The 288,358-nt window shown below is 42.9% G+C and overlaps 6 protein-coding genes and 1 non-coding gene across 10 annotated transcripts in view; 3 read left to right on the forward strand and 4 right to left on the reverse strand.

The window, feature by feature from the left end:
- Nucleotides 1-56,770: 56,770 nt before the first annotated feature.
- LOC118393541 (serine/arginine repetitive matrix protein 4) lies at nt 56,771-136,857 on the forward strand. Its single transcript, XM_052461842.1, has 9 exons — nt 56,771-57,632; nt 123,307-123,453; nt 130,117-130,209; nt 130,471-130,554; nt 130,794-130,871; nt 131,339-131,425; nt 133,525-133,693; nt 136,043-136,058; nt 136,701-136,857. Exons 1-9 carry the CDS (start codon nt 57,445-57,447, stop codon nt 136,724-136,726), a joined length of 888 nt encoding a protein of 295 aa, XP_052317802.1. The 5' UTR covers nt 56,771-57,444; the 3' UTR covers nt 136,727-136,857.
- A 6,156-nt stretch (nt 136,858-143,013) lies between these two features.
- On the forward strand, nt 143,014-164,900 carry LOC118393542 (heat shock protein beta-8-like). Its single transcript, XM_035786295.2, has 3 exons — nt 143,014-143,776; nt 149,697-149,760; nt 163,731-164,900. The coding sequence occupies exons 1-3, from the start codon at nt 143,380-143,382 to the stop codon at nt 163,894-163,896; spliced, it is 627 nt and encodes a 208-aa protein (XP_035642188.1). The 5' UTR covers nt 143,014-143,379; the 3' UTR covers nt 163,897-164,900.
- A 1,054-nt stretch (nt 164,901-165,954) lies between these two features.
- On the reverse strand, nt 165,955-170,045 carry LOC127907076 (heat shock protein 67B1-like). Its single transcript, XM_052460762.1, has 4 exons — nt 169,467-170,045; nt 168,844-168,907; nt 168,442-168,562; nt 165,955-166,623 (listed from the first exon to the last, which is right to left on the reverse strand). Exons 1-4 carry the CDS (start codon nt 169,918-169,920, stop codon nt 165,955-165,957), a joined length of 1,308 nt encoding a protein of 435 aa, XP_052316722.1. The 5' UTR covers nt 169,921-170,045.
- Nucleotides 170,046-171,622: 1,577 nt separating this feature from the next.
- On the forward strand, nt 171,623-227,433 carry LOC118393543 (coiled-coil domain-containing protein 60-like). 3 transcript variants are annotated; one of them, XM_035786296.2, is made up of 13 exons: nt 171,623-172,100; nt 175,952-176,029; nt 176,542-176,618; nt 183,821-184,069; nt 201,021-201,125; nt 204,159-204,249; nt 204,952-205,213; nt 207,339-207,438; nt 207,861-207,938; nt 211,943-212,083; nt 214,546-214,683; nt 218,433-218,622; nt 225,839-227,433. In XM_035786296.2, the coding sequence occupies exons 1-13, from the start codon at nt 171,807-171,809 to the stop codon at nt 226,169-226,171; spliced, it is 2,136 nt and encodes a 711-aa protein (XP_035642189.1). In that variant the 5' UTR covers nt 171,623-171,806; the 3' UTR covers nt 226,172-227,433. The 3 variants fall into 3 exon arrangements, with proteins under 3 accessions (XP_035642189.1, XP_035642190.1, XP_035642191.1); XM_035786297.2 differs by having other exon boundaries at nt 225,835-226,072; XM_035786298.2 differs by lacking the exons at nt 171,623-172,100; nt 175,952-176,029; nt 176,542-176,618; nt 183,821-184,069 and adding an exon at nt 200,722-200,871 and having other exon boundaries at nt 201,021-201,130.
- On the reverse strand, nt 214,757-214,828 carry trnaw-cca (transfer RNA tryptophan (anticodon CCA)). Its single transcript has one exon. It is a non-coding gene; the product is annotated as a tRNA-Trp (tRNA).
- Nucleotides 227,434-239,311: 11,878 nt separating the features above from the next.
- Nucleotides 239,312-242,171, reverse strand: xbp1 (X-box binding protein 1). Its single transcript, XM_035786299.2, is given in 6 exon segments — nt 239,312-240,491; nt 240,754-240,837; nt 240,840-240,920; nt 241,038-241,154; nt 241,257-241,353; nt 241,842-242,171. Coding segments are annotated over 6 exon segments (1,179 nt in total). The 5' UTR covers nt 242,063-242,171; the 3' UTR covers nt 239,312-239,912.
- Nucleotides 242,172-261,394: 19,223 nt separating this feature from the next.
- The window catches only part of znrf3 (zinc and ring finger 3), a 116,845-nt gene continuing 89,881 nt past the window's right edge, over nt 261,395-288,358 (reverse strand). The window contains exons 3-8 of one of the 2 annotated variants that reach the window (XM_035786301.2): nt 271,163-271,237; nt 268,707-268,838; nt 268,350-268,457; nt 266,181-266,348; nt 265,110-265,212; nt 261,395-264,774 (exon numbers count right to left, since the gene is read on the reverse strand). In XM_035786301.2, the coding sequence (XP_035642194.1) occupies nt 262,868-264,774; nt 265,110-265,212; nt 266,181-266,348; nt 268,350-268,457; nt 268,707-268,838; nt 271,163-271,237 (2,493 nt within the window). In that variant the 3' untranslated portion in view covers nt 261,395-262,867. Of the gene's footprint in view, nt 264,775-265,109; nt 265,213-266,180; nt 266,349-268,349; nt 268,461-268,706; nt 268,839-271,162; nt 271,238-288,358 lie in introns of both variants that reach the window. The other variant, XM_035786300.2, reaches the window with a different exon arrangement.

Here is a 288,358-nt window from a genome sequence, read left to right on the forward strand (position 1 = left end):
AATGCTAATGGAGGCTCAGTCCAGAGTTGGGCAGAGGATATGAACAAAAGGGGAAACATTGTTTCTTGCTGTGTATTGATCCCTAGCTGAATAATGAAATTCTGAAATGTATTTGTGAGATGATGAAATGTATTTATGAAACTAGATAATTGTATTAGTTGTTTATTCATTGTTTTAATATGTGGGCTGGTTATTTAGTAATTATATAATAATAGAGAAGTCAGTTGAATGAGTGATAAGCCAAAAGTAGCTGTACTACTGACAGAGCAACTAGATATAAACACGTTGTTTTAAACTTTATTTCCAAGGTGTCAGGCTCAATCATTCTACTCACCACACCCAATTACAAAAGGGCAACATTGGGATGCAGCCAAAATGTCTCCTGATCCACAGAGCTCTAATCAATCAATCAATGCTTCCACACATTATAGCCTACCACACATCCACAAATCCTTGTCCTGGCAGTTTATCTACACTCACTGGCCAGTTCATTAGGTACATCCATCTAGTACCGAGTTAGACCCCCCTTTGCCTCCACAACAGCATGAATTCTCCCAGAAATGGATTCTACAAGTCGGAAACGTTCCACAGGGATGTTGGTCCATGCTGGCGCGATGGCATCACACAGTTGCTGCAGATTGGACCAGCCTGTCCCGTTGCCACCTGGCAGGATGAACTCATGTTGCCTACTCCAAATCCTGACTCTGCCATCAGCATGATGGGACAGGAACTGGGATTCTTCAGACTGTGCGATGTTTTCCCACTCCTCACTTCTACAGTGTTGGTGATCGTATGCCTACTGGGGCTGCTTTTACTTGTTTTTTTGGCAGATAGAAGTGGAACCCGGTGTGGTTGTCTGCTGCAGTAGCCCAAGGATCCACGAATTGTGCATTCCGAGATGCTGTTCTGCACACCATTGTTGTACTGCATCATTATTGGTCTGTTTGTGGCCCGCCTGTTAGCTTGCACGATTCTTGGCATTCTCCTTCGACCTCTCTCATCAACTAACTGTTTTCGCCCACAGGACTGCCGCTGAATAGATGTTTTTTGTTTGTTGCACAATTCTATATAAACCCTAGACACTGTTGTGCATGAAAAGCCCAGGATCGGGCGCGCTCGGCACCGATGATCATGCCACACTCAAAGTCGCTTAGGTCACTAATTTTGCCCCTTCTAACGTTCAATCGAGCCGTAACTGAATGCCTCGAAGCCTGTCTGCCTGCTTTATATAGCAAGCCAAGGCCACGTGACTCACTGTCTGTAGGAGCGATCCATTTTCATGAATGGAGTGGTGTACCTAATAAACTGTCCGTTGAGTGTTTAAGTTTAAGTTATTTTGTCTCGTGACAGAGAGATATGTCAATTCATGTCCTGTGATTGATTTTTTAAAGTTGACCCCATCAACTCTGCCCTTCACTGAGGCTGCTCTGGTGTGAAGGGTGAAACTCACTGTTTGCACTTCCTAGTGCTTATGAATGATTTAGGATCAGTTTTGCATTTTAAATGACAATAAATTATATTACATGGACAGGGAGGACCTGATCCTAGACGAGCACTCCTACTCTGAGACCATACAGCTCCTGAACATACTGTATTATACATTGTTACAACGCCTCTGTGGCCATTTGTTTACATACTTACTGAGTACATAGAGTATCACAGTACGAGTCATAATGCCCATAAAACCTAGCAGTCCAACAGGGAAATGGTTCCAATAGTTTTTTCACCATTCCTTTTTCCCATAGGGGATTTTTTTTTAGAAACACTTAAAATAAAGGCTGTTTTGTGTAGGCTTACCCTGACGTGACGTTTTAATAACCGTGTAAATCTCTCTAGAACAAGGTGGGTTTTATCAATATATTTACCTGTATTTACACCCACAAAATTAAATTCTAATTAGCTACAAATGCCATGATGATCTGGGTGAGACTGCGAATCAAGGCAAAGCTAGGAATCTCTTTATGAACTATCTAACCTTAACTAAATGGAATAAATTGTCAATATTTCTTTCAAATGGACAATTCTGTGTCGTGCAAGTTTTAAATTGAAACAATATATGTTAGCAAAGGTGTCAACTAGAGATGATGTGCAGGAGCTGGCAGGGATTTGTAGTATTGCTTGATGTCTACTTTAAGGCTAATGATAATTTTTGAATCTGAGAGTAAATAGAGCTGAATATATTGATAAAAGTCACCTTGTTCGAGAGAGATTTACATGGTTATGAAAACATCATGCCAGGGTAAGCCTACACAAAACACAGCCATTATTTCAAGTGTTTCTAAAATCTTCTATGGGAAAAATGAATGGCGGAAAAACGATTGGAACCATTTCCCTGTTTGACCGCTAGGTTTTATGGGTATTGTGACACCTCCTCTGTGGGGCTCTATACTGAGCAGCTGGCAAATTGGACTCACCATGAGTTTATACAAAGAATAGAATAAGACGGAAGGAGAGAGAGAGTAGGAGAGCGAGAGCGAGAGCGAGAGAGAGGAGGAGGAAGAGAAACTGCACTGGCAGAGTGTGAAAGAGGAAGAAAGAAAGAAAGAAAGAGGAGGAGAAAGAGGGAGGGAGGGAAGGAGAAAAAAATAGAGCAAGTATCCCAGGGTGAGGAGCATCATTAGATCCTCAAGCCAGGCCTGAGCGCCACTGAAAGCCCATCCCCACACAGTGATAAAGACAATTACTTATTGGTGTTGACTTTATCCCCACCCACAGGCTCAAATATGGTTGTGAAAACAAAAAAAGCTCTCTCTTACATTCCCAAGTGTGTCCCCTCTCACTACTAACACTGTTGAGTACTCTGCATCACGAGAACATCTATTCAGATCACAGTAGAGCAACAGGACAGAGCTAACGTTTTGTGCATATAATACAAAATACAATATGAGATTATTTTTTGTCCCCATATTGTTTTGAAGTGGGTGTTAAAACCACACACACATCTCAGATATGAACATGTTATATTTGATTATGCTTCATGCCTATAGTATGTACAATTTCGAGTCCGCCACAACCTTGTGTTTTGGTGTGATAGAATAAAGAGCTAGCACTGTTCCTTCATGACTCACACAAGTAAGTCCCCGTTGGCAAGATGGAAGCATTATGCAGTCAGACGTGCACACGCCATCTCTCAGTGTGTGCGCGTGTGTGTGTGTGTGTGTGTGTGTGAGATAGACATTCTTCAAGCATGAAGGAGATAGCTTATTCTCTTTAATAACTGTACCTGTCATATGAAAGGTGATGGTAAATAAGACGAGCGCGACTACTCAATACCTCTCAAATCAAATGAAATGTTATTGGTCACATACACATATTTAGCAGATGTTATTGTGGGTGTAGTGAAATTCTTTCCCCTCCTACCATTAGTCACTCAATCCTTTGTCTCTCATCATCCAATCTATTCATCTGGGTGAAAAATTGTTTTGTGACTGCCAAGGAATAATTGGACTGCACCCTGTTTTAATTTCATTTTTTGGATACTGGATTCAAATTTTGTCAGGAGTTTTGCCAGGAGCTTAAGTCTGTTCAAAAATGCCTACCGGGCCCTCTGTGGAAATGGAAAGGTACACTCTGCATGTTGTGGTGGGATAGTCCAGTTTGATGAGCATGTGACTAGGGCTTATAGGCTTTAAGATATTTATGGTAAGAAAGTTCATTTAAAGTTATGATTTTTGGACATTAGTGAACTTTAGAAAATGTGTAGATCTGTGTGTGTGTGTGTACAATATACTGTGAATGAATCCAGCTCTAAAATAAAAGTTGTATATGTTCCAAATGGTATGCTATTACTTTTGATGCACTACATATAATGCCCAATAATATTTGTACCATGTTTTTTGCTTCTACCATGTTTTGTTGCTACCATCCTGTGTTGTCATGTGTTGCTGCGTTGTTGTTGTCTTAGGTCTATATTTATATTGTATTAATTATTTATTTGTTTTAATCCCAGGCCCCGGTCCCCCAGGCAACCGGTCCCCCAGGCCCCGGTCCCCGCAGAACAATTTGTTCTTAACTGACTTGCCTAGTTGAATAAAGGTTGAATAAAAATAGAAAATAAATAAACATATGGAATAGGGTGCCAACTAGAGCACTACATATGGAATAGAGTGCTAAATGGAGCACTACATATGGAAAAATGTGTAGGGTGTGTGTGTGTGTGTGTGTGTGTGTGTGTGTGTGTGTGTGTGTGTGTGTGTGTGTGTGTGTGTGTGTGTGTGTGTGTGTGTGTGTGTGTGTGTGTGTGTGTGTGTGTGTGTGTGTGTGTGTGTGTGTGTGTGTGTGTGTGTGTGTGTGTGTGTGTGTGTGTGTGTGTGTGTGTGTGTGTGTGTGTGTGTGTGTGTGTGTGTGTGTGTGTGTGTGTGTGTGTGTGTGTGTGTGTGTGTGTGTGTGTGTGTGTGTGTGTGTGTGTGTGTGTGTGTGTGTGTGTGTGTGTGTGTGTGTGTGTGTGTGTGTGTGTGTGTGTGTGTGTGTGTGTGTGTGTGTGTGTGTGTGTGTGTGTGTGTGTGTGTGTGTGTGTGTGTGTGTGTGTGTGTGTGTGTGTGTGTGTGTGTGTGTGTGTGTGTGTGTGTGTAATATACTGTGAATGAATCCAGCTCTAAAATAAAAGTTTTCCTGAAAACTTATTAGATATGTTCCAAATGGTATGCTATTACCTTTATGGTGCACTACATTCTTCAAAACTAGAGCACTACGTAGGGAGTAGGGTGCCAACTAGAGCACTACATATGGAACTGGGTGCCATTTTGGACACATGCTAATTCTTTACAAAGTCAGAAATCCCACAGCTGACATTGCAGCTAATTTTTGTTCATTTGTTTCGTTCAAGTTAATTTGAATAAATATGTAATTGGACCCAATGTTTGGCACATTTTGACTTGAGTCCATCTCGCAGTATTAATGTTCACCAGACCAGAGAAAATCCCTGAGTCAAACCTGACAAGAATATTACATTGAATGCATAAACACTAACACAATACTTTTCATAAAAATGTAGTTGTATTATAGACATGCCTTGGAAGAGTTCCAGTTGGGAACAAGTTATTTGTGTCTGGTACACAAAAACAACAGACAAAATAGGTACCAAAACAAAGAAAAATGTGCCCCTTGAATGTTTACTCCTTCATAATTAATTATTACAGCTGAAATCCCTGTTTTAATATTTTACCTAGCACTCTATTCCCTATACCCCTTAGGGCCTTGGTCAGTAGTAGTGCACAACATACAGTTGAAGTCGGAAGTTTACATACACCTTAGCATAATATATTTAAACTCAGTTTTTAACAATTCCTGACATTTTATCCTAGTAAAGATTCCCTATCTTAGGTCAGTTAGGATCACCACTTTATTTTAAGAATGTGAAATGTCAGAATAATAGAGAGAATTATTTATTTCAGCTTTTATTTCTTTCATCACATTCATCACAGAAGCGTACATACACTCAATTAGTATTTGGTAGCATTGCCTTAAAATTGTTTAACTTAAGTCAAATGTTTTGGGTAGCCTTCCACAAGCTTCCCCCAATAAGTTGGGTGCATTTTATCCCATTCCTCCTGACAGAGCTGGTGTAACTGAGTCAGGTTTGTAGGCCTACTTGCTTGCACACGCTTTTTCAGTTCTGCCCACACATTTTCTATAGGATTGAGGTCAGGGCTTTGTGATGGCCACTCCAAACCTTGACTTTGTTGTCCTTAAGCCATTTTGCCACAACTTTGGAAGTATGCTTGGGGTCATTGTCCATTTGGAAGACCCATTGTGCCATTTTTTTATGGAGGTTTTGGAGCATTGGCTTCTTCCTTGCTGAGCGGCCTTTCAGGTTATGTCGATATAGGACTTGTTTTACCTGTTTCCTCTAGCATCTTCACAATGTCTTTTGCTGTTGTTCTGGGATTGATTTGCACTTTTCGCACCAACGTCCGTTCATCTCTAGGAGGCAGAACGCGTCTCCTTCCTGAGCGGTATGATGGCTGTGTGGTCCCATGGTGTTTATACTTGCATACTAGTGTTTGTACAGATGAACGTGGCACCATTAGGTGTTTGGAAATTTCTCCCAATGATAAATCAGACTTGTGGAGGTCTACAAATTTTTCTTAGCTGATTTCTTTTGATTTTCCCATGATTTCAAGCAAAGAGTCACTGAGTATGAAGGTAGACCTTGAAATACATCCAGATGTACATCTCCAATTGACTCAAATTATGTCAATTAGCCTATCAGAAGCTTCTAAAGCCATGACATACAGCTGCTAGAATCCTGACTAGAACCAAAAACCAAAACATTTGATCATATTACTCCAGTGCTAGCCTCCCTACATTGGCTTCATGTTAAGGCAAGGGCTGATTTCAAGGTTTTACTGCTAACCTACAAAGCATTACATGGGCTTGCTCCTACCTTTCTTTCCGATTTGGTCCTGCCGTACATACATACACGTACGCTACGGTCACAAGACGCAGGCCTCCAATTGTCCCTAGAATTTCTAAGTAAACAGCTGGAGGCAGGGCTTTCTCCTATAGAGCTACATTTTTATGGAATGGTCTGCCTACCCATGTGGTAGACGCAGACTCGGTCTCAACCTTTAAGTCTTCACTGAAGACTCATCTCTTCAGTAGGTCATATAATTGAGTGTAGTCTGGCCCAGGAGTGTGAAGGTGAATGGAAAGGCTCTGAAGCAACGAACCGCCCTTGCTGTCTCTGCCTGGCCGGTTCCCCTCTCTCCACTGGGATTCTCTGCCTCTAACCCTATTACAGGGGCTGAGTCACTAGCTTACTGGTGCTCTTCCATGCCGTCCCAAGGAGGGGTGCGTCACTTGATTGGGTTGAGTCACTGACGTGATCTTTCTGTCTGGGTTGTGCCGTGGTGGAGATCTTTGTGGGCTATACTCAGCCTTGTCTCAGGATGGTAAGTTGGTGGTTGAAGATACCCCTCTAGTGGTGTGGGGGCTGTGCTTTGGCAAAGTGGGTGGGGTTATATCCTGCCTGTTTTGCCCTGTCCGGGGGTATCATCGGATGGGGCCACAGTGTCTCCTGAGCCCTCCTGTCTCAGGCTCCAGTATTTATGCTGCAGTAGTTTGTGTCGGGGGGCTAGGGTCAGTCTGTTATATCTGGAGTACTTCTCCTGTCTTATCCGGTATCCTGTGTGAATTTAAGTATGCTCTCTCCAATTCTATCTTTCTCTTTTTCTCTCTCTCTCGGAGAACCTGAGCCCTAGGACCATGCCTCAGGACTACCTGGCATGTTGACTCCTTGCTGTCACCAGTCCACCTGGCCGTGCTGCTGCTCCAGTTTCAAATGTTCTGCCTGCGGCTATGGAACCCTGACCTGTTTACCGGACGTGCTACCTGTTCCAGACCTGCTGTTTTCAACTCTCTAGAGGCAGCAGGAGCGGTAGAGATACTCTTATTGATCGGCTATGAAAAGCCAGCTGACATTTTCTCCTGAGGTGCTGACTTGTTGCACCCTCAACAACTACTGTGATTATTATTATTTGACCATTCTGGTCATTTATGAGCATTTGAACATCTTGGCCATGTTCTGTTATAATCTCCACCTGGCACAGCCAGAAGAGGACTGGCCACCCCTCATACCCTGGTTCCTCTCTAGGTTTCTTCCTAGGTTATGGCCTTTCTAGGGAGTTTTTCCTAGCCACCATGCTTCTACACCTGCATTGTTTGCTGTTTGGGGTTTTAGGCTGGGTTTCTGTACAGCACTTTGAGATATCAGCTGATGTAATAAGGGCTATATAAATACATTTGATTTGATTTGGTACCACTTGCCGTGTGGTAGCATAGAGAAAAGTCTATGACTAGGGTGACTGGAGTCTTTCTCATTTTTTAGGGCCTTACTCTGACACCGCCTGTTATAGAAGTCCTAGATGGCAAGTAGCTTGGCCCCAGTGATGTACTGGGCCATACGCACTGCCCTCGGTAGTGCCTTGTGGTCGGAGGTTAAGATGAGCAGTTGCCATACCAGGCAGTGAATCAACCAGGCAGGATGCTCTCGATGGTGCAGCTGTAGAAACATTTGAGGATCTGAGGACTCATAACAAATCTTTTCAATCTCCTGAGGGGGAATAGGCTTTGTTGTGCCCTCTTCACGACTGCCTTGGTGTGTTTGGACCATGAAAGTTTATTGGGAATGTGGACACCAAGGAGCTTGAAGCACTCGACCTGCTCCACTGCAGCCCCGTCGATGAGAATGGGGCGTGTCTCATCCTCCTTTTCCTGTAGCACACAATCATCTCCTTTGTCTTGATCACGTTGAAAGAGAAGTTGTTGTCCCGGCACCACACGGCTAGGTAGTCTCATCGTTGTTGGTGATCAGGCCTATCACTGTTGTTTCATGTTAATGATGGTGTTGGAGTCATGCCTGGCCGTGCAGTCATGAGTGAACAGGGAGTACAGGAGAGGACTAAGCATGCACCCCTGAGGGGCCCCCATGTTGAGGATCAGCATGATGGATGTGTTGTTACCTACCCTTACCACCTGTGGGCGGCCCATCAGGAAGTCCAGGATCCAGTTGCAGAGGGAGGTGTTTAGTCCCAGGGTCCTTAGCTTATTGATGAGCTTTGAGGGCACTATGGTGTTGAACGCTGAGCTGTGGCGGTTCTCATGAGAGCCAGTTTCATCATAGCGACTGCACTCAAAGAAACTTTCAAAGTTCTTGAAATATTCCGCATTGACCTTGTCTTTAAGTGATGAGGAACTGTCGTTTCCATTTGCTTATTTGAGCTCTAACCAAATAGAGCTATCTTCTGTATACCACCCCTACCTTGTCACAACACAACTGATTGGCTGAAACGAAGGAAAGAAATTCCACAAATTCACTTTTAAGAAGGCACACCTGTTAATTGAAATGTATTCCAGGTGTGCTACTCTGAAGAATCTCAAATCTAAAACATATTTTGATTTGTATAACTTTTTTGTTGGTTACTACATGATTCCATGTGTGTTATTTCATAGTTTTGACGTCTCCACAATTATATAATGTAGAAAAGTCAAAATAACGAACAACCCTGGAATGATTAGGTGTGTATAAACAAATATATAATACTAATAATAATACAAGGGAATAGGTTGGCGTTTGGGAACCAACCAAGATACATCTCAGAGCACAAAGACCTGAGTCATACCTTGTGAAGAAGCAATGAGCGCAAGATGGAGCACTTTCTAACTGTCCTGCTACTCACTGCAGCGACCCTGATCATTAACACAGCAAGACAACACCAGTACAGAACACTGAGCCATGAGAATAAATACTGTACATTGACATGGCTATCATACATGCCAATGATCAATAAAAGAGGAGGGGAGAACACATTAATTACATAACGAGTCTTGGTGACCCGGTGGCAAGGGATCCTGTTTTGCTTTGAGAAGCTGTTCAATGGTAATTTGAGAGAAGCAGCATTTGCATACCCCCTATGCCTAGGCTATGTACCAAAATGTGTCAGGGACCCTGTTATGTTTTTTAATTTTTTTTTATGTGGATAGAGACAGTGATAGAAAGATGAGAGTTCCTGCCAGAAGGGCATGGGTCAGAATCAAACCCCCACGGTATACGTGTGAGTTGAAGGCAGCGGCCCGGACCGCTAGACCAGAATTAGATGTTTTTCAAATTCCCAATTGTAGCTTATGTGGAAGAACATTTTACATAAAAAAATATGTATTTGTAGTTTAGTTTACATGTAACACAAGTTTAACAAAATATATGTTATCTTTTCCCTCTATATCACATACTGTCTTTCAAAATGTCCTCTTTTCTTTCAGTTCAAACCCCTCTTCACCTTCAACATGCTCCCGAGGTCAACAACTTGCTCACTTGCTACATTGGCCAAGGTACAAAATCATTGTCCTGAATGCAGGTTTATTATAGAAAGGTGATTAACAAAAACAGATTCTTAATTCAATCCCTGTATACACTGGAGTCTGTCTGCACATTTCCACAATTGTACATGTTGAAAGTCTATGGTGAAGTTGATGTCTGAAGAATTGTAGGTTTAGATACATTTTCTTCTGTCCTGCAGCCCTTCATCAATTGTGTTGTTTACAGGAATCTTGGTTCACACATCTTCATTGACGATGAGCATCACTATCTACATTTACATTTACATTACATTTAAGTCATTTAGCAGACGCTCTTATCCAGAGCGACTTACAAATTGGTGCATTCACCTTATGACATCCAGTGGAACAGCCACTTTACAATAGTGCATCTAAATCTTTTAAGGGGGGTGAGAAGGATTACTTTATCCTATCCTAGGTATTCCTTAAAGAGGTGGGGTTTCAGGTGTCTCCGGAAGGTGGTGATTGACTCCGCTGTCCTGGCGTCGTGAGGGAGTGTGTTCCTCCATTGGGGAGCCAGAGCAGCGAACAGTTTTGACTGGGCTGAGCGGGAACTGTACTTCCTCAGTGGTAGGGAGGCAAGCAGGCCAGAGGTGGATGAACGCAGTGTCTATGCTCTATCACTAAGAGATAAATACTTACAATCACACCATTGACACTATGAAGCATTTTTGTTATATACCTTTTGTAAACGGTTTAGGGCAGGGTTGTCAAACACATTCCATGGAGCGCCTAGTGTCTGCGGGTTTTTGTTTTTTAATTTCAGTTAAGACCTAGACAACCAGGTGAGGGAGTTATTTACTAATTAGTGACCTTAATTCATTAATCAAGTGCAAGGGAGGAGCAAAAACCCGCAGACACTTGACCCTCCGTGGAATGAGTTTGACCCACGTGGTTTAGAGGATGTAAAGAATTACCTCCCTGGGTTGTCCATCTTAACGGCACACATGGCTCCTGAAAAGTGAAGAGCAGAAGAGAACTTCACTGGATTAAATTATATTAATGAGTGATTATCGGTTTTAGTTTCACAAAGCTATTGGAGAACAGGATTGTTTTTACGATATCATCTTTATTATTAACAGTAAAATAGAGTAATATCTACTGTAAACAGATTTCACAGTATGTTCAGTAGCCTATTGTGTAGAAACGTACAATAGTATCTTTAGAGAAAAGCTGAAGCGTGGAGAAGCTATAGTGATAAAGACAGTTGATTTACAAGCAAATCTATTCATTTCAATAAGTACTGCAATGTTATATAATTTATGTTTCCATATTAGCTTGCTTTGACAGTATGACTAGCGTAGATATCTTCTTTAAGGCAGCGTCTCCCTGTCCATCAGAATTCATGACCACGGGGTAGATTAGATCAACTGAGAACTGACAGTACAGAATGAGGCCCTCAATAAAAAAAAGCCTGTATAAATTCTCTAATACCTTTCTGGAGACGAAATTGGGAGATAACCTACCCATCTGGATGATTCTGTAGAAGTCCCAGAGAGAGGGCATGGGATACTCTGGAAGTCAAACTACAATATAAAGCAAATAAACTTTCTTGGGTAGCTAGCTCAGTTCGAAGCATGATAATACACTATTCTTTTGATCACTGTGAAAAGAATTATCAAGATTTTACAATGACAAAAGATTAACTCAATTGATGTAGTCTTTCTGCCTGAACATTCTTTCTCCATCTCCCTTGCTACTTACTGTAGAGACACAGACAAAAATACTCTTGGGCAAAGTTGCCTTGTCATGTTGCCCACATTCTAGTAGAGAGAAAATGAGTGCAATAAAGAAAATAAATGGACTCATTAATTTCATGTCTTGCTGTGCGAAGACTCTGTACGAGGTAGGCTAACAGCAATGCCGGGACTTTGTATCACAAACAAGGTGGTTAAGAAGACACACCACCCAGTAAGCTTTAACCCACCACGCTGAACAATTTGAGGGGTTCCCTGAGGTACCCTTGGCTTCACTTTGAGTTGAAACTGCGGGAATCCAATTTCAAGATCTATTTTCATGCTTACGGTCAAACAAAGGAAGAGAAGTTAAAAGGTAAAGGTAGATAGAGACATCTTAAGCAGGAAAAGGGGCTGAGCTGGACCCAAGGAAAGAAACAATAAGTATTCAAAAACAACCCTAAGCTAGACTAGCCTACTGTAACAACAGTTAACTAACCAACCAAAAATACAGTGGGTGGTCCACCCAGTTCTAACTAGTGTATTTAACAAAGTCTACCTATGGGTAGTGTATGCCCATGGGAGACTTGTCTTGGTTTCCCCTTTTCCCACCAGCAAACAAACACCATAACCAATATTCACAGGTGAGGACAAAGTGCTATGGAGTTGCTCAAACAAAAGAGAGGTTAATACACAACAAGCGAGTGAACCACCAAGACCTACAGACATGGCATTTACAGAGAGATTGCGCTCTAGAGCAAACAACTGACAGGGTTTTTAAACCAAGGGAAAGGAACTGTGATAGGGTAGGAAACAGGAGGAGGCGTGTCTTCTAATTGATGATTGGATTGGTGACTGATTGAGGAGTGATGATTTTCACCTGTGAGGGGAGAAGGAGAGAAAAGAACACAGGATACACACACACACACAGGATACACACACAGGATACTGGTATCAGTAACAGTAGACATCTTAGTTTAGACAAAACAGTGCAGTGTAGAATCATCCATAGAGCTTTGAACATGAAAGCATTTCACATTGATTCACATTGTCACACCCTGACCATAGTTTGCTTTGTATGTTTCTATGTTTTGTTTGGCCAGGGTGTGATCTGAGTGGGCATTCTATGTTGGATGTCTAGTTTGTCTGTTTCTGTGTTTGGCCTGATATGGTTCTCAATCAGAGGCAGGTGTCATTCGTTGTCTCTGATTGAGAATCATACTTAGGTAGCCTGTTTTCCCCCATTTTGGTTGTGGGTGTTTGTTTTCTGTCTTTGTGTGTCTGCACCAGACAGAACTGTTTCGTTTGCTTCCGCTTTGTGTTTTTGTTCTAGTGTTCAGTTTCTTTATTAAATTGACCATGAACACGTACCACGATGCACCTTGATCCTCTTCACCTTCTTCCACCTACGACAGTCGTTACAACACAATTGTACTCGGCAAACAATACAGTACATGTAACATCTGTATGTCATCACTGGAAAAAGTACCCAATTGTCATACTTGAGTAAAAGTGAAGATACCTTAATACAAAATGACCCAAGTAAAAGTGCTAAAAGTCATTTTCGCATGCTTCCACATGGAATTATTACGTTGTCCTTACCTGTATATCTTGTACCTAGATCAGCAGTAGCTAGTCATGAGACCGGCAGTCGATCCAGAATGAGCCTGACAGGTGGCAGGTAGTTTCTGTGCGTCTTACAACCCCACAGGGAGATACCTGGATGAGGGGATGTTCTTTCTGCATGCAGGGGTGACAGGAGAGGAGAGGTGTTGAGATGAGATATCCCTACACTGTTCTCAGGGACACTTCAAATTAGACCAGGGAGAATCTCCCCACTGACAGAGGCTGTGGCAGTGGATGTGTCCCAAATTGTACCCTATTCCCTTTATAGTGCACTACTTTTAACCTTGGCCCAAAGGGCTCTGGTTAAAAGTGGTGGACTTTATAGGGCATAGGATAGGATGCCATTTGAGACGCAACCAGCAACAGTTCCGCCCCAGTGTTGAGGCTGTGGGATTCAGTATGTGGATGTGTGGGTGGAGAATGTCATGTGCCCTGCCTTGACTGACGTTGTTTTGGCAACGTTGTTCTTGTTTTTTTTAGTCCAGGGAATAGTGCTTATCACAAGCTCTGTAATCCAATATCATCACAGTACTGTACTATATACAGACATTGATTGGGTACGTTCATGGGAGCCCTTCTCGCTAAAAGCCAATAAAGCCAGAAGGGAAAAGTATCCAACGATGAAACCCTCAAACAGCTCAAAACCTTTCGTCTGCGTACTTACCCTATGCAGGGAACAATGGGAATCGAGAGGCAATTATGGCGAACAGCATGTAACAATGATTATGTCTAGATATTGCAAGATAAAGTAGCTGATATATTATTAATCGCTAAGCAACCAGTGCAATTGTAGTAGGACACTGATCCAGCAGCCTTCCACCTACACATTGGGCTCAAAGCTAGACCACAATGGTTATTTGATTTGAACTATATAGATTTTTCCTCTCACTTTTTACATTGATATATGAGGCTGCGGGCTCTATTTTCAGCTGGCGTTAACGCAGAGCTAGTGTCAAACACACACATGTTGGCAATTTCAACTTATTAAAGCTGATGCTCTGCTATTTTCCAACACTTGCACCAAATCAGGTGTTAAATGAGGTGAAAATTAGTCTGGAGTGCCACTTTAAGACCGACCAAAATCGGGTCATAGCTCTAACACAGGTAATGGATTTGATTTTGAGTGCTAAAGCACATCCTATCTAGCCATGATGCACGGTGCCAATGGAAAGAGAGATGTGCCTTGTACCGGTAAACCTCGTAGCCTATTTAGAATTTTTTTTTTTTTTTTTTAAACTATAGCTCCCCCGCATGTTGTTGAATTTGATTAAAAGCCTCCATCAAGGTTAAGCAGCTTCGCCTAGGTGCGTATTTTTTTATCCTAACCAATGCATAAGCCAAGTTGCCTATCAATAAAGGGGTTTTAAATGGTCTACTGAGAGTGGCTTAAAATAGGCAATTTTTTGTTTTCACAATTCACATACCTGCATACTTAATTTTGCTTGTTCAAACTTGAACAAGCTTTAATATTATATGCCCACGGGGAGCAAATGTTTGGCATGCCCATAGCTCAGACATAATGCAAACTACAGTAGGCCTAAAGCCCTTATATCAGTGTGAACGCTATATATTTCTATATTACTGAACAATGTGGACTGCAAACATGTTCAACATATTTAGCAAAGATGGGATAGGCCTACATTTTGTTATTTTGTTTCCGCAGGCTAGTTTTTACAAACTAGGATTTAACAGACTAACAATGGAATTGGAGTTGATGACAAGGAAATACATAAAAGACCGTAAATGCACAACTTGAAGCAACCACATATTTAGCCCTGGAGATACGTTCTGAGGGGTGAAGCCTCAACACACTTACAACTTATTTATTCATCAAAAGCCAGCTCTTGCATGCCACAGCCAGCTCTTGTGCTCATAATTCCCGCTGTGAAAATAGCACAAATATTTCTGACACACCCCTGGACCTAAAGTGCCACTGCCAGCGCTAAGATTTACCATTGCTTTAGGTTTGTTGAAATAGAGCCCTTTATTGCCCCCAACCAGGACAGCCAGTTGCACCATGCCCAAACTAACATCACATTCACTGACTGTACAAAACCTTCCTAATATTGACTTGCACCCCCTTTTGCCCTCAATTCACCGGGGCATGGACACTGGTGTCAAAAGTATTCCATGTTTTTATTTGTATTATTGGCCCATCCACCACCCCACCTTTTCAGAGGACAAAATTCTACTTTGTTTTTACAGCTTTTTATTTTCTTGTTACATTCTATACACATTTTACATACACACCACTTTTTTTTCTCTCCACAGTAATTACATAGCAAGAATACAGTTATTTGATATACATTACATCTGGATAGATAGTACGTAAACATGTGGTATACATTTTACATCGTGTACATTTGTCATGGTTTTCATGTGGTGAAGGAGAGTCGGACCAAACTGCAGCGTGTGGATTGCGATCCATGTTTATTTAAACAAACGTAAACACAAATAAACACAAACACTACGAAAACAGCCTATACACGTGTCTACTAACATCTAACAAGGACAATCACCCACAATACAACCAAAGAATATGGCTGCCTAAATATGTTTCCCAATCAGAGACAACGATAAACACCTGCCTCTGATTGAGAACCACTTCAGACAGTCATAGACGTTCATAGAACACCCCACTAAGCTACAATCCCACTAAGCTACACACCACATACAAAAACCCATGTCACACCCTGGCCTGACCAAATACATGAAGAAAAACACAAAATACTACGACCAGGGCGTGACAACATTATATACTGTGTTTTCAGTCATAACTATTATAGAACATGAGCTTTTAAACCCACCCCTCAGCTACTCTCCACCTATCTCCTTAAACCACCCTCTTATGATTTCCATGTACCATATACTGTGCTGTGATGTTTCACATAAAATCTGAACCTTTCTAATCGCATACAGATTGTAAATGAAAGATTCATAATTTTACTAAATGTATTATATTGTTGATTGTGTGACTATGGCTTTCCAAATCTCCCAACAGAGCTATTTGTAGGGTTCATTTGAGGTAAATGTGATTTTTCAACCATTCCTAAACCTGAGATACATAGGGGCCCGTGTTGACTCCAATGCTTCCCACAGTTGTGTCAAGTTGGCTTGATGTCCTTTGGGTGGTGGACCATTCTTGATACACAGGGAAAACTGTTGAGTGTGAAAAACCCAGCAGCGTTGCAGTTCTTGTTACACTCAAACCGGTGCACCTGGCACCTACTACCATACCCATTCAAAGGCACTTAAATATTTTGTCTTGCTCATTCACCCTCTGAATAGCACGCATACAAAATCCATGTCTCAAATGTCAAAAGTCTTAAAAATGATTCTTTAACCTTTCTACTCCCCTTCATCTACATTGATTGAAGTGGATTTAACAAGTGACATCAATAAGGGATCACAGCTTTTAGCTGGATTCTCCTGGTCAGTCTATACCATTTTGTGTGAAAAATCTTGTTCTGATAGGCTGTGCCAGACTCCCCAGTGGGTGGTTCTGGCTGTTAAGGGGGTGGGCCTATGCCCTCCAAGGCCCACCCATGGCTACACTCCTGCCCAGTCATGTGACATCCTTAGATTAGGGTCTTATGAATTTATTGAAATGAACTGTTTCCTTATATGAACTTTAACTCAGTAAAAATCTTTGAAATTGTTGCATTGATATTTTTGTTCAGTATATATTTAATGAAGGCAAATTGCCTGGGTTATCAACTTCTCAAGTGCTGTCAGAATAGATTCATGCATATAGCCTAAAAGCAACTTCAGGATATTTTTGTAGAATTGAGAAGATGCCTAAAATTCTTATTTCTGTTGTGAAATATTGTATGACTATGACGACAAAATATATGTGCTCCATTCAAACAGGCTGACTATTTGTCATGTCCAGCAGCCAAGAAAGAGAGAGGAGGAAAACCTGCACTATTATTCCTGATGAATTTGAGTGAAAAGCCCCAGTGATCAGATAAAAGCAATTTGCTCTCTGCTGATATTTGTAAAGGGCTGTCCTCTGTGAGTATAATTCACTTCCAGCAATAATCTCCCCCCCCCCCTCCCCCCCTCCAATCTCTATATCTATAACAATGAGCCATGGCACACACAAGCCCCAGGCCTAGGGACTCATCAATTAGAGCTGAGGCGGAGTCAAGTCATCCTCCTCAATCTCCCCTCTCGGTTCCTTCTCTGCACATAATATAACACAGGAAACTGAAACAATGTGCCCTCATACTAGAGCACTTGTGTAAGAAGCTATTTGGTACAGCCAGATAATCGTGAATAATATAATTCTAATATTACATAATTATTTGAGAAGTGTATATATAGTTATTTTGGTAATTGTTGCTATAGGTTTGTCTGTGCGTGTATTTTTGAAATGGTTGCTATCTGTGTTTGTTCAGTTATGAGTTGATTCCAAGGTGAACCTGCTGACATTTCAGTAACCAAACACTTCATTTTCCAACTCAGGGGGTCATTGGAGTGGTTTTATCTTGATGTGACTTTAAGGTGTGAAAGTCAAAGGGTATTTTAGGGAGTGACAATGAACAAATATAGTAGTATATTTGTCATAGTACTTCAGGGAGAGATGTTATGTGCTGTCATATTTCATCATCACAGTGTAACCCACAAGGTTCCGTGGTTCCTAGTGCAGCAGGTAGCCTAGTGGTTAGAGTATTGGGCCAGTAATCGGAAGGTTTTTAGATTGAATCCCTGAGCTGACAAGGTAAAAATCTGTCGTTCTACCCCTGAACAAGGCACTTAAGCTAGGCTTTCATTGTAAATAAGATTTTGTTCTTTTAACTGACTTGCCTAGTTAAATAAAGGTTAAAAATAAATGTGTACACTGCAAACAAAAATGTAGTTAGGACGTCCACCGATCGACATGCAGTTAAGTGAATTGTTCAAACTTAAAAGTACCATCCTCTGATCAAACTGTTAAAATCAAATTAAATTGAACTTACTTATGCTGTAAGATGGCGCCAGAGAAGAAGGCAGACGGTTTACGTGACCCCAACCGATTGTGTTTTTTTGCGAGTTTATTTATGTTTAACTTTTTTTATTTGATTGTACATAATGTTGCCGCTACTGCATCTTATGACCGAAAAGAACTTCTGGACATCAGGACTGCCATTACTCACCATGGACTGGCAGAATCCCTTTTTTCTTTTAACGAGTCTGATGAGGCCTATGCGAACGATATACTGCTTTCTCGGGAACAGGTCCAGATCCCCATGATTTATGTGAAGAGGAGGCGGAGAAAAAGGGGCCGGAGGGCAGGTTGCCTTCTGAGAATTCGTAGGCAATTGAATGAAACCCCACTTCTTTCCATTCTGCTAGCAAATGTGCAATCTATGGACAATAAAATAGATGAACTACGAGGAAGATGAAACTACCAACGGGACATTCAAAACTAATATTTTATGCTTCACAGAGTCGTGGCTGAACGACGACACCATCAACATACAGCTGGCTGGTTATATGCTGCACAGGCAGGATAGAAAAGTCACGTCTGGTAAAACAAGGGGCGGTAGACTGTCTTTTTAAAAATAACTGCTGGTGCACGATATCTCAAGAGGTCTCGAGCTATTGCTCGCCTGAGGTAGAGTATCTCATGATAAACTGTATACCACACTACCTACCTAGAGAGTTTATCTGTATTTCTTATAGCTGTTTACATACCACCACAGTCAGAGGCTGGCACTAAGACAACATTGAAGGAGCTGTATTTCACCATAAGCAAACAAGAAAATGCTCACCCAGAGGCGGGGCTCCTAGTGGCCAGGGACTTTAATGCAGGGAAACTTAAATCCGTTTTACCAAATTTCTATCAGCATGTTAATTAAATGTGCAACCAGAGGGAAAAAAACTCTGGACCACCTTAACTGCACACACAGACACATACAAAGCTCTCCCTCGCCCTCCATTTGGCAAATCTGACGAGAATTCTATCTTCCTGATTCCTGTTTACAAGTAAAATTAAAGCAGGAAGCACCAGTGACGAGATCAATAAAAAAGTGGTCAGATGAAGCAGATGCTAAACTTGTTAGCACATACTGGAATATGTTCCGGGATTCCTCCGATGGCATTGAGTAGTACACCACATCAGTCACTGGCTTCATCAGTAAGTGTATGGAAGATGTTACCTTTACAGTGACCGTACGTACTGTACATACCCCAACCAGAAGCCATGGATTACAGGCAACATCACTGAGATAAAGGCTAGAGCTGCCGCTTTAAAGGAGCGGGATTCTAACCCGAAAGACTGTAAGAAATCCCGCTATGCCCTCTGACGAACCATCAAACAGGCAAAGCATCAATACAGGACTAAGATCGAATCGTACTACACCGGCTCTGTGTGGCAGGGCTTGCGGATGTGGCAGGGCTTGCAAACCATTACAGACTATAAAGGGAAGCACAGCCGAGAGCTGCACAGTGACACAAGCCTACCAGACCAGGTAAATGACATCTATGCTCGCTTCGAGGCAAATAACACTGAAACATGCATGAGAGCACCAGCTGTTCTGGAAGACTGTGTGATCACGCTCTCCCCAGCTGATGTGAATAAGACCTTTAATCAGGTCAACATTCAGAAGGCCGCAGGGCCAGAGGATTACCAGGACGTGTAGTGCGAGCATACGCTGACCAACTGGCAAGTGTCTTCACTGACATTTTCAACCTCTCCCTGTCTGAGTCTAAAATACCAACATGTTTTAAGCAGACTACCATAGTGCATGTGCCCAAGAACACTAAGGTAATCTGCCTAAATGCCTAACAACCATGTATGTTGCCATGAAGTGCTTTGAAAGCCTGGTCATGGCTCACATCAACACCATTATCCCTGAAACCCTAGACCAACACTAATTTGCATACCGCCCCAACAGATCCACCGATGATGCAATCTCTATTGCACTCCACACAGCCCTTTACCACCTGGTCAAAAGGTACACCTATGTGAGAATGCTATTCATTGACTACAGCTCAGCGTTCAACACCATAGTGCCCTCAAAGCTCATCAATAAGCTAAGGACCATGGGACTAAACACGTCCCTCTGCAACTGGATCCTGGACTTCCTGATGGGTCCCCCCAGCTGTTAAGGGTAGGTAACAACACATCTGCCATGCTGATCCTCAACACAGGGGCCCCTCAGGGGTGCGTGCTCAGTCCCCCCCTGTACTCCCTCTGCACTCATGACTGCACGGCCAGACACGACTCCAACACCATCATTAAGTTTGCCGATGACACAGCAGTGGTAGGCCTGATCACCGACAACGATGAGACAGCCTGTAGGGAGGAGGTCAGACACCTAGCCGTGTTGTGCCAGAACAACAACCTCTCCCTCAACGTGATCAAGACAAAGGAGATGATTGTGGACTACCGGCAAAAGAGGACAGAGAACACCCCCATTCTCATCGATGGGGCTGCAGTGGAGCAGGTTGAGAGCAAGTTCCTTGGTGTCCATATCACCAACAAACTAACATGGTCCAAGCACACCAAGACAGTCGTGAAGAGGAGACGACAAAATCTATTCACCCTCAGGAGACTGAAAATATTCTAGAGCTGCACCATCGAGAGCATGGTTGCGTCACTGCCTGGTATGGCAACTGCTCGGCCTCCGACAGCAAGGCACTACAGAGGGTAGTGCGAACTGCCCAGTACATCACTGGGGCGAAGCTTCCTGCAATCCAGGACCTCAATACCAGGCGGTGTCAGAGGAAGGCTCTAAAACTTGTCAGACTCCAGACACCCTAGTCACCATGTCTAGGGCCAAGAGGCTTCGAAAACAGCTTCTATTCCCAAGGCATAAGACTTCTTTACACCTAATCAAATGGCTACCCAGACTATTTGCATTGCCCCCCCTTTTACACTGCTGCTACTCTCTGTTATTATCATCTATGCATAGTCACTTTAATAACTCTACCTACATGTACATATTACCTCAACTAACCAGTTCCCCCGCACATTGACTCTGTACCGGTACCCCCCTGTATATTGTCTCGCTATTGTTATTTTACTGCCGCTCTTTAATTACATGTTACTTTTATTTCTTATTCTTCTCCATATTATCTTTTAAACCAGTAAGCATTTCACTGTAAGGTCTACACCTGTTGTATTCAGCACATGTGATTAATAAAATTTGATTTGATAGTGATCATCAAATCAAGTGTATTTATATAGCCCTTCGTACATCAGCTGATATCTCAAAGTGCTGTACAGAAACCCAGCCTAAAACCCCAAACAGCAAGCAATGCAGGTGTAGAAGCATGATAAATTATAATGATCTATAATGAACTCTTAGAAGTTTTCCCTACAAGATAGTAAGCCCACCATCTATGTCTCTGTATATATTGGCTAATATTTAGAACATTGTGATGGCCACCTCCGCTGTAAAGTGTCCTAGCTATAGTTCAAGGGTGAGTTTAATTTGAAGGACCAAGCAAATTATGATACTTTGTAAAGAGGTGGTTATATTTTAATAGACAAAGAATTGATATAACCAAGGTCGTTGTGAGCGTGGTACAACTGGGGATGTATTATCTAATGAATAATATCTGTCTTTCTGATCACATTCAGTATCAGCTTCTGGCTCTCAGAAATTTCACCTGAACCAAAAATGTTTTTGAGATACAAAATCTACCTGTCAAACTGTCTGTGCTGATCGTCATTGACACAAAAGCCTTTTACAGTATATTTGTTTTTTTAATTATTATTTCTTACATTGTTAGCCCAGAAATATTTTTGTGTTATTACATACAGCCAGGAAGAACTATTGGATATCAGAGTGGTGGTAACTCACCAGCACTACCAGCATTATGACCAGGAATATGACTTTCCCAAAGCAGATCCTTTGTTTCCACCCCTCATGGCAATTGAACTGATTCCAGAAGCGGACCCAAAACAGTGGTCTTCTAGTCCAATTTAGGAGGCGTGCACACCACCCACCGCTTCTGAATATATTACTTGCTAATGTTCAGTCTCTGGATAATAAATTTGACAAGCTCAGGGCGAGGGTCTCTTTCCAGAGAGACATCAGTGATTGTAACATACTCTGCTTCACGGAAGCATGGCTCTCTCGGGATATACTGTCTGAATCGGTCCAGCCAGTTGGCTTCTCATTTCTTTGCGCAGACAGGAATAAATATCTCTCTGGGAAGAAGAAGAAGGGGGAGTATGTTTCATGATTAACGACTCATGGTGTAATTGTGATATCATACAGGAACTCAAGTCCTTTGTTCATCCGATTTAGAATACCTCCCAATCAAATGCGGACCGTATTATCTCCCAAGATAATTTTTGTTGGTTATAGTCACGGCCGTGTAAATCCCCCCTCAATCTGATACCACAACGGCCCTCAAAGAACTCCACTGGACTTTATGCAAACTGGAAACCACATATCCTGAGGTTGCATTCATGGTTGCTGGGGATTTTAACGAAGCAAATTTTAGAAAAAGGCTGCCAAAGTTTTATCAATATTTCGACTGTAGTACTCGCGTTGCCAAAACACTTGACCACTGTTACTCCAACTTGCTAAGGAATATTCAATGCCGGTCTGACCAATCGCAATCCATGCTTCAAGATTGTTTTGATCACCCGGACTGGGATATGTCCCGGGTAGCTTCTGAGAATAATATATACGAATACACTCGTTGACTGAGTTTATCAGGAAGAGTATAGGAGACTGTGGATAGATGGCAGCATTCGCGCAAAACTGAAAGGGCCAACCACCACATTTAACCATGGCAAGATGACTGGGAATATGGCAGAATACAATCAGTAGTTATTCCCTCCACAAGGCAATCAAACAGGCAAAACGTCAGTATAGAGAGAAAGTGGAGTCGCAAATCAACAGCTCAGACATGAGACGTATGTGGCAGGGTCTACAGACAATCATGGAAAGGAAAACCTTGCGGACACCTTCTTTGCCCGCTTTTAGGGTAACACAGTGCCACCCGACTTGGCCTGGTACCAAGGATTGTGGGCTCTCCTTCTCTCTGGCCAATGTGAGTAAAACATTTAAGCGTGTTAACCCACGCAATTGCTGCCGGTTCAGACGGCATCCCTAGTCGGGTCCTCAGAGCACTCGCAAACCATCTGGCTGGTGTGTTTACGGACATATTCAATCAATCCCTATCCCAGTCTGCTGTCGCCACATGCTTCAAGATGGCCACCATTGTTCCTGTACCCAAGAAGGCAAAGGTAACTGAACTAAATGACTATCGCCCCGTAGCACTCACTTCTGTCATCATGAAGTGCTTTGAGAGACTACTCAAGGATCATATCACTTCTACCTCACCTGTCACCCTAGACCCACTTCAATTTGCTTACCGCCCCAATAGATCCACAGACGATGCAATCGCCATCACACTGCACACTGCCCTATCCCATCTAGTCAAGATGAATACACATGTAAGAATGCTGTTCATTGACTATAGCTTAGCTTTCAACACCATAGTACCCTCCAAGCTCACCATTAAGCTCGAGGCCCTGGGTCTGGACCTTGCCCTGTGCAACTGGGTCCTGGACGTCTTGACATCCCGCCCGCAGATGGTGAGGGTATGAAACAAAACCTCCAGTTCTCTGATCCGCAACACTGGGAGGGTGGTGCCAGGAAAATAACCTCTCAAACAACGTCAACAAAACAAAGGAGATGATTTGTGGACTTCAGGAAACAGCAGAGGGAGCACTCCCCTATCCACATCGATGGGACAGCAGTGGAGAATGTGGAAAGCTTTAAGTTCCTCGGCGTACATATCACAGACAAACTGAAATGGTCCACTCACACAGACAGTGTGGTGAAGAAGGCACAACAGCGTCTCTTCAACCTAAGGAGACTATCGGCTGCCTTCGATACTGTGAACCATCAGATCCTCCTCTCCACCCTCTCCGAGTTGGGCATCTCCGGCGCGGCCCACGCTTGGATTGCGTCGTACCTGACAGGTCGCTCCTACCAGGTGGCGTGGCGAGAATCTGTCTCCTCACCACGCGCTCTCACCACTGGTGTCCCCCAGGGCTCTGTTCTAGGCCCTCTCCTATTCTCGCTATACACCAAGTCACTTGGCTCTGTCATAACCTCACATGGTCTCTCCAGACGACACACAATTCATCTTCTCCTTTCCGCCTTCTGATGACCAGGTGGCGAATCGCATCTCTGCATGTCTGGCAGACATATCAGTGTGGATGATGGATCACCACCTCAAGTTGAACCTCGGCAAGACGGAGCTGCTCTTCCTCCCGGAGAAGGACTGCCCGTTCCATGATCTCGCCATCACGGTTGACAACTCCCAGAGCGCTAAGAACCTTGGCGTGATCCTGGACAACACCCTGTCGTTCTCAACTAACATCAAGGCGGTGGCCCGTTCCTGTAGGTTCATGCTCTACAACATCCGCAGAGTACGACCCTGCCTAACACAGGAAGCGGCGCAGGTCCTAATCCAGGCACTTGTCATCTCCCGTCTGGATTACTGCAACTCGCTGTTGGCTGGGCTCCCTGCCTGTGCCATTAAACCCCTACAACTCATCCAGAACGCCGCAGCCCGTCTGGTGTTCAACCTTCCCAAGTTCTCTCACGTCACCCCGCTCCTCCGCTCTCTCCACTGGCTTCCAGTTGAAGCTCGCATCCGCTACAAGACCATGGTGCTTGCCTACGGAGCTGTGAGGGGAACGGCACCTCAGTACCTCCAGGCTCTGATCAGGCCCTACACCCAAACAAGGGCACTGCGTTCATCCACCTCTGGCCTGCTCGCCTCCCTACCACTGAGGAAGTACAGTTCCCGCTCAGCCCAGTCAAAACTGTTCGCTGCTCTGGCTCCCCAATGGTGGAACACACTCCCTCACGACGCCAGGACAGCGGAGTCAATCACCACCTTCCGGAGACACCTGAAACCCCACCTCTTTAAGGAATACCTAGGATAGGATAAAGTAATCCTTCTCACCCCCCCCCTTAAAAGATTTAGATGCACTATTGTAAAGTGGCTGTTCCACTGGATGTCATAAGGTGAATGCACCAATTTGTAAGTCGCTCTGGATAAGAGCGTCTGCTAAATGACTTAAATGTAAATGTATGTAAATGAGACTGAAGACATGTGGCATGTCACCTAAAACCCTCACAAACTTTTACAGATGCACATTTGAGAGCATCCTGCCGGGCTGTGTCACTGCTTGGTATGGCAACTGCATGGCCCGCATCCGCAGAGCTCTCCAGAGGGTAGTGCGGGGGGAAACTACCTGCCCCCCAGGACACCTACATATTACGATGTCACAAGAAGGCCAAAAAGACTTACAACCACCCGAGCCAAGGATTGTTCACCCCGCTATCATCCAGAACGTCGAGGTCAGTACAGATGCATCAAAGCTGAGACCGAGAGACTGAAAAACAGCTTCTATCTCAAGGCCATCAGACTGTTAATTAGCCATCCCTAGCACATAGAGGCTACCGCCTACTATATACATTGACTTGAAATCACTAACCACTTTAATAAATGGAACGCTATCTTGCATTACGTGTCTCATATGTGTATACTGTATCCTATACTATCCTACAGTATCTTATTCTATGCTGCTCTGACATTGCTCATTCATATATTTTTAATTCCATTCCTTTACTTAGATTTGTGTGTATTGGTTATATTGTCTGTAATTGTTAGATATTACTGCACTGTCAGAGCTGGAAGCACAAGCATTTCGCTACACATGTTATAACATCTGCTAAACATGTATGTGACCAATAAAATTTTATTTGAAAATCAGAATCTCGGAATGTACAGTAAATAGTGGCATTGTTCCAGACAAACAATGGTTGTAGTCTGCCATTGTTCCAGACAAACAATGGTTGTAGTCTGCCATTGTTCCAGACAAACAATGGTTGTAGTCTGCCATTGTTCCAGACAAAGGATGGCTGTAGTCTGCCATTGTTCCAGACAAACAATGGTTGTAGTCTGCCATTGTTCCAGACAAAGGATGGCTGTAGTCTGCCATTGTTCCAGACAAAGGATGTCTGTAGTCTGCCATTGTTCCAGACAAAGGATGTCTGTAGTCTGCCATTGTTCCAGACAAAGGATGGCTGTAGTCTGCCATTGTTCCAGACAAAGGATGTCTGTAGTCTGCCATTGTTCCAGACAAAGGATGTCTGTAGTCTGCCATTGTTCCAGACAAAGGATGTCTGTAGTCTGCCATTGTTCCAGACAAAGGATGTCTGTAGTCTGCCATTGTTCCAGACAAAGGATGTCTGTAGTCTGCCATTGTTCCAGACAAAGGATGTCTGTAGTCTGCCATTGTTCCAGACAAAGGATGTCTGTAGTCTGCCATTGTTCCAGACAAAGGATGTTTGTAGTCTGCCATTGTTCCAGACAAAGGATGTCTGTAGTCTGCCATTGTTCCAGACAAAGGATGTCTGTAGTCTGCCATTGTTCCAGACAAAGGATGGCTGTAGTCTGCCATTGTTCCAGACAAAGGATGGTTGCAGTCTGCCATTGTTGCTCAGACAATCCACTAGCTGTCCATGAAGTAAGCAGACACAACCTCTCAGAGGAGAGGAACTGACAGAGAGGGAGCACTGACGGGCAGAATCAATTTGGACAAAATAAATAGAGTGGCCGGGGTCAATTACATTCAACCCACCTACACGCACTCACGCACGAACACACACCACCTGCAAATACTGTATGCTTACACACACACACCCACACAAGCACACCCCACCTGTGAACCTACACACACACACACACACACACACACACACACACACACACACACACACACACACACACACACACACACACACACACACACACACACACACACACACACACACACACACACACACACACACACCGTCCTGCCGGAGAGAGAGAGACAAAGTGAGATAATGAGAGAGAGAGAGCGAGGGTTTGTGTCTGGCTACCCACACTTGCTCCCTACATAGTAGGCTGTTTGAGTATGCGAAAAAATAAAGTTTAATAGTATGCGACATTTTGAAAATCAAGTATACTGTGCCAGGATGTCATATTCATTTCGATTTTGACAAAAGCTGATAAATTAGATATGGGGATGCAGTACTGAAATCAACAAATAGCAAAGATGCATTCTAATAAAATTCAAGGCACACTTTTCCCAAATTCATTGGCAGAGATGGGCTGTGAGTGGTAGACCCTAGATCTATTCAAGTAGAAAACAAAAAAACTAGGCTACGTAATTGGGAAGATGTCGAATAGCGTTTCTTGTTCTCTTGGCCTTCAAATTGGAAATGTGTTGTTATCAGGCTGGTTAATGCGATGGATTTCTGTTGAAATTGGAAAAGTCCACCTGCACTCAGCCTCACCCCACCTACTTAGCCAGTCAGGAGCCACTACTGTGTTGCGGCAGTGGCATACTACATACTATATGCATCGATATGTGCTAAATAGTATGCGACGATGAGTTGAAGTATGCAGTATGCTAGTATGGGTATTCAGACATGGCCAGGGACTCTGTCTCCACTACTCAATGAAGATCAGGTTGTGCAGACTGAGGCAGTCAGTCGATAAATGAACTGTCATGCAGGTGCCTCACCTACAACCTTCTCTTAATTGCCATCAGTATTTATAGATAAGGGCCACCATCCTAAGGTGCTGTAGGTTATGCTACAACTGTACCATGTGAAACTGTGCCATCTGTCAGTTATAATACAGGCATTTAACTACGATTTCAGAAAAGTTTTATACTTACAACATTTTACATCCTGTTTTTGTCCTCAGAAACACCCATATTGAATAGTATTTTGTTTTCCTACCTCACATACAGTACAGTAGCTACATCCTTCTTGCCAAAACCTGTTAAACTCCAGACAATGAGCCATAGCCTAAATGAGAACGCTATCCTTTCTGATGACAATGTTTGGAGGGACCATCATTGTATATTTAGGGGCGCTGGCTGGCTGCATGGTGTGGTGATCACTATAGATGACCATTATGTTATTTATATGCACTCTCTCTGTCTAGTCTTTCACTCTCTACTCTCTCTCTCTCTCTCTCTCTCTCCCTCCCTCTATCACCATAAATGAGCATTATCTTATTCTCACTCACTCACTCACTCACTCACTCACTCACTCACTCACTCACTCACTCACTCACTCACTCACTCACTCACTCACTCACTCACTCACTCACAGTCCTGCCGGAGAGAGAGAGAGAGACAGACAAAGTGAGATAATGAGAGACAGAACGAGTGTGTGTGTGAGAGAAAGAGAGAGAGAGAGTGAGGGTTTGTGTCTGACTACCCATACTTGCTCCCTAAATAGTAGGCTGTTTGAGTATGCGAAAAAATAAAGTTTAATAGTATGGGTTCAAGTACTATATAAAAAAAGGGAACTAACACTCACCCTTTTCTTTTTCTTACTAGCACTGACTTTGATGTTAACTACTTTATTATCTATGATTGTGATATGCGGTCGTCTTACCTAGCTAACTGTAAGTCGCTCTGGATAAGAGTGTCTGCTAAATGACTAAATGACTTTTATCTAATTGTACAGTCTGTCTGGAGAGCCAGAGGGGTGGGGTTTGCCTTTTGAATCTATTCTATTAGTTTGGTATTGCCGGGCCAGCTCAAGCCCAGCTAACCTTTTTGAAATAATTTTGAATAGAATGTGAATCCATATCTGTTGCTGAATCACATAACCTCCTGTTTCCCTGGTGATTACACCTCTACCTGCCTGTCTGTCTGTCATGTAAATAGATCCATAGACTGTCTTCTAGGTGGGGGGTGCTTAAAGGGGGCTGAACTTCCTGATTTGGCCGCGTTTTTCGGCTTGGTCATAATAAAATGCAGGGGTCATGACTTAAGCCATACAAGAGTTGTGTTAGGGGGGGTTTAATGTGTGTGTGTGTGTGTGTGTGTGTGTGTGGCAAGCATTTGCACATTCATTCTACCAAAACACTACACAGTTACAGTCACTCACCTTTCTAGACAACTTGAAACAATATTTTCATGTTGCACATGTTTCAGTTGTCTCATTAAATTATTTAAATATTTGTATATGAATTTCTAAAATGTATAGTTGGTTTGAGGTTTTAAAGTAATTGAAAATGTGATCTATTGACACTTACAAATATTGTCCCATGTACATTATGTAAGTTACTGATGGCCCTAATTAGCCCCATAGGGATATCGCATGTCGAACCAAATTGACAATGGGCATTAAGATCCAGTCACACGCAGCTGCGCTCCAAATTGATGTTTACTTGTGTGCTGCTAGCTGTGGGCATGATTGAAATAAACCCAACCCAGGGCAAACTGTTGTGGTACCCTTCATTCCGTGATGTACAATTTTTTTTCTCATCATCTCGCCTTTTTCAGTTTTGGACGAGACTGATTTCATGACCAAAATTATCCTATTTACACCTTGTAGTCAATTTAAGTATTTCTAACTCATATTGATGCCACGTAGGCCATTTTCAAAATGAGAAGTTGCTTTTTAGGGGCAGTCGCTCTTCAAATTAATCTCTGCACTGCATAAAGCGAAATCTAAGGAAGAACACATATCTTAAATTCACTGATAATTCACTTAAATGTTTAGTTTTTTCTTGTTTTTCTTACCAGGCTAAATTATCTAACGTCATTGGCAGATAAGTTACTTTACACTCATTGAAAAGTGCAGATTTGATCAAATGTTATAAATGATGACAGCGCTCAGGCTCTGTGCTTCACAGCGTTGCATGGGTTTTGACTAACAGACTTTCTGAACTTTAGCACTGCACGCGGCAAGTTGGTAATAGAACAAGCTTTGAAATGATGCCCGGCTGACCCAAATAGAGATGGGCAGTTTTTGGATTGCGTAAACAGCAACAGTAATTGTGTTGTAAAGGAAGAGTGGACCAAAGCGCAGCGTGGAAAGTGTTCATGTTCTTTATTGTCAAGAATCACTCAAAAAAAAAAAATAAGGAACACGAACAGTTCGGTCATGCAGAGATACTAAACGGAAAACAACACCCCACAAAACCCAAAAGGAAAATAACAACTTATATATGATCCCCAATCAGAGACAACGATAGACAGCTGCCTATGATTGGGAACAACACTAGGAAAAAACAACAAAGAAAAAGAACATAGATTCTCCCACCCGAGTCACACCCTGACCTAACCAAACAATAAATAAGGATCTCGAAGGTCAGGGCGTGACATGTGTGTGGGCAAAATGCAGCGTTGGGTTCCAAACAAAACAACTACAAGTGTGCTCTTGTCCCTCAATGGCACAGCTAGGAAAGTGAACAAACTAACCTTATTGTTGCAGTCTTATAGTTGAAGACTTACTTGTATTATACGACTGCAATTAAATTAATTAGGAACTGTGCACACTTTGGAGAGGTGTGGCCACTTGCAGACACCAGTTAGTCCTCTTACTCAAACCCTTGTCATTCCTTTGTCTACCCCACATTTTCCATTAATATTATTATCATGTTATATATAATGTATTTCGTTTTTTTGTGTGTTATTTCTTACATTATTAGCCCGTAATTCTTCTTCAAATCAAATCAAATGTTATTGGTCACATACACATGGTGAGCAGATGTTAATGCGAGTGTAGAGAAATGCTTGTACTTCTAGTTCTGAGCGTGCAGTAATATCTAACAAGTAATATAACAATTTCACAACAACTCCCTTATACAGACACAAGTGTAAAGGAATGATTAAGAATATGTACATATAAATATATGGATGAGCGATGGCCGAACAGCATAGGCAAGATGCAGTAGATGGTATAGAGTACAGTATATACACATATGAGATGAGTAATGTAGGGTATGTAAGCATTATATAAAGTGTCATTGTTTAAGTGACTAGTGATAAATAATTAATAATTGAATGTAATAAATGTATCACTAGTCACTTAAATAATTAATAATTGAATGTAATAAATGTAAGTGGCTAGAGATTGAGTCTGTATGTTGGCAGCAACCACTCAATGTTAGTGACGGCTGTTTTTCAGTGTCTCGGTCCCAGCTTTGATGCACCTGTACTGACCTCGCCTTCTGCATGATAGCGGGGTGAACAGGCAGTGGCTTGGGTGGTTGTTGTCCTTGATGATCTTTTTGACCTTCTTGTGACATCTGTTGTTGTAGGTGTCCTGGACGGCAGGTAGTTTGCCCCCGGTGATGCGTTGTGTAGACCTCACTACCCTCTGGAGAGCCTTACGGTTGTGGGCGGAGCAGTTGCTGTACCAGGCCGTGATACAGCTCGACAAGATGCTCTCGATTGTGCATTTCTAAAACTTTGTGAGTGTTTTTGGCGACAAGCCAAATTTCTTCCGCCTCCTGATGTTGAAGAGGCGCTGTTGAGCCTTTTCCACCATGCTGTCTGTGTGTGTCAGCGATTGGGTGCAGAGATGTAGCGGAGTCAGGCGCAGGACACAGGTTTGAGCAACACAACTGAGTTTACTCACAAAAATTCAAGCAATATTCCAAATAGGAAAATACATAAAAACTAACATCTACAACAACCACTAAGACACCAACAATCACGGACAGAACAGAAATGTATGCCAGAGGGTTAAATAGGGTACATGATATGGGAATTGAAACCAGGTGTGTGTAATACAGACAAAACAAAACGAAAATTGAACATGGATCGGTGGTGACTAGAAAGCCGGTGACGTCGACCGCCGAACACCACCCGAACAAGGAGAGGGGCCGACTTCGGCGAAAGTCGTGACAGTGTGGGTGGACCATTTCAGTTTGTCCATGATGTGTACGCTGAGGAACTTAAAACTTTCCACCAACAGCGCCTTGGGTTAAAATTAGCTAATTTATCTGCCAATGACATTAGATAATTTATCTTGGTAAGAAAAATAATTTTTTATAAAACACATTTTATGTGAATTATCACTCAACATAAGATATCTAGGCTTGCTTTTTGCAGTGTTCCTGCCTCCATCTGATCGGCCGGCTTTGATAGTAATCACTGGTCTTCAAGGGGATCAGGTTTATTGATTACTGATAGGATGTCCTTAACCGTCACTCAGTGTGTATGTGCATGTGGTCTGGATTTACACTAACAGGAGGAAATTGGAGAATATTTCAGGAGCTGTTACTCTTTACCTCAAAGTTGTTTTTTATCTTCTATGTTCTGGAACATCCCTTTTACAGTATGTAAATAAATTTATGACACTTTTTCTTGAATAATTTAGGAAATTTGTAGTGACAAATGATTTGTGTTCTGCATTCATGCTGTGTTTTTTTCCTGAATGTAAAGGCTAAAGGTGCTCTCTTGTTATGATTTGTACATACAGTATTCTAAATTATACTGGTAAAATACAGGATACTATGAACGTGGCCATATATTTTATGTTACAGTATTTAGCCTTCAGTAGTTCAGCACGTTAAATTAAGCTATTCTCATTCCCTTGGCCTCAAAGTTGTGTCCACTTACACAACAATGCTACCCTTGATGTCTTCGTTCAGTTGATGAAGATTTAAATTGAGCAATCGTTGGATAAATAGGACAAGTCCCACTTATTTGTTTCATCCCTTGACATTTGTAACCGCTGAATGGTTTCTATGGCGATGACTGCGAAAATGTAGTCAGGTTGTCTTGTGAGGAAGGGATCATCTGTTTTTTTTTGTATCTCTCTACAATAGCTTGAGGGAGGAGAGGATAGATGAGGGAGAGGCAAAAGGGAGAAGAGATGTATAAGCTACAGGGTAATTACATTGAGAGATTGAACGCTTGGCTGGTTTTACCCAATCATTACACAAGAGGAAAGATACTCCTCTTTCCTCTGTCTGTCCCTCTCAGCTTCACTCCATCTCTCCGCATCTCTGTGAAGGGTGGATGCTGTAGGAATGGAGAGGAGATTATTTCATAATTCATATAATATCTTTATTCATATAATATCTTTATGGAATTATAGAAATCTCTAGTCTAATCTTATCAATATTCAAACTCTACAGTGCACAACTCTTCTCTACTTTACTCAACTACAGTGCATTCGGACCTTTTCCACATTTTGTTACATTACAGCCTTATTCTAAAAATGGATTTAATTGTTTTCCCCCTAATCAATCTACATTCAATACCCCATAATGACAAAGCAAAAACAGGTTTCTAGAAATATCACATTTACATAACTATTCAGATCCTTTGCTCAGTACTTTGTTGAAGCAACTTTGGCAGTGACGACAGCCGCAATTCTTCTTCAGTATGACACAAGCTTGGAACACCTGTATATGGGGAGTTTCTCCGATTCTTCTCTGCAGATCCTCTCAAGCTCTGTCAGGTTGGATGGGGAGCGTCGCTGCACAGCTCTTTTCAGGTCTCTCCAGAGATGTTCGTTTGGTTTCAAGTCTGGGCTCTGGCTGGGCCACTCAAGGACATTCAGAGACTTGTCCCAAAGCCACTCCTGCATTGTGTTTTCATCAAAAATCTCTCTGTACTTTGTTCTGTTCATCTTTCCCTCAATCCTGAGTAGTCTACCAGTCCCTGCCGCTGAAAATCATCCCCACAGCATGATGCTGCCAGCACCATGCTTCACCGTAGGGCTGTTGCCAGGTTTCCTCCAGACGTGACGCTTGGCACTCAGGCCAAGGAGTTCAATCATGGTTTCATCAGACCAGAGAATTTATTTTCTTATGGTCTTGAGAGTCTTTAGGTGCATTCTGGCAAACTCCAAGCGGGATGTCATATGCCTTTTACTGAGGAGTTGCTTCCATCTAGCAACTCTACCATAAAGGCCAGATTGGTGGAGTGATGCAGACATGGTTGTCCTTCTGTAAAGTTCTCCCATCTCCACAGAGGAACTCTGGAGCTCTCTCAGAATAACCATTGGGATCTTGAACACCTCCCTGACCTAGGTGCTTCTCACCCGATTGCTCAGTTTAGTCAGTCGGCCAGCTCTAGGAAGAGTCTTGGTGGTTCCAAACTTTTTCCATTTAATAACCTCTTAGGGATCCCATCACCCCAATTCCCGTTCGGATCCCGTTAACGGGATTGATTTGACAACATCCAGTGAAATTGCAGTGTGCCAAATTCAAAATCAGAAATACTCATAATAAGAATGCATTAAACATACAAGTGTTGTACATCAAAATACAGCTGAACTTCTTGTTAATCGAGCCACAGTGTCAGATTTCAAAAATACAAACACAAGAAAATCCTATTTCAACCAGCCAGGTGCGACACAAAAATCTGAAATAAAGATATCATTTATGCCTTACCTTTGAAGATATTCTTATGTTGGCACACCAAAATGTCCCAGAAACATCACAAATGGTCCTTTTGTTCGATACAGTTCTTCTTTATATCCCCAAAATGTCCATTTATTTGGCGCGTTTGATTCAGAAATACTACAAGGTATCTAATAGGTTACCTGTAAACTTGGTCCAAACTTTTCAAAAACTTTCCTAATCCAAACTTAGGTATACTAAAACGTAAATAATCGATACAATTTAAGGCGGGATAAATTGTGTTCAATTCCGGATAAAAACAAAGCAAAGCACATTCCAGGTCGCTCGCACCAAAAGACTTGAGTCCCTTGAGTGACACATGGAAATAACAGGACTACTTCTTCATTTCGTATCAACCCATTTCTAAAGACTGTTGACAGCTAGTGGAAGCCATAGGAACTGCAAGCAAATTCCTATTAAAAAGAGCTTCCCATAGACACATAATAGAAAACACATTGACCCCAAAAATACATTTCCCTGGATGGATTGTGCTCGGGGTTTTGCCTGCCAAATCAGTTCTGTTATACTCAGACATTATTCAAACAGTTTTAGAAACTTCAGGGTGTTTTCTATCCAAATCCACTAATACAAAGGCAAATCCTAGCTTCTGGGCCTGAGTAGCAGGCAGTTTACTTTGGGCACGTTTTTCATCCGGACGTGAAAATACTGCCCCCTAGCCTTAAGAAGTTTTAAGAATGATGGAGGCCAGTGTTCTTTGGGGCCTTCAATGCTGCAGAACATTTTAAATATCTTTCCCCGGATCTGTGCCTTGACACAATCCTGTCTTGGAGCTCTTCCTTCGACCTCATGGCTTGGTTTTTGCTCTGACATGCACTGTCAACTGTGGGACATTATATAGAGGTGTGTGCCTTTCCAAATCATGTCCATTCAATTGAATTCAAGGCAGAGGGATTCCAATCACGTTGTAGAAACATTAAGGATAGTCAATGGAAACAAGATGTACCTGAGCTCAATTTCGAGTCTCATAGCAAAAGATCTGAATACTTATGTAAATAAGGTATTTATTTTTAATACATTTGCAAAAATGTAGAAACATGTTTTCGCTTTGTCATTATGGGGTATTGTTTGTTGATTGATGAGTAAAAAAAGTTATTTAAGCAATATTAGAACAAGGCTGTGGTCTGAATACATTCGGAATGCACTGTATACAGTGGGGCAAAAAAGTATTTAGTCAGCCACCAATTGTGCAAGTTCTCCCACTTAAAAAGATGAGAGAGGCCTGTAATTTTCATCATAGGTAGACTTCAACTATGACAGACAAAATGAGAGAAAAAAAAAATCCAGAAAATCACATTGTAGGATTTTTAATGAATTTATTTGCAAATTATGGTGGAAAATAAGTACCGTTTTTCAATGGGATCTATCCATAGGGGGTTTCTGGGCAACTGAAATGTCCAACCGTTTTCAAGAGTCTGACTGTGAACATCTGTACGAAAACCAAATTAAGGGAGACAAAGATATGATTAAAAAACAGCTGTTGATGCAATATGAAAGAAATGGGTGGAGGAGATTAATCACAAACCCAAATTGAGAACCTTTTGTTTGATTAATGGTGAATTTGTGTGCGAGAGATATATTATGTATAATCTACCTAAAAGCAAGAGATCTCTATGTGCACAGGCTGCAGCGTTTATATAGAGTATCTAAATTGGTCTTTTTTTCTCTTCTTTTTTTAAACATAATAATCCTCAATCAACCGTTTATTACAGTGGAGGAGAACTCATGGATATTGCCTCTGCGTGTTGAAACAGGTCAGTATTGCGGTGAAATAGAAGAGGAAAGACTATGTAACTATTGTGACCTCAAAGAAATAGAGAATGTAACTCATTTTATCCTCCATTGCCCTTTCTACCACGATATACGCTGGCTCTTATTCCAGAAAGCCCAACCTGGCATTATGTGGCTGAGTGATGAGGGGAAATGTAAATGTTTTTTTTTGTCCATTGTGTATTTCCGTTTGCGGAATATTTAAATAAAGCCTGGAATAAAAGAAAAAGGCTACCTATAATTAAATTGTATAAAAAAATATTTTGCTTCTATGCAGTTAATGGCATGTGTATATAGATTGTTTATAGGTTTGTCTCCCATATGAATCTCCTCTTTGTGCCGAACTGTTTTTTGTTGTTGTAAAAAAATAAATGATGTATTTAATTGAACCTTGGATTGTGCTCGGGGTTTTGCCTGCCAAATCAGTTCTGTTATACTCACAGACATTATTCAAACAGTTTTAGAAACTTCAGGGTGTTTTCTATCCAAATCCACTAATACAAAGGCAAATCCTAGCTTCTGGGCCTGAGTAGCAGGCAGTTTACTTTGGGCACGTTTTTCATCCGGACGTGAAAATACTGCCCCCTAGCCTTAAGAAGTTTTAAGAATGATGGAGAATAGATTAGATCTAATCTACTCATACTCTACACCTACTACAACTCTATACACAACTCTCCTATATACACACACAACACTACTCTACTCTGTACAGTACTATACGCCTACTCTAATCTATACACTACTATTTTCTATACACTCCTCTTATCCAGCCCTAATCTACACTACTCTACTCTACACACTACTTGACTATACACACTACACTACCCTACTCTTACTCAAACTGCTCTATACACTCCTCCACACCTGGTCTACTCTACTCTACCCATATTCTACTCTTACTCTACTCACAACACTACTCTACTCCTACTTTATACACTACTCTACTTGACCCTACTCGATTTTATTCACTACTCTACTCCTACTCTTTACACTATTGTACTCTAATCCTACTTTACTCCTACACTACTCTACATCTACTACAACTCTACCCTACTCTAATCACAATTCTACTCGACTATATACACAACACTACTCTACTCTGTACACTACTCGACTCTATACACTACTCGATTCTACTCACATTCTACACTACTCTATACACTACTCACCTCTATATACTACACTACTCTATACACTACACTATAGCTTTGCCCTCCCTTTGGCAGAGGGTAGCTTGGGGAGAGGAAGGAAGGGATATGTGAGACCAGGGATGGTGAGGGACAGGCAGAGGTTGATGGAGACTGGCCGGAGCTTGCCGAGGAGTCTTGTTCTGTGCACAGGTCGTGCATGCGGAGATGAACCGCAGAGATGAACCGCGGAGACCATGGTAGGCCACCAAAAGTGTTGTCGCACAAAGGTCAGGGTCCGCCGGGAGCCTGGGTGGCAGGCAAGCCTGGGGGATTGGAGCAGGAGCAGACTGCGTCAGGAACGAACATCCGCTTGTCTATCCCCCCCCCCCTCCCTCTCCTGGGGTTCGGCTGGGAATGCTGTGTCTCACGAACATGCTTCTTTATTCCCAAGCTGAATGCCATCGGGGGAAAGATGGTCTCGGGTTCCGGGGTTGAAGCTGTGGGGCTATAGCGGCGTGACAGCTAAATCGGCTTGACATTCTTGGATCCCGGCCGGTATGAGAGGGAGAAGTTGAACCAGGTGAACATCAGGACCCACCTAGCTTGCCTGAATTGAGGCGCTTGGTGGTCCGGAGATATTCCATGTTCTTGTGGTTGGTCCACACAATGAACGGATGTTCCGCCCCCTCCTATGCCATTTTCACTGCAAGAAGCTCACGATTCCCTACATCATACTTCCTCTCTGTGGTGTTGAGGCGGTGGGAGAAGAAGGCGCAGGGATGTAACTTGAGGTCCAGGACAGCCCCCACTCCAACATCTGAAGCATTGGCCTCTACCACGAACTGGCGGGACGGATCAGGATGAACCAAGATGGAAGCTGTGGTGAAGTGGTGTTTTAGATCCCGGAACGCCTGGTCAGCAGCACCACGTGGGGGGAAGCCAGGTTGCTGTAACTCCGGATAAATTGGCGATAAAAGTTGGCGAATCCCAGGAAACGTTGCAGCTGCACCCTGGACGTAGGCTGGGGCCAATCCACCACCACTCTCACGTTTCCGTGATCCATCTGTACACTCCCTGCAGAGATGATATAAGCCAGAAAGGGGATGGTGGAGCGACGGAATTCGCATTTGGAGGCGTTGGAGAACCTGTCGGAAGTTGAGCACGTGTTCTTGGGCGGAGCGGGAGAAGGATGTCATCGAGGTAGACAAAGATGAACCAGTTCAATGTGTCGCGGAGAACATCATTATCCAGAGCCTGGAACACAGCAAGGATGTTGGTAAGGCCAAATGGCATGACCAGATACTCATAATGATCGCTGGCCATGTTGAAGGCAGCCACTTGTGTCCTTCCCGTATCCGCACCAGGTGGTACGCGTTCCGTAGGTCCAGCTTGGAGAACACGGTGGCCCCCTGGAGCGGCTCGAAGGCAGAGGAGATAAGGGGTAGCGGGTAGCGGTTCTTCACAGTGACTTCCCCCGGAAGTCATCTAATCTACTCCATACAATACTCTACTCTACACAGTACTCAACCCTACTCTACCACACATTTACTCCTACACTACGCTACTCTACTCTATACACTACTTTACTATACTCTACCCTTACTCCAACTCTACCCTACTCTTCTCTACCCTACTATTTTCCTACACTAATTAACTTTACACTACCCTCTACACTACTCTACCTCACTCCTACCCTACTCTACTCTGTACATAACACTACCTAACCCTACTGTAGTGATACTCTACTGTTTACAATACACTACTTGTACACTACTCTGTTCCTACTCTACTCAATACTATTCTACATCTACTCTAATTTATAAACTACGCTACTCTATACACTACTCTATCCTAATTCTACTCTACTCTACACACTACTCTACTCCTCTATTCACTCTTACCCTACAACACCTTACTTCTACATTACTCTAGTCCTACTCCACCCCTACCCTACTATATACACTGACCTTCTATACTCCTACTCTAAACTACTATAATCCCAATATTCTCCTACTCTACGCACTACTTTACTCCTACTCTTTTCCTAATTTCCCCCATTCCTGCTCTACTCACTCTTACCTTACTGTACTCTACTCTACTCCCACCCTACTCTATACATTACTCTACTCTTACACCACTCTACTCTATACAATACTCCACGCGTTACACTACACAATACTCTACACACTACTCTACTGTACCATGCATTTACTCCTACTCTACTTTGTACACCACGCTACTCTATACACTACTTTACTATACCCTACTCCATCTCTACTTTACTATACTCCAATTCTACTCAATGCACTACTCTATTCTACCCTACCCTTCTCTACCCTAGTCATTTTCCTACTTTACTCTACTCCTATTACTACTCTTCTCCAACTCACTCTTACCCTACTCTACTTCTATTCTACACTACACTTCTCTATACGTTACACTACTTAACCCTACTCTACTTAACCCTACTCTACTGCTACACTACTCAACTCACTACAATACACTACTTGTACACTACTCTACATCTACTCCTACACTAATTTATACACTGCACTACTCTACTTCTACTTTACTCCTACTCCACCTTTCTCTACCCTACTTCTATTCCTACTCTACTCTACACACTACTCTACTCTATTCCTACTATATGTACTACTCTACTCTTACACCAATCTACCATACATCTACTACTACACTACTCTACTCTGTACACTACACTACTGTTGTACTCTACTCTTACTCTACCTTACCCTTCTCCCACTGCTACTCTACTTTACATACTACTCTATTCTACTCAAACTCGACTCGACTCTATTCCTATTCGACTTATACTCTACTCTACACATTACTTTACACACTACTCTACTCATATTCTACACAATAATCTACTCTACTCTAATCTACTCTTCTCTACCACACTACACTATGCTATTCTACTCCTACTGTACTCCTACTCTACCCTAAAAGTAGAGTTAAAAGTAAAGCACTTGGTAGAGTATGTATAGAGTAGAGTAGAGTATAGTAGGGTAGAGTAGTGTATAGAGTGGAGTAGAGAATATTAGGGTACAGTAGGGGAGTGTATAGAATGGGGTAGGAGTAGGGTAGAGTAGTGTATAGAGTGGAGTAGAGGATATTAGGGTACAGTAGGGGAGTGTATAGAATGGGGTAGGAGTAGGTTTGGAGCAGAGTGTATAGAGTAGAGTAGAGTAGAGCAGTGTATAGAGTAAAATAGATTAGTGTATAGAGTAGAATAGGGTAGAGTAGAGTAGGGTGGAATAGAGTGGTGTAGTGCATGAGTATACACTACTCTTCTTCTACTCTACCCTTTACAGTACTCTACTCATATTCTACTCCACTCTATTTACTATTCTTCCCTACACTATAATCTACCCTACTCTATACATTACTCTGTACACTACTCTATACACTACTCCACTCTACCCTACTGTACCCTAATATACTCTACTCAACTCTACTCTATACACTACCCTACTCTACTCCTACCGCACCCTACTCCTACTCTGCTCTACTCTATACTCTATCCTACATCTACCTCCACACTACTTTGCTATACTTTATACACTAGGCTACTCTACTATAGCCATACTCTAGAGTAAGAGTAGAAGTAGGGTAGTTTAGAGTAGAGTAGTTTACAGAGTAGAGCAACGAAGAGAGGGGAAAAAAGAGAAGAGTATTGTGTAGAGTAGAGTAGAGTATAGGCATGTCTAGAGTAGAGTAGATTAGGGTACAATAGGTTAGAGTAGAGTCGTGTATAGAGTGGAGTAGGGTGGAGTAGAGTATGGTAGAGTCGGTAGAGTACGGTAGTGTCGGTAGAGTAGGGTAGATTATAGAGTAAAATAGAGTAGTGATTTGAGTAGAATATAGTAGGGTAGACTAGAGTAGTGAAATATATGAACTCCATTTACCACCCTACTCTACCCTAATATACTCTACTCTATACACTACTCTACTCTGTACTCTACTCTAGTCTACCCTACTGTACCCTAATCTACTCTACTCTATACACTACTATACTGTACCCTACTATATTCTATACACTACTCCACTCTACCCTACTCACATTCCTATTCCTACACTACTTCACTCTATTCCTTTGCTACTCTATACACAAATCTACTCTATACTACTCCTACTCTACTTTACTCTGCTCCTACTCTATACACCATTCTACTCTATACACTACACTCCTATACTCTACTCTGTACTCTACTCTATAGACTACTCCACCCTACTCCTAATACTACTTCACTCTACTATTTTGCTACTCTATAACCTATTTCTACTCTATACCACTCTACTTTACTCTTACTCCTAATCTACTTCTACCATACATCTACTCCTACACTACTCTACACTACTCCACCCTATTCTAACCTACGCATTACACTACTTCACCCTACTCTTCTCACACCCTACTCTTCTCACACCCTACTCTTCTCACACCCTACTCTACTTCTACTCTACTGTACTCTGTACAATACACCAATCTAATCTACTCAACTCCTTTCTTCTCTTATCAAGTCTACTCTACACCGTACACAACTCTGCTCTACTCAACTCTACTCCTATTCCTAATATACTCTACTCCTACTCTAATCACTACTCTACTCACTCAACTGCTACGCAACTCCACTAACTACACAACATCACTCTACTCTAGACACTACTTCTGCCATAATCTATATAATCTATCACCACTCTACTTTAAACAATGCTCTACTCTACTCTTTAAACTACACACCACTCTGCCCTACTTTACCATACATTTACTCCAACACTACTCTACTTTGTACACTACTCTATAGACTACTACACGCGACTCTCCTCAACCCTACTCCTTTTCTACTCTAACCCTACGACAACTCCACACACTACTCTACACCTACTCACTCTCACCCTCCTCTAATCCTGCTATACACCTACTCTACCATTATCTACACATTACACTACTTTACCCTACTCACTACTTTACTATATACAGTACACTACTTAATACACTACTCTACCCTACTCTACCATATTTCTACTCCTACACTACTCTACTCTATTTCTACTCTACCATACTCCTACTCTGCATACTACTTTACTCTACCCTACTCTACTATATTCCGACTCTACTCCTACTCTACTACATACACTACTCTACTCTAACCCCACTCTACTCCTACACTATAGGCTACTCTACTCAACTCTCTACCATACATTTACTCCTACAATACTTTACTTTGTTCAATGCGCTACTCTACTCTATACACTACTCTACCCTACTCTTCTCTACTCTACTCCTTTCCTAGTCTACTCCTACTCTACTCTACTCACTCCTACATTATACTACTTCTCACACCCTACACCATTCTACTGTACCCTACTCTACTGCAACTATACTCTACACGCTACTCGTACACTACTCTATACACGACTCTAATCTACTCTACTCTTTACACTACTCTAATCTACCATATATTTACTCCTACACTACTCTAATTTATACACTACTCTAATCTACCATACTCTTCTCTACCGTACTCCTACTCTACTCTAGGTCTACATTAATCTACTCTGTACACTACACGACAGACTACTCTACTTTACTTCTAATACAGTGCCTTGCAAAAGTATTCAACCCCCTTGGCGTTTTTTCTATTTTGTTCCATTACAACCTGTAATTTAAATAGATTTTTATTTGGATTTCATGTAATGAACATATACAAAATAGTCCAAATTGGTGAAGTGAAATGAAAAAAATGACTTGTTTCAAAAAAATAAAATAAAATAATAAAATAATGGAAAAGTGGTGCGTGCATATGTATTCACCCCCTTTGCTATGAAGCCCCTAAATAAGATCTGGTGCAACCAATTACCTTTAAAAGTCACATAATTAGTTAAATAAAGTCCACCTGTGTGCAATCTGAGTGTCACATGATCTGTCACATGATCTCAGTATATATATACACCTGTCTGAAAGGCACGGAGTCTGCAACACAACTAAACAAGAGGCACCACCAAGCAAGTGGCACTGAAAACCAAGGAGGTCTCCATACAGGTCAGGGACAAAGTTGTGGTGAAGTACAGATCAGGGTTGGGTTCTAAAAAGATATCCGAAACTTTTAACATTTCACGGAGTACTATTAAAATAATGGAAAGAATATGGCACCACAACAAACCTGCCAAGAGAGGGCTGCCCACCAAAACTCACAGACCAGGCATAGAGGGTATTAATCAGAGAGGCAACAAAGAGACCGAAGATAACACTGAAGGAGCTGCAAAGCTCCACAGCAGAGAGTGGAGTATCGGTCCATAGGACCACTTTAAGTCATACACAGCTTTACGGAAGAGTGGCCAGAAAAAAATAAGCAAATGTGTTTGGTGTTCGCCAAAAGGCATGTGGGAGACTCCCCAAACATATGTAAGAAGGTACTCTGGTCAGATGAGACTAAAATTGAGCTTTTTGGAGATCAAGGAAAATGCTATGTCTGGCGCAAACCCAACACCTCTCATCACCCGAGTACACCATGATGCTGCCACCACCATGCTGTGGGGATGTTTTTCACCGGTAGGGACTGGGAAACTGGTCAGAATTTAAGGAATGATGGATGGTGCTAAATATAGGGAAATTATTTCAGTCTTCCAGAGATTTGAGACTGGGACGAAGGTTCACCTTCCATCAGGACAATGACCCTAAGCATCCTGCTAAAGCAACACGCGAGTGGTTTAAGCGGAAACATTTAAATGTCTTAGAATGGCCTAGTTAAAGCCCAGACCTCAATCCAATTGAGAATCTGTGGTATGACTTAAAGATTGCTGTACACAGCGGTCCAACTTGAAGGCGCTGGAGCAGTTTTGCCTTGAAGAATGGGCAAACATCCCAGTGGCTTGATGTGCCAAGCTTATAGAGACTTACCCCAAGAGACTTGCAGCTGTAATTTCTGCAAAAGTTGGCTCTACAAAGTATTGACTTTGGGGGGGGGGGGGTAAATAGTTATGCACGCTCAAGTTCTGTGTTTTTGTCTTATTTCTTGTTTGTTTCACAATAAAAATATTTTGCATCTTCATAGTGGTAGGCATGTTGGTAAGTCAAATGATACAAACCCCCCAAAAATCTATTTTAATTTCAGGTTCTAAGGCAACAAAATAGGAAAAATGCCAAGGGGGTGAATACTTTCGCAAGCCACTGTATACTCTATACACTACTCTACTCTGACACCACTCTACACACTACTCTACACACTACTCTACCCTACTCCTTTCCTACTCTACTCCGACTGCTACACTAAACTCTACTCTAATCTACTCGCTCCTAACCTACTCTGCTCTACACTTCTCAATACATTACACTACTCCTCTCACACCCTCCTCTACTCCTACACAATACACCATTCCACTCACAACACTACTTTACATTATACAATATGCTACCCGTACACTACTCTACTGCTAATCTACTCTACTCTACTCTACCCTACCTCTACTCCTACACTACTCAATTGTAATTTATACACTACGCTACTCTACCATTCTCCTACTCTACACACTCCTTCAACTCTACTTTAGTATGTACACTACTCCACTGTACTCCTACTGTAAAATATTCCGTACAAAACTCTACTTTTTACACTAATCTACTACAGTTGAAGTCGGAAGTTTACATACACTTAGGTTGGAGTCATTAAAACACGTTTTTCAAACACTCCACAATTTTTTGGAAAGTCAGTTAGGACATCTACTTTGTGCATGACAAATAATTTTTCCAACAATTGTTTACAGACAGGTTATTTCACTTATAATTCACTGTATCACAATTGCAGTGGGTCAAAAGTTTACACACACTAAGTTGACTGTGCCTTTAAACAGCTTGGAAAATTCCAGAAAATGATGTCATGGCTTAAGAAGCTTCTGATAGGCATCATTTCAGTCAATTGGAGGTGTACCTGTGGATGTATTTCAAGGCCTACCTTCAAACTCACCAATTTGTAAGTCGCTCTGGATAAGAGCGTCTGCTAAATGACTTAAATGTAAATGTAAACTCAGTGCCTCTTTGCATGACATCATGGGAAAATCAAAAGAAATGAGCCAAGGCCTCAGAAAACAATTGTAGACCTACACAAGTCTGGTTCATCCTTGGGAGAAATTTCCAAACGCCTGAAGGTACCACGTTCATCTGTACAAACAATAGTATGCAAGTATAAACACCATGGGACCACGCATCCGCCATACTGCTCAGGAAGGAGATGCGTTCTGTCTCCTAGAGATGAACATACTTTGGTGCGGAAAGTGCAAATCAATCCCAGAACAACAGCAAAGGACCGTGTGAAGATGCTGGAGGACTCAGGTACAAAAGTATCTATATCCACAGTAAAAACGAGTCCTATATCAATATACCCTGAAAGGCCGCTCAGCAAGGAAGAAGCCACTGCTCCAAAACCGCCATAAAAAAAGCCAGACTTCAGTTTGCAACTGCACATGAGGACAAAGATCGTACTTTTTGGAGAAATGTCCTCTGGTCTGATGAAACAAAAATAGAACTGTTTGGCCATAATGGCCATCGTTATGTTTGGAAGAAAAAGGGGGAGGCTTGCAAGCCGAAGAACACCATCCCAACCGTGAATCATAGGGGTGGCAGCATCAAACATGGGGTTGCTTTGCCCGCAGAAGGGACTGTTGCACTTCACAAAATAGATGGCATCATGAGGCAGGAAAATTATGTGGATATATTGAAGCAACATCTCAAGACATCAGTCAGGAAGTTAAAGCTTGGTCGCAAATAGGTCTTCCAAATGGACAATGACCCCAAGCATACTTCCAAAGATGTGGCAAAATAGCTTAAGGACAACAAAGTCAAGGTATTGGAATGGCCATCACAAAGCCCTGACCTCAATCCTATAGAAGATTTGTGGGCAGAACTAAAAAAGCCTGTGCGAGCTAGGAGGCCTACAAACCTGACTCAGTTACACTAGCTCTGTCATGAGGAATGGGCCAAAATTCAACCAATTTATTGGGGGATGGCTGTGGAAGGCTACCTGAAACGTTTGACCATAGGTTAAACAATTTAAAGGCGATGCTACCAAATACTAATTGAATGTATATGTAAACTTCTGACCCACTGGGAATGTGATGAAATTATTATTCTGACATTTCATATTCTTAAAATGAAGTGGTGATCCTAACTGACCTAAGACAGGGAATATTTATTAGGATTAAATGTCAGGAATTGTGAAAAACTGAGTTTAAATATATTTGGCTAAGGTATATGTAAACTTCCGACTTCAACTGTATATACACACACACACTACTCTACTCCTACTCTAATTCTACACTACAGACTACTCTACAGACTACTCTACTCTTGCACTACTCTACTCTTACACCACTCTACTCTATACACTCCTCTAATCTACCATACTCCTAATCTACTCCTACTTCTTCTCCGACTCTACTCTAACCCCACTCTACTCCTACTCCATACAGTACTCTATTCCTACTCTACTCTACACAGTACTCTACACACTACTGTTCTCTACCATGCTCTACCCTTCTCTACCCTACTTCTACTCTACTCTATACAAAACACTACCTTACCCTAATCTACTCACACCCTACTCTATACCCGAGTCTTATGGGTCCTGGTTGAAAGTAAGTTGAAAGTGTGTTTTCGGACACAGCCAATATGCGTCTCTGCTGCAGATAATTTATGCATCATAGATTGGAGCTGTATTCTGGTGGTGCTACTCTAAAATGTATTTTTTTTAAAACTCTAAACAATACACTACTGCTACACTGCTCTACTCCTACTCTACTCTACTCAGCCAATATGAAACTCAGGCTACTGACTCTGGTGTGTCTCTGCTGCAGGTCATTTATGCATCATGGATTGGAGCTGTATTCTGGTGGTGCTACTTGAAACGTCATTTTTAACTCACAATTATTCCAGGAGCTGCCACAAATGTCACATTTGTCAGGTGAACTGGCCCATAATGTGGTGCATAAGCAATAGGTGAGGAAGGAAATATTGTTTAAAAAATTATAATAATACAGATTCTTCATTACTCCCTGTCTGGATCTATTTCATATGTTTTGATATGGGTATTAAGTTGTACTTTTGTTTATATTGTTTTCTATTCATAATGAATACAAGACTTACAAAGTTATTACAAAGATATGAATAGCTGACTATCTAAAAATGCTCCAATTATAGATAAAATAAATATTGTTTATTCAGTGTAAAACTTTCTGACAGGCATCGTGATTGAACGAGCTGAGACGTGTAAAAACTATTGACCAATGCATACAGGTACAGTGGAACATCATTGTTCTAAAAAAAAAAGTGCAATCAATACCATTTTTGCTCTCCATTTCAAATAGGTCCGATACAAACAAATCAATTATTTGGAGCTAGATATTTCATTTTGTGTAATAACTGCAATTATGGACATGTTTGTCCTTTCTGGTGTTCCGGAGTGAGAAGCAATCTTGCTTAACAATTATATTCTAATATTTTACCAACTGTTTTCAGTTTATATTGTTATTTTCTTTGGATGAATGTAAAGAGAGTAATCAGCATGCATTCATAAAAGTTGTCTTCCCAGAAAATACATTGCCAAGGTAACAAACACATTTCAAATAATATTGAAATTTCAATCCATGATGTAAAACCTGATTTGAAACACTACCATCAGTGGCAGTTACATAGGCCTAGTCCCAGATTATTTTTTTTACATGCTGCACACCTGACCCTTCAGAAAGACTTACTTGATGATTTCATGATATATTCTAGTTCATAATTAAAACATATTCAGCAATCATTAAGCTGCCTATGTCTCTCTCTTTGACCTGGGTTCATATACTATTCAAAATCATGTCAAATACACTACATGAAGGTATGTGGACACCTGCTCGCCAAATATCTCATCCCAAAATCATGGGCATTCATATGGAGTTGGTCCCCCCTTTGCTTCTATAAAAGCCTCCATTCTTCTGGGAAGGCTTTCCACTAGATGTTGGAACATTGCTGCGGGAACTTGCTTCCATTCAGCCACAAGAGCATTAATGAGGTCAGGCACGGATGTTGGGCGATTAGGCCTGGCTCGCAGTTGGCTTTCGATGTGGTTGATGTCAGGGCTCTGTGCAGGCCAGTCAATTTCTTCCACACTGATCTCGACAAACCATTTCTGTATGGACCTCGTCTTGTGCAGGTGGGCATTGTCATGCTGAAACAGGAAAGGGACTAATTGCTAAAAAGCTGGAAGCACAGAATCATCTAGAATGTCATTGTATGGTGTAGCATTAAGATTTCCCCTTCACTGGAACTAAGGGGCCTAGCCCAAACCATGAAAAACAGCCCCAGACCATTATTCCTCCACCAAACTTTACAGTTGGCACTATGCATTCGGGCAAGTAGCGTTCTCCTGGCATCTGCCAAACCTAGATTAGTCCGTCAGACTGCCAGATGGGGAATTGCAATTCATCACTGCAGAGAACACGTTTCCGCTGCTCCAGAGTCCAATGTCGGCGATCTTTACACCACTCCAGCCGACGCTTGGCATTGTACATGGTGATCTTAGGCTTGTGTGTGGCTGCTCGGCCATGGAAACCCATTTCATAAAGCTCCCGACGAACACTTCTCGTGCTGACGTTGCTTCCAGAGGCAGTTTGGAAGTCAGTAGTGAGTGTTGCAACCGAGGACAGATGATATTTACGCACTACGCACTTCAGTGGTCCCGTTCTGTGAGCTTATCTGGCCTGCCACTTTGCCGCTGAGCCGGTGTTGCTCCTAGACGTTTCCACTTCACAAATACATCACTTACAGTTGACTGGGGCAGCTCTAGCAGGGCAGAGATTTGGCTTGCTGTAAAGGTGACATCCTATGATGTTGCCAGGTTGAAAGTCACTGAGCTCTTCTGTAAGGCCATTCTACTGACACATTTTGTCTATGGAGATTGCAAAGCTGTTTGCTCGATTTTATACACCTGTCAGCAACAGGTGTGGCTGAAATAGCCGAATCCACTAATTTGAAGGGCTGTCCACATACTTTTGTATATGGTATACTTTAGCTGAGCTTGTTTGAGCTTGCCTGGCGCAATGGAACCAAATCAATAGTCACGCAAATGTGAATACCATTTGAACCCAGGTCTGTTCTGTGTTGGCCTATGGTTTATTTAGTGAGTGCTTCAGAGCTTGTGTCCCAACTTGCCCATTATGCCCTATATAGTGCACTACTTTTGACCACAGCCCAATATGGGCCTTGGTCAGAAGTAAAGCAGTGCACTTTATAGGGAATAGGGTACCTTTTGGGACACAACCTGATTCTATCTTAATTCAAAGCACAGTAATGATGAGTCAGGCCAGGCTGCCAACATCATTAAGTGTCTGGTGTTGTTGAACATCAACTTTCATGTTATCAGGTAATTTATGCATTATTAATCTAACTGAGCTTGGCTTTAGTGTAGAGACCTCCATGCACAACTATTAGATTAGGCGTGGGTCTAAAGTGCGACCAATTTGGTCGCATATGGGACAAATTATTTTGCTATGCGACCTGAAGTTTTATTTTGGGAGCATCAGTGTGACAGCAACACTCTTCTCTATACTGCTCAAACAAGACAGGCTGAACAAAACACCCAGATAATAATTATTGTTAACAATTAGGCTTTGCTTTACCTCAGCCGTCATGTGCCATAGAGTCCTCTCTCCCTCTGGTGGCTGCTTGCACAGACCAAGCACTTCCCCCTGTCACTCAAGCAGGCAGCACACAGTTCCTCCACGCCACGTGTCAAACTCATTCCACGGAGGGCCAAATGTCTGCGAGTTTTCAATCCACGCTTGTACTTGATTGATGAATTTCAGGTCACTAATTAGTTAGAGACTCCCCTTACCTGGTTGTCTAGGTCTTAATTGAAAGGAAAAAACCAAAACCTCCGTGTAATGAGTTTGACACCCTTGCTCCACGTTGTTTATTCTCTCACCATGCTCTCAATTCATGCACTCAACAGATTCTTCCAAAACAAGAACGATGATGCTTTCCACACTACTTCTAAATATGAATCTCTATTATACTATTGATCTGTGTATCTTGCTCTCTGCAAAATGCAAGTTAGTTAGTCTACGGAAGCTGGCATCTACCTAAAATAAGCCAATCGCTAATGCTAATCTCTAACTAGTTAACTAATTGCACTATTTAGGGCAAAGCAAATGTTAGCTCTAATATAGGTTACTACAAGTGGTGGTGTACTGTATATAAGCATGTTTTTAAAATTCTGTATCAGAGCCTATTCTAAAATTGTCTTCTAAATGTAACATTTATTCAAATTTGATTAGGGTCTCCTGGGAAACACTGACCAACACTTTGGTTTCCTACCCTGTCATAACTCATACCTGGCTTTTTCATTGGATGACATGCCAAAAACTATCAACCATAGAATTAGAATAATCATTAGATTTCCATAATTCCAACTGTATTAATTTAGAGAACTGTCAAAAGAAAGAAAACACTTGAGTAAATTAGGCATACTGTCACGTTGGCATTAAGGATCGGGAGACAGGCGCAGGAATGCGTAATAGTTTTTTTATTAAGCCCAAATTACGGCGTGCCGTGTAAAGCATGGGGACGAAGACCAAACAAACACATAACAAAACACAGGATAGAAACCAAAAACAAAAGAGGAGTACCTCGAATAAATAACACACGCACAATGATTAACACAAGGGACGAGACCCATAATCATATGCGCAATCCACAAGGGCACGAAAGACCAAAACACAGGTACTCACACGCACCAACGGACATAGTAACAATAATCGACAGGACAATGGTAAACCAAGGACACACTTATACAATTACTAATCACTGGGAATAGGGGCCAGGTGTGCGTAATGAAAGTTCCGGAGGGATCCGTGACACATACAAAGTGTATTGAAAGCAGGTGCTTCCACACAGGTGCGGTTCATGATTTAATTAAGCAATTCATATCCCATCGTGCTTCGGGTCACTTATAAAAATGTTCAGTAGGCCATTATTTTGGCTACACTCATAGAGTAAAGGTGCTTTCTAGAACCAAAAAGGGTTCTTTGGCTGTCCACATAGGACCACCCTTTGAATAACCCTTTTTGGTTGCAGGTAGAACACTTTTGGCTCCAGGTAGAATCCCTTCCACAGAGAGTTCTACATGTAACCCGAAAGGGTTCTTCCACCTGGAACCAAAAATGATTTTCCTATTGGGAAATTCAAACAACCCTTTTGAAATCCTTTTTTTCTAAGAGTGTAGCATGGCTAGAATAAGAGATCTCAGTGACTTTGAAAGAGGGGTCTCAAATGAGCATAGGGGGTTTAAAGGCTGTGTGTGTCTCAGTCACCAGATCTCAACCCAATTCAACACTTATGGGAGATTCTGGAGTAGCACCTGATACATTTTTCCATCATTATCAACAAAACACCAAGTGATGGAATTCTTGGGGAAGTTCAGAGTTCCAGACACTTGTAGAATCTATGCCAGGGATACTCAACTAGATTCAGCAGCGGGGCAAACATTTTTGTTGAGTGGATGTTCGGGGTGCCGGAACATAATTACAAATAGTTTGTGATTCAAAAGTAAGTAGGATTCATAAAGGCTCAATCAATTTAAAAAATGTATGTGGTGTTCTTAACTTTTTGCACCAGTGCTACCAATTCCATTGTTTTTTATTTAGAGCCCTGAAACCAGGCCAGGGCAAAATATTGTCATCCCCATTTTTAACTGAGCAAAAGTCTGTAGAGCAAAAGGGGGTCTAGAAAGTGGGTAAAGTCATAGCTAACACCTGCCTGTTCTAAACAGTTATATGAACACAATGGAAGGACACTTTTTTGTGTTTTGTTTCTATCTATCTAACATACTGTATCTCTGACACTATAATGGCACTGGAAGAGATGGCTGCCATTTTACAGGCTCTTTACTAAGTTATTTTAAGTGGGGTTTTTTGCGTTGTTTGTAATTAATTTTGTACATAATGTTTCTTCCACCATCTCTTATGACCAAAAATAGCTTCTGGATATCAGAACAGCAACTACTCACCTTGAACTGGACAAATATTTTTTATTTAATGCGGATGCGAAGGATTTACTGCAGATACCGGACCAGGCCCAAATCCCCATCATTCACATGAAGAAAAGATGCAGATACAGGGGACACAGGTCCGGGTGCCTTATGAGAATTAGTTGGCGAGTGGGTAACCCCCCTCCACCGTCCTTCCTATTGGCCAACGTACAATCATTGGATAATAAACTTGATGAGCTCTGTTCAAGACTATCCTACCAACGGGACCTTAAAAACTGTAATATCTTGCTTTACCTAGTCGTAGCTGAACGTCGACATGGATAATATACAGTTGGCTGGGTTTTCCGTGCATCGGCAAGACAGAACAGCTGCCTCTGGTAAGACAAGTCTGTGTCTATTTGTCAATAACAGCTGGTGCGCGAAATCTAATATTAAGGAAGTCTCAAGGTTTTGTTCACCTGAGGTAGAGTATCTCATGAGAAGCTGTAGACCACACTATTTACCAAGGGAGTTATCTATATTTTTTGTAGCTGTCTATTTACCACCGCAAACCGATGCTGGCACTAAGACCGCACTCAACGAGCTGCAAAGGTCTTAAGCAAATAAGAAAATGCTCATCCAGAGGCGGTGCTCCTAGTGGCTGGGGACTTAAATCTATATGACCTAATATTTACCAGCATGTTACAATGTGCAACCAGAGTAAAAAAAAACTCTACACCACCTTTACTCCACACACAGAGACACTTTCAAAGCTCTCCCTTGCCCTCCATTTGGCAAATATGACCATAATTATATCCACCTGATTCCTGCTTACAAGCACAAACTAAAGCAGGAAGTACCAGTTACTCGGTCAATAAAGAAGTGGTCAGATAATGCAGATGCTAAGCTACAGGACTGTTTTGCTAGCACAGACTGAAATATGTTCTGGGATTCATCCGATGGCATTGAGGAGTATACCACATCAGTCACCGGCTCCATCAATAAGTGCAATGATGATGTCGTCCCCAGAGTGACAGTACGTACATACCACAACCAGAAGCCATAGATTACCGGCAACATCTGCACTGAGATGAACGGTATAGAGCTGCTGCTTTCATGAAGCGGAACCCGGACGCCTATAAGAAATCCCGCTATGCCCTCCAATGAACCATCAAACAGGCAAAGTGTCAATACAGGACTAAGATTGAATCCTACTACACCGGCTTCGACGCTTGTCGGATGTGGCAGGGAGTGTTAACTATTACGGGCTACAAAGGGAAGCCCAGCCAAGAGCTGCCCAGTGACACGAGCCTACCAGACGAGCTAAATGACTTTTATGCATGCTTCGAGGCAAGCAGCACTGAAGCATGCATGAGAGCGCCAGCTGTACCTGACAACTGTATGATCACACTCGCTGTAGTTGATGTGAGTAAGACCTTTAAACAGGTCAACATTCACAAGGCCGCGTTGACCAACTGGCAAGTGTGTTCACTGACATTTTCAACCTGTCCCTGGCCAAGTCTGTAATACCAACAGGTTTCAAGCAGACCACCATATTCCCTGTGCCCAAGAACACCAAGATGACACAATCTCTATTGCACTCCATACTGCCCTTTCCCACCTGGACAAGAGGAACACCTATGTGAGAATGCTGTCCATGGACTACAGCTCAGCGTTCAACATCATAGTCTCCTCGAAGTGTCAAGACCCGGTTACGAACTCAGGTCTCCGGTGTGAGAAACAGTCACTTAGCAAACTGAGCCACTAATAGTCGATAGAACCCAGATGATGAGGCAGACACAGCAGTACTTGAGACAGTGTTTTAATAAAGTAAAAAGGAAAGTTCTTCAGGCAAAAATATAAATCCACAACGTCAAAAGAAATTCCAAGAGAAAAAGGTAATCCTCCAAGTCAAAAGGTAAATCCACAAGGTGGTAGGTACAGCAGAAAAAAGCCTCAAAAGATAATCAAAAATAAATAAACTATAACAAAAACAGAGTACTACAAGAGAGTCCAATTGGAGCAACAAATATTCACAGCACCGCTGGATGCTAACATTCAAACACAGAGCAAAGAACTAAGGAAAACTAAGGGTTTAAATACATTCACGGGAAACAAGGCACATGTGCAAATAATAACTGGAAACAAGGGAAAACAAAAGGGTCAAAAAGCACAATGGGGGCATCTAGTGGCCAAAACCGGAACAATCCTGACCAAATCCTGACACGAAGCTCATCACTAAGCTAAGGACCCTGGAACGAAACACCTTCTGCAACTGGATCCCGGACTTCCTGACAGGCCGCCCCCAGGTGGTAAGGGTAGGCAACAACACATATGCCACACTGATCCTCAACACGGGGGCTCCTCAGGCATGCGTGCTTAGTCCCCTCCTGTACTCCCTGTACACCCATGACTGCCTGGCCAAGCACAACTCCAACACATTCATTAAGTTTGCCGACGACACAATAGTGGTAGGCTTGATCACCAATAACAATGAAACAGCCTATCGGGAAGTGGTCAGATACCTAACTGTGTGGTGCCAGGACAACAACTTCTCCCTCAACGTGATAAAGACAAAGGAAATGATCGTGGACTACAGGAAATAGAGGGCCCCGGTTCTCATCGATGGGGCTGTAGTGGAGCAGGTTGAGAGCTTCAAGTTCCTTGGTGATCACATTGCCAACTAACTATCATGGTCCAAACACACCAATGGAGTTGTGAAGAGGGCACGACAATGTATATTCCCCTCAAAAAGATTTGGCATGGGTCCTCAGCTCCTTAAAATGTTCTAAAGCTGCACCATCGAGAGCATGGTTGCACTGGTTGCATCACCGCCTGGTATGGCAACCGCAAGGCGCTACAGACGGTAGTGCGTACAGCCCAGTACATCACTGGGGCCAAGTTTCCTGCCATCCAGGACCTCTACACCAGGCGTTGTCAGAGGAAGGCCCTAAAAATTGCCAAAGAGCCCTAGTCATAGACTGTTCTCTCTGCTACTGCACGGCAAGTGGTACGGGAGTGCCAAGTCTAGGTCCAAAAGGCTTCTTTCCAGCTTCTATCCCCAAGCCATAAGACTGCTGAACAGCAAATCAAATGGCAACTGGGACTATTTGCATTGACTCCCCCCCCTTTTTTACACTGTTGCTGCTCGCTGTTTATTGTCTGTGCATAGTCACTTTACCTCTACCTACATGTACATATGATCTTAATTACCTCGACTAACCTTTCGAGGTACATTGACTCGGTTCCGATACCCCCTGTATGTAGCCTCATTGTTCTTTTCTTTTTCTTTTTTTACTTTAGTTTATTTGGTAAATATTTTCTTAACTCTTATTTTATTTTAAACTGCATTGTTGTTTAAGGGCTTGTATGTAAGTAAGCATTTCGGTAAGGCCTACCTACACCTGTTGTATTCGGTGCACGTTACAAATATTCTTTGACCTAGTAAAAGTATTTTAGAGTCATAACGTGTTGGGTGTCGAGTACAAAATGAATACATGGGTTAAGCCAAATAACACATGATTGTTTAAAGTTTTCTTCCATTGTGTGCCTAGAACTTAGAAAAGCCTCTGGTGATTGTCAAGCAATAAATGTGAGTTTTACTACCTGAAATGTATTGCTTTCAGTGCATTCCTTTATCATAAACATTCAAATGTATCATCACTGTCAAAGTACAATCTATATTTAATCCTTATGCCTATACAACAATACATGATTTATCAGATTGCAAATATATCCGTAGAAAGAGCAGAGACGAGAGAGGGAGGGCAGGGGGTGTTGTGGTGTGGTGTATTGCGTTGTGTAGCTGGAAGAGTTGGGCTGTCTATGATAGCTGGGGAAACACTGTTTTTCTGTAATGTGATGTGTAGGGTTATGTTATGTATGGCCGTGTAGGCTTTCTGGGGAAAAATCTGATCCCTTGGGGCATTGCGTCAGGCACATGCACCAGCTGCCCCCCGCAGACCCAGCCTTTTGTTATGCTGATGGCCGGAACCAGCTTGGCCTTTTGTCCAAGACACAGAGGGAGAGAAGCAGAGACGGAGGGAGGGAGAGAGGCAGGGAGAGACTGAAAGAGAGACACTGAGTAAGATAATGAAAGTAAGGTGACGGAACAATGAGGCAAAGAAGAATTGGTAAGATAATAGGAGGGGAGAGACAGACAGACAGACAGACAGACAGACAGACAGACAGACAGACAGACAGACAGACAGACAGACAGACAGACAGACAGACAGAGACAGAGAGAGAGAGAGAGAGAGAGAGAGAGAGAGAGAGGATACACATGGTGTATCACTGCATTGTCGGAACTAGAAGCACAAGCATTTCGCTACACTCGCATTTAACATCTGCTAACCATGTGTATGTGACAATAAAATTTGATTTGATTTGATTTGATTTACTCTCCTTGACCTATCCCAGCCTCCCAACACAACGTCACAGTCTGAGAGAGACAAAACAAGCAGCAGTCAGCTAGGCTCCTCAGTCGCTTTGAACACACACCGCTCGTACAGAACACACGCATACATACACACTCACACTCACTCATGACCCTGCGCGCCCACAAACTCAGACATACACAGTCAGCGAAACACTCGCCTCAGCTCTCAGAACTCATCCACGTGCTGGTGTGTTGAGAAACACTCTGTCACACATTCCGTTCGTCACTGGCTCCTTGGCTCTGACCGGAGAGAATGCTTCTGCTGTATCGCATATGACTCCATGCCTGCTCTAACTGAAGAGTGCTACAGAACACAGAGCAGAGCGGAAGCAGCAGCTGTGACTGAGGAACAGAGGAGGAGAAATGCTAACCCCCCTCTGAGAGAACAAAAAGCAGCCTGACGTTGTGGCAGCAGCAGAAACAGCCTTTGTCTTGTCCTGCTTGGTTCACATGCTCCCCCCGTAGAAGAAATCAGAAGAGAGGAGACCAGAGGAGAGGAGCCGCACTGAGCACTGACACACTGGCCTACTCTACCAGAGAGAGAAAGGGTTGGCTGTTTGATGTGTGTTATCCTGTTGCTCTTCCCTGTGTGGATTCAGTACTTGGACAGCTCCAGAGCACTAGGTCCGCTCAGCAACACAGTGTGTATTTTTGCTGGTCGTGTGTTACAGTCTATGTGAAGTCTCACTCGTCGAGACTCCATCTCCAGGGAAGCCCTGGACCCCCATTCCCAGCCCTCCATGGCTCTCTCCCTGGCTCCCTGCAGCCCTCTCTCCCTGGGGACAGCAGACAGCATGGCCAGCCTGGAGCACCAGGGGGAGAAGCAGCTCTTTGAGAAGTTCTGGAAGGGGACGTTTAAAGCTGTGGCCACACCGAGACCAGAGAGCATCATCGTGGCAAGCATCACCGCCAGTAGGAAGGTTATCAGGTCAGTTACTGTATCCCGCTACCTCTCCTACTGTAACTCGTTATTTTATCCTTTGTTTTGTATTGAACACATCTATAGCTCTCTGAATTCAAGTTATATTTGTGCCTTGGCTTATCTTAGAATAGTGCATATATATGATGATAGCTAGCAAGCAGGTGATTCGATTTTAAATGAAGCAGGTGGTCGGATTTCTTGTAGCTATGTGCACACAGCACTGTCCAACATCAAGAAACACATGAATAATAATCTAATAATCTAACTGTTTTGGGGGATTTCAAGGGCATTTTAATTTCATGCATTTAACATATCATATGTAAATAAAGGATTATATCACATAAAGGGAATCCCTCACAGCAGACACGCCATGTAAACATGACAGTGGCTACAGTATAATTGTCCCAGGCAGGCTTTTAAAGGTTACGTGCATGTCTTCTCTTCTCTCTCCGAGCCTCTAATGTCAGCCACGTCCCCTCCAGTGGCATGGTGGCCGTATGTTGCTGCCTCTCTGTGAAGTGCCACCGCCGTGTGTTATGTATTCATGCCCCTTGTCAGTGTGTGTGTGTGTGTGTGTGTGTGTGTGTGTGTGTGTGTGTGTGTGTGTTATCTATTCATGCCCATTTTCATCATTGCAAAGGTTATCCTCTACGATCAGCCCTCAGAGCAGACAGGCAGGCAGGGTGGAAACAGACAGGGAGAGAGAGATATGTGACATCAGTGTATCACATTTGATCTATTGTCTCTCTCTCCTCCTCTTGTCCCGCTCTTCCTGTTTTCCCCGCTCCCGTCCTCAACAATCAGCCACGATCCCCCAGCGCTAGCAACTTTATCCCTCACCCTGAGCACAGCGCTTGAAATGTCAGGATTGTGGATTCAATTCCTGCTGGGGCCACCTGTATGAAAACACGTGCTTGCACTACTGTAAATCACTTTGGATAAAAGTGTCTGCTAAATGGCATATATTACAATAATTATTGTATTGTTTTGACACCCACCATCATTGCTGAATCTTATTTTAATGGGGATTATGATGGTTCATTGCACCTCATATGCAACATGTGTGGGGAACAGGCACATTGAACCATGAAATAGGTCATTGGTGGATGTAACTTATCCTTTTAAGAGGCTATTCCTCATTCACAAAATGAGTGATACTGTATTGCTCTGAGTATTTAGTTTGTCGTTTGTCAACCTGTGGCTCGATTAAAGGTTATTTTGTGTGTTTGAATATGAAACAGACAATGCAACTGACAATGTAACGTCTTCATAGCCAGCCAATTCACTGTCTGTCCCAATCAAAATGGGAAAGACAGTTCTCTCACTATTTCTGGATATATATATATATACATATATATTTAAATCCCCCAAATATACCATCACTCATCTAACATGGGCTTATAAGACACAATATATTCAGAAAGGACCCAATTCTCTGAGTTGAACTGAGCAGTGTCATTATAATGCCCAGCTTTAGAGGAGACTAAAGAGGTTGTCTCTTCTGTTTGAGCCCTTCCATAAAGCACGTCCTCCAGCAGCGTCTCTGCCTCTCCTCTTCTCTCATCTCCTCTGGAGGGGCTGGCTCTGAATGACATTGACATTGACGCAAGCTTCGCGCGGAGAGGGGAGATGACAGACAGATTTACAACTAGCTAACTAATGTTGTTAATTCAGCTCCAACCAGCCAGCTAGAACCTAGGCTGACACTCTTAATTGTTTTCTCCCTCTTTCTCGCTCTCTCCCTCCCTCTCTCACTCTCCCTCTCCATCTTCCTCCCTATTTTTCCTTACTAGATTCTCCCCAGGTCTATAGCACAGGCAGAGCGGAGTGAAATGGTCTAATGTGCTCTGGCAGAATGTGTAGTGTAATGTAATGAGATAGAACAATGCACAAAGACAACACAAGGAGATTGTAGATGGGTGGAGAAGCATCCTACCTGTGTGCTGTATGTATGCTGATGATGTTCTGCCGTGTTCTGACGGTAACTGGGGAATGCTTAACCCGACAGAACACATAGCCCCAGGCCCAGGCCTATTTATACACAAATGATTATTCAACATGTCCTCCCCTGGGATTTGAACTCACAACATGGTGTAGCTGGAAGATAGGAATGCTTTGAATCAAGAGGTTGTGAGTTCAAATCCCAGGTGTTGAATAGTAATTACGGTATTAATGAACATGCGCAATGTCATCCTATATGTCAATGTGTGTCAAATATGTACAAAAAAATACAAATAAAAAAAAGAAGCACTTTGGGTGTCCCTAACCTAAGTTTTCTCCAGTTGCAGCCAACTAAAAATGTTAAGTTCAGGTAATACATTGACTGAACAGTTTAGTAAACTAGAAAAGGCTGTGTAACCAGTTACTGAATAATTATAAGTTGAATCATTAATCTCGCTCTATACTACCGCCCTCTTCCCCTTCCTCTCTCTCCCTGTCCCTCGCAGAGAAACATCATTATTCACGGTGTATAACCGAGGGGTGATGAACAATCCTAGTCAACTCCAGGGCAGTGACAGTGAGGGAAGAAGGGGGAAGAGCGGGAAGAGGGGAGGCAGATAGAGAGAGATGTTTAAGTTTAATCAGCGTCTTCCCTTCCTCCTCCTTCCCCCCCTTTTATTTTCCATTTATTTTTTCATTCTTCTCTCTGTCTTTTCCTTCTTCCAGGGTTACTGGCGCTTGAGAGTCACAGAGCAGTAATTAGAGCTGGTCATTCCATCTCTTCTCCCCCTCTCTTCTTTCCTCTCTCCTCTCTCTTTTCCCCTCTTCCATTGTCCTCCCTCGCTCCTCCCAGTCTTCCCCTCTTTTTCACACGGGTTGGCAGAGGGAGGGATGAGGTTACTAGCTCTGCAGCTGGAGGGTCACGCCCTTAGCTATTATAGCCCTGCAAGCTGTTTTGTTCAGGAGCTCTCTTCATAAAAAACACAGGCCGATGTGGTTCAGAGTTGGGGGATTGTGGTGGTTTGTGTGTCTGACCTGAATGCCTGTGTGGGGCTCGTTTGTGTGTGTTTGCAGGAGTTAACGGACACTTGTCCAGCACTGAGGCAGATGGCAAGCTAGGGGAGCTGTGGGAAGAGTAGCGGGGGGGCAAGACTCTTACCTCAGCCCTCAACAGATGCTGCCCTAACGAGGAAAGGAAATGAGAGCTAAGGGATTGGGAGAGATTGCATCCAAAGGCATTGGGGATACACTTGCTAACTCACAAAGAAACAGCTACAGCGTAGCCTGTACAGTATATGAAGTAGGGATGAACTGCTGTTGCATCCGAAGGCATAGGGGAAACACTCTGACACAGAGGCATATACACGTGAATGGACATTGATACAGAGGCGGGATAGGAACACTTCTCTCAGCTCTAGACCAGTGGAACTACTCCCTCTTGCATCGAAAAGCATAGAGAGGGGATACACGTTCTAACACGCATGGATGCAGACTCAGCGTAGCTGTAAATGAACAGGGAATACGCCCTGTCTCAGATGTAGCTAGACCAGAGGCAGTAGTACTTTCTGGGGAGAAGCTGCTCTAGTCTGAACAACATGACAAAGATGATTCAATGATGTACGAGGTGGTGCTGCCGGAGTCAAGCCCTGGCTCTGTATATGCGTCCCAAATGACACCCATATGGGCCTTGGTCGAAAGTTGTGCACTATGTAGAGAATAGGGGTGTCATTTGGGACAAAGTCTGTATCATGTACAGTTCTTTCAACAGACGGGATTCAATTCCATTATTGATTTTTTTACATGGCCTTTAACATTGAATCAAATCAAGCTGGAGTCTCTTCCCTGACACATTATTTAACATGGCTGTGAATTTGGAGGTTGTTCAGATTATCATTGAATATCATGCTACATTGAAGCATTTAATGGTAACTGTGGAACACAGCTTGCTCGTGTCTGTACGTATAGATGCTGCTGAATCTATACCTGTACATACATTGACTCGTTGACATTCTCCTTATGTTATGACTCTGAGGCCACTGTGGTGCTAAGCCACTCTGTGCAGTATTGCTGGGACAGGTTGGATTTCCATGGTGTTGGGCTGGAATGCTCCTGGCTGTGCTGCTATGGTACAGTACAGAGCTGTAGAGTGGCTGATACCCAGGCCCTGTATTTTCTCCTCTGTGGACTCTCTCAAAGTATAGAAATGCTCAGGGTTGAGCTGCTATGCTACAGAGCTGTAGAGCAGCTGATACGCTCGTCCCCAGGGGGGTTCTTCGCAGTAATTCCTCCATAATCTAACAGCAGTATTTCACAGGATGAGAGGAGAGGAGAGAGACACATTTAACCCTTTCAGTAGACCACAATGGCACAACGTTTTTAGACTATGTTCAATACATGTATATTGTGGAGTTGTCTCTTGAGTCTATGATTGGTTTTGTTTGAGTATATTTATTATTATTATTTTTTTTTTTAGATATATTACGGTTCCACTTAGCTACTGTAGTCCACCCACTTTTTAACCATGGTCTAACTTGGCCTTGATTTCCCAATAATTTTTTTCTGCTTTCAAGTGATGCTGTGGGCTCTTGAGTGAAATGTTTCATTCATACATACCAAGCTCCTTGTGAAAGGAAAAAATGACGAAAACGGGTGTGAAGTCTTTGTGAAGAGTGACTGACGTAGCCGATGGGGCTGAGTGTTTTAAATGGGCCCTCTGCAATAATTCTGACAAAGCTTTGACAACTATATTTAATTTGGAGATATGTAAAAAATAATAATAATTATGGGCTGGTGAGTTTGCCATTTGTCAGCTCACAGTGCACTTTTGTGTAAAAATCAAACATATTGATATTTAAAGAGTCTCGTGACATTTAAAGGCTGCGCTCTACTAGCATAGGTACCATGAAAGATTTGTTCCAGTCTGTCAGTATACCAGCTTCTATATAAACGTAGTTTATAGAAACTGAAGTGTATAAACCCTTATTTTACCAGGTAAGTTGATTGAGAACACATTCTCATTTACAACAACAACCTGGGGAATAGTTACAGGGGAGAGGAGGGGGATAAATGAGTCAACTGGAAGCTGGGGATGATTAGGTTGCCATGATGGTAAGATTGGAAATTAGCCAGGACACTGGGGTTAACACCCCTACTCTTACAATAAGTGCCATTTTTAGTGACCACAGAGAGTCAGGACACCTGTTTAATGTCCCATCCGAAAGACAGCACCATACACAGGGCAATGTCCCCAATCATTGCCCTGGGGAATTGGGCTATTTAGACCAGAGGAAACGGAGCCTCCTACAGAAGCAAGCCAGCAGTGGGATGCAAGGTGGTATGCTGCTGGCATAAAATAAGGGAAAAGAAGACATACCGTATGTCCTTAACTGACACGTTGATATAGACTACAATCTCTAACCCGCTGAGACATTCTCTAGCCTTCTCAGAACCATATGTTCTCGTTGGGGTTGGAAATGTATAAAACTCAGACAATTTTTTTTGACATTGAACCACCTACGTATTAATCCTCTATGACAAAGTGAAGAAGTTTGATGCTGCTTACTCAAAGGTGATTGTGTACCCAAGGACTCTACCAATTTCCTTCTCCAGAGAGAGAGAGAGAGAGAGAGAGAGAGAGAGAGAGAGAGAGAGAGAGAGAGAGAGAGAGAGAGAGAGAGAGAGAGAGAGAGAGAGAGAGAGAGAGAGAGAGTGAATGAGTGAGGCACTTTGTATATAAAAGAGAGCGATCAACTGTGGGCCATTGTGCTTGCTTGCACAACGACATTCACAGACAGAGAGGTAGGGAATAATGTGACTAAAAAGCCATATAAGTATAGGCAGAAAGGGAAAGAGAAATACATTTGAAATAAAGAGAGATACATAGAGAGACAGAAAGAGAGGGAGTGAGACAGACCAAAAGAGAAGTAAAGAGAGTAAAAGGAGAGAGAGAGTAAGAGAGGGACGGAGGGGCAAATCTAGCTGGACTTTTAATAAATTGGCATTGGCGCTCAATACTTTATGTAGTGGAGTAGGCCGCAGGGAGAAGTATAATGAGTGTCAAAGAGAGAGAGTGAGGCAGGGATGGATGAGGGAGGGACGAGGTAGGGGAGGGAGGGAGAGAGAGAGAGACGTGAGGCAGGGATGGACGAGGGAGGGACGAGGGAGGGAGGTAGGGGAGGGAGGGAGAGAGAGAGAGACGTGAGGCAGGGATGGACGAGGGAGGGACGAGGGAGGGAGGTAGGGGAGGGAGTGAGAGAGAGAGAGACGTGGACAGAGAGGGAGACAAGAGCGAGAGAGAGATAGAGGACAAGAGAGAGAGAGAGAGAGAGAGAGACAGAGACCGGTGAAGAGTCATACCTTACTGTCAGAAATGTGAGTGAAAGCATTCTAGTGTCATCGTGAGTTAAACCTATTTTGAGTCTGGCAATTTGCGGCAATGTTAACTCCACTCCAAGTCATTATACTATTATGTATAAATAAATGTTCCAGTTTCCGATGTGCACATCAATTCATTTTTCTCAGTTTAAAACAGGTTATGACCCCACAGTAAAATGTGTATAGTGGAATAAACTTAATAATGACGAAATTAAGAGGGTAAGAGAAGGGATGAATATCATTTGTCCTTTACTGATATTGCATTAAATTGAAGGTATGACTTCTTCCTTTGAGATATTCATTATGACTAATCTTGCAGTGGTTTAAGGGTAGAGGGAAATCTGGTCATTGTTTCCTATTAGATCTTCATAATCCAAAGAAGACTAGGTCTCTGCACATGTTCTTATCTGCCGCAGAACATACAACCAGCGGCGAATTGCTCTGCTGTATGCCAAAGACAATTTGCCAAGATGATAATTAAGCGTTAAAGACAATATTTGAAATCTTGAGCTCTAGCACAGCACAATTATGACATAAAGGGAGTAAATAGCCCACATTTGGTCTCACAATGCGCCCTAAACCAAGGAAAGCTTACATTCACACCTCAATTTGATTTCGGACATATTGCAAAGTGCTCAACTTGAGTATAGCAAAAATATGTGACAATCCTGAAGATCTAAGGGTCAAAACGTTTCTTCTTTTACTTTTCCTTGAAGTACTTAAATTGATCATGATCGGAGCATTTTATGGCCTGTTCTATAGTGGTCAGAAGACTCAGTGGGTGTCACTAAAGGTCACTTGCATGGTGTGACCAATGATGTGTATACGCAAGCCCTGGTATTATTCACCTGGGATTTATCCGATAGCTCTGATACTCGTCGGATGTGGCACGGCTTGCAAACTATAACAGATTACAAAGGGAAACTCAGCCACGAGCTGCACAGTGATGCGAACCTATCAGACAAGCTAAATGCCTTCTATGCTCTCTTCGAGGCAAGCAACACTGAACAATGCATGAGAGCACCAGCTGTTCTGACTGTGTGATCACGCTCTCCGTAGCCAATGTGAGTAAGACCTTTAAACAGGCAAGCTGGCATGTGTCTTCACTGACATTTTCAACCTCTCCCAGATCCAGTCTTTAATATCTACATGTTTCAAGCAGACCACCACAGTCCCTGTGCCCAAGAACGTCAAGGTAACCTGTCTAAATGACTACTCCCCGTAGCACTCACATCTGCAGCCATGGAATGCTTTAATAGGCTGGTCATGGACCCACTCCCTGGACCCACTCCAATCCACAGTTGATGCAATCTCTATTGCACTCCACACTGTCATTTCCCACCTGGACAAAAGGAACACCTACTTGAGAATGCTGTTCATTGACTACAGCTCAGCGTTCAACACCATGTTGCCCTCCAAGCTCGTCATTAACCTAAGGTTAGGATTAATTACCTCCCTCTGCAACTGGATCCCCCAGGTGATGAGGGTGGGCAACAACACATCAACAACGTTAACCCTCAACACAGGGGTCTCTCATGGGTCTGTGCTTAGTCCCCTCCTGTACTCCCTGTTCACCCATGACTGCGTGGCCGTGCATGACTCCATCATTAAGTTTGCTGACAACAAAACGGTGGTAGAACTGATCACTGACTCCAATGAGAGCCTACAAGGAGGAGGTCAGAGACCTGGCAATGTCGTGCCAGTACAACAACCTCTCCCTCAATGTCAGCAAGACTAAGGAGCTGATCGTGGACTACAGGAAATGGAGGGCTGAGTACACCTCCATTCACATCGACGGGGCTGTAGTGGAGTGGGTCAAGAGCATCAAGTTCCTCGGTTTCCACATCACTAAGGACCGATCATGGTCCAAACACACCCACACAGTCATGAAGAGGGCACAACAATGCCTCTTCCCCCTCAGAAGGCTGAAAATATTTGGCATTGGCCCTCAGATTCTCAAAAACATTTGACAACTTGAGAGTATCTTGACTGGCTACATCACCGCTTAGTATGGCAACTGCTTGGGTAGTGCGTACTGCCCAGTACATCCCTGGGGCAATCTTTTTGTATCCAAATCCGGCTTTAAACTTCTTCACAACAGTATCTCGGACCTGCCTGGTGTGTTCCTTGTTCTTCATGATGCTCTCTGCGCTTTTAACGGACCTCTGAGACTATCACAGTGCAGGTGCATTTATACGGAGACTTGATTACACACAGGTGGATTGTATTTATCATCATTAGTCATTTAGGTCAACATTGGATCATTCAGAGATCCTCACTGAACTTCTGAAGAGAGTTTGCTGCACTGAAAGTAAAGGGGCTGAATAATTTTGCACGCCCAATTTTTCCGTTTTTGATTTGTTAAAAAAGTTTGAAATATCCAATAAATGTCATTCCACTTCATGATTGTGTCTCACTTGTTGTTGATTCTTCACAAAAAAATACAGTTTTATATATTTATGTTTGAAGCCTGAAATGTGGCAAAAGGTCGCAAAGTTCAAGGGGGCCGAATACTTTCGCAAGGCACTGTATATATAAATCATTGGGTGTGACCCGTGCCATGGGGGAGTTAACGAGAGCGAGAGGAGAGGAGAGGATGAGAGAGAGGGAGAGATAGCAGCACTGCATTGGGAGAAAGCACGATACTCACTATCCTCTGATAAACCATTCCATTGAAACATTGCACAGGGCCCTTACACACATCACTTCCTCCCGAGCACTGCTCCCACGGTAACAGCATGGTAAACTAATGTAAAGTGGAAAGGGATTGGCTGAGATTTAATCTCTCCTGGACAGACTACCTAAACATAACTGATACAGTAGATCTGTCGGCATGCTATGGAATGCGTGAGATAATGAGCAGCATTACTTCCGAGTCTTGGGTTTTTGTCATTGGTTATTTAGACGTATCAGGATCAGGCGAAGGCGGTGCTAAAACATCGCTTCGATGGATGAGAAACACAGTTGAAAATATGCTTTGGCTGAGAGTCTCCAACTCAATTTCTAAGATGCTCCCCACCAGAACCTAATCGAGCATCTGACCAAGTTACACAAGATTTTAGTTCCAGGTTAACCGAGATTAGGTGGGATTAGGGAAATGTCTTGAACCGCAACAGATGAAACGTGTCAATAAACCAACCTACTTTCCACCACTTTGTCATAATTAAGATCTGGGAATGTGTTTTTTAATGGCTGTCAACTCATCGTTAAGAAACACATTTGCGTCAGACTCCCATTTGTAATGCAATGAAACTGTCGTGTTGGACAGATCTCCAGTAAACGTGAATGCTGAGAAAGTATTAATTGTAATAAGATCAGCAGTGCTTTGAGGAAAGACAGATGATGAGAGATGATGGTTTGTGTCCCAAATGTCACCTATTTCCCTTTATAGTGCACTACTTTTGACCAGGGCACATTATTACCATTCTGACTACACCCATGGGGCCCCGGTCAAAAGTAGTGCCCTATAAAGGGAATAGGTTGCCATTTGGGATGCACACATAGTTATTGCCAGTTCCAACTGGAACGTTCCACAAGGTACAGCAGCACCATCACTCATAATGACTGTGCAGTGGAATGACTCCTAGCCAAATAGATTGCACAGAGACCCAAGACTCATTAAAAATACATACACTCTGAGTCGACATATTGGAAAATCCAGAAAAATCCTGCATAATAGCTTGACAGCGCATCTCCCCAGTGGCCAATTCAGGTCTGAAGGACGAGGAGGGTAGAAAAAAATGTATCCGTCCCAAATTGAACTGTATTCCCTGTGTACACTCTTAGAATTTTTTTATTTATTTATTTAGAACCTAAAGGCTTCTTCGATTGTCCCCATATGAGGAACCTTTTGATGATCCCGTGCTGGTTCCTAGTAGAACCCTTTTGGATCCAAGTAAAACCCTTTCCACAGAGGGATCTACATGGAATCCAAATGGTTATACCTGGAACCAAAAAGGGTTATCCTATGGGGTGAGTGTAGTGCACCACTATTGACCAGGGCACTATGTATGGAATAGGGTGCCATTTAAGGCACACACAGTATTTACAACAGGTTTAAACACTGGAGACAGACAGACAAACCAATAGAACAGATCTGAGGACCCTCAAAGTTTTGTTTGAGGTTATTTTCTCTGTCTGTCAGCTTGCGAACTAAAGCCAGTCCCTACTTGCAGATTTCTTGCTTGGTCCGCACAATATTTTCTTTGTGGTTGTTGAACAGACACCAGAAGCGATTGAAGAGCCATTATAACAATGCAAACTTATCAAAGTCGAACCCTCGTCACTAACATTAAATCATTTCACTTTATCCTGGTGCCGGGTCTGCCCCACACATTTCCATGTCATATCCATTGTTTTGGTCAAGTTCCATTGAGCACTTTATCGGAACTATCTGATTGCATAGTTTTTTTTCTATAACCAAACATTCTAAATTAATGGGGGAATAGGTTGGGATTAACAATAACTTTACAAATGAATATACATTTCACGGGGCATTGATAAACATTGACAAACAAATGAACACAATGAAACAAGTAGTGCACAAGAACTGGCGGGAGTCCGTGCGAGAGTGATGGTGTCTTTAGCCTTTCTTCGCCACACACCCATCCCCTTATTCTGGTCTCAACATGTAAAATTATGCTCGAGACACATTCCTCACACATATGCAGCAACATCATTAACATTGTCAGGATGTAGCAGTGGTCATTTTCCCTTCAACTGAAATCGTTACTGTTCAGTATTCCTAACCACCCCCCTTAAACACACACACTACCCAAACTAATGGACATGTGACAGCAAGGCAGAATGGCACATTCCAAACAAGCATGTATGGCTCATTGGAAAAAAGCTTAGCTAATATGCTTAATAAGGTAGTGTGAGGATTAGAATAATTATGTAACTGCTATGGGCTAGGACTGCTTTCTTTATTTTTATTTTCTTCAACAGGGGAAGGTTATTTTCCTCCCCGTGCCCTAGAGAAATCAATGAGAGAGGGCAACGGGAGTTCACATTACACATATTACTGCATAGTTTGTTTACATCATTATTTTATACAATTATTCAAATAACCAGACCCTATCTCAGTCTCTGGGACCACAGTTTTCTTTGTTGGGTTTCATGGCTTAACATACACTACATGAACAAAAGTATATGGACACCTGCTCATCTAACTTCTCATTCCAAAATCATGGGCATTAATATGGAGTTGGTCCCCCCTTTGCTGCTATAACAACCTCCCCTCTTCTGGGAAGGCTTTCCACTAGATGTTGGAACATTGCTGCGGGGACTTGCTTCCATTCAGCCACAAATGAGTGAGGTCGGCACTGATGCTGGGCGATTAGGCCTGGCTCGCAGTCGGCGTTCCAATTCATCCCAAAGGTGTTCGATGTGGTTGAGGTCAGTTCAGTTCTTTCACACTGATCTCGACAACCAATTTCTGTGCGGACCTTGCTTTGTTTAAAAAGAAAATGATTTCACCTTTATTTAACCAGGTAGACCAGTTGAGAACAAGTTCTCATTTACAACTGCGACCTGGCCAAGATAAAGCAAAGCAGTGCGACAAAAAACAACAACACAGAGTTACACATGGGATGAACAAAAGTACAGTCAATAACACAATAAAAAAAATATATACAGTGTTTAAAAATGGAGTAAGGAGATAAGGCAATAAATTGGCCACAGTAGCGAAGTAATTACAATTTAGCAAATTAACACTGGAGTGATAGATGTGCTGATGATGATGTGCAAGAAGAAATACTGGTGTGCAAAAGAGCAAAAAAAAGTAAATAAAAACTATATGGGAATGAGGTAGGTAGTTGGATTGGCTATTTACAGATGGGCTGTGTACAGCTGCAGTGGTAAGCTGCTCAGATAGCTGATGCTTAAAGTTAGTGAGGGAGATATAAGTCTCCAACTACAGCAATTTTTGAAATTCGTTTCAGTCATTGGCAGCAGATAGCTGGAAGAAAAGGCGACCAAAGTAGTTGTTGGCTTTGGGGATGACCAGTGAGATATACCTGCTGGAGCGCATGCTACGGGTGGGTGTTGTTATGGTGACCAGTGAATTGAGATAAGTTGGAGCTTTACCTAGAAAAGACTTATAGATGACCTGGACCCAGTGGGTCTGGTGACGAATACGTAGCGAGGGCCAGCCGACGAGAGCATACAGGTCACAGTGGTGGGTGGTATGTGGGGCTTTGGTGACAAAACAGATGGCACTGTGAGAGAATGCATCCAGTTTGCCGAGTAGAGTGCTGGAGTCTATTTTGTAAATGACATCGCCGAAGTCAAGGATCGGTAGGACAGTCAGTTTTACGAGGGTATGTTCGGCAGCGTGAGTGAAGGAGGCTTTGCTGCGAAATTGGAAGCCTATTCTAGATTTAATCTTGGTTTGGAGATAATTAATATGAATCTGGAAGGAGAGTTTACAGTCTAGCCAGACACCTAGGTATTTGTAGTTGTTCACATATTCTAAGTCAGAACCGTCCAGAGTAGTGATGCTAGTCGGGTGGGCGGGTGCGGGCAGTTTTACTAGCATTTAAGAGCAGTTGGAGGCCACGGAAGGATTGTTGTATGGCATTGAAGCTTGTTTGGAGGTTTGTTAACAAAGTGTCCAAAGAAGGGCCAGATGTATGCAGAATGGTGTCATCTGTGTAGAGGTGGATCAAGGAATCACCCGCAGAAAGAGCAACATCATTAATATATACAGAGAAAAGATTCAGCATGAGAATTGAACCCTGTGGTTCCCCCATAGAGACTGCCAGAGGTCCGGACAACAGGCCCTCCAATTTGACACACTGAACTCTATCTGAGAAGTAGTTGGTAAACCAGGCGAGGCAGTCATTTGAGAAACCAAGGCTGTTGAGTCTGCCGATAAGAATACAGTGATTGACAGAGTCGAAAGCCTTGGCCTGGTCGATGAAGACGGCTGCACAGTACTGTCTTTTATCGATGGCGGTTATGATATCGTTTAGTACCTTGAGCGTGGCTGAGGTGCACACGTGACCAGCTCGGAAACCGGATTGCACAGCAGAGAATGTACGGTGGGATTCGAAATGGTCGGTGATCTGTTTGTTAACTTGGCTTTCGAAGACTTTAGAAAGGCAGGGCAGGATGGATATAGGTTTGTAACAGTTTGGGTCTAGAGTGTCACTCCCTTTGAAGAGGGGGATGACCGCGGCAGGTTTCCAAACTTTAGGAATCTCGGACGAGTTTGAACAGACTTAAGCATGGCCAGAACTGGTTGTCTAGTGGTTGTCTAGTGTGTTGAGGGCAGAGAATAAAAGATAGTAGAATAGATTCAGGGCATAATGTACAGACAGGGGCAGGGTAGGGTGCAGTGGAGGTAAACCTAGGCATTGATTGATGATAAGAGAGGTTGCATCTCTGGAGGCACTAGTTATGCTAGGTGAGGTCACCGCACGTGTGGTAGGTGGGACAAAAGAGGTATCTGAGGCATGTTGAGTGGGGCTAGGGGCTCCACTACCCTAAACAACAGTATACAAGCATATTGACATTAGAGAGAGACATAAAGTGAGGCATAAAGCAATCACAGGTATTGATTGGGAGAGCGAGCTAAGACAACAACGGATAAGACAACAACAGCTAATCAGCTAAGACAGCAACAACAGGTAAAGAGGGTCAGTTAACTACACCAGGGGCCTGAGTTCGAGGCTGGGGCCGACAGATAAACAAAATAAACAAACATGGTGTACCGTGATTAATGAACAGTCCAGCAGGCATCAGCTGTGTAGCCAGGTGATCATAGGGTCCAGTCAACAGCAATAGATGAAACAGGGAAGCCGTTAGGGAGTCATTACTACGCTAGCAAGCGGGAGACACAGCATTCATAAAGTTAGCAGACCGGGGCTAGCAGAAGCGTCTTCACCGACGTCCGTCATTGGCCGGTTAAGGGCACATTAACGGAATTACGTCGGCAGACCAGTCGTAGTAGTGTAGAGAAGTAGTCTGATATGCTCAGGGTTGATATCTCACTGTGCAGACTGGCGGATATTATCCAGGCTAAAAGCGGCTGGTGTCTGAGCAAAAAGGTAAAGGCCGCTAGCAGTTGCTAACAATGATTAAATAGCTAGTAGCTAATTATCTGGTTAGCATCTAATGGCTAGCTTCTAATGGAGGTTCTAGCTATAAGGTTTAAAAATAGCAGATCCGTATCACATTGGGTGAGGCGGGTTGCCGGAAGGTATATTTAATTTTCAAATGGAAAAAGAGATAAAAAATATGGGACAGTGTAATGCTGAAACAGGAAAGGGCCTTTGCCAAACTGTTTCCACAAAGTTGGAAGCACAGAACTGTCTAGAATGTCATTGTATGCTGTAGCATTAAGATGTCCCTTTACTGGAATTAAAGGGCCTTGCCCAAACAATGAAAAACAGCCCCAGGCCATTATTCTTCCTCCACCAAACTTTACAGTTGGCACTATGCATTAAGGGCAGGTAATGTTCTCCTGGCATCCTCCAAACCCAGATTTGTCCGTCGGACTACCAGATGGTGAAGCTTGATTCATCACTCCATAGAATGCGATTACACCACTCCAGCCGACGCTTGGCATAGCACATGGTGATCTTAGGCTTGTTGTGTGGCTGCTCAGCCATGGAAACCCAATTCACGAATCTCCCGATTAACAGTTATTGTGCTGATATTGCTTCCAGAGGCAGTTTGGAACTCGGTAGTGAGTGTTGCAACCGAGGAGAGAGAAAAAAACACTGGACTCGGCAGCATGGTTCTGCGAGAGCTTGTGTGAGCTACCACTTCGCGGCTGAGCCGTTGTTACTTCTAGACATTTCTACTTCACAATAACAGCACTTACAGTTGACGGGGCAGCTCTAGCAGGGCATACATTTGACAAACTGACTTGTTGGAAAGGTGGCAGGCCTCCTATGACGGTGCCACATTGAAAGTCACTGAGCTCTTCAGTAAGGCCATTCTACTGCCAATGTTTGTCTATGGAGATTGCCTGGCTGTGTGTTCGATTTTATACAACAGGTGTGGCTGAAATAGCATAATCCACACATTTGAAGGGATGGCTGCATACTTTTGTATATATACAGTGGGCCCCAAAATTACTGGCACCCCTGACTGACAATGCACAAACAATACTTAAACAAATATAAACAATATAATTATACAGATAAACTCAAAATACCAACATGTGAAAAATACTGTACTTTATTAATGTTTCAATGGAACCCAACAAAATAATTTATTGATTTAATTAAAAATCAATGTCTTTCAAATCAAGGTTTCACAATTAATGGCACCCTTAAATATTATTGTAAATAATACCAAAATTAAACCAGGAATTAAATTCCACTTATTTAAGTTTATCTAAGTGTTAAGGAACTATTTTGAGCCATTATATCACTTCCTTTTTCACTAGGGTATAAAAATGAGGTAACACGCATGACCTTTTGTCATCCAACACCATGAAGAAAACAAAAAAACTGGCAGTTTAAAAGAGACAGATGGTCGTAGACCTTCATAAATCTGGTAATGGCTACAAGAAGATCCACAAATGATTGAATATACCACTGAGCACTGTCAGGGCAATTATTAAAAAATTCAAAAGATATGGAACAGTTGAAAACCTCACGGGTAGAGGACTCAAATGCATTTTGCCCCCAGGATAGGGAGGAGGATTGTGAGAGAAGCAACAAAAACCCCAGAATCACTGTGAAAGAATTGCAGGCCTTGGTGGTGTCTTGGGGTCACCAGGTTTAAAAAAGTACCATCAGACTCCACCTCCACAACCACAGGCTCTTTGGAAGGGTTGTCAGAAGAAAGCCCTTAATAACCCAAAGACACAGATGCAAACACTTTTAAATTATGATTGGAAGAAGGTGCTCTGGTCAGATGAGACCAAATTTGAACGTTTTGGTCAGATACAGCATCGGCATGTTTGGCGTCGAAACAGAGATGCATACAAGGAGAGGCACCTCATACTCACGGTGAAATATGGTGCGTGGTCAGTGATGTTTTGGGGCTGTTTTAATTCCAGGGGCACTGGTTAAGATTGATGGCATAATGAATTCCACCAAGTACCAGGCAATTTTGGCTGACAATCTGGTTGCCTCTGCCAGAAGGCTGGGACTTGGCCGTAATGTGGACTTTCCAACAAGACAAAGACTCAAAACATACCTCAAGATCCACACAGAAATGGTTCTGTAACAACAAATCAATGTTCTGCCATGGCCTTCTCAGTCGCTGGACCTCAATCCAATCAAAAACCTGTGGGCTGAGTGGAAGAGGGCAGTTGATAAGTGCAAACCCAAGAATGTGAAGGATCTTGAAAGGATCTGCATAGGGGAATGGTCCAAAAAATCCCTCCAAATGTGTTCCCTAACCTTGTCAAACAATACAGGAAAAGACTACATTATTATTATTATTACATGCTGTTATCCTTGCCAGAGATGGTTGCACTAAGTACTAAATGAGGAGTGCCAATAATTATGAAACGTTGATTTTGTATTAAATAATTGTATGATTTTGGTGGGTTCCATTGGAACATTAATAAAGTACAGTATTTCTCACATTGGTATTTTGAGTTTATCTCTATAATTATATTGTTTATATTTTTTTAAGTATTGTTTGTGCATTGGCAATTGGTAATTTTGGAGCAACACTGTAGCGTATGTAGTTCATATACAGTGCCTTGCGAAAGTATTCGGCCCCCTTGAACTTTGCGACCTTTTGCCACATTTCAGGCTTCAAACATAAAGATATAAAACTGTATTTTTTTGTGAAGAATCAACAACAAGTGGGACACAATCATGAAGTCGAACAACGTTTATTGGATATTTCAAACTTTTTTAACAAATCAAAAACTGAAAAATTGGGTGTGCAAAATTATTCAGCCCCCTTAAGTTAATACTTTGTAGCGCCACCTTTTGCTGCGATTACAGCTGTAAGTCGCTTGGGGTATGTCTCTATCAGTTTTGCACATCGAGAGACTGAATTTTTTTCCCATTCCTCCTTGCAAAACAGCTCGAGCTCAGTGAGGTTGGATGGAGAGCATTTGTGAACAGCAGTTTTCAGTTCTTTCCACAGATTCTCGATTGGATTCAGGTCTGGACTTTGACTTGGCCATTCTAACACCTGAATATGTTTATTTTTGAACCACTCCATTGTAGATTTTGCTTTATGTTTTGGATCATTGTCTTGTTGGAAGACAAATCTCCGTCCCAGTCTCAGGTCTTTTGCAGACTCCATCAGGTTTTCTTCCAGAATGGTCCTGTATTTGGCTCCATCCATCTTCCCATCAATTTTAACCATCTTCCCTGTCCCTGCTGAAGAAAAGCAGGCCCAAACCATGATGCTACAACCACCATGTTTTGCATTGTTGCCAAAAAGTTCAATTTTGGTTTCATCTGACCAGAGCACCTTCTTCCACATGTTTGATGTGTCTCCCAGGTGGCTTGTGGCAAACTTTAAACAACACTTTTTATGGATATCTTTAAGAAATGGCTTTCTTCTTGCCACTCTTCCATAAAGGCCAGATTTGTGCAATATACGACTGATTGTTGTCCTATGGACAGAGTGTCCCAACTCAGCTGTAGATCTCTGCAGTTCATCCAGAGTGATCATGGGCCTCTTGGCTACATCTCTGATCAGTCTTCTCCTTGTATGAGCTGAAAGTTTAGAGGGACGGCCAGGTCTTGGTAGATTTGCAGTGGTCTGATACTCCTTCCATTTCAATATTATCGCTTGCACAGTGCTCCTTGGGATGTTTAAAGCTTGGGAAATCTTTTTGTATCCAAATCCGGCTTTAAACTTCTTCACAACAGTATCTCGGACCTGCCTGGTGTGTTCCTTGTTCTTCATGATGCTCTCTGCGCTTTTAACGGACCTCTGAGACTATCACAGTGCAGGTGCATTTATACGGAGACTTGATTACACACAGGTGGATTGTATTTATCATCATTAGTCATTTAGGTCAACATTGGATCATTCAGAGATCCTCACTGAACTTCTGGAGAGAGTTTGCTGCACTGAAAGTAAAGGGGCTGAATAATTTTGCACGCCCAATTTTTCAATTTTGGATTGTTAAAAAAGTTTGAAATATCCAATACATTTTAATTTTATTTAACTAGGCAAGATCAGTTAAGAACAAATTCTTATTTTCAATGACGGCCTAGGAACAGTGGGTTAACTGTCTGTTCAGGGGCAGAACGACAGATTTGTACCTTGTCAGCTCAGGGGTTTGAACCTGCTACCTTCCGGTTACTAGTCCAACACTCCAACCACTAGGCTACGCTGCCGCCCCATGTCGTTCCACTTCATGATTGTGTCCCACTTGTTGTTGATTCTTCACCAAAAAATACAGTTTTATATCTTTATGTTTGAAGCCTGAAATGTGGCAAAAGGTCGCAAAGTTCAAGGGGGCCGAATACTTTCGCAAGGCACTGTATATGCATGACAGACTGAAAATAATATATAATTTCAGCAAAATAATGTTCAATCAGAAGTCAAATAAATGGGAACACAAAAATAAGTAACTAGTGTAAGCCTTTGAGAATGTTGTCAGACAGGAACGGAAAAAGGGACACCGCTGAGGGTGTTTGTAAAGGGCGTGTGTTCTCCAAAGCTGCATGTTACATACAGTAGTGATGGGCCTGGCTGAGGCTCTACAGGCGCAGTGTGACTGTTATTCTCAGTGACGTTCCAGTAGATGACAGATCGTGCTGAGGATGCTTAGGAAGAATGTAGCTGACAGGTTAGCTATCTTCCAGGGCCTGCCTGGATACGTTGGGATACTCTAGGAAGAGCAGTCGTGAGTGGAGAAGGTATGATCAGTTCTTATTGTGTCTGGCCAAATCACATTTAGGCTGGCTTATTAGACACCCATGACACTCAAAAAAGGTTTGGATTGGATTTATAAGAGCATGGAACCTCTGTAATTGGTTGACCTCCTATTAAATGGATCTATATGGATCTGATGGTGATTTGGGGATAGTTTGTCAATTATAGAAAAAAGTTTAATTAATGCATCTCATTTCATTTCCATGGCTTAATCATAATCACAACTGAGTTAGAATGGGACGAGGGATGGACTCAATTTCCAAATGTCTTAATAGCCTATCTATTTCATTTTGTGTCAATGGGAAAAAAAAATGGTTATCACACTTTTCTCTCAGTTCATTTGGAAAACATGAAAGCCTTTGCAGATAATCCAGTAATTAAACAGTTATTTTAGGGGTTTCAATTAAAATGTTGAGCTCTGCAGTGTCCTTGTGGTGAAAGAGATGGAATTGCTTTGTCTCAGCAACTCGCTTTGACTCTGAACTGAAGACAGTGGCTTGCATCACAAATGACACCCTTTATAGTGCACTCCTTTTACCAGAGCCGTATAAAAGTAGTGCACTATAAAGGGAAAAGGCAGCCATTTGGGATACAAACTGTTTAAGGACATCAAATTGCGGTAAAACCCCTAGATCTGCCTAAGAGGATAGGCTCAGAATGAATGATGTGACTTTGATCAGAAGGCAGTATTTTCGGGTGTCCCATCTAAATGAGTTTCAAATTCTTCTCTCTGGATTTCTCTCACTCTTTCTCTCTCTCATGCTCTCTCTCTCTCTCCCTTTCTCACTCCCCCTCGGTAGATGTTGAATTATTTAAGCTGAGGAGATGGGAGTTGGGAGATGGGAGTTTTTTATTTTCCGCCTTTCTCTGTTGTTCTTTTCCGAGTAAACCTCTGTGAAATGATACACAACAAACCTAGAATAACGTGAAATATATATAAGGCATGGTATGTGCTTCAGCCGTACATATGGACGGGGTTTTCTATGCAGTCATGAATATATTGATCAGTCACAGTAGTGAGCACCCAGTCTTGCTTTTGTCAATGCTTCTTTCAAGACTTTATAACATATATTTTGTTAACTGCCAAGTAAAAAGTAAGCAGCATAAAAACTTTAGCTGTGGACTCTGAATGATATGCAGTCGAGTGTGATCCTGATCCCACCTCATTGAATTTAAAATATTCCGTTAGAGTTAGAGGGACGATGGCCTTTAAAGTGATAATGCAGCTAAACTAATGGCTCTTGACTGGTGGCATAATTCCACTCATGATGGCTAAAGGGTATCTATAATAGACTTAGATATCAAAGTCAAGAATGCAGGGCGCACACACATATTCTTGTGTATAATGCAATAATCGAACCCTCTGACTTTTCATGTTTGCATGCTTCTAAATTGCTTTCAACGCCTAATGCTCATACGCATTGCATAACCGTGGGTGCAATGTAGCCTATCAGAAGAGTCGGAGGCATTGCCTATTGGGGGCGTGACTTTCAATTTGTACCAGCACTGAATTTTAAATGATATCTGTGTAAGTACTGTCGTGGAAATTTCCTCTATTTACCAAATCATGGGAACAAACCACACACACACACACACACACGTCAGAGTTAGTTATAAAAGTCCATCTTTAATTATATGAGCTCTATCACAATCCTGTGACTCTCAGATAAATTCAGTGTCTCTCAGTGAATTCTCTGAGAGCCCCCTTACAATGCAACTGAGTTCCTTTTAATAGCAAAGACACACATAGTCAGATAGCATAGACATAATTCATCGTTCAGCTTTGTCTCCTTTCCCAAACCCCAGAACCATAAACCAAATCCTCCATATCAACAGGCATATATCAAATTGTCATTTAGATACAACCAACTCAAAATACAACTTCCTGGACAAACTCACGGAGAGGAGAGTGAGGCTATAGGTTAAGATAAAAGCAACATTAGAGGGAGCATAGAATGATTCCAGACACTGCAACCCTCCTTTCCCCACTGGGAAAGGTAGGGAGTAAAAGATATGTTTACACATGATGACACTTTGACCTCTCCCCTCTCTGTGGCCCATGCAACTTAGTTTTGACATAGAACAGATAACTGCAACCTCGCCACAGTATTATACAAAAATACCATTCTGATGAGAATTAACTTACACACATTTGATGAATATTAAACAACTTACATATGTTACCAACAAATTCTGAATCTTCCACGACAGTACTTTGATACTAAAGAGCCTTGAAAAGTTTCCAATGTTGAGATGGTCACCATTTGGTTACAATATTGTTGTCAATGGTGTGCGTACTGGGAGCGGAGTCAGGTGCAGGAGAGCAGAGAGTTGTTAACAGGCGCACACTTTATTTAGGCAGGAGAAACCAACAGACGGACGATACTCAGTCGAAACCTCCAGCCAATGCAAAAGTGCAAACGGGCAAACAGTCACAATAATATGCCTTGTGAAATAAAACACGGAAATAAACGCATACCAGTAAAGCGCGTCAACATAGACAACCCCAAAACAATCTCACACAAAGACATGAGGGGGAACAGAGGAATAAATACATGCAGAGTGATTGGGGAATGAAAACCAGCTGTGTAGGGAACAAGGCAAAACAAATGGATTAATGAAAAATGGAGCAGCGATGGCTAGAAAGCCGGTGACGTAAGCGGTGACGTCAACCACCAAATGCCGACCGAACAAGGAGAGGGGCCAACTTAGGCGGAGGTCGTGACAATTGTAACCAGTTAAGGTGAAAGTCTATTGTAAGAAAATAGTTTCTGGAGTCATTATTCATTATTTCATGTTATGGAACAAACATAATATCTTGATAAACAGGAAATGTATTTAATTGGTTGTAACCCCTGTGAGTAGGAAAAATTATGTTGAAATGACATGTAAAATACGCATTTCCAGACGTTGAACTTAGGTTCAATTTTGGTTCTGAATGAAAGATGAAAATATATATTTTCCGTACCTTTAAAATACATATTTTCCAGGATGTTGAAAAGGCATATTTTCCGGACATTGAAATCAGGTTCATTTTTGGTTCTGAATTAAAGTAATTTATAGACGTCAAAGTTTGGGTCAAATCAAGGCTGGTCCAGACCGGACAAAATCTGAACCAAACATAGATGTCTATGATTGGTTTAGATTTTGTTCGGATCAACAAAAAAACTATGTCCGTGTATGTGGAAGATGTCCAAAAGACAGCTCGTGCTTGCTGGGGTGTAGCCTACCATGTCGGCCACAATTTATTTGTATTTTTATTTATTTTTACAAATGGTGGTAGGCCAACCAATTGTAAAACAGGTCATTGCATTGGCTTCATTCGTCCTGATTCCTGTGATTAATCATTTTGGCTATTTACAGAGCATTCGGGAGGTACTCCTTGCTGTCCCCAGTCCACCTGGCCGTGCTGCTGCTCCAGTTTCAACTGTTATGCCTGCGGCTATGGAACCCTGACCTGTTCACCGGACGTGCTACTTGTTCCAGACCTGCTGTTTTCAACTCTCTAGAGACAGCAGGAGCGGTAGAGATACTCTCAACGATCGGCTATGAAAATCCAACTGACATTTACTCCTGAGGTGTCAAGGCACAGATCTGGTACCAAAAAAACGTGTGCAGCATTGAAGGTCCCCAAGAACACAGTGGCCTCCACCATTCTTAAATGCAAGAAGTTTGGGACCACCAAGACTAGAGCTGGCCGCCCGGCCAAACTGCCTAGAGCTGGCCGCCCGGCCAAACTGACCAATCGGGGGAGAAGGGCCTTGGTCAGGGAGATGACCAAGAATCCGTTGGTCCCTCTGACAGAGCTACAGAGTTCCTCTGTGGAGATGGGAGAATCTTCCAGAAGGACAACCATCTCTGCAGCACTCCACCAATCTGGCCTTTATGGTGGAGTGGCCAGACGGAAGCCACTCCTTAGTAAAAGGCACATGACGGCCTGCTTGGAGTTTGCCAAAAGGTGCCTAAAGGACTCTTGAGACCATGAGAAACAAGATTCTCTGGTCTGATGAAACCAAGACTGAACTCTTTGGCCTGAATGCCAAGCATCACGTCTGGAGGAAACAGGGAGATCCTTGATGACAACCTGCTCCAGGGTGCTCAGGACTTCAGACAGGGGCGAAAGTTCACCTTCCAACAGGACAACGACCCTAAGCACACAGCCAAGACAACACAGGAGTGGCTTCGGTACAAGCCCGGATTTTAATCTGATCTATCTCTGGAGAGTCCTGAAAATTTTCTGCGCACCCCATCCCAGAATGGGAGAAACTCCGCAAATACAGGTGTGCGAAGCCTGTAGCGTCATACCCAAGAAGACTTGAGGCTGTAATCGCTGCCAATGGTGCTTCAATAAACTATTGAGTAAGGGATCTGGAACTTATGTAAATGTGATATTTTCAGTTTTTCATTTTAAAACTTTTGCAAAAATGTCTAAAAAACTGTTTTTGATTTGTTGTTATGGGTTGTTGTGTGTAAATCGATGAGAAAAATAAAACAATTTAATCCATTTTATAATTAGGCTGGAATGTGACAAAAATGTGGAGAAAGTCAAGGGATCTAAATACTTTCTGAATGCATGGAAGCTCTGAATATCAGCTATCCAACTTTATCAGGAGTTATCGTAAGCTTATTTGCAATGTGTTTACACCGAGGGAAATGCAAAAGTATTTTCTTTTTCACTATGATCAGCTTGTTAAAAATGTCCGGACACAAACTCGAAACCACTGATCCTGACAATGGGGTGAAACTCCTGGACAGCAGTTGTGATTGTCCATTTCATATTGTCCATTTGACTTTGACCTGCCCTGTTTTTTTTACACCTTATGTCCCCAAGTTCGTGGTATCCAATTGGTAGTCACAGTCCTGTCCCATCACTGCAACTCCCGTACGGACTCGGGAAAGGCAAAGGTTGAGAGCTGTGCGTCCTCCGAAACACAACTCAGCCAAGCTTCACTGCTTCTTGACACAACGCCCGCTTAACCCGGAAGCCAGCCGCACCAATGTGTTGGAGGAAACACCGTACACCTGGCGACCGTGTCAGCGTGCATTGCGCCCGGCCCGCCACAGGAGTCACTAGTGCGCAATGGGACAGGAACATCACTGACGGAAAAACCCTCCCCTAACCCGGATGACGCTGGGCCAATTGTGCACAGTCCAATGGGTCTCCCGGTCAAGGCCGGCTGCGACAGAGCCTAGACTCGAACCAAGATCTCTAGTGGCATAGCTAGCACTGAGATGCAGTGCCTTAGACCACTGCACCACTCAGGAGGTCCGACCTGTCCTGTTTTTTTCCGTTTTGTTTAGTTTAGTTTATTAACGTGACAGTGCAGTTTTTATTTGATTTGGGCGCCATTTAGGTTAGAGAAACCTTGCATGATGTAAAAACTGTCCATCTCATTACATTGTTATACATTTTATCTCCAGCCTGTAGGCTACTGTCACATCTAATCAAGGTGGGTGGAATCAGGCGCAGAGAGCAAATAGCGATAATAAGTTTATTCTCCGGTGAACAAAACAAACACGGTCAACCCAAAATACAAACAGGGTGAAAATGATCCAAAACAGGATAACAGACTAACCGGAGAATAATAAACACAAAAACACCGACAGACGAAACGAATGACAAAATAAACAATCCCGCACAAAACAAGGGCGGGACAACCTACATTATATACAGACACTAATTAACTAAACAACACACAGGTGAAAACAATCAGACAAAACCAACAGATACACGAAAAGGGATCGGTAGTGGCTAGTAGGACGGTGACGACGACCGCCGAGCACCGCCTGAACAGGCAGGAGAGCCAACCTCGGCGGAAGTCGTGACAGCTACAGAAAAGGACGCATACTCTTTCTTCTCTCCAACATCACCCTGGAGAAGCACCCTGGAGAGGCGTGCTGGGAATGGACAAGCAAAATATTTTGCGCCCCGACCTTTGACAAAGAGGCCACTGTTTATCACAGGCCAGCATTAGCGCTCATCTAAAATTACCATATGCCACTGGTTGAGAGAAATGTACATTGTTTTGGGGCATAATTGTGCGAGGTTGTATGTATTGTTGTTGGAGGTGTGTCTTGGTCAGTTTAGCTCAGAAAATCCCGCACTTGTTAATGTTCCGCCATAGTCGGCCGACTAATCCTGCCTATTGAGCCGGCCGGCCGTGTTTGTTAATAATGAAATATAACAGTTGGTATTGAATCATATATTTAGTTTCAACAAATATATATTTGCTGTACAAATGAAGTATGGACCAAGAACATGGGGTATAGATCTGTAATAGTTAGACGATAATGTGTACATCTGATCCTGTTTAATAAGACCCTTGGACTTGGAGATATTGACTTCCCACTGGGCACAGATGTCAATTCAACATATCTTCATTTCATTGAAATGACGTGGAAACAATGTTGATTCAACCAGTGTTTGCCCAGTGCTCTTCATCCCTCAAGTACTTCACAGTGCCTCTCTCCTCCCATCACTGCCTCAGCAGCACCCCATCCTGTTGAGAATATAGCTTGGGAAGATTGAGAGGAGGAAAGATTAGGGTTGATACGGGAGAGAGGGAGAGGAGGAGAGGAGGTCTAATCTCAGAGTAGCACTATCTAGTATGCAGCGTTCCTCCAGCTCCCTCCCTGCACAAACTGACACGATACTTCAGAGCCATTGAACTGTGTGCGTGCGTACATGCATGCCCGTGTAAGTGTTGAGCCCAATGTTAGGCTCTCTACATCAGATTGAAAGACATCTCTGGCTCTGCTCAGCTCAGTGTCTGAGGCTAGGTAGAGAGGCTACATCGATATTACTCCTTCCTCCGACCGACACACTGCCGTCTCACCTATTACTACTCATTGAGACCACCTTGCCACTTCATCACCCCCCCCCACCGCACACACACAGTCCTGCTCTCTTAAACTCTCCTTCTTTCATCTGCCAATCCCATGCTGGGTAAGACTATTTTAAGGATCTGTAATAAACCATTTATAAGGCATTTATACATTGGGTGTTCACCATTTATTAATCCAAAGTTCCACATTAATGAACATTTACCGATCATTAGCAGTCTTTTTGCAGACCCTAATCTAAAGTGAGCCCTATTCATACTTTATAACTACTTTATAAATGTTTGGAGTGAGCAGTGTCATTTCTCACAAAAAGATGGGCATGCCATTGTTAGACATTCCTGCAGAACCTGGTAAAAGAATAAACAACACAGGATTTTCTAAAGATGAAATATGTCACTTTTTGAGTGACGCGACCAAATTCATATACAAATGTTAGTTATAGAGCTGTCATTCTCATTGAAAGCCTAAGAAGTGATAGATCTGTTCTATGTGCGCTATATCTATGCCTTCCGTTCTTTATTTATTTATTTTTTCGTCTTTTACTTTTACTTTTGTACACCAGCTTCAAACAGCTGAAAATACAATAGTTGTGGTTATTCAAAAGTCGTTTCACAGCAGTTTAGATGGTACAATGATTCTCTAAATTCTTTAAACTTGTTTTGTCACAAACTAAAATTAGGCTATTATAATTTTAGCAACCAGGAAATTGCGGAGCAATTTCTGCATAGTGCACTTTTAAGGAAGTAAAAACAGTATACATGCGTGAATAACTAGCTTACTAACATTTAGAAATGAAGTACTAAATATTAATAAATAGTGAGCAAATGGTTTGTTAATGCCTTATAAATGCCTTATAAATGATTTAATATGGACTCTTAAAATAAAGTGTTACCCCACTCTGTAACCCGTGTGAAACAGAGTGCATCATAGTATATCTTCGGCTCCGAGAGCTCTGCGAGCCTCACACTCTTTGCCTTTTCTTTAGGCTTTAATACCATGTCCTAGAGACAAGCTCTTTACGAAAGCAGAGATTTAGGTGTACATCCAGATACAGCATACAGAGAAAGCTGTCTTATGATCTCGTGGTTGTCTGTCGATTTTACTGTGAGACGATTTAAATTAACCCGTTAGGTAGGGAGATGGTGAAGGAAAAGTCCTGTCAGTTTTGACACCGGGTGTAAGGAGGCTGGGAGGATTTCTGCTGTTCTGTTTTCCCCACTTCTCTCTCTCTCTCTTGCTGTCTCCCCGTCTCTCGTCTTGAGGATTATTTTGGGATAATATCGCTCCTACATTCATCTGTCTGTGGGAAGAGCCAGTGGAGAAAAGGAAATTAAATATGTTATTCATGTCATTGTGCCTCACGCTCAGACACTCACATATGAGGTTGTGTCATTGTTCAAAGCGCACTCAGCCTGCATACAGAATTCACATAGAGTGTCAGGGTTATATGCTTCTTCTTATTGAACTGATAGCACAGTATACATGCTGCACTTTCTGCCTTGAATTGACATTAGCCTGGACATGTTCGATGGCTGGACAGTTGACCTCACAGTCATAACATGCAAAAATCGAATGAATAACTTTCATACTGATATACTAACTTGCAGAAAGGCAATATTCCTACTGCTCTTACCACATGTATCATGGCGCCGGAGAAGATGACTGACGTTTTACATGCTTCTTACATCTGTGTTTTTTAATTCGTTTTTTTTGCGTTGGTTGTAACTTTTTTTTCTTATTATTTTCTACATAATTTTGCTGCTACCGTCTCTTATGACCGAAAATAACTTCTGGAAATCAGAACAGCGATTACTCACCATGAACCAGCAGAAGCTTTTTTCACCCCTTTAACGAGTCTGACGAACCCGACGTGAACGCCATACTGCTTTCCTGGGAACAGACCAAAATCCCTGTCATTTGCGTGAAGAGAAGATGGAGAAAGAGGGCGGACGTCTAGCTGCCTTCGGAGAGTTCGTAGGCGATCGAATAATCCCCCACGGCCTTCCGTTCTACTAGCTAATGATCAATCATTGGAAAATAAAATCGACAACCTACTAGGAAGATTAAACTACCAACGGGACATTAAAAACTGTAATATCTATGCTTCACAGAGTCGTGGCTGAACGATGACATTATCAACATACAGCTGGCTGGTTATACACTGTATCAGCAGGATAGAACAGCGGCGTATGGTAAGACAAGGGGTGGCGGACGATGTATATTTGTAAACAACAGCTGGTGCATGATATCTAAGGAAGTCTCTAGGTTTTGTTCGCCTGAGGTAGAGTATCTCATGATGAGCTGTAGACCACACTATCTACCTAGAGATTTATCATGTGTATTTTTCATAGCTGTCCACATACCACCACAGACCCATGCTGGCACTAAGACCGCACTCAATGAGCTGTATTCCGCCATAAGCAAACAGGAAAACGCTCATCCAGAGGCAGCATCCTAGTGGCCAGGGAGTTGATGTAGTCTGTATGTAGCCTCGCTACTTTTATAGCCTCGCTACTTCATATAGCCTGTCTTTTTACTGTTGTTTTATTTCTTTACTTACCTATTGTTCACCTAATTCCTTTTTTGCACTATTGGTTAGAGCCTGTAAGTAAGCATTTCACTGTCTACACCTGTTGTATTCGGCGCACGTGACAAATAAACTTTTATTTTATTTTATTTATTGCAGGGAAACTTAAATTAGTTTTACCAAATTTCTATCAGCATGTTAAATGTGTTAAACCTTTACTCAACATACAGAGACGCGTACAAAGCTCTCCCTCGCCCTCCATTTGTCAAATCTGACCATAATTCTACATCGAAAATGAAAGCAGGAAGCACCAGTGAAACAGTCTGATAAAGCAGATGCTGAGCTACAGGACTGTTTTGCTAGCACAGAATGGAATATGTTCTGGGATTCCTCCGATGGCATTGAGTAGTACACCACATCAGTCATTGGCTTCCTCAATAGCTGCATCGATGACGTCGTCCCAACAGTGACTGTACGTACATAACCATCAAATATGCAAAGCGTCAATACAGGACTAAGATCGTATCGTACTATACCAGCTCCAATGCTCGTCGGAAGTGTCAGGGTATGCAAACCATTACAGACTACAATGGGAAGCACAGTTGAGAGCTGCCCAGTGACACAAGCCTACCAGACGAGCCTAACTACTTCTATGCTCACTTTGAGGCAAATAACACTGAAACATGCATGAGAGCACCAGCTGTTCCGGATGACCCTGTGATCAGGCTCTCTGCAGCCAATATGAGTAAGACCTTTAACCCATCTAGGGTATGTGGGACGCTAGCGTCCCACCTGGCCAACATCCAGTGAGATTGCAGAGGTCCAAATTCAAACACAGAAATACTCATTATAAAAATTCAGAAAACAAAACATATTTTACATAGGTTTAACCTCTTAAGACGACCCCCTACTTTTTCGAACATTCTGTTAAAAATCGCGCAACATTTCAGCGCCCTGCTTCTCATGCCAGGAATATAGTATATGCATATGATTAGTATGTGTGGATAGAAAACACTCAGACGTTTATAAAACTGGTTAAATCACGGCTGTGACTATAACAGAACGTGCGTTTCATCGAAAAGCGCAGGAAAATCTGATCACTGAAAAATATAAAATATATCCATGCGCCACATGAACCCATTGTTGAATGTGAACCACATTAAATGGGGCCAAGGTTGCAATACCTACAGCTTCCACACGATGTCAACAGTCTTGTCATTTGCCTATAATTTGTTTCTTGGTCAAACGGACACGAGGCAGCGCATTTTTTCCGGTCTCCGACCGGATATTTTGGTTGAGATTTACCCGGACATTATTTCCAGACGTACAGCTATAGAATATACATCGCCTCGTGATCAATTTGATCGATTATTAACGTTTACTGATACCTAAAGTTTCATTACAAAAGTATTTCGAAGTGTTTTGTGAAAGTTTATCATCAACTTTTTTAATTAAAAAAAATGACGTTATGTTATAAAACGCTATTTTTTTCCTTGATCACACAGTCTTCATAGATTGATATCTAGGCTATATATGGACCGATTTAATTTAAAAAAAGACCCAATAGTGAAGTTTATGGGACATCTAGGAGTGCCAACAAAGAAGATGGTCAAAGGTAATGAATGTTTTATATTTTATTTGTGCGTTTTGTGTAGCGCCGACTATGCTAATTATTTTGTTTAGGTCCCCTGCGGATCTTTTGGGGTGTTACATGCTATCAGATAATAGCTTCTCATGCTTTCACCGAAAAACATTTTAAAAATATGACTTGTTGGCTGGATTCACAACGAGTGTAGCTTTAATTCAGTACCCTGCATGTGTATTTTAATGAACGTTTGAGTTTTAACGAGTGCTATTAGCATTTAGCGTAGCGCATTTGCATTTCCAGATGTCTAGATGGGACGCCTGCGTGTCGGGTAGGAGTAAGAGGTTAAAGATGAACTTCTTGTGAATCCAACCAAGGTGTCAGATTTAAAAAATGCTTTACGGCGAAAGCATACCGTACGATTATTTGAGAACATAGCCCAGCAGACAAATCATTACAAACAGTAACCAGCCAAGTAGAAGAGTTACACAAATCAGAAATAGTGATAAAATTAATCCCTTACCTTTGATGATCTTGATATGGTAGCACTCAGAAGACTCATTTACTCAATAAATGTTCCTTTTGTTCGATAAAGTCTCTTTATATCCAAAAACCTCTGTTTTGTTTGCGCGTTTTCTTCAGTAATCCACAGGCTCAAACACAGTCAAAACAGGCAGACAAAGAATCCACAATGTATCCATAAAGTTCATAGAAACATGTCAAACGATGTTTACATTCAATCCTCAGGTTGTTTTTAGCCTAAATTATCTATAATATTTCAACCGGACAATAACGTCGTCAATATAAAAGGTAAACAAGAAAGGCACTCTCTTGGGATTGCACATGAAAAAGCTTTGTGACACGGTAGGGTCCACTCATTCAGACTGGTCTTACTCATTTATCAGAATACAAGCCTGAAACAAGCCTGAAACAATTTCTAAAGACTGTTGGCATCTAGTGGAAGGCATAGGAACTGCAATTTGAGTCCTAAGTCAATGGATACTGTAATGGCATTGAATAGAAAACTACAAAACCAAAAAGAAAACTACTTCCTGAATGGATTTTTCTCAGGTTTTTGCCTGCCAAATCAGTTCTGTTATACTCACAGACACTATTTTAACAGTTTTGGAAACTTTAGAGTGTTTCTTATCAATATATACCAGTTATATGCATATCATATCTTCTGGGCCCGAGTAGCAGGCCGTTTAATTTGGTGATATGCCATGCTAGTTAGTGAGTTATTTGCACCATTATATCAGATTTTTGGTCACCAAAATTCCGAATACTGCCCCCAACCCTAGAAAAGTTTAACAGGTCAACATTCACAAGGCCGCAGGGCCAGATGGATTACCAGGACGTGTACTGCGAGGATGCGCTGACCAACTGGCAAGTGTCTTCACTGACATTTTCAACCTCTACCTGGCAGAGTCTGTAATACCAAGAACACTAAGGTAACCTGCTTAAATGACTACCAACCCATAGCACTCACATCTATAGACATGAAGTGCTTTGAAAGGTTGGTCATGGCTCACATCAACACCATTATCCCAGAAACCCTAGACCCACTACAATTTGCATACCGCCCCAACAGATCCACAGATGATGCAATCTCTGTTGCACTCCACACTGCCCTTTCACACCTGGACAAAAGGAGCACCTACAGTATGTGAGAATGCTATTCATTGACGGCAGCTCAGTGTTCAACACCATAGTGCCCTCAAAGCTCATCAATAAGCTAAGGATCCTGGGACTAAACACCTCCCTCTGCAACTGGATGCTGGGCTTCCTGATGGACCGCCCCAAGATGGTAAGGGTAGGTAACTACACCACGCTGATCCTCAACACAGGGGCCCCTCAGGGGTGCGTGCTCAGTCCCTTCTTGTACTCCCCGTTCATTCATGACTGCATGGACATTCATGACTCCAACACCATCATTAAGTTTGCCAATGACACATCAGTGGTAGGCCTGATCACCGACAACAACGAGACAGCCTATAGGGAGGAGGACAGAGACCTGGCCGTGGGGTGCCAGAACATCAAGCTATCCCTCAATGTGATCAAAACAAAGGAGATGATTGTGGACTACAGGAATAGGAGGACCAAGCACACCCCAATTCTCATCAACGGGGCTGTAGTGAAGCAGGTTGAGAGCTTCAAGTTCCTTGGTGTCCACATTGCCAACAAACTAACATGGTCCAAGCACACGAAGACAGTCATGAAGAGGGCACGACAAAACCTATTCCCCCTCAGGAGACGGAAAAGATTTGGCATGGATCCTCAAAAGGTTTTACAGCTGCACCATCGAGAGCATTCTGACTGGTTGCATCACTGTCTGGTATGGCAACTCCTCGGCCTCCGGCTGCAAGGCACTACAGAGGGTAGTGCCTTGGCCCAGTACATCACTGTGGCCAAGCTTCCTGCCATCCAGGACCTCTATACCAGGCGGTGTCAGAGGAAGGCCCTAAAAATGGTCAAATACTCCAGCCACCCTAGTCATAGACTGTTCTCTATGCTACCGCACAGCAAACGGTACCGGAGAGCAAAGTCTAGGTCCAGGAGGCTTCTAAACAGCTTCTACCCCCAAGCCATAAGACTGCTGAACAGCTAATCAAATTGCTATCCAGACTAATCTGCATTGCACCCCCTCTTTTCCATGGCTACTATTCTCTGTTATTATCTATGCATAGTCACTATAATAACTCCACAATACATGTACATATTACCTCAATTACCTCGACTAACCGGTGCATTGTTGGTTAGGGGCTTGTAAGTAAGCATTTCACTGTAAGGTGTTGTATTCAACTAATACAATTTGATTTGATCTTCCCTCTTTTCCTTGTGACATTTATTCAAAACCAAGAGCACTGTACTTCACAACCGAAAGTAGACTAGAGGTTATCTCACACAGCTACATGTTAGCCCTGTTCTCTCGATGAAACGTTGGATTCCACCACAGAATTAGAACTCATTCTAATTCTATGGATTCCACAAACGCTGTGAACCCAACTTAAACATATGCCTTCGACAGGTTCCTTCTGTTCCGGATATTCTTCTGCTGAATATGCATGATTGAATACTACTGCAGCAGTGCATAGTGAATTAATAGTGGCTGAATCAGTGCCGATGAAGCCACCTTCAACTTCCACAAGGATTATCTCCTAAGAAGGTTTAAACCTCATTGACTTTATAGACAACTATTTAATTCAGCTAATTCAGCCAATCATTTTGAGTCGCAAGGCTTTGATTTCTTTTCAATTAGCTTTCATTACCGTTTCATGTCCACACAGTCTGTTTTTGGGGCATGATCTTAACACAACAGAATGTCAATAAGGTCGCCGGTCACCTGGCCCAATGTGTGGTTGGTTCTAAATTAATCTGTTTCGCTGGATATTATTAGGGATTCACAGCAAAGCCGTGAAATCTATTGTTATTTTTAGATTTAAAAAAAATAATTGACATGGTCAAATAACTGAAGCAGATATTGGCAACCTTTTTTTCTAATTTGGCAAACTAGAGGCCATGAGTAACTTGATCAAAGATAATGGTACCGATTGGCCTATAGTTGGCGCTGTTATAAGCAGTCTCACTTAATCCCTCGTATCTGTTGCCCCATTTGGCCTAGAGACTTTAAACTTTGTATGTAGGTGTCTTTCCTCATGCTGAACAAATTTGCCTGAAGGACCCACAACTAACTTTTTTGATGTATCTTAGATTATATATATTTTTCCTTTCCTCTGGCAAAGTCATTCATACCCATCAGGTGATTGGTTGAGGCTTCTTGGCTGAAAACGTCACTCTGAGCCCTTACCAAAACACCAAACATGGTGGAAAGTTTCTCTCGACATCTGAATCCAGTAGTAACCACCATCAGAAATAGCATTTTGCTAGCTAACTAATGTGTGAGCTAGACTGCTTCTAGACTTGGGAGTTCATGGGGGCTTCAGGAGACATTGAGTTAGAATCTAAATCTAGAGCCACGTGTAGACACGTGTGCACATTTGCTGATATGCCATGCTAGTTAGTGAGTTATTTGCACCATTTTATGAGATTTTTGGTCAGTAAACAGGGTTCCTATGGTCATGAAAGTCGAGGGGACAGTTGCTCGAGGAGAAAGGGAGACATTGCAACAGCAGGTAGGCTAGCCTACAGTGCATTAGGAAGGTATTCAGACCTTTTTAAAAACTTTTTCCACATTTTATTCTAAAATGGACTCAATAGTTGTTTAAATCCTCAATCTACACACAATATCCCATAATTACAAAGCAAACCCCTTTTTTCATGTTTGAAAAGTATAAAAAAATATGGCGATGTCACATTTACATAAGTATTCAGACCCTTCACTCAATACCTTATTAAAGCACTTTTGGCAGTGATTACAGCCTTGAGTCTTCTTGGGTGTCACGCTACAAGCTTGGCACACCTGTATTTGGGGAGTTCCTCCCATTCTTCTCTGCAGATCCTCTCAAGCTCTGTCAGGTTGGATGGGGAGTATCACTGCACAGCTATTTTCAGGTTTCTCCAGAGATCGGGTTCAACACTGGGCTCTGTCTGGGCCACTCAAGGACATTCAGAGACTTGTCCCGAAGCCACTCCTGTGTTGACTTGGCTGTGTGCTTAGGGTTGTTGTCCTGTTGAAAGGTGAACCTTCGCCCCAGTCTGAGGTCCTGAGTGCTCTGGAGCAGGTTTTCATCAAGGATCTCTGTACTTTGCTCCGTTCATCTTTCTCTCAATCCTGACTAGTCTCCCAGTCCCTGCCACTGAAAAACATACCCATAGCAGGATGCTGCCACCACCATTATTCACTGTACTGATGGGGCCAGGTTTTCAGGTGCTTGGCATTCAGGCCAAAGAGTTTTCATCAGACCAGAGAATCTTGCTTCTCATGGTCTGAGAGTCCTTTAGGTGCTTTTTGGAGAACTCCAAGCGGCTATCATGTTACCGTCTGGTAACTCTACCATAAAGGCCTGAATGGTGAGGTGCTGCAGATATGGTTGTCCTTCTGGAATGTTCTCCCATGTCCACAGAGGAACTCTGGAGCTCTGTCAGAGTGATCATCGGGTTCTTGGTCACCTCCCTGACTAAGGTCTTCCTCCCCGATTGCTCAGTTTGGTTGTGCAGCCATCTGACAGTCTTCGCTGTCTTCGCTGTTCCAAAATGGAAGAGGTCTGAATACTTTCCGAATGCACTGTATAAAATAAAAATGGATAGCCAAATCAAAACATATTGTATAGTCTAGTCTGGCTAGTTATCTCAGTAGTTAACTATTTAGTCATTAGCAGCATGTATTATTGTCTTTGTCATGTCGTATGTTCTGTGTCTGTCCTGTGACTGTCCCTGTTTTTACTGCCCTCTCTCACTAACACTCCCTCTCCCTACTTCACCGCACGGAGTGAAGTGAGAGATGAATTCTGAAAGCGCAAGCATATGATGGTTGATCAAGATTTCAAAACGTAATTACAGGTGAAGCATCAGCTTTCTGTGAGTATTCAAATAATTTCTCAACACTAAATATTGAGGAAATAGCACCACTTTACAAACTGAGAACGTAATTGAGATGATGCTCTGGCAGAACGGAGCAGAGTGCTCCATTTGCAGTGAATACATCAATTAGCCTATATAGGGCTACCAATTTACAGTGTTCGTTGGACATAAATATCATGAATTAGATGGCTATCTAGGAACAATATCATATTTAGGGTTAACTAATGTGTTTTGAGTTCTCACCTCCGCGGGTGAATTATGGAGTATATGCACAAAAAATATGCAGGCAAATTCATCTCTTAACAGCAAAAATGAATCTGATCATTCTGGATCGTATGTTGCGCATCAAAATATCCATAATGTATTCCCTGAACATGTTAGATGAAATAGCTAACTTCTTTCATGTCTTACTTGGCAGACCAGAAAAGTCAGTCTAGTGTCCTAACAGAAAGTAACTGTGCGTAAAACATATACATTACAGTACCAGTCAAAAGATTAGACACACCTACTCATTCCAGGGTTTGCTTTATTTTCACTATTTTCTACATTGTAAAACAAAGAAAGCATTACAACTATCAAATAACACATTTGGAATAATGTATTAAACCAAAAAAGTGTCAAACAAATCAGAATATATTTTATATTTGAAATTCTTCAAAGTAGCCACCCTTTGCCTTGATGACAGCTTTGCACACTCTTGGCATTCTCTAAACCAGCTCAATGAGGTAGTCACCTGGAATGCATTTCAATTAACAGGTGTGCCTTGTTAAAAGTTAATTCGCTGAATTTCATTCCTTCTTAATGCGTTTGAGCCAATCAGTTGTGTTGTGACACAGTAGGGGTGATATATAGAAAACTATTTGGTAAAATACAAAGTCCATATTATGGCAAGAACAGCTCAAATAATGGTGAGTTTTGATTGGTCACTCTTGTTGCGATATCACAGAGGATTTGAATAAAGTTCAGCTTTCCCCAACTTTAGTCCCAATTGATCAGCTCCCTTGCCCATGCTCGCATTGCTCAACGGTTCCCCGCCCGCTTTCCTTCCATTGAAAGTGAATGGCTTCCAATGCCGCTTCCTGGTGTAAATGTCCCGTTAGATGGCTGCACCAGACCAGTTGGTGATACTGTAGATGTCATTGGCACCAGTGGCACCATAGAATACTAGAGCAATAACTATTGATAAAGTGGACTTTGTCTCATGCAAAATAAATATCCACATAAAGGAAGATAGTTCCCCCATGATAGAGTGCTTGCTTTATTATCCAACTGATCTTGTCCTTTCTGTCATCCTGTGAACCCCATTCATTGCTGCTCGCAGCTATCTTTGGATATGATTGATAAAAATAAAATAACAAATCGATCAAACTCAGATAAACCTCTGCATTATGTTCACTCACTAATAAATCTATAAATGATAAGATGAATACAGACTCAATCAAGAGTTGCTTAATCAGAGTTGATTCTAATTCTCAAGCAGTTGAACATGAGATCCCCACATTTCTTTGTATAACACCTTTTCTAATAATAGGTTCAGTAAGCATAAACAAACTACGTACCACTCATCTATTAATCGTGTATACTGTGTTACTGACCTCTCTTATACCCAAAGGACAACAGAGGTCACATGATTAATACAACTGAACCCTCCATGGCTGCCCTGAAGGCCTTGACGTCTTTATCGTTAGCACATTAAAGATAATATAATAATAATATAATAACTAAGAGTCCTTGAGCTGGCAACCTGACGCGCACACACACACACACACACACACACACACACACACACACACACACACACACACACACACACACACACACACACACACACACACACACACACACACACACACACACACACACACACACATACTGAACTTCGTATTGGGCCTCCAGCAAATTGAATGAACCTCCCTCCCATAAAAACAGTAATAGACTTCCTATGATGGGCCACAAAATAACATGGATGGGAGAGGAGGAGGAGGAGATGAGCCAATTAATAAGTCTGCATCTTCAAGACGAGAGAGACGCCCTCCCTTACTTGGCAGGGATGTGCCTCACGGAGAAGGTCAATCTCTCGTTGATCAATGGTCCCCATAGGGGAAGGACAATTATGTGTACCAACATACAGTAAGAAGGACCTATAGGTCTCCTCCAACCTCATAGTGTACAGGAGAGAAAAAACACTCAGGGGCATTGTTTTACCCTAAGGAATATTGTGGAATTTCCATTGCTTTGGTATAAATAGGGACTGTTTATCTTTGCCCTTAGAAAAAAAAGCAATACAGTATCACCCTGAAATGCAGTACAGTAGATACATGGATCATTTCCATTACTTTATGGTGCATAACATTCCATTTTCCATTACATTATCTTGATTGATCTTAATTTTTTATTTAGAATGTGCATAACAAAGATTTCTATCATATCTCATGTAAAGGCACGGTATTGTACAGTAGCATACAATATGTAGTTGAGATTATGAGTTTTTAGCATTGCCGTATCATTAACAAAATGTGGGGACGGGGATGGGGGGGTAAGAGAGGTGTCTTGATTGCACTTTGTGGCTGTCTGTCTGACACACACACATAAACACACCGTGGTGTCTGTATACTCACCCCTGGTCATGTGGATACATAGAGCTGTCAGTGGCACTCATTACATTACGTCATCAGCCTGCTCCTCTATGGAAATAACTAGCCAAGGTATCTCTGTCTGTGTAGGAGCTGAGAGAGAGAGAGAGAGAGAGATAGAGAGAGAATCTTCTGTGGTTCTCACACAGAATCGACATGGGATTATAATCTGCCCCGTCCATCTGCCCCGTTACACTACACAGATGGCCAGGAGCTGGCAGCTTCCTGTCGGACAGATATAGTCCTGATACCCCAAGGGGTAGACTCAGTTTGTGTGTGTGTGTGAGAAGTGGGGAGACCCCTGGTGAGAGCTCACCTGTTCAGACAGACTGAGCCAGCCTAGCGTGAGACCAGGTACAAGGTGTTCGAAAATACACAGGTGAAGTGTCTGTTCCCGGCCCAGGTGTAGTGTATGTGTATAACAAGGAGGGTCCTATTCAACACCAGTAATTGGGTTTGTGGAATAAGTCAATATTTGTGGAATAACTCAGGCTTCCGAGTGGCACAGCGGTCTAAGGCTCTGCATCTCAGTGCTAGACCCTGGTTTGATTCCAGGCTGTCACAACCGGCCATGATTGGGATTCCCATATGATGGTGCACAATTGGCCTAGGGTTTGCCTGGGGTAGGCTGCCATTGTAAATACTAATTGTTCTTAACTGACTTGCCTAGTTAAATACAAAATATTGTGAATGCTCCTTTAGATTCCTGCACAGGTGCTCAACAAAATGTTTGCAGTGAGTACGTAGACACATCACCTATTTTCCTGTCCAAAGGGGGATGGTATGTTTTGGCTTTGTGACATACCTTTTTAGGATTTGGGGGCCCTAAGAATGACTTTGTTGAACCTCCCAGGAAATATAAACCAAGCTGTTACTGTATGTAGTGTGTTTAGGATGCATGCAGGACTTAATGAATGTCGCAGACCACAGTAGTAGTACAAAGCCACTCTCAACACTTTAATGCCATTATTTATGAACCCAGGAGTGAATACTGATCTATCCGCTCTGCACATTATCCTAATTTACACTTGGAACCTTTATAAGAAACTGACTGACAAAAAACCCACCTCAGCAGTCAACATCTCCAGATGATGCTTGTCACACCATACATGTCTCTCAACTGCACCGCCAGATTGATCAGCTCCTATTTAGTCGCTTTTAATATTCCTGATATACTATATATTCATATTCTATTTTCTTTCATTATTTAAAGACGGAGGGATCGAGTGAAGTGTGTTCGGTGGCTGTACAGTGGACTTTGTGAATAATTCACCGGGCGGTTTTACATAGCAAAGGCTTTCCGGGAGCGAGGGATGAGGAAAGGGTATGGGGGGGTGTAGAGAGAGAGGAGGATGAGGAGAGAGAGAGAGAGAGAGAGAGAGAGAGAGAGAGAGAGAGAGAGAGAGAGAGAGAGAAAGGGCGAGAGAGAGAGAGAGAGAGAGAGAGAGAGAGAGAGAGAGAGAGAGAGAGAGATAATGGCTGACATACAATGAAGTAGCTCACTCCTTGCTCTGCTCAGTATGTCTTGCAGTCGCAAAACCTCCAGCCAGTGGTAGTGCATTTGTCAAAGGAGGCATGCAGGCCTGGAAACATGCCCATCGGAGAGTACAGGAACATGAGAGAAGCAAAACCCATAGAGAAAGTGAGGAATCCTTTTTCCTCAGAGCCGGCAGAGCAGACATCTGTACCCTTCTGAGTGATATGCAAATGTCAGTTCAACGAGACCAGGTCAGAAAGAGGAGGTAGGTTATGGAATCGGTGATTGATGTAGTTAAAGTTATTGGTAAATGTGTGCTTAGCTACAGAGGACACAGACACGAAGCTGTACATAACTTAGAGAGAGAGAGAGAGAGAGAGAGGAGAGAGAATGTTCAGATTTATGGAGCACACCAATCTCTCCCCTCATCCCAACCCACTCTTCTCTCTAAATGAATTTCCTTGGTACTTCCAGCTCCTTGTCAGACTTTGTAAATATCTTTCCTACGCACAGCAATCTATTGCCCCATTGAGTTACACTCTCCTCTCTCCCTGCCATGCCTCACTGCAAGCCTGATATGTTTACTGACACAAATTAGCCCATTTACCCAAGAACCTCATTACTGCAGAGTTCTGTTGTGTCCAAAGCTGTTTTTCCCACACCGTAGTCGGTGTGTCTGGGCAAGCTTTGACAGTGTGGAGACTTAGAGTGTGGAGTTACCCACAGACTGGATACAAGGAAACGTGATGGGGCATAATTGGGGAAGATTAAAAGAAGTAGAAAGATAGAATATAGAATACAAAAAAATAAGGTCTCTCTCGCTCTCTCTCACACACTCCCAATGCTGCGGTTTGCGGTTGATGGTCTGTCAAATCGCATTTTAATTTGGATACTGGTTACTGTTTCTTAAGGTATGAAAAACAAATATTTATTTGTCTCTTATACAGCTGCTGGCAGAATGCTACTTGTCTAATTGAGGGGGGCAGTTTTACCTAGAAAGCGATTCATAATAATATTATCTTCTCCCTGTCTTCTGAATTTATATGAACAGTCTTTCTGGCAAGAGAAACATTAATTATATTTCAACTCTGGAATTAAGTATCCCTGCCCAAAGTTTCCCCAGTTACCTCCGACTATCACCATCTATCCCCAAAGCATCCACGTTTAAATGGTGTCCTATTTCAAAAGGAGACAGAAACTTTTCACAAAGAAGCAGCTGACAAGTAGAGCGGTCCATCTCAAGCTCAGCCATCTGCCTGTTGTTGAGTCCTAACTCCCAGCCAGGACAGGACCCCTATTGGCTCCCTAGTCCAACTCTCTAGCCACTCCCTTAGCACCTGTTTGGCACTGGCACTGGCTCCTCCTTAACATGCACAAAATCTCAGAACCAACCAACACTGCTTGCTTTGCTGACACTACACCACTGCTTTCTTTTTTCTCCCCATTAACCTCCAATCACACTAAAAGTCCAATCCTCTCCTCTGCCAGACAGCTGGCTCTGGTGTAGTGGCGTTCATCTCTGGTGCCACAGTGTTGTAATTAGAGGCAGGGTAGAGCATGCATCAGTTATTTCTGCTTGCTTCTTCATAGACATTAGCACACACACACACATACACACACACACACACACACACGCACGCACACACAGACACACATCAAGCCGGGGCAGGAAGACAGGAAGAGCTGCCATCATCACAAGTTGCAAGCCCTACTAATTAAACACTGTTTCCCCCTTTCCCTTCTTCCTTTTTCTCCTCCTCTCCTCTCCCTCTCCCCTCTCCTTCCTTCCCCTCCTCCCCAATGCCCTTCTCTTCTCCTCTCTTTCCCTCCGCCTTGGCACAATATAATGCCTAATTACTTATAACTAACTTGATTGGGGGACTAATTGACACACTGTTGTATAGAGTTTATAACCCGTGAAAGAGCAGAAACACTTTCATTTTCCCTTGTTAACGATCCAAGCAAAAAATACATACAATGCTCTCTGGTATTTATAGATGATGGAATTAACATAGTTGATTTTGACCTTGATGGCGGTGCCAATGTCAGAAGGGCGAGGATGTCAGAGGCCCATTATGCCTCGGTAATGGGCCTCTGTTAATCAGAACATTTTCATGGCAGGAAGCGGTTAGTCAGGATGCTGATTTGTACCCATTGTTTTTTAGCCAGGAGGAACTGGTTCTAATTCCGCAGCAATCAAATCCCTTAGTTCGTCCTGCTTGGAAGTGGAAACAGGAATCTGGAACTGGATCTGTTGGCCATGTCCTCCTGTTGGAATCATCAACTGTCCCTGCCACTAAATTGGCTTATAAGTCATGGAAGCTTATTTGTGACGCTAACAGAATGTTAGAAGTCTGAGGTGATAGAGGCAGCCATTTTGGGGAGTTTAGGGGAAGTGCCGTGTCATGAAGTGTCTAGGGCAAAGAGAGAGGTTGAAGTTCCTTGACACCTAGTTTATCTGATTTAATGCAATTATGAGTATTTGGTGAACTTCTACCTTTGCTGACACACAGTGATTTCAATGTTTATTTGGATTTGTGAAAAAGGAAGACTGTCAAGGTCAAATCAGTTCAGAAGTGATATGTGTTATGCAAGGTTTATAACAGCGTTTCTCAAATGTCCTTCCTCTCTGAAGCCCCTTCTCTCTTCTGCCTGCTCTCAGGCAGTAGTTTGTTTGTAATAAGAGATATCAGAGAAATAACAGCCCTTGTGAATTTTATTTAGGTACCATGGAGAGCTCTCTAAACGCCTCTCAGGGGAATCGACAGAGTTTTGCTGGTGTCTGCTGAAGCCTTTGAACTATGAGTCATATATCTGTGTAAATGCATTTTACCAGGCATAGCAATTCGAGTAAAATAGTTTAATCGTTAGTTGGTTTCACATCTTTTATTTTCACAGCTCTGATGTGTAATAGATCTGCGTCCTCGTTAAGAATATTTTGAAATTCATTCAGATAACTGTACCGTATGATGAATGACGCTGAATTTCAATGTGTAATCAGTTGCTGGGCAGAATATGATTGCATTATATTTTAGGACCAAATACAGCATTTTTAAAGTAATTTGAGTGTATTTATTTAGTCCAAACCACCACAAAATGTCCTAAAATAGCTATATTTAAATGAAACCCAAAAACAACAGAGATCTAATTAAATTCTAATAGGAGTTCTAATATTTAATTCTATGCCTAAAACCCTGTGTGTTTATTAGACTTTGTTGTGCTGTAGTGAGTAGACCTAATGGAGTGAGAGCTGGGATCAGGTTTGCTGTTCAGCTCTGCTCTACTGCTGTTTTGCTCATGTATCGATCCCATTACTTGTCAGACACATCAGATCACCCAGAGTCCTGATGAAAAGTAGTGCACTATATAGGTAATAGGATCCCATTTGGGACACACTGGAGGCTTACATAACACTGTTGGTTCTGTCTGTCAACTCAGCCGCATAAGAGCTAAGCCCGAGCCAATGACGCGTCCTATTCACAAGCTGCCCAGACAGCACAGTCAAGTGCTCTTACTTAGTTAGTTATCTTCCTCAGGAGGTTAGAAGTTTAGTATCCTCCTGTCTCCTGTACTACAGTATGTAGCTTTGTAGCTATTTCATCATATCACGTCATTTCATGTGGAACTATTATGGTTTTAAATGGATATGAGGTCACATTGAGTTGTGCATGCTGTGAGTTAGAATTGTATTGCAATTTCCAAGACTACGCTGCAGTAGGAAAGAGTTGCTTGAACTGCGGCACGCTACCAAGCCTTCTTTATGGTTAATTAAACACAACATTCTCCATTAAAGTCCCCCCCCCCCCTCCTCTCCAGTCATGGCAGCAATCAATTCGTCCTTCCTAACTGACCTTTATTTGTCTTGTAGCGAGGAAAGAATACCGTTCTTGAGTAAACAACACTTCCATGGCCGAAGGCCCTGAAGCTAGGCAGGGGTTTGACCTAATTTGTTTTGTTTGGACAGAGGAAGTGATTGCAGGGCGTCTTTCCAAATGGCATCCCATTCCCTTTTTTTTGATGAGAGTCCTGTGGTCCATCGTCAACAGTAGTGCACTACAATAAGGTGCCATTTGGGACGGAGCACAATAGATGGAGAGTGGAGGAGACTTGCCTTAATTTGATTGATGTGTGGTTCACAGAGCGGTGTACTTTGTTGTAATTACTCTTTGTGCTTGCTGTGATAACGGAAATTAATCAGGCTATTATGTTGCTCCACTTTATCATCAAGCTGCAATGATTGAATAAACCAACCTCAATTGTCTTCAAAGTCACTTCGCTATCTCGCTACATTGTGCTTTACTGGCCATCTCAATTGTTTAAAAGTCTAGAAAGGGCTAGCATTCAATGCGGCTGATAGTACAGGCAGGTGAGAAGGTTGGATTTGTTTCTTCTACCCAATAACTTCTGTGCCTATTTGCCTCTTATTTTGTTTATGCGTTCTACTTGAATTTTACCCCCTTATTCACCATCTGTTTTCCTTGTTCTTTGTGTAAATCTCCAATTATTTGTTTATCTCTCTTAAAAATCTGAAATAAGTCTTTGTATTTTTTTTATGGTTTTGTTTTATAATCATTGAAAGGGGAGGTTATTTTTGTTAATCTTTTAAACCTTCATCATATATATATATTTTTATTTTTTATTCTTGTGTGCAAAAAATAATCAAAAAATAAGACAGAATAGTATGACTGGAGAAGTAAGACAATGAGACGTTTGAAACCATGTATTTCACAAATCCTCTGAGTTGTCTGTTTATAGTGCATATAAAATAGTTAATATATTATATAGACATTCTTTCTAGCATAAAAGCAGGGCAAATGTCATCACCCTGTCCCTGTGCGGTGATCACTGAACCTCCTATCAAAAACCCTGTGTAGTTATATCTGAATATCTTGTCAAAATCCTTATAAGTAAAACTGGACACAAGGATTGGAGAAAACCCTTAGAGACGAAGAATAACCCACGTCTAGCGACCAGCGATACCTCCTAATTGTGTCTGAGCGACCATTAAATCCTTGATGTCCACTTCCATCATCCTACCTTCCAATCAGGCTGTGCAGGGGTGCGTCCCAAATGTTACCCCATTCCAGATATAGTGCACAACTTTGGACAAGAGCACTATGGGCCCTGGTCAAAAGTAGTGCACTATATAGGGAGTAGGTTGCCATTTCAGAAACATCCCAGAAGACGGCGGTGGCCAATTTGAGCTTGTCTCGGCTGCCCAGAAGGATTTGCATCCATCCCTGTGAATAGCAATTAATTCTGGCAGCTCGGAGTGTTACTAAAAATCAATTACCCAACTACGTTCATTTGGGATTTTCTCTGAGAAATTGTCTCTTGCAGGAGAGGCCAGGGAGTGTGTGATGAGATTTTTCTCTCCCTGAGACAATGACAATGAAATAGCACTTTTACTGAAACAGACGGAGTGTTCTAGATCAGTAGTTCCCAACTCCGGTCCTCGAGTACCCCCAACATTACACATTTTTATTGTATCCCCAGACGGCTTCGAGATGGTTGCTATGTGGTTGCTAACCATCCATGAACGTAACACAGCAGCCTGTGTGACACAGCACAGGCAATGACAAAGATCATTAGTACCAGCATTACAAGTTAGTACAATAATATACAGCTCTGGGAAAAATTAAGAGACCACTCCACATTTAGAGACCAATCATCATTTTTTTCCAGAGCTTTATTAATGTAGCCTACTGATACACTAATGATAGTGAGTATGGTAATGAGCGAGTATGAGTATTTTCTTTGCAAAGGTGGAGAAGGAAGCAGCACTAGAGCTTCAGGTGCTCCTGCAGAACTGGAGGTGGTGGTCAGTTCAGAGTCAGACTCAGAGCAGGAACCTTCAGGTACAACTTCAGAGCACAAACCTAAACATGTAGGCTATGACTTTAGATTAGTATGTGCTTTATTTATGAGATTATTAGTAGGACTGTAATCGGGGGGCACACAATCGATAACTGCACTAGTAGTGCAAGTTTAAATTGAGGTTATTTACAATGTAACAGTTTTTCTCAATTGCTAAAACACCATTTCTGAAACCATGCTCCATTTCCTGAAAACATTAAACACAAAACCTCATCTTCAAGCACTATTTACATATCATCTGACTCCTCTTGCAAAATGAAACATTCACCTCAAAACAGTTATACCTGTGTTCAAAATCAAACACTGCTCTCAAATCATAAACAAAGTGATCAAAATGCTATACACTCTCAAGCAGTCAGTAAACAATACCCCGAAAAATAGAAAACACATTGTTCAAAACATACAATTCTCAGGCAGAAGTACAATTTTTATCTATAAAATATTAATATTTTTCCATCATTGTCTTTTGATGAACGAAAACATGTTCTATCATAGTAGCTCAAAATTGATCAGAAATTACTACTCTACTCTTTGCAATTTTGTTTTTTGTTCTTCCTCCTTGTACCCCTATTTTTACAGTACTGTACCCTGCATCTCACAAACTTGTCCTTTGTCTCTGTGATACTGTAATTCTTGTTCGTTGTTGATATGAACCTGCAACCAGTCAAAATCTATTGAGCAGTCAGTACCGTTACTTTTTTCCCAATTGCTAAAACACAATTTTGCAAACTAGGCTGGTTTTATCAAAATACTTAACACAACTCACAAAACCACACCCCCAAACTGCAAAATACCTCATATATCCTACAAAAGGAAGCACTGCAACCAAAACTACATATAGCATTATCAAAATCAAACATTTGCACGAAATGGCACACACTTCATTCATATTACAAGATTTTTGTCTAACACACTGTTGGGTATAATGAAAAGCACTCTCATCTTTAGTATGTTTTGCCATAATACTAAAATAGTTAAAATTGTCAAATTCTTCAGATGCACAGAGATATTTGCAGATACACACACATGCTGTTGAAAAATGTATTTCTTTATTTTTCACCAAACAAGTCAGTGCAACATATGCACAGCAGATATATTTACATTGGACTGAACAAAAATATGCTCACAAAAAAAACAGTAACTGAAAAAGAAAATTGCAGAAAAAATGTACAGAAAAAATATATAGAAAAAAAAAAGTCAAGAAAAATAACAAGGCAGCATCTTGCCGCACAGCTGGGTCTGGCCACAACGCCTCGTCCACATCACAGGCAGCATCTTGCCGCAAAGCTGGGTCTGGCCACAACGCCTCGTCCACATCACAGGCAGCATCTTGCCGCACAGCTGGGTCTGGCCACAACGCCTCGTCCACATCACAGGCAGCATCTTGCCGCACAGCTGGGTCTGGCCACAACGCCTCGTCCACATCACAGGCAGCATCTTGCCGCACAGCTGGGTCTGGCCACAACGCCTCGTCCACATCACAGGCAGCATCTTGCCGCACAGCTGGGTCTGGCCACAACGCCTCGTCCACATCACAGGCAGCATCTTGCCGCACAGCTGGGTCTGGCCACAACGCCTCGTCCACATCACAGGCAGCATCTTGCCGCACAGCTGGGTCTGGCCACAACGCCTCGTCCACATCACAGGCAGCATCTTGCCGCACAGCTGGGTCTGGCCACAACGCCTCATCCACATCACAGGCAGCATCTTGCCGCACAGCTGGGTCTGGCCACAACGCCTCATCCACATCACAGGCAGCATCTTGCCGCACAGCTGGGTCTGGCCACAACGCCTCATCCACATCACAGGCAGCATCGTGCCACACAGCTGGGTCTGGCCACAACGCCTCGTCCACATCACAGGCAGCATCTTGCCGCACAGCTGGGTCTGGCCACAACGCCTCGTCCACATCACAGGCAGCATCTTGCCGCACAGCTGGGTCTGGCCACAACGCCTCGTCCACATCACAGGCAGCATCTTGCCGCACAGCTGGGTCTGGCCACAACGCCTCGTCCACATCACAGGCAGCATCTTGCCGCACAGCTGGGTCTGGCCACAACGCCTCGTCCACATCACAGGCAGCATCTTGCCGCACAGCTGGGTCTGGCCACAACGCCTCGTCCACATCACAGGCAGCATCTTGCCGCACAGCTGGGTCTGGCCACAACGCCTCATCCACATCACAGGCAGCATCTTGCCGCACAGCTGGGTCTGGCCACAACGCCTCATCCACATCACAGGCAGCATCTTGCCGCACAGCTGGGTCTGGCCACAACGCCTCATCCACATCACAGGCAGCATCTTGCCGCACAGCTGGGTCTGGCCACAACGCCTCATCCACATCACAGGCAGCATCTTGCCGCACAGCTGGGTCTGGCCACAACGCCTCGTCCACATCACAGGCAGCATCTTGCCGCACAGCTGGGTCTGGCCACAACGCCTCATCCACATCACAGGCAGCATCTTGCCGCACAGCTGGGTCTGGCCACAACGCCTCATCCACATCACAGGCAGCATCTTGCCGCACAGCTGGGTCTGGCCACAACGCCTCATCCACATCACAGGCAGCATCTTGCCGCACAGCTGGGTCTGGCCACAACGCCTCATCCACATCACAGGCAGCATCTTGCCGCACAGCTGGGTCTGGCCACAACGCCTCATCCACATCACAGGCAGCATCTTGCCGCACAGCTGGGTCTGGCCACAACGCCTCATCCACATCACAGGCAGCATCTTGCCGCACAGCTGGGTCTGGCCACAACGCCTCATCCACATCACAGGCAGCATCTTGCCACACAGCTGGGTCTGGCCACAACGCCTCATCCACATCACAGGCAGCATCTTGCCGCACAGCTGGGTCTGGCCACAACGCCTCATCCACATCACAGGCAATATCTTCCCTTGCCAGACATCGAGGGAAGAAGCGCCTTGAGTGCCTTATCCATCCCTGAATCGCGCCCACATCAATCTCATCACATGCCTCTTCCATAGCCTGCACAAGAGGCCTGCGCACAAAGGGCTGCCGGTCGTATACCTTCCACCGCCGTGCCGAAAATAACTCTTCTATGGGGTTCAGAAATGGTGAGTATGGTGGGAGGTATTGCACAAGAAATGGTGGGTGGTCAGCAAACCAGTTTTTGACTGGGGCTCACCTTGTCCCATACTACAACGTACCGGGTTCTTTGATGGTCTGCATCATTCATACGCTCTGGTGGTATGAGAATGTTGTGGAGTCTGTCCAGAAATATGAGAATATGGGCTGTGTTGTATGGTCCAAGGTTGGCATGACTGCGGAGGACACCATGCGTATTGGAGATGGCAGCGCACATTGTGATGTTCCCACCACTTTGGCCAGGAACGTCTATAATGGCTCTGTGGCCAATGACGTTTCTCCCCCTTCTTCTGGTCTCTGCTAGGTTGAACCCAGCCTCATCTATAAAGATGAACTCATGTGGGATTGCTTGAGCATCCATTTCCAGTACTCCCTGAAAACAAAGAACAAAAGCAGTCAATATGGTGTTATCCAGTACACTGGGAAACAATGTTGCGCGTAGTGTACTGCAGTCAATATTGTACTTTCATCCACATATGCTCGTCTGACCTCTTTGTTTCTTTGAGAGTTTCTCTCAAACGGCACCTTATAAAGTTGTTTCATTCTGATTTGGTTTCGCGTAAGAATGCGAGCCAATGTGGACAGACTGACTCGTTGAATGTTGTTGAATATGGTGTTGTCTTGGATGATGTGGCTTTGAATTTCTCAAAATCTGAATCCATTATTTTCCAAAACCAAGTTTACAATGGCAGCTTCCTGTACCCTGGTGAACATTTGGCCCCTTCCTCCACCATGGTTGCCACTCTCAGCCCTTTAGAAAAACAAAAAAAAACAAAATATAGGGCTTGGACAATGCAGCCTAAAGATATTTCCCCCACAGTAGAGTAAATTCTACAGGAAATTTGTGCAGTTAGTGTATGGCATCAACCATTCAGGAAGTAAACAGGTGTCGCCCAACTGATACACTATGACATGGGGTGTACTACATAGTGTGAAATAAATTTTGGTTACATACCTGTACTTCAGTCTAAATGTCCGGATGACACAGGCGACAGTAAAACGGCTCAATGCAGAGAACCGTGTGCGGTACATTTACAGTTTTTTCCAACTGCTTACACACGTTTTTCAAAACGGTCTCCTTTTTTCAAAACTCTACACACAATTCCCAAAACTGCACAGACAAAATGCAAAATGCCCCACATCACCTTCAAAATGTAACACTGCATTCAAAATGCTATAAACACATGTCAGAACGAAGCATTTGCATCAAATGGCAAACACTGCTTTCATAATAGTACATTTTTGTATATACCATGTAAACACGGTTGTTCTAAATCTAAAGCTCTTTGGTCTTTCATAGGCTTATATCTACATTTCAATACAATGTTCTACAGTGAAAGTAATCAGCTGAGAGGGGTAACAAGTACACTGTAAACACCAATGCAATGTAGAAACAGAAAATATTTATTAGGCCAAACATTACTGTTGTGTACAGTAGCATACAACAAAACCATAAACATATGTAACCCAAAAACATATTCTTTAGAACACAGTAAAGAACACAATTGTGTGTGTGGGGTCGCAAGGGGACAGTACAGGAATTGGTAGGGAGGGGGCAGTCACCAGTGCTAAGCTACGCTTCATCTCTTCTCCGGCCTGAGTCTGGCCACAATACTTCATCCACATCACAAGATACGTTTTCTCTTGCCAAACATTGAGGGAAGTATCTCCTAGCATGGTGTATCCAACCTTGTACAGAGGCAACCTCTATGTCCCCACATGCGTCCTCCATTGCCTGGAGAAGCGGCATGTGGGCATAGGGTTGGCGATCATACACTTTCCAGCGCGAGGCTGAGAAGAATTCCTCTATGGGATTTAGAAAAGGTGAATATGGGGGTAGGTACAAAACTACAAATTGTGGATGGGTGGCAAACCAGTTTTGGACCAGAACAGCCCGGTGAAAACTAACATTGTCCTATAAAACCACAAATCGAGCAGGCTCCTGATCTGAATCAGGGACAAGTATTGTGTAAATTGCATCCAGAAAAGTGAGCATATGGCCGGTGTTGTACGGACCCAGTGTGGCATTGTGATGGAGGACCCTGTTTTGAGTGATGGCAGCACACATAGTTATATTACCCCCACGCTGTCCAGCGACATTGGTAATTGCCCTCAGTCCTATTACATTTCTTCCGCGGCGCCTGGTTTTGGTGAGGTTGAAGCCAACCTCATCCACATAAATAAATTAATGGCGAATTACATAGGCATCCAGCTCCAATACTCTCTGTAACAGACAAAAGGATATACAGATGAGTAAATATGGTATGTCTGAAGTACTGGAAGTAGTGTTGCGACATGACTTTGTAGAGATATGTATGCATATTCTTGACTCTGTCAGAGTTTCTCTCAAATGGCACCTTGTAAAGTTGTTTCATCGTCACTCGGTGCCGTTGGAGGATGCGTTGTATGGTGGACAGGCTTACAGCATTGATGTTGTTAAATATGGTGTCATTATTCAAGATATGCTCTCTTATCTCTCGAATCCTAATTGCATTGTTGGCCAAAACCATATTTATAATTGCAGTCTCTTGTACATCTGTAAACAAGCGTCCTTGTCCTCCATGATGTCTTTGCCTTTCCACTCTGTACAGAATTCAAACACAGTATGTGTTCAGCATAGGAACTGTAAACAATGTACAAAAAAATGTAGTACAGTATGATAACCAACCTCATTCATTCAATGCAGTGCAGTAAATGGATGGCTTAGAGTTACAAATGATTATGCAATATACGTATTTTACAGTGCATTACAGTGAAGTCATACGTATTTTACAGTGCATTACTGCAATGCTAAAATAGTCATTAGATAGTTGCATACCTGTTCTCATTTTCTGAAGGTTCGAATTATGGACGCCACTGTAAATCGACTCAAGTTGGGCTGGACTCTCAGTCCAGCCTCTCTCATGGTCAAACCGTTGTTGATCACATGATCAACAAGTGTCACCCTAATCTCATCAGAGATGGCTCTCCTTCCTTCTCTTCTTTGCCCTCATCCTCTTCCTATCCCTCCTACTCCTCTTGCTCTCTGTCCATTGTTGGCATCCATTGTTCAAAACAGGTCATCTGACCTTTGACCTATTTATAGGCCTATACTACAGTAAAGCAGTGAGTGATTGGTTAGTGATCAGTAAGCTAGTGTTTGCACATGTGAGGAGTGCGTGTGTGACCTGGTGAATAAGTGTAGCATTTTGATTGGTTGTGTTTGGAAAAGGAAAGCAAGTCACTTCCTGTTAGATTTTTGTGTTTTAGACAGAGAATTGTGTGTAGTGTTTTGAAAAAAGTGTTTTATGCAATTGACAACTGAGTCAAAGGCTGAGAAATAGCTTATGGTTTTGGATATTTGGTGTGTAGTTTTGCACTTTGAGTGAGAGGTTTCAAAAATTGTGTGATATGAAAAGATTGTGTGGAAGCAGTTGGAAAAAACTGTAAAATGAATTGAATTGCAAAATGTGTGAAAAGCAGAAAATGTGTTTAGAAGAAGTTTTGCTCTCTGTGTGTCAGTTTAAATAATTGTCCTGTGCATGTAATTTTAGTGTGTTAGCAATTGGAAAAAACTGTAATAAATGGAAAGCACAATGTTCAGGGCCATGCAATTTGTCCATTGTACAGTATGCAGCCACTGTACTACAGTATCCATTCTCAGACTTTCTCCTTCCCACCTTCAACAACCTGTTTGCTCTCTGAACTGGCTTATATTGGTTGTGTCGCATCATTTGAAACAGGTTAAATCAATTTTGAGTGGTTGTGTTCAATCAATGACATATGTTCTCTATTTGTATTTGATTTTTGCTTGTGTTTACCAGTATGGATGACATGTGCATTAGAGTGCAGAATGTGTTTTGAGAATGAGAATGTGTTCAGAGTTTTACTGAAAAGTCTAAGTGAGATCTGCAAATTGTGTTTTACCATGTGAAATGGTTTAAGGTATTGACAACAGACTGCATAATTAGCTAAATGAGTCCAGGCAACTGAACTTTGTTCAGCCAATGGGTTTTAGTGTTTTAGCAATTGCGAAAAACTGTAATCTCATTCTGGAGAGAGAGAGAGAGAGAGAGAGAGAGATAATTATTTTGCCCGTCCTCAGTACATGGAATTTGACTTATTTTTTTTCAGTACCAACCAAAACAAACCCCCCCAAAGAGTCATTCCCAATGTATTCCACTCCAAAGATGGCACAAACATAAAATGGCTGACATACAATGAAGTAACTCACTCCTTGCTCTGCTCAGTATGTCTTGCATTCACAAAACCTCCAGCCAGTGGTAGTGCATTTGTCAAAGGAGGCATGCAGGCCTGGAAACATGCCCATCGGAGAGTACAGGAACATGAGAGAAGCAAGACCCATAGAGAAAGTGCGGAATCCTTTTCCCTCAGAGCCAGCAGAGCAGACATCTGTACCCTTCTGAGTGATATGCAAAAGTCAGTTCAACGAGACCAGGTCAGAAAGAGGAGGTAGGTTATGGAACGTGTGATTGATGTAGTTAAAGTTATTGGTAAATGTGTGCTTAGCTACAGAGGACACAGACACGAAGCTGTACATAACTTGGAAAATATGTTTCTTAAGCTTATATTGTTTGTTAATTAAGCAAATATGATGTCTGCCTACAAGAGCATGTCAGTGATTGCATTGAGAAGATGGGAAGTAAAGGAAGAGGGTCCATGGTTACTATGACGTCCAAAACAACAGCAAATAAAGTAATTGAAGTCATCAGAATGTGGATTCAGCAGAGAATTGCTGTTGAAGTGAGAAAGGCAAGGATGGTCTCAATTACAAATGGACACAACACAAGATTTAACATCCACAGACCCGTGTGCAGTAGTTCTGCGATATGTCACTGATGTTAGGTCCTTCTGTAGCTCAGTTGGTAGAGCATGGCGCTTGTAACGCCAGGGTAGTGGCTTCGATTCCCGGGACCACCCATACGTAGAATGTATGCACACATGACTGTAAGTCGCTTTGGATAAAAGCGTCTGCTAAATGGCATATATATATATATGTTGCCCACCAGAGACGCATTGTGGTCATTGACTGCGAGTCATTGACTGGACAGTACTTTGTGGACCTTGTGAAACAGACCCTTGTGAATATGGACATAGATATCAAACAGTGTGTTGGCAATGCAACAGACGGAGCAGCTAATATGCAGGGACAATACAGGGGCTTCTCTGCATTGCTCACAGGAGAGTCTCCTAACCAAGTACACATATGGTGTTACTCACATGTCCTCAACCTTGTGCTAACTGAAAAGAATTGATGAAAAGGATGTGACCATAAAACCTTGCTATCTGAAGCAAGGCCCAAGGGTACAAGGATGCTCGCCTAAAGTATGAATCCATAATTACAGCTGAGGTTTTTCTCAGGATTTTTGAGCAGACGTCCCCTCTCTCTAAATGCTTGCAAACAAGTGGCATGGATGTCGTAACAGCACAGCACTTGGTGACGGGAACGGAGGATAACCTGAGAAAGTGTGCCCGAGACTTTGAGGGTGTGAAGAGGGCAGCAGACGACTTTGTTGAGTCGGGCCAATGGCATTCTGGAGGAGCAGCAGGAACTGTGACGCCGACGCTCAGAATGCTCTCCCAGAGAAGAGAACAACAAAAAAAGAAGCGAAAACCAGGTGAGTTGGCAGAAGACGAGCCCGGTGCTAATGCAGACATGGATAACAAAAATCTTAGATCCACAATGTGGTACTGGACACTGTTGTTGAAAGTGTTCACCTCCGTCATGCGGCAGATGCAGTGCTGTGTGCAGATGTCTCCTGCATGGAATCCAAAGCAGTTTCCTGAGATCAGAGAAAAGGGCCTCCCAATGACAGCCATGAAGGAGCTCAGCAAATGCTTACTGGAATTTGATGAACATGCCACTGTTGAGGCATTGCAGGCTGAACTGATCAGCCTTGCACAACAGTGGGAAAGACTGAAGCAGTCAGCATTGGAGGAGTACAACACCAGGGCCGCCACCACCAGTGATGAATCAGGGGAAGGCTTTGAGAGGTACCTGATGAAAGTGTGGAGTTGGTGAGCAGAAGTTGTACCACATGTAAAAACTGCCTGATATGCTGCTATCTTCTCCTGTCTCAGCACAATCTGCTCGCGGATGCGTATCACATCATTGGTTTGGGCTACAAGTTCCTCCTCCTTGTGCAGGGCTAGGCAACAGAAGGCTACCACACTAACTTGTACTCAGGTGACTTGTGAGAGGACCTTCTCCAGGCTGAAATTCGTGAAGAATTAAGAACCTCCCTCACTCTAGAGAATCTTGAAGTTTTCTTTTTGATAGCAACAGAGAAGGAGATTCTTATGGGACTTGACAAAGATGACATTATTGACAAGATGGCATAGAGCAGTGAGTTACTGCGCCGCCTACTGGTTTACTAGTGGTAATTACTTACTGGTTACTCTAAAGTAGTTATGCTATGACTCTTCCTTAAAAGACTGACAAGGGTGAAAGAAAATTTGCTGTGAGTTAAAGCTTTTGTGCAAAGGCATGTTTTTTGAACTTTTGTATTATTACTTGCAGTTATGTAGCCAATGTTCAATTTCATTGACTCAGTGTATAGATGTGTTTGTCGTGAAGAGGGCACGACAAAACCTATTGAAAAGATTTGGCATGGGTCCTCAGATCCTCAAAAGGTTCTACAGCTGCACCATCGACCATCCACCAGCCTCCGACCTCAAGGCACTACAGAGGGTATTGAGTACGGCCCAATACTAATACAATTTGATTTGATTTGATGCTGCTCTATTTGTGAGTACACTGGCTTGGTCTCATCCATATGCAAAATCTAGTACCACCACAGTCCACTTAAATGGCTTGCTTGTTTGCGATGACAAGCAAGCGTATGTACCTGCATGTTTAATAATGAGTGTGGGTCATGGATAGGTGTGGGTGGGTTTGTGTATTGAGAGGGAGCCTCCACCTACTGTTGTGTGTTGACCGCGAGTGGAGTGACCTCTGTAATCATCGTTGCAGCTCTCCTCCTCTGCTTTCATTAGACACTGACCTAATAGCACCACAGTGGGTACTTACCTCTTCTTCACAAATATGAGCCACTGCATGCTGCAAAAAAAGGACAAATATGTGGGGGTTGACACAGAGAACACATGGAGACACAGTACAGGGTCGGGTTCAATTCCATTTCAATTCCAGTAAATTCAGAAAGTAAACCAAAATCCAATTCCCCAATTCCAAATGTTCCTAAATGAAAAGCACTGAAGAGAATTGGAATCGGAATTCCACTGAATTGACTGGAATTGAAACGGAATTGACCCCAACCCTGATACAGTAGTATTTCACGTAGACCTATTTCCCACTACGGAGCTGAACCTAGGCTGGGCTAGCCTGGTTCTACATCCACTATAGCTACTGGAAAAATACTGGAAAAGATGTTTCGTAGTATGACGCATTTCGCAGACCAATCCAACTCTACATGAAAAGTGTACAAGTTCGTTATTGGAGTAGTGTAGTACCCCCCTGGGGCAAGTGTATTCACATCATTAATCTAATTGCTATCTAGGAAAGTCTTTGGGTGATAATTAAGTTGTCCCTAGAATATGGAACTTGGACAAACAATAAGCCTTCATTTAAATAGGGTGTGCTAGTCTATCGGGTGTTTAATTGTGGTGCTAGATCATGTCTCTTACACTCCTAATTACCATGACTTTCATCGCCTATAATAATGATTATCCATTGTTCCTGCTAGCTTTGACATGGGTAATGAACAGCATATTAGCCTTGCTGAACTTCAGAGGAGTGTCCAGGGACCGAATGAATGCTCAAATCACCCACAGCAACTGGGGAAGGAAGATCCCTAAGACACACAAACACACACATTCTCTTTATTTCGACTCTGTTACCATGTCCATATTAGCATGCCAATTTGAATAAGGCAATGTATTGGGCACACAGTGCCTTCGGAAAGTATTCAGACCCCTTGACCTTTTGCAAATTTTGTTACGTTACAGCCTTATTCTAAAATTGATACATTTTTAAAAAACATAACGACAAAGCGAAAACATGTTTTTAGACATTTTTGCACATTTATTAAAAACAAATATCTTATTTACATAAGTATTCAGACCCTTTACTATGAGACTCGAAATTGAGCTCTGGTGCATCCTGTTTCCATTGATCATCCTTGAGATGTTTCTTCCACTTTTATTGTAGTCCTCCTGTGGTAAATTCAATTGATTTGACATGATTTGGAAAGGCACACACCTATGTATATATTATAATGTCCCACAGCTGACAGTGCATGTCGGAGCAGAGACCAAGCCATGTGGTCAAATGAAATGTCCGTAGAGCTCCAAGACAGGATTGCGTCGAGGCACATATCTGGGTAAAGGTACCAAAAAATGTCTGCAGCATTGAAGGTCCCCAAGAAGACAGTGGCCTCCATCATTCATAAATGGAAGAAGTTTGGAACCACCAAGACTCTTCCTTGAGATGGCTGTCCAGGCCAAACTGAGCAATCAGGGGAGAAGGGCCTTGGTCAGGGAGGTGACCAAGTACCCGATGGTCTCTCTGACAGAGCTCCAGAGTTCCTCTGTGGCGATGGGAGAACCTTCCAGAAGGACAACCATCTCTGCAGCACTCCACCAATCAGGCCTTTATGGTAGAGTGGTCAGACGGAAGCCACATGACAGCCCGCGTGGAGTTCTAAAGACTCTGACATCTAAAGACTCTGACACCATGAGAAACAAGATTCTCTGGTCTGATGAAACCAAGATAGAACTCTTTGGCCTAAATGCCAAGTGTCACGTCTGGAGAGACCTGGCACCATCCCTACGGTGAAGCATGGTGGGGGCAGCATGATGCTGTGGGGATGTTTTTCAGCATCAGAGACTGGGAGACTAGTCAGGATCGAGGCAGAGATGAACGGAGCAAAGTACAGAGAGATCCTTGATGAAAACCTGCTCCAGAGCACTCAGGACTTCAGACTGGCGCGAAGGTTCACCTTCCAAAAAGACAACGACCCCACACAGCCAAGACAATGCAGGAGTGGCTTCGGGACAAGTCTCTGAATGTCCTTGAGTGGCCTAGCCAGAACCCGGACCCAATCGAACATCTCTGAAGAGACCTGAAAATAGCTGCGCTGCGACTCTCCCATGCAACCTGACAGAGCTTGAGAGGATCTGCAGAGAAGAATGGGAGAAACTCCCCAAATGCAGGTGAGCCAAACTGGTAGTGTGTCGTGGAAATTCAGTACTGAGAGAGATTTGGTAATTTCTTCAAACAATCACCTTTTGACCCCCCTTGAACCTTTACACAAATGCAGAGTACTATATACAGCTGAACCCTACACTCCTCCTGGCTCTCTCGGTTACACCCACCACATCTTGTCATTGTAATGCAGTCTTTAACTCATTTGTCAGCTCAAGCCATTCCTGGTGACCATAAACCCAGATTAACTGCAGGGAACTAGAGTGGAGACCCTAAAAACACAGACACTAACAGGACAGAAATATCCTCCTATTTGATAAGTATTAATTGCTAACTATTAATATCTAACAAATCAGGTAAATATGTAATTACCCAAAAAGATTTGAGGCTGTAATCGCTGCCAAAGGTGCTTCAACAAAGTACTGAGTAAAGGGTCTGAATACTTATGTAAATGAGATATTTCAGTTTTTTTTAAATAAATGTGCAAACATTTATAAAAGCCTGTTTTTGCATTGTCAGTATGGGTTATTGTGTGTAGATTGATGAGGGGGGAAAAAGCAATTTCATCCATTTTAGAATAAGGCTGTAAAGTAACATAATGTGGAAAAAGTCAAAGGGTCTGAATCATTTCCGAAAGCACTGTAAGTAATTCTACTGTAAGTGGTATGCTAGGTGGTATGTACTCTATATTTGAACATATCCCTCCAAGTCCCTTTTTCCCCCATCTACACTGTGGTTTCAGGGTAATCGTACATGGACAGTGGGCTTCTTTATCTGAGTTTCCATTACTGACTCAGACAGAGTGATTTGTTTACGAGACCACTGTACCAAGGCTCCCCCAAAGTCAATGATCATTCATTGATAAAGTGAATGTCACTAATCATTCTCAGACCATCATTTTGTATGCAGGATGGGTTCCTGTCACACCATGTTTGTTTTCTGTGCCTAAATCGACTGTTTAACCTACATGTACTATGTCAATGTCAATGAGGAGAACCATAATCCAAATGTTCACATCTCCTTTGACTTGCCCTCTCCCTGAACGGCTGTGGTTGTGCTGTTAAATTTATTGATCCACCATCTTGTTTTTCCTGTTTTCCCTTCCTGTTTGAGGCTAGATGTATCGATCCTTCCTGGCATCTCCTCTATTAAAGCTCTATTAGACACACACGGGTCTTCTTGGCAATGGCAGTATGTCCCTGTAGATGTGCACTGAAACTAAAACAAAAACTTTAATAAACTTTAATTTATATGGTAATTTGGGTATAGTCAACAGTAAAATAATCTGAAACATTTTACTGGAGCATACTGTAAATGATGGCGCCCTGTGGGAAATATTGTGCATCGGGAAAGAATTGCCTTATTTGGAATGGTACTGTAATTCAATTCTGCAGAATACAGTACCGTACCACATCTTTGGTGCACCAAAAACCTTGTGACCACTAGTGGGTGCATGGTATTGTTGTTTCTGGTGCATCAAAATATTTTGAGGTGTGCCTTGCTATTGCTATATTTGTTGCACCTGTGAGTAGGAATGCTGTACCAATTTAACTTCTATGTGGTTTTAGTGCCCCATCAAAATCAAATGTATGGGGGAAAGACTGGAATTGCAGCAAGTCTTAAACCTTGGTTGAGCATTTTGCCATGTCCGTTTAATCTGTTTTGCCCTGTAGAAGCTGCTAGTTTGGAAACCATTGTTAAGGCCTAATTAATATGCTGTAATCTGCAAACACTTTACCTGGCAGCCAACCTGCCTGCTTGCATCAATCCCTTGTAAATTACAGTAAAATATTGTGAAATACAAACCCCTCCCCCTCAAATAATTGAATTAATTAATTAATTCATACCAACTATGGTAGCGTTTACTTTTCTACTGTATAATACAGTACATTTTACGGTATTGTACTGTGTGCCATTACTGAAATATGAAATACAGAATTTTACTTGCCACTCAGCTGCCTGTAATTTACTGTCAAATTCACAGTAACTCCTTTACAGTGTGTGCGTGCGTGCGCGCGTGTGTGTGTGCGTGTGTGTGTGTGTGCATCCCCATGTGCACATGGCTCGCATGGCAGCCAAAATTACCCACATCTTGCGAAACAGAACGCACATCCCTTCACAGTGACCATGAGAAGTGGATGAGTAGGACTGAATGGAATCTTACATCCACGATTCATCTCGGCACACCATACCGGCCTACAAAAGAAACATACACAGTACTCACAAAGCATGGGGGGCATAAAATGCTGTAAGTCATACTGTACTTGGAAGAATGTATCCAGTCACAGCAGGGCATCAGTAGTGGAAGGGAGGGAAGTTGGAACATAATGATGGTCTAGATTCAGAATCCCTCTTTGTTACATCCTTGTGGAGGCTCCATTCAAAACTCCGCTCCACGCTGCTCCCATCTACCATCTCTCCCGAGACATTCTGCCATCAAATCACAAGCAAATCGTCTGCCCTTTTTCCCTTCACGTTTTGTGTTAACACTCCATTTGGAAGTGTCTGTGCAGAGGGAAGGAAAGAGAGAAATAGACACACGCTGATGCAGGAGGCAATTATGTCAGCTTTTCTTGCAGAGTGGCGTACAAATCTGATTTACTATTTCCTTAACAATTTTTTTTCACACCGTCATTAGAGGTACTGTGTGTGTGTGTGTGTGTGTGTGTGTGTGTGTGTGTGTGTGTGTGTGTGTGTGTGTGTGTGTGTGTGTGTGTGTGTGTGTGTGTGTGTGTGTGTGTGTGTGTGTCAGCCTGGCCTCAGAGCCATACGAAACATAATTTACGTATTTCTGAGCAACTCCATGATGGATGATATGTACTAATGGTCTAGTTACTTTAGACAGAAACGAAAGTAGGGAGGTTGGTCGGGAAGGATGGGTGTGCGTAATCCGCGACCGTCTAGCAAAGGTTGCGTGTTTGAGTCGGGGACATTTTAGCAAACCCTTTCCCTAACCCTTATTCTAAACTTAACCCAGTTCACCTAACCTGCCACATAAATTCACCTAACCTTTGTCGTTTTAGTTCTTCTAAGCTTCAACATAAATTATCCTAACCTTTGTCATTAGTTCCCCTAACCACAGATGTAAATTCTCCCCGTAATTCTCCTTTGTTATTATGGCGCAAAAGCAACCTTGTCTCAGACAAAGACATATAATACTATACATCCCCAGGATGTATGATAAAATACTTCTTCCAATTCATATTGCACGACCGGGTAAGTCGTATGACACTATATGCCCTATAAAGCATATGATATTACACTATCGCGATTCCATTCATAATATAACATAACGAAATATATCATACTAAATGGAGTGTCATAGATTTACTTACAGAAAAATACACTGTAATAGATGGTTCATTTCTGTACTCAGACACAATAATGCATTAACGGGCATGTAAGAATGCACGCACATACGCCATCCCCCGAAGCATCCCCCTTCATACACACTCTTTAGCTCTCTCTCTCTCTGACCCTGGGGAGTTTGCTGAGGTGAAAGTAATTCCCCCTTTAAGCTCCTCCCTCCTGTTTGTAATGTAGATTCTGCTCCATCTGTTGTTGCTTCCCCCCTCTTCCACATGATACACCACAATAGCAGCAGTACTACATAACAACGCAACAGAGCACCGGGGCCTGTGCCACTGTTCCAGGAAGCATGAGTCACTCTGATAAAGACAACAACAAAGCTGAGCCAGTCACAGCCTGGTTATACCCCTTCTATAAGTGTTCCACAACAGCAGAGATTGCATATGATTATGTAGAATATCATTAGAGTATGTCATTAGTATGATAGGATGACTGTGTTCATCTTTATTTGGGAATGTATATGTAGGATATTAAATTTGACACCATTTTTGTTGCTGGGAATTTTCCGGCACAGCAGTAGTGTACTCAAGGTTTAAATTGGCCTCTAAAGTTTGTCATTTCCATTGAACATGTCAGACTTGATTTGCACAAACGAAAAATTGATAAACTCCTACCAAAGATGTCCTTTTGACCTTTGCCTGTCCGGACCCTTTACCCGCCCGCCTGACCAATGCCTGTCTCTGCCCCTGAGACTGCCTGCTGTCCGTTATCTTTGCTCCACCTCTGGATTACCGACCTCTGCCTGACTTGAGCCCGCCTGTACCTTGGGCTCTGCTCTGGATTATCGACCCCTGCCTGCCTTGACCTGTCGTTTGCCTGCCCCTGTGGTTACAATGAACATTGTTACTTCACACAATCTGCACTTGGGTCTTACCTTCATTCCTGATATTTCCTTTTGCTGCAGGATTCTTTTCCTGCTGTAGCAAACTGGCTCAAATTAAGAATACAGAATATCATTAGAGTATATCATTAGTGTGATAGGATGTCAAGCAGAAAAGGATGATTGTGTTCATCTTTATTTGGGAAAACGAATGTCTCGAGGGAATGTATGACCCAAAACTGCCATACCTTTGTAATACCATCTCTGCCAGGGTATTCTGTCTAATTATGAAGGTGGGTCATGTTGGATATCTACATAATGAAGAAAATGTATAGCTCTTCGTGGCATAGGAACCTTTTTATTGTTCCTTACTTCCCTATTTAACCCCTAAACAGTTTTCACCTTTTTACAGGTTTTGACCGACTCCTGTCCAACGTATAACTCCTCTTACAGATATTGGATCTTAATTTGACCCCTTTTTGCCGCAGAAGAAAAAGAATCCTGCAGCAGGGAGGATTTGACGATATTTAAAAAAAAAACGGATCATTCCTACTGGGAAAAGTGTTTTGATAGTGTACAAAACCTTAGGAACACTTTCTTAATATTGAGTTGCACCCCGTTTAACCCTCAGAACAGCCTCAATTCGTCGGGGCATGGACTCTACAAGGTGTCATAAGTGTTCCACAGGGATGCTGACCCATGTTGAAGTCAATGCTTCCCCCAGTTGTCTGGATGTCCTTTAGGTGATGGACCATTCTTGATATACACAGGCTTTGCAGCAACGTTGCCGTTCTTGACACACTCAAACCCGTGTGCCTGGCACCTACTACCATACCCTGTTCAAAGGCACTTAAATCTTTTGTTTTGCCCATTCACCCTCTGAATGGCACACATACACAATCCTTGTCTCAATTCTCTCAAGGCATTAAAATGATTCTTTAACCTGTCTCCATGACATCAATAAGGGTTTATAGCTTTCACCTGGATTCACCTGATCAGTCTACAGTATATCATGAACAGAACAAGTGTTCCTAATGTTTTATAGACTCTGTTTAGAGCCCGGCCAGCTCTAGGAAGTGTCTTGGTGGTGCCAAACATCTTCCATTTAAGAATGATGGGGGCCACTGTGTTCAACACTGCATAAATGTTTGGTACTGTACCCTTCCCCAGATCTGTGCCTCCACATCGTCCTGTCTCAGAGCTCTACAGACAATTCCTTCAACCTCATGGCTTGGTTTTTGCTCTGACATGCACTGTCAACTGTGGGACCTTACATAGACAGGTGTGTGTCTTTCCAAATCATGTCCAATCAATATAATTTACCACAGGTGGACTCCAATCAAGTTGTAGAAAAATCTCAAGGATGATCAATGGAAACAGGCCGCGCCTGAGCTCAATTTCGAGTCTCATAGTAAAAGGGTCTGAATACTTATCAATAAGGTCAATAAGGTATTTTTGCTTGTTTTTTAAAACTGTTTTTGTTTTATTATTATGGGGTATTGTGTGTAAATTGTTGATGATTTAAAAAAAAGTAATCAATTTAAGAATAAGGCTCTAACGTAACAAAATGTGGAAAAAGTCATGGGGTCTGAATAATTTCCGAAGGCACTGTATGTCGTACTGGAAACCAATATCAATCTTGTGTTGGTAAACTATATAAAATGACGATTGTTGATGTGTATGGCGACATTTGAGATATTTTTTGTACCTTTGAATGCCGCAGTAGTAGGACGTAGAGTAGTAGGACATTTTTCCTTTTTGTTTTGAGAGATCGAGAGAGAAAGAGGAATTTGTGTTTTCAGTGAATTTAGGTAAATCATGAGGCTCATTTAAGATACCACACCAACAAATTAAGATTCCACACCTGTACCCATCTTCTACCTGCCTCAGCGTAAACAAATTCAAGGTTCTGTCAGAATTCTCGAAGATTACAAGGCCACATAATTCCTCTTCAAATACAAGACAATTCTGGAAAGATATTCCATCACAGCGCCTTCGTAATAAAAACTGGTCCATGACGTCAATGCCAATAGCAATCTAGAGAATAAATAGGGCATACTTTTTCTACTAACATAATTTAAAAAAAATGAATCATCATCTAGTTTGTATTGAAATATTCATTCAGCCTCAGTCTCCTTCCCTTGATTCCTTGATCATATTAATCACCCAACCCAGCAAGCGTCAGCTGTCTTCATTTCACCCATCACCTTTAAAACTCACCACCGTGATGGAGACAGCCTGCACTTTTACATTAGTTAGTTTGACACTACAGGCCGTGCAGACGGTGTGCGTGCCAACGTGTGTGTACGTGTACACTCGCTCACTGTAATTGCTTGTGAGTGTGTGTGTGTTTTTTTCCTCTGTGTGTGTGTGTGTGTGTGGCCCTCAGACTATAACACCGAGGTGGGAGAGAGAGAAAGCAGAAAGCTCTGAGCGGAGGGAGAGGCAATCAAGTCTTAATCTCAGCTCCTGATTATCTTCTCATTACAATCAGACAGAGACGCTCAAAAGGAGGAAGATGTATAATTACGCTTCAATCTCCCATGACTAAAACACAGTATGGTAATAAGGAAAGGGCACAGAGAAGTCTGTGTCTCAAATGTCACCCTATTCCCTATATAGTGTGGTACTTCTGACCAGAGCCCTATGGGAAAGTAGTGTACTATTATCTGTACAGTCATATTACATAGGTTTGATATTGTGATGAAGCCAAGACTGTAGGAGTCAATGCAACAACAAAAAAGGCTGAATCATTTTCATGTGATTTTAATACAAAATTGCATAGGAAACGGTACAGTAGCTTTGTGTCCAAATCATGATCGTCCATAGTTAAGTGCATAGTTAAATGGAAATGCATGTAGTGGAATGCTGTTATATTCATTCATTACTGGTGTCATTTCCATAACACTGTTTCCATTCTACATGTTGGGAGAATGAAGTGGTAAATCTGTGAGTAATAGAGCATAGTAATATAGCACGGGGATAGAATGTGATTGAATTGTTTGATCTTTTGGGTCTGATAGTTGCTACTATGCAATGAGTATAAGCGGTAGTTTCTTCATCCCTTATGGAAGGACAAACTCAAGGTGCTCTGCCTCTGCCTGTGCTTAGCTGTTCAACTGTTCCACTTGCCAAAGCCTCCCCATTGCTACGCCTGCCAGCCTCGAGACCTCGAGATGCAGAAAATAATTTCAGAGGATGTCAGGTCAACTGAAGCATGTAAATAACTGCATTTCAACTGACAGCTCATTTGAGTGGAGAATAGCTGGCCTCTAGCTGGCCTCCAGGAGCTGTAAGAGCATTACTTTTGACCAAGGCCCATGGGGTTCTGGTCAAAAGTAGTGCACTATATAGGGAATAGGGTGCCATTTAGTACGCAGCCAGGGTCTGGATGGGAAAAATAGAGGAAAAAAAAACATCCTGTGGAGTGACAAAGGAGGAGAAATAAAATAGGCCCTAGTGATGCATCAAACGGTATAATGAAAACAGCTAACAGCTCGTATTCTGAGAATATTCCAAATGGAATGTGTTCCAGAGAGTCACGTGAGAGAGAGAGAGAGAGAGAGAGAGAGAGAGAGAGAGAGAGAGAGAGAGAGAGAGAGAGAGAGAGAGAGAGAAAACACTAAATCCATTCTTCATTTTTACCTATCAATCCACAGTACGGAGACAACAGCCTGCCAGCCACTCAAAGCCGATGAGAGAAAAGGGGAGGTCGCGGACACCAAGGTGGACACAACCACAGACAGAAATGGATGCATTAGAGACATAGGACGACACAAACATAGCAGCTATCATCGTACACGGTGGTGAGTGCCTCTCTGTCTTGCAGTCGCAGCTCCACCAAATAAATGACTGGATTGTACAAGCATTGCTTCAGCATAGCTTGCATGGGGGCTCAATTTGGGATTGGGGGGGGGTGATCAATTTAAATTTCAAGCACTTGCCACTTCTATTTCAGCATTTCAAATGGTGAAGAAGGGAAGTCTTTGAAGGTGAACGGTCTTTGTAGATGATAAGGAGGTTTGAGAATTAAACATTTGCCTTCCACTTTTTACACTATTATCCAGCTTTCTTTTGAACAGCCTTGTTTGTGATCAAGTGTTGCATGGGGGATAAAGCTACGAATATCCAGAATACACCTTGGGGGATTCTCTCCCTGTCTACGTCCCAAAGGGCATGCTATTCCTTAAATTTTGCACTACTTTTGACCAAAAGAAGTGTATTATATAGGGAATGAGGTTTGATTTGGGACACAGACCCAGTCTCGCTCTGAAGACAGAGGTAATCTCAGCTTCCTGGTGCGTCGTGCTGAGAGGGACGTAAACATTGTTATCAGCCCCAGCACAGTGCAAAACACAAAGGTGTTGTGAAATATTTTGAGTACAGTGACAGTCGGTTCTCCCCTCTCATGGACACCCCCTACACTCCCTACCCTCTCTACCCGCCACCATCCAACCCACTAGTTTCCTTTACTTCACGCCTCAAGAATAGTCTGTACCTCCCAAATGGCACCCCTATTCACAATAGTGCCTTACTTTTGACCCAGAGCCCAATGGGCCCTATTCAAAAGTGGTGAACTAAATGGGGCAGGGATAATTAACTAGATTCAGCCACGGGACAATTATTTTGTTATGCGGATGCTCATGGGGCCGGAACATAATAACAAATCATTTGTCGACTGCAAATTGACCGCAAGAAGCCCTAACAGATATAATATTTGACTAAAACATAATAATTTCAAACCTTGATAACGTTTGTATACGATCACACATATGTATTTTTATTATGTGTTGCTTACATTTGGCCCGTGGGACGCCAGTTGTAGAAACCTGATATAGGGAATAGGGTCCCATTTGGGAAGCAGACAGAATCCTTTGCTATGTCATTTTAAGGTGAGAAAATCTATTTTGTCAGATATTTGAAAGCTGGAATAAGTCTTCAGACACCTTCAAAGCCGGCGTGGTAATACAGCCGGAGGCGGTAGTTGATATGTAAAACACGGGAGAAGACATCTTAAGTGTTACCGGGATCATAAGCAGTGGAAATCATAGACTGGCTCGTTGAACTTTAGAGAACAGCTGCAGCTGCACTTTGGTTTAAAGCTTAGCATAAAGAGAAAGAGCAGTCTCTGATGTGCTTCTGACGATTGTGATCACGCCTTTTACACAAGAGAAGAGTATGAATAAAAGCACTTTGTAGGGCTGTGCTTAAGAACTTGACGTTAAAAAGAGCAAACTGTGTTTTGCATAATAACTATGGCCAGGAGTTTGTCCTGGTCAGGAGGACAAACTCCTGGCCCTAGTAACAGCTAATAAAAAGCCTTGGCATTTAGCTATCCCTGCTTCTCTATTGAGTGTTTTTCATTGGGCAACCAATATCATGGCTGTGCATCAATAGCTGACAGCTAGAAGTAACACACGGGCAGTCCCAATTCACTTCCTACCCCTTCCCTTTGGCCCTAACCGTACAATGTTTGCCCATCTGAAGGGTCTGGATAGGTATAAGCAGTGTAGTGATGTTGCATTCACCATATTGCTTCCACATTACAGATTTGCATTTAAGGAAAGGGCCCAGGGGAAAGGCTAGGGAGGGAATCTGGACCAGTTGTAAACCACACCAGTAGTCTGGATAGGTATAAACAGTGTAGTTGTCGACCTCTCACCACATTGCTTCCCGGGAATAGGGAGCGACTATAAACCTTGCCCTGGCTGTGTGCATCAGTATCTGACAGCTAGAAGTAATGGCCTCCATCAAAGGCCTGTTTATCCCGACTATGCCCTGAAGGTCAAAGCGCTGAGGAGAAAGGACAGAAGCTAAAACCAAACCTGACACCACAATCATTAGAGTCCCACCCCACCAGCAAACATCACACAGCGGGGAGCAGGGGTAGCCAGGGAACATGCAGGAAGTACACAGAGCTACGACGGCAAAACTGCTGACTGACATCGACCAACTTACCTCCGAAGAATCTGTTGTAACAGTGGCAGTCTGTGGAAATGAGCTCTGACTGCTGTTATTTCTGTAGATGACTAGCTAGCTGCTAATGATATACATATAGCTAGCTACAGTTGAAGTTGGAAGTTTAAAACTTGTTTTAAAACTTGTCATTAAAACTTGTTTTTTAACCACTCCACAAATTTCTTGTTAACAAACTATAGTTTTGGGTAGTCAGTTAGGATATCTACTTTGTGCATGACACAAGTAATTTTTCCAACAATTGATTACAGACAGATTATTTCACTTAGAATTCACAATTCCAGTGGGTCGGAAGTTTACATACACCAAGTTGACTATGCCTTTAAGCAGCTTGAAAAATTCCAGAAAAGGATGTCATGGCTTTAGAAGCTTCTGATAGGCTGATTGACATCATTTGAGTCAATTGGAGGTGTACCTGTGGATCTATTTCAAGGCCTACCTTCAAACTCAGTGGCTCTTTGCTTGACATCATGGGAAAATCAAAAGAAATCACCCAAGACATCAGAAAAAAAGTTGTAGACCTCCACAAGTCTGGTTCATCCTTGGGAGCAATTCCCAAATGCCTGAAGGTACCAGGTTCATCTGTACAAACAATAGTACGCAAGTATAAACACCATGGGACCACGCAGACATCATACCGCTCAGGAAGGAGACGCGTTCTGTCTCCTAGAGATCATCGTACTTTGGTGCGAAAAGTGCAAATAAATCCCAGAACAACAGCAAAGGACCTTGTGAAGATGCTGGAGGAAACAAAAAGTATCTATATCCACAGTAAAACGAGTACTATATCGACATAACTTGAACGGCCGCTCAGCAAGGAAGAAGTCACTACTCCAAAACGCCATAAAAACGCCATAAAAAAGCCAGACTACGGTTTGCAACTACACATGGGGACAAAGATCGTAATTTTGGAGAAATGTCCTCTGGTCTGATGAAACAAAAATAGAGCTGTTTGGCCATAATGACCATTGTTATGTTTGGAGGAAAAAGGGGGAACACCATCCCAACTGTGAAGCATGGGGGTGGCAGCATCATGTTGCAGGGGTGCTTGCTGCAGGAGGGACTGGTGCACTTCACAAAATAGGTGGTAGCAAAATTATGTGGATATATTGAAGCAACATCTCAAGACATCAGCCAGGAAGTTAAAAGCTTGGTCGCAAAGGGGTCAAATGGACAATGACCCCAAGCATACTTCCAAAGTTGTGCAAAATGGCTTAAGGACAACAAAGTCAAGTTATTGGAGTGGCCATCACAAAGCCCTGACCTCAATCCTATAGAACATTTGTGGAAAGAGCTGAAAAAGCATGTGCGAGCAAGGAGGCCTACAAACCTGACTCAGTTACACCAGCTCTGTCAGGAGGAATGGGCCAAAATACCCCCAACTTATTATGGGAAGCTTGTGGAAGGCTACCCAAAACGTGTGACTCAAGTTAAACAATTTAAAGGAAATGCTACCAAATCCTAATTGAGTGTATGTTAACTTCTGACCCACTGGGAATGTGATGAAAGAAATTAAATCTGAAATAAATCACTCTCTCTCTATTATTATTCTGACATTTCAAATAAAGTGGTGATCCTCACTGACCTAAGACAGGGAATTTTTACTAGGATTACATGTCAGGAATTGTGAAAAACTGAGTTGAAATGTATTTGGCTAAGGTGTATGTCAACTTCCGACTTCAACTGCACATTTTGATTAGCTGTTGATCCTCAAGGACGAAGTAACTATTGTTGCTTCAGTGGAAGGGAATATGAATTTTTCATCCATCTTTATTTTATTCAATCACCATATCCTCCCTCGGTGTCAAACCAGAATTTACACTTAACTACAGGTCTAGGATGAGATTATCAGCCCCAATCCTAACCTTAACCATATGGTGGATGATAATTAATTTTACTGTGGATCAGGGGTTAAGGTAAACTTTCCTCCTAATTTTTACTACTGAGCGAGATGCAAATGGTTTCTTTCTTCTGTAGGGATGGAGTTAGTGGGAGAGAAGTGTTAATGAGTAACAAAGCTTTCTCATTACCGAGACGGTACTTGGGTTCCTTCCCTATAATCAGCCCTTAATGTATTTCAGCTGCTAATGTTTAATGCTATCCAATGCAGCCTCCAACCGACATCGTTTATTATGCTGAGACAGACGGCCGCGTTCCATCTACATGTAATGGTGTGTGTGTGCATTTGTCCGCGTATGTGTGTGTACGCGTGCACGAGTGTACTAAACGGACAGACACAGCAAGGCTAGGCATTCCCGGAGGGAAGGACGGGGAGATATTGTCTGCCCACGTACGTTTTCATCTGAGAGAAGGAACGATATAGACTGCAGTCGGTCACACACAAACACACACACACAGACTGTGTTGTCATATGATCTAATGGGTTTTCTGCTGGAGTGGCATTTATGCCTCTATCATATCCCTCAGTTGCTCGCAGCATGTTTGGAGCCACTCAGATGCTGTTAGACTACGCATGTTTACACTATCCAGTAGGTTATGTGAAAGGGAGCTCATTTGTAAATCAACGGTGCTTTGACAAATCTGATCACACACACTTCACATATTTCACATCTATACTGAACAAAAATATAAACGCAACATGTAACAGATTCAAAGATTATATACATTTGTTGGTCACAGTAAAGGAAGGGGCGAGGATCAGAAAAACAGTAAGTATCTGGTGTGACCAGCATTTGCCTCATGCAGCACGACACATCTCCTTCACATAGAGTTGATTAGGCTGTTGATTGTGGCCTGTGGAATGTTGTCCCATTCCTATTCAATGGCTGTGCGAAGTTGCTGGATATTGGCGGGAACTGGCACAGATCCTTGTTGATAGGGTCATGCATTATCATGCTGAAACATGAGGTGATGGTGGGGGATGAATGGCATGACAATGGGCCTTAGGATCTCGTCACGGTATCTCTGTGCATTCAAATTGCCATTGATAAAATGCAATTGTGTTTGTTGTCTGTAGCGTATTCCTGCCCATACCATAACCCCACCGCCACCATGGGGCACTCTGTTTACATGGTTGACATCAGTAAACTGCTTGCCCACACAATGCCATACATGTGGTCTGTAGTTGTGAGGCTGATTGGACGTACTGACAAATTCTCTAAAATGACATTGGAGGCGCCTTATGGTTGAGGAATTAACATTACATGATCTGGTTACAGCTCTGGTGGACATTCCTGCCGTCAGCATGCCAAATGCACATTCCCTCAAAACTTGACATCTGTGGCATTGTGTTGTGTGACAAAAGTTCAAATTTTAGAGTGGCCTTTAATTGTCCCCAGCACAAGGTGCACCTGTGTAATGATCATGCTGTTTAATTAGCTCCTTGATATGCCACACCTGTCAGGAGGATGGACTATCTTGGAAAAGGAGAAATTCCTTTTGTGCGTATGGAATTGTGTTGGCAAATGGGCATGTATGCGTACGTGCCTGCGTCTGTGTGTGTTTGTGTGTGTGTGTCCGTGCCTGTGCGTGATTAACAGTGGCTCACCTGTGACTGCAGTCTCTCTCAGCTCCACCATGTTTTCCAGACATATTTACGACTCAGCGAGTCCTACATAATTTAACCAGATAATTTCCTCTCCTCCGGACACCCAGATAATGCTCATTTTCTACCTCATTATTGAAGCCAAGGCAAGGCTGCCCGAATAAATTTCAGTTAAAGGCCCTTTCCTAGGCATCTCTCTCGCTGTCTCACGCTTCTCTCTATCGCTCTCTCACAATTCCTCCCTTCTTTACCGTCTCTCCCTCTCTATGTATCTCTCACTCCCTCCCTTCCCCTCTCCCTCCCTTCTACCATCTACCTCTATCTCTACCTGAAAGGCCAATTTAAGGAGTCTGTAGTGCTTAAAAGGGCCTCGTCGCCCTGACGCATTAGCCATTTGCAGAGAGCAAATGAAGTGAACCTTTCAGGAGCATTCATCCTGAGAGGCAGATGGTCTCCGACAACAGTTCCATCTTTATTGACTAATTAAAAGGCTCTGGGTGGAAAGACAATGACTAGGAGAGAGAGCGAGAGAGAGTGCGAGAGAGAGCGAGAGAGAGAGAGAGAGAAATAGAGAGAGAAAAGGAGGGAAAGGGAAAGCGAGATAAATGTATTTGAGAGAGAGCGAGAGGGGGGGTTATGCCATGCCTGTAAGGTGCTGGCAGAAATGTAAAGCTCAGAATCCATCAGGGCTAAAAAGGTACTACTCCCTAATTTAATTGATTGCTTTGGGCTCTGGAAGTTGTCAAGTTGTAATACCCCGTTCGGCCACATGTTTTGATGTGCTACTAGTCTTGACTGCTGAGGAATGCTGTGGCTATGACTGAACTTTGTGTTTACTTAGAAATCACCTTTGACATCATAATGTGCTACCAAATTAAATATTCTTGACATTCCTGTGCATGGCCATTAAAATAGTGCATTGGCAATGCTGTCATCACTAAATATTTACTATGTCAACAATCTCTCTGTCTCTTGTCTCCTGTTCCAGTGTGTCATTTGATGACGATCTCTCCCCTTGGCCCCACGCTCCCAAAGGGAAGAAAAAGAAAAGGAAATCGGAGAGAAAGAGGAAGAGGAAAAGGTCCGTACATAAAAGGAACCAGCACTCTGGTGGCCCGGGGGAAGGGTCTATTGTTGTGTGTGTGTGTGTGTGTGTGTGTGTGTGTGTGTGTGTGTGTGTGTGTGTGTGTGTGTGTGTGTGTGTGTGTGTGTGTGTGTGTGTGTGTGTGTGTGTGTGTGTGTGTGTGTGTGTGTGTGTGTGTGTGTGTGTGTGTGTGTGTGTGTGTGTGTGTGTGTGTTTGTACGTGTGTGGTCATAACTGTTTATGTGGTTTTTGTCATAGGTCTCCATCCTACAGCCTGTCACCAGTGAGGAAGAAGAAGAAGAAGAAGAAGAAGAAGAGCTCTAAGAAAAGCAAACGCCACAGGTAGCTACTTTCTATGTAATGTTGTTGTTGATCTGTATTGAAATTAGTATCTTTGGTATTTTTCACCAGAAGACAGCATGAGCCTGGCATGCAAGATTACTTTGGCAAACACTATAAAATGTATAATATGAGGTTTGAGTGAAGCAGAAGTTTCAATGGTATGCTGTTCTGTCAAAGAAATGGATGAACACACATGAAAGTGTCAACAACAACATTTTGTTTTTGTTTCTCTTTTCCAGGTACACCTCTAAAAAGACAAAGCACAGCTCTTCAAGCTTGAAACATAAGAGGAAGGGTGATCGAAAGCACAAAAAAAGGTTGGTTGATGTAATTTTCCATCAATTCAGAGCTTTAGGTTAATGTTGAGAATCAACTGCACTGAAACTGCACTGATTTTGTGTTCTGAAAGTGAAAAACACGATTGAAAGCAAGAAACACAATGAAAGAGAAAAATGTACCAAAAGAGAGTAAGAGAAACCAATTTCATGCTATGAACCGACAACATTTATAATTCTGCTGCAGTGAGCAAAGCAGAGCCGAGCGTCGTTGCTGAACATAGAGCGAGGTTCAGACGTTCTCTTTCTTTTTCTTTTGCCCTTTTTCCACCACAATATTTTGTCTTCTTTATATGAAATATATTGATTTGGTGCCAGTAATCAGGGAAGCAGAATATGGAGGAGTAAGCAAGTGCAAAATCCATCACAGCAACGTTTGGCCATTTCTTCCTTACTAAGAAAATACTCATTCCCTGGTCTCTCTTCTCTCCTCTCATTTACTCTTCCAGCTCACGGAGTCACACAAAGCGGAGACGACGCTACCGGAGGTCAGAGTCAGAGAGTTCCACCTGGCGCTCCTCCAGCGCCGAGAGCAGGTAAGGCCTAGCCTCAACACACACACACACACACACACACACACACACACACACACACACACACACACACACACACACACACACACACACACACACACACACACACACACACACACACACACACACACACACACACACACACACACACACACACACACACAGACACTGCGACGGAAGCCGCCATTAATCTTTTCAGCCCTGGGCATCCTGCCTGGTCTGGTCTGGTCTTGTCATGCCACAGTGATGACTGATAGGCCAGAGGTGACTGTCTGATCATAGGAACGAGTAACGGGTGTAGCAGTAGCCTCCTTATCACATCTTCACAGGAAATGGCTGGGAAACGGCATCCACAGATCAATGCCCACTCAATTAGAGTGACATATGGCCAAATCACTGAGATCGGGCTGTGTTTGCGGTGGCGCTGATAGAGTTTGATGGATTTGGTGGATTAATATTGCAGTTGGTGTGGACCAGAGTTACGATTTTGAGGTGATTGGTTAGGTGATAGGATAGGTTCTAAAGGATTTGGGACAGCAGTTTAGTTTTTGCATTTGACTCTTCCATTCGGTTGTAGCCTTCGTTAAGTTTCAAGATGACTGTAGTCTGACAATAAACCATTTCATTTTCATCATCTGAATCCTCAAAGAGAGACAGAACAATTATATTAGACCTCCCTTAGTGTCACCTCTACACTACAATAATTAACTCATCATCTGACATAATCCACTCTTTCATACATACACCCCTCATTCATTAATGGATTCATTCATTCATCCATTCATTCTCTCATTCATTTACACTGGTAACATGGGGAGACAGAATTGAGAGCCAAAGGTTTCAAATTGAAATAATCTTAAACCAGAGATGATTGCTTTTAAATCCCTTCTGGATCTCTCCATTATTGGGAGTTTCCCTGGGATATTCAGCACAGGAAATCATTACTGAAATTGAATAGCGGCAAGCTTTACGCCGGCCGACCGTGCTCCACTGAAAGGTGCCGAGAGTCTGTTTGCGTCGCAAATGGCATCCTATACCCTTTATAGTGCACAGCTTTTGACAGCATATTGTGCACTACTATATAGGGAATAGGGTGCCATTTGGGATACATCATCTGTCGTAGGGGAGACAAGGGGGGAACAATCAGAATCATTTTCAATACCCAGGGATTCCATACCAACTGTCCCCTGGAAAACGATTATACACCAACTGCATTCCAGAACTGTATAATTATTTTGGAATTGTATAACTGTCAAGTCCACCAATAAAACACCACTGAGTTCTCCAGGATTGTGTTCACAGCCCTAGCTCTAGCTAGTTTTGAAATGTGAAATGCCATGGTTTGGCAAGGCTGGCCGTGTAAGTTCTCCCTCCCCTTAGCTGGGCTTGTGGCAGTATCTGTGCTAGCAGTGTTTGCCCGTGTCGGAGGGTAAGGCTATATATCAAGCCGGTTTGTCTGAGCTCTGCCAAGCCGACACACACACACACACACACACACACACACACACACACACACACACACACACACACACACACACACACACACACACACACACACACACACACACACACACACACACACACACACACACACACACACACACACACACACACACACACAAGCTGCTGCAGGCATTAGTCTGTAATCTGATAAGGGTTGATCTCTGTTCAGCCTTAGATCACATTCACTATGAGGCTGCTTCCTGCTTCTCCTATACAGTCTGGGGTATATCCTGATCTGGCCCTCTGTCCCCCTGTCCCTAAGTAGGCCATAACCAGTTAGAACATAATTTTGGTTGTTTGGTGAAACAACTTTCATCACAAGATGAGGGGAAGTTGCATTTGAAGACAATTTGAATACAGTTGTTCAAACAGTAAACATTGACCTAGTGAATACATGAGGCCAAATGTGTATTCTCAACGCTGCACAATAAGTGCTATTTTGAGTAAACGGTTTTGTCCCAACCTATCCCTAACGCGCACAGATGCTAATTTAGTCCAGTCAATTGTGAAAATACTGTCAGCTGGCAAGCAAATTTCGCTCGATTTGTAGACTATGATGAAGTAGTGAGGTTTTAACTCCTTAAAATCTGTGTCCGCAGCCATCATCTGCACAAATCAGTGAATCGCCCTGTGTTGGGAGGCCTAGCAGCCCAGAGGGAGGACCCTAGTACAGCGCACCTGGACCACAGAGCGTTTGAGTGGGGGTCCGCCGCCAAGTCAGTCTGTAAAACGACTCCAATCTTTCGCTCCGTCCTTTCTACTGGCACCGTAAGTGTTTATCGGGATTCTGAGCCTTAACAGATGTACCAGTGGTGTAGTTTTATTACTCTATTAAAGGCCATGTAAATCTGCCTCAGTGTCTCAAAAACATTCGGCGAAGTGGATTTGTTTAACTTATGACAAATATAAGAATGTATTCAAAGCAACTGGACCGTGTCCTTTCCCAAGATCAAACATGGCTATCAGAAATTACTGTGCTGTATAAAAACACACATATAGCACAGATATAGATTGTATTTTTGGAAGATGTGAACTTTTTGAATTCAATTTGGTCCTTTGTGGGTGAATTCCAATCACTTCAGAATCAAATAGATTTTACATGGCCTGTCTGAGTCATGTCGTTTCCTTACCTCTTTTCTATGAACGCCACATTTAGCGGTAATGTCATCTGTTCTTGTTTTTCCATTTTATCGAACCAACACCATCAAATAAATACAAACGTAGCAGAAACAGCACCCGAGGAACTTGCTGGAGGTAGGCAGATATTGGTCATGTGCCGAGGATGCATTCAAGCTGTTTTGGCGAAAAGCTAATGGGGCAAGAGTGAGATGAAATTATCAGCACATTGACTGCAGGCAAGATTACAACACATACTGTAGCAGTTAATTGTTTCTTGAATTCAGCTGTTTTTCCTGAGCTCAAGCCCATCACTTATTGCTGTCATCAAAACAATACTCTTATTGACTGTTTATGAATTGCTATTGGCCCTGCACTGTAGCAGTATTAGAAACTATGTCTTGGGTGATAGTAATTGATCAGGTATTTCAGATCCGAAATAGGAGGTTGGCAACATCTAACTTTGCCAAGTGGCGTTTATCTCTTTATTGCTTGAAACTGCTTGGATTTGAAACCCAGCTCAGCTCCGTCCGTTCGTTGACTCATTGTCTCATGCTTGCTGAGGCATGAAATACATTCCATTTCTCTCCAGTGATCATTAAATTATGCTAATTACACCCCAGATTTTTTAAATCACAAACCACAGGTTTTGTCATTTAAATGTAATAAACTAGGCCTACGTTGACGCATGCTTTGTATTCTAAACTCAAACCTTTTTTTCTGAGAGGGGTTTCTACAATTGGTTATCTAATATCATTTTACTATGTTTATCACTTTTTGTATTCATTTTATACAGGATTTAATTGAATTAAAGTAATATTGTTGCAGGAACCTATATAAACTAACTCTTTCATAGAATTTATTTTCACAGGTTTTAAGTGAATTAATCATCAGCGAAAGTATAGTCCTTTCTGTAGTTATATCAAAAGGAACAGAAATGAACTATTTCATAATTGGTCTTAAGAATTCATTATTTGCTGGGGGCAAACTTCGGAACAATCTTTTGAAAGTTATTAGAGCAATGCATGATGGGCAATGGTGTTCTACACTGCATTTTTTTGTGTCCCACATTTGTTTATATAAAAAACTAAGCCGTTAACAACCCAATATTGTTAATCAACCAGGTTGACACTGAAATACTCATGGTATAATAGTAGCCTTACGTTACATTTTTTTTTTTATTAATGCAAATACTGTTTTATATGCTTATTTTCGCTTATGTTGAATGATTAAACCACTGCACAGAAGGGCAGAAATTTTACGTTTTTATTCAAAAGTCCAGGAAAGCATTTTGTCTTCATAACAGATCCTAATGAAGCTAAACTATGTGGGTATTAGGAAGATTGAAGAACAAGATTGGATAGATTGAAGCATATTTGTCAGTAGCCTGTGACGGATGGTTTGGTTTTGATGTTTCCCCTGGGGTTTTCAGTTTTAATCTGGTCTGATGTTGCAGACCGGGGACTCGATTATCTGAAAAAGCCTTAGGGCAGTCAGAGTTTAAGTAATCTACTACAAATGATTTGCAATTGATAGGTAAAGAGGGATTATAATCTGTTTGGAGGGAATTTAGTTTCGCTAAACATTCAGTCATTTAGTATCTTATTTCCCATGAGTTTCGTTCTGCAGGAAAACATTCCTGTATAGTCCTCAGTGACAGCAACCACTCTTGCTATTTTAGAGTAAAACGAACTCACTTATTACTTTAGGGGGAAAAGCTACAGTGTAGTTTACAAAGGTGGTTTGAATACCTATTCTAAAGTAGTTTGTAATAAAAGGCCTTACAGATTGAGTGCATAATAGAACCTTGTTATGGGCTTCTAGCCCCAAGAAAACTCCTAAACAATCACACTTAAGGGAAGAAAAAGGAACATGCCAATAACAGTCTAACTGGCTCTGGGTTTGAAGAGAGGGTTGTTGTCTTTTTCTTGCAATTTACAACTCTAATGATGCACTTATGTTGCCCGCTCTTCCCTTTTTCTTACACCTTACCTACTTAAGGAGGAAATCTTGATTGGTAAGTCGATGCTATCCGCAGACGTAGGGATTTACTGTACCTAGGGTTCGCTGCAGGGTAATTATTTTCTTCTTGCAGGGAAAAAGCACAATCATCTGTCCTATTCTGAGGGCTTTCTTAGTTAGACTGATGGGATATCTCTTTGTCTGCAATCCTTTTCATTTCTACATAATACCCATTTTGTGATGTTTGTTCAATGTTCTATAAAACAGGCTTTGTAATGGGGCTATTGTTTTTTTGTTATTTTCTTCTTCTTTCTTCTATCTTTTTCTCTCAGTCGACTTGGCTAAAGCCGTTGGTAGTTTTATTCACACATTAGTTTCTCTCTTTCTTTTCCGTTCTTTTGTTCTTCCTTTCATATGTTTGTTTTAGTTCCAAATTTATTTACTTTAAACCTTTTTTGTTCATTTATTTCTATTTGGTTCAGTTTTGTTTTTCTTTCCAACTTATTTGCATGCCACAAATTTGCATGACGTCTTTAATCTTTCCAAGTTCTCTGTCCCAAAATAATAATTTATTCTCTGTTTTGAAGGGAAATACGTGCCTTTGTAGAGTATCACAGTGCATCATACAGGTAATTGCTTGAACCTATCCAAAACACCTCTAGAAGTAAAGCAATATCCTCTTTCTGTCTGTTTACAGGTCTTGCAGTCAAAACCTGGCAGTGAGGTTTTAAACACGACAGTAGTTCACCATCACACTCTGACCAATCAGAGCAAAGGACCTCAGGATTACGATTCCGGGAATGACACGTCTTCACCACCGTCGACCAAAACCAGCATTTCACGGACAAACGTCATCGGTGACAAAAAGGTCTTGTGTCAAGCGCCGGCTTCCCCAGAGAAGCTGAAGTTTACAGATGGCGATAACGCATCCGACTCTGGGAACTCTGTGACCAGCTATGCTTCCCTGTGTAAACCTCTGCATGTGGAAGGTGGTTTGTCTACTCCCATTTTCAATGGGAACGGCAAGAGGTGGGCTTCCTATCTTTCAGGAATATCATACTGTAGATGACGTAAACTGCTGCTTGAAGTCAAAGATCAGAAATGTTCCTTAATTTAAGCCTGCCATGAACATACTGTAAGGAGGACATCAACATATGTTTTACAATTGCTGCAGAAATTGATACATTGGTGTAATTCCACTGTTATCGTTGCAGTGAGCCGGTAACAACCTCAGTATGTGGGGCCAAGGTGGGGAGACCTCAGAAGACAGTCTCTTCTCTCTCTCCTTTGAGGATGGTGGCCTCTTCACGTAAGCGGACTAGAACCAACTCGTCGAGCAGCAGAAGTACATCCTCAGGGAGCTCAAGACACTCCGGACGCTACTCTCGAAGCCGATCACTGTCATCTGCCAGGTAGGTTTCATTCAGGTTTTAATGTTCTAATGTACTTCACTGACACTTTAAGCAGCCACCTGAAATATGTGGGCTTCGCTGAGCACCGTTGAAGTAAATCTTTTCTGCTTGTCTTAAGGTCGTACTCCCGTTCACCAAGCTACTTGGCTGGTTTGAGAAGGAAAGGTAGTGAGGGCAGTGGAAGGTCCAGAGGAAGCTACTCCAGATACAGTAAAGAGAGGTAAAAGCATGTGTCACCTATCTACTTGCTCAACTAACTACTTCTGGCATAATGATAGCAGGATGTGCAAGTGTTGTGAGTTTAAAATGTGAATTACAGAATTGCTTACGAGTGATGCCTTACTGTACTTCTTTTGCCATCTAACATAGGATTCGAGAGAAGAAGAGGGACCCCAGCTCCTGTGAGAAGGATGTGAAGCACAGCAGTCAGAAGCGAAGCGGGAAGAGGCATAGACGCAGGTCCTACTCTCCAATGAGGAAAAGGAGGAGAGATTCACCCAGTCACCTGGAAGCCAGGAGGATAACTAGGTATCCTTTTCCCTTTCTGTCTGATACACTTTCACATTCCTTACAATACATGCATTGTTTCATTCGTGCGCCATAACTCTTTTATTTGACTCTGTATCAACTTATTTACTCGAACCACGGACTCAACAATGGTTTTCCCGCAGCAGAGTCCCTCTTCTTTTAACCTTCGACAATGGCCTCCAGTTCGCCGCAGAGGCTTTTGGTGAACTGTGCTGTGAAAAGAAGCCCATTTACCAGATACATTTTCTACTAGTCTAAACAAGCTACAATAAATAAAGCGAGACAGCTCAATGAAACAGTTGTGATCGTGATTATGCACTGAAATGTTCCAGGCGTAATGTTGTTTTGAGGTGTGACAGTAATGCTATATATAGAAGTTTATCTTGACATGAACACGAGCTGAAATACAATTTTGTGTAGAGAGTAGTGTAGCAATCCAGGCATGAATACTTAGGCCCCTTGTACTGTATGTTAACAATAAGGTATGGTTTAGAAATCAATATCCAATTAAGCATTCTGAATGACACCGCAATGTTTTTTTTTGTTATTTAAAAACTTTATCTGCAATTGATTGCTTTGGGACTTAAATGACTTACTCTTCATGTATTGATTCACACAGTCTTTTAAATGCTTACCATACTTCCCTAATTTCCCATAGTGCCAGGAAGAGGCCCATCCCCTACTTCCGGCCCAGTCCTTCATCCAGCAGTCGCTCTACCAGTGTATCCTCTTGGAGCAGCCTCTTCACACGGAGTCGCAGCCCTAGGTCCAGTCCTGGCCTCTGCCTCAGTAGTTCAAGGAGTAGGAGTAGGAGCAGGAGCCGAGGAAGAAGTAGGAGTAGGAGCTACTTCTCCTACCGGAGCTACAGTCGCAGCTCCTCTTGGAACTCCATCTTTGGTCGCCGGAACCGCAGTCGGAGCCGGAGTCGCAGCTATGACTCGTTGGACGGTTACAGCAAGGGCAAGAACCGGCACTGAGTTTTTTTTAACAGACTGAGGAGGTTACAGAGGAGACTGCATTATCATTTCTCAATCTCCCAGCTGAAGTATGAGGTAATGTTTTCATCTCTTTGCGTCTTTTTTGTGTTAGATGCCTGAGCCAAACCCTTCAAGTAAGTGTATTTTTTTTGTGTCGTTATTTGTTCAACGATGTCTTGAATAGAGGCAGTTGTCTCGTCCATGATGTATTGAAGACGGAAACCACTGGAAATAGATTGTTTGTTTTCTTTGGTTAGTTTTTTTTTGAGTCAGCTGTGTCCTCGTCATGCATTATTAGCATTCAAAATGGCCAGAGACTGTTTTTCCTTGTGACACTCTTCCTCTGACGTCTGTGTCTGAAACGAAGGATGGAGGAGCATTGTTCAATTTAACCCTCTGATAAACTCTTATTTTATAACAACTCTTAAGTTTCTGACCATTTCAGATCTGGGATGTGCACTACAAAGTTGTTTTGGGGACAGAGGGAGGAGGAGGAGAGGGAGGGTTTTTCAGGAACATAGGAAAAGGTGTTCATCTCTGATCTCAGCTCTTAACAATGTGGAGCAAAAACATGCCTTCGAGAAATGATGAGAAGGGGGAGGAAGAGGAGGTGGCGGAAGTCCCGATGCCAAACAAACTGCCTATCAGCTCAGATTTATTTATCCTCTAATCAAGTGGAAAACAATTGAAATAGAATTCCTTATAAGATTAATGATCAAACCCACTGCACAGAAGGGCTGAAAAAGTGGGTTTTCATAAAAATGTCTGTCTTCATAACAGCTCCTCTAGTGAAGCTCAACTTTGTGAGTTTACAAAAGAGATTTTTTTTACACTGTTTTAGTAGCTGCTATGTTGTCATATTTATTTATCTAGGTAGTTATTTATTAATTCATATATTTATTTATTTATTCAAATGATCTGTGTTCTATTTATTTTATTATTTTGAATGAAACTTGAATAAGAGTGCAATGAGAGAGTGTTCAATGGTTTTACTTCTCAGCATATGTTTGAAAGAGAGGAGATTCACTATTGGATAAATCTGTTATTTTGTTATTCAGATTTTTTTGTGTAACGGTCCCAAATAGCACTGTTCAATAATGTGTTTGGTATTTCAGAAGCAGAATCAAACACATACTTCACCTGTCTTGTTTGCATAGTTCGCCCACCAAAGGTCAAGTTTTGAAACACACATTTTTGTGTCATGTATATTTATAACGTGTTTACAGTAATGTTCATGCTTTTGTGTTGCCTCTCAGCAATGGTCTATGTTTCTATGCAATGCCATTATATTGCTGGGTTTATACAATTATGAGTATGTTGCGATTAAATAAATAAAAAAGTTCCCATTCAAACTCTACAGTGGACAGTCTGACTCTAGCCCATGTGCCGGTCTGTTTGTACTGTCATGCCAACTCAATGTCATCCATTGACAGTAACAGAGTTGCCAAGCGAACAAGCAGATCTGGAACAAGGCTAGTCTGACTTTGCACAATAGACAATGTAATAGCATATCGATACAAACAATGTTACTTTGCTTCACTCCATCTCAACTATTCATTCCTCTGTTCTCTTTTGGGGAGAATGCTATTTCTTGAGAGGCTATGCTATAAATAGCCACATCAACAGAGATGACAGAAAAAGCTAATAGGAAAGTACTAAAAGCCTGTGTCGCAGACTTTTAGCCTCAATGGATACTCCCATATACTCTTTCAAGGAGATCTATGTGAGTAGATTAAGCAAAAAAAAAAAAAAAAAACATTAGCATTTAGAATAACTGTCTTTGCCCTTATGTTTAATTTCTCCATTAGGTCCAATCTATCACCCTGTCTATGTACGTTCAGAATCTGCTCCAGGCATGAGGGTCTGCTCTCTATGCATTGTACATATAACAGTCTGAAGTTATTTATCTGAATGTTCAGTAATTTGTCCAAAGGTTTGGAGAGCCTGGAAGGATGATGATAACACAAGAGTTTGACAACCCATTTTACATATGCTACTGATGACATGCTTTTGCGGTAGTGCTGAGTGATTAACCGAAATGTAGGTTTATTTTCATTTTTTAAATAACTAATTGATCAATGTCAGTTCAATTATTTTAATTCCTTTTATTTCCATTTTTTTTCTGTGCGCTCAAATCTCGGTTTGTGACGTTTCTCTAGAGATTTCTCTCTGGGAGATGTTGTCCAACTATAGAGAATGATAGAGGCCTCTAATGGCCAAAAGGAGTGCCAAAAGGCTGTATTAGCATGGGCAGCACCATTGAGGGCTTGCAACATTTTAATGTAGTCAACTGGGTGGGACTTCCAAATGCATTGGCTGATCCCTCCTGGTGGCCCAGTTGGAGTCATGTCCAACCGAGTCATCAGGAGGGTTCAGCCAATCGTGAATAAGAAAATTGACTACTTCAAAATAGAGATTGCCTCAATGGCGCTGCCCATGCTGTCACAAAGACTATAATACCATAGATACAAAGATGAGTCCTCTATCGCAATATGTCAATCTCAAAGTTAAGACCAGAATCCATTGCGCCTACAGCTAGCTGCCTGTTATCATTGGTTCTTGCCGGGCAAGACTGTGGGGCCGGCAGACCGACCCAGCGAGAAAGAGCAGAGTGATAGCGAGACAAGAGAGGGATAGAGACATCATCATACAATATTAGAAAAAGGGGTTCCAAAAGGGCTGTTTGGTTGTCCCCATACGAGAACCCTTTTTGGTTCCAGGTAGAATCCTTTTTGGTTCCAGGTTGAACCCTTTTTGGTTCCAGGTTGAATGCTTTTGGGTTCCAGGTAGAACCCTCTGTGCAAAGGGTTCTACATGGAACCCAAAGGTGTTCTACCTGGAACCAAAAAGGGTTCCTCAAAGGGTTCTCCGATGAGGACAGCCAAATAACCCTTTAAGGTTCTAGATAGCACCTTTTTTTTCTAAAAGTGTACTAAAAACAAATATGTAATTTACACAAGCAAAATATTTTATTTAAGTAAAGTAATGTGAATAAAAGATGGCTAGAGCCCAATAAAGGATAGTAATGGGCAGTCACTACCATCAATTGTTTTATTCTGTGTTGCAGCATTGAACCCACGTAATGCATTTATTGTACAAAAACATTATTATTTTTCAAAAACTGAACTGACCTAAAAAAACACTATTTGCTGAGCACTATTTTGAGGTGAACCACTCTCCCCTTCGGTCCTGATATACCATTCCATGACGTACAGTATGTACACTGTACAAATGAATATGAATTATTACTGTGGTGTAAATATGCATCTGCGCTGTATAGATGATTCATTATATGAGGGATGTGGCATAATTCATTCAGAATTTGTGGAATAGTCAATCAAATGATCAATGCAAAATGATGCACTGGTATGGTATGGTTTCTCTCCTACTGTAAATACTTTGCCTCATTGTTGTCAACTCATCTGTAAGCTCTCTGATTTTAGTGTTAAATAATGTGCATTCATTCTTTAATTTTCCATGTGAAAGAACAATATTGCAAGACTGAGAGACAGGATGCGTTTTCCCGCTGGTGTCAGTGTGAGCTTGACTTGTTGTAATGTGTCAGCTGAAATTGTAATTGTCCTTCCTCTGAATCCTTAAATAAACCCTTATGCCTCCCCTTCCTCTATCTTGTAAGTCTGTAAAATCCATGTAAAATCCTAAATAAAATTGTATTTCATTCATAGCCTACAGGGTTTACTTGCCATCTTAATTGTTTCAATACCTATACAAAACAAAAGCTTAACTATAATGTAGGACGACAGTAGTTGCTTACTGTTTCTTTACTGTTGGGCCAGATACAAATATACCACAAATACATGTCGTTTACATACTGACGAATTTGACTCATTAGCAATTAGTTTTATCCGTATGGTGACATCAGCGTGTTTTCCCCTTGCTCTCCTCCGCGTCTCCCCCTTTCCCTCCCTTCGTCTCTCCCCCTCAGGCACGCTTGAAGCCATGCGTTATTTTCTATTAAAAAGATGAGTCACCGGGGAGCGATCATTTCAACAGACAAGAATTTGTTGGACTAGTAACACAACAGCTAATGGCTAAACTTGGACAGAGAGGGAGGGTCTTCTGTGGTCAATTGTTGCGTCGCGACCGGTTGCGCCCAGAGGCACTACTGTGCACATTCACCGCCAGGGAGAAGCCATATAAAACGGTTGACCAATCGGTATAATGTCAGTTCAACTCATAGAGGGTATTAAACTTCTAGGATACTAACTGGAGGGGTAGTTATAAATCAATGTCCTTGGGTAGAAACCGTTATTTTTGATGATCCAATCCGTAACTGGCATGAGCCCAACACGGGAAATGATCAAATTAACAACTTTTTCTCTCTCATAGACTACTCAATATTTATAAACTTCGTAGAGGTGTCAGCTTGGGGAGAGTAAACTTGGAAAGGGTAAACATTTTTTCTTACTTTTCCTCTTTGGGACAACGACCGGTAAACATGGCAGAAGGAGACTTCTACACTCTTGGAAGTAGGCAGAGGGTCCCCCGAGATCCGTTCAGAGAGAGTCCATCAATCGCCTCTCGATTTATGGACGATGACTTTGGGATGTCCCCTTTCCCCGAAGACTTGTCAATGGACTGGCCCGGCTGGGCTCGGCCTAGCCGGCTCAGCACGCGGCTTTCCGCACCGTTTACTGGCACTCTGCGCACTGGGTTTCAGCCAACGCGCGCATCGACTGGGCAGACGCCGGTGTATTGCACGAGATACAGCGAGTCCCCCCGCAGCTCTCCGACCCAAACACCGGGAGAGCCCTGGAAAGTGTGTGTGAACGTCCACAGCTTTAACCCAGAGGAACTTAATGTCAAAACCAAAGATGGGTTTGTAGAAGTGTCAGGTGAGGAAATCTTCGAAACCTTACAAAAGTTACTAATATCGCCTTTATAAATCGAAACTAACCCAACTAATACCACCAGAATTGCTTGGAGGATAAATAAGAAACATTAACAATGTTCTTTTCGTTTTAAGTTGTACCCAGCTAGCACATTTAGTTCCTTGGCAATTGTGGAAACATGTGTTTTTGGTTTCACATTGGTTGTGGGATAGAAGCCATACTTTCCTGACCAAGTTAACATTTGTTCTACGGTTCTGAGACGTTTTACTCTGGTTCCTTGAAAGTTTTCCTGTGAGGGTTTATTAACGCTCTGAGAACAGAAATTATAGGTTATTTTGAGGTTTTTTTAATAACTTTGTAAAAAAACAAACACTCAATAACACTGCTAGCTTATTTTGTGTAAAATGTTGTGAACTCAAGAGATAGGACACATGGAAATGAATGCAAATACATGTATTTTTTTTATTGTGACACCAGTACCTATAATCTTCTGTTCTCTATCCATGGGTTGCGGTCCAAACAGTTAAGACACACACTCGTCCACTTACACTTATTTGCCTTATGCCCTTGGGGGAATCCCCGTTGTCATCTTGGGGGGCGGTCCAAATGATTAGCCAAGCAAGAGTAGTTTGCAGCGTAAGCCCCTCAGACCTTGTTTTTAGTCGGCTTTGCGAGTGTACAATTATGTTCACTCCGGGGATGAAACTCCCCATAATTAAATTAGACGATTGTACATCTGCTAAGAAAAGTCGGCAAAAACTTAAAAAATACATCAATGAAGTCAGCATACACGTGTAAGTAAAAACGAATGCAAATAATTTTGAAATTGTGCTACTAATGCACACGGTGGCACAAAAACGTCTCATATGTCTCTTAATGTATGTTAAAATGTTTTTTATTTGGTTATCTTTTGGAAATTGTAGAAATAAAACATTTTCTTTCTTTAGAAGTTGCAGCAAGGCAGGCTAACGTAAGTTAGCCAATTCATGTGCTAGCTATCATACAGTAGGTGTATATTAATAACTATATATTTAATAAGTAGACATGCACTCATAATTGACTGTAGCGTATATAAAGCACCTACAAGCTACCGTTGGGTGAAAACACAATCATCGCAGGATGAATGAGTGACGAATTTCCGGCCAAGGGTGGTCAATTTAAAAATTATTCCTTCCTCCCTCGCTCCTTTAAAAAAAAATGTTATTAACAACAAATCAATACATAAAGCACATGAGGGAACACAAGCATACATAGATTACAAACAATGGACAATCGAGCTAGGGGGTACAATATCACATTACAATTACACATGGACCTTAAGGGACATGCACATACTTACAATTCTAACAGCTTTTTTGTTAGTAGAGCATTTAACCGTCTTAAAATACAGTTCAATTTCTTTTTGTAGGGTACAAAAATGTGGTTTTCTGTTTGTAAATTTACATTTGTGTATATGAAATTTGGCCAAAAGAATAATGAAATTAATTACATAAAAATGATTCCGCTTATTTCTATTGTATGTAAAGAATCCAAACGGTACATCTCTCCACAATACTGTAAAATCTTCATAAATGTGTTCAATTATAAACCTACTGATGTCTTGCCACAGTTTTCTTACATGCATACAATGCCAAAAAAAGATGTCCTCCCTCGCCCCTTGCCCTGCAAGTGTATACTTGTCAGACGTCATGATACGTCATCAGAAGTGTCCACTTAATTTGAGGGCTGAGGGGATAGGGTGTGTTTTTGAAGTGTTTGGACCGCACCCACAGAGTTAGTCCACTGTGCCACCAGGATAGAGCTAGCGTGCCATGCTTTTTTATGCATACAATGTTATTTTTTTGTCTATTCAAACAGACTCCATTTCAAAGAAAACAAGCACTCATTAAGATCAGGTGTGGCTAATTAGTGGGAGACAGTTTTGTTGATGAGTTTTTTTGATGCTGAACGGAATGTATAGGTTTTTAAATAATATTTTTTAGAACGTTCTCTGAAAGCTACCAACATTTTCTTCTGGTTTTTATGGAACATTTTCTTCACATTTTGAGAACTTAATGTATGTATGTCTTTACATTTCAGAAATTCCCACAGAAGAACATTGTTTCTTAACGTTCTCTGAACTATTTGAGAACATTCCCAATGTCAAACCAGTTGGAAAACATTCCAAGAACATTGCCCACTTTTAAATACAATGTAACCATGTTTGAAGTATTATGAAACGTTCTGTTAAACTATTGAAATACAGTACCAAGAAAATAACATTTTTGTCAAGTTCCTTAAATGTGCTAAGAATGTTCCAAAGCCAAGCAATTATCCTGCACCATTCCCAGAAAGTTGTGGGAAGGTTGCATGCAAAATTACCATAGGAAAACCATGCTTTCACCAACTCTTATAAACATATGATTATCAGAATGTTGTGTTCTAGCTGGGTAAAGTACCACAATAGATAAAGTAACACAATAGATATTATTGACAAAATAGTTATATTCATATTTCAAATATTTACATAAGTTATTCACATAGCCAGCTCATATCAGCTCATATCAAGGGATGTTATGATATCCTGCTCTACAGTATGTGCAGTAGGACCCATGACTTGCAGATTGCTAGACCAGTTCATCAAGGCTCGGCACCTGTTTAGATTCCTTCAAAATCACTCACCAATGCGCCAGATATAGATTTAAGTGAGGAAGGCCCATGACAACAGTATCTGTCCACAAGAAGATAAGCAACACACTACTGTTAGTGTTTAACACTAGAGAGAGAATGTTCTGGAACTATTACTCTGCCTGGTGATAGCTGACTAGACCCTTCAGTATTTATTTAATCATAAGCTTGTTGTACTACCATGCCCTGATTCTAGGAACCAAAAACATGAAACAGGTAGGTTCTGGAAGTATTATTCAATTTCTGCCCATTGATGGCTAACTACATCCCTTCAGTATTTAGCCAATTCATATACCAGTAATGTTTGAGGTTGTTGTGTTACCATGCCCTTAACTGATTTACAGAACAGAACTGCCCTGATTGTGGAACCTAATCATTTTAAGGGCTATATTAACCTCCTGTCCAGGGCATCCATATAATCGTTGAGTTTGTTATGTATAACCAGGTCCTGATTGTATAGACAAATAAGCGTAAACAATATTACAAGCTCTCCATGGCTTCTTAGAGAGTAGACTAAATATTTAGGGAACAACTGAATAATGCCAGGGATAACCAGCACCTAGGCAAAGTCTGAGGGAAGTAGAGGCTAGTGTAGGCTACAGAGAGAAGATACTAGGCCCTATACAAGCTTTTTATAAACACATTGTTGGCATGCCAGTTGGGTCATTTAGTCAGCTAGCTGCCTTTCTCCGTGGCTCTGCCTCAGTGACCTCGTTCTAAAAGTCTGCCTGTGTGGGCGTGTCACAAGCATGTTCAAGCCGGGGTTGACGTGGCCTCTCCGGGCTTTCTCTCATGTCACAGTTTGTACAAAGCAAAAGTTAACCTAACATTGGCTGAACAAGGTTTTGCCTCATCATAGTTTCTAGGCTGTCCAAAGCAGTGTGTCCTTGAGGCTACAGAAAAAACTATGTTTAATGGTGTAGCCTACTGTATATTTGCAATTAAGGTCTGAGTGTGTCACCAGGGCTGTTTGGAATGTGACATCTGTACCACAAGGGACTGAGGGAGGATGAGAGGTTCTGGGAGACTGAGAGAAAGCCTGTGGTTGTGTTTTTATTCTCTCCAGACGAGCTCACACTGCAGGGGTATAGCGTTGCACATAGCTGGGCAGGAACGAGCAGAGGGGTGGAGGGTAGCGGCTGCTACACTGACATTTAGCATGTAGAGCAGCTGCACAGACAGAAGTCATAAACAGAACTTTATTAAGATGAAGCCTTCATTCTGGGGCTTTCCAGATCTATCTCTTTATCTCACTCTCTGTTTGTCAGGAATATATGTGTTTAGGTTGGTGAGGTCATACTTTGCGGAGAAGCAGGGTTAAGATGGGAGGAGATGGAATGGTGTCTTTCGTCATCATTTCTGTGAATATATGACCCACCCTTACACCAGGGACACGACTAAGTATGTACTCTGTTTACATCAGTCCACAATCCTGGGAATTAGATAATTACACTGCTATAAATATCTTTAGAAAAATATTTGCGAAATATTTTTGCCAATTATTGCAAGGGTTTGGATTTCAACACCCAGACCCACTTATCAGAAGCTGTCTATTATGTCATAAAAACGATACGGATAATATGTTTTAAAAGTTTTGACAGGGCATATATATACAGTTGAAGTCAGAAGTTTACATACACCTTAGTCAAATAAATATAAACTCAGTTCTTCACAATTCCTGACATTTAATCCTAGTAAAAATTCCCTGTTTTAGGTCAGTTAGGATCACCACTTTATTTTAAGAATGTGAAATGTTAGAATAATAGTTGAGAGAATTATTTATTTAAGCTTTTATTTATTTCATCACATTCCCAGTGGGTCAGAAGTTAACATACACGCAATTAGTATTTGGTAGCATTGCCTTTAAATTGTTTAACTTGGGTCAGACGTTTGTGGGTAGCCTTCCACAAGCTTCTCACAATAAGTTGGGGGAATTTTGGCCCATTCCTCCTGACAGAGCAGGTGTAACTGAGTCAGGTTTGTAGGCCTCCTTTCTCACACAAGCTTTTTCAGTTCTACCTACAAATCTTCTATAGGATTGAGGTCAGGGCTTTGTGATGTCCACTCTAGTACCTTGACTTTGTTGTCCTTAAGCCATTTTGCACAACTTTGGAAGTATGCTTGGGGTCATTGTCCATTTGGAAGACCCATTTTCTACCAAGCTTTAACTTCCTGACTGATGTCTTGAGATGTTGCTTCAATATATCCACATAATTTTGCTGCCTCATGATGCCATCTATTTTGTGAAGTGCACCAGTCCCTCCTGCAGCAAAGCACCCCCACAACATGATGCTACCACCCCCTTGCTTCACGTTTGGGATGGTGTTCTTGGGATGGTGTTTTCTCCAAACATAACGATGGTCATTATGGCCAAACAGTTCTATTTTTGTTTCATCAGACCAGAGGACATTTCTCCAAAAAGTACGAACTTTGTCCCCATGTGCAGTTGCAAACCGTAGTCTGGCTTTTCTATGGTGGTTTTGGAGCAGTGGCTTCTAGGAGACAGAACGTGTCTCCTTCCTGAGCGGTATGACGGCTACGTGGTCCCATGGCGTTTAGACCTGCGTACTGTTGTTTGTACAGATGAACGTGGTACCTTCAGGCGTTTGGAAATTGTTCCCAAGGATGAACCAGACTTGTGGAGGTCTACAATTTTTCTTGGACTTGGCTGATTTCTTTTGATTTTCCCATGATGTCAAGCAAAGAGGCACTGAGTTTGAAGGTATGCCTTGAAATACATCCACAGGTACACCTCCAATTGACTGAAATGATGTCAATTAGCCTATCAGAAGCTTCTAAAACCATGACATAATTTTCTGGAATTTCCCAAGCTGTTTAAAAGCACAGTCAACTTAGTGTATGTAAACTTCTCACCCACTGGAATTGAGATAGTGAAATAAACTGCCTGTAAACAATTGTTGGAAAAATGACCTGTCTCATACACAAAGTAGATGTCCTAACCGACTTGCCAAAACTGTAGTTTGTTGACATGAAATTTGTGGAGTGCTTGAAAAACAAGTTTTCATGACTCCAACCTAAGTATATGTAAACTTACGACTTCAACTGTATATATATGACGTGATGTTTGGTCTATTGGTCTGTTTTCTGTGTCTAGTAACAGAGATAGTTTCAGGGTCTTATCTTCCTCCTTGACCTGATAATGGCCAAGCAACAGAGGTTACACCATTTGACAATGAATTATTGGTTAGGGTTATTGAACTCTGCTCATTGGATTTCATGTTGCTTTTTTCCACAGGAAAACATGAAGAGAAGCAAGAGGAAGGAGGTATAGTGACAAAGAATTTCACAAAGAAGATACAGTAAGTACCCATATCCACATGCAACAATGATAACAACAGCAACTACAGCCAATAAACACATACTCCCTTAGGATTACTTTGCGTTGCGTCCATATCTCACAGGTAATCAAACATTTCAAACACATCATATGATCCCATTTCAAAGTTGTCACTCGTTCGATGAGCAAAACAACAACCTTTAGCCTCCCCACAGGGAATCTATCAGATATTTCAAACATCTATTTTGATACGATCCAATATAACCAAATAACACAACTGATAAAGGAACACCTTACTGCACAATGGGGACTGTGACGAGACACAGCCATTTTATATATCTTGTATGGTCAATTGCACTGTATTATGTATTAGACCTAGACATTGTGTGTATGAACTGATATGTAGGCTATGTGTGACATTTTAAATGTATGTAGTTCAGTCCTTGACTAATGATGTTCTGTACTATGTATTGTGTCATATTTCATGTGGACCCCAGGAAAAGTAACTGCTCCTTTGTAGGGATCCTAATAAATAAGATTAGTTAGTCAGGATTAGTTACTGTCTCCCCACAGGTAATCCATCAGACATTTCAAACATCTACTGTCATATGATCTCATATCAAAATGCCAGCTAAATGGCCCAGTAACCCAAGGCAGCTAGGGGACAGAAGTTTCCATACGGCCATGCCCCTGTTAATTAGGACTATGGAACATCAAACAGTGGTGCTAATCACATGTATGGGAGCACTGGCTACCTATCAAATGGTGCCCTTTCCCTACATACTGCACTACTTTTGACTAGACCCCTATGTGCCCTGGTCAAAAGTAGGGAATATGGTGCCATTTGGGATACAGCCACTGTCTTACAGGCACGGTGGAGGTGGCGTCACGTCAATGTTATTAATTTACTCTTGGCTAATTAGTAGGCAGCTCGTCGGCACCGGCACTACTCTCTCTCTTCATATCACCAAGTCTTGTAATTGTAATCCCACAGATCACACACACACACACACACACACACACACACACACACACACACACACACACACACACACACACACACACATCGTTCTCCATCTAAGCGAAACCCAAAGCAAGAGACAGACTGAGAAATAGAATAGTGGGTATATAAATAACTGTCCTCAATACAGAAATCCTCTGGCTGTAGAGTACAGTAGGCTACCCTCAGTGGAGAGAGAGAGGAGACATTCCTGTATTTCCTAACTAATAAAAAGACAAGGGGCTTGAGTCAGTCTGTAGCGCTGAAGGTAATTCAAGGTAATTTCCGATTGAGCCAACAAATGCAGCATTTACCATGAATGCAATCTCCGCAAACGCGGAAACACTGCCATTTAATTTATTTTGCGCTATACTGCGGATCTTCAGCTCTACGGATTAAATCAAGCCCTAGAGCTTGTAAATTCCTTTCAGAATATAAAATTCTGCTGTGTGTCGGAGCCCAGCCAAGCCCAGCCCCGCCCCTCCCATAATTTTTTATAAACCACAGCTGCTTGTGCCTTTATTTCTAAATTAACTTATTGTGGTCTTATTAGCATAGGATCTTAGAGAGAGGAGTACATACAAATCATTAACTATTTAGGATTTTTCTCTGACTCTTCTGTGGTAAAGGTATAGTGCATCAACAAGGTTAACTACTTATGTTATTCCAACCTGGGGTAGACGTAGCATAGTAAATGAAAATCCGGGATAGTTAAATGAGTATGATATGTTATGTTTGGAATTGTTTTATTCATTTGTGGGTGTCCATCATTAGTTTCGTATGATATGTTACGAATTATAATTCATAAGATATGTTACGAATTATAATTTGTATGATATGTTATGAATTGCAACCTATACAATATGTTACAAGTTTGTATGATATGTTATGAATTCCAATTTGTTGTGGCTAACGTTAGCTAGGTGGCTAACAGTAGCTAGGCTAGGCGTTAGGGTTAAGGTTAAGGACTAGGAGTTAGGTTAAAGGGTTAGGGGAGGATTTTGCTAATATTCTAAGTAGTTGCAAAGTAGCAAATGATCTAAAATGCTAAAGTTGTCCGTGATGAGATTCGAACATGCATTATTTGGGTTTCTAGACATTCGCATTATACACCTACCCATCCACCCCGACCAACCACCCTACTTTAGTTGTTGCCTTAAGTAACCTTCTGTCTTATTTATCCATACCAAACATAACATATCATACTCATTTGAGTGTTCCAGATTTTTGTTTACTATGTTATGTCTAGTCTGTGAGACCAGGCTGGCTATTGTCATAACTCTCCTGTGAAGATCTGAAGGATCAGGTTACAGTCGGTCCGCTCTACATTGCCCTCTCTCTCCCACAGAGGTGGAGGGGGCCGCTTTATGGCGGTCGTAAAATACTCTGCTTCTGGGCTCTGTAGTATCGAGATTGGAATGTGACTGTGGATCAGAGAGCCACTTGGACATCAAAAAGTTGAAAAATTGAACAGTATTTCTGTATTCCAAGCAGTTGGGGTGGTCCGTGGACACTTAATGAACAGTCATGTCGAGTTTGTTTCATTTGGTGACCTCATCAAATCAAATTTCAAATCAAATTTATTTATATAGCCCTTCGTACATCAGCTGATATCTCAAAGTGCTGTACAGAAACCCAGCCTAAAACCCCAAACAGCAAGCAATGCAGGTGTAGAAGCACGGTGGCTAGGAAAAACTCCCTAGAAAGGCCAAAACCTAGGAAGAAACCTAGAGAGGAATCAGGCTATGTGGGGTGGCCAGTCCTCTTCTGGCTGTGCCGGGTGGAGATTATAACAGAACATGGCCAAGATGTTCAAATGTTCATAAATGACCAGCATGGTCGAATAATAACAAGGCAGAACAGTTGAAACTGGAGCAGCAGCATGGCCAGGTGGACTGTGGACAGCAAGGAGTCATCATGTCAGGTAGTCCTGGGGCTCAGGTCCTCCGAGAGAGAGAAAGAAAGAAAGAGAGAATTAGAGAGAGCATATGTGGGGTGGCCCGTCCTCTTCTGGCTGTGCCGGGTGGAGATTATAACAGAACATGGCCAAGATGTTCAAATGTTCATAAATGACCTGCATGGTCAAATAATAGTAAGGCAGAACAGTTGAAACTGGAGCAGCAGCATGGCCAGGTGGACTGGGGACAGCAAGGAGTCATCATGTCAGGTAGTCCTGGGGCATGGTCCTAGGGCTCTGGTCAGTTGAAACTGGAGCAGCAGCATGGCCAGGTGGACTGGGGACAGCAAGGAGTCATCATGTCAGGTAGTCCTGGGGCATGGTCCTAGGGCTCAGGTCCTCCGAGAGAGAGAAAGAAAGGAGAGAATTAGAGAACGCACACTTAGATTCACACAGGACACCGAATTAGGACAGGAGGGGTACTCCAGATATAACAAACTGACCCTAGCCCCCCGACACAAACTACTGCAGCATAAATACTGGAGGCTGAGACAGGAGGGGACAGGAGACACTGTGGCCCCATCCGAGGACACCCCCGGACAGGGCCAAACAGGAAGGATATAACCCCACCCACTTTGCCAAAGCACAGCCCCCACACCACTAGAGGGATATCTTCAACCACCAACTTACCATCCTGAGACAAGGCTGAGTATAGCCCACAAAGATCTCCGCCACGGCACAGCCCAACTGGGGGGCGCCAACCCAGACAGGATGACCACAACAGTGAATCAACCCAACCCACTCAGGTGACGCACCCCCTGCAGGGACGGCATGAGAGAGCCCCAGTAAGCCAGTGACTCAGCCCCTGTAATAGGGTTAGAGGCAGAGAATCCCAGTGGAAAGAGGGGAACCGGCCAGGCAGAGACAGCAAGGGCGGTTCGTTGCTCCAGAGCCTTTCCGTTCACCCTCCCACTCCTGGGCCAGACTACACTCAATCATATGACCCACTGAAGAGATGAGTCTTCAGTAAAGACTTAAAGGTTGAGACCGAGTTTGCTTCTCTGACATGGGTAGGCAGACCGTTCCATAAAAATGGAGCTCTATAGGAGAAAGCCCTGCCTCCAGCTGTTTGCTTAGAAATTCTAGGGACAATTAGGAGACCTGCGTCTTGTGACCGTAGCGTACGTGTAGGTATGTACGGCAGGACCAAATCAGAGAGATAGGTAGGAGCAAGCCCATGTAAAGCTTTGTAGGTTAGCAGTAAAACCTTAAAATCAGCCCTTGCTTTGACAGGAAGCCAGTGTAGAGAGGCTAGCACTGGAGTAATATGATCAATTTTTTTGGTTCTAGTCAGGATTCTAGCAGGATTCTAACTTCTAACTGAAGTTTATTTAGTGCTTTATCCGGGTAGCCGGAAAGTAGAGCATTGCAGTAGTCTAACCTAGAAGTGACAAAAGCATGGATTAATTTTTCTGCATCATTTTTGGACAGAAAGTTTCTGATTTTTGCAATATTACGTAGATTGTTATTCAAAAGAGAGATCAGGGTCCAGAGTAACGCCGAGGTCCTTCACAGTTTTATTTGAGACGACTGTACAACCATTAAGATTAATTGTCAGATTCAACAGAAGATCTTTTTGTTTCTTGGGACCTAGAACAAGCATCTCTGTTTTGTCCGAGTTTAATAGTAGAAAGTTTGCAGCCATCCACTTCCTTATGTCTGAAACACATGCTTCTAGCGAGGGCAATTTTGGGGCTTCACCATGTTTCATTGAAATGTACAGCTGTGTGTCATCCGCATAGCAGTGAAAGTTAACATTATGTTTTCGAATAACATCCCCAAGAGGTAAAATGTATAGTGAAAACAATAGTGGTCCTAAAACGGAACCTTGAGGAACACCGAAATTTACAGTTGATTTGTCAGAGGACAGGAGACACACAGTACTGCTTCTTTGTTTGTATTACACTTCTCAATTATGGGGTTTGCATCTGTCATTGTATAAAATAAATTATTAAGCATAAGAATACTTTTGGAAAGATAACAATGTGATCTTAGTCTTCTAAATGAGAATTGTTTTTCATAGTAACTTATGATCAGTCAGTGGCCACGACCCCATGAGCACAGACATTACACGGTGTCATGGAATGGCCCCTTTTCTACTCCTGTATAAAGCCACCAGTGCCTAAATTTACATTAGACCAGAAAACATGGAAGCTGTCGCCTCATGTTGAAATGGTTGGCAACTCTACCAAAGGACAAGACCAGAGAACGTGGAGATCATTCCCACGTAGAAATGGCTAAGAAACCTACAAACTAAAGAATTAATATTCCGGCTGCAGCTGTTTAAGTACTTTAGTCTGGTAAACGCAACCGGTCGAACGACCGAATGGCACTGTGACCTATCCATTATAACAAGCTGCAACTACGAAAGACTTTGATATCTGGGGGAACGCAACCAGAGACTCTCTGATTAACTACACTGCTCAAAAAAATAAAGGGAACACTTAAACAATACAATGTAACTCCAAGTCAATCACACTTCTGTGAAATCAAACTGTCCACTTAGGAAGCAACACTGATTGACAATAAATTTCACATGCTGTTGTGCAAATGGAATAGACAACAGGTGGAAATTATAGGCATTTAGCAAGACACCCCCAATAAAGTAGTGGTTCTGCAGGTGGGGACCACAGACCACTTCTCAGATAAGTGGCTCAGGTAGTGCAGCTCATCCAGGATGGCACATCAATGCGAGATGTGGCAAGAAGGTTTGCTGTGTCTGTCAGCGTAGTGTCCAGAGCATGGAGGCGCTACCAGGAGACAGGCCAGTACATCAGGAGACGTGGAGGAGGCCGTAGGAGGGCAACAACCCAGCAGTAGGACCGCTACCTCCGCCTTTGTGCAAGGAGGAGCACTGCCAGAGCCCTGCAAAATGACCTCCAGCAGGCCACAAATGTGCATGTGTCTGCTCAAACTGTCAGAAACTGACTCCATGAGAGTGGTATGAGGGCCCGACGTCCACAGGTGGGGGTTGTGCTTACAGCCCAACACCGTGCAGGACGTTTGGCATTTGCCAGAGAACATCAAGATTGGCAAATTCGCCACTGGCGCCCTGTGCTCTTCACGGAGAACGTTCTGCTGCCTGCAACATCCTCCAGCATGACCGGTTTGGCGGTGGGTCAGTCATGGTGTGGGGTGGCATTTCTTTGGGGGCCGCACAGCGCTCCATGTGCTCACCAGAGGTAGCCTGACTGCCATTAGGTACCGAGATGAGATCCTCAGACCCCTTGTGAGACCATATGCTGGTGTGGTTGGCCCTGGGTTCCTTCTAATGCAAGACAATGCAAGACCTCATGTGGCTGGAGTGTGTCAGCAGTTCCTGCAACAGGAGGCATTGATGCTATGGACTGGCCCGCCCGTTCCTCAGACCTGAATCCAATTGAGCACATCTGGGACATCATGTCTCGCTCCATCCACCAACGCCACATTGCACCACAGACTGTCCAGGAGTTGGCGGATGCTTTAGTCCAGGTCTGGGAGGAGATCCCTCAGGAGACCATCCGCCACCTCATCAGGAGCATGCCCAGGCATTGTAGGGAGGTTATACAGGCACGTGGAGGCCACACACCCTACTGAGTCTCATTTTGACTTGTTTTAACTTAGGCCGCCCCATCCCGCATGCGGGATCGTGACTACAGCCTAAAGCTCATTACCATAACGCAACATTAGCGATTTCTGAAAATTGCAAATGAAATGAAATAAATATGCCTGCCCTCAAGCTTATCCTTTTCTTAACAATCCTGTCGTCTCAGATTTTCAAAATATGCTTTAGAACCAGAGAAAATCAATAATTTGTGTAAGAGTGGTGATAGCTAGCTTAGCATTTAGCGTTAGCATTTAGCACGCAACATTCACAAAAACCAGCAAAGGGATCAAATAAAATAATTTACCTTTGAAGAACTTCAGATGTTTCAATGAGGAGACTCTCAGTTACATAGCAGATGTCCAGTTTTTCCTGAAAGATGCTTGTGTAGGACACAACGTTCCGTTTTGTTACTATGCATTTGGCTACCGAAACTAACCGAAAATTCAGTCACCTAAACGTCAAACTTTTTCCGAATTAACTCCATAATATCGACTGAAACATGGAAAACGTTGTTTGAATCAATCCTCAAGGTGTTTTGTCATATATCTCTTCATTGAAATGCCTTCCCTGGAAGCGTGCATTCTTCTCTGATTCGGATGGAAAAATACTGGTACCTGACTTTTGCGCACCAATTTCCACGCAGACACCGTGCGGGACACTTGGTAATTGTAGGCTCTTATGGTCAATCTTCCAATGATATGCCTACAAATACGTCACAATGCTGCAGACACCTGGGGGAAACGATAGGAAGTGTCCGTTCATTCCTGTCGCATTCACAGCCATATAAGGCGATCATGGAAAACGTGCCTCCAGAAATCCTGTTGATTTCCTGGTCACTCAAACATCTTGGTTTTGCCTGTAGATTTTGTTCTATGGCACTCACAGTGAAAATCTTTGCAGTTCTGGAAACGTCAGAGTGTCTTCTTTCCAAAACTATCAATTCCAAGCATAGTCGAGCATCTTTTCGTGACAAAATATTGCGCTTAAAACGGGCACGTCTTTTTATCCAAAAATGAAATACTGCCCCTATAGGACTAACAGGTTAAGGACAAGTTAATTTTTGATAAGTTTGGTTTCTATTTATCATTTTTGTGTGATTTTGTTGTCAGCACATTCAACTATGTAAAGAAAAAAGTATTTAATAATAATATTTCACTCATTCAGATCTAGGATGTGTTATTTTAGTGTTCCCTTTATTTTTTTGAGCATTGTATTATCCAGCAGACGGACCAGCAATCACAGAGAAGGACAACAAAGGCATAAACTCATAAATATGTAAATTGCAATTTATTTTTGAATGAGCGGCTGTTCATGTTCAAAGTATTAGCATTTCCAGTGTAGTTATCAACTCTGAATTTCCCGCTCTTGAGCTGTCCCCACCCCTTTCCTTTGTCTACCAAGCTGTCATATTGGTTTCGTCCACTAGGGACTTTTCTGTGTGTCATGTTAGTAACCAATGAACTGTGTGTGTGTTTATGTAATTTTGTGATTGATTAGTTATTTAGTAAATAAAAAATGAAGCCAATTTGTATATCACTGATTCATGATTTATGATGCTAGGGTTCGTGCAGATATCCAAGGGTCTGTCACATTCAGGAATGAGACTGATGAGGTAATAATACATTAATAGAAGACTGTAATCGATAAGACAATAAAATATTTGTAGAGTTATATTCGGGAAATTGTAACTCTATAAACAACATTTTCCATAGGTGCCCCGACTTCCCGGTTAATTATCATTCCATGATTCGTTTAATCACAGAAGAATTACACAACGAGAATTGATTTGATAATATAACAGTCTACATATTTAATGACAGCAAATGCTACAACACTATTCTAAAAAACAAATACTCAATGTCTCTCTGTGTATCTCTCTGGAATGTAATTCCTATGTGTTTTTCTGTGAAGGTCTCACTCTGTGCTAGCTATTTGGTTTGTTATTCAGGGCTGTGGGTGGATTGTCATTGTCACTTTACCTCCTGTCTCTCTCTTCCCGCAAGCCCTGTTTCACTGCCTCTCCCCCCAAAAAAGCATATTGGACAGTTTCGGGCAGCCATACAGAATCAATGGGAGAGATAAAAAGCTATGTAGCCAGAGGTGTATAAAATCCCCAGCCGGACAGACATGATTATGCAGTCGGGTGTGTCACGTAATAAGCTGGCTGAGTGATTTGACTTTGTCAGAGAGACTTGCTGCATTTGGCTCCCTAAAAACAGGGGACTGTGAATTGGAGCCTTGAAGCCTGGGATGATTTATTATGGGGTCTTCATTCATTTCCAACGTTCCACACATGAGTATGTATGTCTTGTGGTATCTCTTTCCCCTTGATATGCCACTCTTTACCCTTGCTCTCTGGCTTCCTCAGACTCGGACAGGCAATTGTCAGTTATGTGTAAAGACGGTAGCGAGACTGTAGAGGGGTTATGATAATGAAATGGAGGCTGGACTCTAGGTATGAGTCTGAGTCCCTGCCCTTTAAAAAAAACATGTGAGGAGAATAATGTGTTTTCACATGTGAAATATGCAGTTTCAAGTGTTAAAAACATTGTGAAAATTGGGTATGCAGATTCACATGTGGGGTTAAAATCATGTTATTCTCCTCACATGTGAAAAGATGGTGTTAACATGTTGCAGTAGCAATGTTTCCACTGGGGATTTAGGGTGACCACATCTAAAAAGCCCAAATGCTGTACAAAGGATAAAAAAAAAAAACGATAACACGATTAAATAAACCACCTCCCTCTTTCCTGCAATTCTCCCTATCTTCGGTTATGTTACGCTGGCCTTTGCTTTCTCTGCCTTTTTTCCAGTTGCAAGTTTTGGCACATTCATTTCAACAACATAGCACCCTGCATCTCACTGCTGTTTTGCCTCTGAAGCTACAGTAATCAGGGTCAGTCCCGGTCAGTCTCTGGATGGGGGCTGGAAGTGGTGAAATATAAACATATGAAAAAGAATGTCACATGTGGGGAAACATTTTTTTCACAACGGAAAAACGTGAAAAATGTACGTGAAACTTTGCACGTGTCCCAAAACCACGTGTCTGACTCAACAACAAATGATTAAATAATTAATTTGTTTCACGTGAATTCAGTCCTATGTAGAATTTTTTTTAATTGTGTTGTTTACATTGGATAAAAGTAGAAACCATAGAAAATGGTACATACACTACAGTTGAGGAACAATGGGAAAGCAATTCTGCTTTGAAAGTTGATCAACTTGTCACCCCACTTTTGAGAAAATGGCCCTTGAAGCTTTTTGGTACACCTACTGGAGAGTTCTTCTTTGTCGACACCCATTCAGCATCCTTCACACCCTCTTTAGCCTAAAACCCCAACCCATCTCTTTAAAGATTCACATGTGAGGCGATGTGCTAAACAGAGTGAGTAGTGTAGTAAACAACCAACGTTTTTAAGACAAAAAATTGTAAAAGTAATAGCCTAGAATAAGGAAAGATTCCAGGTAAAAATATATATGGCCTATATCCTAATATGACTGCGGTGCAGGTCATGTTGTTCTTCACATTACCGTCTCTGGTAAACACACACTCAAATAAAATGAAATAAAATACAGAAGGTGTAAATGGTACAGAGAGATGGTTACTTGCATATTTGCATAGTAGCGATATCAAAAACAGGAAGTCTCCAGATAATTATTAGATGACGCTTACCCAGACACATTGTCTAAATTGATGGGTCATGTGAAAGAAATGCTATAATCATCCCCCAGGCAGCTAAGTGGATGGGTCACTATTGTCTAGACATGTACACATGTTCATGAAATACAATAGATGGCTGTAATCACCCCCAGACACACCTGGCTGACTTGATGGGTCTTGTAATCATTTGGTGAAGTGGAGTCTTTTTGTTCAGCTAAACAACGAACTGGCATAATCTCAACTCATATTAAACTGATTGTCATAGTGGTAGTATAAATATGCAGGTAGCTAAAGCTAACCAACCATGTCCAATGCTAGCTAGCTAGCTAGCTAACATTAGGCTAATACAAGCAATGCATATAGTTTTCTGATTCTAATAATATTACTACACAGATCATACACGTAACTTTAACTAGCGAGCTAGCAAGCTATCGTTCACTAGCTAGCTAACAGTACGCTTTAACTTGCAATGAATATTACTTTCTGACTAAATTAGAAACGTATAATATATGAAAATGTAGCTAGACTCTTACATGGATGAACGGTTTACGGCAGACTGGAACAATTTAACTCCGTCTGTAGCTACATCTTGTGTAAGGGATTTCCTCCTCTTCTTCCGAATAGAGGAGAGGCGAAAAGGATCGGAGGACCAATATGCGGCGTGGTAAGTGTCCATGGTTCTTTTAATAAGAAATAGTACACATGAACAACTGAATACAAAAACAATAAACATGGAATGAACGAAACCCAAAACAGTACCGTGTGGTGAAAAACACAGACACGGAAACAAACACCCACAAACACACAGTGAAACCCAGGCTGCCTAAGTATGATTCTCAATCAGAGACAACTAATGACACCTGCCTCTGATTGAGAACCATACTAGGCCGAAACATAGAAATCCCCAAATCATAGAAAAACAAACATAGACTGCCCACCCCAACTCACACCCTGACCATACTAAATAATGACAAAACAAAGGAAATAAAGGTCAGAAAGTGACATCTTGTTTGGCCAGTATTGTGTCAAGTCACTCCGGTTTACACTGACCGTGGCATGTGCAGAAAGTGGCCCATCACAACTCTTTCCAACTGATCTGTCGATAGCGCCTGCTAAATTCAGGGCATCAATGTTGTTGAGTAAAGTAGCAAAACGTTTGTAATTGTTGATGGCTAATGTTATGTCTTTCAAAAAAGCCGTGTTTGAAAGGATAATCAACACAATCTGAGCAGCTCACGTTATAGACAGAAGCGTGCTACATGGCAGACCAACGCATTTCTGGCCAATATATATATATTTTTTAAATATGTCTAAATGCCTCTCCTCTGGAGTAGTAACGTGCAACATACATACGCCTAGCTTCCTTAAAGGGTCACATATGTGTGTTCACACGTGTCTGAAAACCATGTTTTTTTCATATGTGATTTTTTTCATGTGTTTCTTTTGTACGTAGCATAGGAACACTTGGCAGCTCATATGAAAACTCCAGCGATGGACAGAGAGCCTTATATGGCCAAGCTGCTTCACAAAGTCCAGAGACCAGTCTGTCTGGGGTCCGTCTTTCATTCTCTCTCTCTCTCTCTCTCTCTCTCTCTCTCTCTCTCTCTCTCTCTCTCTCTCTCATTAAAAGCAAGTCTAAGAAGCGGTAGATATGTTCTGTGACCTATTTCTATGCTTCCCTTTCTCAAGTTTAGTTTAGTTTTCTTTTACATTCAGTTTTGTACACCAGCTTTAAACAGCTAAAATGCAATATTTTTGGCTATAGAAAATATATTTCACAGCTATTTAAATGGTACAATGATTCTCTACGCTATAATTGCTTGTTTTTTCACATAAACTGACATTTGGCGCACTATTAGAATTTTAGCAAACAGGAAATGGCGGAGCAATTTCTGCATACTGCATCTTTACTGTTTCGTACACTCAATGTATTTAAAATAAGAAAGAGAATGTATGTTTAGATCATGCTTATGAAGTATTATATAACATGTGCTACTACAGTGTCATAAACCAGATTAGACCAGATAAAACTCAGCAAAGGTTAATCCCATGCTGACATTTATTTAGGAATTGATAGCAGAGAACACAAGACCTCTAACTTTTACCCAGAGCCATACGCTTCTGTCTGGGCTATATACTCCAAGGATATGTCCTATCTAGCAACCAAGGTAATCTTTAAATCTCTGTTTGTTTATCTCATATTGGTCCAAACATATTAGTGTTTTGTCCAAAATGGCACCCTATTTCCTATAAAGTGTACTACTTCTGACCAGAGCCCTATGGGCCGTGAATAGGGTGCAATTTCAGAAGCAATCTCTTGTCTGTTTATCTCATATTGGTCCAATCATACCAGGCCTCCTCTCTCCATCCTTCTCGCTTGGCCCTCTACTATTTTCTATTTTTACCAATGACCTGCCACCGGCATTTAACAAAGCCTGTGTGTCCATGTATGCTAATGATTCAACCCTCTACACGTCAGCAACCACAGCTAGTGAAATCACTGCAACCCTAGAATGGGTAGCCGATAATAAACTGGTACTGAACATCTCTAAAACTGAGAGCATTGTATTTGGTACAAATCATTCCCTAAGTTCTAGACCTCAGCTGAATCTGGTAATGAATGGTGTGGCTGTTGAGCAAGTTGAGGAGACTGCAGTCCTTGGTTTTACCTTAGATTGTAAACTGTCATTGTCAAAATACATGGATTCAATGTTTGTAAAGATGGTGGAGGTCTGTCCATGATAAGAGATGCTCTGCTTTTTTGACACCACACTCAACAAAGCAATTCCAGCAGGTTCTAGTTGTATCTTATCTTGATTATTGTCCTGTCATATGGCCAAGTGCTACAAATAACCTAGGTACGCTGTAGTTGGCCCAGAACTGAGTGGCACGTATGTACATTTTTAAAGTATTTTGTGTGTAATGTATTTTCCATTATTTGTCGGAGCCCAATAAGTCTAGCTGTCGCCATTGGCGTCGGCTAATGGAGATTGTAATAAAATAAAATAAAATCCTCCAGAATCCTCATAAACATTTTGACAGGCGGTAATGATATCTCACTCTCTCTCTAAATTATTTTTCTCTGTCTGTCACTCTGTCCCTGTCTCTTTCTCTCTCCCTCTTTCCCTCTCTCTCAAAACACATTTATGAGGAAGCCATTTATGCTAATTTAGTCCTAAACTAGTTCAAAAACCAAGGGGGAAAAGGGAAATTGGTTGTTACCTGTCTGTCTGGCTGTTGAGATGAGCTGATTAGAAAAGTATGCAAATGGGAATTTCAGGTGATAATAAACTTTGCATCAGACAGCCATTTTTAATAATTGGAATCAGCCCTCATTTCTCAATCCTGCACCTGGAGCGAGTATGTCTCTTTTTTCTCCTTCTTCTTTTTTTCTCCCTCACGGCGCTGCGATGATGACGGCAGCCAGAACATTTTAATGAAAACCTGAAAAATGAGTGTTGGTCAAAGAAAAAAAAATTGCTTTCAACATTAATTTAATCTGGAGCCAAGGTGTTAAATCCTCTGTTTATAACTGGAGGCTGTTATAGGTATCGACAAGATGTCAATCAAATCCATTTGCTAGCACCAAACAGTAGTTGCAGTACTGCTGAGGTAATTCAGAAAAGGTTGCAAAGTTTTTAAAACCTCCAAGCACAGTTGTGTACACAATGTTTTGCCTTCCTTTCCACACCTCTTCTCTCTGTCTTTGTAGTTACCAACTTTTTCAAGACCCTCAAGCTTAAAGTTGTATGTACAAGTCTCTCAAATGTTCTTTCTCTCCCTTTCAGGATTCCAATCGACGTGGACCCTCTGACGGTCTTCGCCTCCTTGTCGCCAGAGGGTGTGTTGATCATCGAGGCACGGCAGAGCCCTCCCTACTACCTCTTTAGTAACGACGGTCCTCAGGGAGAGATGGAAGAGGCCAGCCAGAGCCAGGAGGCCACCATGGTCTAGGGCGAAGGCCTGGGGAGACACAGGCTCACCCCGGGCCCCCCTCGGGACATAATAGAGCATCCAGCAGAGTAGAGAAAGGGCTAACACAGGTTCAAAGCCATCGAGACCTTCCGCGCTATGTTGTTGGGTCAGTCCGAAATGGCACCCTATTCACTATTAAGTAGTGCACTGAATATGGTCCCAAAGAAGCATTCTGGTTTTCTTTTTGAGTGTTAAGTAATCACTCAATCCCTCCCCTAAAATATATAATAACAACATGGTGTTTGTATATCTCTTGGCAGCGAAGGCTATTTGGATCTGTCACAGATTTAATTAAAAGTCCCAAACTAAATCAATCCTAATGTCTCACAGTGGAGTTGCTATGTACAGTATGCATCCAGTCCCAGATGCAACACTGAACCGACTCCAGATCCTAAACTGAGCAGCCGAGGAGCAAGCTGGGGCCCATTCTGCCTGGATCATCCTGTGATGTCTTGGTTTTCTATCCGTATCCCATTTGTGATGAAAACGTCACTTGACAGAATGCTTCATATACACCATATTATGTTAAATGTGTAATTGAGAGAAGCACATTCAAATGGATCATCAAATAAAGTCATCCCATATGGCTTCATTTCTGAGTGGGAAGACTTAATGAAAGGGATATTCCCATCATTATAGTGTGTAACCTACTATACGTGTGTGTTGAAACCGTATTCTACCCTAATGCAGGCCTACTCTCTGTAAATACATTGCACTTAATTAACAGTACGTGCCAACCCATAGACACATCTATTTGAGAGCCATGATTACCCTACCTAGAGGTCTTACAAACGGATGTTCGCTGCATTTTTCTATTTGTGCATGTAATGATGACGCTGTGCTCGTTCTTGGGGAATGCATTTTTGCTAGACATCTCCACTCCCTCCACCCTCTCCTTCCTCTGCCCTCCATCATCTCCTTCTCTCCTCCTTTCCCTCATGTCTTTGTATTTGTTTATGCAATAAAACCTCCCATCAATCCCAGTGTGTGTTCACATGTTTTGTTCTGTCTGCCACGTACAGTATGGGCCAGAATCCAAGATGTCTGCCCAACAGTGCCCAACAACAGTAATTGGGTAACAGCTTAGTGTGCATCTCAAATGGTACTCTAATCCGTTTTTATAGTGCACTACTTATGGTCCATAGGGCTCTGGTAAAAAGTAGTGCACTTTAAAGGTGCCATTTGGGTGCCATTTGGGACGTAGACAAAGGATTGATTGATACAGGAGAGGTCCTGTGTAAACACAAATTCACTTCCTTGACAACTTCTTTCACAGCAGCATTACTTAACAGCTCTGCGCCGGTCCGCAAAGCGCAAGAAGTATGAATGTCCTGACTTCTACAGAGGCCATATCACCAGAAATGATGCAAGGCCAATGCAGACATCGGATTGACCATGCAGTGACTTTAATGCGGCCCGGCTGTACAAACATGGGTTACTGTAAGATAATATGTATCAAGAAACATGTAAACCATGAAACGCCATGATAAAGAATCCATGTTCCTATGTACTCATGGTAGGTAAACAATTACTGTGTGGCTGTGATAATCAACCATCTAGAAAAGGTTATTTGGAGGTCAGCATGTCAATATGAGGAACAAGGAATACCAAAGCATATGGAATATTGATTGTAAATCGCTCTGGAAAATATTGTATGCTACATGACTTAAACATAATGTAAATGAATGTGACACTACAATTGGACATAGCTTTAGCCTTTTTCTTTTGCCATTGGTTTATTGGAGCGCCAAAGTGTGAGTTTGTATGTGGGTCTTCACATACATACAGAGTCAGGGTATATTTAGTTATGCAAGCTTTTGCTGCTGGCTGATGATGAAGTAGCCTGGTCCCAGATCTGTTTGTGCTGTCTTGCAAACTCCTTATGGTCATTGTCGGCAGTGGGCAGAACAACAGATCTGGAACCAGTCTAGTCATGAGGAGGAAGACTGCAGAATGTAGGCGCGATGGGAAGGATGATTTGATTCATAGGGAATCCCTGATGGGTTGATGAAATGATGGCCATGGCTCTTTTTCTTTTTACTTGGTGTACTCCTGTTGCTCCATATCAGGGTGCTCTTGGGTTTCCAGCTCCTGGGAGTGGTGGGCCACCTCTTCTGGTGGACTCATGCCTGGCTCAGGATCCTCAGGCTGTGGGAGCTCTACTGCTGTCTCCCCTGTGCCCTCCGGGTGCTGGAGCTCTCCGCCATGGTCATGGGCCTGGTCTGTGTATTCCCCCTGGTCAGACGTGACTGTGTCTGGGGTGTCTGGGCTGTCAGGAGTCTTGAGGTGCTCAAAGGGCTCTGTGTAAGTCGGAAGACCTTCCTCTTCACTGGCTTCATCATCTGCGGACACAGAGGGATGTCTCGCCATCTCCCCAGCTGGCTCAGTAGGGGTCCTCTCATCTGCATCTCCTCTCACCTCCTCATGCCTCTCGGGTCCTGCCGCGTCGCTGTCTGGTTGAGCCTCTGGGTGAGCCTCTTCTCCAGGGACTTCCCGTGCGAACTCATCCCAGCGCTCGAGTGCCTCAGTTGGTGGTAGTATGCCAGGTTCTGTGGGGGTGAAGTCAGCGGCCTCCAGGGACACAGGAGCCACAGCAGGAGCCGATGGAGAAGGCTGGGGGTCCCGGGTCTCTGTGTCTGGCTCGGTAGTCCTCTCTGGCGTGGCACCACCCTTCTCTCCCTCTTCACTTATGGCCTCCTTCTCCACCTAAAGAGACATATACAGTGGGACAAAAAAGTATTTAGTCAGCACCAATTGTGCAATTTCTCCCACTTAAAAAGATGAGAGAGGCCTGTAAAATTTCTTCATAGGTACACTTCAACTATGACAGACAAAATGAGAAACAAAATCCAGGAAATAACGTTGTAGGATTTTTAATTAATTTATTTGCAAATTATGGTGGAAAATAAGTATTTGGTCAATGACAAAAGTTTAACTCAATACTTTGTTATATACCCTTTGTTGGCAATGACAGAGGTCAAACGTTTTCAGTAAGTCTTCACAAGGTTTTCAAACACTGTTGCTGGTATTTCGGCCCATTCCTCCATGCAGATCTCCTCTAGAGCAGTGATGTTTTGGGGCTGTTGCTCTGCAACACGGACTTTCAACTCCCTCCAAAGATTTTCTATGGGGTTGAGATCTGGAGACTGGCTAGGCCACTCCAGGACCTTGAAATGCTCCTTACGAAGCCACTCCTTCGTTGCCCGGGCGGTGTGTTTGGGATCATTGTCATGCTGAAAGACCCAGCCACGTTTCATCTTCAATGCCCTTGCTGATGGAAGGAGGTTTTCACTCAAAATCTCACGATACATGGCCCCATTCATTCTTTCCTTTACACGGATCAGTCGTCCTGGTCCCTTTGCAGAAAAACAGCCCCAAAGCATGATGTTTCCACCCCCATGCTTCACAGTAGGTATGGTGTTATTTGGATGCAACTCAGCATTCTTTGTCCTCCAAACATGACGAGTTGAGTTTTTACCAAAAAGTTATATTTTGGATTCATCTGACCATATGACATTCTCCCAATCTTCTTCTGGATCATTCAAATGCTCTCTAGCAAACTTCAGACGGGCCTGGACATGGCTTAAGCAGGGGGTCTGGCACTGCAGGATTTGAGTCCCTGGCGGCGTAGTGTGTTACTGATGGTAGGCGTTGTTACTTTGGTCCCAGCTCTCTGCTGGTCATTCACTAGGTCCCCCCGTGTGGTTCTAGGATTTTTGCTCACTGTTCTTGTGATCATTTTGACTCCACGGGGTGAGATCTTGCGTGGAGCCCCAGATCGAGGGAGATTATCAGTGGTCTCGTATGTCTTCCATTTCCTAATAATTGCTCCCACAGTTGATTTCTTCAAACCAAGCTGCTTACCTATTGCAGATTCAGTCTTCCCAGCCTGGTGCAGGTCTACAATTTTGTTTCTGGTGTCCTTTGACAGCTCTTTGGTCTTGGCCATAGTGGAGTTTGGAGTGGGACTGTTTGAGGTTGTGGACAGGTGTCTTTTATACTGATAACAAGTTCAAACAGGTGCCATTAATACAGGTAACGAGTGGAGGACAGAGGAGCCTCTTAAAGAAGAAGTTACAGGTCTGTGAGAGCAAGAAATCTCGCTTGTTTGTAGGTGACCAAATACTTATTTTCCACCATAATTTGCAAATAAATTCATTAAAATTCCTACAATGTGATTTTCTGGATTTTCTTTCTCATTTTGTCTGTCATATTATAGCTATGATGAAAATGACAGGCCTCTCTCATCTTTGTAAGTGGGAGAACTTGCACAATTGGTGGCTGACTAAATACTTGTTTGTGTTCTAATGTATGTGACAGATAACAATAAAAAGGACATGGACAGACACAGAGATACAGTTTTGTTATTACTCCAAACTAGGATATACCTCCTATGCTTCCAACTTCCTATTCCATACCGTACTTTATTTTAAATGTCGAAGGCAAGGAATTGTCCAACACAGACAATTAGTACAATATACAGTTGAATTTCATGTTTCGCCTCTAGTTAGTTGTTCACCTGACCTGAATGGGAATGATGACATCAGCAGGGATGGTGGGATCAGGAAGTGAAGCTTCCACAGACAGGATGCCATCACCAGACAGAGAGGAATGGATGATCTTAGGATCAATACCTTTTGGGATCCTGGGACAGCACACAATCATGTTATCATACACATACAATGAATACAATATTACAATACATAATGTTTATAATTCATCATGTCTATACAGTACTCATAAGATTAATTTATAATGTCATAAACATTAGTTTTGCTTTATGTTGGTGTAAACAGTAGTGTAAAATGTGTATTCTAAAAACGATGTGTCTCTTCTTGCTACATTAAAATGTATAATACAAACTGGTGAAGCTTAAATACATTTCTCAAATTCTGAATATCAATATGCTTTCTTGTGTAAACTTACGTGTATCTCCTGGTAAAGCGTCTAGCAATAAAGCCATGCTTGTCTGGTCTCTCCTCGTGTTTCCCTATGGAAGAAATATAAATTATATTAGCAATATGAATACCCACAGAGGATCTAGAGATCAACACTGAGGAGGTATCCCAAATGACACTCGGTTCCCTTTGTATTCCACTACTTTTGACCAAGGTCCATTGGGTAGTGCACTATATAGGGAGTAGGGTGCCATTTTGGAGAAATTGATTGCTGTATGCCACCATAGTCCTACTCTCTTAATTTCCCTGAGCTGTTGTGTTCCACTAACGCACTCAAACTCTGTCCTGTGGGCATCCTGTCTAAACACCAGACTGTTTATGGTTTGATTGTATAGAGTGAAGCTTCTCCATACATCTTTACAAAACTGAAGCAAATCAGTCTCAGTACACACTATTGTTGTATAACATAACGGCAGTGTTTTGTTCAACACAGCAGCCCTTTACTTTATAATATACTTTGTCTGTGCTATAAAATAAGCATATAATGTCAGTTTCATTACACTGTATGCATCTATTCTATAACAAAAGAGTAGCATTTCAGTATACATTTCAGTATACATTTCAATAGCTTCACTACAGGTGTAGGCCTACCTCCGATTTCCAAGAAGCCTTCCCGGGTCCTGAGAGTGATCTCTACAGGGGAGAAGTGACTGACGTCCAGGGTGATCCTCCACTTATACCCCTCCTCCCGGACCTCTGACAGCCCTTGCAACCCTGCAGACTCTGCCCTGCTCAGCCTGGGGCCTGGCTGGTGCATGGAGGAGGCCGGGACCAGGAAGGAGGGCAGCAAGAGGGGGAGAGAGGGCATGTACCCAGGCCAGGAGCTGGCCGCCAGGCGTCTATGGATGTTATCTATCCAGCTAAATTCACGGAGGTCTCCAGCCTCTAGGAATGGTGGCAGGCCAAAGTCCTGGTTGGGGAGGAGGCAACTGGGGCTCGGGGACTGCCACGAGCTCCGGAGGGCAGACCAGAATAAGTCCCGGGAGTTGTGGGGACGTGATGGTGCCGATGGGGCCTCCGTGTACGCTTTGGTCTGCTCGGTCATGATTCAGAAAAAATATTAGAGGAGCAAATAAGAAATGCAGAACTCGTCTTTAATGAGTAAGAGTCGCAGGAGGATTAATTCTTATAACAAAGGAGAGGAGGGGTTTCAGAAGAGAAGAAGCACTGTGCAGTGAAGACCGAGAAGTCTCTAGGGTTCTTTATATACCCTCACTGTCTGTTTTAGCACTTATTAAGCACTAATGGTTATCCTATGAGAGGGGAATGTGAGGGTGAGGTGATGGGTGCGCCTCAGAGTTAGGGCCAGGGAGAAGGGGTCATAAACTTTGGCACCCTATTCCCTTTATAGTGCACTACTTTAGGGCGCTAGTCAAAAGGGCTCTGGTCAAAAGTAGTGCACCAAATAGGGAATAGAGTGCCATTTGGGATGCAGGCAGAAACAGAACTAATTACATGTATTTATAACTGTGAGGGGGAAATGGCAAATAGCTGCTGGATGACTCCAGACTCTGTACGAGTTGGAGGAGCATAGTCCTGCCCCGGCTGTGAGAGCCCCGGCCCATCATCTCACGTCTGTGTGTGTGTGTGTGTGTGTGTGTGTGTGTGTGTGTGTGTGTGTGTGTGTGTGTGTGTGTGTGAGGTGGAGGAGGTCTTGTCCAGGCCCAGCCCCGACTGTCACAGACCTGGCCAATCTTCTCACGCTCTAGTGATCTTTATTCTCTCTATAGTGTCTCAGCTGTATGATGAAAGGTGTGTAAGTCAGGCCCTTTTCAAATACTTCCTTCCTCCCTTTCATCCTTCCTTCCTACCTTACCCGAAGAAATCCCTTATCTGATATGATTGGCTATGTGAACGCTATGTGATAGAATCATTGCTTAGACCTATCAATTTGTGTTAGATCAGTGATTACTTCAAAGTAGGGAGGGAGGAAGGAAGGCTGTGTGTTTCCAACAGGACATCAGTGTGTATCCTCAGAGTTGAGTCACAGCTCATAGAGATGCTGTTTGTTTTGGAGCATGAAATGCCTCCCGTGGGAATTTGGGATCGAAATGTTCTATGTCATCTAAAATATTTTTGTGCAGTGTGTGTGTACATGTGTGTGTTCATGTGTGTGTGCTTGTGTTGAATTGGTGTGTGTGCCCTCTGAAAAGCTTATTTTTATTCATTTTGGCAGTTTTCAGTGGGGTTATTAGCATTCCCATCTTTTATCAGCTATGACAGAGTTGTAATTGTTTCATCTGTGAGACGCCTTGAGATACTGACACACTGTCCATTGGAGCACAAACCCGATAGAACAGATGTCTCTGTCATTCAGCAAGTTTCTACTTCAAGGAGCAGGCAAGATGTTGTAAGCAGAGGTTGAATTGGGGTTTTGTGGAAGATTGGTGCTGTTTACAATTCCCCACTGTCTTCTTCTAGATGACTAATATAAACTCTGGACAAGATTGTGAATGCATGGAGGAAAGTAATGATAGGTATATCTTCAAAAGGATGATAGAGATTTACAGTGGTGAAAGTCCTACTAGGCATGTGCATGTGTTATTGTACCAACAGTAACATCCTCAAAAAGTCATTGAATAATAAATAATATAAGAGAAAGCCAGGAATCCCATACAAGCATGTGCATTGTTATTGTGTTTTCGATATAGTTGGGCCTGCCATGACATATAGACTACCACCTTGCAATTTCTGTGTGGGCTGAGTTTCTCTGTAACCACGGGAGACAGGGTCCTACAACAAAAATGCGTGAGGTTCAATGTAGACGCGGTGCCAAAGTCTAACAGCCCATTCTGCGGTTCCTTATTTTTATTTTCAAAGATAATCATGGCAATTTCAATAAAAAAACATTGAGTGCTACGATATATTTTAAAAACGTGACCTACACAACGTTTTGTCTACAACTTGAAAGCTTTGTCTGGTGTTGTTACAATGACGACTCATCGAAATGCAGCACTAGACCCGCGTCACTTCGTAATAATCAAACCGCTTCCGATTCTTATACCGTCGGGAGAAATGCGCCAGGCCCGGAGCAGAACGGTGTGGTCCGCCTGTCAGCCGACCAGGGAGCAGGTGTTCTGGGATAACTATCACCGACGACAGTGGCAGCTGAGCCGGCAGGGCTATAGAGCAGCCCCCTGGAGACCCTATGAGGAGGTCGGACAACCGCTCTACCTTGAAACCAAGAGACTCATACTAGAATCACTGGGACAACCTGTGGAAGAGGTGATTGTTTCCCCCTGGCCTTGTATGTATCTGGAGATTGTGTCTAATTGAATAAGAATAATTTAGGCTACTGAGTAGGCCTAGTTTAATTATGTGACAGTTTATGGTAGGCCAGCATACATAGCTCACAAAGTATGCCTAAATATTTATTATCCTTCATACGACTACCATGTAGCCTACTGCCAGTTCCATTACACTAGGCCATGACACTCAATCACAACATGAATTAGCATTTTTGACACTAAAATTAACACCTATGTTTTTTGCCATTATATCATAATAATGATGAGTGAAGATGAACGTTTTAGTTATTGGATAAGTAATGTATTATTATTTCATATTTCTTCCTTCTCTCTCTCTCTCCCTCGTGCACACTGTCTCTCTCGCTCTCTCCTTTCATGTACCCTCTTTTCTACCGTTGGGTTTCCCTGTATGCAAGTAATATTTTCTCTCTGGTGGGCTGTGGTGTGTGTGTGTGTGATGTGTCTGAGCACTCATTTCATGGCATCCTGTCTATCTCCTCATTTATCAGTCCTGTCCCCTTGGACTGCCCGGGCCATTCAGCGTCACACACACACACACACACACACACACACACACACACACACACACACACACACACACACACACACACACACACACACACACACACACACACACACACACACACACACACACACACACACACACACACACACACACACACACACACACACAACTGTAGCTCAGTTGGTAGAGCATGGCGCTTGTAACGCCAGGGTAGTGGGTTTGATTCCCGGGACCACCCATACGTAGAATGTATGCACACATGACTGTAAGTCGCTTTGGATAAAAGCGTCTGCTAAATGGCATATATTATTATTTATTATTACACACACACACACACACACACACACACACACACACACACACACACACACACACACACACACACACACACACACACACACACACACACACACACACACACACACACACACACACACACACACAAACCCTCAGGCCCGACACGTAACTCCATTTACTGTTAATGGACAGTGATCCTCTGCGCTGAACAGATCAGTGACACGGAGAGTGTGTCTGTCTGTCATCACAAATCAAATACTTCCTCAGCCCCAGCTCTCATGCCTCAAAATTACATCAAAAACCCTTCTCAATTCTGTCCTTAGCCACCCAAAGCAAGAGGGTTCGGCTCAGTGAAAGATGCAGACACACATTGGCCAGTTTACTTTAACCAGCCTCTGTGGGATTCCAGTAGCTATGAGATTTTCCCCTTTAATGTTATCCCATCTAGACCTTTTGTCTATAGAGTGAATATTCCATATCCTGTTTAGATCATGCATAGGCATGGAGGCCCATCGTTTGTCTTCCTCTATACACAGCCTCTCTACATAGTCCCTAATAAATGCATCTGAAGTAAGACATATGAGGGCGAGCTCCATTTATAAGGCGATTATACCTGTGCTTTAGGCTAGCAGCAGAGGCCATCACAGCAAATCAGCAGGCTTTAAGTAGCAGCAGCAGATACATGGGGTATTGGCACCTAAACACATCATTGGATAATGTGAAATGGGTGGTTTATTCCTGTGGACATTGCATTCATCATAGTTATCGGGGACGCTCAGTTGCTGAGGCAGCTAGGCAGCTTGTCTGGCGAGCAGAGCGGGGGGAGGAGGCAGAGTCCACATTAAAAGTGACAACATTCAAATGGAGAGGAGGCTTATATTCTTGAATGCTGGAACGTCGGTCCCCCCCCCCCCTTTCTCTTTCTCGTTCTCTCTGTCTCTGTCTCGTTGGAGTCATCTCATTCACGTGGTGTCAGAAGCAGTAGGAGACAATGATGATATAACGTTAATCTTACATGAGGAATTGAGGAATAATAATGTCCGGAACAGTGCGAATGGAATGGCATCAAACACATGGAAACCATGTATTTGATGTACAGTGTCCTCTCTAATTTGAGCGTATTTTCATCCCATATCAGGATATTTTTGTACATAGTCCCCCCATATAGTCCCTCCCATAGTCCCCCCATTTTCACCCGATATGGATGAAAATACACTCAAATTAAAGCTGACAGTCTGCACTTTCACCTCATAGTCATTGTATCATGTCAAATACAAAGTGCTGGAGTACAGACAGATGTTTTTATTCGGTTTTATTTACAGCAGTGTCTATTAATTGTCCAAATGCATGGGCGCTTTCCCACTCTATATTGCTATAGAAATTTCACAAATGCCTTAGTATACGTAATTCCCAAATATTCTGAGAATTTATGAAAATTACCATAATCTAAGTGGTCACTTGTCAGAAAATGTTTTTAAAAGTGTCATATTCTTCCTGGGGTTGTATATGAACAGATTTGAATAAGATGTCATGTTGCTAAAATGCTGTCAGTTCCACTTTAAATACAACAATGTTTCATACACATAAGTTATTTTCAAAGAGACAACAGCAAGCACACTGCAATAAAAAACACAGTTCCACTCACCAGATGATGATCAATTAAAACTTAACTTCTTGTTGAAAGTTATTCTTGAAAAGGGAGAAGCTAACAAATTAGCAACTTCATCCTCTGCTGCAGCCACTGCAAACTAGCCGACAACAAAAGCTAGCTAGCTGTGGGAAAACTACTGCTCGCTATTGCGCAGTTCCCTGTTGGCCTTCAAGAAGGGAGAAGTTTCCATTCGTTTTCTAAAAACGGTGCCACCCATTAATTCAAAATGTGATTGGCTGATTCCACTGTCACTCCAAAATCTGCCCTAATAAAGTTGAATGGCAGATGGCTTTATCTAGCTTCCAATGGCTGATTTAGCTAGCTTAGATGTATCTCCCCAGAGATTTTCTTCTCTTCAGTGTTAACCCTTTCCTTTCCCCATAAAAAGAGATTAAATCAGAATATCATTCAAAATAATAATATAATTATAATTATTATAATCATTATTTTATAAATCCTTAGCCCTTCTATGAAGGCATAGAAGGCCCATTGTCCCCCACTGTGTTTGGGTTAGTAATAGAGGGGCTCTATTTTCCCTCAGCATGCATTTTTTCAATATTTAGAATTTCTTAAAAATAGTCCATATGTTGATCTGAAATATGAACACAGAAATACTGGACATTTTGAAATCTAATTATGGTGTTGATTTGACAAAATTACAATCATGGTCTTGAATTGGACTCACATATTCCCTTTATCCCTTGTCCCTCTCCCGGTCTCGGCCTTGACTCGGTCTTACCCCCACACCCTCCGGTCTTGGTCTTGACTCAAACTCGATTTGCTCCAGTCTTGGTCTTGAATTGGTCTCGCTTTAGGTGGTCTCAAGCACAATACTTTTGTGAGTATACACAACATTAAGGTCACCTGCTCGTTCATTGACATAGACTGACCAGGTGAATTCAGGTGAAGTTATGATCCCTTGTTAAATCAACTTCAATCAGTGTGCGCATGCGTGTGTGTAAGGGAGAGCACAAGGGCAAGCCAGAGTCAGATCTGGGAGGGAGTGGTCTGCGACATGCCTCACTGTGATGAATGAACGTCCTGTCAACTCCCCAGTCTCACACCCTGCCTCTCTTCTCTCTCAGAAATTTGCAGCAACAGGCTTGAGTTTGAATTAGCCAAAGGCCTTTAGGGCCTATCTTTATCTGTAGAAGTCATGCCTTATGATTTACTGAGAGTTAGGAGTATGATGATATGAACCATCCTCTGGCACCTTTGGGGCAGTCTAGGAGGCGTCATCGACATCTACGTATGCTATACATTGTCCTGCTACTGTATGTGAATGTTGTGATTAACAGACCACATCAGCCCATCCCTCTCTTACAAATGTTTCCTCTTGTTTATTTTATTACAGGCTTCAAAGGCTGATCCCTTACCAGAAGAGGATGTGCCTGTTTGCACCACTCCATCAGATTCCCCAGGAGCAAACAAGGTGTGTGTGTGTGTGTGTGTGTGTGTGTGTGTGTGTGTGTGTGTGTGTGTGTGTGTGTGTGTGTGTGTGTGTGTGTGTGTGTGTGTGTGTGTGTGTGTGTGTGTGTGTGTTAAGTAAACAAGGTGTGCCTGTTCTCAGTTTTTGTTTTTATACCCTGTTATCTTGTATATTGTATATCTTGTATATCTTACATTTGCCTTTACTGCATATTTTTGAGTAGGCTATAGAGCCTTTATATGAAATGCTGCTTGATTATGCAGAGGGATTAATTGTGTGATTATCTGTCATTTCTATGAGCGATGTAGCATTAGCACATTAGCAACACAAACTATTTTCTCCTGGCCCGCTGCCTGGCTCTTAGCCACCAGAGGTCAGACGAGGACACACACACTAGTCGACTCCGCTGAGGCTTTTTATGCAAATAAGGGTTGTTCAGAGCTACAGTGTTAAAAACTGTCTGCTTGTCCTTTTGTTTGTTGTTGATGTTGTTGTTTGATGTTGTGGTTTTCTAGAGCTTGCCATTTCGTTGCCCCCAGGCAGGGAAGAGAGAGGATGCAGTATCTCTTAGGAAGCATCTGGGACATACCAGGTGAGGCTGGTGTGTGTGTGTGTGTGTGTGTGTGTGTGTGTGTGTGTGTGTGTGTGTGTGTGTGTGTGTGTGTGTGTGTGCGTGCGTGCGTGCGTGCGTGCGTGCGTGCGTGCGTGCGTGCGCATATTTTTTTTATACCAGAGACTATTGACTCTGCCAAATTTAATTTCACATATTTCCATCAGCACATCTCGATACATCACATTTTCTGTAGATAAGCCAGTATTTATCACACTTATACAAAAATGTAATCACTCATATTTTAAAGCTCCTGAACAGTCGTTCTGAAAAATACTTTTTCTCTAATGGCTAACTATCAGGAGGTTTGAAAAGCCAGGCTGAGTGGGCGGGTGCTTATATTCATGAGCTCGCCTTAACTGACAGCTCTTTGAAATACCTACTGTATGTCAAGCAACTTAGATACAGTGAGCAATGTTGCAGTAAAATCATCTAAAGTAAATTTGGCGATAGCAACTCAAACTCAAAGCAACTCAAACAACATTATTTTTTACATATATCTCCCGTTTGGCATGTCTCTTGTGATACGGTTCACAGCAGCACTGACGCATGTGTAGACTTGATACAGATGAAAGGGGAAACATATACAGTAAGTATCTTTGCCGTAGATGAAAAGGGTAAACTTTCTATTATATTTACTGACACTCTTACAGTCAATTTTTTGGACCAGTAGAGTAGCTATTAAGCTGTATAAACCACACCTCTAAATTATGTAAGAGAATATCATGTTACCATTAGTGTATTAAAATGAGAGTTAAGGTGATGTCACCTTTTATCCCTAGTAATGAATCCAGGTGTTTAACATGGGGGAGGGGACCAGTAACTTTATGATTCAACTTTATCAATGTAGAAGCAACAGTCATTTTTCATACTTTGATCATCATACTTTGATCTGGTTTCTTTCAAATATCATCACATTTCATGAAAACGTGATTTTGACTGTTCATTACCTTTAATACACATCTCTACATTACATAGATAAATGTCATGGTCAGGATGACAATGCATCCACTTTCTTATATCAACAGTTGTGGCCAATGGGCTGTTTTACAAGACCACTAAAAAACAAATTCAATTATGTTTAATTCATCAAACAAACATGTAAATGTAAATGAGGTTGGATGAAGAAACTGCATAGGCAACAAAATGCGATCCAAATGGTACCCTATTTGAAAATATAGTGCATAACTTTTGACCAGGGCCCATAGGGGTCTGGTCAAAGGTAGTGCACTACGTAAGGAATAAATAGGGTGGCAATTTGGGGCACAACCATGGTTACTATCAAGTATCATGTGATGTGAAACAGATTTCCCCATTGAAGACTGATGTGGCATTTGAGAAACAGGCAGCCCTGTGATGTATGATGTAGATATCTGGAGAGATGCTTGGCGAGCCATGAGAAGATCTGATTATACATAACAAGGAATCCCAGTGGAGAATACATACCACCAGAGATACTGATGTATTCAGTCATACCAGAGGAATAGAAGCTGTGCATATGACTACCATGGTTATTAAAGGGCTGTGTCCCAAAAGGCACCCTTTTCCTTAATGTAGCGGATTACTTTTGACCAGGGCCCATAGGGCTCTGGTCAAAAGTAGTGCACTATGTGAAGGGACAGAACCCTTTAATAATCACAGTAGTCATATGCAGAGCTTCTATTCCCCTGGTATGACTGAATACATCAGTATCTCTGGTGGTACGTAATCATGTGTTTTCTGTCAACAAAAAATGGCAACATACTAATAACAAAATGACAATTTTTGTGATATGATAAGAGAATTACCTGGTACCATATTATATTTCATTTTATGGGGTACGAAACTACCTGCGGTATTTCTTCTGTATATAATATGACAATACAAAAAATAGGGTATAAAGTCTTCCCAGATATAAAAACACAGTAAAGGGTAGGCTATTGCCACATAGAAACAAACACTGAAACCCCTCTCTATTATTTGCACAGAGGGAAAACAGGCACTATTCATTAGGGCTATTTGTCTTTTTCTCTCCCTCTGAAACAGTAACCTTTCCTCTCCTCAAACACCTGTATGAATTATTCAATAATCTGGGTTTTATAAGAAGCTGTCAGAAATGTCAGCCGTTTTAGGGACGCCCTTGGATGTCCTGAGAGGGTGTAGTCTGTCTGCACGCCCTGTGGCGAGGCTGAGAGTTGTTATATACACACACACACACTCACAGACACACACACACCAAATGCCACGTCTGGTCTGTGCCAGGTATCTGCTGCCCGCAGGACACAGGGATGAGAATATTCAACTGACATTCTGTTGCATTTCAACACTACATTGAAAGGATAGAATACTGGGATCAATTCCATTTCAATTCCTGTCAGCTGAATTGGACATAGAATTTCTCCATAGGACTGCAATTCAATCCCTTAGCTACCTATAATGTAGGTGGAATTTACCCCAACCATTACCATTTAGGACAGACCTTGTTCTGAACCAGGTTCTAACTGAAAAAAGTGGATCCTTTCCCATTTCTCCCTTTTACATGAAGAGCCATTTCAGATTGTCCTTCTCTCTGTATAGGGACACAAAGCTTCACTGCCAAATCACTGTATCGCTCCTTCTCAACTTGTCATGTCCTGACCTTAGTTCCTTTTGTATGTCTCTATTTTAGGTTGGTCAGGGCGTGAGTTGGGGTGGGCATTCTATGTTTTGTTCTTGTGTTTATATTTCTATGTGTTTGGCCTGGTATGGTTCCCAATCAGAGGCAGCTGTCAATCATTGTCACTGATTGAGAACCATACTTAGGTAGCCTGTTTTCCCACTTTTGTTTGTGGGTGGTTATTTTCCATTTCAGTGTTTTCACCATACGGAACTGTTTCGGTTTTCCTTTATTCTCTTGTTTGTTTGTTTTCTGTGTTCAGTGTAATAAATATGACGAACACTTACCACGCTGCATATTGGTCCGATATTTCATACTCCTCCTCAGACGAAGAGGAGAACCGTTACACAACTTGTGAACTACATGCCGTTGGTTGCCTAGCAACAGGCTAACTGCTACCTAATACCTCTTCTGATCTGACCTGTTGTAGAAATCAAATCACTTCAATTTCCCCAACAGTCAAGGAAGAGTAACACTGCTCATTTACCAACTGAACACTGTGAATTATTTAAATGACTGTAAAGAGTTTCTTTCATACGTATTGGCATATCACCTATATTAATTAAACACCTTTTTTCAATGTTTCTGTCACCTTTGGCATAGTCTCGCCTGCCAGACTCATAACAAACTTTTGCGCTGTTCTATTTTTTTTTTGGGGGTTTGCTAATATCAGGTTTAGGCCAAGTTTTGAGGCTAGCAAAATGATATTGATTGGAAGCTCAATACTTACAGGATGTTAAACGTACATCACTGAAATCAATGGAACACTAGACCTGATCTGAACTCTGCCCTGTGTGTTTAATAAACAAGCAGCCCTATTAGCCTTCTTTAAGATGCATTTCAAGCATTGGAGTTCCAATATTCTAAAGACACAGCAATATAACCTACACACATTATCTGCATCCCAAAAGGCACCCGACTCCCTAGTGTACTTTTTTGGAGAATAGGGTGCCATTTGGGATGAAGACTAATTGAATCAGCGGTGATGCACCACAAGTGACTCCCTGGCTTCAACACCTGAGATGTAAGGGCAATGCTAGACTCAGATACTGCCTTTGTCTAGTCAAGGGCACTTTCATACCGTAACACAAAGACAAATAGAGAGATACTTGCACACTGTCCATACACACAACACTGGGCTGTTGCTGTCAACAGAACGTGGGGAACACCATATGGCAACTGATCTGAGAATGTGTTGCTGCTGTGATGCTATGATTCACTACAGATGCTGAGAGATGGATAGAAAGATGCTTTGATAAAGGCATGGCAGCATTCTGGATTAAGACATGGCGCATGGGGATTTGGATAGGGAGAGTCACCGATCTGGAGTGGGCTGTGGTATCACAAATGGAGCAAGCAGGGAATGCTTCAGATTTAAGCAATGTTCAGCCTGAAACAAATTAACATTCAAGAGTTCAAACACTGATGCCCTCCATGATGAGTGTGTGTGTGTGTGTGCCTGTGGGCGTGCCTTGTGTGTGTGCGTGCGTGCATGAAAAGTGATGTCGTCCGAATATGCAGCGTTTGTCTGTTTGGCTCCGCTCCTGGGGGAAGTATTGCCAGCCAGCTGCTCACTAGATGAGGAATAATGATTCACACAGGACGGCTCTAACGTATACAAGGCATTGTCCTTGTTGTTGTCCTGTCTGACTTGAAGGAGATAATTATTCCACAGTGGTGTCTATTTATCTCATCTCGGGTCATATAATGACACGAGTAGAAGATGTTTTGTGTTCAAGATCAGTTAAATCTCCACAAGTAGTCATTTTGGAAAATGTGCATTCAAATCAAATAAAAATCAAATCAAATCAAATTTTATTTGTCACATACACATGGTTAGCAGATGTTAAATGCGAGTGTAGCGAAATGCTTGTGCTTCTAGTTCCGACAATGCAGTGATAACCAACAAGTAATCTAACTAACAATTCCAAAACTACTGTCTTATACACAGTGTAAGGGGATAAGGAATATGTACATAAGGATATATGAATGAGTGATGGTACAGAGCAGCATACAGTAGATGGTATCGAGTACAGTATATACATATGAGATGAGTGTGTAGACAAAGTGAACAAAGTGGCATAGTTAAAGTGGCTAGTGATACATGTGTTACATAAGGATGCAGTCGATGATGTAGAGTACAGTATATACATATGCATATGAGATGAATAATGTAGGGTAAGTAACATTATATAAGGTAGCATTGTTTAAAGTGGCTAGTGATATATTTACATAATTCCCATCAATTCCCATTATTAAAATGGCTGGAGTTGGGTCAGTGTCAATGACAGTGTGTTGGCAGCAGCCACTCACTGTTAGTGGTGGCTGTTTAACAGTCTGATGGCCTTGAGATAGAAGCTGTTTTTCAGTCTCTCGGTCCCAGCTTTGATGCACCTGTACTGACCTCGCCTTCTGGATGATAGCGGGGTGAACAGGCAGTGGTTCGGGTGGTTGATGTCCTTGATGATCTTTATGGCCTTCCTGTAACAACGGGTGGTGTAGGTGTCCTGGAGGGCAGGTAGTTTGCCCCCGGTGATGCGTTGTGCAGTCCTCACTACCCTCTGGAGAGCCTTACGGTTGAGGCGGAGCAGTTGCCGTACCAGGCGGTGATACAGCCCGCCAGGATGCTCTCGATTGTGCATCTGTAGAAGTTTGTGAGTGCTTTTGGTGACAAGCCAAATTTCTTCAGCCTCCTGAGGTTGAATAGGCGCTGCTGCGCCTTCTTCACGACGCTGTCAGTGTGAGTGGACCAATTCAGTTTGTCTGTGATGTGTATGCCGAGGAACTTAAAACTAGCTACCCTCTCCACTACTGTTCCATCGATGTGGATAGGGGGTGTTCCCTCTGCTGTTTCCTGAAGTCCACAATCATCTCCTTAGTTTTGTTGACGTTGAGTGTGAGGTTATTTTCCTGACACCACACTCCGAGGGCCCTCACCTCCTCCCTGTAGGCCGTCTCGTCGTTGTTGGTAATCAAGCCTACCACTGTTGTGTCGTCCGCAAACTTGATGATTGAGTTGGAGGCGTGCGTGGCCACGCAGTCGTGGGTGAACAGGGAGTACAGGAGAGGGCTCAGAACGCACCCTTGTGGGGCCCCGTGTTGAGGATCAGCGGGGAGGAGATGTTGTTGCCTACCCTCACCACCTGGGGGCGGCCCGTCAGGAAGTCCAGTACCCAGTTGCACAGGGCGGGGTCGAGACCCAGGGTCTCGAGCTTGATGACGAGCTTGGAGGGTACTATGGTGTTGAATGCCGAGCTGTAGTCGATGAACAGCATTCTCACATAGGTATTCTATTATAGGTTTAGTTAAGACCAATGCTTGACCAGCACTTACAGTAGGCCTGTATTGTAGTATACAATTGGACATTTATACTCCATTCTAGCAGACACACTTATGCAGAGCAATTTGGGTTAAGGGCCTTGCTTGAGGACACGTCATCTGATTTTTCACTTAGCCTGCATTGGGGTTTGAACCAGTGACCTGTTGGTTACTGGCCCAATGCTCTTAACCACTAGGCTAAATGCTGCCCTCCGGCTTTAAGAAAGGCTAAATGCTGCCCTCCGGCTTTAAGAAAGACTAATGCGTGACCAGCAGTAAGCCTGTACTGTAGTGTACAATTGCGACCTATACTCCATTCTAGCAGATTATTAGAAGCAATAGAATCATGCTCTTCGCCCAACTACCAAGGCTCCTTACTCATGTGTGATGATTAAGGAAAACTGAGGCGTATTACAGTTCATTCAGCCGCAAAGTCAAACCATGGCTATGATACTTGTGTGCCTGCATGTGTATCCGTGTGTTCGTGCATCCATGTGTGTGCATGCCTGCGTATCCAAGTGTGTGTGTTTTAATTTCCACCAGTAGCATATTAATGCGAAGTAATGACGCATGCAGCCACCGGTGAAAACCAGCAGACATGGTTTGGAAAGGAAGGGAAAGGTTATGGGCAGGTGCTAAATCACTGTAATGAAACCATTAGTTTGCCACACGTCACGTATTTCTCCCCATATTCTCTATTTAGGATTATAATTTCAGCCTCTGTGATGATTTAGGGACTTGGTCCACTCTGATTGGTGTGATTTCAAGACCTGGCCCACTCCGATTGGTGTGATTTAAAGACCTGGTAACTTCATAAAGCTGTGATCTATGACAGGGTATATGTTGTCTGCTTAGGAATTAATTACACAGGTGATGCACATCCTCAATTGACTGCTGTATATGGAGTCGGTCCTATTCTATTTTTGGGTTGGGGCTATTTTCGGTCACTGTAGTAGGGGATTTAACATATTTGTGACTCTTTTTGTGTAAGTAACAGAAGTGGTTTCTGAGAATCTTGGTGGCATGACTAAATAAAGTAAATATTTTAAGTAAATCTGCCTGAAACCTGAATAATTGTGTTATCTGCCTAAGTTATGGCCTAGGCTTCAGGTTTTAACACAATATTGTGACATGTAGATTACCCACTCTCAAGCCCAGTCACATGCTGTATCGGTATGTACAGTATCCATATACTCATCTCGTGTGTGTGTGTTATGTCTCTATCCCCCAGCCGTTTGGTGTCAGCGGTCAGACAGGGCCGGGGTTACTTCCACCTCCTCCAGAAGAAGGAGAAGGAACAGGAGGAGGCGCAGCAGAGGGAGCAGAAGAGGAAAGAGGAGTGGCAGCGTGGCCAGCCCCGACCTCCCTGCTCAGAGTCTGACTCTGACAGCGACCCAGGGAGGAAGAAGGCCCAGTCAGCTCGACCTTTCACCCCCATCCACCGCTCCCTGACTTCCCCTCAGGCCTCTGAGCCACCACAGTGAGTCCTCGCCCTGTACTGTACATCACCTAATACAGTGATACCCTTCTTCACCTTATGTTTAAAGGTGTAATATGCAGAAATTGCTCTGCCATTTCCTGGTTGCTAAAATTAGATATTTTCAATAACCAAAACTATTGTAATTTCAGCTGTTTGAAGCTGGTGTACGAAACCAAAAGTAAAAGATGCAAAAACGAAAATTAAGAACGGGAAGCATAGAAATATCGCACATAGAACAGATTTACCGCTTCTTAGTCTTGCGTTCAATTAAAATGACAGATCTATACCTCAAATTTCTATGTGAATTTGGTCAGGTCACCCAAAAAGTTACATATTGCTGCATTAAATATATGATGATGTATCACTGAGGTTCAAAATACACTTTAGCAAGGTACTATACAGCATCATAGTATTCTATAATATATAGCAGGTGATTAAATGTTTATATAACTTACAGTGCCTTCAGAAAGTATTCACACCTCTTGACTTTTTCCAAATGTTGTTATGTTACAGCCTGAATTTAAAATGGATTAAATTGAGATATTTTATCACGGGCATACCCCATAATGTCAAAGTGGAACAATGTTTTTCAAAATTAAAATGAATTAAAAATGAAATGCTGAAATGTCTTGATTCAATAAGTATTTAACCCCTTTGTTATTGCTAGCCTAAATAAGTTCAGAAGTAACAAGTCACATAATAAGTTGCTTGGACTCACTCTGTGTGCAGTAATAGTGTTTAACATTATTTTTTAATGACTACCTCATCTCTGTACTGTAAGGTCCCTCAGTCGAGTAGTGAATACAGATTCAACCACAAAAACCAGGGGAGTTTTCCAATGCCTCACAAAGGCCATCTATTGGTAGATGGTTAAAATTAAAAAGCTGACATTGAATATCCTTTTGAGCATGGTGAACTTATTAATTACACTTTGGATGGTGTATCAATACACCCAGTCACTACAAAGATACAGGCTCAGGGATTTCACAATGAGTACAATGGTGACTTTAAACACTTCCAGGGTTTAATGGATGTGATAGAAGAAAACTGAGGATAGATCAACAACATTGTAGTTACTCCACAATACTAACCTAAATGACAGAGTGAAAAGAAGGAAGCCGGTATAGAATACAAATATTCCAAAACATGTATCCTGTTTACAACAAGGCACTAAAGTAATACTGCTTTTTCTGTCCTGAATATAAAGTGTTATGTTTGGGGCAAATCCAATACAACACATTACTGAGTAGCAGTCTCCATATTTTCAAGTATAGTGGTGGCTGCATCATGTTATGGGTTTGCTTTTAATCGTTAAGTACTGAGGAGTTTTTCGGGATACAAAAGAAACGGAATGGATCTAGGCACAGGCAAAATCTTAGAGGAAAACCAGGTTCAGTCTACTTTCCACCAGACACTGGGAAATGAATTCAGCTTTCAGCAGGACAATAACCTAAACCACAAGGCCAAATCTACACTGGATTTGCTTACCAAGAAGACTGAATATTCAAGTGGCAGTTTTGACTTAAATTTACTTGAAAATCTATGGCAAGACCTGAACATTTTTGTCTGGCATTGATCAACAAGCTTGAATAATTTTGAAAAGAATCATGGGAAAGTGTTGCGCAATCCAGGTGTAGAAAGCTCTTCGAGAATTACCAAGAAAGACTAAAAGCTGTAACTGCTGCCATAGATGGTTCTACAAGGTATTGACTCAGGGGTATGAATACTTATTTAAATGAGATCTTTCTGTATTTCATGTCCAATAAATTTGCAAGAAATACTAAAAGCATGTTTTCACTTTGTCGTTATTGGGTATTGTGTGTAAATTGTTGAAAAAATATACACTTAATCAATTTTGAATTCAGGCTGTAACAAAACGTGGACTATGTTAATGAGTATAAATACTTTCTGAAGGCACTGCAGAGCTGCTAACTCTCACGCATTGGCCGTGAGACACGCATTTGACCCCCTTCTCATGCCACACCTCTTATATCTCACGCATTAAAAAGTACTGGTTTTCAATTTTCTAATTAGCCCATTGTATAGTCAGTGCGTTAACTTTTCAACTGTGCTCCAAATCGTTTTGAAATCGTAGCGTCTGCGCCTGCAATTTAGCATCGTGAGCTGCACCTCCGTCGTTGTCCTGTCTTGCCACAACACTTTAACCCACGGCACGTCGAAGCAAATGATTGGTTTAGTTATGTCAGGGATCAAGGGGTTTGGATGCATGTTTTAAAGAAACGCCTCTCAAGATTAGAGTGGTGCTGAATGGAGAGAGAGAACATCCTCTGCTGAGTTTATAAAACTGTAAAAAGAGCAGCACGGTAGCACTGTTTTATGTACAATGTTGTCAACAAAAGTAGATCCTGTCCCTATTGCAGAATGCAGCCTTTTTGACAGCATGTACTAAAGTCGATTTAATCCACACTTGCATTAGTCCCCTCATTTGGGGGGGGGGGCAATAAATATTCAAATTATTTGGTTATGGTGTAGGGGTAGATTTATGTAATCTTGTGTTAAGGAGATGTTATGATCTATTGACTTTATTTAGTCTGATCAATAGAGCAATTCTCATTCTTAACAATGGGCTAAAATATAGGGTAATTAGTGTGCTTGTCAGCAGGAACACTACTGTTATTCCCTACACGTATTTTATTATTCCACTTCTTCCCAATTTTGCCAGTGTAAACACATATTTGAAATCTGAAATGCCTACTTGTGTCTTTGGAAATGGATTACAGTTGAAGTCGGAGGTTTACATACACCTTAGCCTAATACATTGAAACTCAGTTTTTCACAATTCCTGACATTTAATCAGAGTAAAAATTCCCTGTCTTAGGTCAGTTAGGATCACCACTTTATTTTAAGAATGTGAAATGTCAGAATAATAGAATAATGATTATAGAATAATGATTTATTTCAGCTTTTATATCACATTCCCAGTGGGTCAGAAGTTTACATACACTCAACTAGTATTTGGTAGCATTGCCTTTAAATTGTTTAATTTGGGTCAAATGTTGTTTCAGGTTCCCTTCCACAAGTTTCCCACAATAAGTTGGGTGCATTTTGGCCCATTCCTCCTGATAGAGCTGGTGTAAATGAGTCAGGTTTGTAGGCCTCCTTGCTCGCACACGCTTTCTCAGTTCTGCCCACAAATGTTCTATAGGATTGAGGTCAGGGCTTTGTGATGGCCACTCCAATACCTTGACTTTGTTGTCCTTAAGCCATTTTGCCACAACTTTGGAAGTGTACTTTGGGTCATTGTCCATTTGGAAGACCCATTTGCGACCAAGCTTTAACTTCCTGACTGATGTCTTAGGATTTTGCTTCAATATATCCACATAATTTAGCTGCCTCATGATGCCATCTATTTTGTGAAGTGCACCAGTCCCTCCTGCAGCAAAGCACCCCCATAACAAACAGTTATATTTTTGTTTCATCAGACCAGAGGACATTTCTCCAAAATGTATGATCTTTGTCCACATGTGCAGTTGCAAACCGTAGTCTGGCTTTTTTTATGGCGGTTTTGGAGCAGTGGGTTCTACCTTGTTGAGCGGCCTTTCAGGTTATGTTGATATAGGACTAGTTTTACTGTGGATATAGATACTTTCATACCTGTTTCCTCCAGCATCTTCACAAGGTCCTTTGCAGTTGTTCTGGGATTGATTTTCACTTTTCACACCAAAGTACGTTCATCTCTAAGAGACAGAACGCATCTCCTTCCTGAGCGGTATGACGGCTGCATGGTCCAATGATGTTTATACTTGCGTACTGTTGTTTGTACAGATGAACGTGGTACCTTCAGGTGTTTCGAAATTGCTCACAAGGATGAACCAGACTTGTGGAGGTCTACAATTTTTTTCTGAGGTCTTGGCTGATTTATTTGGATTTTCCCATGATGTCAAGCAAAGAGGCATTGGGTTTGAAGGTAGGCCTTGAAATACATCCACAGGTACACCTCTAATTTACTCAAATTATGTCAATTAGCCTATCAGAAGCTTCTAAAGCCATGACATAATTTTCTGGAATTTTCCACGCTTTTTAAAGGCACAGTCAACTTGGTGTATGTAAACTTCTGACCCACTGGAATTGTGATACAGTGAATTATAAGTAAAATAATCTGTCTGAAAACAATTGTTGAAAAAATGACTTGTGTCATGCACAAAGTAGATGTCCTAACCAACTTGCCAAAACTGTAGTTTGTCAACAAGAAATTTGTGAGTGGTTGAAAAACATGTTTTAATGACTCCAACCTAAGTGTATGTAAACTTCCCACTTCAACTGTATTTGAGGCTATGTATTTTTGCAGGCTTTTATGATAAGTTTTGAATAAGTCTGACAAATAAGCATTGGATTTTAAAGAGGTACTTCACCCAAATGACAAAATACAAAATGTTTGTGTCTTTACCTTGAAAGCAGTCTATGGACAAGGAGACTGCAATCTATGATTTGGTTACCTACAGCCATCAACCATTAATATTAATATTTCCTGTGTAAAGCATTGGTGTAGTGATAACAATCCCTGGCATGTGTCGTGTACAACCTGAGAACAGGGATCTATCCCTGTTTCCTACCTTGCATCTGTTTCTCCCACTATTGTAAAGTGGCTGTTCCACTGGATGTCATAAGGTGTATGCACCAATTTGTAAGTCGCTCTGGATAAGAGCGTCTGCTAAATGACTTAAATCTGCCTGTTTCCCCATCTCATTTCATTACTGTCTAAATAGTGTCAAACCACCCCCCAAAAAAAAAATCATACTTTTTATTTTTTATTTAAACTTTATTTAACTAGGCATGTCAGGCAAGAAGTTAAGAACAAATTCTTATTTACAACGACGGCCTCCTTTAATTTCACCCCCAACAAAAAAAAAAAATCTAAAAGTAACAGTCATCGAATTTTGAGTGTACATTTAATGTTACTGTTCAAAGCATCCTAAATACACCTGCATTTGTAATTTTAAAATGTTATTTTAAAAGTTAAATCAAGGGTGCAGTCTGTCTGCAGTTTTGATGAGAAAGTTTCAGGTTTGTTCATAAGATCTCAATATCTTTGCGTGGGTGACATGGCGCTGTAAAGCAGCCTAAACAAAAGAGCTCTTTAAATGTTGTACGTATGTTTGATATTTTTACGTGTTTTTGTTTGTTTCTTAATCAGTTTTTTTGTTTGTGATAACTTGTTAAGTTGTTGATTGGATATATCTGGTGGTTGTTACCCACAGAATTGCAGGACTGATGACAGGTTGACTTGTCTGGTTTGGCTAGCAAGCTAGCTAGTTTGCGTTTAGAAAATGCATCTCAGCACCGACTTCTTGATCAATGAGACCTGACTACATTATGAAAACGGCAGAGAGCTTGTGGTGAGGAAGACTACTCTGCTCTGGGCTTTTTTGCGCTGTAGCAGCAGCAGAGGCTACACTTGTGGTTTATGGAGGAGTATGAAGTCCAGGCTAGAGAGAGATTGAGCTGAGGAGGACATCGGGGCCAGCAAGCCAACCCCATCACCTGGCAATACAGGCTACAGAGAGGCAGAGGCGAACATCAGAGCCAGCAAGCCAACTGCATCACCATGATCTGGCATCTACTGCATCACTGTCATCTGGCATCACCTTCATCAAACTCAGTTTTGAAAAGAAGGTCGACGACATCCGATCCTCGTTTGCTAAGTCAAACGACACCGCTGGTTCTGCTCACACTGCCCTACCCTGTGCTCTGACCTCTTTCTCCCCTCTCTCTCCAGATGAAATCTCGCGTCTTGTGACGGCCGGCCGCCCAACAACCTGCCCGCTCGACCCTATCCCCTCCTCTCTTCTCCAGACCATTTCCGGAGACCTTCTCCCTTACCTCACCTCGCTCATCAACTCATCCCTGACCGCTGGCTACATCCCTTCCGTCTTCAAGAGAGCGAGAGTTGCACCCCTTCTGAAAAAACCTACACTCGATCCCTCCGATGTCAACAACTACAGACCAGTATCCCTTCTTTCTTTTCTCTCCAAAACTCTTGAACGTGCCGTCCTTGGCCAGCTCTCCCGCTATCTCTCTCTCAGAATGACCTTCTTGATCCAAATCAGTCAGGTTTCAAGACTAGTCATTCAACTGAGACTGCTCTTCTCTGTATCACGGAGGCGCTCCGCACTGCTAAAGCTAACTCTCTCTCCTCTGCTCTCATCCTTCTAGACCTATCGGCTGCCTTCAATACTGTGAACCATCAGATCCTCCTCTCCACCCTCTCCGAGTTGGGCATCTCCGGCGCGGCCCACGCTTGGATTGCGTCCTACCTGACAGGTCGCTCCTACCAGGTGGCGTGGCGAGAATCTGTCTCCTCACCACGTGCTCTCACCACTGGTGTCCCCAGGGCTCTGTTCTAGGCCCTCTCCTATTCTCGCTATACACCAAGTCACTTGGATCTGTCATAACCTCACATGGTCTCTCCTATCATTGCTATGCAGACGACACACAATGAATCTTCTCCTTTCCCCCTTCTGATGACCAGGTGGCGAATCGCATCTCTGCATGTCTGGCAGACATATCAGTGTGGATGACGGATCACCACCTCAAGCTGAACCTCGGCAAGACGGAGCTGCTCTTCCTCCCGGGGAAGGACTGCCCGTTCCATGATCTCGCCATCACGGTTGACAACTCCATTGTGTCCTCCTCCCAGAGCGCTAAGAACCTTGGCGTGATCCTGGACAACACCCTGTCGTTCTCAACTAACATCAAGGCGGTGGCCCGTTCCTGTAGGTTCATGCTCTACAACATCCGCAGAGTACGACCCTGCCTCACACAGGAAGCGGCGCAGGTCCTAATCCAGGCACTTGTCATCTCCCGTCTGGATTACTGCAACTCGCTGTTGGCTGGGCTCCTGCCTGTGCCATTAAACCCCTACAACTCATCCAGAACGCCGCAGCCCGTCTGGTGTTCAACCTTCCCAAGTTCTCTCACGTCACCCCGCTCCTCCGCTCTCTCCACTGGCTTCCAGTTGAAGCTCGCATCCGCTACAAGACCATGGTGCTTGCCTACGGAGCTGTGAGGGGAACGGCACCTCAGTACCTCCAGGCTCTGATCAGGCCCTACACCCAAACAAGGGCACTGCGTTCATCCACCTCTGGCCTGCTCGCCTCCCTACCACTGAGGAAGTACAGTTCCCGCTCAGCCCAGTCAAAACTGTTCGCTGCTCTGGCCCCCAATGGTGGAACAAACTCCCTCACGATGCCAGGACAGCGGAGTCAATCACCACCTTCCGGAGACACCTGAAACCCCACCTCTTTAAGGAATACCTAGGATAGGATAAAGTAATCCTTCTCACCCCCCTTAAACGATTTAGATGCACTATTGTAAAGTGGCTGTTCCACTGGATGTCATAAGGTGAATGCACCAATTTGTAAGTCGCTCTGGATAAGAGCGCCTGCTAAATGACTTAAATGTAAATGTAAATGTAAATGAGCCTGAGATTGCTGATCTACTGAGGAAGTCATACTCTATGTTTTGTTATGTCTTAAATGTGTTACCCAAGTATGCCTAGTAGGATAGGTCTGCTATGCTTATGTTTGTTCATAAAAAAAAGAAGTTATTTATGAGTACCACAGTGGAAATACGTTTTCAAACTTTTTTATGTAATCCTCAATGATATTAAATGCATGATCCACATGTGCGGCTGTATTGTGTTTTACATTGTCAAATAAATGGATCTATCTGTAACTGCATTGCCTCATTTAAAACGCATGAGAAAATCATTAAAAGGTTTTGGATATCTAGGAATCTCTGCAATCTCTGCACCTCTGCACCTTCTGCTTGTCTCTGTCTAAGGTAACTGAGCTAAACGACTACCGCCCCGTAGCACTCACTTCCGTCATCATGAAGTGCTTTGAGAGACTAGTCAAGGACCATATCACCTCCATCCTACCTGACACCCTAGACCCACTCCAATTTGCTTACCGCCCAAATAGGTCCACAGACGATGCAATCTCAACCACACTGCACACTGCCCTAACCCACCTGGACAAGAGGAATACCTATGTGAGAATGCTGTTCATCGACTACAGCTCGGCATTCAACACCATAGTACCCTCCAAGCTCGTCATCAAGCTCGAGACCCTGGGTCTCGACCCCGCCCTGTGCAACTGGGTACTGGACTTCCTGACGGGCCGCCCCCAGGTGGTGAGGGTAGGCAACAACATCTCCTCCCCGCTGATCCTCAACACGGGGGCCCCACAAGGGTGCGTTCTGAGCCCTCTCCTGTACTCCCTGTTCACCCACGACTGCGTGGCCACGCACGCCTCCAACTCAATCATCAAGTTTGCGGACGACACAACAGTGGTAGGCTTGATTACCAACAACGACGAGACGGCCTACAGGGAGGAGGTAAGGGCCCTCGGAGTGTGGTGTCAGGAAAATAACCTCACACTCAACGTCAACAAAACTAAGGAGATGATTGTGGACTTCAGGAAACAGCAGAGGGAACACCCCCTATCCACATCGATGGAACAGTAGTGGAGAGGGTAGCTAGTTTTAAGTTCCTCGGCATACACATCACAGACAAACTGAATTGGTCCACTCACACTGACAGCGTCGTGAAGAAGGCGCAGCAGCGCCTATTCAACCTCAGGAGGCTGAAGAAATTTGGCTTGTCACCAAAAGCACTCACAAACTTCTACAGATGCACAATCGAGAGCATCCTGGCGGGCTGTATCACCGCCTGGTACGGCAACTGCTCCGCCCTCAACCGTAAGGCTCTCCAGAGGGTAGTGAGGACTGCACAACGCATCACCGGGGGCAAACTACCTGCCCTCCAGGACACCTACACCACCCGTTGTTACAGGAAGGCCATAAAGATCATCAAGGACATCAACCACCCGAACCACTGCCTGTTCACCCCGCTATCATCCAGAAGGCGAGGTCAGTACAGGTGCATCAAAGCTGGGACCGAGAGACTGAAAAACAGCTTCTATCTCAAGGCCATCAGACTGTTAAACAGCCACCACTAACAGTGAGTGGCTGCTGCCAACACACTGTCATTGACACTGACCCAACTCCAGCCATTTTAATAATGGGAATTGATGGGAATTATGTAAATATATCACTAGCCACTTTAAACAATGCTACCTTATATAATGTTACTTACCCTACATTATTCATCTCATATGCATATGTATATACTGTACTCTACATCATCGACTGCATCCTTATGTAACACATGTATCACTAGCCACTTTAACTATGCCACTTTGTTTACTTTGTCTACACACTCATCTCATATGTATATACTGTACTCGATACCATCTACTGTATGCTGCTCTGTACCATCACTCATTCATATATCCTTATGTACATGTTCCTTATCCCCTTACACTGTGTATAAGACAGTAGTTTTGGAATTGTTAGTTAGATTACTTGTTGGTTATCACTGCATTGTCGGAACTAGAAGCACAAGCATTTCGCTACACTCGCATTTAACATCTGCTAACCATGTGTATGTGACAAATAAAATTTGATTTGATTTGATTTGTCTATGTTTATCAATTTGTTCTGTGTCAAACAGAACTATGTATGTCTTTCTGTCTTGTCAGTTATCCTTTTATTCCCTCTTTGTTAGTCATTACCACAACAATCCCAGGTTTAACCGGACAAATTGTCAACAGAACATGATAAATAGTTAATATTTCAGTGTCTAATTATTGTCTGACAACTATTCCTGGTTTCAGTCTTTCCGATTCATCTTGTCTTTTTCGGATGTCCTTTCATAACAAATTCCATTGATGTGGCAGCTGAATCAGAGTTTGACATTTTGAAAAGCTGTCAGGTTTCTTCCCAGACAATCATTCTGGTTAGATGAGTGGGAATTGATTCATTCACACAAACAACAACTGCAGAGAGATCTCCTTACAATGGCTTATGAGAGAACTTTAGCTAGATAAAACCAGTGATCCTCTTTTAAACAGAGTAGAATTGATTGTATAGATTTCACGATTAAAAAGTGATTCGACAAAAAGGTGAACAAATGATCCAAAAAGTAGAAAGTGAGCTGTTTACATACTACAGAGAACAGGCAGAGTGAATGAAGCCAATAACAGTAGGAAGAGCCATTTGAGGCAGGGAATAAAGTGAAACCGCCTATCCTTTCACTCACTCTCTCTCCATCATACTGTCACCTGCAGTCAATCAGTAGTCTGTCACAATAACCCGGTTTCCCATCCAACCTTTTTATGCGAGTAAAGTACATGTCCGATAAAAAAGATATGTAATGACAGGCTTGATGGAAACAGAAAATTTTTCGGTAAACTTTCCACATGTCGACAAAACAAAATATGCTAGACAAGGTGGGATCTTTTTTTCTTGGTAAAATGAATTATAGAATAAAAAACACGATATGGCACGCACCCAGAAAAGAAGGCAACAGTGATGCCGAAACGTTTGTAAACACCCAATAAATTACTGGCCGTTTATATATGGAGTGTGGGACTCTCTTTATGTTGATAGTCAAATGAATTATGCCAGAAATGTCGGTGGAAACGCTTTCATGTGCAAATATTGATAGACTATAATAACCATCATATTGGAGTACATTTGGAGTCAGGCGATGACATGTTGTGTGGTCCTCCCACTATGACTCATCGGGAAAGCATACCGTTTATTAGGTTACAGATTAAATAAATAATGATGAACTTCAACAGGGTGGTGAAAGTGCAAGGTGATGAGCTTGATGCTCCTTTCCAATAAATATCGAGGGTCGTATACTGGTGAGATGATAATCAATGCTTGACTGCCGTTTGACAAATACAAGTAATCTAGCTCCTTCCAGACTCATATCAAACATCTCCAATCGAAAATCAAATCAAGAGTCGGCTTTCTATTCCGCAACAAAGCCTCCTTCACTCACGCCGCCAAGCTTACCCTAGTAAAACTGACTATCCTACCGATCCTCGACTTTGGCGATGTCATCTACAAAATGGCTTCCAACACTCTACTCAGCAAACTGGATGCAGTCTATCACAGTGCCATCCGTTTTGTCACTAAAGCACCTTATACCACCCACCACTGCGACTTGTATGCTCTAGTCGGCTGGCCCTCGCTACATATTCGGTAAAGCGCCAGACCCACTGGCTCCAGGTCATCTACAAGTCCATGCTAGGTAAAGCTCCGCCTTATCTCAGTTCACTGGTCACGATGGCAACACCCATCCGTAGCACGCGCTCCAGCAGGTGTATCTCACTGATCTCACTCATCCCTAAAGCCAACACCTCATTTGGCCGCCTTTCGTTCTCTGCTGCCTGTGACTGGAACGAACTGCAAAAATCGCTGAAGTTGGAGACTTTTATCTCCCTCACCAACTTCAAACATCAGCTATCTGAGCAGCTAACCGATCGCTGCAGCTGTACATAGTCTATTGGTAAATAGCCCACCCATTTTCACCTACCTCATTCCCATACTGTTTTTATACTGTTTTTATTTATTTACTTTTCTGCTCTTTTGCACACCAATATCTCTACCTGTACATGACCATCTGATCATTTATCACTCCAGTGTTAATCTGCAAAATTGTAATTATTCGCCCACCTCCTCATGCCTTTTGCACACATTATATATAGACTCCCCCTTTTTTTCTACTGTGTTATTGACTTGTTAATTGTTTACTCCATGTGTAACTCTGTGTTGTCTGTTCACACTGCTATGCGTTTATCTTGGCCAGGTCGCAGTTGCAAATGAGAACTTGTTCTCAACTAGCCTACCTGGTTAAATAAAGGTGAAAAAATAAAATAATAATAATTTGTCTATAATAATAATCTCATCATCACCAATCTAACAACGCGCACACAGCCTGTTGGCTAGAATGCACGTGCCATTTTCAGAGTTTGCACACACAATATAACAACATTTTTGTGAGTAAATCGTCAGTAGAGTTGAAAATACGATGGAAACCCATTTATTGTTTTATCCGGTACATGGGAATTTAACCACAACGTGTATTTTCTGTTCACTATGTCATCACGCACAGATTTTGGAATATTCACATAAAAATCTGTCGCCAATTGGATGGAAACCTAGCTACTGACACCTTCACACCTCAAGGCCGTATTACCACATTCGTTACACTACACCAGGAATGGCAACTCCAGTACTCGGCGGCCTGAGTTTCCCTTTCCTACATTACACAGATGTCTCCTCACACGTCAAACACAATATGGCCATCTCTCCCCTCCCCATCTCTCTATCTCACTCTCTCTCACACTTTTTCTATCACCCTCCTCCCCATCTCTCTCTCTCTCTGTCTATCTAACGTTATCTCTCTCTCACTCCCTCTTCTTCCTTTTCACTCAAATTAGTGGGTGAGGTGGCCTTCATCAGAAAGTGGGGCAATTTTTCATTATCAAGGCAGGGATGTATGTTGGCAGTCCTAGCAGGGAGGGAGAGAAAGAGTGAGAGAGGGCGGGTGGATGGGAGGCAGATACAAATATCGTAGATTAGGATCCATCAGAACACGGATAACAACCTTTGAAACATTGGTTATTTTCTGGCGTTTCTCGGCTAACAGCAGGGGTATATTTTCCAGCGACAGTTGGCAGGTTTCCATTGACTCGGGTTTATTCGACAATGTCGCAAAAAACACGGTGACTGACATGCGTAAGGGAACCAGCAGCTATATATGTTCTAAACATTGTTATCCATTCGGCAGCGGTGGATTTTCCTTTTGTAAAACATTTCTTTATTGCAAATAATTCTGATGGAAACGTGTTTTTCAAATAAATGATGATTTTAAGGCACGTGACGTGATCACATAACGAGAAAGCTAAGCTCCACATTTAAATCTAAAAGCCTACTGCTTGCTAAATAAATTGTTCAGGTATAATAATGTGTCTTTGCAGGACAAGGATTTTCTTGACTTTCAAGAATGCATGAATTGCTTCGCCTTGCGTTTTATGTTTGGCTGGATGCAAGTTTTACCATCAAGTTATTTCAGATCTAGACTACCGGAGTGCAAGTTTCACTATGTCACGGACGGTGGCGATGCGTTGGCACATGATAATTATTAGAATATTGCAAATATTAGCGAATCTATTTCTGATGGCTTTTGCGGACTAACTGACATGAATCATGTCTACAACTTAATATTTATTCGACACGAGGTTTTTGCGAAAACGTTATTTTTAATGTGACGTAATTATGTCCAGCTGCTTTGATCGACACGACAGTTTAAATGGAAACGCACGGCAGCAGGCAATTGTCGTATCTATATTCTATGCAAACGGTCTAAATGTCGACAAAAAAACAACTGGACATGTGAATAATGGAAACGTAGCTAGTGATGTGAATGTCTGAGGAAATGAAGTTGTATATTTGGAGTTGGGCTATGGGTGATGGATGACTCATAGCCTAGCTCCACCACTGGAGGCTCCTGGGGGAAGAACAGCTCTCAATAATGGCTGGAATGGAGCATATGGAATGGCATCAAACACATGGAAACCATGTGTTTGATGTATTTGATACCATACCATACATTCTCAGCTATTACCACGAGCCCATTCTTCAAATTAAGGTGCCACCATCCTCTTATGAGTTACACTCTCAGAAAAAGGGAACAGTTAGAGTACAGTAGTGTTCCCTGGGGTACAGAAATATCAAAATACAAATAATGTACCTTCAGGGGTTCCTTTTTGGTACATTTTAGTGTACATGTGAGGATAATCTAGTACATTTTTTTAACCTAATATTTAAAATATAAAGGTACAATGATTATTTTTGGCCACCCGTGGTTGGAAGTGTTGTACAAGTTTAAGTGGTCTATGGTTTTGTTAATTAAAGTTTTTATAAAAGCTTACAGGTGTAGGATCTTAATTTGACAACTTTGTTGTTGCTGAAAATGTTCTTGCGCTGCAGATGAGCTTCGTGATTTGCATTAATTCACCAGAAATCCACACCAACACGTGGTTTTATTAACACTCTTGCACTTTTCAAGTAGCCTAATTTTGGCCAGCTAATAGCCTAACCACTGATAAAGCAACATAATGAACTAAATGTTAAAATCATTGTTGCTGCAGGGTTTTTTCTGCAACAATACTGGTCTAATTAAGATCCTACATACACTACTGGTCAAAAGTTTTAGAACACCTACTCATTCAAGGGTTTTTCTTTATTTGACTATTTTCTACATTGTAGAATAGTAGTGAAGACATAAAAAAAGGAAATAATGCACATGGAATCATGTAGTAACCAAAAAAGTAATAAACAAATCAAAATATATTTTATATTTCAGATTATTCAAATAGCCACCCTTTTCCTTGATGACAGCTTTGCACACCCTTGGCATTCTTTCAACCAGTTTTGCATCACTATCACGAGCCATCACAAGCTAAGGGAAGAAATCCACTAGGTTGCTAGCCTAACCTAAGGCCACCATACTTTATATCTGTAACACTAAAACTGAAACTAAATACAATACATGTCCAAATGTATGTGGATACCCCTTCACATTAGTGGATTTGGCTTTTTCAGCCACACCCTTTGCTACCATGCAATCTTCATAGACAAATATTGGCAGTAGAATGGCCCCTACTGGAGAGCTCAGTAACTTTCAACGTGGCACCTTCATAGGATGCCACCTTTCCAACAAGTCAGTTCATCAAATTTCTGCCCTCCTAGAACTTCCCCAGTCAACTGTAAGTGCTGTTATTGTGAAGTGACAACGTCTAAGAGCAACAACTCCTCAGCTGCGAAGTGGTAGGCCACACAAGCTCACAGAATGGGACTAACGAGTGCTGAAGCACGTAGCGCGTAAAAACCGTCTGACCTCGGTTGCAACACTCACTACCAAGTTTCAAACTGCCTCTGGAAGCAACGTCAGCACAAGAACTGTTGGCTGGAGCTTCATGAAATGGGTTTCCATGGCCAAGCAGCCTCACCCAGGCCTACGATCACCATGCGCAATGCAAAGGGTCGGCTGGAGTTGCGTAAAGCTCACCACCACGAATCTTGGTTTGGCGGATGCCGGGGGAATGCTACCCACCCAAATGCATAGTGCCAACTGTAAAGTTTGGTGGACGAGGAATTATGGTTTGGGGCTATTTGTCATGGTTCCGGCTAGGCCCCTTAGTTCCAGTGAAGGGAAATCTCAACGTTTCAGCATATAATGACATTCTAGACAATTCTGTACTTCCAACTTTGTGGGAACAGTTTTCCTGTTTCAGCATGTTTCAGCATTTTTAGGTCTGTTTCAGCATGACAATTCCCCCTTGTACAAAGCGAGGTCAATACAGAAATGGTTTGTTGAGATTGGTGTGGAAGAACTTGACTGGCTTGCACAGAGCCCTGACCTGAACCCCATCTAACGCCTTTAGGATGAATTGGAACGCCGACTGTGAGCCAGGCCTAATCGCCCAACATCAGCGCCCGACTTCACTAATGCTGTTGTGGCTGAATAGAAGCAAGTCCCTGTTACTGTAATTTAATTATAATAATAATAATAATAATAATAATATATGCCATTTAGCTGACGCTTTTATCCAAAGCGACTTACAGTCATGTGTGCATACATTCTACGTATGGGTGGTCCCGGGGATCGACCCCACTACCCTGGCGTTACAAGCGCCATGCTCTACCAACTGAGCTACAGAAGGACCAATTATGCCATTGTGTTTTCATTCATTGAAAACCCTTAATCTATTTTATGAGAATTTGTAAGATTCTTGTTTGCATAAAATAGACGGAGATCAGCCATTTCAATAATAGGTAACGCTCGGAGCGCGCTGCCACTTTACCACGAGCAACAGTTTATATACAATAACATGACGTCATTTCATGGCTTAACATAATACCCTCCTCTCGACCGGGACCAAGTGAGGTTAATGGTTCATTCTAACTTACTAACACACTCACAGGTCACACAACATAACTGTATTAACTTTTGACCCCCCAACATTATCGATCACCACTTAGCTGACAGTTCTAATTAACAGAAACCCTAGGAATGCACTCACTTCCTTATCTAAAAACCCCAGAGCTCAGTTTCGTCGGTTCAACCATAGGTTAACTACATTATCTGTTTACCTAATCCACAGACCATTCCTTTCTTCCCAGTTGGAATGGTGTTCATTAACTTTAATTACTCCTTGTCTGTGTCACACAATCCCTTCTTATGAACTCATATTGTTAATCAGATATAATAAAACAGAGTATAAGTTTACTTAGTTTACAGTTCCATTTGAAATGATTTGTTCAGTCATTTAATCATAATTTTCCCAACAGTCCCCGCAGAAATTTTCCAACATCTAGCGGAAATCCTTCCCAGAAAAGGGTGGGCTGTTATAGCAGGAAAGTGGGGACCAATACCATATTAATTCCCATGAATTTGGAGTGAGAAGTTTGATGAGCAAGTATCCACATACTTTTGGCCATGTAGTGTAATATAAAAACAAAATATGAATAGTTTATGAAACTAAAACTCAATAATACTATCAGGTTTCAGGTAAGACCCAAGTGCAGACTATTGAAGTAACAATGTTTATTGTAGCAGGGTCAAGGTGGGCAGGGGTCGATAATCCAGAGTAGTGGGGCCAAGGCATAGGACGGCAGGCAGGCAGGCAGGCTCAGAGTCAGGACAGGCAAGGGTCAAAACCAGGAGGACGTGAAAAAGAGAGACTGGGGAAAAGCAGGCGCTGACACAAACCGCTGGTTGACTTGAACAAACAAGATGAACTGGCAACAGACAAACATAGAACACGGGATAAGTGGGGAAAATGGGTGACACCTGGAGGGGGGTGGAGACAAGCACAAGGACAGGTGAAACAGATCGTGACATAAAACTAGCAAATCAGGTCTGAAAACTAACTGAAACTAAACTGAATTTCAAATGACAAAATTGAAATACTAATAGATATAAAAAAGGAAAATAAAAACAAAAAACTAATAACCTTTCCTCTCAGGACTTCTGCATGCACTGTAAGCATTGTTCTTGTTCTTTTAGAGGGCCCATATTCCGCCAGCTGTGCTGTCTGAACTGGTTGCTGGAGGCCCTGACTCTGGACAGGACCGGGAGAGCTGGACCAGTCACGTCCTGCTGGGATCTCAAGTAAGGTAGTTTTATGGACCCCATGCAGCTTGGGTTGGGTTAGCTATTGTGTTGCTGCTACGTAGTGAAAGGGCAGAGGCCAGGACTGAATCACAGTTTTGACCAGGGTTGGAGAGTAACTGATCACATGTTGTCTGATTTCCCATAAAACTGTAACTGTAATCAGTTACGTTTCCAGCAAAAATATTGTAATCAGATTACAGATACTTTTGAAAAACTAGATGATTGGCTTACTTTTAAATTCAGAAAGGATGCTTGTGAAAAAATACATTGACACATTTCTGTTTTCTCAATGGCATTTAACTCAACATGTAAAAAAAGCACAAGTTTAAGTTTGTTCCACCTGAGCGAGTCTGGTCACAACTATGATGGCACACCACATGCATTTGATGGATCCTTTTTGTCTTCTTCAGATGCCCCTTAAGGGGGAAAGTAATCAAAAAGTAATCAGAGTATGTTACTGGGTTTGGGTAATCCAAAAACTGGTTACAATTTTGGACAGGTAACTAGTAACTGTAACAGATTACATTTTGAAAGTAACCTACTCAACCCATTAACACTGTTAACTCTTGACCCCAACCAGAGTAGAGCAGGGCAGTATGTTGTGTTTCAGTTCACCAACACAACACACGGCATCTGTAACATATCCCAATCACCTCTGAGTCAGCCACAGAGCCACCGTTCACTTCAGGCTGTAGAGACACAGGCTATGTTACAGTAGCATATCAATGGAAAGAAGGCATACCCAAACGTGCTTCAGCCCATCTTAAAAGAAAAGGGGAAATCAGGTGCCCGACTGAGGGACTTGAAAATCCCCAAAACATTGCTTACCACAGGATGCAACTGTTGACTATCCAGGACAATCAAGAAAAAGGAGCACTATGTTGCTGCATACATCAGATTTATTGACAGGACAAGAAAACAATCGGCTACGTTTCGGCATGAATCGCCTTCATCAGAGCCCTTTTCCCCCAGGATAGTCACCTGTTGAAGTATCCTGAGGTAAAGGATTCTTTTTGGGACAGAAGTTTATCACTTAGAATGCCCAATAAATTGTTTCATTCTACAGTAGGCGCGACGCTAGTAAGGATATTGGAACAGAGGCTCAGACATGAGTGTGGTTCATACAGGAAGCCTGAGGCTGAGGCAGACAGACAGTGGTAAATGAACTATAAACCAAACCCTCGGGGGGTAGAGCAGAGAGAGAGGAATGCAATCTCCTCCATCTCCACGTCCCCTCAGGTTCACTATATACCTACCCTGATACTGACCCAACACAGGGAGGGAGGAGACAGAGATTGAGTAGAAAACCCACCCTACTCTGCCATGCTGTACAGCACCAAGCTGCATAACCATAACTCAAACCCACTGTCATAACCATATCCATTCCTTTCACTGACAATACTATTATCATGATACACCGAGGACATACATTTCTTCCTCTCTCTCAATCTCATTTTCTCTCTCTGACACTTTCTCTTCCACTCACTCTTTTTTTTCATCGTTCACTATCTTGCTCTGACTGCAGCCTTCCCATCTTCTCTCGCCTCTACCTCTTTTTCTTCTTTTCACATTTTCAATCCCTCTATTTGTCTCTCTTTCCTAATATGGAAGTGGGAATGAGTAGCCTGAAAAGCTAACAATTTGAATGCTCTGCTTCTGAAGGTGTCAGACGAGACACTGAGAGGCAGAATGGATGGATTCAGGAAATGTATAAAGCGCCGTCTCTGTGCTCTGCTCTCACAATGGGGCTTGGTAGAATGTATTAGGAAATCATCACCCATCTCTCTCTGGAAGTGTTGAATTAGTGATGGGAAAGGAAGGAAAAGAGGAGGGAGCGGAGAGGGATGGAAGGCAGAAAACAGTATGTCACAAAAGCGCTCCTCGGAGTATTGCAAGTAACTGCCTTGAGGCCCTTCCGTCCTCACTGACTCTGCTCTGAATCACATTTCCTATCAGTTTAAGCTTTATGGGAGAAATTATACAGTAGACGTATTACAGAGAGAGACTGAAATCACATCACAAGGTTATTATAGTTCTACAGCGGTTTCCATCAAATCAACTTTTATTGGTCGCATACACGTGATTTGCAGATGTAGCGAAATGTTTGTGTTTCTAGCTCCGACAGTGCATAATATCTAACAAATTACACAACCAATCATTTTTTATTATACTAGGTAAGTGAGTTAAGAACAAATTCTTATTTACTATGACAGCCTACCAGGGAACAGTGGGTTAACTGCCTTGTTCAGAATTAAGACTATATACATATGGACGAGCGATGTCAGAGTGGAACGGACTAAGACACAGTAGAATAGTATAGAAAACAGTATATGCATATGAGATGAGTAACTCAAGATATGTAAACATCCTTAAGTTGAATGAGATACCGTAGAGAAAACAGTATATCCACATGAGATGAGCAATGCCAGATATGTAAACATTAAGTGACTAAGATACCGTAGAATAGAGTGTATACATTCGTGATGAGTAATGCCAGATATGTACACTACCGTTCAAAAGTTTGGGGTCACTTAGAAATGTCCTTGTTTTTTAAAGAAAAGCACATTTTCTTTCAAGGGAGTACAGGTGGGGACTGAGCACACACCCTTGTGGGGCCCCAGGTAGCCGAGTGGTTAGTGTTGGATTAGTAACTAGTAAAGGTTGCAAGATCGAATCCCTGAGCTGACAAGGAAAAAATCTGTTCTGCCCCTGAACAAGGCAGTTAACCCACTGTTCCTAGGCCATCATTGAAAGTAAGAATTTGTTCTTAACTGACTTGCCTAGTTAAATAAAGGTAAAATAAAAAAAGGAGATGATGTTTCCTACCTTCACAACCTGGATGTACCATGTGTGTGCAGTGATGATTTGTCAGGGTCTTGCCATTCCAAGGCTGCGTATGTGTGCATGCCTCTCTCTTTGTCCCCACTCCAAGGCTGGGTGGTGGGGACAAGGAATGTTGCGGTGTGATGAATGTGTCTCAACTCACACACACCCAACCCCGCTAAACACTTATTTTTTCCTGTTACCCAGGGACCCTGGCCAAGGAAAAACCACCCTAAAGACCCTGAATAAAGAGAGAGCCATAGAGACCAAATGGGACCAGTTTGTGTCTCTGCAAAAGGTCTTCTTTGTCTTTTCTTTTATCTCTCTATGCCTATCCACTTCTTGAGTTTAATTCTGGGGTTGTGTCCTTAAAAGGGTTGTCACTTAAAGTCATATTACCTGCTCAGAAGAGGCAAAACAAGCCGTACAACACACACACACACACACACACACACACACACACACACACACACACACACACACACACATACATAGACATTTGTCGCACACTCACACACGCACACAGCCAGACACATACACACTTCCAGCCAGACACATACACACTCCTTGGGGATGCTTGCCTGTGTGTGTCTGTGGCAGTAGAGGACATTAGGAGAGCTGAGAGCTGTTGCAGCTGAAGTCTTGTGCTCCTCTCATCTCCTGCTCTCACACACACACACACACACACACACACACACACACACACACACACACACACTGATAGACAGGCTGGAGAGAGGGAAGGGCATAGGGGAGAGAGAAAAAGAGATTGAGAGAGGAAAGGGAGATACGTGACTGTTTCCTCTGCAAATCCTCATACTCTATGTCCTCAGCCAAGGAGATATGTGTTTGTGTGTGTCTGCTTGCCTGCATGCCTGTCTGTCTGTGTATGTACGTTAGTCTCTGTGTGCCTGTGCATATGCAAGGCTCTAGGTGCGCTTTTATGAAAATATATGCGTAGAAATCCCCTCTGACACCTCCTTCTCACCTCATCCCCCAGCCACGTAGAACAGGCTCCAGGCCCTCCCGCTCCTCCTCTGGTCGTCTGTACCTGTTGAAGGGGTCCTCCATGAGCGTAGCCTCCTCCTCAGCCCTCACCACCCCTACCCTTCTGGGCAGCCTGTCCTCCCTGGGCCCTGGGATGGAAGACACTGGAGCTACATTAACTGGAGCTATAGTGACTGCCACTGGAGCCAGCCAGGATAGTGCGGAGCAACCAGGAGCAGGAGGGGACTCCGAGACAGAGCTGCCCATGTCAGAGTGTAAGTAAATAGTCTTGTATGTAATATTCAGAGGGTTCTCTGTGGTTAAAAAGGGGTGCAATATGGTGAAACCTGAGGGGTAGTGTGTGTGAAGGTTGTGTCTGTGTTCAATGGGGTTGTTTTGTGGAGCAAACGCCTCTCTCCTCATCTTTCTGTGTGTTATATTCTGGTTCCTCTTTGGAGCTCTCTGTGTGTGTGTGTGTGTGTGTGTGTGTGTGTGTGTGTGTGTGTGTGTGTGTGTGTGTGTGTGTGTGTGTGCCGGGGCCCGCTCGTTACTCCAGGTCATCTGGTTCTGCATTTTTGGAGCCAGAATGAGCCCTATCTGTTTCCCATCAGCCCTGTCACTCTGCAGGAACATCTGCGGCGTGCGCACGGAACCCAAAGACCCCCCCACACACACACATCTACACACAGAACCCAAACACCCGGATCCCGTTGTCATAGGAACAGCTCTTCCTTCTGACGTGATCGTGATATGACACACACCCTGGGCTCAAAGTGTAATGTTTGTTTTTGAAGGAATGTTTTCCTCGTACAACACGTCACTTCTGACTCTTACACTGCTACACTGCATCTGATATGGCACCCGAATTCCTCTGTAGGGCACATTGGGCTCTTGTCAAATGTAGTGCGCTATGTAGGGAATAGAGCACCATTTCAGATGCAGTATAGGAGTCAGAAGTGAGAGAGAAAGCCTCTAGACTTGTCTGTATTGCGCATGCCAGGGTGGAAAGACTCGCTCTCAGAGCTTTGCGTTGGTTCCTTTGGGTTGATTTCCTCCCAATGCTGTTCCAGCAATGAAGCCCAACACAACACTGCTGCTTTCTACCCTGGTCACTGTAGTCAGGTCACGAAAGGGCCCGCTAGCTGGACAGCTAGCTAAAGCCTCCCTCACTACTCTCCAGCTCTGGCTTCCCAGAGTGCTTTGCATCAAATCTGGAGGATAGTTAGTCAACGGATCTATCCAAGAGCGATCAGAGCCTTTGTTATGCTATCACATTTTGACAAAAGACTAGTTTTGTTTGCCCGAGTCATCATTAGTTCGTTGTCGTAACCCCCCCCGCTCCCTCTACTCCTCATAGGTTAAAGCAATTAACTGCTCTTCTCCATAATCCACAGAGTTATGCCTCAAATCCAGAAATTGGGCACCAGTGATATTCAGCTGAGCTCACTCACTCCGCCCGCCCCAAGGCACATTTCTACCTGAAAAAAAAAAAAATGAAGAATGCGTCCTAGCACCCTCTAGGGTGAAGGGAGGGACTTTCTTTTTTTAAAGCTCTTTGATGAAAAGGGAATCAACATTTGAGCACTCATTATTTGAATATTTTCATAAAAGATAATACATTTAAATTATGAGCTAATTATAAAATTATATTAAATCTAAAGCCAGAACAAATGATTGGCTATTATCATTTTTGACGGTGTGTTTTATGGTGGGGTTTTTCCTATGAGGTATCTAAGCACATTAATCACCACGTGATTAATTTAGTCTCTAGTTGGTGTATTTTCATATTTTGATTAATGTATTCCATTCTATCCGAGTGCTTTATGAAGATTTAGTGCAACGTCATTTTATGTGTGTCACTTGTGATGTATTCCACCATAGTGTGTTTCAAAGAGATCTTGTTCTGTAGCCAACAATCTTTGTTCATCTGAACTGACTTTGAATTAATTACTGCATCTGAACAGCAGAGGGAGCTAGGGGATCATTTTTGTCTCATAAAACTCTACTCTCCTGACATTTACATTTTAGTCATTTAGTAGACACTCTTATCCAGAGTGCATACATTTTAATACCGGTCCCCTGTGGGAATTGCACCCACAACCCTGGCATTGCAAGTGCCATCCTCTGGCAAGTCCTTCTGGCAATTACTCTGAACTGTGGGACACTGTGGATGACAACTTTTGATTTTCTCATTAAATAGCCTACTATTCGACTTTATGATTTTGCTCCTTTAAAAAAAGTAAATAATTTCTTTGAATCGTCTCTAAACAAAATAAAAAATAAAGATAACCCTTTAGCGGTGACACCTGTGAGACGTGAGTCCTTTAGGCTACAGAGAGAAGAACAAAACGTTGTCCTTATAATGTTGTGACTGTTCATGTTTACTGCCTCTCCGCCCAGACCTTCAGAAGCTGCTGGATGAAGTCCACCAGAGTGTCACCAAAGACTTCGGTGATCCAGAGCAGATTCATGGCGACGGCACTTTGACTGTCGGATACCGGTAACGTCCCCCTAGGCCTAGCCACATTCCACTCCCCTTTCTGGTCACTACTCCTCTGGATTTTCTCTTTCCGCTTTCATCCCTTACTCTCCTGCTCCTCTCTTCTCCTTTACTCAGCAATAGATTAAAGGGGTACCAAGACAAGTTCTCTGGAATTAACAAATTCATAAATGGCTGTGTGTGTTGGAATTGAGCTAGTGGATGATTACATGATGTTGACTAAGTAAAAGTAAAAGCATTATCATGTCATGCTGACCCAATGGTGACCAGGTTAGCAATGAAACATTTGCATTTCCACGCAGACTTTCAACCCCATTTGTTAACTCCAGAACCCAGGGTGAGAGGGTGATCTAATATGTAAACGCCCTAACTAACTATACGCCCTAAATAAATAGTAACGGATTTGTTCTCTCACACAACAGGCCACCTACCCAATCCACCCCTCAGAGAGGGGACAACACAACACGCCCCAAGACCAAAGACACACCAAGACCCAAAAGGTTGGCTTGCTACACCTAAACTCAAATTACTACTACTTTTCTACCGTTCTACCAGCTGCAGAATAAAAAATAAGTTCTGCCCTGTCTGTTTTAAATGTTAAGTTTGTTTTGGGAACTTTTCCGTTTTGAAAGTTGAGGCGCTTTGCACCAGAAGAGGTCAAGTAGGTCAGGTTTGCGAGTAAGAGCTATTTTGCAGACAGAAAATGTTGCCTACACTATTTTACTATACTGCATTACATTGAGTATCATATTGCATTGAGTGTAACTGTGTTGTATTGAAAACAAGCCTTGTCTCTGTCTCTGTGTATAGTTGTCCTGCTAAAGCCACTGTCTATCTAGCTCTAGTCACAACAACTCAATCAGTCAATCAATCTATCAATCATGGTATTGTATAAAAAAAGACATCAAATCAAAATCAAATCAAATCAAATTTGATTTGTCACATACACATGGTTAGCAGATGTTAATGCGAGTGTAGCGAAATGCTTGTGCTTCTAGTTCAGACAATGCAGTAATAACCAACAAGTAATCTAACTAACAATTCCAAAACTACTGTCTTATACACAGTGTAAGGGGATAAAGAATATGTACATAAGGATATATGAATGAGTGATGGTACAGAGCAGCATAGGCAAGATACAGTAGATGATATCGAGTACAGTATATACATATGAGATGAGTATGTAAACAAAGTGGCATAGTTAAAGTGGCTAGTGATACATGTATTACATAAGGATGCAGTCGATGATATAGAGTACAGTATATACGTATGCATATGAGATGAATAATGTAGGGTAAGTAACATTATATAAGGTAGCATTGTTTAAAGTGGCTAGTGATATATTTACATCATTTCCCATCAATTCCCATTATTAAAGTGGCTGGAGTTGTGTCAGTGTGTTGGCAGCAGCCACTCAATGTTAGTGGTGGCTGTTTAACAGTCTGATGGCCTTGAGATAGAAGCTGTTTTTCAGTCTCTCGGTCCCAGCTTTGATGCACCTGTACTGACCTCGCCTTCTGGATGATAGCGGGGTGAACAGGCAGTGGCTCGGGTGGTTGATGTCCTTGATGATCTTTATGGCCTTCCTGTAACATCGGGTGGTGTAGGTGTCCTGGAGGGCAGGTAGTTTGCCCCCGGTGATGCGTTGTGCAGACCTCACTACCCTCTGGAGAGCCTTACGGTTATGGGCGGAGCAGTTGCCGTACCAGCCGGTGATACAGCCCGCCCGGATGCTCTCGATTGTGCATCTGTAGAAGTTTGTGAGTGCTTTTGGTGACAAGCCGAATTTCTTCAGCCTCCTGAGGTTGAAGAGGCGCTGCCGCGCCTTCTTCACGATGCTGTCTGTGTGAGTGGACCAATTCAGTTTGTCTGTGATGTGTATGCCGAGGAACTTAAAACTTGCTACCCTCTCCACTACTGTTCCATCGATGTGGATAGGGGGTGTTCCCTCTGCTGTTTCCTGAAGTCCACAATCATCTCCTTAGTTTTGTTGACGTTGAGTGTGAGGTTATTTTCCTGACACCACACTCCGAGGGCCCTCACCTCCTCCCTGTAGGCCGTCTCGTCGTTGTTGGTAATCAAGCCTACCACTGTTGTGTCGTCTGCAAACTTGATGATTGAGTTGGAGGCGTGCGTGGGTGAACAGGGAGTACAGGAGAGGGCTCAGAACGCACCCTTGTGGGGCCCCAGTGTTGAGGATCAGCGGGGTGGAGATGTTGTTGCCTACCCTCACCACCTGGGGGCGGCCCGTCAGGAAGTCCAGTACCCAGTTGCACAGGGCGGGGTCGAGACCCAGGGTCTCGAGCTTAATGACGAGTTTGGAGGGTACTATGGTGTTGAATGCCGAGCTGTAGTCGATGAGCAGCATTCTCACATAGGTATTCCTCTTGTCCAGATGGGTTAGGGCAGTGTGGTTGAGATTGCATCGTCTGTGGACCGTAAGCAAATTGGGCGGTAAGCAAATTGGAGTGGGTCTAGAGTGTCAGGTAGGTACAGTATATAAAGTTTCCCTGCATTGTGTGTAATTTCAGTGCATTCAGAAAGTATTCAGACCCCTTGACTTCTTCTACATTTTGTTACGTTACAGCCTTATTCTAAAATGGAAGAAATGTATTTTTTCCCTCATCAATCTACACACAATTTTTAAAAATTGTTCACATTTGAACAAAAACAGAAATACCTTATTTACATAAGCATTCAGACCCTTTGCTATGAGGCTCGAAATTGAGCTCAGGTGCATCCTGTTTCCATTGATCAACCTTGAGATGTTTCTACAACTTGATTGGAGTCCACCTGTGGTAAATTCAAGTGATTGGACATGATTTGGAAAGGCACACACCTGTCTATATAAGGTCCCACAGTTGACAGTGCATGTCAGAGCAAAAAACCAAGCCATGAGGTCGAAGGAATTGTGTGTAGAGCTCAGAGACAGGATTGTGTCGAGGCACAGATCTGGAGAAGGGTACCAAACAATGTCTGAAGCATTGAAGGTCCCCAAGAAACACAGTGGCCTCCATCATTCTTAAATGGAAGAAGTTTGGAACCACCAAGACTCTGCCTACAGCTGACCGCCCGGCCAAACTGAGCAATCGGGGGAGAAAAGCCTTCGTCAGGGAGGTGACGAAGAATCATGGTCAGGGAGGTGACGATGATCACTGACAGAGCTCCATTGTTCCTCTTTGGAGATGGGAGAACCTTCCAGGAGGACAACCCTCTCTGCAGTACTCCACCAATCAGGCCTTTATGGTAGAGTGGCCAGACGGAAGCCACTCCTCAGTAAAAGGCACATGACCGCCCACTTGGAGTTTGCCAAAAGGCACCTAAAGGACTCTCAGACCATGAGAAACAAGATTCTCTGGTCTGATGAAACCAAGATTGAACTCTTTGGCCTGATGGCCAAGCGCCATGTCTGGAGGAAATCTGGCAAGAGACTAGTCAGGATCAAGGGTAAGATGAACGGAGCAAAGTACAGAGAGATCCTTGATGAAAACCTGCTCCAGAGCGCTCTGGACCTCAGTCTGGGACAAGGGTTCACCTTCTAACAGGACGACAGCCAAGACAACACAGGAGGGGCTTCGGGACAAGTCTCTGAATATCCTTGAGTGGCCCAGCCAGAACACAATTAAACATCTCTGGAGAGATGTGAAAATAGCTGTGCAGCGACGCTCCCTATCCAACCTGAGAGCTTGAGATGATCTGCAGACAATAATGGGAGAAATTCCCTAAATACAGGTGTGCCACGCTTGTAGCTTCATACCCAAGAAGACTCAAGGCTGTAATCACTGCCAAAGGTGCTTCAACAAAGTACTGCGTAAAGGGTCTGAATACTTATGTAAATGTGATATTTCCCTTTTCTTTTTTATACATTTGGGAAAATGTCCTTATGGGACATTGTCCTTATGGGGTATTGTGTTTAGTATGATGACAAAATAGAACTCTTTAATACATTTTAGAATAAAGATGTAAATGTAACAAAATGTGGAAAAAGACATGGGGTCTAAATACTTTCCGAATGCAGTGTACATGTGATGTTTTTGTATTGCAAAGTCATTTTGTCTCTCAATTCAATTTAAAGGCTTTATTGACATGGGAAACATATGTTTACATTGCCAAAGCAAGTGGAATAGATCATTAACAGAAGTGAAATCAATGATAAAAAATGAACAGTAAACATTACACTTTACACAAAAGTTCCAAAATAGTAAAGACATTTCAAATGTCGTATTATGTCTATATACAAGTACAAAAGGGAAAATAAATCAACATAAATATAAGTTGTATTTACAATGTTGTTTGTTCTCACTGGTTGCCCTTTTCTTGTGGCAACAGGTCACAAATCTTGCTGCTGTGATTGCACATATTTCACCCAATAGATATGGGAGTTTATCAAAATTATATTTGTTTTCAAATTCTTTGTGGATCTGTGTAATCTGAGGGAAATATGTGTCCCAATGTTTCAAGTAATTATATATATATTTCTCTCTCTCTCTCTCTCTCTGTATAGTTGTCCTGCCAAGCCTCTGTCAGCCACCAGTGAGTTGATCAGCAGTAAGAGGTCCATGCTGTGGGATATGAGGACAGCCTATGAGGAGAGAGCAGAGGAGCTGGCCCAGATCTTCAGTGACAGTCTGGACCACAATGCCAGGTGACTATCCCCTCTCTGACCGTCTAGATCTGGTCACAACAACTCACCTCCACAAAAGTTTATATTAGTTTAACTAGGCAAGTCAGTTAAGAACAAATTCTTCTACCCCTGCCAATTGTGCACCGCCCTATGGGACTCCCAATCACAACCCGATGTGATACAGCCTGGATTCAAACCAGGGACTGTAGTGACACCTCTTGCACTGAGATACCGCGCCTTAGACCGCTGCGCTCCTCAGAAGCTACAATCTGACTTTTGTCCTTCTTCCTCAGAGAGGGAGGCCTGCCTGTGTTGTCTTCTAAAGCCATGTTTGTTCAATGACCAATTAATCGCTAGTGCTGGTCAGTTTTTAGTCTCAAAAGCATTGACCACGACATGATTTGAACACGCAACCTTGCGATCTGGAGTCGGATGCGCTACTGTTGCACCACAAAGTCTGGTGGTGTGCTATCAGGCCTCTCGAAGTTCAGTTTCTCATTCCCAGCAGTAGGATATCAAGCAGTCGACTTACTCAGGACCTTGTGGCGCAACAGTAATGCGTCGGACTCATTCAAATCATGTCAGGATTCATGTTTTTAAGCATGAATGAAAACTGGGCCTGCTCTGACCAGCACTAGTCCCATGTGGCTCAGTTGGTAGAGCATGGCACTTGTAATGCCAGGATTGTGGGTTTGATTTCCACGGGGGACCAGTACAAACAAAGATTTAAAATGTATGCAGTCATCTACTGTAAGTTGCTGTGGATAAGCGCATCTGCTAAATATGTCCAAAGAGGTGAGTTGGTCTCTGAACAACCACACCACAAGGTCATAGGTAACTAACCAGGCAGTATGAGAACGTTTCATAGAATTTGCCCACGTCTTTCTCTGGGGAAAGAAGCAGACAACCTAATAATGATAAGTGTGTACTATAAATCAAATGTTATTGGTCACATAAACATTGTAAGCAGACCTATTTGCTTATGGTCTTGCCTACACCTCGCGAACATTTTTTATTTTTATTATATGAGAAAACAATATTCCATTTTATTTGGAACGACAAGCCAGACAAAGTTAATTGGGCCTATTTATATAATGAATATGAATTCTGAGGGCAGAAATGATTAAATATTAAAGCATTAGACTTCTCACTAAAGGCTTCAGTCATATAAAAGTAATACTTCAATCCAAACTGGTTCTCTAGTAAAAACACTATGAATGTCTCACCCTGTTCAAGAATGGCCCTTTTCCCCTTTATTCAGATTACAACCTCTCACTTTCAGTTATTTGAAAAGAAAATAATCTCCCAAATATCGCTATTTTTAAAACAAGCCATAGAAAGTTGTTTGTAATTTAAATTTAATCCACCAGAAAACACAAAACAAATAATACAACAAATATTGTGGTTAAACTCAAATATACTAATTGATTTAAAAAAAAACTTCATAAATCTTTGTAAATTCTATCATAAATAGGACTGGGGGAGTTATGTCACACATGCAGCTAACAAAAACACATGGAAATGTCTGCTCTACCCAAAATTACAACCAACTACTTGCAGCATTACTGCAAAAATGGAAGAAGAGAGTGCAAGGGGAAAAAGGTAAGGAACTTGTCTGTCAGCCCTGCATAAAGGACTGGTTAATGAAAATTGTGATAAATAAAAAAGTATACTAGTTTCATTTAAGGACCAAAAAATGGACAGCCGTGCCATATAGATTGCAAAATAGTTGGGAAGAGATTTGACGTACCGATTCCATGCCACATGGTTAATGAATTGATATGCAAAATGACGCCGGATTCAAAACTTAGAATTTTTCCATTTAAATTATTATACAAAATTCTTGCAACCAATAGAATGTTATTTATATGGGGGATACAATCTTCCCAGCTCTTCAGATTTTGCTGCAAAGAGACAATCATTAGATAATTTTGTTTTGGTACTGTCCACATGTAGCTTGTTTTTGGTCACAGGTCATGGAATGTCTGAAGAATTGCAATTCATTGTACTTGTAATAGGTGAACATAAAATATCAGTAATTGGTAAAGTCAATCAAAAATCTATGTAGTTTACTACAATTTGCAACAGAGAGACCGCACAGAAGCAGAGAATGTCAAGCTAGCCTTCTCTGGTCAGGCCCTTATCCTAAACATTCAGCTTCAACACTAGTGACCATCAACAAACACCTTGAGTGTCCCAAAAACAACACTGGAAATGTTGTTTTTTACAGAAACTCCAGGCATTGTGTTGATCATTCTAAACTAAATATAAACATAACTCATTTAACATTTCCCCATTGCACCCTGTTATCTAATTATATGGTTAATGTCAGAGGATTAAGTATCTCTCCTGTATGCATCTTATTACAGTATATCCCCTCCCTTTCTTTGCTCTCACTGTGCCCACCCCGTCTCTCTTTCCCCCTCTCTGCATGACTACTCTCTTCTCTCTTCCTTTTATCTCTGTACTCCCTCTCTGCACAGGAAGAGGCTGGAGAGTGGCATCCAGAGGTTCCAAGCCCTATGTCATGTGACCCACTCTCACCTCATCCCTCGTCATGTGACCCCACAGGTCACCGGCATGAAACCCCCAGAGACAGACTGCAGCAACAACAACATGTGGTATGACATCTGCAATACCCATCACATGGATTGGAATGTTGGAATGTGTGTTTGTTTTCACAAACAAAACTTTTGACCCCGACGTGATTTGAACACGCAACCTTCTGATCTGGAGTCAGACGCGCTACCGTTGCGCCACGAAGTCCTGTGACGAACTAGTGTGTCTGATGCCATTTCATAGAATGCACTTCCCTATCTTTCCCCTAGGAAGTCAAATAGAGACCAAGGACATCACTAGAGCTTTTGCTAGCCACAAATAGTTTTTTGCACTGCTGCGATAGTGTATTTTTTGCATATTTCTTATTATTTTTTTAATAATGTATTATTTTGGAGGTTTTGCTCAATCTGATTAGGTGGGCCTGGTAGGGCCTGCTTCCCCAGTGGGTGGGCCTGTGTCCACCTAGGCCCATCCTTGCCTACGCACCTGGGACAGCGCCATTGCACTGCTTTGAGACAAGCATGGGGACTAGGGTGACCACATGTACCAGATTGTGTGGAACAGTCCTGCATTTTGCCCCTTTTATCAACATATTCAAACACCACAAATTTTGGGGAAAAAGGTAGATTTGTCCCATATTTCAGTCAGACATTCCGACCTCTCTCTTGTCTCTTGCAGTCACGCTTATGAAAATATATACATCATAAGGATGTGGAAGCCTAGCATGCTGACTAGACCGGGCACTGCGTCTGCATGCGCTATCGTGCACATGTTGATTTATACATCACCACAAGACAGGTAGATTGAAGTATCAAAAAAAACTCTGAAATCTTTGTCCTTGGATATAAACATTGGGTTTTTATTTTACCTGAAATACACAAGGTCGTTTTTTCTGGCTCTGTAGAATTTTTACCCGTTTTGAGTTACACAAAATTGTGCGTTCACAACTCCAACAATTACATTCTAGTTTGTTTCTAGTCATCTATCCTCCTTCAGTAGTCTTCTTCTTCCTCCTCTTCTTCTTCTTCTGTGGACATTATATGTTGGTTGGAGTGTGGACCTCAGTTTATCTTTCAATTAAACCTGAATCAATGTCTTGGAAGATCACATAATGGTTTCAGTGTTTATCAGCATTTATAACTTAAGTCTGATAATTATTTGTACAAAGCAGTTCATCTGATAATACTTGTGGAATATAAAAATATTTGCTTGACATATGTTTTCCAGTTTCTTCAAATATTTTGCAAATGCAATTTATTTCTATGTTAACTTCACTATGAACTGCTTTATCCTTTCCTTTTTAATAGACACTCTTATCCAGAGCAAATTACAGTACATACATTTTTGTACTAAAGCCCCATGGGAATCGTACCCACAACCCTAGCATTGCAAGTGCTATGCTCTCTACCAACTGAGCCACATCATACACTCCGTGATCAAAAGTATGTGGACACCTGCTCGTCAAAAATCTCATTCCAAAATCATGGCCATTAGTATGGAGTTGGTCACCCCTTTGATGCTATAACAGCCTCCATTCTTCTGGGAAAGCTTTGCACTAGATATTGGAACATAGCTGCGGCGACTTGCTTCCATTCAGCCACAAGAGCATTAGTGAGGTCGGACACTGATGTTGGGCAATTAGGCCTGTCTCTCAGTCTGCATTCCAGTTCATCCCAAAGGTGTTCGATGGGGTTGAGGTCAGGAGCTCTGTGCAAGCCAGTCAAATTCTTCCACACCAATCTCAACAAACTATTTCTGTATGGACCTCGCTTTGTGCTCTGGGTCATTGTCATGCTAAAACAGGAAAGGGCCTTCCTCAAACTGTTGCCACAAAGTTGTAAGCACAGAATCTTCTAGAATGTCATTGTATGCTTTAGCATTAAGATTTCTCTTCACTGGAACTAAGGGGCCTAGACAAACAATTTTTAAAAAGCTCCAAACCCTTATTCACCCTCCACCAAAATCTACAGTTGGCACTATGCATTGGGGTGGGTATCATTCTCTTGGCATCCGACAAACCAAGATTAAAACGTGATTCATCACTCCAGAGAACATATTTTCACGGCTCCAGAGTCCAATGGCAGCAAGCTTTACACCATTACAGCCAACACTTGGTATTGCATACAGAGATCTTAGGCTTGTGTGTGACTGCTTGGCCATGGAAACCCATTTCATGAAGTTCCTGACAAACAGTTATTGTGCTGACAATGCTTCCAGAGGCGCTTCAGCACTCGCCGGTCCAGTTATGAGCCGTCGTTGCTTGACATTTCCACTTCACATAACAGCACTTACAGAGGTGTGGACTCGAGTCACACAAATTTGACTTTAACACGAATGACTCGTGACTTGACTGGACTTGAGCCTTATGAATCGACCTGACTTGATACCCTCCCCAAGCCCAAATATTTAAAATGATGCTATTAAAAAAAGTGTGCAGCGCATCAACTCTTCATTTAATGGATGACAGTTTGAATTGGACAGCAGCCAATCAAATTGTGCCAGCCGAGAAAAAGTTGTGCGTGGCAGTGCATAGGAACGTCAGCGGGTGAATTCAGATGGAGCCCTTGGAAAGATGATACCCCAAATTATTATTTTCAGATATAAAAACGATGCTGATTCAATAAAAAACGGATTGCAACTTGCAAAACATGCGGAAAGAAGATTGCAGACAGAGGCACAACAATTTCCAACTTTGTTCGACATTTAAAGCTGCACAAAGAATGGTAAGTCGTGGCTAATATAGCCGACCGCTATATATTTTATTACTTTACTAGTGTATCATGTAGGCTAACGTAACGTTAAATCAATGAGCCTCCACACAGTCAGTCAGTGCGGGAACGTGATCATTGCACCCAAGATTGAGCTACAACTGGCTAGGCAGTTGGTAGCCTAAATCCTGCCCGATGTTACTGCTGTTCCTAAAACTATTGACATACGGTCGCCTATTTATACTGCCAATGTTTGTCTATTGAGATTGCATGGCAGTGTGGTCGATTTTATATACGTGTCAGCAACGAGTGTGATTGAAATTGAAGGGGTGTCCACATACTTTTGCCCATGTTGTGTATCATCACAAACCACTTGATGTCTCAATGTACTCAATTATTGAATTGTGTGTTGTTTTTCTTCATGGTGATGGAAAGTCTACATGTACAAACTAGATGACCAGCCTATGTACAATACAGTAATGTACATTAAGTGGTTTGTAAGGATGATAAATTAATACTTCACAAAAAGTGGTTATTTTCCATGTTATTTGATCAAGAAAAATATTGAATTTGATGTGGAGGTTTTGTGTCTTTGCCCATATTTTTGCCTGCACTGCAGACGTCTATATCGGTCTGCTAATACTAGTAAAGGCCCAGTGCACTACTTTTTTAGGGGGGGCTGCAGCACCCTCGGCATCCCCACTTCCCGCAGCTATGTTTGTATTGCTCTCCGGAGGAGGATTTCTGTGTGTGGGATGGCCTCAAACTACCATTTTGTTTTTGGGATGGCCTCAAACTACCATTTTGTTTCTTTAACTGTGCCTTCTTCAGGGTTTACCCAATAAGTTACTGGGAGCTTATATACAGTGTGTGACTCTCTTTATTTTTTCGAGTCGATACTGTGCACTCATACATGGGTAAGTGTGTGTGTGTGTGTGTGTGTGTGTACGTTTTTGCATGTTGGTGTACAATTTGAATGTTTGCACAACAGTTTGTAAATTTGTGTGAAATCAATTGAACTCCTCTACAATGTGCCCTACGTCCAATCCAGGTTTATTTATAGATGATTTATACTGTATGTATTTTTCATCCTATCCATCCAGGCTGTCCTCTCTACTGAGCAATCTCCCTCCAGAGGTGTCTCAGGACAGAGGGGTGAGCCGAGTTCTGGAGAAACTCAGCCGCTTCGCAGATGAGCGGACCCCCAAGGTGCGACCCCATGTCTTCCTGAAGATGTTGGGGGGTCTACAGCCCTGGGAGCTCTGCCTACCTGACCTCTGTGTTGCCATTGAGGTACGGACACATCAAATAATAATGGATTTATAATAATGGATTTATAGTGAATTAATTATTATGCTTTATTTGTTTAATGAAGTGCATTGTTTCTTGGTTGGTCAATTGGTTTAAACATGGTGCTAGTTGTGGGTTTGATTTCTGCTTGGGCCACGTACAATGTATAACATTTTAAAAAGGGGAAATAATTGTGTGTGTACAAAAGATTATTTGAAGAGATGTTTCCTGACTGCAATACCTCTGCCTCGGATAGGGAATATCTTAATGTCATCCTCCTCTCATCCGCTCTCCTCATCTCCTTCTCAAAACCCATTGGAGGGAGGAACCTCTGGCTTTCTCATCAAATGGGTTTTTAAAAATGAGACGAGGAGAGAGGAAGCAATGAGTTTCAGTGGTGGAAAAAGTACCCAATTGTCATACTTGAGTAAAAGTATAGATACCTTTTTAATAGAAAGTTACTCAAGTAAAATTGAAGCATTCATCATGTAACGAGTACTTTTGGGTGTCAGGGAAAATGTAATTGAGTACAAAAGTACATTATTTTTGTTAGGAATGTAGTGAATTGTAGTCCATTTAAAATGTTTTTAAAAAGTAAAAGTAAAGTACTATGTAAGTAGTACTTTACACCACTGAGGAGTATGCAATTAACATCTTCCCATAAGAGAGCTGTCAGTGGCCTCAAACTGTGTTAATTCAGCAGCCAATTAATCTCCTTTGCTTGTCAGAGCAGGCCCAGTCTCACTCAAGCTCAAAAGCACCCACCCCAATGTGAACACACAACCTTCTGCGCTGAAGTCAGATGCAGTACTGTTGTGCCACCCAGTCCTTAGTAACTACTGTAGACAGTGGGAGGCAGTTTTCATTTAATAGAATACACCCTTATCTTTCTCTTGGGAAAGAAATGGAAGGGAGGCTTATGTCATGAGGAACTGACCACCTTGTTACAGTGGGAGGCAGATCCTGGATAGCTTGAACAGTACTCGACTTGGACTAGGACAATAGCATCTTACCTCACATATACATACTCATGAACTGTTTATAGTACATGTATTGTACAACCAGGAATTCAATTACAGTCATAATTTTTTGCCCAAGAAACAATTCATAGAGCATTGAACTGTACCATTCTTCAGGTCCTAGATGACCAGACCTTGTGGTGCAATGGTTACGTGTCTGACTTCAGATCAGTTGTTTTGAAGTTGAAGGAAAACTGGACCCCCATTGACCTGAGGACAGATGTCTAAACATACATGGCTTTAGGGGTTTAACACAGAACAAATTGTGGTCAAGTAACATTGTCAGAATCAGAGGAGGCTGTCTAAGACGTGATTACATTTTAATTTATCAAATGGTCCATGGTTCAAGTCCCTTTTCAGGCTGCAAAAGTTTAAGTACAAGTCGCTTTGAATAAGAGTCTGTTGAAATACCATATTACATTTGGATTGTCTATATAGAGCTTTTTAAAGTGTTTAAAAGTATTTAACATTTACATTACATTTAAGTCATTTAGCAGACGCTCTTATCCAGAGCGACTTACAAATTGGTGCATTCACCTTATGACATCCAGTGGAACAGCCACTTTACAATAGTGCATCTAAATCTTTTACGGGGGTGACGTTATCCTATCCTAGGTATTCCTTAAAGAGGTGGGGTTTCAGGTGTCTCCGGAAGGTGGTGATTGACTCCGCTGTCCTGGCGTCGTGGGGAGTTTGTTCCACCATTGGGGGCCAGAGCAGCGAACAGTTTTGACTGGGCTGAGCGGGAACTGTACTTCCTCAGTGGTAGGGAGGCGAGCAGGCCAGAGGTGGATGAACGCAGTGCCCTTGTTTGGGTGTAGGGCCTGATCAGAGCCTGGAGGTACTGAGGTGCCGTTCCCCTCACAGCTCCGTAGGCAGCACCATGGTCTTGTAGCGGATGCGAGCTTCAACTGGAAGCCAGTGGAGAGAGCGGAGGAGCTGGGTGACGTGAGAGAACTTGGAAGGTTGAACACCAGACGGGCTGCGGCGTTCTGGATGAGTTGTAGGGGTTTAATGGCACAGGCAGGAGCCCAGCCAACAGTGAGTTGCAGTAATCCAGACGGGAGATGACAAGTGCCTGGGTTAGGACCTGCGCCGCTTCCTGTGTGAGGCAGGGTCGTACTCTGCGGATGTTGTAGAGCATGAACCTACAGGAACGGGCCACCGCCTTGATGTTTTGAGAACGACAGGGTGTTGTCAGGATCACGCCAAGGTTCTTAGCGCTCTGGGAGGAGGACACAATGGAGTTGTCAACCGTGATGGCGAGATCATGGAACGGGCAGTCCTTCCCCGGGAGGAAGAGTAGCTCCGTCTTGCCGAGGTTCAGCTTGAGGTGGTGATCCGTCATCCACACTGATATGTCTGCCAGACATGCAGAGATGCGATTCGCCACCTGGTCATCAGAAGGGAAAGGAGAAGATTAATTGTGTGTCGTCTGCATAGCAATGATAGGAGAGACCATGTGAGGTTATGACAGAGCCAAGTGACTTGGTGTATAGCGAGAATAGGAGAGGGCCTAGAACAGAGCCCTGGGGGACACCAGTGGTGAGGAGCGCGTGGTGAGGAGACAGATTCTCGCCACGCCTCCTGGTAGGAGCGACCTGTCAGGTAGGACGCAATTGGGCCGCGCCGGAGATGCCCAACTCGGAGAGGGTGGAGGGAGGATCTGATGGTTCACAGTATCGAAGGCAGCCGATAGGTCTAGAAGGATGAGAGCAGAGGAGAGAGAGTTAGCTTTAGCAGTGCGGAGCGCCTCCGTGATACAGAGAAGAGCAGTCTCAGTTGAATGACTAGTCTTGAAACCTGACTGATTTGGATCAAGAAGGTCATTCTGAGAGAGATAGCGGGAGAGCTGGCCAAGGACGGCACGTTCAAGAGTTTTGTAGAGAAAGAAAGAAGGGATACTGGTCTGTAGTTGTTGACATCGGAGGGATCGAGTGTAGGTTTTTCAGAAGGGTGCAACTCTCGCTCTCTTGAAGACGGAAGGGACGTAGCCAGCGGTCAGGGATGAGTTGATGAGCGAGGTGAGGTAAGGGAGAAGGTCTCCGGAAATGGTCTGGAGAAGAGAGGAGGGGATAGGGTCAAGCGGGCAGGTTGTTGGGCGGCCGGCCGTCACAAGACGCAAGATTTCATCTGGAGAGAGAGGGGAGAAAGAGGTCAGAGCACAGGGTATGGCAGTGTGAGCAGAACCAGCGGTGTCGTTTGACTTAGCAAACGAGGATCGGATGTCGTCGACCTTCTTTTCAAAATGGTTGACGAAGTCATCTGCAGAGAGGAGGAGGGGGGATTCAGGAGGGAGGAGAAGGTGGCAAAGAGCTTCCCTAGGGTTAGAGGCAGATGCTTGGAATTTAGAGTGGTAGAAAGTGGCTTTAGCAGCAGAGACAGAGGAGGAAAATGTAGAGAGGAGGGAGTGAAAGGATGCCAGGTCCGCAGGGAGGCGAGTTTTCCTCCATTTCCTCGGCTGCCCGGAGCCCTGTTCTGTGAGCTCGCAATGAGTCGTCGAGCCACGGAGCGGGAGGGAGGACCGAGCCGGCCTGGAGGATAGGGGACATAGAGTCAAAGGATGCAGAAAGGGAGGAGAGGAGGGTTGAGGAGGCAGAATCAGGAGATAGGTTTGAGCAGAGGGAAGAGATGATAGGATGGAAGAGGAGAGAGTAGCGGGGAGAGAGAGCGAAGGTTGGGACGGCGCGATACCATCCGAGTAGGGGCAGTGTGGGAAGTGTTGGATGAGAGCGAGAGGGAAAAGGATACAAGGTAGTGGTCGGAGACTTGGAGGGGAGTTGCAATGAGGTTAGTGGAAGAACAGCATCTAGTAAAGATGAGGTCGGCGTATTGCCTGCCTTGTGAGTAGGGGGGAAGGTGAGAGGGTGAGGTCAAAGAGGAGAGGAGTGGAAATAAGGAGGCAGAGAGGAATGAGTCAAAGGTAGACGTGGGGAGGTTAAAGTCGCCCAGAACTGTGAGAGGTGAGCCGTCCTCAGGAAAGGAGCTTATCAAGGCATCAAGCTCATTGATGAACTCTCCGAGGGGACCTGGAGGGCGATAAATGATAAGGATGTTAAGCTTGAAAGGGCTGGTAACTGTGACAGCATGAAATTCAAAGGAGGCGATAGACAGATGGGTAAGGGGAGAAAGAGAGAATGACCACTTGGGAGAGATGAGGATCCCGGTGCCACCACCCCGCTGACCAGAAGCTCTCGGGGTGTGCGAGAACATGTGGGCGGATGAAGAGAGAGCAGTAGGAGTAGCAGTGTTATCTGTGGTGATCCATGTTTCCGTCAGTGCCAAGAAGTCGAGGGACTGGAGGGAGGCATAGGCTGAGATGAACTCTGCCTTGTTGGCCGCAGATCGGCAGTTCCAGAGGCTACCGGAGACCTGGAACTCCACGTGGGTCGTGCGCGCTGGGACCACCAGATTAGGGTGGCACGCGGTGTGGAGCGTTTGTATGGTCTGTGCAGAGGAGAGAACAGGGATAGACAGATACATAGTTGACAGGCTACAGAAGAGGCTACGCTAATGCAAGGAGATTGGAATGACAAGTGGACTACACGTCTCGAATGTTCAGAAAGTTATTACGTAGCAAGAATCTTATTGACTAAAATGATTAAAATGATACAGTACTGCTGAAGTAGGCTAGCTGGCAGTGGCTGCGTTGTTGACTTTGTAGGCTAGCTGGCAGTGGCTGCGTTGTTGACACTACACTAATCAAGTCGTTCCGTTGAATGTAATAGTTTCTACAGTGCTGCTATTCGGGGCTAGCTGGCTAGCTAGCAGTGTTGATTACGTTACGTTGCGTTAAAAGAACGACAATAGCTGGCTAGCTAACCTAGAAAATCGCTCTAGACTACACAATTATATTTGATACACAGACGGCTATGTAGCTAGCTACGATCAAACAAATCAAACCGTTGTGCTGTAATGAAATGAAATGAAAATGTGATACTACCTGTGGAGCGAAGCGGAATCGACCGGGTTGTTGAGTGCGGAAGTTCTATTCAGTAGACGTTGGCTAGCTGTTGGCTAGCTAACAGTGTCTCCTACGTTAAGGACGACAAATAGCTGGCTAGCTAACCTCGGTAAATTAAGATAATCACTCTAAGACTACACGCTCTAAACTACACAATTATCTTGGATACGAAGACAGCAAAGACAACTATGTAGCTAGCTAACACTACACTAATCAAGTCGTTCAGTTGAGTGTAATAGTTTCTACAGTGCTGCTATTCTGTAGACGGTGGACGTTTGCTAGCTGGCTAGCTGCTGGGCAGATAGCAGTGTAGACTACGTTAGGGCGACGAAATACGAAGTTGCAATAGAAGTGCTGACTGTTTCACTTTGTTGTCCTCTTTCTTTTCCTTTTCTTCTGTCCTTTTGTCCTTATTTTGTCTTCCTTTCTTCTGTTAACTAGATATTTTTTGTTGTTATTCTTTGTAAGCTAGCTAGCTTCTTCCAGGAGAGTCCCTAGCAACTGCTTAGCAACAAGTAAACAATTCTGCTAGCAATTCAGCTAGCTAAGATAACTGTACAATTTTATGAAAAATAGTTACTTTTTCAAAAGCCTGTCTTTTTTGGTTTGTTCCTTGTTTTGTCTTCTATTGAGTCTTGCAGTTTTCTCTTGATTTTTTTTCGATGTACTTCACTCTAAAAAACCATTTAAATCTCAATATATACAGGAGCTCATTTTTCAGCAGCTGCTCAATTTAGAACTCCGGAACACAATTTAACATTGTAAAGGCAAGAATTCACCTCATCCACAACAATTATTCAGCACCCACCTGGGTGATGCGCAGCAACCAGACAGACACATTGTAGGAATCTAGACACGAGACCAGGGTTCCCCACCTGGAGGCCCTGCGTGTGGTTTTATTTGACCCCCATTTTTGTCATATTTTTTTCTCCTTGTTGGAGATTATTTTAATTGTATTTTTAAACAGAATATCAGCTCCGAGTGATTTTAATTTGGGAAATCTGTTCCCAAGTATTTCATATACAAATGTAAGCAAGGTTTGAAGTAATATGTTTTAGTCAAATATTATATCTGTTTGGGCTTCTTGCGGTCAATTTGCAGTCTACAAATTATTCGTAATTATGTTCCAGTCCCCCAAACATCTGCTCAATAAAAAATTGGCCCGCAGCTGAATCTAGTTGATGATCCCTGCACTACACAGAACATCCCTCTCCCCCCTACCATCCAAACCAACATATTGAGACTAATGATTAGGTACAGACTGCTACCCCTCCGCACGCACGCACACTCCCACACACCGATGATGACGGCCTTCATGGCCCCTAGCCCCAGAACAGAACAGAACAGTTGGAATAAGTTAATAACAGGAATTCAGAGTGATAAATTAGACCGACTGGTTATAAAGATGCTTACCTTAGGGTTGTGTGTGGAGGGGTGGGGCAATATACCCTGCCTGTTCCCCTCCCACATATCGCAATTTGTGCCATCCATAAGTGAGAAAGCTACATAGCAAGTATAGACCATATATTGTGTTCCGTACATGTAATAGAAAAGAGCAGAAGCGCTGATTTATCCATTCAGACCCCAGTCTTACTGTACCTACCTGGACAATTTGCTATTTTAGTATTCCTCCAGTAGTTTTCACAAAGGAGAAATCCTCCACTTCTATGTCAAAGATAGTACAACAAAAACACTATTGTAAATACTACAGTAATGAACCCAAAAACACTACAGTAAATACTACAGTATACTACAAGCTGTAAAAAAACGACAATAAATACTATAGTATATATTACAGTTTTATTTTACTGCAGTATTTATACTATAGTATACTACAGTATTCACTAGTGTTTTTGCAGACTTAAGTCCACAAAAACACTCCGATGAAGGCTACGAAAACACTACAGTGAATACTATAGTATTTACAGTATATCATAGTATAAAATTGTATTTTTTCATTTGGGCATAGGAGAACCCTTTTTGATTACAGGTAAAACCATGTTTGGTTCCATGTAGAACCCTCTGTGGAAAGGCTTCTACATGTAACCCAAAAGGTTCTACCTAGAACCAAAAGGAACCAAAAAGGATCTGGAACCAAAAAGGGTTCTTCAATGGGGACAGACAAATAACCCTTTTAGATTCTAGATAGTACACTCTTAAAAGGTGCTATGCTTTGGAACTGTGTGTGGTAACTCTCTCTTCCCCTCGCTCTCCCTCCCTCTCTCTCTTCAGATAGCCAGGGAGCATGTTGTCCAGATGTCCAGAGAGGACTATGACTCGTGGCTCCTCTCCAGGGTCACTCTTTCACAGCAGCAGGACCACTAACCCAAACACATGTGAGGTGTACACATTTTTACTAATACCAGGAAAATGTAACGACCAAAAAATTCACGCACACGCAAATACGCTCACACATTTAAATACACACACACGCACACACACCACACACACCACCCGTTCTGCCATTCACCTTCTGTTAAAGGTCCCCAAAGCACACACATCCCTGGGTCGCTCCTCTTTTCAGTTCGCTGCAGCTAGCGACTGGAACGAGCTGCAAAAATCATTCTAACTGGACTGTTTTATTTCTTCATTCAAAGACTCAATGATGGACACTCTTACTGACAGTTGTGGCTGCTTCGCGTGAATTATTGTTTGTCTCTACCGTCTTGCCCTTTGTGCTGTTGTCTGTGCCCAATAATGTTTGTACCATGTTTTGTGCTGCTACCATGTTGTGCTGCTACCATGTTGTGTTTCTACCATGTTGTTGTTGTTTTTGGTCCCTCTTCATGTAGTGTTATGGTGTCGCTCTTGTCGTGGTGTGTGTGTTTTGTCCTATATTTTATTTTATTTTTAATCCCAGCCCCAGTCCTCGCAGGAGGCCTTTTGCCTTCTGGTAGGCCGTCATTGAAAATAAGATTTTTTTCTTAACTGACTTGCCTAGTTAAATAACACACACACACACCCTGGCCATGGATGATGATGAAACACACACATACACAAATATAGTTGCCCATAGTCTCTGAACTGACCTAAGGTTAGGTTTGGGGGGAGATTAAGCTGATCCTAGATCTGTGATCCCACAGGCAATTCCAATCCAGAGTCTTCCTCCTTTATATCCACTGTGGGAAGCCGGGCTCACATTTCACATCCACTTGTTCTCCGTTTCCCTTTTGTTTACGTTTCAAACCTACTTAAATCATGTCTCCTACGGGAGGATAAGCTTCACTGAGCCATCAAATACCTCCCTGTCCTTGTGCCGTCCCCTTATCCCTTTCTCCCTCCCTCCGCCAGTCCACTCCTCCCTTCTCTTCCATTCCCACACCAACCTTTCCCTCCCCGTCCTCCTACCATCCTCTTATCCCCCCATCTCTCCAGTTCCCATCACATCCACCGCCCTTCCCTCCCCACAAACATCCCAAACAACAATAATAGATAGCGTGTTGTCTGTTATTGAAATCAGCCCAGTGCCACGCCCATACGGGCTCTGCTCCAGCCTTACCCCAGCCCCGGCCTTGTCTGATGGATAGCCCTTTTTTATTTGGGAAATAAAGAGCCTGACCAAATGATCTTTGCCTCCTGTTAGATAAAGATAATGAACTCTGCCTGGAAACAATTGTTTGTGAAGACTTTGAGCAGACTAGTTAAGCGTTACTGTGAATGCAGTGTTTCAACAGCTGTCTGTAGAGGATTTCACAAAATCATGAATGTGATCATTAAAACAATAATGATTAAAAAGGTTACAATTATGTGATTCTGTCTGTGGCACTATATGTCATTCATCTGTGGAAATATGACTAAATGCTGCGATGGCAATAAAATAACTTATCATCATTGTGTGTTTGTTCCAATGTTTGTTGTCAGCAGATAACTGTCTAGCTTTCTTATCTTCTGTGATAAGCTGTTGTGTTTTTCTCTTTTGGATGGTCGGATTGAGGGAGGGAGCTGGAGCGTACACCCCCGGGTTTGTGTAGTGGTGTCAAAGGCTTTGGTAGACTCCCAGAGGGGAGAGAGGGAGAAGGGCGAAAGAAGGGGAGAACAGGAGACAGGGATGGGGGAGAGAGGGAGAAGGGGGGAAAACTGGTGTCGATCACACATTTCAGGAATGCCACACAGTCTTGTTTGAACCCCAGACCTTAACCTCAACGTATGGGGAGGGGAAGACACATGCTCTCTTATTCTAACCTCATTCAGGTTAAGTTATGAGAAAACGTTCTAATCCACACTGGTATACTCTTAGAAAAAAAGGGTTCTTTGGCTGTCCACATAGGATCACACTATTTGGTTCCAGGTAGAACTATTTTGGGTTCCAAGTAGAACCCTCTGTGGAAAGGGTTCTACATGGAACCCAAAAGAGTTCTATTTGGAACCAAAAGGGTTCTACCTTGAACCAAAAAGGGTTATCCTATGGGGACAGACAAAGAACACTTTTCGGTTCAAGACAGCACCTTTTTTTCCTAAGAATGTAGTGTCAAGCATTTGTCCTTGATCATGTGATCTGATCGAGGAACAAAGTCTGATGTTTTGGTTTACCAGTCTAGGTCATGAGTTTAAGAAAAACTACTTGAAAACCTACACATTGTGTGTGCTGGTTGGAGAGATTTATAAGGTACTGGAAATTGCAACGTTAGGGTCTGCAATATTCTGTCAGTCTGTGTCTTTGTGCATTTTTAGCCCACATAGCACAACAACCAAGCCGGCTGTGGAAAATTCAATATTTACATTACAACATTTACTTTGCAATTACCTGCAGGCCACTCTATTCCAGGGGTGTAGGCACAGGTGAGGAGCATGGCCCAATCACTCAGACTAAGCAACAAAAAATTATAATGTAAAGTATTGTTTTATACTCTACTTCTCAGTATTCCAAACAGGACATTTTGTATTTTTACCTAAACATGCCAACACGGATAGAATTCATAGCAAGCAGTGCACTGGGTTAGTCCGATTTGATGAACTGGAATGACATTCACTCTCACAGGATGGGTTGCCAAAAAAACTAACTGAAAGCCACACCCCCCAATAAGCCACGAATATGACTGTATTGAAGCAAACAGTATGTCACTCTGCTTCTATGGTTATATGCACTATGCAACTGCCTATTTAATTTGTTCATTTAGCGAACAAGACGGCTCATAATCCAGTGCCTTTCCCACAGTCAACACACCTATATTTTAGCTTTATTTAGATTTTTAAATGCTAAATGTTCTCTCAGCCTCATGGCAAACTGTAGAATAGCATATGATGAGCTATAATATTGCATGTTCCTCTCTGTGTTCAGCATATGTAGGAACTCCTTCAAGACGGTTGGAAAAGCATTCCTCATGAAGTTGGTTGAGAGAATCCCAAAAGTGTTCAAAGCTGTCATCAAGGCTACTTTGAATAATCTAAAATATAACATATATTTGGATTGGTTTAACCCTATTTTGGCTACTACATGATTCCATATGTGTTATTTAATAGTGTTGATGTCTTCACTATTGTTCTACAATATATAAAATAGTACAAATAAAGAAAAACCCTTGAATGAGTACTGTAGGTGTGTCCAAACTTTTGACTGATACTTTATGTTCCATGTGTGTAGTTCCATTTTCATGGAAGGCCTTTTGGCCCAATTGATGAAAGGTTCCACTCCCTTTGCAAAGGTAGACTTTATCTTATCACTACTAACAGAGTTGAGGGCACTGTGGACTGTTCAATTAATATTTACTCACTGGCAATGCCTGCATTAACTTCCAAACAATCTAAGCATTTCATGAAGTTTTCCATGGACATTTAGTAACGGAACACTGTTCTGGAAGTATTGGGGAATAGAATGATTTTGACAACCAAGTCCAACCTAATGTCATAAATGTCACTTTTATCCAAGTTCAAAGTGACATGACGGTCACTCTAACTAGCTAGCCAGGAGCCATTGACCTGAACGCTGTCTTCACAGCCATGAGACTGAAATAGCCTTGTTAAAGTAATGTACACGTGCCACATTCATGGTCGAATTGCTGCAAAGAAACCATTACGAAAGGACAGCAACAAGAAGAAGAAGAGGCTTGCTTGGGCCAAGAAAGTCCAGATTTGAGATTTTTCGTTCCAACCGCCATCTCTTTGTGAGACAGACTAGGTGAACGGAGGATCTCCGTATGTGTGGTTCCCACCGTGAAGCATGTAGGAGGTATGATGGTGTAGAGGTGCTTTGCTGGTGACACTGTCAGTGATCTATTTAGAATTCAAGGCCCACTTAACCGGCATGTCTACCACAGCATTCTGCAGCGATACGCCATCCCATCTGGTTTGTGCTTAGTGGGACTATCATTTGTTTTTCAACAGGTCAACAGGTCAATGACCCAAAACACACCTCCAACGCTGTCTTCACAGCCATGAGACTGAAATAGCCTAGTTAAAGTAATGTACACGTGCCACATTCATAGCTGAGATAGGCAGACAGAAACCACTGTTGTACAACAGCTAGTATGACGATATACTCTGTGACACTAACAAATTAAAACAAATTAACCATATTGTTTTTGTTCTTAGGTGGTGCAATGCATGTTGTTTATTAAAAGCAGAATGTTTGGATTTTATCTTGGCTTAGTTTTTAAACCTGTAGAATCTGATACCATTGAAATCCTTCCGGTAAGAGTTGTTTATGTTTAGTGCCATTCCAAGTCATAGATAAAGCAGATCATTAATCCAAAGAGAAGACCTATTTAGCTTTGACTCAAAGTAGAATTGTTTGATATTGCAACAGTTCCTTGACTTACAAACTGGGGCATTGACACAAGCTAGTCTCTACAGGATGTGTCCCGTGATGTTAGTGGGTGGTCTAGATGAAAATGAAACAAAGATAGACGAAATATGAGGCAAGCAAATATCATTGAAGAGCCTATCTTTATTGAATAAATGATTGTGTGTGTGCGCACATATGTGTGTGCGGTGGTGTGTATGTGTGTGCGGTGGTGTGTATGTGTGTGCATGTATCCTGTGATTATGTTGACTGAACATAACTGTCTCCATGTGTTCTTCACCACAGGCAGAGACAAGCACTCAAAAACAAGCCACGGGGGGTTTTCTGTTTATAGAAACAGTGAACGAGAGAGAAAAGTGGAAAAAGAAACAGTGACCGGCTGTTTCTCGCCCTCCATCTCTGTCACTTGCTCAGTTACTTTACTGCCCTGTTGGTCAAACAGTCAAGCAGCTTAGCCTAGAGGTAATTATATTTTTCTAGATGAAAATGACATTTTCCTAGATAGAAAGATAACCCAGAATGTGAATCTTGTTAATTTTGTGTGTGATCTGATATGGTGCTAGTACTTCTAGGTATGACAGTTGGAGTTGCTGTAGTACGGACTGGGTGTTGGAGTAACTGAAAGTTAAAATACTGTTTATATCAAAACACATTTAGCTGGTGTTTAGATACGTGGTTCCTATCCCCAATGATAGACGATCATGTAGTTTTGTGTTTTTGTTAGGTGGTTTTAGCTTTCATGTTGTAGGTTTCATCAGGACAATTATAGCCACACTGTTAGTATACCAGAGAAACTCCACTGTGAGGTGGGTTTTAAAGGGATATGTTGTTATACTGTGGGGGAAGTTTTGGTTTGAGGAGAGATGCTGTAGCTTTCCAACAGACAGACAGACTGCTTCTCGTTCTAGCAGAGTAAACTGCCACGTAGAAAAAGTGAAATCATGGCGATGCAGGAGTGTGTATTAGAGTGGCCTTGTCCGGAAGTGACTTCACAACTCAGTTTCTTGATTCAGGTTCAATCAAACATAGTTTTAAGCTTTGTTTTATTATTGACAGTTACAGCTGATTTTTGGACTGAATATCGATTTGCTCTCCTAAATATGTGTCATCTGATGTACTTTTCACCACCAGCTCATGGGCTTGCATGTAGCCTAGTGGTTAGAATGTTGGACTAGTAACTGAAAGGTTGCAAGGTCAAATCCATGAGCTGACAAGGTAAAAAAAAAATGTCATTCTGCCCCTGAAGGCAATTAAACCCACTGTTCCAAGGCTGTCATTGAAATGAAGAATTGTTCTTTACTGACATGACTAGTAAAATATCAGGGCTTAAAAACAAAGCTATATGTATCACTCCACAGCGGAGGGATACATCTGAGGTGATTACAGCTGGGGTCTACCCCTATATATAGACCCCATGACAGACGTTCTCTACAATATTTTTTGATGCGCCTCTAGCACCGTAGAGGATTGGACTGATCCATATAGCTCACATAACCGTGGTTACACATGTAACCTTTGTTATGTTTCACTATATTGGATCACTCCACTATATTGGTATACCCGTACCAGATTAGTCGGTGCTAGAGGGACCTGGCCAGCCAGAACCAACCGCAGAGGGAGGTGCCACATTTACACGATAGTACCTAGCAAAAGGTGCAAGAGGAAGCACAACTGGCCGCAGCACAGATCTCAGCGAGGGGCACTCCTCTCAGTAGAGCCCAGGACGCAGCCACAACCCATGTTGAATGTGCAACCACAGATCCCAGCACTGAGAAAATGAATCCCAGATCCCGCCGAGAAAATGAAAGAGAACGTGTGTCGCAGCCATGGGGTCTATAGATGTGGCAGACCCCAGCCGTGACACAGGTGTACACAGGAGTAAACCTGTCATTCCTCACTTCGGATGTATCCCTCCGCTGCGGAGTGATATCAATATATTTGAGTGATCCAATATAGTGAAACATAACTACAACAACTGTACTGAGTTAGCCTAGTGCTCATATGCTCCCGGCTATATCCTATCATTCATTTCCTAGTTAAACAATCATGTAACTATGAAATTCGCTGGAAATAAACTTTCAAATGATTTATTGTTTTATTGAATAGCCATGACTGATTCGAGCTATGTCGTGTCGTGAGACAACGCTCAGTTTTGATATCCACCGGCGTTATTGGCTTTAGGGTTAGCTGGACATTTCTAACTGGTCTTGGAACTGTGACAACGGGTAGCCTCTCCCCTCGATGGGCTATGCAGTGATTTTGCCAACACAGCCAGATATGTATAGTCTTGTACCTTTAACATTTTTAACCTGACTATCGTATCTGTTGATTAAATTAGACTTTTTTAGTATAATGAGTAATATAAAAATGTCACAAATTAATTAACACGAGAAAATAGCAACTCTACAGAGCGCCAATGGCTGCAATGAATGGCCTAATTACTTCCGGACACAAAGGGTCCACGAAGCTCCTCCTCTTCACTCTATTGGTGACATTAATTGTTACATTAAGAGGCTGGAGGAGGTTGTTATGACCCAATAAAAGTATGTATTCTAATGAATCCTTCTCTCTCATTCTATCTTTCTCCCCCCTCTCTCTCTTCTTCATCTCTCTCATTCTCCCCCTATATTTTTCCTACTTTTCTGTCCTCGGGTATTTACTGTTTCTCATTGGTGAAAATACTACTTCAATCGTTTTTGGGGGTATCTGTACTTTACTATTTATATTTTTACCAATTTGTACTTCACTAAATTCCTAAAGAAAATAATGTACTTTTTACTCCATACATTTTCCCTGACACCCAAAAGTACTCGTTACATTTTGACAGGAAAATGTTCTAATTCACACACTTATCACACACATCCCTGGTCACCCCTACTGCCTCTGATCTGGCGGAGTCACTAAACACAAATGATGTCTGAGTGTTCCTCTGGCTATCCATCAATAAAAAAGAAAAGAAAAGAAAATTGTGCCAGCTAGTTTGCTTAATATAAGGAATTTGACACTTATGTACATTTGAGAAAATCCATTTACTTTTGATACTTAACTATATTTAAAACCAAAACTTTCAGATTTTTACTCAAGTAATATTTTACTGGGCGACTCACTTTTACTTGAATCATAATGCATTAGCTCCCTCATGTGACACAACGCTAATACTTAGAGAAGCAGGTTCATTTGTCAAGCACCTACAGCACATACAGCACAAACAAAGGAGATGATTGTGGACTTCAGGAAACAGCAGAGGGAGCACCCCTCTATCCACATCAATGGGACAGTAGTGGAGAGGGTAGTACGTTTTAAGTTCCTCGGCGTACACATCACGGACAAACTGAATTGGTCCACCCACACAGATAGCAGCACCTCTTCAACCTCAGGAGGCTGAAGAAATTTGGCTTGTCACCAAAAGCACTCACAAACTTCTACAGATGCACAATCGAGAGCATCCCGTCGGACTGTATCACCGCCTGGTATGACAACTGCTCCGCCCACAACCGTAAGGCTCTCCAGAGGGTAGTGAGGTCTGCACGACGCATCACCGGGGGCAAACTACCTGCCCTCCAGGACACCTAAACCACCCGATGTCACAGGAAGGCCATAACGATCATCAAGAACAACAACCACCCGAGCCAATGCCTGTTCACCCCGCTATCATCCAGAAGGCGAGGTCAGTACAGGTGCATCAAAGCTGGGACCGAGAGACTGAAAAACAGCTTCTATCTCAAGGCCATTAAACTGTTAAACAGCCACCACTAACATTGAGTGGCTGCTGCCAACACACTGACTCAACTCCAGCCACTTTAATAATGGAAATTGATGGAAATTGATGTAAAAATATCTCACTAGCCACTTTAAACAATGCTACTTAATATAATGTTTACATACCCTACATTACTCATCTCATATGTATATACTGTACTCTATACCATCTACTGCATCTTTATGCATTACATGTATCACTAGCCACTTTAAACTATGCCACTTTGTTTACAAACCCTACATTACTCATCTCTTATGTATATACTGTACTCGATACCATCTACTGCATCTTGCCTCTGCCGTTCTGTACCATCACTCATTCTTATATCTTTATGTACATATTCTTTATCCCTTTACACTCGTGTGTATAAGGTAGTAGTTTTGGAATTGTTAGGTTAGATTACTTGTTGGTTATTACTGCATTGTCGGAAATGGAAGCACAAACATTTTGCTACCCTCGCATTAACATCTGTTAACCATGTGTGCAAGTTCTCCCACTTAAAACGATGAGAGAGGCCTGTAATTTTCATCATAGGTACACTTCAACTATGACAGACAAAATGAGAAGGAAAAAATCCAGAAAATCACATTGTAGGATTTTTTAATGAATTTATTTGCAGATTATGGTGGAAAATAAGTATTTGGTCACCTACAAACAAGCAAGATTTCTGGCTCTCACTGACTTATTCTTTAAGAGGCTCCTCTGTCCTCCACTCGTTACCTGTATTAATGGCACCTGTTTGAACCTGTTTGAACTTTTCACTCAAAATCTCACGATACATGGCCCCATTCATTCTTTCCTTTACACAGATCAGTCGTCCTGGTCCCTTTGCAGAAAAACAGCCCCAAAGCATGATGTTTCCACCCCCATGCTTCACAGTAGGTATTGTGTTCTTTGGATGCAACTCAGCATTTTTTGTCCTCCAAACACGAAGTTGAGTTTTTACCAAAAAGTTATATTTTGGTTTCATCTGACCATATGACATTCTCCCAATCTTCTTCTGGATCATCCAAATGCTCTCTAGCAAACTTCAGACGGGCCTGGACATGTACTGGCTTAAGCAGGGGGACACGTCTGGCACTGCAGGATTTGAGTCCCTGGCGGCGTAGTGTGTTACTGAATGACTGCAGGTCATTCACTCGGTCCACCCGTGTGGTTCTGGGATTTTTGCTCACCGTTCTTGTAATCATTTTGACCCCATGGGGTGAGATCTTGCGTGGAGCCCCAGATCGAGGGAGATTATCAGTGCTCTTGTATGTCTTCCATTTCCTAATAATTGCTCCCACAGTTGATTTCTTCAAACCAAGCTGCTTACCTATTGCACATTCAGTCTTCCCAGCCTTGTGCAGGTCTACAATTTTGTTTCTGGTGTCCTTTGACATCTCTTTGGTCTTGGCCATAGTAGAGTTTGGAGTGTGACTGTTTGAGGTTGTGGACAGGTGTCTTTTATACTGATAACAAGTTCAAACAGGTGCCATTAATACAGGTAACGAGTGGAGGACAGAGGAGCCTCTTAAAGAAGAAGTTACAGGTCTGTGAGAGCCAGAAATCTTGCTTGTTTGTAGGTGACCAAATACTTATTTTCCACCATAATTTGCAAATAAATTCATTAAATTCCAACAATTTGATTTTCTGTATTTTTTTTCTAATTTTGTCTGTCATAGTTGAAGTGTACCTATGATGAAAATGACAGGCCTCTCTCATCTTTGTAAGTGGGAGAACTTGCACAATTGGTGGCTGACTAAATACTTTTTTGCCCCACTGTATGTGACAAATAACATTTTATTTGATTTACAGTACTTTCATGTCATGACATTTGATTTGTCAGCTCAAAATAGATAACACATTTCCTATATTCAAATGTGTGGTGCCTCTGAGTGACTGTTTTTACCCTCACCAAAACCACACCCACTGAATATTGTTTCCTTGTTGTTATCGCTGATAGTATTTCATGAGAGTTTTGTTAAAACATTATGGACACAATTCAAAGCAATATGACAAACGTCTCAGTATGTGATCATGTTTCAACTATGAATTGATTTCCTTTCCCAGTGTGGTGGTTTGCCTTGGCTAATGACACTGAATAGAAATAGCTGTCAAGACAGTGAGAGGTCTCATTGTTGCCAGGGGTAACAGTGGATAAGGGGCTCTTATTGTTGCTGTTTTTGGTGAGGGAGCTGGAGAGTCTGCCAACTCTTCAACGCGCATGCACACACACACACCACCACTCACTCTTAGTGTCACGTGATTCTTCTCCCTCCCCAGGCTTTCTGGCCCAGTTTTAAATAATTAGCCTCTCTGTTTGATCTCCCCCTCTGACTTGGTGAAAACATGTTCTTCCTCTCTGATTCGGGGAAAACATTGTTCTTCCTCTTCCGTCTCATTTTTGGGAAACCCTTGCTACCAGTAAGGCAAAACAACTTCACTTCCTCAAGCCTCTCCGAAGCTTTTCTGCAGCTGAGGTGAAGGTGACAAAAGCTCTACCTCTCTCACTGCTGTTCTGAGACAAATGTTTTCTATTAGACCACACTCTGAAAAGCTGTTTGAAATTGTTGCCCAAAGAAGGTATTGGATCTTGAATGCTCACCATGGAGAATGAAGATGGTCATTTACCCTAGCCAGGCAGCTGCCCATGGCGTGTAGACCGCGCGCGCGTACGCGCACACATGCACGCACACAGAGAGAACATGAGCCCTACCGTAGGATTAATCCAAACCCAAGCAAATGTGACCACCGTGTCATATTAACAAGTCAAATTGGTAGGCCTCTAATTTAAGCATGACCTTTAACATCCAGCGCTGTGACATCATACTGTACACTGAAAGACACAGAGGTCCTGGGGTCCACCTGCTCTTTAAAGTCTCCACAAAAGGCTAACCATTAAAAACTAACCCTGTTGTAAGCTGGTAGTGGTATCTTCCACGTGTGTTGTGTTGAATTCAATTTTACAGAACTTGTGGACATCAGAGCACATAAGGAAGAATACGAAACAACCCTAGCTTAAACCAACTTGTCGTTCTCTTGCTAAACATGGCCATGACATATTGTTATTTACAGTAACAGTCAAACATTCAGGCTGTCAACAACTGATTTCACCACAATAACATTTGAATGAAAGCGAGAATTGGTAGTTGTTTTTATTTTAACCTTTGGTTTCAGTAGAACAGCTGTGATCTAGTTTTATTCTCTGTTGTGGTTGAGAGTAGAAGAGGGGAAATGTGCTCTGCCTCTGCTGCTAACCGCACTCTTCAGAAGAAGTCACTACGTGTCAAAAGCACCACTAGTGGTTCCACACACTGCAGCCTAGTAATAGGCTAAGGTACGACAAAGGAAAAGTACAAAATGGACAACGTTCTGAATAAGAAATGACCCTTGCTGTAAATGACATTTTCTAAACGTCTTCCTCTTTATAGTACCAGTGTTGTTGTTAACCCACAAGGTGAATATATGCCCCTACAGGTGCAGATCTCGGATGAATTTGCCCACAAATCCTAACCTTGGGGGAAATGCTTATGCAAATCAGATGCAGAACTGACCCAAGACAAGCGGGTGCTACACTGTTGTTGTTTAACCAGTCCCCTCCCTGATCTATACTCGTTCACAAGCAGCAGGAGACAAAGCAAACAGACAGTGAGAGACAGACACTAAAGAGTTAAGATCAATTACATCAGAAGTGTATTTGAGTAGCTGATCTAATCAGCTAGTACAGTGATAGGGTTCTATTCTGAACAAGTAACAGGCGGACCCTCGATACATAATAATAGGGTATACTTTTTACATCCCCAGGACTTGACAACCTGGTCTCAGCCAGCGCCTTTTGTACAATTTTGTACGTAAATCTGTGACACTCTATTCAGTATGATATGTTACGTTTCTTATGGTATGTATTAGTTTGTGGATTAGTGTATTAGTTTGTGGATGTCCAAAAATGCGCAAAAATGCAAATGCTTTCCGTTGAGTTTTATTTTCATCGTTTATGTATGTATGTATGTATGTATGATATGTTACAAATTACAGTTCGTATTATATTACGAATTTGCAAAACACACATTGTTATGATTTCGTAAAAACGTGTGCTTTTTGCTAGGCTAGGGTTACGGGTTAGGTTAAAGCGTTAAGGGAAAGGTCAACTAAAAGAGTTAAGGTTAGGGTTAGCTAACATGCTAATTAATTGCAAAGTTGCTAATTAGCTAAAAAGCTAGTTGTCTAACATTTGTGTTGCTAGATATTCGTGTTATGCCCAGTCATCCACCCGACAAATTTTTTACCTTAAACTAATTTGATTGTCCCGGATTTGTTTACTATGTTACGTCTCGTCTATGAGACCAGGCTGCTTCGAAGGGGGTTGTCTTCTCTCCCATCTAAGCATAACAGCACAAATAAAGACACCAAAAGACAGCGCACAGAGAGGACTGAAAGACTGATGAGATGTCACCCTAACAGCTTATATAAAAAAGGCCAGACTGACCCTGTAAGGATAAATCCCAGGGAAAAGCCCTGTGTCTCAGGTACCTCCATGTTCTTAGTTATGTAATAGATGTGTCCATGTACAAGAATACAAACATTTGTTTCACATGGCTTCCCTTAAGCCTTATCTGACCTTGGGTCCACTGCACCCTATTCAGAGATCAGTGACATGTAATCATTAATCTCTAAACTCTACTACTTCTGCCATCTCATCTGCTCTAGAAGAAAACACTGGGGTCAGGTGGCAATTGGATATTTACCCTGAAGACATGAAAAATGTCTTGCTAGTTATTTTAAAATGATCTGACAGATGGTCTGAAGAAAAGCAAAACCACTGGGCACAGACATCAATTCAATGTTGGTTCATTGAAATGGAAACATTGAGTCATTGTGCCCAGTGGGAAGGTCTCGAGTCCTGCATTTTACATTTGAGTTTTAGAAACTTCTCGCTCAAGCCACACTTGAGAGAAACTCTATAGTGAGGCCACGTTTCTTGCTTTGCATTTCCTATAAGACCTTTGAGGCTTGAATCAAAGCAGCCAAATGTTGGCTCCTTGGAGAAAGCAATTGGATTAAACTTAAACTTCTGGCCAATTGTATATTATAGACAATTGAGATTCCACAGTAAAAATATATTCAAGAGACCCAGGCTTGCACTGTCTGAGGGTGTATTCCCTGCCTACCCTTAGATCGAACACCTGGTCTGTAAAACTAAGAGCAAGTGAAACCAAGAGACGGTAAGATGCAATGCAAAGTTTTTTTAATGCAGTAATTTTGATCTACAAGGAGAGTGTTTAACAAAATTATACAGGATGTAAAGGCCTTTATACATACAGAAACAGATTATACAGAAGACTCCGGAGCAGAATACACAAATAAATACATTTGTCTTTTTAAAACAGTCAGTCCCAGTCCCCCAGGGAAATATAACTTAAAGAAATACTGGATATTTCACCCATTGGATTTCTCCTCAACTCCAACAATGAGTGGAAAGATTTAAAGCAACCTTAAAAATCCACTAGCTGTCAATTAGTGACGGCAAATTAAGGTGTCAATAACTGCATCTCCCACAAGCCAAGGCAGGAACGCAAAATCGTAGACCTGTAAAAGGAGATTAACCAACTTTGGTTTGAACCCCCAAGATGAGGTACACGCTAGCTAGCCTAGTCTCCGATCAGTTTATGCTGTATAGCCATTGGTAATCGGCACTGCTGGGACAGCCTATCAATATAAAGCATAATGTACTGTATTCACTTAACACTACACTAAATAGCAGTGAGTTCATAATAGGTTGGATCATTGATTAATGGGATGTGAGATCCCAATGGGATGTTCAGAATCAGATCAGACACTGATCAACTGGGGGAACAGTTCGTTGGCGAACACGTCATCCCAGGACCCCTCTGAGCAGAGGGGGGATGACATGTCGCTGATGGGGGAAGGGGACCGCTCGTATCCAGAGTCGCTGTAGGCATCCATCAGGTAGGCACCAGTCTTCTCTAGGTTACCCATGGCCAGGTCAGAGGTCAGCGAGGCCACAGACAGGAAGTCATCCAGAACCCCATGATTTTTAGGGATGATGACTTCTTCCGGCTCATCTTTGACACACACGTCAACCTCATCGGCCACAGAGAAGACCTCAACCATCTTTATCCCTGTCACACTCTCCTCGTGATTCACTTCCTGCTGCCCGAGGACACACACCACCTCCACAGGCTTGGTGTAGATGTGGTCAAAGTGGATCAGTTCATTAAGGGCCTCCAGCTTAACTGGTGTGGCCCCCAGAGCTGCAGGTGAGGGGGCAGGTACTCCTCCCCCCCCTCCAACCAGCAGCACCGCCTGCTCCTGGATCTCCTGCTCACCACACTCCCTGAGGAACAGCTCTGGGTGAAGGATGTCAAGAATGCCCAGCAAGAGATCAGACTGGAGGGGAGAGGGAGCGAGCAGGTTACAACTCTGAACAGGGAATGGCAGAACTGGAACTCACCAATAGGCAAGATGAGCATTATAAAAGCACTTTGAGCTACTGGAAAATGGACTAGACTAAATGAAGCCAGTCAATGACTATAAAGTGCTGAATATCCATCTCCGTTTGATAAAGCCCTTATCCATAGCTTACATTACAGTGGTCATGCATTAGCTGTAGCAGACAAAAATGGGGTCCATAGTGGTCTACGTGTCTCACCTCAGAGTCTGTAGAGTCAAGACCATCTGTATCCATTGGGAAATCTTCAGATTTGAGAATTGCTGGGCCTGCACCTGCTGCAGAGGCACACATAGCCTGAGTACTGCAGACTCAGAAGACCCGATCCCCAAAACTGCATCAATCCCATTGGACTCCAACACCTGAGCCTGGGGTGGGAGAGGAGTGAAGAGTTATAAACTAACTGGCTCTGACAGCCAGGTGGTGCAACTGTCCCCCCCCCCACAAATCTTCTGCATTTACCAATAACTCACAAATCTGCTTACATTCTCTTTGGCCTCAAGGGTGTCCAACCCCAGCCTCTGTCTCAGTTCCTTGTTCTCGTTCCCCATACCGCACATCTTTTGCCGTAACAGCCTGTTTTCAACATGAAGTTTCTGGTTCTAGAGAGGAGATACAAATATAACACCTTAGTCAGTTTAGGAATAAGAGCAATAAATAGCAGTCATTAACAACATGACAATTTATGGACAGAATTTATTTACCTCCAGTTCCATCACCAGAACTTGCTCTTCCAGCTCACCCATTTTGGCTTTTTTTCTGTCTCTGGCCGTTTGGGCTGCAACTCTGTTCTTGAGTTTCCTGAAGAGGAAATATTATCTTTTGAAATTGCTGACAAAGCAAGATGACTGACAGGAATGGGAGAGAGTTCTTGGTTATTGCACAATCAGCCGCCATGTTCCTGTCATGCAGGCAGAACAGGTTCCAAATTTCCAGAAACAGGGTGGGAGCAATAGGCTGACTCCTCAAAATCTGTTGATATGCGAAGCCGGGTAACATGACAGGCAGAGTCAACGAATAAAAAATGTAAATCTACCATAGTCCAATTTTGAATGTGCAGGATTTATTCTTAGCACAGTTATTGGAAAGACATCGATGACATTTATGGGAATCTGTCCATTTGTGTGGCGTAAGGAGTAGCCTGCTCCCTTTGGTCAACCAATCAATTGTTCACCTTTGGTATCACGAGATCGATATGATGGCATCGGACTTCAATAATAATTCATTTATATAGCCATGAGAATAACGTTACAACTAAATACACCAAATTGGCGATTCATGAAACTAACCTGCGAAGTTGCTTTTCTTCTGGGCTCAAATGAGTGAGTCTCTGTCTTTTTCGCAGGGGTGGCCCAGTTGTCGAATTTGAGTCGGAATCTGACGAATTCGCTTGGTTTTGCGACGGCAAAACGACAGAAATTGACCGGCTGTAGCCCTGTGTTGAGCTAGAAGAGCCATTCTGTTGCCCAGATATCAAGAGGACTTTATGTCCCGCTGTCCCCACGACCATATTATTTATCCTTATAGACTTCAGAAATATTGGGGTAGCTTCAAAGAAACCTACGGTTTATTTAGGTCTTTCTATCCCTGTCAGTTCTCAAATATAAATAAAGGAGTTCTGCTTCCAATCTATTTCTACAGTCGTGGTGAAATCTGATAGGCTGAAAGACATTGCAATGTTTTCACAGTATGCTCTATGATTGGCTGCAGGGCTCATGCAATTTGCATTCAACTTTCACCCTGCGTTCGCAGTAAAATGCCTGCCTCTTGTTCACGGAAGGTGTAATTTCCCATCTAACCTACGCTTGGCACAAATAACAAACCCGACCCATTTAAAATTCCCAGCAAAAATACGTAGAACCAAAAGTATTGAGGCTATTCACCCTGGGTTATTACTTTATTTTTCTAAACGAACTTTAGTTCTCAAAATAGCCATACAGTAGATGCACTTGTATTCAGTGGTGGAAAAAGTACTCAAATGTCATACTTGAGTAAAAGTAAAGATACCTTAATAGAAAATAGTAAAAGTGAGTCACCCAGTAAACTACTACTTGAATAAAAGTCTAAAAGTATTTGGTTTTAAATATACTTAAGTATCAAAAGTAAATGGAATTGCTAAAATGTGCTTAATTAATTATCAAAAGTAAAAGTATAAAGAATTTCAAAAATTTCTGTCAAATGGAAAGAGTACTTTTGGTTGTAAGGGAAAATGTATGGAGTAAAAAGTACATTATTTTCTTTCGGAATGTAGTGAAGTGAAAGTTGTCAAAAATATAATTAGTAAAGTAAAGTACAGATACCCCCAAAAATTGTAAGTCGCTCTGGATAAGAGCGTCTGCTAAATGACTTAAATGTGGTACTTTACACCATTGCTTGTCTTCTAACATGTAGGACAATAACCGGTTGACCTCCAAAGTACACTAGCTTACAATTACAGTTGTAAAAGAAGACTATATTACGATGGTGTCACGCCCTGACCTTAGAGAGATGTTTTATTTCTCTATTTGGTTAGGTGAGGTTGTGATGTGGGGTGGGCAGTCTATGTTCTATTTTCTATGTTTTGTATTTCTTTGTTTTGGCCGGTTATGGTTCTCAATCAGGGACAGCCATCTATCGTTGTCTCTGATTGGGAACCATACTTAGGCAGCACTTTTTCCCACCTGTCTTTGTGGGTAGTTAACTTTGTTTGTGGCACTGAATCCCTGTAAGCATCACGGCTGTTGCTTTTGTGTCTTGTTTTTTTGGCAACATTTTTTAAATAAAAGGAAAATGTACGCTCATCACGCTGCACCTTGGTCTTCTTCCAGCAACGGCAGATGGACTATTGTATAGGTTCTTTATAGAATAGTCATTGCAGGAGATTCAGTTGTTTTCACCTTGCCACTACAATCCCATTAATTTTGTCCTCCCCATTCAATAGCCAATACAGTTTGCATATCCATATTGAATTTTGATTATGTCCCTGCCATTGCACATCTGGCATCCATCTCACTCATAGTGGATAACTTTCAGGTCAAATGATGGAAAATAACTGTTTTGTAGCTTGTGATGCAAAGGATTTGTGATTTTCATCATGTATCCTACTGGGGGAATTCATATGAATTCGTATTAGTTGTTTTTGTTTTAGTATTCTCCATACCTTATTCATAGTGGGACATATTCAACATTTCTTCAAAGAAGGTGTGGCTTGGAATCCAGTTTTATATACAGTACCAGTCAACAGTTTGGACATACACTACCGTTTAAAAGTTTGGGGTCACTTAGAAATGTCCTTGTGCTTTTCTTTCAAAACCATTTTTTGGTCCATTAAAATAACATCAAATTGATCAAAAATACAGTGTAGACATTGTTAATGTTGTATATGACTATTGTAGATGGAAACGGCTGATTATTAATGGAACATCTACATAGGTGGACAGAGGCCCATAATCAGCAACCATCACTCCTGTGTTCCAATGGCACGTTGTGTTAGCTAATCCAAGTTTATCATTTTAAAAAGTTCATTGATCATTAGAAAACCCTTTTGTGATTATGTTAGCACAGCTGTAAACTGTTAAAGAACCAATAAAACGGGCCTTCTTTAGACTAGTTGAGTATCTGGAGTGTCAGCATTTGTGGGTTCGAGTACAGGCTCAAAATGGCCAGAAACAAATAACTTTCTTCTGAAACTCGTCAGTCTATTCTTGTTCTGAGAAATTAAGGCTATTCCATGCAAGAAATTGCCAAGAAACTGAAGATCTTGTACAACGCTGTGTTCTAGTCCCTTCACAGAACAGCGCAAACGGTCTCTAACCAGAATAGAAAGAGGAGTGGGAGGCCCCGGTGCACAACTGAGCAAGAGGACAAGTGCATTAGTGTCTAGTTTGAGAAACAGATGCTTCACAAGTCCTCAACTGGCAGCTTCATTAAATAGTACCGGCAAAACACCAGTCTCAACGTCAACAGTGAAGAGGTGATTCCGGGATGCTGCCCCCCACCCGACAACAAAATGAGAAAGCATCATTCTGCACTAACTGTCATTTTTATTCAGACATTTAGAACTACACAAACTATATAAATATAAAAATATATACAAAAATAAGACTCATATATATCAAAAGAAGTACCAAAGACAAATAGAAACACATTTATGTTGATTTGGCACTCGAGCATCAATACATTACCCATCCTCCAACACTATCAGCCAAGAGTCAATACTAAACCAATTCACCTTGGTGGTGTGTAGACTGGTTTTATATTATTCTTAACGATTTCGCACAAACCAGAAAAAAATGCAACAATATGTCTGTGAAACTATATATTGACAGTATTATGAATGAATTGTGGTTTATGTGGTAGCATTTCGTAGTGTGACTGATTTGACTAATTATACTAATTTACTATTTGTGACTGATTTTATAGTACTGCACAAAGTTAGAGGTGTGATATTTGAGAAATTCCCCCGCTCCCCTTACCTCGGGCTTCCAGTGGGGAGACCTGAGGTCAACCTACCCCCGCCTCCCTCACCATCTTGTACTTCTGAGTGGGAGACCTTCCCAGGCAGTAGCCTGGCTAACTCACAAACTAGAATCAGTGTGCCCACTCCAACAAGGTTAATTGACCCACAGTCCCACACGGGGTTATGATATCATTGACGTGACGTGCAAATGAGCGATAGAATCGCGCAAATGTCACCATTCCAACATTGTTTTGGAGTGGGCTCCCCGTGCCGCCCTGGGCGGCTGCCCATGTCACCTACACCTAAATCCACCACTGTACCTACTCATTCCAGGGTTTTTCTTTATTTGTATTATTTTTCTACATAGTAGAATAATAGTGAATACATTAAAATGATGAAATAACACATATGGAACCCTGTAGTAACCAAAAAAGTGTAAAACAAATGAACATATATTTTATATTTGAGATTCTTCAAAGTAACCTCCATTCACCTTGATGACGGCTTTGCACAGTCTTGACCATATGCCCAGATTAGCTGCAGGGAGCTAGAGTGGAGACCATAAAAACACTGCGTCAGTAGAACAGAAATGTCTTACTATTTGTTAAGTATTAATTGTTAACTATTAATATCAAACAAATTAACTACGTAATCTTTCTCTCACACTTGTTAAAAATTCATTTGTGGAATATCTTTCCTTCTTAGTGTGTTTGAGCCAATGAGGTGTGTTGTGACAAGGTAGGGGTGGTATACAGAAGATAGCCCTATTTGGTAAAATATCAAGTCCATATTATGGCAAGAACAGCTCAAATAAGCAAAGAGAAATTACAGTCCATCATTACATTAAGACATGTAGGTAAGTCAATCCGAAAAGTTCAATCATTTTGAAAGTTTCTTCAAGTGCAGTCACAAAAACCGTCAAGCGCTATGATGAAACTGGCTCTCATGAGGACTGCCACAGGAAAGGAAGACCCAGTGTTACCTCTGCTGCAGAGGATTAGTATATTAGTTACCAGCTTCAGAAATTGCAGCCCAAATAAATGCTTCACAGAGCTCAAGTAACACACACATCTCAACATCAACTGTTCAGAGGAGACCGCGTGAATCAGACCTTCATGGTCGAATTGCTGCAAAGAATCCACTACTAAAGGACACCAATAAGACGAAGAGACTGGAAGTCTGATGGAAATCTGTCTTTTGGTCTGATGAGTCCAAATTTTAGATTTTTGGTTCCAACCGCCATGTCTTTATGAGACGCAGAGTAGGTGGTTCTCACCGTGAAGCATGGAGGAGGATGTGTGATGGTGTGGGGGTGCTTTGCTGGTGACACTGTCAGTGATTTATTTAGAATTCATGGCACACTTAACCAGCAAACCTACCACAGCACTATGAAGTGACACGCCATCCCATCTGGTTTGCGCTTAGTGGGACTATCATTTGTTTTTCAACAGGACAATGACCCAATACAACTCCAGGTTGTGTAAGGGCTATTTGGAGAGTGATAGAGTACTGCATTAAATGACCTGGCCTCCACAATCACCCGACCTCATCCCAATTGAGATGGTTTGGGATGAGTTGGACCGCAGAGCGAAGGAAAAGCAGCCAACAAGTGCTCAGCATGTGTGGGAACTTCAAGACTGTTGGATAAGCATTCCAGGTGAAGCTAGTTGAGAGAATGCCAAGAGTGTGCAAAGCTGTCACCAAGGCAAAGGGTGGTTACTTTGATGAATCTAAAATCTAAAATATATTTTGATTTGTTTAACACTTTTTTGGTTTCTACATGATTCCATGTGTTATTTCATAGTTTTGATGTCTTCACTATTATTCTACAATGTAGAATATAGTCAAATATAAATAAATAAGGAAAAACCCTTGAATGAGTAGGTGTGTACAAACCTTTGACTGGTACTGTATATTACATTGATTGGACCTGATTTAGAAAGGTAAACACCTGTCTATATAACGTCCCACAGATCAAAAACCAAGCCATGAGGTCGAAGGAATTGTTCGTAGAGCTCAGAGACAGGATTATGTCGAGGCACAGATTTGGGGAAGGGTACCAAAATATTTCTGCAGCATTGATGGTCCCCCAAAAAACAGTGGCCTCCATCATTCTTAAATGGAATAAGTTTGGAACCACCAAGACTCTTCCAATAGCTGGCTGCCCGGCCAAACTGAGCAATCGAGGGAGAAGGGCCTTGGTCAGGGAGAGCTCAGAGACAGGATTAGAGTTCCTCTGTGGAGATGGGAGAACCTTCCAGAAGAATAACCATCTCTGCAGCACTCGACCAATAATGCCTTTATGTTAGAGTGGACAGACGGAAGCCACCCCTCAGTAAAAGGCACATGACAGCCTACTTGGAGTTTGCCAAAAGGCACCTAGAGACTCTCAGACCATGAGAAACAAGATTCTCTGGTCTGATGAAACCAAGATTGAACTCTTTGGCCTGAATACCAAGTGTCTCGTCTGGAGGAATCCTGGCACCATCCCTACGGTGAAACATGGTAGTGGCAGAATCATACTGTGGGGATTGTTTTCAGCAGCATGGACTGGGAGACTAGTGAGGATTGAGGCAAAGATGAAAGGAGCAAAGTACAGAGAGATCCTTCATGAAAAGCTGCTCCAGAGCTCTCCGGACCTCAGACTGGGGCAAAGTTTCACCTTCCAAAAGGACAACGGCCCTAAGCACACAGCCAAGATGACACAGAAGTGGCTTCGGGACAAGTCCCTGAATGTCCTTGAGTGGCCTAGCCAGAGACACCTGAAAATAGCTGTGCAGCAACGCAGCTGGGAGAATGGGAGAAACTCCCCAAATAAAGGTGTGCCAAGCATGTAGCGTCATACCCAAGAAGACTCAATACTGTATTCATTGCCAAAGGTGCTTCAACAAAGTACTGAGTAAATGGTCTGAATACTTATGTAAATGTCATTTTTCAGTTTTTTTATTTTTTATAAACTAGCAAACATTTCTAATAACCTGTTTTTGCTTTGCCATTATGAGCTATTGTGTGTAGATTGATGAGGAAATACAAAAAATATATATTTTATAAGGCTGTAACATAACAAAATGTGGAAAAAGTCAAGGGGTCTGAATACTTTCTGAAGGCACTCTATATATTGTTGATTAGATGAGTATATTAGTCACATACACAGGGTCGCAAATGTGATTGCAGGGAACAGTGAAATGCTTAAGCTCCAAGCTCCAACAGTGCAGGTCAAAAAGAGAAGTGAATGAGATGGAGTTTTGGCTTACATGGTGACATCACCAGGTGAATGGTGACATCACTGGTAAATTAGTTACTAGAACAATAAAAAATAGAGTTCTAAATCTCTCTGCCAATAACAGCTAGTTTTCTGTTTTCCCCTCCCCACTCAGACCACTCCCTAACTAAATTCTTGCTTAAGAAATTGCTCTTCGCTAAGAAGCTATTTTTGTGTCTTTTTGACCATTTCAATTGAAAACAATCACTTAAAGTACTTTTACCCATAAATGATTTGATATTGAGATTAAAAAAAAGATGCATTATGACCTTAAATTAAGTTTGAGATGTTTTTATATTTATTTTTCACAAATGTGGTGTAGATTGTGTAGATCTGTAGGGAAAAAAATCTCATTTAATATCTTTTTACATTTTTAAGGTATGTGAAGACTGCAAGGGTTGTGTAGACTTTCATTAGGCACTGTAAGTATACAAGAGAGGGCTCTTCTGTGGAAGGACATAATGAGAACATTGTAGCTAAGTAAGTAAGCCAGAATGGCCCATAGGGCAGGAGCCTATCTCCCTTTTCTGTAGCATGGGGCAACTTGATGTAGAAGTATACACCCTGGACAGGGTGAAAAAATATTTTTCTCAGAACAATTTTCTAATTTGGCAAGTGCGCCAATAATTTACACAGTCTTTTTTTTTTCAAGGGTGCCAATCATTTTGGTTGTGACTGTACATCCTGTATCGGTGGGTACCTACCAGGCCATCTTTCTAACGGTTTTGTAAAGTCAATAAAGATTAAGCAAATGTCCGGGTGGGGCAAAACACAAGGGTGAAGAGTTCCAGGGAAGAGTATGTGATATACAGGTATTTACTCATTGCTTCACAGTTAGGGACCCAAGTTGATATGCGTGTTTCATTCACTTGTGGTCAGGAGATATACAGAGTTTACAGAAGTTAGCACAATTAAGCCACTGTTTTGTGTGAAGGGATACAGTATGTAGCTAAAGGTGCAGTTAAAAGAGCACTGTCTTACACAGAAGGCATTGAACGTGTTTAGCCTAAAGATCCAGGGCTAGGTTAGTCTACCATAGAGAGAGAGGCACTGAGAAGCACTGTGTCAACAGTAAACCTAGTGACCCGCCCTATAGCACCCAGACCAGACCAGACCCAGCCTATAATCACTACGTACAAGCACCAGGAGGGAGGGAGGGAGAGACCCCAAACCTCCCCAGGCCGGAACACACCAGAGGCAAACTCTATGATTAGGGGATTTGGGGGTCTGAATTACAGACCACTATTCATATAGGCTTAGTTAACCCCCATAATAAACCTCACAGAGAGAGAGAGAGAGAGAGAGAGAGAGAGAGAGAGAGAGAGAGAGAGAGAGAGAGAGAGAGAGAGAGAGAGAGAGAGAGAGAGAGAGAGAGAGAGAGAGAGAGAGAGAGAGAGAGAGAGAGAGAGAGCACAAGGCATTTATGTTCATTTATAACCCAGAGAGAGCACAAGGCATACATCATTATTGTTCTCTTCCATTCCAGAACACATATGGGTTCCAGATGCCCTCATTTTCCAGAAGAGCAGCCTAATGTTTGAGTTAAATGACATGGTAAAAATCAACAAGGTTATGTGTGTTAAAGTATTTTTTAAATAACTATTAAAAAAGGCAAGATAAAATCAGACCACAGCAATCAATCACATTTATTTATAAAGCCTTTTTTTTAAACAAAAAGATCACCATTCCTCTCTGGATTTGTTGCAGCCTATATTTTTGCTTCGTCTGAACTAGATTGATATGTTTTTTTTTTTTTTTTTTTGTGGATCCAGGAAGAAAAGCTGCTTCTTCTGCAAAAGCTAATGGGAGTCTGAATAAACCAATGCCCAATGATCCACCAATGTACTGTATTCCAGTTTATCCTGGTTACTACAGTATAGGCATTGGATGCAGGATCTCTAGTTTAGTTGGTAAACATTGACGCCCATGTGTGCCTAGCAGGGCGGGTTCTGTCCTGGCCTCCCCAGCACCACTGATAATGGTGTGGATAGACAATAGGGGGTGATCAGGGTCACACCCTGGCCTAACCCTGGGATAGTGGCCAGCTGTGATGGGGCCATGATGTTTACCCACCTGATCACACTTTGCACTACAGCACACACCCTACTATGGTGTGGTCGCCGGCTCTAGCCTTCCCAGCCACCTCCATCTCTCTGAATCTCGCTTTCTTCGGGTTTACGTCTTCATCTCTTTTATCCTCTCCATCTTTCTCTTTGTATTTCTGACTGTTTCTCTGTCCTTCTCCCTCCCTGTCGCTGTCTCTCTCTGTATTTCTCTTTTTCTCTGTCTTTCTCTCCGTGTCCCTGTCTCTGTATTCCTCAACATTTCTCTTGCAACACTTTCTGCGTTGTGAAATTCACCAACTGACACACCCGCTGACGCATTGGGGCTTATAATTTCAAGTGAATGCTTAGTATGGGTGTGTGCATAACCTAATATGCATGTGCACATACTGGTTTAACCTGGTTTCTGATTTTTTTAAAACCTCCCCAATCACACAGCTTTTTAGTTTTATGATAAATTAAGTCTAGAGGATCAATGGTTGGACATTACCTTAAGTTGCCCTTATACCCATGTAGCTACAAAGTAATAGCTTTATATACCCCTGAAGGCCATTACCATGTAATTACATAGCAGTTCCTATGGAAAAACGATCACTGTTTAGCTACCTATTACATTTTACAAGTGTAATAAGCGTCGTGCCGTGTGTGTTATGCTCTTCTTCTCCTTACACCTTCTGATAAGATATCCACATTTTGCATGTGGATCCCCAGTAGAAAGAAGTTAGTGAACCAAGAGACTCAGTAGCTCGGCATAGTGCTTATAACCACTTACTGCAAGTTTATGAGCACTTAAGTGCTTATTAAGGGTATTTCCAGACTTGAAAATTATGATATAGGGCTAGTTTGCATCATCCGCACTTGTCATTTCTGGACCAGGCCATATTTGTGTATGACAACCTAATTAAATAACTAGCAAAGCCCTTCGTGTTCATCTGTCAAATAGTTTCAGGTCAAAGATGACATTTCTTGCAGTTAATTGAGCATCGATTGCTGGGAAAAGGCGACGCTTTAGATCTAAGACAATTTGCTGTGTAAATGTATCTAAATCCACTAGTGGAATAGTGTTCATTGTCAATCCCCCATAATTGTCTTAGGGTCTCTGCCAGGGCTTTCTTAGCCGGATAAGCTGTGCTTTGTTCGCCGAAGAGCTGGCGTAGCGCTCTTTTTGTTGCTGTGGGTCATCACATTTGACCCTGCTCTCTGTAGCTGTATACGGTCTGACTCAAAGACAACAACCCTGACAACACCAAATGATTAGACACTGTAGGGTGAGACCCTAAAGTCACTTAGTCTCCATGACATGGTCATTTATTTTAAGATAGAGGGTCACTAGGAAATATACAGCAACTGGAGACTTAATATAATGGAATTACTGTACTCCGTATGTGTTTGTACATGGGGCACCAGGTGTTGAGGATCTGCCACTGAAAACCTATAGGAGGAAACGGTAAACCAACATGGAAAACTGTGGGGTTTCACATGTGCACTCATACAATATCTGCAGGATGTATTGGAGTATATTTGCGTAGATAGAGCATATTACACAAAGCAAGGTTGGTTGTAGCCTACTGCATATCATGCTACACCATATGCTGGTGATAATGTGGTATCCGTGTACAGTATGGCACAACGCATGGCATTTTGGTTTAGCCCCAGAAACACAAAAAGACTACATTGAAGAATGTCTTTGGAATGAATAGTCCATCTGATCAGATATTGATGCTGTACATTCTAATGCAACATCATTGTCCGATGCAACACTGTGGCAAAAAAAAGGAGGATATTCAGCTTTCTGACTCAATAATTGTTAGTAGAATCTTATGTCATAAGTGTCAAATCCAGTTCCTCAAATTACTATCAGGCAAAATAAAAGCTGTCAAGAGAGGCTAGTTTTAAGGTGACAGTGGGCCCTGGTCAAAAGTAGTACACTATATAGGGAATAGGGTGCCATTTGGGGCAAATTCAGTGTGAATTAATCTCCTGCTGCTTGCCACCCAGTTAAACTGTCCCTTTGAAATGTGTGGCTTACAATACAGAATGCTTTGAGTGACCCCTGGTGGTGCCAACAGTGAGATTGGGGTGAATCTCAATTGTATTTCCTTCATTACTGCACCCTCTCTCTTCATGCCTGTCGCAAAAAGAATAAAGCTTTCCTCCAATGCGTTTAGAGAAGAAGAATCAAGGATAAACAATCGTAATACACCATTGTTTTCGTATACAATTTGTATGACTACTTTAATACTATTTTTTTTTGTATAGATGTTGCGCTTTTGAGAGGAGAGCTTGCGAGAAAGCATTTAATTGTACTGTGCAGTAGACTATGCTGTATTCTATGCATATGAATAAACTTGATTGATTGATCTCTTTGGGATGCTGATCCCCTCCCACTAGATGGAGATGGAGCAGAAGCAGTCTCATTTTCCAAAATGTGTTCCATGCCAACAGCGACACTGTCAGAGTGTTCTCACATACAAAACACAAGTCATATCCTGTCTCTCTCATTTTGTCACACCCTGATCTGTTTAATCTGTCATTGTGATTGTCTCCACCCCCCTCCAGGTGCCGCCCGTCTTCCTCATTATAGTTCTCTGATTGTCCGTTGCCAGTTCGTCTTGTTTGTCAAGTCAACCAGCGTTTTTCTCAGCTCTTGCTTTTCCCAAGTCTCTCTTTTTCTCACTCTCTTGGTTTTGACCCTTGCCTGTCCTGTCTCTGAGCCCACCTGCCTGACCACTCTGCCTTCCCCTGACCCTGCCTGCAGTCCTCTACCTTTGCCCCACCTCTGGATTACCGACCTCTGCCTGACATGACCCTGCCTGCCGTCCTGAGCCTGCTTACTGTTGGCTGAACGCCATGACCGGGCGTTGGACAGTTTACTGGAGCAATTCCACAGGTTGTCAGGGAGGCCACCTACCATGGTGGTAACCCCACAGCTCCTCAGTGACTCAGCTGCTAGCAGCGCCGTCTCGGGAGCCCCGCTTACCTTCCCAGGAATGCTTCAATGGAGAGCCGAGCACCTGTTGGGCGTTCCTAGCTCAGTGTGCCCTCGTATTCGAGCTTCAGCCCTCCTCCTTCCCCTCGGATCGCTCCAAGATAGCCTACCACATCACGCTGATGTCCGGGAGGGCTCTCACCTGGGCTACTGCCGTGTGAGAACAACAGCCTAGTCTGGAGGGGTTCGTGGGAGAAGTGAGGAAGGTTTTTGATGCCCCATTCTCCGCGAGAGAGGCCGCCCGGAAGCTAATCCAGCTTCGGCAGGACTCCTGCAGTGTAGCAGATTATGCAGCGGATTTCTGCACGTTGGCAGCAGAGTGCTTGGAACCAGGAGGCACTGTTCGATATGTTCCTGTACAGCACCTCGGAGGAGGTCAAGGAAGAGCTCCTCTACAGATCTCGATTCCCTCATCGCTTTGACAATCTGTATCGATGGGTGATTACGGGAATGACGGAGGGAGAGGATATTGGACTTAGCTCGCACGCCCAGGGATCCCACCGTGCCTCCGAGTCATTCCAGAAGCTCCCAATGGGCTCGTTGCCGAGAGAACCAGAGGCTTTCCGACCTGCCCTGAGGGTTGCCGAAGATGGCTGAATCACTGCTTCCTGAGCCTATGCAGCTAGGCAGAGCTGGGCTGTCGCCAGCGGAACAGCAATACAGGATTGACACGAAAAGTTGTCTGTATTGCAGGACTCTTGGTCATTTCATGTCCTCTTGTCCTTTAAATGATCAGGCTCACCAGTAGGAGTGAGTACTCTGGTGGGCCATAGGTAGAACGTTCCTGCTTCCCCTGCTCGCACTCTTTTTCATGCTATTCTGCTGTGGGGAGACCAGTCCTAATCTCTCCGGGTTCTCATTGACTCTGGGGCCGACGAGAGCTTTTTGGACACAACCCTGACGTCCGAGCTGAACATCCCCACTCAGCCCCTCTCCATTTCCATGGACGTTAGAGTGCTGGACGGGCGCTCTATAGGCCGAGTCACCCACAACACCACTCCCATCAACCTACGTGTGTCTGGGAACCACAGCGAAGCCATCCAGTTCCTGCTCACCAAGTCCACTCAGATTCCCGTGGTATTTGGATTCTCCTGGCTCCATCGACACAATCCCCTTATTAACTGGTCTACTGGTGCCATCATGGGCTGGAGCCCGTTCTGCCACGCCCATTGCCTGAAGTCAGTACAACGTGCCCCGGGATGTCTTCCCGGGGGCTCAGAAGGTGCCACAGGCCTCTCCAACATTCCTGCGGTGTACCAGGACCTCCGGAAGGTGTTCAGCATGGCCTGGGCCACTGCACCTGCTGCACCGACCTTATGACTGCGGGATTGACCTTCTCCCTAGCGCGACACCGTCCCGGGGATGACTTTACTCTCTGTCGGGAACAGAGACAAATGCGATGGAGACCTACATCGGGGACTACCTTGCTGCAGGATTCATCCGTCCTTCTCCCGTCGGGCACCGACTACCGGGATCAACGACTATGGTGAAGAACCACTACCCGCTACCACTCATCTCCTCGGCCTTTGAACCGCTCCAGGAGGCCACCGTGTTTCCAAGCTGGATCTACAGAACGCCTACCACCTGGTGCTGATACGGGAAGGAGACGAGTCAAAAACCGCCTTCAACACAGCCAGCGGTCTCTATGAGAATCTGGTAATGCTATTTGGCCTTACCAACACCCCTGATGTGTTCCAGGCTCTGGTCAATGATGTTCTCTGCGACATGTTGAACCGGTTTGTCTTTGTCTACCTAGATTTAAAAAAATATATATATATTTTTTAAATTGTACCTTTATTTAACCAGGCAAGTCAGTTGAGAACACATTCTTATTTTCAATGACGGCCTGGGAACAGTGGGTTAACTGCCTGTTCAGTGGCAGAACAACAGATTTGTACCTTGTCAGCTCAGGGGTTTGAACTCGCAACCTTCTGGTTACTAGTCCAACGCTCTAACCACTAGGCTACGCTGCCGCCCCAGATGACATACTCATCTTCTCCCATTCCACCATCCCTTTTCAGGGTTTCATCATCGCCGCAGGGAGTATGCAGATGGATCCCGGGAAGGGGAGAGCGGTGGTGGATTGGCCCCAGCCTACTTCCAGGGTGCAGCTGCAACGCTTCCTGGGGTTCGTCAACTTCTATCGCCGCTTTATCCGGGGTTACAGCACCCTGGCTTCCCCCCTGTCTGCACTCACCTCGCCCAAAGTTCGTTTCATGTGGTCTCCAGCTGCTGACCAGGTGTTCCAGGACCTCAAACGTCGCTTCACCACAGCTCCCATCTGGGTTCATCCGGACCCTTCCCGTCAATTCATGGTGAAGGCCGAGGTTTCTGATGTCTCCCACCACCTCAAAGCCATGGAAAATAACTACAATGTGGGGAATGGTGAGCTTCTCGCTGTGAAGATGGTGTTGGAGGAATGTAGGCGCTGGCTGGAGAGGGCGGAACACCCATTCATCATGTGGACCGACCACAAGAACCTGGAGTATCTCCACACGGCCAAGCCTACTCAAATCCAGGCAAGCCAGATGGGTCCTGCTGTTCACAAGGTTCAACTTCTTCCTCTCGTACCGGGGCTGGTAAAAACAACAGGGTGGATGTTTGTGCCTGACGCTGTCCACTCTGCGGTCCTGGAGTGGGCCCACTTCTCCAGGCTTGCCTGCCACCCTGACCCTGTCCTTCGTGCAACAATGCTTTTGATGGTTCAAATCAAATCAAGATCAAATCAAATCAAGTGTATTTGTCACATACACATGGTTAGCAGATGTTAATGCGAGTGTAGCGAAATGCTTGTGCTTCTAGTTCCGACAATGCAGTAATAACCAACAAGTAATCGAACTAACAATTCCTAAACTACTGTCTTATACACAGTGTAAGGGGATAAAGAATATGTACATAAGGATATATGAATGAGTGATGGTACAGAGCAGCATAGGCAAGATACAGTAGATGGTATCGAGTACAGTATATACATATAAGATGAGTATGTAAACAAAGTGGCATAGTTAAACTGGCTAGTGATACATGTATTACATAAGGATGCAGTCGATGATATAGAGTACAGTATATACGTATGCATATGAGATGAATAATGTAGGGTAAGTAACATTATACAAGGTAGCATTGTTTAAAGTGGCTAGTGATATATTTACATCATTCCCATCAATAAAGTGGCTGGAGTTGAGTCAGTGTCAGTGTGTTGGCAGCGGCCACTCAATGTTAGTGGTGGCTGTTTAACAGTCTGATGGCCTTGAGATAGAAGCTGTTTTTCAGTCTCTCGGTCCCAGCTTTGATGCACCTGTACTGACCTCGCCTTCTGGATGATAGTGGAGTGAACAGGCAGTGGCTCGGGTGGTTGATGTCCTTGATGATCTTTATGGCCTTCCTGTAACATCGGGTGGTGTAGGTGTCCTGGAGGGCAGGTAGTTTGCCCCCGTTGATGCGTTGTGCAGACCTCACTACCCTCTGGAGAGCCTTACGGTTGAGGGCGGAGCAGTTGCCGTACCAGGCGGTGATACAGCCCGCCAGGATGCTCTCGATTGTGCATCTGTAGAAGTTTGTGAGTGCTTTTGGTGACAAGCCGAATTTCTTCAGCCTCCTGAGGTTGAAGAGGCGCTGCTGCGCCTTCTTCACGATGCTGTCTGTGTGAGTGGACCAATTCAGTTTGTCTGTGATGTGTATGCCGAGGAACTTAAAACTTGCTACCCTCTCCACTACTGTTCCATCGATGTGGATGCTGTCTGTGTGGAGGGGTTGATGCGGCCAGGGTGTTCCTGCTACCCTGTCTGCCGAGCACTGTTCCATGGATGTGGAGGGTGTTCCCTCTGCTGTTTCCTGAAGTCCACAATCATCTCCTTAGTTTTGTTGACGTTGAGTGTGAGGTTATTTTCCTGACACCACACTCCGAGGGCCCTCACGTCCTCCCTGTAGGCCGTCTCGTCGTTGTTGGTAATCAAGCCTACCACTGTTGTGTCGTCCGCAAACTTGATGATTGAGTTGGAGGCGTGCGTGGCCACGCAGTGAACAGGGAGTACAGGAGAGGGCTCAGAACGCACCCTTGTGGGGCCCCAGTGTTGAGGATCAGAGGGGAGGAGATGTTGTTACCTACCCTCACCACCTGGGGGCGGCCCGTCAGGAAGTCCAGTACCCAGTTGCACAGGGCGGGGTCGAGACCCAGGGTCTCGAGCTTGATGACGAGCTTGGAGGGTACTATGGTGTTGAATGCCGAGCTGTAGTCGATGAACAGCATTCTCACATAGGTATTCCTCTTGTCCAGATGGGTTAGAGTAGTGTGCAGTGTGGTTGAGATTGCATCGTCTGTGGACCTATTTGGGCGGTAAGCAAATTGGAGTGGGTCTAGGGTGTCAGGTAGGGTGGAGGTGATATGGTCCTTGACTAGTCTCTCAAAGCACTTCATGATGACGGAAGTGAGTGCTACGGGGCGGTAGTCGTTTAGCTCAGTTACCTTAGCTTTCTTGGGAACAGGAACAATGGTGGCCCTCTTGAAGCATGTGGGAACAGCAGACTGGTATAGGCATTGATTGAATATGTCCGTAAACACACCGGCCAGCTGGTCTGCGCATGCTCTGAGGGCGCGGCTGGGGATGCCGTCTGGGCCTGCAGCCTTGCGAGGGTTAACGCGTTTAAATGTCTTACTCACCTCGGCTGCAGTGAAGGAGAGACCGCAGGTTTTCGTTGCAGGCCGTGCCAGTGGCACTGTATTGTCCTCAAAGCGGGCAAAAAAGTTATTTAGTCTGCCTGGGAGCAGGACATCCTGGTCCGTGACTGGGCTGGATTTCTTCCTGAAGTCCGTGATTGACAAGACCACATGCCTCTTGTGTCTGAGCCGTTGAATTGAGATTCTACTTTGTCTCTGTACTGACGCTTAGCTTGTTTGATAGCCTTGCGGAGGGAACCCTAACCCTTGCCCTGATTAAAAGCAGTGATTCGCGCTTTCAGTTTCACGCGAATGCTGCGATCAATCCACGGTTTCTGGTTAGGGAATGTTTTAATCGTTGCTATGGGAACGACATATTCAACGCACGTTCTAGCCCCCGCTATAATAGCCCCCGCTATTCCCCGAGCAGGAGGAAGAGATTGGCGTACCTTCTGCTCAGATGTTTGTCTTCCGCTGTCGTCGTACCTGGTCGGCCCTCCTCAAGACCACCTCCAGGTATCGACGACAGGCGGATCGCCATCGGACCCCGGCTCCCCGGTAATCGTCTTGGGCAGAAGGTTTGGCTATCCACCCAGGATCTTCCCCCCTGGGTGGAATCCCGCAAACTCTCCCCCCGGTTTATCTGCCCATTTCCCATCTCCAAGATTATTACCTCTGCTGTTTGTCTTCTGTTGCCCCGTACCCTTCGTATACATCCCACTTTTCATGTGTCCAGAGTCAAACTTATGTCTCACAGCACTTTGTCTCCTGTTTTACGTGTATTTATACCAGTGTTCTGTTTGTCTGTTGCCAGTTCGTCTCATTTGTCACGTCAACCAGCATTTTTCTCAGCTCCTGCTTTTCTCCAATCTTGTAAGTATTTAAATAACAAATACACATGTATTTGAACTAGAGGTCGACCGATTAACCGGAATGGCCGATTAATTAGAGCCGATTTCAAGTTTTCATAACAATCGGAAATCGGTATATTTGGGCGCCGATTTAACTAGGCAAGTCAGTTAAGAACACATTCTTATTTTCAATAACGGCCTAGAAACGGTGGGTTAACTGCCTTGTTCAGGGGCAGAACAACAGATTTTCACCTTGCCAGCTCGGGGCATCCACTCTTGCAACCTTACAGTTAACTAGTCCAACGCAATAACAACCTGCCTCTCTCTCGTTGCACTCCACAAGGAGACTGACTGCCTGTTACCCGAATGCAGAAAGCCAAGGTAATTTGCTTGCTAGCATTAAACATTTAAAAAAAAAATCAATCATAATCACTAGTTAACTACACATGGTTGATGATATTACTAGATATTATCTAGCGTGTCCTGCGTTGCATATAATCTGACTGAGCATACAAGTATCTAAGTATCTGACTGAGCGGTGGTAGGCAGAAGCAGGCGTGTAAACATTCATTCAAACAGCACGTTCGTGCGTTTTGCCAGCAGCTCTTCGTTGTGCGTCAAGCATTGCGCTGTTTATGACTTCAAGCCTATCAACTCCCGAGATGAGGCTGGTGTAACCGAAGTGAAATGGCTAGCTAGTTAGCGCGCACTAATAGCGCTTCAAACGTTACTCTCTCTGAGCCTTCTAGTAGTTGTTCCCCTTGCTCTGCATGGGTAACGCTGCTTCGATGGTGGCTGTTGTCGTTGTGTTGCTGGTTCGAGCCCAGGGAGGAGCGAGGAGAGGGACTGAAGCTATACTGTTACACTGGCAATACTAAAGTGCCTATAAGAACATCCAATAGTCAAAGGTTAAAGAAATACAAATGGTATTGAGGGAAATAGTCCTATAATTCCTATAATAACTACAACCTAAAACTTCTTACCTGGGAATATTGAAGACTCATGTTAAAAGGTACCACCAGCTTTCATATGTTCTCATGTTCTGAGCAAGTAACTGAAACATTAGCTTTCTTACATGGCACATATTGCACTTTTACTTTCTTCTCCAACACTTTGTATTTGCATTATTTAAACCAAATTGAACATGTTTCATTATTTACTTGAGGCTAAATTGATTTGATTGATGTATAATATTAAGTTAAAATAAGTGTTCATTCAATATTGTTGTAATTGTCATTATTAGAAAAACAAAAATATATATATAAAAAAAATAGATATATCTATATTTTAAAAGAATTGGCAGATTAATGGGCATCGGCTTTTTTTGGTCCTCCAATAATCGGTATCCGCGTTGAACAATCATAATCGGTCGACCTCTAATTTGAACCTAGGTGCGTGTACAGGCACAGAACAGCAGTGACTTCAGTTCTAACTTTGGCTGTCAAGCCCAAAAACTGCAGTGTGTACTCAGTTAATCATAGTCCTTGTCTGGCCTGTAGTTAAGTTGCATGGTTTGAAATATTCCACAGATGCTTTCCTCCAAAAATGGTCTTCCCAAAAGAGATGTATCCCAGACTTAAGACATCACTTCTAATTGAACTGTTGTGAATTAAGATGAATTAAGATGACAAGGTTAGGAAGAAAGATGCCACAACATGATTTACTTGAATAAAACTGTATATTTTACAGATCTTTGTACACTTTAATTACAAAACTGTATGATACTACATTTTTTAAATCAGTTTTTGGTCAGAGAATATTTAAAATCGTCTTATGTGCAATTACCATGTATTTACAAAGTCTCATGTTAGTGATTTATCAAAGAAAGCAACCAAATAACAACTCCAAAATGTTCATACACAACATAAGACATGGCTTAAAGATAAATATATTAGTAAATAAATATTCAGAGAACATATTTCCATTTATGAAATGTGCTGCTATACAGATACAGAAATATACAGATTGATTTCTAACCTTTTTAAAATGGTAATGATGGAGAAAATAATTATATTTCTTAAATTGTTTTTAAAAAGCATTTTTTTGTACACATTTTCTTTTTATATAATCTTAAGTGCTACAAACAATTAAAACAAATTAAATAGTGACTTGCGTACCCCCAAATTTTCATTTGCAACACATCTCTATGCAAAGGCAAGATTAGATTCTCAATATCCTTAATTTATTAGGGCTCTGGGTTAACATATAAATATTGTTATTTCAAAACAAATGCCTCTGTGAAGAGAATGGGTACATTTCATAGAAACAGTAGAATACAGTCTGTAAAACAAACAGAAAGAAGGTATGAATGAACAAACAACGTTGATATTGTTTGTGAGCATGGTGTGTAATTGTGTGATTTAATCATAAAAAAAAAAATCAAAAATCAGATGTGCTGCTTTTTTTGTAACTGTGTTGTAAAAAATACATCAACAAAAACACACAGCCACAGTATAAAAGAGATCCTTGTGAATTATACTTTTTTCCTTTGGCCTATTTTTTTTTAAGCAACACAAGAGCCTCATACGACCATCTACATTAGAGCTTAAGTGTTGAGGAGGCTAGATGAGTAACTGCCCCCCCAAAAAAAAAAAACATGAGCTTCTAAACTAGAAATAGTAACTAAAATGGATATGAAACCAATCCTTTGAAGATTTCCAAATCTCTTTCGAGGAACTCAGAGAAACATTGTCATTATGTGGACCTCTATTCAACCAAAAAGTGACACAGTCCCGCCCCAGATAGTAAGTATGGCTCGCTGGCCTAAGGCTTGGTGTTGGTCTGAGTATACCACCAACAGACAGAACTGTAGAGTAGTTTGTATAGCTTAGCTTCATCTTCTCAATGAGAGAAGTGGGCGACTGACTGACACTGGCTGTCTTCCAACTACCAAAAGATCCAAATCCCCACCAAACACCCTAAAAAAAGAAAAGGGAAAGGTTTTGGTATTCTTACATAACCTTTCATCTGAGTTGGTGGTTTGTTGAAGCTTATTATCCAAGCTGTATAGGTAACTGTATGTCATAAAACAAGTACAGTATAGTACACACACAGTCAGGTCTAAAGGTGAGCAAAAAAAATACTTATTTTATGCTAATACTATTGCTCAGAGGGAGATACTTTATTTAACAAGCAATACAAAAAAAAGATAGGGGTCAAAAATATTGGTACCCCTCTTTTCAATACTCAAGCACCCTCCCCTTGTGAGGATAACATCACTGTCTTTTTCTAAAATGTTTTATGAGATTGGAGAACACATTGGGAGGGATCTTAGATCACTCCTCCATACAGAATCTTTCCAGATCCTTGATATCCTTCATCTGCACTTATGGACAGCCCTCTTCAATTCAAACCACAGGTTTTCAATCGGGTTCAAGTCCCGAAAATATAATATAGCTCAGTATTTGTATTATTTATTGTATACAGTCTTTTTTGCTCATCTTTAACAAGGGTGCCAATCATTTTTGACCTGACTGTACGTATAGTGCATACATACTGCATGTTCATCCAGGCATTTGTGTAATAAGAATTAACAAGAAGAGGGAAAAAAAGGGAAAGAAATCCTCAAAAGTTTTGCACAAAATGGAGTTTCGATATCATGTGAAGAAAAACAATTCACCAAATCAGAAAATACAATCTCAGAAACTGGGCCCAGCTAACACAATTAGTTGATCTTCTAATGGGTCTCATGACTGACCCTGGCTGGCACTGATGGTATGTGGTAGTAGCCTACATGTCATGTTGTGCCCCTGCCAAGCCAACCACTGAACATCCACCCATATGTCGTAGCCTGATTCTCTATCACAGCCTGTAGAAGCTGCTGGTGGGGCCACGAGGTGGGCTGAGCCACAGGAATGAACTGGATAGGCCTGGTTACACCAGGCAGGCCATCATATAATTTTCAGTAGAAATCCACACCATCACCATATAGGATTATAACATTCAGAGCTCAGCGAGCAAGGCTTAGAACAAGGCAACTGAGGGTTTGTTGATTGACTGACTGAACGACTGACTGGTTCGGTACCAAAGAGGCTGTTTCTGGGCTCCACACCCTCTCATATACCCCCAAGCCCCTCATCTGTAGCTTTACTGTTTCCCGACGCATCGTGGTTAGTGGCGTTCCGGGGGTGGAACAGGGCCCTGGTCTCTTCCTCCTGGGTGGGGTAAGTTTGACCTCTGAACTGTCCTGAAGTAAAGTACCCCCCTTCACCTGGCTCCACCCGCCAACGAGTCCCAGTCCGCCCCTCGCCCCCTTGCCCTTCCCCCGTGATGATGCTGCCTAGCAGTAGGCTGCTCTGGGTCTCCGCCCCCAAGCCCGGCTCACAGTCTGTGTCCTCATGGATTATGGGTATTCTCTGGCTGAGCTCGCCACAGCAGCCCTGTCCGGAGCAGGCGTCTGAGTCTGCAGCGTGGTGTGCGTACTGCACGTTCACGGCATAATCCTCGTTATAGCGCCCCCCTGTGGCCCGGTGGACCTTCATCTCCTTGTAAAAGAAGCAGGGCAGGCCCTCGTAACTCACCTGCTCCGACGGAGCTAACAGGTGCTCCCCCTGGCCGTAAAAGTTCTGCTGATGCTGAGAGGCGGAGCTCTGCTGATGGAACTCCGCCCCCCTGTGACAGCCACGCCCCGAGGAGGCCAGAGACCCGGCCGTGTCCGAGTCCTGCCCCTGCTGACCTATGCACTCCATGTTGGGTGGGAGTACCTCGAAACAGCAGCTACACGCCCCTGCTCCTACTCCCCCCAGGACATGATTCCCCCCTATCTCCTCCCCTGTCTGCCCCCCCTTCCCTCTGTCAGCGGCTCCCTCTAGATGGCCGGCTGAGGTAGTGCTAGTGGTGCTGGTGTCCCTGGGTTGCTCCAGTGACGAGCGGCTGCTGTAGTTGGGCTCCAGACTGCAGCTGGAAAGCTGGTCCCCCGAGCCGAACCCACAGGCTCCTGGAGGTGGCTGTGGCTGCAGGCTGCAGCCATCTTGGCCCCCCGAGGGAGCTGGGGTTAGGGAGTCCTCGGCTGTGGAGGGACAGGCGGTGGAGGCCCCTGAGGCTGTGGCCCCTGGCTCCCCTTGCGAACCCCTGCAGGGACTCTTACTGCGGTAGACGTAGGGGTCGTAGTCAGAGCTCAGGGAGCTGCGGAAGGTAGAACAGGAGCCGTACACCCCCTGGTTGCTAACCTCGGTGCAGTCCAGCATAGAATCACTGGATGAACAGTGGCACTGGCCCGAACTGCTGCTGCTGCTGTCGCTGCCTGGACAGTCGGCCAGGTAACCACTGCACACAGAGTGGTGGCCATGGTAACAGCCCAGGCCTGAGGCACCGCTCCCTGCCTCCCCTATCCTGGAGCTGGTAGCAGGGGCCATGTGGACCACCGTGGGGTAGAGCAGACCCCCCTGGAAGGCCCTGCTGTGGTGGCCCTTGTGGGGCCCGGCACCCCCAGCCACCCCCACAACGCCTGCAGCCCCCTCACCCTGCTGGGGGAAGGTCAGGCCCTGGAAGTAGTAGTGTTGGTACATGGTCTCATACTGCGAGTAGCAGGCAGCACGCGAGAAGCTGCGCCCATGGAATTTGGGCCTCTTGAAGGCTCCATGGTGGGGCCCGGACTGCTGGTGCTGGGGGTAGGTGGGGGGGTTGAGGCCCAGGCCACGGTGTTGGTGCTCCAGGCCACAGTGGTGGGGGTTGAGGGAGTGGTCCAGGTGCATGGTAGTGTGGGGGTGGTAGCCCCGCAGGAATGCCCCGGCGTGGGAAGACTGGGGAGGGTACAGGCCCTGGGGGTCTGGGTGGTGGTCCACAGTGAGCATTGTGATGGGGTTACCATGGGGGTCCATGGAGGTGCGGGTGGGGTAGGTAGTCACCTGCCCAGCACGGTGCACCCTGCCTGGGTAGTGGACGGGCAGGACTACCCTCTGCTGCCGGCTGTGGATGGGATTGCCTTCCATGCAGACAGGGCCGGGGTTCCCCTTCTTTTGCTCTGAGAAGAGGGGTGTGAAAGAGGGAGAGTGTTTGATTAAGGTTAACCTAGAGAGTCAAAGAAGAGTCTTTCAAAGGTTAGCTTTGTTACAGTTACAGTTTCATGTGTTGTAATATTTACTTTATTTCATGAAAAGGGTATTTTACATCAACTGCATTTTGCTTGAACTGTTTTAGTGGGTTGTGTCGTCTGAACAAAAGTGCTGGAAACTCTTATTAGAGAGCCACAGGTGCTCCCCCACTAGCACCCTGTTCCCCATATAGTACACTACTTTTGACCAGGGCCCATAGGGAGCAGTGTGCCATTTGGGATGCGGCCAGTGTGTACCAACTCACCGATAATGTTGTGTCTACAGTGAGGGCAGGTGTGGTGCTGGAGGAGCCAAGGGTCCACACACTTCTTATGGAACCTGTGGGCACAGGGGATGACCCGCAGCTCCTGTTGAGGGGAAGGAGAGCAGGAAAAGAAGAGGAGGAGGAGGAAACAGGGGGAGAGGAGGAGAGGGGGAAGAAGAAGAAGAGTTAAGGTTAGTTAAATGGCTTATGCCATCGAAGGACATCATTGGCGTTTGATGGATGAATGGCCAACAGGTGGCAGCAAAGCAGCAAGAAGGTTTCTCCTCTTCACCGGTGTCACATTATACATCAGTATACAGCGACACTGAACAAATCCAACCTCACCATCAAACCCAAGACTACACTACTCATCATGACAGCACAGAGCCCTCAAACTACACCAGTCACCCTTATTCTCAAACCTGACACCGTGCCGTTGTCCGAGCCAGAGAGAGCCTTTATACAGAACACAGCAAGACTCACAGACACAAAGAAGGATCGTTATTATTCCGTTCTTGGACAGAGATGGCTCAAGTTTTTCCCTCCGTCTCTCTCGCCGTTTCCCTCTCTCCCACTCGCCCTCTCTCCCTTCCTCTCTCACTGCCCCTTAGCATGACTCATCTCCTCTTTGGGCTCTCTCCCTCCCATCTTTTGTCTTACTTCACTGCTCAAACCCCTTTGATGCCATTCAGCCTTTTATATCACGACTATGCTTTGTTGTGTGTTTTCTTCCCCTGGTTTCCCAAGACGACACATAACACACTCACTGACTGGGTCCCCCGGGGGCCCGGGGCTCTGGGTTGATCCCCTGACGTCCCCAGGCTAGGCCATGATTAGCAATGCTGTTACTGTAAACCTTCAAAGGTCCCAGATTAGGGTCTAGGAAACATCTTTCTACAGTGACTTCCGAAATTCAAGTCAGTTTGACCATGTGCCTTAAACTCACCACTTTCAAATACCACTCCAATTAAAATGCCACTCTGATATAAGGATCTTTCTTTATGAATAGTATTCAGTGTGTGTGTGTGTGTGTGTGTGTGTGTGTGTGTGTGTGTGTGTTCTCTCTCGCACCTCTCCGTCGATGTACTTCTCCAGGCAGATAGCGCAGTCGGAGGTGGAGCTACTGCTCAGTGAATCCGATGCCCCGCAGCTGCTCTCGCGCTGCCCTTTGACCTTGGCCTTGAACTTCCTGGTCTCCATCTTCTCCAGGGCCTGGATGGCCATCCTGTTCAAAGAACTCTGGAGATGGGGAGAGGGAGAGGGAGGAGAGAGAAGGGATAGAAATGGTCAGGCTGGGAATAATGGTACACAACATGTACATAAAGAGAGGTACAGTATTGGTAGATAGTGTTGGTAGACAGGTACAGTGCTGGTAGACAGGTACAATGTTGGTAGACAGGTACAATGTTGGTAGACAGGTACAATGTTGGTAGACAGGTACAATGTTGGTAGACAGGTACATAAAGACAGGTCCAGTGTTGGTAGACAGGTACAGTGATGGTCATGTAGCCTACATAGAGTCAGCAATATGTTGAGGACAGAGTGTCCTTAGCATGCCCCAGTGTGAACTCAACTGGAAAGAGGTTTCGTAACGTGTGACAAACTGCTATTTTAATTAACACTTCAAGGAAGTCGACATGGCTCATCAGGAACACACACACGCAAACAGAAACATGTGTGCACACACACTGGCAGGTTTCTCTATATTAATCCCAAAAGCAGTCCCCTGGAGTGTGTTCCTCTGTCTAACACACACACACAGGTGTGCTGGCAGGATTTCACCTGCTACTGTGCTGCTCTCTATCAAGGTTAATTAGATGTTAAAACCTGTTTTGAAGACTGGTTTTAGTTCGGAATTTCGGATGACTGACGTGCCCAAAGTAAACTGCCTGTTACTCAGGCCCAGAAGCTAGGATATGCATATACTTAGAAAACAATCTGAAGTTTCTAAAACTGTTAAAATAATGCATGTGAGTATAGCAGAACTGATATGGCAAGCGTAAACCTGAGGAAAATCCTTTTGGAATATTTTTTCTTGATGTTCACAGGCCATTTCAGTGCTAGCCTATGGGAAATACAAATAGATAGGACCCAGATTGCAGTTCCTATGGCTTCCACTACATGTCAACAGTCTTTAGAAAGGGTTTCAGGCTTGTTTTTTTTTAAAAATGAGCAAGTAGTTGGACTAACTACAAGGTGTCTCTCATTAGAAAAGTAGCCTTGTTGGCGTGTGAATGAGGTGCGCACACTTCATTATTTATCTTCCCTATTGAACATACTATTCTCCCTCTTAAATATTATCTTTATTTAGATATTAGCTTCTTATGGCTGGGGGCAGTATTGAGTAGCTTGGATGAATAAGGTGCCCAGAGTAAACTGCCTGCTACTCAGTCCCAGAAGCTAAGATATGCATATTAGTATATTTGGATAGAAACCAAAGTTTCTAAAACTGTTTGAATGATGTCTGTGAGTATAACAGAAGTCATATGGCAGGCAAAAACCTGAGAAAGAATCCAACCAGGAAGTGGGAAATCTGAGGTTTGTAGGTTTTCAAATCATTGCCTATTGGTCATATTGCACTTCCTAAGGCTTCCACAAGATGTCAACAGTCTTTAGAACCTTGTTTGATGCTTCTACTGTGAGGTGGGGGTGAATGAGAGGGGAATGAGTCAGAGGTCTGCCAGAGAGCCATTAACAATGTCTCTCTACTTCTGCTTTTTATGACTCCTCTCTTTGGTTGGAAAAATGGCTGTGTTTTTCTGTGACATGGCTCTGACCTAACATAATCGTTTGGTTTGCTTTCGCTGTAAAGCCTTTTTGAAATTGGACACTGTGGTGGGGTTAACAAGAAGTGTATCTTTAAAATGGTGTAAAATACTTGTATGTTTGAGGAATTTTAATTATGGGATTTCTGTTGTTTTGAATTTGGCGCCCTGCACTTTCACTGGCTGTTGTCACATCGATCACGTTCAAGGGATCTCAGCCCAAAGAGGTTAACTAGATGTGGGGACCAGAAGTCCACACAAAGTCAAATGCTATTCTTATGTTTAGGGTTAAGGTTAGGAATTAGTGTTAGGGTTAGAATTAGGTTTAGTTCTAGGGTTAGGTTTTTGGGTTAAGGTTAAAGTTAGGGTACAGGTTAGGGGTTAGGGAAAATAGGATTTTGAATGGGACTGAATTGTATGTCACCACAAGGTTAGCTGCGCAAGACTGTGTGTGTGTGTGTGCGCGCTCACTCACCTGGCTTCTCCTCTGTTTTAGTTTGATCTTGATGAGCAGTATGAGGCAGACCAGAGATACCACTACGAAGAAGGCCAGGAAGATCCCCATGTCAAAGTACTCCGTAGGCTGCTGTCGGGAGGGAGACAGGGGGAGAAGGGGTCGTTAAATTATGTCTATGACAGCCCAAGGCAGACATCTCACACACATGCTTGCATACACACGTGCATGCACACCGGCACTGACACACAGGACTGGGCATAGATGCACCCCTGGCACCGTCCATTGATAAAATGACTGTGTGAAAATGGTTGTGATATAACGAAGAATAGAGAGCGAGGGAATAAGTAGTTCTGGTTTGGCTTGTCTGGCTCTTACCCTTGGTGGTCTGTGCTGGATTCTGGCACGGGCCACTTTCTGCTTGTTGACTATGTTCATCAGCTTAACAGCATCGGCCCCCTTCACATAAACCACTGGCCTCTTCAGAGGGTCCTCTGCTACCTGGTTCAGCTGCAGGAAAGGAGAACACACAACAGGTCAGCTATACAAGAGAACACACACACACACACACACACGGGTCAGCTATGTTGTATACCGACACGGCCAGCTTCCACATTTGGCCCGGCCCGGCCCGCACCACATCAACCTTCAGTTTTGTAAATGAAGAATAAGAACTGTGTCCTATCATCAACATACTCTCTCATTTTATTTCCCATTGAGAAAATAACCTGTAGGAGAGAGAGAGAGAGATGTGGAAACTGTGGACTGCCTCCTCCACTGAGCTCCCCTTTCTCCAGTTTGCTGTCGGCCTCCCTTCCTGCCCTCTCTAGTCCATGTGTCAAACTCATTCCACAGAGGGCCGAGTGTCTCTGGGTTTTAATGAATTAAGGTCCCCATTTTAGTAAAGAACAACCCTCACCTGGCTGTCTCGGTCGTAATTGAAAGGATAAACCCAAAACCCACAGACACTAGGCCATCCATGCAATGAGTTTGACACCCCTGTTCTAGACTGTCCGTCAGCCTCCCTCCCTCCCCCTCCTCTCTAGTCTCTCCAATCAGTCAGCCTCCCTCCCTTCCTACCCTATCTGGTCTCTCTAGTCTCTCCAATCAGTCAGCCTCCCTCCCTTCCTACCCTATCTGGTCTCTCTAGTCTCTCCATTCTGTCGTCTCCCCTCCCTCCCTGTTCTTTCGTCTGTAATTTAGAAAGGCCAGGGGAAATACCAGGGATATTCACTTTTCAATTTCTTCCCGTCGTCATGTTACCAAGTGAAATATGCTCTCTCTGGTTACAGTGTAGCAAATGGCAATTTCACATCTCTGCCTCTGCTTGTGTTCTTTCCCCCTGCAATCTACAAAGTTCATCTACACTAGACTCTCAAAAGTGCCAACACTGCTAGCAAAGTTATGCTGCGTGTGCTTGAATTGAAGAACAAAGTGAATTTGAAAGATGAGATACTCAACCACTCGAAGTCAAATGGAACTTAAAAAAAGTGCTTCTCTATTATCAAAAACCCTCATGTTTAATTCTACATTAAATTAAAGCCTTCGTAAAAGTAGATAGATCATGTAAATGGCAAGAACAATTTTAAAAAAGAGAGGTTAAAAACATTAACTTTCTAACCCTCTCTCTCCCTCCTAATTTCACCCGTAGTACGTTAACTCTAACTCTCTGTAACCCCTCCTCCCTGCCCCTCGGCCTTGTGGGTCGTGTCTGTACCGATTGGGCAGCTGCGACTGGAAACCCTCTTAGGGGAATTTAACCCCGCGGGCCACACTGCCTTTCATGTGGTCCCTTCTCAAGCCTTTTATCTCTGTGGGTCGCTGCTACACTGCTGCTGTTGCCTACAGCCTGGAGGCCTGAACACAGAGAAACCTGCATGTCCGGGCCTGGTGCTCTGGGCCTGGCTGAATACCACGGGAGAATTCTTCTCTCTGACAAAGCTGCTATCGACGCTGCACCGGTGGAGGCTAGAGGGCGGAGGACAGACTTCTGTATTACAGACAGGGAGCTCACCAGCCAACAACATAGAAACAGGAACTAGCTCAGGTAGAATGGAAGGAGAGAGACAAAGAGAGAGAGGGAGAGGGAGAGGGAGATGAAGGAGAAAGAAGTAGAGAGAGAAAAATCAGCGAGAGAAGAGAAAGAAAAAAAAAGAGTCCGAACGAGAGAGAGATAAAAGCGAACGAGAGACTTGGATTATTCGGGGTACTAGGGGGATGAGGTAATGTGTTGGTGTGCAGTAGCAGCTCTAAACTACCTCTGCAGTTATGAGCTCCACAGAGCACGGTCATGGTTGAGTAAAACCCTAACCTGAATATCAATTTAACGTCTCTCTCACACAGTACACTGTTCTTAAGGCAAACAGGGTAGGTAGGACTCAGTGTGCATCCTAAATGGCACCATATTCCCTATATAGTGCACTACTTTTGAAAAGAGCTCCATGCACCATATAAGGAAGAGTGCCATTTGGGACGGGTCCTTAGGCTAGACTCAAAGCCCCTAATAGTTGAATGAGCCTGCTTCATCCACATGGGTTTGACCAGAAGGGGGGAAAAGTCTATTGTTGGGCAAACACACAACCTGCTTGTCATAGCAGGGCATGTCTCAGTCAGTTGACAGTGGTCTGTTAGGACAGAAGGTCTTTGAAAAGAGAAGAAGAATTTGGGTGTTTGAATGGAGAGGAATGTGTTTTTAGCCTTAGCATGTTGGCTTAGCCTCTCTGTTTCCTTCATTGAATAAGTGGAGACTTCTAATGCGAATGCTGTGTGTGTGTGTGTGTGTGTGTGTGTGTGTGTGTGTGTGTGTGTGTGTGTGTGTGTGTGTGTGTGCTGACCTGATCGATGGCATCAGGGTTTTCGGACACGTCGAAGATGACAGCCGTCGCTCCCCTCTGAACCGCTCGCTTCGCCTGCAAGAGACAGGGAGAGACACAATCATTAGATATGCATCAATCATTCAAATGAAGGCACTACTTTCACTCTCTACTTTTGTTTACAAACATCACCTTGAACTCAAAGAAGTACATCTGAAACGGAAATTGAAACCGAGAGCCAGACAGACAAGATCTTTGAGGTCAACAAATAGACGTGTTGGCACCAAAAAAATTATGCACGCGCATCAATGTAGCTGGAAGGTGTGTGTTGTTACGATTCTGAACGGACAAATAGCTTGCAAAGATGACAAGCTGCTGCCTTGTGGGGAATCCTAGGTGGCTCGTTTCAGCACGTTGTATCTTGTTATAGCTAGCTAACCAATGTAATTGAATGTAATTGAACAACAAGTGTGTGCAAATGGGTTTGTGTTTTCAATAAACATTTGGAGACGAAATATAGTTTACATGCTGTCGATAGTCTAAGACAACCCGGTCTGTTTTGCCCCATAGTGACGCACTCGTCAGTTTTGTTGCGTAACATCCAAAGTGTGTCTACACTGAGTGTACAAGAAATTAAGAACAGGGTAGCCTAGTGGTTAGAGTGTTGGGCTAGTAACTGAAAGGTTGCTGACAAGGTACAAATCTGTCGTTCTGCCCCTGAACAGTTAACCCACTGTTCCTAGGCCGTCATTGAAAATAAGAATTTGTTCTTAACTGACTTGCCTAGTTAAATAAAGGTCAAATAATAAATAAATACAATTTCTTCAGAACAGTCTCAATTCGTTGGGGCATGGACTCTACAAGGTGTTGAAAGCGTTCCACAGGAATACTGGCCCATGTTGACGCCAATACTTCCCACAATTGTGTCAAGTTGGCTGGATGTCCTTTGGGTGGTTGACCATTCTTGATACACATGGGAAACTGTTGAGCTTAAAAAAAAAACAGCAGCGTTACAGTTTTTGACACAAACCGGTGCGCCTGGCACCTACTACCATAACCCGTTCAAAGGCAATAAAATATTTTGTCTTGCCCATTCACCCTGAATGATACATACACACATTCCATGTCTCAATTGTCTCAAGGCTTCAAAATCCTTCTTTAACCTTTCTCCTCCCTTTTGTCAATACTGATTGAAGTGGAATTAACAAGTGACATCAATAAGGGATCATAGCTTTCACATGGATTTACCTGGTCAGTCTATGTCATAGAAAGAGCAGGTGTCCATAATGCTTTTTAGACTCAGTTGTTTCAATGTATTTCCCCCACCCAAAGACATTGCACTCTCACTCCCAGCCACTGGAGGGGGTTGTGTGACTTTGAATGGTCTGACTCCAGCAGCAGCTAGGCCCAGCAGCTAGAGAGAGAGAGAGAGAGAAAGAGAGAGAGAAAGCGCGAGCGAGAGATGACCGAGGGAGTCGACCCCAGTCCATGGAGAGGTAAACAACACGATGATAACTTTGGAAGGATGAGCACATGTGGTCTGTCTCTCAACTTTCTTTCTTACTACATGGTGTCACGAGAGACAGACCAGTATACCAAATGACAGCCTATTGCCTATGTAGTGCACTTCTTTTGTCCAGGGCCCAGGTCTCTGGTTAAGAGAAGTGCACTCTAAAAGGGAATAGGGTGCCATTTAGGACACACTAAAGAGCTGCCTGTTTCGGTGGGATGGTGTTTTGGCCTGCTTGGTAACATCACCATGTGGTGAATTAGTTAACAGACCAATAAGACAAAGAGTTCCCAAACTCTCTGCCAGTAACAGCTCGTTTTCAGTTCTCTTTGAATTGTTCATTTTGATATCTCACATTTGGGGTTCACTAAGGATCGCCTACTCTCGAAAGTATTCATCTAAAACACTCTGTTGGAGACAGACAGGCAAAGTGGCGAATGAGGTGACCCTCAATTCCATCAAAGGATCAAAGGAGACACTCTCCCGCCCTCTGGTTATTCTCACTTCTCTTCCTCAACCGAAGTGTCACTACTCCAGTTCTCCTCATATCAACTGGATACCGGTTGCCAGCTCACAAGTGAACCGTGAAGGGTATCGCTGCCGAGCATAGGTCTTCAGACCCTGTTGAGAGGTTGACTTCTAACCAGGTTTTTGATTTAAGTAGAAATTTCTACTTCTCAGTCTCCGTTAGTAGCTAGTGTCACTGCTAGCTATTGAGACTCAGTTAGCCCATGCTGCAAGGCTTTGGCTAGCTTGCTGAGAGGCAAGCAAACCTCACTAGCATACCCTAACTGCAACACGGTAGCTTTGCTAGCTCCCTTCTATTGTCTAGTTAAGCTTCGTTCACCCATTGTGTTAGCTAGACCGACCCTCTCTGCCTTCACAGCACCGTCGGTCACGGGAGCATTTTTCTCTGAATGCTAACTCGGTCACTCGCTTTCCTTCAGCCAGCACTGAGCTAGCCACAGCACACCTTCACCATGAGGTGGCTGCTAGCTAGCTTACGCCCCACTAGCTTCGCAGCTATAGCGTTACAGAGTGCTCAATATTGCTTGTGCTATGCCGCAAGGCTCCTAACTAGCTAGCTTGGTGTCGCTGTTTACACAAGCTACTCTTTTGCTAGCTTCTAACTAGCTAGCCTATGCAGTCTACACGTTATTTTTACAACAGGCATTGTTATCCGTTGAAATGGCCACTGCTATCCCATCCCAGGACGAGCCTAGCCCAGCACTCTAACCCCCACGTTCTTGTGCTTGCGGCTTCACGATAGCGGGGAAAGATTCCCTCCCTCTATGCATTAATTGCTTGGGTAGGGAACATGCCTAGGAGGCACTCGAGGACCCCGAGTCCTGTAAGCACTGCAGATTGCTTACTACAGCAGGTCTGAAGAGGAGGCTGAAATGTGCTTTTATCTCGTTAGCCCCCTCATGCCTCTGAGCCAAAAGCGACAGCTGAGGCTCAGCTCCCCACAACCGAGCCCAGTTTGGGCAAGGTCATGGATATCCTCGACTCCCTCCTCTGACTGTCGAAGTAGTGTCAGGGGAAAGCGAGTGAGGGGACAACGAGGATGACGATGGGATCAAGTCACAGAAATCCTTGAGATAGCGCACAGGAGTTGGGGACTGATGACCCCGTTCTCCCATCCCCCAGTGGAGTTTGGGCTCCTTAATGTCTACAAGCGGACCGTGTCCAGATTCGAAATTGAGGGGCTGTCTTCTATAGGCGCTCAAGGTCTGTCAAGGTCACAGGGACCAATATATTGATTTATAATGGCAAGGGTGCTTGGAAGGGCCCTCTCCTAGAGGAGTTGACCTCTTGAGCACTGTTTTTGGGACATGCCTCATTGTACTGAGATTGGTCCATGTATTGGGCTTTCCCTCACTTTTTGAGGTTTTTCCTGACGGGTTGTCCCTGCATCTTCTTGGTCCGTACTCCCTTAGTTTCGGGACCTCTGACGGTTGCTATGTAGGGACTTCCCTGGCTTCAGAGAGCATGTTTTTAGCGATACACAACTTGACCATATCCCCACATGTGAGATATATTTGAAAAAGAGAACTTAAGAGTACCTGTGTAACCTCAGTTCTCTGATATTATGAGTGAGATATCTCACAGCATTTCCCTGCGTGCAAGAGAGTGAGGAAGAGAAGCATGCTTGATAATAATCAGAGGGCGGTCCTTAGCGAACCCCACTCAAAATATCACTCATAATATCAGAGAACTGGGTTTCCCCTCCCCACTCAGACCTCTCCCAGACAGTCCTAGAGCAAATTGATCTTTGCTAAGAAGCTATTTTTGTTTATTTGACCATTTTAATTAAAATAATCACAGTAAGAAGTTTGCTAAGACCGTCTGAGAATGGTCTGAGTGGGGACGGGAAAACTGAAAACTAGCTGCTATTGAGGTTTGTAAATCTCTTGCTTGTTGGCCTATTAACCTACTTAACTCATGGTGATGTCAACAGGCAAGCCAAAACCTCATCCCTCTGTACCCACTGTTTCTTGAATAATTTGACTTATACATTTTGTAAACAAACATTGGAAGGGGCGGCAGGTAGCCTAGTGAGCGTTGGGCCAGTAACCGAATGGTTGCTGGATAGAATCCCCGAGCTGACAAGGTAAAATGTGTCGTTCTGTTCCTGAGCAAGGCAGTTAACCCACTGTTCCCCGGGTGCCCGAAGATATGGATGTTGATTAAGGCAGACACCCTCACCTCTCTGATGCGGAAGACACATTTCAGTGGAAAGTAAATGTAAACAAACACTGTATAGCCTCAAAATATGGTTAAAACTATCATTTCTATATCAGAGATGGTACGTCTTTGCTCTGTCTATGGATTTGAGAGTGATTAAATTTCTCCAGCCCGATCCCTCAGCTTTTTAACGAAACAGTGGCGTGTAGAACGCTTTTTTATTGTTTCAACCGCTGATTGGCCCTTTAACTCCTACTTTCCCTGACCAACCAACATACATTCTGTCTGAGCCCAGGGATGTATTCTTTACGCTGATTCTGTTGCAAAAAGTTTCGCAACAGAAACTGTTTCCTCCAAGCGCTATTGAGTTTAACTGTTTTGTTCTTCATTTAAAGTTGTAGTTAAGCAGCTGGAAGAAGTTGGAACAAACCCCGCGGACTTCATTCCACTTTAGAGCACGGAAGAATCGACAATTTATAGGGAAGGGAAAGGCGATAACCAGTCAGTTGTACAACTGAATGCATTCAACTGAAATGTGTCTTCTGCATTTAACCCAACCCCGCTGAATCAGAGAAATGCGGGGGGGTTGCTTCAATCGATATCCACGTCATCGGCACCCGGAGAGCAGTTGTTGTTGGGGGTAAGCGCCTTGCTCAATGGGCAGAACGGCAGATTTGTCCAACTTGCCAGCTCGGGGATTCGAACCGGCGACCCTGTCTTTCCATACGATAGATGTTCTATCCCAAAGATGAGAACTTGCAGAAGCCACCGTGTAGGGGAGAACGGGGAATCCCTTGGGACTCGTGTTCCCTACAACCAGGACGGATTCCTCTCCAATACTGTACAACCGGAGATAGATCAGTAGAAAGACTAGCGAGGGAGAGCAGAGAGCAGTCATAGGCTCTTGTCAAAAGCAGTGCACTATAAAGCCATTTGGAACATACTGTGCTTGATCCCTCCCTCGCTCTCTATTCCCATCATCTATATACAGTACCAGTCAAAGGTTTGGTCTACCTGTGTAAAGGGCCCATGGAGTGGAACCTTTCATCAATTGGGCCAAAAGACCTTCCAGGAGAATGGAACTACACACATGGAACATAAAGTACCAGTTATGTTCCATGTGTGTAGTTCCATTCTCCTGGAACATCTTTTGGTTTGGACACACCTACAGTACAGTACTCATTCAAGGGTTTTTCTTTATTTGTACTATTTTCTACATTGCAAAATAATAGTGAAGACATATCCTATGGAATAACACATATGGAATCATGTAGTAGCCAAAAAATGGTTAAATCAAAATATATTTTTTATTTGAGATTCTTCAAAGTAGCCAGCGTATGCCTTGATGACAGCTTTGCACACTTGGCATTCTCTCAACCAGCTTCACCTGGAATGCTTTTCCAACAGTCTTGAAGGAGTTCCAACATATGCTGAGCACATCCCAAACCATCTCAATTGGGTTGAGGTCCGGTGATTGTGGAGGCCAGGTCATCTGATGCAGCACTCCATCACTCTCCTTCTTGGTCAAATAGCCCTTACACAGCCTGGGGGTGTGTTGGGTCATTGTCCTGTTGAAAAACAAATGGTAGTCCCACTAAACGCAAACCAGATGGGATGTCCTATCGCTGCAGAATGCTGTGGTAGCCATGCTGGTTAAGTGTGCCTTGAATTCTAAATAAATCATAGACAGTATCACCAGCAAAGCATCCCCACACCATCACACCTCCTCCTCCATGCTTCACGGTGGGAACCACACATGCAGAGATCATCCGTTCACCTACTCTGCTTCTCACAAAGAAACAGCGTTTGGAACAAAAAATCTCAAATTTGGACTCATCAGACCAAACGACATATATCCACCTGTCTAATGTCCATTGCTTGTGTCTTGGCCCAAGCAAGTCTCTTCTTCTTATTGGTGTTCTTTAGTTGTGGTTTCTTTGCAGCAATTAGACCTTGAAGGCCTGATTCACGCAGTCTCCTCTGAACAGTTGCTATGTGTCTGTTACTTGATCATTGGGCTGGCTGCAATTTCTGAGGCTGATAACGCTAATGAACTTATCCTCTGCAGCAGAGGTAACTCTGGGTCTTCCTTTCCTGTGGCGGTCCTCATGAGAGCCAGTTTCGTAGGTAGGTGCGTCCAAACTTGACTGGTACTGCACATCTGGTCAGGCCACGCTGACTGGCAACCCTCCACCTCAATCACCTTAATTTTGACTAGAGGAAGTGTGCAGTGAGCTGGCACTGTGTGTGTGTGTGTGTGTGTGTGTGTGTGTGTGTGTGTGTGTGTGTGTGTGTGTGTGTGTGTGTGTGTGTGTGTGTGTGTGTGTGTGTGTGTGTTCTTTAATACAGGTTCTCACAGGGTAGAAGGGGATGAATGATTCACTCATGCTTCACCATCGATCAACAACAAACTGACTCACAACAATGTAGTACTCCACATACGGAATGCAGTATGCAATCCACACACAGAGACCAACGAGTTGATTCTAATGGGGTTTAAATATAACTCTTTTGGCTAGTCCTTTCTTTAGGTCTACAGTCGTGTCCACTTTATAGGCACTAACACGTTTCTTTTTCCCCAAACTGCATAAATGCCTTGAAACTTCTGAGGCGAAGACTGAATGATCTTATTCTGTTCTCTGTGTGTTTCCCTCTCACCCAGTTTCAGCTCTCCATTGCCAGGCTCTGGCTGTAGTCCATTTAATTCAGACGCTTTGATGTTAGCCATCTACGTTAATAATTAATAGCTCTTGGTAAGACGCTTCAAGAAGAAAGAGATTCCTGCTAAAGAATCTCCATTTGGGCATGCGCTGCAGTGTAGGGAGTCGCCTGCCTGATGACAGTAAAAATGTACCTACAGGCAAGCGCAGCTCCCTCTTTTAATGTAAAGCACACACACGAACACACACGAACACACACGAACACACACACACACACACACACACACACACACACACACACACACACACACACACACACACACACACACACACACACACACACACACACACACACACACACACACACACACACACACACACACACACACACACACACACACACACAGAGGAATGATGAGGATTGGGCTGTTTACATCAACAACAACAAAAAACTATTTCCCCTGAGCAGAGCAGAGTGGAGTAGAGCACAACAAAGCAGAGTTGAGTAGAATGGAGTAGAGCGCTGAACAACAGAGCAGAGTAGCAGTGTGCTCAAGTCCCTATGAAGAGGGAAAAGGCCGACACACTACTCCACAACGTCATATGTCTTGTCACACTAAAACCTTATACTCTTACTCTTTCACACACTGTTCAAGGGTTTCTAAGAAGTAAAACGAAGAATATGGTGGTGTTGTACATGTGTAGCATCGGGCAAAAAAAAACAATGTTCTGATCAGTAATTCCATTTGCTTCATTAATTCAAAACCGCTCTGGAATTTCAAGTAATGTTACTTCCACAGCTACCAGATAACAATGTGAGATCACAATATTTGTAGGAGAACTATAGAAAGATATGGCCTTGTCTTTGCGTAAGTAAACGGATGACTGAAATAACGATGTAAAGTTACAGTACGTTTTAAAGTAAACAAAACATGAAACTCACAGGTCAGAAACTCTAAACTCTAGCTGTCTGCCATGCATATGGCCTGTCTGTCATAAACACTTACACTTACCCAGAGCTAGTCGGAGTCTCAAAGAGCACCCTACACTCTACATAGTGCACTGCTTATGATCAGAACCCTATGGTGCCAATTGGGACACAGGCACTGACTCAAAGCCAGAGCCACAGTGTGCGGCCCAGCCGCTGGCTCAACGGGCTACATGTTGGCCCTGAGCATGAGAAAGAGGGTACAATCCAACCCAAGTGGACAGAAACCACAGCCTACAACGGGGAGAGGAGGAGAGCCTGGCGTCTAGACACAGAGGACAGAGAGGAAGAAGAAGCCTATGTTTAGAATGGGTACGTACATCTGCCAGCTTTTTTTTTTAAAGGAAAGAAGATTTCACCATGCAGTCTGGAAAGTGACTTTTCTAAGGATAGATCAGCATGAACACTAGGTCCAACTGTTAGATACTGTATGTACACCAGTGGAGGCTGCTGAGGGGAGGGCAGCTCAGAATAATGGCTGGAATGTAGACAATGGAATGGTATCAGCCACATGAAAACCATTCTAGGCTATATTATGAGCTGTGCTCCCCTCAGCAGCCTCCTGGTGTACACATACTGTGTGTAATCTGTACAGCTTCACTCTCACACACACACACACACACACACAAACATGCACCCAAGTGCACACACACAGGCTGCGTTTACACAGGCAGCCAAATTCTGATTTTTTTCCCAAGTAATTGGTCTTTTGACCAATTTGATCAGCTCTGAAAAAGATCTGATGTGATTGGTCAAAAGACCAATTAGTGGGAAAAAGATCAGAATTGGGCTGCCTGTGTAAACACGGCCTTAGAAACACACACACACACACACACACACACACACACACACACACACACACACACACACACACACACACACACACACACACACACACACACACACACACACACACACACACAGGCTGTGTATACACCTGTAACCTGTATACTTAGCTAAGCTCTCATCAGAGTTTAACTCTCCATTTCTCACTCTCTCCTGCTTGCTCGCCTTCTCCCCCCCCCTCCCCACTGCTCTCCCGCTCTGCTCACTGCTATAATTAAGTGAATTAAGTCTTCAGAAGGTTCTCCTCTCCTCTGCTATTACACAGTCATTTCATGTAGCCTCCTGGCTTCTCCTCCCTTTATTAAAAGATAAAGGCATACTTTTCTCCCATGGATTTTCTTACATGTGGTCAGCTTTTTTTCTCTCCCTCCTTTCTTTTTTTAGAGACCGTTTGCCAGGGCATTATTTACATTCTGCTAAAATAAAACGCTCTGTTCTCAGAATGACTCTTCATCCGACACATATATGTAGACATGTTTGCCAATGGCATTCAAACCAACTGAACTTCGTTTCCCATATGTGACTAATGAACTACTATCCACCGACTATAGGAGATGACATCACTACTGAGCAACATATCTATGCAGTATACATCCAGCAGGAGAAACAGAAAAAAACCTTAAAGAGCCACGCAAACTAATGGCGCGAGCACAATAGTTTACCTCAATAACACCGTGTGAGACGACGACGGCACATACAGTTGAAGTCAAGAAGTTTACATAGAAAATACATTTCAACTCAGTTTTTCAAAATTCCTGACATTTAATCCAAGTAACAATACAATTCCATGTCTTAGGTCAGTTAGGATCACCACTTTATTTTAAGAATGTGAATTGTCAGAATAATAGTAGAGAAAATGATGCCATCTATTTTGTGAAGTGCACCAGTCCCTCCTGCAGCAAAGCACCCCCACAACATGATGCCGCCACCCCCAGTTGGGATGGGGTTCTTTGGGTTTGCAAGCCTCCCCCTTTTTCCTCCAAACATAACAATGAGTTTTAAACAAACAGTTCTATTTTTTTTTCATCAGACCAGTGGACATTTCTCCAAAAAGTACAATCTTTGTCCCAATGTGCTGTTGCGAACGTTAGTCTGGCTTTTTTATGGCGGTTTGGAGCAGTGGCTTCATCCTTGCTGAGCGGCCTGTCAGGTTCTGTCGATATAGGACTCGTTTTACTGTGAATATAGATACTTTTGTCCTTTGCTGTAATTCTGGGATTGATTTGCACTTTTCGCACCAAAGTACATTCATCTCTAGGAGACAGAACTCCTTCCTGAGTGGTATGACGGCTGCGTGGTCCCATGGTGTTTATACTTGCATAGTATTGTTTGTACAGATGAACGTGGTACCTTCAGACGTTTGGAAATTGCTCCCAAGGATGAACCAGACTTGTGGAGGACTACCATTTTTGATTGATTTCTTTTGATTTCCCCATGCTGTCAAGCAAAGAGGCACTGAGTTTGAAGGTCGGCCTTGAAATACATCCACAGGTACACCTCCAATTGACTCAAATGGTGTCAATTAGCCTATCAGAAGCTTCTAAAGCCATGACATCATTTCCTGGAATTGTCCAAGATGTTTAAAGGCACAGTCAACTTAGTGTATGTAAACTTCTGACCCACTGGAATTGTGATACAGTGAATTATAAGTAAAACAATAGTTGAAAAAAATTCACAAAGTAGATGTCCTAACCTGCCAAACTATAGTTTGTTAACAAGAAATTTGTGGAGTGGTTGAAGAACACGTTTTAAGGACTCCAACCTAAGTGTATGTAAACTTCCGACTTCAACTGTAGCTTCAATAGCACACTTGGGTTTACTCTCATAACCAGTCATCGAGGCAGAATAAAAAATAAAACAACCTGCACTGCTAAATCACGACATGCTACTTATGAGCTATACACATTGTCCAACCAATCGCACAGGGACATACCATACAGTGCACACGCACATTAACCCCTTTCTCCTCATCCTCAGTGTCGTCCCTCACGGCCATGAAATCCCACCCGGAAACCTCCACCGTGACTCTGTAACGGCTCTCCAGTTCTATAGGGGGTAAAAACACCACGCCCAGACTCCTGACTGCATGTGGACTTTGAGTGCCCTTGACTTCTAAGTGACATTCTTTTGAAAAAAAAAACTCCTCTCCCTCCGTCCGTAATTCTCCTTTTTAATATCACTGGGGCAGCCCGTTAAGTTGAGTGTTTTACATGAGTTGAGGGGACGTCAACGATACAATTTCAAAGTATTTTTGGGGGATGTAAAAAAAAATGTTTATGAAGCACATAAAAAGCCACTTGTGTGTCCACTAGCCTTACAGCCCTCCTGATGTAGGACCCAAATATCACCCGGATCCCTTTATAGTGCACTACTTTAGACCAAGGCCCATAGGGACCTGGTCAAAAGTAGTGCACTAGCGTGCTATTTGGGACACATTCCTTGTGTAAACTAGCAGTTTACTGAATGTAAATACGGACACGGGATCACTTGAACCACTCTGGGAGCCACGGCGACAGCCATTCATAACCCTGTTCCAGACATGAGGTACACTGAGCAGAACAGAATCGCTGGTTTTGTTTGGGTATTTTTAACATGTATCCGTCCTTCGTCTCTTCCTTGAAGTAATCACTAATATAAGACAAATGAATGGGGGTTAGTACAGGTTTAAGTACATAGTTTTTATCTATCCATTATAGTCGGATCAGTATTTACTTCAAGGCAGGGTGGGGGGATGTTTTGTTTTGTTGTGAATGAGGGCTCTGCCTCTTTAAAGGGGCAGAAGCTAGAAGCAACAACTAGGAGCTAGGCCCAGGCAGGCAGCTACAGTATGACGAGGGAAGATTCCCCTGATCAGTGTCATCTGCTCAGTCCAACTTGTAGTCAGTCAATGTGATGGGTCTCACCAATACATAAATGGCAACGTCACAGAAAAGTTTTCCAAAATTCTTCCAGCTTCACCACCTGATCGAGGCCCAGAGACAGAAATGAGCCAGCATTAATTCTGGGGCCACCCCATCACCACACTGTCAGCACATGTGTGTGAGGGTATGTGTGGAACCTTACTCAGAACACAGTGGGTACGGAAGGGTACGGAACCTCGATCGGATAGAGAGACAGATGATTCTCTCTCGGATAGAGAGAGAAAGAGAGAGACAGATGATGACCTCACTAGTAGAGAGACAAAGAGAGAGAAGGGTACAGCACTTTGGGGCTCTGGTCCTCGGGTCTCACACCGAACACAACATAGCCAGCTACGGGAGTGTGTGTGGCTGATGTCATCAGTAAACACGCATTCTGTGGACAACACCATGTTAGATGCTTATGCAAGTTTCTACACTAGATGCTGGCGCAAGGTGCTAATACTATGTGCTACGCTAGGTACCACTAGACGCTAATGCTAGAACGTCAGAGACTATGCTAAATGCTAACGCTAGATGCTATTACCAGGTGCTCCCCTCTTCCCCTCTCCCATTTCTTTCCCATTCAGTCTCCCCCTATCTCATTCCCTTTCTCGCCCACTCACTCTCCTCCTTCCTTAACTCTTGGAAGACTATCCCAAAGAAGGCAAAAAGAGATCCTAATAGATCTTCTCAATCTCTCTCCCAAAACTTTCCCTCTGAGTCTCTCCCTTTCCCCCTCTTTCCTTACCTCCCTCTACCTCTCCTAGGTCCCCCCGCTTTTCCTCTGTCTCTGCCTCAGCGCACAATGATGGGGGTTGGCCATTCAGGCAGCGTTACATAACCAAAATGATACAATTGAGTTGCACTGTGGGTGTGTGTGTGCATGAGTGTGTGTCTGCATACTTGTGCCCTGCGTGTGTGTGCATGAGCACCGAGTAGGTGTGTGTGCGTGTTCATGTGTGTGAGGTGGGGCACCTCAGAGGGCCAGCCAGAGCAGTGTGACTTGGCAAACAGCAACAGACCCATTAACGCCTACAGTTCTGCAGGAGAGAACTCTCTCATCAGACAGTCTTTCGCTCTACACCTCTCTTTACCTCTCACCCTGCCCGCTGTCCTCCATTACACCAGTCCCTCTTCCCTCACCACTGAGTGTAAAAAAAAACATTAGAAACACCTGCTGTCCATGACAGACTGACCAGGTGAATCCAGGTGAAAGCTATGATCCCTTATTGATGTCACTTTTTAAATCCACTTCTAATCAGTGTAGATGAAAGGGAAGAGACAGGTTAAATAAGGACGTTTAAGCCTTGAGACAATTGAGACATCGATTGTGTATGTCTGCCATTCAGAGGGTGAATGGGCAAGACAAAATATTTAAGTGCCTTTGAACGGGGTATGGTAGTAGGTGTCAGGCTGGGTTTTTCACACAACAGTTTCCTGTGTGTATCAAGATTGGTCCACCACCCAAAGGACATCCAGCCAACTTGACACAATTTTGGGAAGCATTGGAGTCAATATGAGCCAGCATCCCTGTGGAACGCTTTCGACACCTTGTTAGAGTCCATGCCCTGACCAATTGAGGCTGTTCGGAGGGGAAAAGGGGTGTCCAATTTGTAAGTCGCTCTGGATAAGAGCGTCTGCTAAATGACTTAAATGTAAATGTAATGTAAATGTGTCATTCAATATTAGGAAGGTGTTCCTAATCATTTGTACACTCCGTGTGTATACCCATCATCCCTATGCGCGCTCTCTGTGTGTGTGTGTGTGTGTGTGTGTGTGTGTGTGTGTGTGTGTGTGTGTGTGTGTGTGTGTGTGTGTGTGTTATCCACTACCCCGTCCTTAGTTTTACTTAAAACACAGGACCAAATCAAGCACCCATCAGCCACTGCTCTTCCCTGTGTGTGGGTTCTGCCCTGTGGAGACCAAAACAGACAGAGAATGGACAACCGCTAATTAAATATCCTCCACTTTTTCTCGTCTCGATCCCCCTGTTTTTGTTTTCTTACCGGTTTGCTTTTCCAGCCTTTGTGATCCGCAGGAAAATAAACAACCCTTCTGGTTGGATGGTGGGTCAGACTCGGGAACGCTGCTGCCTTTTATAAAAGTACGCCCATCAACCAACCAACTGACCTCCTCTACTTTTCAGAACTGAGTACTGTAGTTCCCCAACGGGGAACCTGTAGGCATCCAATCCCAGGTAAGGGATGCATACATCTCCCAAGCCGCTATGAGCATATCATTGACTAATGGAAGTAATACTCATTTACTATTCCACGGGTCTCTGTAGATTCCTCTGCAGTGAATTTATTACCGATGCTCATTTACCACCATGTGTGGCTGAGCCAACGCTAAACAAAAGAATCACATGACTAACTGCTGAAATAATACCAACTGGGCTTTTTTGCTCACAAATCGACCAAGTCAACTTGTTTTTTTTCCTTCTTTTTTTGAACCCCCCCAACTGTCAGTACAAAACTGCAGTGCGGCATTAAAGTTGAAGAAAGAAGCGCTACAAGGAATTAGGCTATTTACTAGGAACATCCTAATGCAAGGACACTCTACTACAGTCGGTCAATATTTCTCATCAATTTGTAACAAAAAAAAGGCCCCACAAAATCTTGAATCAAGGACATCCTTGCGGGAACGTCCTCTTGGAAACATTTAAACCTGTTTTATAGTCGAGAATTGAAGACGTCCTTTGGCTCATCAGTAAATAGAAGAGTGGAGAGACAGAATTGGAGGAAGTTAGAAAGTGAAACACTAAACGGGGACGTAGTAAGTCAGCCACTTATCAAAAGGTACACATCAAAACGACTGTGTTGTATTCCAATGAAAAGGCTAAGTCTACTAGGAACTACTAGGAGTTGGGTTCCTTTTCTTATTAAAACAGGACGTGTGACAAACAAACGTCTTACGTACAGTAAGATAACATAATAACCTTATCATCTAAATAAAATGTTTAAAAAAAAAATAAAACATGACTGCATGACAGCAGAGTGATGCAATGTTTCTGGGCATTACATCATTAACGTGTGCCACAGTGTCACTAACTAGCTACCGCAATCACACAACACGCTACGTTGACCAACCGTTACAATACCTCACTGTTAGTTATCATAATAATGGAGCATTTAGTCATTGTCAGATAAGCATCCACTTGGGTACCTTTAGGGAAGGGAAAGGGGGATACCTAGTCAGTCGCACAACTGAACGCATCCAACCGAAATGTGTCTTCCGCATTTGACCCAACCGGTTTGAATCAGAGAATTGCGGAGGGCTGCCTTAAATCAACATCCACGTTAATTAATAAATAGGATTTTGTACAGAAAGCAGAAGCAAAAACCATTTCTATAATCCTAGGATCTCAACTACCTCATCAGAACTGACCAATGGGAGCAAGTGTTCTCCACCTCCAGCATTTTGCCCATTAAGCCTGGTCGGCAGGTTGCCTAGTGGTTAGAGCGTTGGGCCAATAACCGAAAGGTTGCTGGATCAAATCCCTGAGGTGACAAGGTAAAAATCGGTCATTCTACCCCTGAGCAAAAGCAGTGTTCCCTGGTAGACTGTCATTGTAAATAAAACATTTGTTCTTAACTGACCTGCCTCGTTAAATAAAGGATCAATTTTAAAAAAGCTCTTCATCTGCCTCCGTCCTTTTCTCACCCCCTCCCTTTCAGGAGACAAACCAAACCCAGCAGTCGTAAAAACACAAATAATGCATGGAGAGCAGATACCTGCTAATTATCAACATCCAGAAAAGAGCCGTTCCATTCTACAACCACCAAAAAGGAAGCGATTCCCAAAACTTCCATAAGAGATGAACCTAGAGAAACGTTTCCTCAGCCAGTTGGTTCTATGGGCTCTGTTCACAAACGCAAATAGACCCCACAGAGTACCAGGATTAGACCCAACCAAATAATGAGAAAACAAAAAGATAATTGCTTGTCACATTGGAAAGAACTAACCAAAAAACCAGACCAAACTGGAATGCTATCTGGCCCTAAACAGTGTGTACACAGTGGCAGAATACCTGACCACCGTGACTGACCCCAAAATAAGGAAAGCGTCGACTATGTACAGACTCAGTGAGCATTGCTATTGAGAAAGTCTGCCGTGGGCAGACCTGGCATTCAAGAGAAGACAGGCTGTGCCCACTGCCCACAACATTTGGTGGAAACTGAGCTGCACTTCCTAAACCTCCTGCCAAATGTATGACCATATTAAAGACACATATTTCCCTCAGATTACACAGACCCACAAAGAATTGGAAAGCAAATACATTTTTTTTTAGAAACTCCCATATCTATTAGGTGAAATACCACAGTGTACCATTACAGCAGCAAGATTTGTGACATGCCATACAAAAAGGGCAACCAGTGGAGCACAAACACTATTCTAAATACAACCTTTATTTATCTGTTTATTTACTTTCCCTTTCGTACTTTAACCGGTTGCACATTTTTACAACACCGTGTAGCCATGATATAACATAATATAATCATTATTCCGAAACTCTTGTGAGTGTTATGTTTACTGTTCATTTCTGATCGTTTACTACATTTTTGTTTATATCACTTGCTTTGGCATTGTAAACATATGTTTCCCATGCCAATAAAGCCCCTTTGAATTGAATTGATTCCCCCCCTCTCCCCCCTCCACTGGCAGCCCCTTCAGACGAGTAACAATAACTGGATGTAACTTAGCTCTCACTACTGCCCCCCCCACACACACAACACAAACCCTCTCCCCTTCTATCCCTAGCTACGGGCTCACATAAAGAGCCCCCAGTCAGTCTCTCGCTCAGCCTCTCTCCCCATGGCTGCCAGGTGTGTTACTCACCCCCCACCCCTCGAACTGTGATTCTCTTTTTTCAAGAGCTCTTCTTCCATTAGCTCAACCTCTCAAGGCATGGCTAGCTCCAATGGCACTTCTCACTCTCTCACACTTACACACAAACTCTCAGGAGGGTGAACCAAACCCCACCTCTCTGAGGAGCATAAACTTCTTACACCTCTGGATGTTCTCTCACATGGACAGAGGAGCCCGCCACCACACCATGGAGAGGACAGACAGCTGATCAGATCGAGTGTGTGTATGTGTGTAGCAGAGAGAGGCCCCTGGCTGCATGGGGCCCAGATCAGGCTCAGGCGTGGTGAGCCTCGGGCCCGAGCAGCTCAGGCTCAAAGAGAACAGGGCCGTCACACACAGAGCAGCCCAGTATGGAGGAACTCTCACAGAGAGGAACAAACGCACAAGGGCTTAACTATGTGGAGACCCAGGGAGAGAGAAGAGAAAAGAGACGCTTTGGTGTGGGAGCCATGTCTGATCATATCACTGTGATACGTTTTTTTTAAACATTTTGTTTTATCCATGTTACCTCTTTGGATAGCTAGCCGTTGTATTTTCTGGCTAATAGCAAAATGGTCAAAACTCACAAAATTAAATATATTTATTTAAATCACAAAAAAAAATTGAACAAAAGAAGTCAACTTTTTAACCGTTTACAATTACATACAAATTCAAGCATGTCGAAGAATTTATCATCTCAAATTAATCAATTTAAAAGACCCCCCTCCTCCTCTGTGGTGCTCCGCTCTTTCATTTCCACTCCCCTCTCTCTCTCTT

Source organism: Oncorhynchus keta, chromosome 14 (assembly GCF_023373465.1).
Source record: "Oncorhynchus keta strain PuntledgeMale-10-30-2019 chromosome 14, Oket_V2, whole genome shotgun sequence".
Classification (NCBI taxonomy): Eukaryota; Metazoa; Chordata; class Actinopteri; order Salmoniformes; family Salmonidae; genus Oncorhynchus; species Oncorhynchus keta.

Excerpts from the sequence above, each read along its gene's own strand:
- LOC118393541 (XM_052461842.1), top strand. The coding sequence starts at position 57,445 with ATGGCTCTCTCCCTGGCTCCCTGCAGCCCTCTCTCCCTGGGGACAGCA. Across the intron at positions 57,633-123,306 it reads GCCAGTAGGAAGGTTATCAG|TACGGAGACAACAGCCTGCC; the intron begins GTCAGTTACTGT and ends ATCAATCCACAG. Across the intron at positions 131,426-133,524 it reads TCCTCCAGCGCCGAGAGCAG|CCATCATCTGCACAAATCAG; the intron begins GTAAGGCCTAGC and ends CTGTGTCCGCAG.
- LOC118393542 (XM_035786295.2), top strand. The coding sequence starts at position 143,380 with ATGGCAGAAGGAGACTTCTACACTCTTGGAAGTAGGCAGAGGGTCCCC. Across the intron at positions 143,777-149,696 it reads TGGGTTTGTAGAAGTGTCAG|GAAAACATGAAGAGAAGCAA; the intron begins GTGAGGAAATCT and ends TTTTTTCCACAG. Across the intron at positions 149,761-163,730 it reads AATTTCACAAAGAAGATACA|GATTCCAATCGACGTGGACC; the intron begins GTAAGTACCCAT and ends TCTCCCTTTCAG.
- LOC127907076 (XM_052460762.1), bottom strand. The coding sequence starts at position 169,920 with ATGACCGAGCAGACCAAAGCGTACACGGAGGCCCCATCGGCACCATCA. Across the intron at positions 168,908-169,466 it reads AGGCTTCTTGGAAATCGGAG|GGAAACACGAGGAGAGACCA; the intron begins GTAGGCCTACAC and ends TTTCTTCCATAG. Across the intron at positions 168,563-168,843 it reads CGCTTTACCAGGAGATACAC|GATCCCAAAAGGTATTGATC; the intron begins GTAAGTTTACAC and ends GTGCTGTCCCAG.
- LOC118393543 (XM_035786296.2), top strand. The coding sequence starts at position 171,807 with ATGACGACTCATCGAAATGCAGCACTAGACCCGCGTCACTTCGTAATA. Across the intron at positions 207,439-207,860 it reads ACTTTGACTGTCGGATACCG|GCCACCTACCCAATCCACCC; the intron begins GTAACGTCCCCC and ends CTCACACAACAG. Across the intron at positions 207,939-211,942 it reads GACACACCAAGACCCAAAAG|TTGTCCTGCCAAGCCTCTGT; the intron begins GTTGGCTTGCTA and ends CTCTCTGTATAG.